We start from the raw sequence: 242,756 nt of genomic DNA on the forward strand, positions 1-242,756 counted from the left end.
CTGTTTATTTACTTTCTCTGGCCCACACGCAACATGAACAAAACGCATTTCCACAGAATCATTTTTTTAATGTTTTTAAATAATCTTAAAATCACCCATTACAAAATCGATACAGGTCAATATTTTTGAAGAATCGTCATTGACAGAAATCGATTTGTCTAAATACTGTTCCAAAACAGTTTGGACATCATTTAATTTTACAATTTCGTATAACATTTATAACTTAAAACAATACATCAACCAATCAGAAGTGTAAAACTACGACATGGGCTGGAGCTGAGGGATACGTGCACACTGAAGAAAAAACTATTACAACTGCGATGAAAACTATTTATTTTGTCGTGGTACAAACAATCTGTAAATAACATACTAGTTACTGCCGACTGATGATCTTCCCTTGACGCGTCGCCCTCGTCTTGTTTTCATCGGGAAAGCGAAGTTCTCGAAAATATACTTAGGTCTACAAGACGTGTTGCTCCTCGTTATGCAGAAGTTTTCCCCTCACTCTGACACATTATAAAATATAATATGTTACATACGTGAACATACATAATACAATTTTGTTCTAAAAATCAATAGACTCGATGCTAATCAGACTGTCGTTGGTTTTATCCGTAGAAAAAAACAACATTCCGAAAACGATAACACGTATCTATGATATTATTACCAATAATAATTACTGTTTGAACTTATTGTAATATTAAGGTTGAAATTTGAATGTACGTAGTATTATACATACGTTTTATATTTCTAAGTTTAGATGACAACCAGCTACATCAGCTAGAAGGTAAATAATAATAATAAATCTTACGGTTTCAGGTTTCACACTCTCCAGTATTTTGTAGTTTTTCAAAATAAAATAGTTGCGATAGAGTGTTCATCTCTATAACGTGTATTTCATCACGTCTATAAATAATTAAACAAATGATAATAATATTATGTATATTGTATGGTCATCAAACGAGTGGATCGACTATCAGACAATAGAGGTTTACCTGTATAATTAAATTATATATGTCTAAAATTCGGTCGAATGGAGTAATAATATTTAAATAATACATATTATTATCCATTAATATTGAAGACTATTAATGTCTACCTGATTATGTCACACTGCAGTTTGTCCATTGCTATCCGGTTTTAATTGTTTTCAATCAGATGTCTAAAATCAAGATATATTTTTTAGAACCCATTAATGGCAAAAATAATAAACTATTTTATCATATTGCGGCTATATTATAACACAGTGGTTCCCAACACATGGGCCTCGAGCAGCGTGGTACTGGGCTTTGAACCATATAAATATATAATAATTTATATTTTTATATTTAAAATAATATTATTATATATTTTTAGTATATATACCTAATAATATTTATAAATATTATTTACACTCTATAGTGTCAAATTAGTGTGTAATTAACCCTAAATATAGGAATAAACTGAATGTTGAAAGTGATTTAACTCTACAGCGATCCAGTTTTCATGCCGATATTGACTCTCTCGTGGAGGAATAAGTGATGTCAAAAATCACATTAAATTGTGATTAAGTTTAATAAAGTGTCTGTCATGATAAACAATTGATTTTTAACAACTGAAGTTTGTATATACATATATAATGTATATATATATTATGCATTCGTATATAGGTGAGCTATTTGTAGGCATCAAAGATTTTTTTACAAAATTGGTAGTCCGCGCAGCTAAGAAGGTTGAGAACCGCTGTTATAATTTTAGTTTTCAAACTTATAATATCTACTCCCCGACTCGTACGTCTTCTGCAGTGCGATATGCGAAATACAAAAAGTCCCAGACGTAGTTTATGTGTGTTCAGAACATGAGTATAAAATAATAATAATAATAATAGTACTGATCGTAAGTTGTGTTTTCCCAATTGTAGGATGTGTAGTATATGCACTGCGTGTATAAAGGAAAACGAATAAAACCGCTCGTTAGACATTTGGGCGCCGCAGATAATTTCAGAGGACCATATCTAATGAAATACCCGGGATGTTATTGGTCTCTTTATTCCCTTCTCTTTACATCGATTACAACTTTTTGGGGGCGCGCGCGCGTGTGGGCGAAGTGTGTGCACGGGTGATAAAAGTTTTCTACGATCAATTCTTATCAGGACGTGAGTACACGCGTTCGACGCGGAACGGGTGCCCGCATATTATTGTAATAGGTACCTTATTGTTTTTTGTTTAAATTTAATTTAAATTAAATGTACGTTTATTATTTTAAAGTATGACATACATTTATTAGGTGCTCACTCAGTGCTTCGTATAGCACTGCGTTTGTATGGTTGCACTTGTGTGCGTGAGTGCCATATGAATAATAGGTCAAAACAGAGTAAATACGACCGAAAGCGCTGGACGACAGGAGGGGAATAATATAGTACTTACAATTATTATAATTGAGAAATAATTTGAGCATTTATTATATTTTATTAAACAGAGTCTATTTACATAATAATGAATTGTTTTAAAAGAGTTTCTTTATTCAGAATCAATGATGAAAACATGAAAAATATTAGAGCCAAAACTGCGACATATTATTTACATTTTAAATGTTTTTCGCGACAATTAAACGTGGTTGAGGAACTCATTTAAACGAGTTTATATCGTGATATTGAAAAGTGTCGCGTTTATATGTTGTCATGGAAACAAGTGACCATTAATTTGCATGCAATTACAAGCAGTAATATTATACGCGAGATAACATCAAAAAGTAATAATTTTGGTATACATATCACGCTGTTATAATACGGGGAGGTTGAAAAGAAAACTGACAAAATAAATTTAAAAACGGTTAAATATTTTTATTTTGTATTCATGCAGTCTATTTGTCAAATTGCTCAAGTAAATTCTATGAAAATCTATTATCACGTAACAATAGTAAATAACCAATGAACTTATGAAAAAATATCCACATGGAGTACAAAATCCGTCCATAGTTCCGTCACAAGACATGAAATACAAATTGAACCATGACTGCGGTTGTGGTTATAGATCTATATGCTTACACAAACGCGTTTTAATTGAATATACTGCTCAATAAGGTTAAAATACGTTTATATTTATTTTAGGTATCTCTAAATTAATAGATATTAATTTGATACGAATTTTATTTTTTTATTCCACTGTCGTAAATGTGACATATCAACATTCCAGTGTTCTATTTTTCTATAAAAAAATGCATAAAAATGAACGTTTTAAATCAATAAATTGATGTAAATATTAAACATTTGAATATTATATTCAAGATCAAACTTTATAGGATTAATTTCAAGAATATTACAAAATATTTAACAGCAGCAGTATGTTGAGGCCTTTAAACTTGTAGGTATGGATTTAGATTTGTTTAAAAAAAAAATGTCCATCTTTAAGCATAGCCAAAAGCTGATTTACAATAAAATATAAATATTTATTTTTTCAATGTTTACACTATATAGACTTTTTTGTGACTACACGAATGATAATGATATATTATTATGACTAACTTAATGTGAATAAAATATGTTACACCGAGACTGGCAACGACCGCGACGGTTACATACGAAACCTCTACAAGCCTGCGCTCTGATAGGAAAAAAAATGTAGATAGAACTATAAATAATTTTATTTTATAAAATAATATAATGTACAAAACATAAAAAATGTTTTTATAGATATATATTTATGCCAAGCCGGCCGTGTTCCTATTTATTAATATTATATAACACAACACAATAATAAATTTAGTAATAACTTAGGTAGTTTTGAATAATTTGATTTTTGAAATTTGGTTTTAACAAACATTGGGTTGGCTCAGAACATTTTAATTACAAGACGTCTTTAACGAAGATCTCGTGGTTTAGTAGTAACTAATTTATTACCGTTAGTTTAATACATACAATGTTGTGGTGTCGAAGACAATGTTTATTGAAAATCATACAGCTTTACCCGCATGACCGTACATCCAAAAGCTGCATACTATCATGGACACAAGGCGTTACAAAATAAATATGTACCTAATATTCAATTTTAATTTATTCTTATATCGTCTTTTATCGATTTTTGAGATCATGACTCGCATATTTCTCCAAAGCTCGTCAGAATTTTAATCTGGCAAACCGGACGTTCTATCCATATTCATTTCCGAATTTCTTGAACTCGTGGAAGAAATTCATCATTTTATATGCTTCAAAGATTAATATACAGTACCATAAACTTCAATCGAGGGGTTTTGGAATTTGTGTTATATAAAAGGTTAGGTTAGGCTAATCTGGGTCATACTTGAGATTCGAGAGTTTGTTTTTTGCAAATACACCTTGATTTTGAAACGGATCACGATCTGTCTGTTTGACTGTCCTTCGTGTCTGGGGCGAAATACTGGCGTTGATCCGTGACTGTCGGTCCTCGCTATCGATTTCCACAAAACGATCAGCTCTGGTTTAGGAATCTTTTCAAGTCCACGCCGATTGCCGCCACTCCCGCTTGAACTGGCTACTGCTGCAGCTGTCACTTCCACCACTGATGACACTGCCAGACAACCGCTCCCGTTCAAGTGATTCGTTCGAAAGAACGGTCATCAGATGTGTGAAGTCCGTCGAATTAGACCCAATTAACGCCAATGGGCAGTTATACTCTAGTATAATATATAATATATGAATTTATTATAATTATAATTATTATTATTATTATAGGAATTCAAATAAGAATATATTATTATGTAATATATAATACAATAAATCAATATATTTTAAACGTGTATTTATAAAATGGCAAATAAATTTAGATTCACGTTCAAAGTAATAAAACGTTCACGTATCGTTCACTAAATATGAACGTGAACGTGCGGACACGAACGACGTTCTTTCCAAACACTGACACAAATCATAAAAACATGATTAATACACTGTATGACACTATGACTATAACTAAAATTATCTACAACGAGAACGTCAATCATATCACCAGCAACATCGAGTATCTAGAACGCATTGTAAAAAACCAGGGTCGTTATTATCCTAAAATACCGGAACTTGGTTATCGCTTATGAAACTTAAAAGGAGCTGACGAAGGATATGAACCATTATTATACCAAAGTACAAGCGATTTACTTTTACTCGCATAATATGATGAAATATAAACAAGGAAGTTCATACTACATATTACAACAATATATTACATACATTGCACATATAATATATATGCAAATTGCACACCAAAACCACCACCACCACTACTACTACATCCATCCCACTCACTCTCAATACGATTTCAATCGTATCTCGAATAATGCGTCTACGTCTTCAAACCAGGTTTATGAGCAAAACAGTAAAAATGTGGTCATCTGAATAATAATCCATCGATTCAAACCACCTAACTGAATACACGGAACGCGTTTTGTGTATAGAGTCCAATACGAAAAGTTTTCCACTTGCAGAGAACGCAATTTCAAGTCCAATATTCCACCGAAAATCAGGATATGCATATCCACGCTTAATATTTTTTATAACCGAGAGTGGTATCTTCACTTTTTATGATGAAAAACATTTTCGCATAACGCCATAGATCTTTACACTTGTATTAAACGGAACCTAAATATAGGTTCCTTTATCAGTGGGATGGCGCAGTCAAAATAAGTAGAGCTGCTGTGATGACCATTGTTTTGAACAAAATTATTTTTTTTTCAATTTCCTCACAATAATTATTTGCGATGATATTGAAGCTCGAAAATAACAATACCTCTTTGATTTTAATGAACAGTGAAGTATTCAGTTCACATTTATTTAAAATGGGTACCTACTTTAGTTAAATACTTAAAAATGTTAATAAGATCACTTGATAGGTTAAATGATAGGAATAACTGATAACAATGATGCGATATTTACAATATTATTGTATCACGTGAATAATATTATGATATATCCTATACACTCTCATGCTTTAAGTGCGCATGTGTGTAGTGCTTCGACGGTGCTTCGTGAGATCCTAGGTACATGTCGTGGAAGATGTGTTTATACACAATGTCCCTTCTCTAAGTATAAGGTCTATGCGCATTGCGCAGATAAGTTTTATTTTTTATTCAACGACAAGACTCAAATTGACAGCCTACTAACGTGAGACATGTTTTCCATATTATGTTCAGTTCAGTGATTCAAACGCAAGAAAGAATCCAGAATCTCTGTACTGAGTTCTGAGGAGAAACTTAAATTAAAAACGTTTTCACGATGCTGTTTTTTAATCTTGCCTCCTAACCCTTGATCCACCCTTGTTCAAAACTATCGTTAATTAACTCACATCACGCCCAAGAAGCATGACGGTAAGACATTTAGATACTAACGTTCAGTCCAATAATAGCTCTGACCTCAGTGTCAACTTTACACATATTATACAAAGAAAATAATAAGTTTTTCTCTGAACATTGATCAATTAATAAGTGCGAAACAAAAAATATAACCGTCATAGGAGTAAAGATTTCAACACAGCAATCATAACATTATTTGTATTATACAATTGTTTTAGAGTGCAGCACAATTGAATAGTCCTAATTAATCTAACATTTAACTAGTTATAAAAAATTGTAAACATAATATTTGCGTTTAACTATTATGTATACCTGCAGGCTACATATTAAAAATATATGACTAATTCCAATATTAAAGATAAAGCACGAAAGGTGAGTAATGTATATAATTTTTACCGTTAATGATGTAATGGAAAATTATGGTTATATAATGACAAATACGTTTTTTCATTATTGTGATTAATATTGTATACTTGCCATTATTACTATATAAATGTATCCGATGGACGGTTATCATTAACCAACTTAACACTGTAGTACGTCGTCGACATATTATTACGGAGACCGAAAGCATAATATTGTTACAGTATTGTTAGTGCTGATGAGATAAATCGACTTTACAACCTAGGCCCGTTTCTTATTCAACGAGCAAGTTAAATACAATTTTTTATAAATTATGGCTGAAAGAAAGAAAACCAAAGTATTATTGGCATCGCTTAAATGTGTAGTACTCGAACTCATATCAAACCTAAAACAGGAGCTCATTAAAAACATTGTTCAAGAACTTTCATAGAATTTAATAACAAACATAGATTTGGTAAAAAACTTACCTAAAAAATTTTACCTATAATGCATGACTTTTTTATATGTTTACATGCTCATATACACAATTTTGTGTCCCGGGGAGATAAAAGGCAGGAAGTAAGTTTGGTCTCAATATCCTATGTAAATTATACACAATGTATTTTGATCTGAAATATCTATTTTGACATTTGACGTATATTCGTTTAATGTGAACCATATGAGTCTATATAATAGATGAAGTAAAAATATTATTTATAAAATATGTTTCCAATAATGCCTGCTCTATAGAGTTAGAGTTTTTTTCGGTGTATAAAATATAGATATTTTAGAAACACCGGTATACCTACCACTGGTTTAGTAATTAGTTTCAATAATCATTATACGGTGAAAAAAGTATTAAGAGTTAGTTGATACTTGTTAATTTACATCAACAGGGAAATTAATAATAATCAATAAACTCATTAAGCTGTATTATAATTGAATTATAGGTCATGACTCATGACTTATAAAGTTATAAATAAAGAACTGACATGATAAACAATTTATAATAGACAAATTAATAAAAAACTACCAAGTAATTAAATAAACGAAAGGCAAGGACTGTATTCTAAATTTAATTCACTAAATCACAGGCATGAACCGTGGCATCTTCTACAGGTTGTGAACTGTGAAGTATATGTTAAACATTTTAAACATTAGGAAGATAAGTACACTAGAAGATTCAAGACACACACAGAAATTTATTAGTCACACAAAACTTCTGTGAGCCATCTTTAGACTGATTCACGAACCGTACGTCATAATACGCACTATTAGTTATTAGACAGTTGTCTTGAATGATCCATTGTACATTTGTACAGGCGATAAACATGATATTGATTTTCAAATAAAAAACTCATCGCTATATAAAGTGGACATTTTTTGATCAAAACTTTTTATTATAATTTATATTTTATGTAACTAAACAAATCAAATAGATCATGTTAATGTTTAATAATTCTGACGATTAGCCATCATACATTTTGTGGTGATAAAATGTGTTTCTTTAATAATATTATATCTCTAATCTTTGGCGTAACTAAATTACTCGGACAGCCGTTGTTGTTGGATTTGCCTTTATACCTTAAACCTAGTTGTTGGAGTTGTTGTCCCGGAGATAGGAGAGCACTCGTTCGGTGCACTGTCTGTAGGACTGTGCTTTGTTGGAGAACCTGAAATCGTGGAGGTTGGCCGAAGGGTGCTTGGAACCGTTGATCACGAGGCTCTGGCCCTGGCAGTTGTAAGTGTCGTAGAACACGATGCACTTGTCCTCCGTGCTGTCGACGTCGGTCACAATCACCGACTCGATGGTCTTGAATGCGGTAATCGATGAGTTTCTGGTGCTGTTGCTGTTTCCGGTGCCGTTGCTGTTTCCGGTGCCGTTCATGACCACGGTGTCCATGTTAATGCAATATGTGGGATAAGTCACGTTGGTGCACCACGAGAAGTCGCTCTTCATGCACAGCGTAATCGGAGAAGTCCTGTAGTAGTAGGCCGAGGTGGACAGCACCACCGACAAAGTGACCAGAGCGATGAAACCGAAGGAATTCATTTTGGTATATTTATATTTGTCTAGACTTTCGATCGAGGCAGACAAATAATATGAGTCGTATAGATACGTTTACGATACAACGACGATAGACGGAGGAGCGACTGCAAGTGAATACGTTTCCGATTCGCAGCTCTTATTTAAAGTGCTACCAAGGAAGAGTAAAATAATCTTAATTGAATCTGCCATGTATGGTTATCTCTAATATTTAATAGATAACGTCGAATAGAGAGTGATAAGCACTTCAACTTAAGAACGCTACATTTTTGCTTTAAATATTCAGTGTCAATTATTACTAAAAGTTGTTCTCGAAATTCCTTGTAGCACTCCTGGACACTTGAGATTCTATTAAATAATTATTTGTGAATCATGCGTTATTAATTTATTTCATACAAATATTATTATCATCCCACTTTATTAGATACACTTCCGAATCCCGATATGGTCGCGATTGTTACACTTTAATTTCCCGATGATATAATTATTTCTTTAACTCTTTCCAATCGATGACTACGAAGTTAGTGTGTAGCTACTCATTTATACTTATCATATTAAACTAAAAGGTATTTCGATACATTCTTACGAAGGTCAAATTTTAATTCTTGATGCAATAATTTTTCCGTGGCTTATGATCCTTGAATTTTATTTTTATTTTTCTAAAATTAAAGAAATTCTCATTGTAATATTATAATCGTAATACTATGTCAATAAATATTGAAGACAACCACATCTCGATGGTTAACTGTGTATATTTCAATGTTTAATGGACTAGTGACAGTAGACTGTTGATTGTTCTTCTGTTTATTCGATATTGTATTTTTGTATTTTTCATTCAAATATGAAAATAAATTTAAATAATATAACATGTTCAAGACGAGCATAATCATAAATTTGATGTAGTTACTGATGGAGCGATTTTCTAAGCTATTTTTAATGCAACACAACCATCTGTTATCAAACTTTTAGATCATACAATTCTCTGTGCTCTCTTTTAAGATTTTTACGATAATTTTATTTTTAAGTGAGTAATGAGTATGAAAATATTAATATTTTAAAATGTTCATAATTCAACTAAAAAATTTAAATACTGCAAAAAAAAAACTAACAGCACATTATTGAAACTATTGAACGAAAATGTGTTATATCTTATGTGTGTAAGACGGAGACAACACATGATGGTGTGACGTCCTCTTAGGAGAATTAATTTTATAGTTTTATGTTGGGATAATTTCAGAAACTGCTCAACCGATTTTAAAAACTATTTCAACAATAGTAAGTTTCATTATCCATGTCTACTATAGGCTATATTTAATTTTTTTAAATTCATAATATTTAGATGTTAACACAAGGAGATTTTTGAGATTTACAGTGGAAAAAAAATTGTTTATTGTTTATAAACGGTTGTAATATTGGTTACAGATGATAATAGTGCCAGTAAAAAGATAGTAGAAAAGAGTTTTATTCACAAATAAATGGTTGCCATTGGTTACTCTGATAGATGAGGTAAATGCATTTATCAAATTGTCACTTTTACATGGCCGTAGTTAAAGAAACTATGTTTTAAAAACAAATGCATATTTGTAGCTTACATACTTAAAAACTACTGAACATATATTTTAAGGACAATTTCATAGATTCCTCTTAGAAATATCAGTGATTTGAACCACGTAAAATAATAAACCATGTGCTAAATCCAATCGACGACTTGTGGTTGAGAATCTTTGTCAAATTATTTCACAAAGCATCACCTAAATGGCTAAATGGCAATGTATTTTGTATTCGTTCATTTTTTCCCTAAATAACGGTTTACCGATAATACTATTATGGAACTTAAGTCTTCCAGATAGAGTAATATGTATAATGGTACGAGCAATTTTAGTAAAAGATCTGAGAGATAATTAAATCGTGAGGACTTTTCTCCCTGGGCCGGAGTTCCGGACAACTGGCACACATTCCAAGTATTCCAATCATACCCACGGACTTATCTATATATTTAAAATGCTCGCAGTTTCCGGTGAATGTTTCAGTTGCCATCACAATAAATAAATAAGTCTCGGGGACTAACATTCTCGTTGGTGGGTATTGACTATATAAAGGAATTTATATTATACAGTGCGTTTATATTTTGGGTTATCTCGAGTGGGTTCTTCTGTTAAACAATACGATTTACCACCCGAAAACAATATGACTTCAAACATATTATACAGAGAAGCTTTGGTGTGAAGTACAAATTAATCTATATACTGGTATTTGTCAAAACCAAATATAACAACAAGTTGAGCAAATAGATAAATGTTAATTACCAGCAGAGTCGTAAAGTCCTGAGTACAAGTAAATGTAAAATGCTATGATTTATGATCAATGTTTTAAAAATTAAATAGTTATCAAAATTAAAATTAAATAATTTTTTTAAGTTTTGAACATAACTTATATCGGGTATTAAATAGTTAAAACTGTGTTATTATTTTAATAAAGTTATTACACGCAGTGTGAATCATAATATAGTGGTAGACATTTTTGTAAACAACAGATTTCTGACGGAGTCGCCTAAATATTTTGTCATATTGAGCTATTGATAGACATTTTAAGTTTTTTTTCTTTCTATAAATGTAAATGAAAACATTTTTCCTTTATCAAAAACCAAGTGAATTTAATTCAAAATTCTCCATAAGTTTTTATAACTGGAATTCAAAAAAATCTGATAGTAATCCCACAAAATGTAATATATTTTATGAGCGTCGAAACTTTAGACTCTAAAGTTTAAATCTTGACGAATTTTTAAATTCATACGTAATACGATTTAAGTTTTTCAATTTTTATTCAAAAATTACAAAATTTTGTAAAAACATGAAGAATCCTACTGTTACTTAAGTTATCATATTCTAAAATCAATGAAATTTTCAAAATATTTAAATTTAATTAATACTATTTACAGACACTTAGAATTTTTAAATTTTTGTAATCAAAAAAATATTTTTGTCGTTGGTACTTGATACCTTATTTAAGTTTATTTTTATGTTTTATACTATTCATCTTATAAAATCAAATTTTGGTAATAGCAACTCAAATGATGACGTGCTTGGTAACCACCTGATGGAGCTATGGTTAAAGAAAAGATGTCAGTGAGAAGTTGGCCGTCAACATTGTCTGATCAATTTCAAACCTGTGCATATAATTTACAAATATATTTTCAAAACTTGCAAATCTCAACTTTAGCTGTGGAAATCATTTAAAAATTGAGGGTGGCAATTTCACGTACACTCCACATCATCCGATTTATCTCAGACCAATGCTATTGTTTTGCAAATCAATATTTTGTTTTTGGAGAAATTTTACAAGTCTTTTGTCAGGTCCCTGACTGTCTGATCGATTAAAAAAATATGTTAGTGTTTTGAAAATGTATCCCAATTCAATTTTCAGATGAATAAATCTAATTTAAATAAAACAAATAATATTTTAGAAAAAAGACATATAAAAAAATCTGAAAAAGTCAAGTTGAACAAAACATATGTTATATGAATGAAAAAATTAGATTTTATATTTTTTGTATTCAAATTAGATTTCTATTCAATTTGGTCTTTTTTTATTCAACTTAGCTTTTTATACAGTGCACTACAATAGGAGCCTTTCAGATCCAAAAAGAAAAAAAAAATAGTTTCTCAAATCTTCAGCAGACTACGTAGTCTTAAACTCGTCTTTGGGGATACTGATCAGTGAGTCAAACGTTAATATACACCTTATTACGCAGTTATCTTTAACGCTCTATTGTACATTTGCATAAACATTATATTGATTTTCAAATAAAATACACATCATAATATTATATGAAAGTGAATATTTTTGTATAAACACTCTTTATTAAATAAATAAACAACAGCCTTAATTATAATTTATAAATTATTTTATTATAACATAAATGAAATAGCTGATAATATTAGTTTTTAATACATCTGATGATTGGCCGATGACAGATATTTAGTTAGATACTTAAAAATGTGCGCCTATAATGTACCTCTAGTCTTGAGTAAGAAAAAAAGGCACGGAAAGGCGTTTTCCGGAGTCGCCGTCGCTGTTATACCGTGTTGACCTAATTATCCCGAAGATAGGTGAGCACTCGATCGGTGCACTGTCTGTAGGACTCTGCCTTGTTGGAGAACTTGTATTCGTGGAGGTTGGCCGACGGGTGCTTGGTGCCGTTGAGTACCAGGCTCTCGCCCTGGCAGTTGTAAGAGTCGTAGAACACGATGCACTTTTCCTCGGTGCTGTCAACGTCGGTCACTATCACCGACTCGATGGTATGGAAAGCGGTCACCGTGCCGTTGGAGACGTCGTGTCCGGAGCTGTCGGTCATGCCAGTGCTGTTCATGACCACCGTGTCCATGTTGACGCAACTGTTTGGATAAGTCACGTTGGTGCACCACGAGTAGTCGCTCTTCATGCACAGAGTGATCGGTGAAATGACTCTGTAGTAGTAGGCCGAGGTGGACAGCACCACCGACAAAGTGATCAGAGCGATGAAACCCAAAGAGTTCATTTTGATATTTTTATTTCACTCGACTCTTTCAAGTAACACGGACGAATAATACCGGCGTAGATACAACGGTGATCGACAGTTGCAAGTGAATACGTTTCGGGTCCGAAGCTCTCTATTTAAATAGTAACACTGCTGATGATAAAAATCCACAAAGAGTCAAATAATCGAATCTTCCGCGTAAGGTTATCACTAAAAATAGATAACGTCTAATAGAGAGTGACTAATACTTCCATTGTGCAAGGTAGATGACGTTTTTGTTTTAAACACCTATTCAATCAATTACCGATAATTGTTTTCGAAATTCCTCGCACGGACTCTCGAGATTCCACTGAACATTATTTATCTGTACCTAAGTGCGTTATCGATTTCACACTTATGTTATTTTCGTTCCACTTCATCCAAATCCTGTTATTGTTGGATACTCTTTAATTTCCCCGTGATCTATTGATATCTATAACTCATTACATTATTCGATGACTGTTAAAGTAAAACGTATGAGCACTTATCCAATGGTATTTCGATCCATTACCATGAGGGTCAAATTTTAACTATCGACTAATTAGTTTTTCTGTGAATTTGTTATGATACATCAATTTTAATTTTTTACAAGATCAAAGACATTTTCGTGGTAATAATTTGATCGCACATTCGTAGGTAATCATAAACCATTTTGGAAAATATCCAATTAAAATCATTTTAGAGGATGATCACATTCCGGTGATTGATTCGTGTATTTTTATTTCATAGACTTGGTTGTTGCTTGTTTTTCAGTTTATTCGATATTGTGTTTTTATAATTTTCATTTCAATTCAGAAAATTATAACGTCCTTTCTAGACTCCCATAAGGGGTTATTTGATATAATTATTTGGGGGAGAAGGGAGCTGAGCTTATTTGCTCATTACACCTGTAAATACTATAACCGATTACTTCGCTCGTAATTATTAATTTCAACAAGGCAACTTTGACTAACTGAACAAGTAACCATAAAAAAGTAAAAAAAAGAACAGATAGGGCTTACCTCTTAAACATTTTAATTTGTATTCTGATTACTAAAAGGAAATTATTAAAGTTATTAAACGTATTGAATTTAATATCTGCTAAAATATTCGTAAATATTAATAATTAGTTAAAAATGGTATATTATTATTAAGTATTTTCATTGAAACTGAGACGTGTAACGAATGACTGCTAATAAAAAACCACGATTGCTGGTTAATATTAAATGTATGATCGTTCCAAGTTGTTGAATATAAATTTTACAGACAGTAATTACTAGATATTTAGGAACTTTATGCACATTATATAGACGGATTATTTCGCATCGCTTTCTATTGAATTACATTATAAATCTATTTTATTTTAAGAACCGTTTGAATACCATTACGATATTTTTTCTTCGACTCGTTGGATGTTCAGTGTTGACATTGCATTACAATAATAATATTATGCATTAGTTTGGTGTTTGTTATTTGCTTGTTATTGTATTTGCACATATTATAATATTTAAAAAAAATCATACCGTAGGTACTCAACAGCGCAGAGATTTCACCAGTTCAAACATTCATAACGATTAACCTACCATTTTCGGAGAACAATAAATTATTTTAAGTCTCTACAATTATATAGGTTAACTTAGAGTACGCCATGCGAGTTACTTTACGGAATTTAAATTTGCTTAAGAAAATTATTGCACATGAAATCTAAATTTCAATATTATTTTATTATTATAGTTTGTACAAGAGACAAACATTCGATTCGTTGAATACTCATGATAGTACACAAACAATCGTCCTTCGCACATTTGAATCATATACACTTTAAATATGGTCTGCGAGACTTATAAATTTATAATCATACGAAGTTAGTTGATTTGCTTAACTCAGTTGGCATGGTTAAAATAATAAAAAGTATTGTTTTTTTTTTTTGTTACATCCTCTCCCATTAATAATTATTAGTTAAGGATTTAAATTAAACGATTAAACGATATTGTACATAATAAATACTCGGTATATATCGTTATAAGGACGTACGTTTATTGTTCAGTTAATGTACTATTCAGCTACTTCTGTCGCAATTAATCTGAGTATATATATATATATATGTATAATGTATATGTATTCTACTGCTATTTATGACCACAACATCTACAACAGTAGGTGTCTATTACAATTTACTTTGTGGTTTATATAATAATAATATATAATTGATATTGAGGAACATCCAATTGGTGGCTTCTTCGGTTATACCGTCAACTCAGGTAATAGGTACTTGTAAAGTATACTTTCGGACGAACCGTATACAGATTATGTGTATTAAAAAAAAAAAATTAAAAAATTTCCTGTAGTCTTATGATATATTAAATCACAAAATAAGTGTACGATTGTGTAATATAATATGTATATTGTACACGGTACAAATCCTGGTCAAAAAATATTATCTAAATATAATATGTTATAGACTCATACAGTCGTGAAGTGCGTCCGACCAGCATGCAATTACATAATAATATTTATAAGTTTATAAGGTCACGGGCTTTTGAAAGGCATCTATATTTGTTATCATACATATAGTATATTAAAACATTGGATACAGTGTACACGATATGTCCATTGTGGCGTGAGCACAGTGGTTCCCAAATCGTGAGTCGCGACATCCAAGGATGTGCATGGAATATAGTGCATCCGGAATAATTTGATTTTGATAATTTAATGCTTAAATGATTTTCTCGTCACCGACAAACCATTCTCTTTTTTCGTTGCATTGTTTCAGCCAATACCACGACATGATATTATACGTTTTCCATACATCAAATAGTTACCTACCTTAAGTAATATTGGTATACCTACACTGAAAAAAGACATAATATTATATATATAGTGGAACCTCGATAAGTCGAAATTCAATGGAAATGCAATTTTTTCGACTTACTAAGGTTTTAGAAGAAAAAAAATTGACTTAAATAAGTTTTTAAAATGTATGTAGATATTAGAGTTTTTAATTATTATATGCAATGTAAAAAAATGTAAGCATATAGATTATTTAAATTTTAAAAAAATATCCCGAATAAAATATAATGAAACAAATTATAACAGATGATTTGTTATCTTACATTGATTTAAAATTTGAGATTAGTTATTATCAATTATCTAATTATCGGAACGGACGAGCCGATATTTGACAAAAGGGAACGGAATTTTTTTCTACTTATCAAGGTTCCACTATATATGTTTTTTTTTATTATTGATCATAAATACAGCTCTGCAGCTGAGGCCGTTAGCTGAAATGTCTGAATTGTTATTCACAGTTATTGTTCATTACATTACACAAGTGTTACTCCAAGTGTTTTCTGAAATAATGACTGTGGGTCTACTCATAGGGACGAGGTTAATGCTTTTACGATAACTCGCTAAAAACTTTAAAGTTAAGTTAATTAAGTAGGTATAGTAAGGATTTGTTACAAAACGTATTGTTTTGGTCATCTACATATTTCAACCAGCTTATTTTCGATTAAACACCACGTTTTGTGCCTTTATTGCAATATTAATATTCGATCGATTCATTCGAGTCTCGACTTTGTGCTTGTTAACTATGTGTACATTTTTTTTAAAAATTGAATTTTTTTATATATACATTATGACGTCAATTAAAGTTTAGTAATTTATCAAAAATATCAGTCTAACGAAAAAATGTCAAGAACTGCAGTACAGCACAACTCGATAGATACTATTCTAACTCAAAGATGTTTGAATATTATAACCGAGTCAAATCAAACTGTATAGGCAACTGTTATGCTGGTCCGCTGGGGGTCGTCTTATCTATAAAATAATATCATCGCAGATAATTATTGACAAAAAGCTCGGGACTTATCTGTCTACGCATTTCTGCTTACGAAAAACAAAAATAATTTGAGAACCCCTGTTGTACCAGCACACGATTATAATATAACGATTATTGCGTCACTACGGGATCAAATGTCTCGGACCACCGAACGCGATACGTCTCGGTGATATCGTATTATTATTATTAAGAACCCTTTGGGGCTTCACGGCGATCGCAGCGACTCCGTAATAATATGCGCCCAATCGAGACTAATAGTGCGCCCACACTGTGCTGCTGAGTGTGCCATAGTCCGAGCAGCATTCCTCGAGTCCGATTCCGAACACCGAGGCCTAGTCTTAGTTCGCTGCAGAGTTCTCAGTCTGAGTGGCGATAAAAAACGATTTTTTAAAAAACCGAAATGCGTGGTCTGCGACAGTTATCCAACGCTGTGAGACCAGCGGCGGCGTTGCGGCGGCACAGCGGCAGCTCTTCCGCGGCGGCGAATTTCGATCTCGGCGGAGTGTTCGTGCCCATACCCACTCCGTACCTGAGAAACGGAGACGTCGACTACGGGGCGCTTGCTTACAATTTCGAACGATGGGAAAAAATACCGTTCAGAGGTGACCTACAGACTATACATAAACATATATTGTTATCATTTTATTGTTTATCGACAAAGTATTATCTAAAACCATTTGAGCGAAATAATTATTCGAAATTCGCGGTCTCTATCAACGATACATTCATGTAAAGCTGTTGCTGATTAGCTGTGAGTGGCGATAGTTTTGATGAACCGGTACCGAGAGTAGAGATAAAAAAAAATTCCCGTTCTTCTGCCTTTCGGGTGTATTATCGTCACCGTGACAATTATACTTGTATACTATTATTATTATGACGTTCACCTCACTCGATGATACGGATAGAATGTCACAGATGATTGAAGGTTTTACGAAACAAAAAAATATGCGATGCACGTGGTTGGACAATTGTAACAGTCAAAAATCGAATTCGATGTCTTTTTTTTTGGAAATTGTTCACATGTAGATTTGGTATGTCTGTTCGCTGTAGTTATAGATTCTGAGCTGATAGATGAATGTATCGATCTGCTACAATGGCGTGTTTGTGTACGCGATAAGTAGTCGAAATAATGCTTACATGTTTGACTTCAGTAACTTCTTTGGTGGGAAAATAAATCTAGTTGGTGTGTTTGGAGGGCGAAAATTGAAATTTTAAGAAGTTTCCACAAACTTTGAGAAAAAAAACTAAAGATAAACGAGGAAAAAAAGGTTTGGCGAATTTGATTTTCTTTTTTCGGTGTAACTTAAAATAATATAATCGTTGATACATAATTATTTTCACCGAGCGTTTATAGTTAGCATTTTATATGATCCGTAAAATTTTGAAAGTATTTCGACTCTTTTCTTATTTATTGCCGTTAGAAATTTTTGACTTTTATTAGTTTTTTTTATTGTTATCGTAGATAAAATTATTTTTGCTCGGTCAAACAACATGAAAATCTAATACAAGATTCCTTATATTCATAAGTTTTTATAATTGGAATTCGAAAATATTAAAGTTACGTATGCACGCGTTTTTATGAGAATTTTAAGTTCAATTGTTGACAAAATTTATCAAAATTACAAAAAATTGCAATTATTTTGTAGTTAAAAAAATATTTAATTTTTAATTTTTATAGCCAATAGCTAAGGATTGAAAGAAGGTTTCTCGTGAGCAGTCCGTACTGTAAGTAAGAAATCTAAAAGCTTTTGTTTATAAAAATTCTTTTAAGAGCAATGGTTTTATAAAACGTTCTTATTAATATAGACTGTCTTCGGCTCAGAATTGTGTTTTGTATACATATGTATTTTATCGATTAATTCAGATTCAACACATCCATTAAAGTGACTCACTCAACACCCATTTACTGTACAGCGGTGCGGTATCCACTTGCCCACATTTGTAATGCTTATAACGATTCTTATAAGACGCATAATACATAAAACAATTAAGGAATATTATTGTTATATATTATTTTTGTTAAGTATGTACTAGATAAAAAGTATATTTGAAGGTCACGTGGGCGACTGGCATATACCTATCTAAATAATTTTGCCGATTTTAATAGTTTAAATGCAGCACATCGAATACTTAAAATATAAAATTGATTCATAACACGAAGCTAATGTGTGAAATAAAAAGTTAGTGCCTTAATTTAAATAATAATACAAAATTCTCGAAAAATATATTAATATCTATATTATGCATTTACGTCTTCTTGTCATTCGAAAGATAATGAGGTACCTACAACAATACATTTAGTTAATAATTAACTATATTTATGTTTGCCTATTTAATATTTTACTAGACAATATGAGTGGCCCATTTATACTTGGGTATTATAATCGTCCTCGAGTGACGACGAGTGTAATATTGTTTCAGTCAAAACAATTAAATATGACTAATAAATAGTAACAACCATATTATTATTATTATTATTATTACGTTTACCGTGTGTGAAGAACTTAGTTCCGTTACGATTACGACGCCGGCGTGAAGAGCAAAATATTGTAAATGTAAAACGTTTTGATACATTTTGAAAGTGTATTATGTAATTTAATATGATACGTAAAATGCAGGTTAAAATGGGTAGGTAATTGAATTTAAATAAATTCAACAATAAAACAAATGTGCACTTAATGCGCACAAATATAATATAATGTCACGTATGTAGGCTCATTTGTTTTAAGTTTATTTACGTTAAACGTTTCACTATATTATGGTTTTCTTTGTGATTTCAATTTGTTATCTTCAACGTACTTCAAAGTAAAATATTATTGAGTTTACTATAGATATTGAACAAAACACATTGAACAAACACATAAACCATAGAATTATAAAATAAAATATATGCCTACGCGTTATGTAATAGTGATATAATGGGTGTAGACAATATTCATATTTTATAGTCAACTTTGTTGAATAAAAGCATAATAAAAATGTATATTATCAAAAACTCAATTTTTTTGTGAGAATTACATTAAATTTAGATTTAATAATGAGTAGCCCATTCGAAGCTCGAAGGATACAATTGCGATTTGTCACCAGTTCCAAAAACAATGTGTTCTAAAATGGTGGATTAAAAGAAATAATGATATTATGTAATAGAAAATATTACTTAATACATTATTTAATTTCTCAAAAATTAGGTTTGTATAAAAAACATTATCGCGATATAGGTAGTATTGCAGATGAAAAATAATTGTAGTTCATGATTAGCCCCACTTAGTTTTATACAGCAACTTTCTTGTACATCATTATACAGAAACCATTTTCTTTTCGTACTATTGTACGTCCAACTTGATTCTATGCCATCAATAAGAGAGATAAAAGTTTAAATTAAAGTTTCGTTTACAACAATAGCAAATTGCAAAACTTATTTGATAATAAATAAATAATGCATAATATGCATTATCATATTGGGTTGGTTTTAAAATGTAATTATTAATTATTTTAAAAGCACTCTATTCACTTAACCTCTGAAAAATTAATTGAAAATGGAAAATTTTTTCTATAACAACAACGGGTTTATTGTGTATATTTTGCAGTATTTGGGTGAAAAAAAATTGTACCTATAGAACATTTGAATTGAGTTTCAATAGTGTAAAAACCAATTACTCATAATGTTATATTTTCAGGTTACTGTGTGGGTGGATCCAACGGTGAAGGACCATATTTAAAAGCCGAAGAAAAATTAGAAATGGTGTCCAAAATTCGATCCATGATCGGAAAAGACAAATTACTGATTGCTGGGACAACTTGTGAATGTAAGATGAAAATGTATAATAATAATAGTATTATATTATCTTATAGTGATTCTCGTTGAACCTAAAAATACCACAGTTCAGGCGATTATGATTTTAGCCCTTAAATGTAAATGATATCCAATCGAAATCAATTCCAAAACTTTTGAGAAAGAATAAACTATATTATTCGACTAATTTATTTCAAAGCATTATAGGAAATATCGTGTTTAAATCACATGTGCGACGAGGATACGTAGTATAGCTTCCCAAACATATTATGTAGTACTTTATTTTTAGGTAAAAAGAGAAAAGGAAAAAAAAAGGCTGTAATATACCAATATACCTATACTTATACCTATACCTATACCTATACCTACTTGAATATTGTAAAAAAAATCATAGACGTGTACGATTCAAAATACAAGAATAATTCATAAATAATATGAAATTTTCATCAAGTTTCAAAAGTTTAATTGATTGTATTTGTATAGCAACTAAATTGACGTGCGACCTTAGTAAAGCCGCGGCTGAAGTTGGAGCAGACGGCGTTTTGGTGATGAGTCCCTTCTACTTCAAAACCAGAATGACGGTACGTAACATTATAATGCCCATGTATAATACAATATTATAATTTTTTTTTTCTTCTAGCATTTTGTAATATTTTGTAATATTTTTAGTATCATATATATCATCTAATATGTTTAATTTGATTAAAGAGATGATTAAAAAAAAAAAAAATACATCCCTAAATTAAAATACCGCTCAGAACGACCAGCAATTGAAAAGGTTCAGTGTTGAATGGAAAAAAATTTTAACTGAACCCGTATACAGGGTGTTTCGCCGTCGTTGTTTTCTTCCATGACGTTTTTGTATTAAAAATTTTTAAATATTCAGATTCTTGGAAGTGTTCACCATGCGTTAGAGATTTGCGATCATTAAAATTCATAGTTTTGCTTACCGAGAATCTTGAAAGATTGAGCCCCAGTTTCGTTGAGTTGATTAATATAAATATTTTAAAAGTCGCAGAACCCCTAATTTCCATAATGTGTCCAATGGACACTGTCCATGTATAATGTATGGCACAGTGGATTTAGGCAGAATCCACGTGCAGCGGGATAGACATGTGCGCATAGCATATTATAATAGATAGTGAGTGGGAGGGCGGACGAGGACAAACACGACGAAACATCCTGTATGCGAGCAGGTACCTACGTGTTTATTAAAAAAATAAATAATAATGATAATAGTAAGTATAATATATTATTTAGAATATTAATCAACAATAAGATAATTACAACTCAGTCGTGATCATTTTTATCCTTCCGTCACAACATCATAAAATGTCACGGAAGAGTATTTATACGTTTCAATATAAATGTCATATAATACATTAAAATTTAAAATCAGCAATTGTATATTATATGCGTACACATAGATACACCATAATATCGGGATCTAGGACAATTCGCCGTGGTCGTTTCACTGTAGGGACATTTCGCCGGGGTGGAAAAATTGTGTATAAGCTCAAATAACATTGAATTCACCCTGTGACCATTAAATATTTTAGTCATATTCATATTTTTAAAAAATATAACAATAGCAATACATTTTTTAGACAAATATTCATAATTTAAAAATTATAATTATAATAATGGTTAAACATTATAATACATTCATAGTATATTTCGTCAAATTCATAATTTTAGAAAATATAGATAAAATAAATAAGTAAAATCCAATAATACCAATAATTATAACATATAGGTACCTACTATTATTTTGAATTTAAAGTTATTTGAGTTTATACACGATTTTTCGACCACTGTAAAATGTCCCATTTCGATTAAATCGAGTTCGATGCTGCAAACCAAAAATGCTCTTCTACCCTCCGTCGATGGTTATTAATAGAAGATTAATAATAAACAATTTTAAGAGATTATCTTCTGGGTGAATTGTTGGTGACTTTCACTTTCACATAAAAACGTGTTCTGATTGAAGCATCGGATGGGTGACCATCCGCGTTCTAGTGACAAAGCCTCACCACATAAAGGTACACACAAGTGTTCTAACCAACCATACCCTTGCCACAGTTGAAACCTAGGTACTAAATATAACAGCAAAATGGCCTATGTTGCTGAGATTTAATTGAAAAAAAAAAGACAACTTTGAAGGAAAAAATATTATCTTTTTACATGATAGAATATTCTCAGCTCGTATTTGTAGCAACCAAAATGCACAATGTTCGATTTTTGCTGAGTGTCTTTACCGAGATCTATCATTATAATACAAAACTTTTCAGGAGGACTCGTTGTACGAGCATTTCGTGTCGGTGGCCGACTCGTGTCCAGCGCCGGTCATAGTGTACAACATGGTGCCCGTGACCGGCATCGACCTCAGTGTAGAAATACTGAAGAAAATGTCCTTACACCCGAACATTGTCGGCGTTAAGGATAAGGACGTAAGCCGCCTTCGGCGTTTGAATAAAAAATGGAAATGATAATCTAAAACGACTTTACCTTTTGTTTTTTGTTTCCCGAGCAGATGGGAAAACTCGCAGCGCTGGTCAACGAAACGCGAGACCAGAGATTCCAAATCGCTGCCGGGTCGGCGAGTTATTTACTGGCCGCCATGCTCGTTGGTAAGTCGCACACGACTAACGTTGTTATTTAAAAATCGTTTTGAGAACTATTAACTCCGTTAACTTCGATTTTTTTCAATTTGTTTACTTCAAGGATGCTCGGGCGGAATAAACGGCCTGGCCGCCGTACTTGGCGAACCTTTGTGCAAGATGCACCAACTGGCGGTGGAGGGTCGGTGGCAGGAGGCTTTGGAATTGCAGAGGAAACTCGTAAATATCGATTTGTTGGTGAGTCGTTCGACACTGATTACTATTCATTAAAATACAAAATAATATTACTATATCATAAAGTGATTAAACGAGCGTACAATGGATATGACGTTTAATAATATGATTTAATTATTATGATATGATTCGATCGAAGACATGTCTGTGCACGATCTGTGGGCGGCTCGGTTGGTTGGCGATTTTCAGTTTACGTTTCGAATGTTTTTTGGCCGAGAAACAACGGTCTGCGATGTTGACCCAAATATTGCAATAGTACAATTTCACGTCTTTGCAACTATATAATAATAATTAATAAGAGGTGTTTTGTTATTAAGTCAATCAAAAACGTATATATTATTATTCTCGTATATTCGCACAGATAACGTTTTAGAAGTTACTGCGTATAGGTAAATTTTTAAATAACAATTATTAGATGCATTCTGTCTCAAATTTCCTCTATTTTCTTCATATCGGTTCGTTCAAGAGAGTGCACAGTAATGGAAAATATTATTTAATTTTATAATATGCATTATTTGATGAGTAATAACATAGAAATCCAATCCATTATTTTGTATAACACCGACCAAATATATTATTCTGCTACGTCGAGCAACAGCCGTGCAGAAGATATCAATTTAAAAATAGATTAGGTAAATATAATGTGTATTGTGTTTACTGGACGTAAATAACATGTACACATATGATGTGACAATGATAGACATTATTAAACATAAAATAAAATGTTTACATTTCTACCACTATATTATATCACTACCACAATAATGTACAATATACCTACATAAGCTAGATATTTACTAAACAGTTCAGATATATTGCGATCGATAGGTTTATTGATATCGACCGGAATAATCATATTACACTGACGAGATACTTGTTTTTAACTGGTTTTTTTTGCAGCTGATGCAAGAATGTGGACCGGCTGGTCTGAAAGCTGCGATGGAACTGTTGGGCTACAAGGGAGGTTTGTGTCGATCTCCGTTACCGCCGATCAGCGCCGAGAAAGTTGCAAAAATCAAACGGACGTTGGAAAAAGATGGATTTTTGTGATGAAAGGAAAGAAAAAAAAACCCGAACGATTTATACAGAATCATATATCATATATCTTTTTATTACAAACAAAAGTCAATACATTATTTTATACAAGTACATACAATTAATATAAGATAATTATATCGACACGTCAACTTACGATGCGACGTAAATATACATTTTTCTAAATAAATTAAATACAAAACTAATATTTTAGGAATAAACACATATTATTATATTCATAAGAAGCATTCAAAATAATTTCACTAACGGAGTAAAGGAAACCGTGAATAAAAATCATTATAAAATGTCAGCTCACCGTTTTAAAAAGTGTAGATGTTTACATTATGCTTAAAAATATTTATTATTTTTTTCGATATTTTTTGCCATGGCACGTTTAAGAGTCTGGATAATAATATTTTCAACACACTTCATTGTATAAAGGATAAGGTATACAAGAGTCATTACATTTTAATGATTCAAGAATAGGTAAGTTAAAGAGTATACGATAAAAACAATAACATTACTACAATCAATTGATCAGTAAATCAATGGTGAGATAAGTAATATGGATTTTTACTCGTTTCTGAATAAAAACAGCCTAACATTATAAAAATAATAATAAAAAAAAAAAAAACATTGGCACTAATCAATTCTGTTTTCGTTTATACAGTTTCTGACTTTCGGACGATTTGTGTTTAAAATCTTGGTAACGATGTATATAATAATAATTTAAACTTATCCGACTAAACATAAAAATATTTAAACATTGATTACTTAAGACTAATTTCTGGTACTATTATACACACAATATATCACAAACGCAACGTCGATTTTTTCTCCTCTTTCTCCAAGATTGTTAACGCTGGCTTAAACGAGGTTAACTTTGGAATCTCCACGGAGCCAAATCAAGTTCCGTCAAGATCTGTCTGCACGGGACCAACGCGTTCCTGTGTCGGAAATAAAACGGAATGAAAATAAACGTATAAAGAACGATTAAAAATGTAAAACATATTTCGTCATTACTGATAATATCAGTATTATAATATAGCAGTATGAGATATTATAAAAGTTGTGCGGTGTAATTTGCACAAAAATTGATCCAAAGTGACTGGCCGAAATTGGTTAAACTTAATTTTAATTTGCACCACACACAGATGGGAGGTATCTATCTGAGATTGTAATAATATGCACAGCAAAATTAAAATCGATGCCAAGCGCGGTGTCTGAGAGTTCAACCAACTGTCTACCGGGTATTAGGTACCAACAAGTGTGTAATATTTTTGTCCAAGAACCGACAGTAACAATAGTAACAACTAATATCGTATGAAACTGTCGAGAGTCAAATAAATTTGCCACTTTCGGGTAAATAGGTGGTACTTTAGATATTAAATTCCATTCCATCGTGGTATCCTGGAAGTTTAGAAATAACGGTTGAATAATATGGAACGTGACATGTCCTCAGCCTATTTTCACATATTATTTCAGACACACCGACGCCTGTAGGTATATGAGCATTGCTATACAAACTTACGCCTCTGTCGCAAATGGGATTTTCTAGCAGCAGACTAAGTATAGGTGCATGTATTGATTTTAATTATTTTGGCGCAAATTACAATTTCATAAATCATATTTACACGTGGGAGCAAGTTACATATTTTTATTTTGTCGCATATTGAAAATTAAATGTTTGATTGCCTGTGCGATGGTGCAAATTACTGATATTATTATATATTTTATTTTTACGCATAATAAAATGTATAAGATATCATTTCAATATAATAACTTACCCGGGGTTGATTTGCAGGAATGCGTTTCTCTGCATCGTCTGTATGTTATCGCCGGTCAAACATATGAGAGTGGACAACGAGAACCTCCTGATGACGGACAGTTGATCTGAAACCGTAACAATAACGTTTAAAACTATGTCGTCAAAGATACGCGTTTCGGTGGAGGGGGACGTGCAAGCATGATAGTAAATAATTAAATGCACAAAATGCTATCAGGTTCTATACATTGACCATATTCTACACTCCTAAGATGTTCCTTTAACTATACATTTATTTTTAATTTTTCTCAAAAATATTCTCGGTAATTTTAAAATACTCTGAATAATATTCGTTCAGAAGAATGTATTGGGGCTATGGGGGTTATTTTAAAATCATTGTAGCAATCAATAATTATTTATTAGAATTTTAAAATCTACTAAACATTTTTCTGGACTTGTTATTACTTGTATTTTAATAATATGGTCTTTGATTGTGCGTCTTGAAAATTCAAAAAAGTTTAATTTTAATACATATAATATTTAGTAGTAGGTACACTAAAATATAAATGAGCGACAAAAATTAATCTAAGTGATGACCCTGCAGTATATAATATACTATAACTTGACAGCTGCAACAATACTCGGTGAAAAAGTTTAATGCTTACCCGGTGAAAATGCTCCGGGCGATATATCGTACTCATAAAAGAATCGATCGCCTGCTTTGTAACGGAAGAATCCTTCCCCGAGGACGCATCTGAAGGAAGGAGTGGTTAGCGTTCCCGGAATAATTCTTTCGAGCATACCGCCGACCAGGTAATCGATGTCGTCGACTGTTGGATAGATTTTAACTAATCGTTCAATTCTCTGAAAATTAAATAATTTCAAGTTTCCGCGGTCATAACAGTCCTTGATTAATTATCGTCGAGAAAATTACCTCTTCGTCCATGACGTCTCTGATATCATCGAAAGTCGTAGCCTTCGGTAATCCGCATAGCGTCCTAAAGTGATTATAAGAAGGTATTCCCATGTCCCGACCGCGTTGAATGTCTTTCGCCACCAAATCCTGGCCCAGAGGTCCATTAGCTCTGAACAGCAAATCGGTAATCTAAGGAAAAAAGCCGTTGTTTTAATATTGAGTTAAACAATAAGTATTATTTTAATATTATCAAAATATTTATTTTCGACCGACGATTAGATTATTCAATTATTGAGAGTATTTAAATTTGTCGTAAACAAAATTATTAACCGTAATTATATAAAATGTTCTCGACGAAAATATATTATAATTCATAATAATTGAATTAAATCGTAAACAAAATTACAATGTTGATTATCTTAATTTGGTATATAAATCTGTGTTTAATGATCGTCTTCATTTTTATTCCCATAATACTGCATTAATATCAAGGAAGAAAATATACAAAAGAATTAAGAATCCAGGCTCATCGATAATAATAAGTTAGGTAAAATCGGTCCCCCCAAATGTGTTCCGTATATCATTAAATATTTTCTCCGTGTTAATCGACTACGTTTTTAATTTAACAAAAGAAATGTAATGATTTTTTATAACACGCATATAATCATGCATACCACCCTACACTCTACAGGAATAGTTTAATATAGTAATGAGCACGATAGCTGATAAGCTATTAATTAAATACATAATTTATTAATCGATTCCGACTCGACTGAACGTCGACTTTTGTGTGGTATTTTCGGTACAAGTTGGAATACTTATATCCTTTATTTCACGAACAGCCCAGACGAAAAAAAGTAATAAATCACAACGCCATTTTGGCAAGTACTCACTTCTTCACTGAAAAATATGTCTTGTGCTTGTTGAGGTTGTGTCGCTATACCTCTCAGGAACATATCGTAGTTACCCGGTCTTTGTATGATACCAGGCTTGTTCATCCATTCACTGAAACGTGTTGGTGCGCCACCGTTTTCGCGGTCTTCATTCACCAAGCTGAACAATTGAAAGAAAAAAAGAACAATTAGGTACTCTGCTCTTTTGTATTCGAGTAATTTATTTCACTCACTTAAAAACTGATGGCACCAGGCTGTGCAACGATCTAAATGCTCCACCGGCAAAGCTAGCCAGTGTGGACGGATTAATGTTTGAATTGTACAAATTACTATAACCTTGTTTCAGAGTGGATATACCATTTTCACGAACATAATTTTCACCTATAAATAACACGACTATTATTAGCCACAAGGTGAAAAACGACTAATTTGATGCAGTTATTAATATTTTCATAATTTTTTTTGTTTTTTATGTTTCCATAATATTAAGTTATAATACATACCGTTTATGATAATTATCGAATAATGTTTAAATTGTTATACAACTATATATTATGTATATTATGCATAGGGTATAGAGTATTATGATATATTTTTTAAATATAAAACATAATATCGTGTGGTGAAAACTTGTAATAAAGAAAGGATCAATATTTAATATCAGGTTTGAACTATTATATTTAGTTACACGTGTACCTATTCAAAAAAGTTATATGTTCCGCCTTATGTCGAAGGATTTAAATCTTAACATTTTGGTATTTTAGGGATACAATATGATAAATATGTATTTGTTGCATGAACTATTTGACAAGAAAAGTTTTGAATAAATATATAATTTTGAATTCTGCTTGAATTTAATTTAATTAATTTAGTTATGAATTTATTGTTATATATATTTTCAGTATTTATGCAATCTAAATACGTTATAATGAAAATATTTATTAACACGTCTCATTGGTTTATTGTATTCATACTGACATCGAACAAATGTATTGTCTACTATGTAATAATGCCAAAGACGATTTAATTTTATTCATTACCTATCTATGTATTGGTTTCTAACCAATAGTATGATATTAAAATGAAAAGTCACCAGTAGGGAAGTTATTAAAAGTTTAATTTGTACATAGTACTATTTATAATAAACGAGTAACACAATATTATTATTATTATTATTATTATCGTCGGTAATTGTTGCTATTATTACTATTATTAAGATGATTATTATTAGTCATCGATTTCCATATTATCACATCGTACGTATATAGTAACCAATACAATTTATGTAATCTTAAGTGTTTATTATAATGTTAATAGCTCGTTGTTCTTTTATTTTTCGCTCTTGCATACAACATTGTATAGATGTATATAAGAACGAGTAATGAACTGAAACTATACATTATGTTCACTTGTAGGTAGTGTCTTTATAGGTATAGATGGTAAGACGTTGGGGTATAATTTATCTTAGTCATATAATTATAATAAACAGTATTTGAAACTGTATATTATCTGTATAGTGTGTATTTATATTATATACTACCTATATTACTACCTATTAAACTTGAATTTTTAAATTAAATTATGCAAATTTTAAGAAAAAAATGCAATTGAACGTAAGCGTATTATTATAATATAGTACATTGTAATTTAATTTTGGATAATATTGTTTTGTCACTGCAGCAGTAAACGAGGCGCCGTCCAAACGGCGACATTGGTATATAGTTTGTGAAATTACTAGTTAAATTACCTAATAAAATTGGCAGGAACTCGTTGTACGTGATGTGCTGGATGATGGCGATAACGAACTTCCTGGCTTCCTGGTACAGTATCTCGTCGGTCCATTGCGGGTTGAGCTGCGCAAACTCTGTCGCCAAGAAGTTGTGCAACCGCAAAAGGGCCACTTGCGACACGGCCATGTCGGGATGTTGATTTACTCGTCCGTCGCCTAATCGAGACAGAAACGAAAAAAATCATAAAAAAATCATAAAACACTATATCCCTATTTTAGGCACTGATGACACTTGCCGTGTGCCTCCGAAATTATTATTAACGATACTCGCCCTCCGACGTGTGACTCGTGGTGTACGATAGGTATTAAGAACAGAGTTTTGTTTGGTGGATTATTTTTGCAGATACGAGTTTTTTTTTTTCACTCAACATTAATTTTAATTAATCGCAATAATATTGTATTGTAATTTATTATCCTGCTCGAGATTTAAGTATTTTTCACACGAATAAAAAACATGAAAACATATTCAGAACACTCGTGTCAGAATAATCTGCATTTCAAATGCGTATTCGAATAATTGTATTCAAATACAAAAAGAAGACGTATCGTAATACTTTTCCCATATACCAAAGTACTCTACGAAAAAACATTTTCTCCACGATCAAATTCAAAACATAAAAGTAAAGAAGATTTTGAGACTTCGATGAGATCGTGACATATCGATAGCTATATAGTTTGTTGCACATGCTGTAATATTGCGACGTAACTTTATTTTACCGTCGTGGTTTAAGGATAAGGAAAATTAAATTCACAAAACGTATGAAAAATACACGAGGTATCTACACGTTGTAATCCAGCCGTTTAAACTTAACCACCTTGTGTGTGGGATTTAACTATTGTGTTTATATCGTCTGTGTGAATTTATGTCATTTTTAATTGGTTACAAATTGCCTACGAACAACATAAACAAATAAGATGCCATCACTACACCGTAGCTGCTTCTGTAAGACTTGACCCGATTACTCGACCAGACTAACACACGACCACAATATTATTATATTAATGGGAAATATAAAAGATCATATTATTTTGTTTTACATACACCCTACAGTCGCCGCAACACATTATTACAATGGGGCAAATAAAATATGAATATATTATCATATAAAATGCAGTTGTATAATCGTTTCAATCGAGTTCAGTCTTCTCGAGTGGAAAAATCGATTAAAAGTTTCAATAACCAATTGCATTTTTCAGATGATTTTTTTTTTTTAATAGATCTTTCTTACCTGCTCTGTAACAGACTTCTGTGTTTGTGGCAACGTTACAGGATTGCGTGGGTGTGTTGACATTTGGCATGAACATTCGGCCGTCTCTTGTGATCTGGGCCCTCATCCTGCCCCCCCTGAACGACCTAAGGTTTCCGGCCGTCTGACCCGTTGCACCATATACGAGTGAAGCATCCAGGAAATGGGTCGTCGCTATCACCTAAGGATGGTTTTTAAAAAATCATTATTAATCGATCTATCATTGATTGAGGACTGCTTTCCACGCGCGCGATTTTCCGTGAACTGTAAAGCGTACGCACTACTCATATATTATTATAATATAGTCAAATTCGTGTCCTCCAAAATACCGTTCTTGTGTAGTATTTTTTAAATTAAATAACCTACCCACTCTTGCTTTTTGCCTTTACGTCATAATATAAATAATTATTATGCGTGATCAAAACGTATACAAATTCAAAATTGAGTATCAAACAGTAGTACCTATAGAATTCAATTTTTACAATCCCTCGATTGAAATAATTGCTATAACAATAATTGATTACAAAATAAATTAAATAACTTGTACAAGTTCGCACAAAACGTTAACTGACTGTTGAAAAGGAACAAAACTCGACATCAAATAAATATAATTAAAGTTCGAAAAATATACAGAATAATTTAATATCACTCCGTTTATATATTCGATTGTCGTTAAATAATCAAATTTAATTAACAATTCTTTAACAATTCTTATAATTTTATCGAATTTCTATCACCTTTGAGTCGGTTTACACAATAGTTACTATTATTAACTTAACCTTGTATACATTCATACAGATGTGAAGTCGAAAATATTTTCTAGAAACGATATTATAATGAATGATACATCTAAAACGGTTTTACTTTTAACAATATATACTTAACATGGGGTAAATCTAAGAGTCTTAAGGGGTCTAAGTATTACAGAAAATATATGAATAAAATAATTAACAACAAACCTTTTGTTGTGGTTTTAAGGTGCACCCAAAATCGTCCGATGATACAGTTCTCTTGGCCGGTAGACACGCAGTACCGAACCTGGAATAGAAATGATCATTGGCTGGTACGGGGATGGGGAAACAATTGGGATGTAGAGTTTCGATGGGCAACAGTTTACCGTTGCTGGCACAGCAATCGGGAGCTGAAAAATAAAACACGACATATTGTTAGTTAAAAAATACAACTGTTTCGGATAATTTCTTACGAAAAATGATTAAAAAGTTTTCTTTTTTTAAAATAAGTTTTGGCGAGACAACGGTTAACCACTATGGAAAAACTTGTAAATATGGTTTAACAATGGCAATATCAATAACTTATTACACATCAATATATAATGTGGTCTATGGATTAAGATAATGTTCGATTTTACCTCGTTCCTGAAAACTTATACAGGTAGGTACCTACATTATAATATCCGCGCTTGATGGTATTATAATAATTTCTTATTGGATATGGAAAAGAGTGTCTGATTCCGAAAAAAATAACCCTCGAGGCACGCAATATTGTGTACACTGGATATATTGTATAGTGACATGAATTATAATTTATCTATTTTGATTTTTAACTTTCCAAATCAACAATAACAGGAAGGGAACATTTCGTGACTACTACGTATATGACCAGCAACAATTATTACATTCTTATATTCACAACTTGTATTTACAACGTAATACAAAATGTTTCTATATTAAGAAAAAAATATTGTACAGCGAAAAGCGATCAATAATTTTTGTTATTTTAAATAATATCGATTTCATTATAGTTGACTAGTCAGAAATTTGTTCAGTTAATTTAAAAATAAATTAAAAGCATGATTAATGACACATTAAAGGAAATATATAAAAAAATTAACATTCATTAATGTTCTCTTTATTTACTCGTTATATTTAGCTTATTATCAATAATCGAGAATCACGCTGTATAAATAGATGGTGGATACTTAAGTATTAGGAAATAAAAAACATCAAATGGTAGACCGGGTACAATAATTTTTAGAGGTTTCGATGACTCCGAGGATAAAATGAAAAAAATGTAAAATAGCAGCATAAAAGATTTTCAAATAAAAAATGCTCGTCCATCAAAAGTTCAGAATAATAAAAATTGATCCTCAATATTTAATGTGTAGTGTTAAATGTTTATTTTGACATTTTTTATGTAATTTTTATTATTATTTATTTTATTGCGGCATGTATATTTTATAATATTTAACAAATTCAACAGACTATTTAATATGTAGGTAATATAATATCGAATTAACTACATTTTTAAGTGTTTGTAAATACCTACTTATAATTAGATTCCACTTGGTGTTTAGCAAATGCCATTAAATTATTTCCTAAATAAACAATAATAAGTCATTATTATTTTTTTTTCAGCCATGTCAACAATAAGTTACACGATAATGCACTTAGAATCTTCGAATGACTCGCGTGAATCGTCGAGTATGCGGTAGATAAGTCAGTTATTTTAAGTCAAAGAAGAAACGTTAACTGCACATAGTTATTGCCATCAAGGCACTGAGTGGTTTTCACTTTTTCACTAATCGTTTTAGACAGGTCACAGGTACTTCATCAGAAAACGCATAGATATATGGAATTTTTATTCGCAACCTCTGCGATTTGCCTAATTGTATGCGTTTCAATAATTATGAACGTCTGCTGCCCGAAGAGTGCGCCTTGAAGTTTTCTTCCATTTATAAATTATACATACATTTTATACGAAAACTCGGCCGGCCATGTTTAGGATTTTTTTTATATTTACGTAATATTATAATTGATAATCTACTATTTAGTATGTACTCAATACAACCACATTATCTAGTCCTGAAAGTACAAAAGCAATTGTAACAATATAACGGGTAAACGGGAAGGTCACCGTATATTATAATTGTCGACGTACAACAGACGCGCGAAGACGTACCCATACTATATTATTATTTTATATTGTTCTAGTGTCCTACTCGCAAAACAGGTTCCGACGAAAAAATACATCGTCTGCAAAATTATAGTTAGGCAAATTAATTAAGCTGAATTTTAGTTACATAAAATAAAATCCACGCATTTACTTTTTAACGAGAATACCAGCAAATCGAAAACAATTACCCACTGAAAACTGTTAACATTCAATGCAACACAATCGCATATCTTTTGACTTAGGTACGTGAAATCATAAATCACGGTATATAACGTGGTCAATCATAATCAATCACACGACGTTATAGACGAAAATAAAATATTTTGTAAATGCAACAATTATCGAAACGCGTCCGTGTCGACACACATCCGGTGTTGCACATATACAACGGTGAGGAACTCACTCACAACCATCCCGCAGGAGAACATAATAACATGTTATCGCGGCTCGTAATAATTAATAATAATAATAGTAATAATTGTCGATAACTGCACATAACTGCATCGAAGGTCGAGTTCGTGCATTTTTGGGCTCTCAAAAATATCCTAGGATCACGTGGTCTGTGCCCCGTACGGGTCGGAAAAACCGAACATGATGCTTATTTCATATCCGACTGTTCACGACATTCGCCGAACGCGATGGGCGATAGCGGATTTCTATTTCTGACAAGACGTATACAGCGGCGTGATGAGTCCGTCAACCGGGACTGATTCGCCGTTTCCGGCCGTGTGACTCGGCACAAAACGATGGGCGTTTTCCGAGCTCACTCGTATTATTATTATTATTATTATTATACACATTATATAACGCGTTCCCATCGAGCGCCTACACACGAGCGATTTTCAAAGTCAATACAGAGCCGACCCGCGTCGCAATGGGTGCCGGATAAGGCGAGAGGGGGACCCTATACATGTATATAATACTATCGAGAGAGAAAACGCACATTCGGCGTGTAATGTAAGACGGCGGCGGCGGTGGCTATGCCAATGAAATATTTTTATTATTATTATATTAATCATTATAGGGCATATTATGCGTCTGTATAATGGACTACTCGTTAGTTACGACTTATACTTCGGAACGTTTCGTGCTTTTCACCGCAGAGGTAAACAATAATAATATAATGATTATATCGTATGTCATATTTTTTATTATAATTTCTACGCCGTCCGAGAGTGTCCGACAGTCGTTTTTAATAATATACAATATATTGTATTGTGTACGACAATAGGTGAAAACGACATCGCTTCGTTAGCGAAAACGATCACGAGCGAGACGATAATTATAACAATATATATTAAAATATTATGGGTACCATTGCAGTTGTGCTCGTGTAGGTACATGCGCAAACGAACGGTTATATAGTTACGTAATAAATATCACTGTTGTTCAATCGCTGCTGGTCGTACTTAGAATGGGCTTAGTTTATTCGGACGTCGTCATTGACGGCGATAGCAATAATAACAATGCCTATTTACTGAAATCCAGTGGAAATATTAGAAAATATTTGTTATGTTTTTCTCCCCCCCCCCCCAAGCTCATCCCGAGTCATCTCGTTATACTCTTTCTCGTCGTCAGTTGGAATGAACGGTCGCGTGAAAATTAATAAATTCAAAACCGCGATGAGATATTTTTTATACGTATACACACTCATTAGTACGATGTTGGCAGTATATTAACCCTTGAATTCGAATCACGCGGCTTATCGTAATGACAACCCATCAAACGCATAATATATATAGGAAACAGTATGTCCATAGACTATTATAATATTGTGTCCACAACTTACTGTAGTCTGCAAGGTCGAAGACCGTCGGTTGTGTCTCAGACACAGGTAAATGATTTTTTTTTTCTACCTTTTCTGTGTTCCGACTGCGTCCTATCGTATAGTAAGGTAAGCGTTAAATACACCTCCCGATTAAACCTCTTCTACCATTCCAGTGTTACAAGTAGGATAGTTATATTATTTTTTTCGACTAATTTTAGGTTCCAATTGCGTCTGATAGATTATTCGTAATATTTGTGATTATTTTGTCAGTGATATTCAAAAAATAATACAAAAATAAACACAAATCAGTCAAAATGTATACGTGCAAAATATATTAATCAATAAGAGTACTAACTGGTCATGAGATACAATTTTCGTAAGCTCATCTAGTGACAACCAAATCGCACACCGTCATATGGGCCAAATAAATATGCGTACTTAAAGCTTACCTTCTATCGTACAATAGGACGCAATTGAAACACAGAAAAGGTAGGAAAAAAATCGTTTGCCTATCTGACTTGCGGACGCAATCGAAACACTGAAAAGGTACAACAGGTTGAAACGCTGCGCAATCGAACGACGCCGTGCAAGGTACCAATAGTACATTAGTACCGTATGCATCGTGCAAGTGATAACACTTTGACCAATGACCATCAGTCTTAGTTGAACGCAACGACACACTAAAGAGATGCGATAAAAAGTTTATCATCGTAAGAATGGTAATCATCATCGCGTTAATAAAATAACAATAATTGTACGATGTTTTTATAATGTCGAATTGTTGATTATTGGAGAATAAAATATTGTCATTAAGGCTGTGTTCGGGGAGATATTTACGGATAAAGGTGATAATTTACGTGACTCTACGATAGGTAGCTATAGAACAACGACAATATTACTATATTGTTCTCCAGGTTGGCAGTTGGTCGCAGCCGGTTGGCGTACCTTATTCGAATCGTCTACAGCTACCTACATGCTTAATTAACATTAAACAATAAAATTATGAAGTCGTGTAATGCACATACGTGGCAATAAACATTATATTGCCTATTGCCATTGAGTTTTTATCTATACTCAAAGCCTAATATTATTACTATTGTGCACATGTTTTCTAATATTCGCAGATTCGATAGTGCAGTTATGTTCGATAATAATATAATATTAATTATTATTATTACGTGTCTGCGAATCCGTAACTATACAGGCTGCGGGGTGGCAACCGAAAACGACTCGCCGGAGGGCTGAACGATATCATATCGAATAATATATTCGAGAAAAAAAACTACTGTTACTAAATCCCGTTTCTAAACGACCGTCATCGCACATATTGTTATAATATTATTAAAATGTAATGAATTAAATTCGATATTGATATACACCTACTATAATATTATAATCGTCGTTGTATAAGCCACGGACCGGGCGAAAGCCACTGGACAGTAACTAATGACGTAATCCGATTAAACGCCTACCTGTAATGCGGTTATTAATTAATATACGTATATAGGTACACAGTTCTAGAATATCACATAATGTTATATTGGTATGATATATTTACAGTCGTAATAAATGCGAAACATGTCGTACAAAACGTTAATCAAATTATTAATTCAACGACGATTAACGTCGTAGACAACAGTCGAGTACAAACCGAGTAAGACAATAATGTTAGTTAATATTATAGTGTTAACAACTCGGAACAGGCTAAATGTTTATTCTTGAGGTAACGATAAACATTGTTAAATTATTAACACCACCTGCAGCAGGTACGATTAGCACTTCATTTCTGCAGCAAACGTTAGAAGACACTATCTTTATTATTTTACAAGTTGTCGTGGATCAAAATGTAGGCAACGCCTTTATAAAATATTAATAGTAAAGGCCCATTATTTAATAATTTATAATCCATACAAATCGAAATGAATTTCAAAGAGAACCTTTATAGGTAGGCATTATAAATAAATTAAGTTTTTTTATAATTAGTGCGTCGTGAGTAGTTGATTGAAAAAATAATATGATGTGAAATCTGACAAAGCCGCATTAGATTCAATAGGTTCGGAAGTACTTATTGAAATCAAGTGCATAATATTGATTAGATTTTAACAACTGTTTTTGTATAATATTGAATGAAAGAAATTCCATTCTAATGCGTTTTTAATAACTTTTTTTACGTTTATGATGTGGAAATAAATACATATTACATATAGGTGTACTTAACTTGTTTATTTTGATCGGATATAATTCAGTTAAAAATATCTTAGGTACTTAAATGATAAGAATGATGTAATTAAGATTGTATGAAAATCACTATTTAACCTCTTGAAAAATGTTAAATTGTTGAGATTATAATACTTATCATCACGAGAAGTAGAGTTATGGCACGAAAGAGAAGTAAAGTGCTTCACATAATGGCGAAAAGACTTTTTTCAATTTTATCAGACATAATATTATATTTTTAACGTTTACTGAGATTTTTCCGTCTATTCATTGAGGAGTTGAAAGTATGAAATAAAATGAAAATCCACTATAGCCACCACTGTCATTATGGAAAAAGAACACTGTCATTTCCGTTGAAAATATTGTAATCGTTTTGTCGAGTTTCTAAAATACCGACTATATAGAGATAATAAAATATTGTATATTGTACCTTAGAGCATATTATTATCTGTAAGTATTCTGGGATTCGTGCTTCTGCATAATTGCAGTGTATCATTTCAATCTTTGTAATAAATTTAACATGCACTTTGTGATTAAATCAAATCGTTCCATAAAGCTTTTTAATTAATGTAAGTAGTACAACCAAAATATGCCAAATACTAAGAAAAGAAGGTCCAAATATTATATAAAACAAACTTCTACGTTTTAATGTAGATAGGTATACTTCAAAACAAACAATGATTTCTAGAATATAATAATGGTATGCTTATTTTTTACAGAATTTATATTATTTAAATATATACACATTTTTCTTGGTACATTATACTTATAAGATTATTACTCCAACACTGTTAACAATACAATACATTTCTACAGCCTATATCAGAGGTCTTGAACCCGCAAACCGAGTCTTAAAGCGTCGTCTTTTTTTTTGAGGCCTACAACCACATTTTAAGCATAACTTTTGGTATATTTTTAGATATCCTTTTAATCATTTAATACAATGTACTTTAATACGAGTTTTTCAAAAAGTGGGTCAAAAAAGATTAAAGATTCTCTGGTCTATACACGATTTGCAAATCATTTAGATATTATGGGTGAGTAAAATAAAACTAAGTGTGAAGTAAGCAATTATTATCTTCATTGATTCTATACGATTTGATTTACAGTATACCTACATTCGAAATTTGAATAAAAGTTATGAAATACATTTGATTGCAGTTTTAGAAAAAAATTCGTTAATTTTAATGCATATGGCTCCACACCATTATAATAACACTGTTCGATCAATTAAATTATTTAATAACTACACTGTGAATTTTTTTTACAATCGTCAAGTTGTTTGTTCGACTGAATTGTTTTCCTGCGATTTCCAGGTGAACTCGTGAAAACATATTTTAACCATTTACGTAACACTGTGTTGAACACAGCTCTATATTTCAAAATGTAGGTGAATCAGTCCGTCCTTACTCTATATTATTCGAATGATAATATTATTACTATCACGGTCGTAACACACTGCGGGCACAATATTTTTATCATTATTTTTTTGAACGTTAACAGTTTTTAAAATTGCATTTTCGAGGATGATATTATTCTGCATAACGAACAAATTCGTTTTAAGGACTGTGCAGTGCGCCGGTAACATGGCATTACGTTATTATTATTATAACATACGCCTGCGATATTATAAAAATCACTGCTGAAGAATAAAGAACGCAACGATTCGTGTGGTTCGATAAGGCCACCGAACACACGCGTCGTGATAAAATTAACCGCATCCTTTTTTTATTCGCGATCTATTACAGTATACGTATTTATGATAGTTTATCTATTATAGTGTGCCGCCTATGGCGATAATATTATAATAACAATAGTATATCCACAAGTATATAATAATATAATATATAACCCCCACTCCCCCCCCCCCCCCAAAGGGTCGAGCAAAACATTTCGAGTCCAAAAAATAATTTCCGAGAGTAAGTTATTGCTGATATCTAAAAACGGTACACATTTTGAAATGTATACCTAACTTTTATTCGTTGACATGCCGGGTGCGCTTGGGCCAAGTGTTGAATATCAAGTACCATATGGCTAACCGTTAATGCGGTATATAAAATCGGTATTGCACTCGCTAGCTAAAGGTCACAATGAGTACCTAAGCATATTGCGGCGATGAGTCCTCCCACGAGTCACGACTTAGGTCAAAAACTAATTGATCCAGAGTCTGGGGTCTATATATAGTATGGAATGGATTAAAAATGTGGTCAAATATTACTTTGCCAACACGAAAGCCCGCGGTGTCTAAATACACCGACTGATATGTATCGACAATATTATGCATTATATTACTTATATTGATAATGTCTATATAGATAGTGACTACTCCGTACGCTGTATCGTCTGTCCAAAATATTAATTTAAAAGTGTGATCTTGTATAGTTTAATTATATATAGATTTTATGTACACGAAATAAAAGAAAGATCGATAAATAATGAAATCGGTATTAAAAGAAACTCGTTGGTTTGAATCTAAATATCGATTTCGACTTTAATTCGAGTAAAAAAACTATGAAAACAAATATGAATATTACAGGCAATATCTCGTTTTGTCTGTTAAACTCTTACAGTAAGTACAAAAGTCGTGTTTTTTTTCACCCAGACATCCTTTCTAAATATGCCACTGTTATAACACCGTAGCGCTGTGGTAGGTATGTCATAGAAATGAGACGGACTATTGACCAACAATAATTTAATGTTAGGCTGCTGATATTATGTAGATCGGCGAAGGCGGTTGATTCGGCGCGGGGGGGGGGGGGTACGGCTTACAATGTCACGATAATATAAAACATTCTATTCTACTAGTGAGTTTATTATACACCTGTACACTGCATATTATAATAATATAATGTTATGTTATTACGACTATGACGTCGGTGGCGGTGATGATGATGATGATGATGATGATAATAATAACATAATATTAAAATAATGTTATCGTCTTATACAGGGAAAACGCGCCGCTCGGATAAAGCGACCTCGAACGCGGCGGCGGAGGCGGAGGCGGTTGCCTGTCCAAAACGGGGAAGACCGGAATGCAGCTTCTGCACGGGGTAGAGACTCGAGCGGCCTCGGATCGCGTCGCGTCCGATTAATTAAAAACGCTTTCGATCGCGCACGACCGACAAAAAAAACAAAAATATTGTATTATAATATTATAATAATCATAGCAATATAGTATAACGTTGTTGCGCACGCACTCACGCAGACCTCGTCGGTATTTGTTTTGACACGTCGTCTCATTAAGCGCTAAACTATATTGTACCTACACTCGCGATGGGTTTAATTATAACACACTCATCGTGAACATTGTGTGCACGAGGAAGACGTGCGTCGTCGGCACTCCAGGTAATTATTTAAACGACAATGCATTACACTTTATTGCAATTAATTCATTTATCTGCAATATCGTTTCGTTCGTCTCTACATCACTCGTCGTATATCGACGTCGACGGAGCGGAATCAAATGTACCAGACGTTTCCCCGAGCGTTCCTCGTGTCGTGCGGCGTGCCGAGTGGTCGGGCTGTTTTTATAGAATATTAATTATAATTACGATTAATTCCTAATAATATGAACGTTGTACGATAATATTATGATATTTATTATGCATACGCGTTATGTATAGGTATTATAATATTGTGTTGCAGCCAATACCTTCAACAGAATGATAATTTTTAGTTGAACGTATGGGTAATATACCTTCTTGTTAATATGTGTTTTAAAAATAAATCATAAAATAAAATCATTTTTGAAAAAAAAATATCCAAATATAATAATATAGAATGATATTAGGGTATTTTTATGTAAGGCTCGTCGAAATATTAAAAATCACGCGCAACCGTGCAACACTATTTGAGACTTACAAAGTCATAAAAACTCTTTTTTTAACGAGTTAAAATATTGATACAAGTCATAGTGAACTTCAAAACAGTAATATCGGGATAAAATCAACGAGAGAACTCAAATAAAATGTCCCTGTATAGCTTTATATCGAACAATATCCAAATTCACTCAAAATAATGAAATAAACAACACCTATCGGGTTCTACTGAACGAAAATTTTCCTTGTCATGACTTTTTTTTTAAGATGGACGTAATAATATATCAAATAGGCGATAACGCGTTATCATTCTGCTCGGGTCAATCGCAGTCTCCGATGCAGTCATGTATATTGTATATACGCTGCAATATACAATGTGTAACAGATATACCTGACCACAAAAAAAAAGATGCTACCTTAATGTAGGACAACATTTAATAAACATTATATGAGTGGTAAATAATTTTGGAAACATACTCATGTCAGCAAATTTCCTAAAATTATATTTTGAAAAAAGTTATTACGTTCCAAATGAATTTAATCAAAAAAATATTGATATTTAAAAAAATTCTAAAAAATAAACTACTCGACATAGATAAAAGTTTTTTACCATCAAAATTGTTCTTATAATCAGATTCACAAATTGGCTATTTTGAACTTATCCAGAAAAAATTTAGTTTAATTTTTAATTTTTTGTATCCATTATTAAAAAATAAAAATATTTTTTTTATATTATATACATATGGCGCAAGTGACTATAAATTATACATAAAAAAAAAAATCAAAATATTGAAACAAAAGTTATTGCATTATTCAGTTATTTCTGTTACATGCTGTATATATATTATATATATAGTATATACTATATATAGGAATAATATCTAGACGGGTCCTATTTTCAACGAACAACAATTGATCTAAGCAGGATTCCGTGAGAGCGTAATATTCGAATTCGTAATAAAGTCTACACTATGATAATTGAGATCGCATTTCCCGTGCGTTCGATTTTATCCACCCCATAAAGCCGTTGGAATTGGATGAATTCTCGACCGTGTTGTAAGTCGTATATTGTTATCGCAACACACCGTTCGTCTCAAATATTTATATATAGATACCTATACAACATGATATTGCGCGTAACTATGCGATTATTATTAATAACAATAATAATCACGCGTGCAATAATTTATTATTGGCAGAGGCGGCAAATCTCCGAGTTCGATCCCCTTAAGTATACGATTACTGTGAACGATAGTGGTGCGCATACCTCCTCACCACTAAATTATACAACCGTGACCGAAACTGTGTCAAGTCCACGACCTCGTCACGTGCACCAATCCCATAAGTGTAAAAATCACGCTGTGGTATATAGGTATATACCTAATGCATCACGTATTGCAGGGCTCCCTGCACGAAATCCCAGCGAGATCACTCGTTTGCAGTTGTGACGGAAAAATTTCGTTCACACAATGTAACGTCGTTGCGGTGTGCATATTTTTGTCTTATTGAAAATGTAATCTGTTTCGTTTGATGGGTCCGTTGTTCGAGAGTCAATCGATTTTTGTCACGGACTCGACACATTTCTGATCTCCTGCACAATTGTTGTTGTTTTCGAACACATTGTATGATCCAGTCGTTACTATATGTACGTGGTATACAATGTATGCCGTAGGTACATACCTTACGACGTGCGTGTTAGCCTGTGTGAGCATACCTATGTGGCTAAATCATATTATTATCCTAATATCATACGTACAATGTAAGAGCTATTATTGTAGTGTTTAGAAGGTAGATACGTAGTCATTATATATTACCGTTGTCCTATTTATGCGATGTCCTTTAAAAAAATATGAAGATTACTTAAATACATTTCAAAAAAACACAGCATCTGGAGCTTATGCGAGTGTACAATATAATACCTGTCTGTAATTAAAATCGAAGCAAAACCTTTGTAAAAAAAATAAATAACTAAAATAAATTAGTAGCTTATAAATAAAAATATGAAATTCGTATTTTCTTAGTTCATCTGATCTTTTAAATTATTTTGGCTACTCAGAAAACGATCAATAACGTAATACAATAAATATTTTTTTGAGCTGTAATTAGTCTTGATATAAAAGAGATAAACTCGATGAAGATTTACTTCTATAACACGAAGAGTATGCACTTTATGTCGGCCATAAAGTGGTTTTGTATAAGACACTTAGGTATGATATATTATGATGAGTGGTATCAAATATCAATTTAAACTCGATTATTCATAACATTCCGAGAATTAACTTAAGGAATGTTTTGCTTTAAAAAAAAAATACATTTACACTTTAAAAATTATTATAATGACATACCTATACCTACACCATAGTACTTACTACTTACACAGCTTTAGTCAACACTCATTTAAAAAAAAGTGATATAGTACATAATATAGTTGTAGTGTTGGATCTATAGGTGGTATTATGTTAGCTTTTATCGTGACACTTTAAAAATAATACATTATTATTACGTTAATCCAGAGGGGACAGAATAAAACGTCTGACGTATAACATAATAATATTATAAATACCATGAAAAATAAACATAATATTAGGATTATCCGTCAAACTTTTTATATTTTATAAATCGGATATGAGTTACATGACTTATTTTTTTCCGAATTTCAAACATAAATTACTGTCTACTGCAGAACATGTACATGCATCATACGACGACAAATCGAATACTATCAACACGGACGCTGTATATCATTCAATGTTATGTTTTCTATTCTTTGCCGTTCGATTTTTACTTTCTTTCGGAATACATAAAATATCAATAGCTCGTTTTGACTTAAACAATTCAACCGGTAACAGGTGTGGTGTAATGTTTTTTTATGATATTTTTCTTTTTGCCGGAATACCGGGTACACTGACTGTTCATCACGGCCGAATACGTGTGTTTCTTTTATTTATTTGGATTTAATGCGTGATTCCGAACACTTCAGCAGTGCATCTGACTGAAATCTTTTACACGAGCAATCATTTCGTTTGCTCGAATGCCCGTTGCAGCATCACGATAGTGTATGATTAATTTAATAAAAGTCGACATCGTCGCATGAGATAATTAAATTCAAAAATCAGTAAAGCTTCAATATCATCACGAGACCTAATATATATATATATATTTTACGTAGTGTCGGCAGGATAGCGTCAGCTTCAAGAACAAACACGGAACACAATATCATAATGACTGTTTGCTCATTTACATATTCGTTAAGCGTTTTTCAGACGTTTTACATAAACACACCCTGTACGAACCAGGTCGTATATATGATATAGGTAGGTACCTGAAATTCGCTACGTATTATAATATTATTATTTTCGCTTCGACTTACCGGATTTCTCGGTGAGCAGAGTGACGTCATGTGCGACGACTTGCGCCCACTGCATAACGGCCAGCGTGAATCGTATGTCAGGCACGTTCCTCTCCGGGAACATCGTTGTACGGATCAGTCTAGCACTGGGAAGTACCCGTCCGAATGAGGTCAATCTCGGTCTGCTCTCACCTAAAGCACGACAGTTATATTATAATATATTATATTACGCGTGCCGTGTATTTACATCGTTAATTACAATATTTAGAGGGAAAAGTTTTTAGTTATTAGTATTGTTATTATTCGGCTGCAGCGGACGTGGACTAATAAGAGGCAGAAAGAGGCCAGTACGCACAATATAAGACGAATTTATTGTATATACTAGATTTGTATTGTTATATACACCTAGCTGGCTATAACTGTGCAATTAAAATAATTATAAAACACCTTCTTTGGTTCTAATAAAACGTCAATACGCTTTACGTGAAATAAAGAATGCTTTAATGAATATTTCGATATGGTTTCGACCGTTATTGGTACCAAGGTGTCTTTATTAAACGCATTTGTTTTCGGGCTTCCCTATATTACTATAATAAACAAAAACCAAAAGTTTCGACTAAGGTCCGGCATATCATACCGGTTTCGAAAAGAAAGTAAAAAATATTTTCTGCATACATGAGCCTATATGTGAAAACACGAATGTAGTCATCGACTCTAAGTGCATCAGATTTCAGGATGTCCCGAGGCGGTTGTAGCTAAAATGAAACTAGTTTCTAAGTCACATTTTTTTCATTAAATTACGTCAAATTTACTCGCATACTGCATACCTAATAGTATTTCATAATTCGTTACGCTGGTCAGAAACCATAGTATATTAATTTGGGTAATTAATAATTAATTGGTGTGATTTAATAACACAATATAGTATATAACATATTTTCTAAAATTAATACCTAATTACATGGGTACGTTAGTGTAATAATGGTTATATTGTAATTTAGCTTTGAATCACACTTTTTTGTGTATGAATATGAGAACTTTGCGATAAACAATACAGCATTATAGTTGTTGAGTTATATAAGGTGATTTACATACAAAACTCAAAAGTTGGACGAAAATTGATACCTTCAAAGTCTATGAACATCTGTACTTTTCGCATATTCTGTAGTAGAGCGCAATACGTACATAATAACAAATTGTGTAGACATTTCAGGGTGTATTATATAAAAGAACCATTCGAACGAAGGAAGTAACCATGGTTACCTACACGTCCCTTATTTAACGAAGATCCCGATATGAAGTATTATACTACGTGGAAAAAGCATCGAGGAGCCGTTAATTACCGAGAACATGGAATAGCTGCTATGGAAGCGAATATAAAAGCTTAAGGATTTTATAGTGAAATATATTATACGTACGCATGATTATTGCGTATAATGTCATATACGCCAGCGCGGTCTATATTATACTATAATATATAGAATGTAATGCTTTATAATGGGACATTTCACAACATATCGGTAGGTAAGTGTAAATAAATAAAACATGTAGTAATCTATATATTTCTATCATTTCGAGTTTGTGAAAACAGTAAATTTACTGGACAAAACGATATCGAGAGTCTTGCTTTTGAAGTGACTTACAAAATGTAAAAATTTAACGTTCTAGAGGTTCACCTTGTTTCGGCCGATGATAATAATAATAAATGATACCTAATAAAATAACGTTTGAAATGATTTTTTGACGCGCAGTTATCGCTAAACGAACACCTTATATTGAAATACCGTTTTAAAGTAATTACAGCGGACTATTTACCAGCGTATCGATTTATATTTTTGATATGTAGGTATACCTACATATGTACTTACATAAGTACATAACCTTGGCGAGACTGAGTCGGTCTATAATTACTATATACATGAAAATAAAAGCAGACCCGTTCAGATCTATATAAATATTGTCCGAAACGTGTTTTATAATTAATAGGTGTAGGTACATAACATAATATCATAGTAGTTATGTCATCTAAATGTTCGAACGTACATCTATATTATGTATATGCGGTATATGCACAGTTATAGGTACTGGTAGCTATTATACCACGAAAAGTTGTGAATTCAAAATCGATTTGATTACCATTTAATATGTAAGCACTAAGAAGTGAAACAAGCGCATTATTATAGTAGAAAGTTAATTAAATACGGCTGTAAAGGTAAATATAGGAGCTGAAAAATAATGACTGTTGGTTCTAAATTTGAATCAGTATACTAAATAAACATATTATACCTACCTACTGTGGGTTGATAACGACCTCGAAAAAGAACATATTTTGGACGTAGTTGAATGATATTAAAAGTGTGATAGGTAAGTAATTAAGACGTATTCAGTGTACAACACGTATAATATTATAAGTGTGTACACCCAAAAAATTATAACATTTTATTATAATTATTATTGTATTATACTCACCACGTACCCACTCGGGTTTAATGTTCTTGTTGGTAATAATGAATAGTACGAAATAAATAAGTTTATGACGGGTTTACTCACCGTCTTGGTAGGCGGCCGGCAACAGTCTGACCAACGCCGTGTTCACCGAGCCCCATCCCGGTTGTTGTAAGTTGTTGCAACTGCCGTCGAAGCTCCTGTAGCGAGCCCGAGGGTTGCAGGGTATGCTGGTCAGGCAAACGTCGGCCACGTTTTGCTGGGCCACAGGTTGGGCACCAGTGACCATCGTGCCGCCGGCGTTGGAAGCTGCAGGAGAGTCGGCTGTACCTGCAGAAAACACAATCATGACAATACAAACGTACAGATAGGTTGCACAAACACTGCAGTTGTGTGGGCACAATGTCATAGTATTATTTAATTTCGGGTTTTTTATTTTCGTTTCGTTTCGTCTAAGACACGCGGTGCTCGGTGAAACGGCACCGTGCGTCGGATTAGGCACGAGGATGGACGGTATAATCAAATGTCGATTAAACTGCGGCAGTTTCACGAGCGACCTTGTCCCGAATCATATTTTATTATTTATCTATTTTTTTCCCCCTGAACGTGTTGAGGTGGAAAAATGTTGACGGATACGCAGCACATTGCGAAAAAATGTCTAATCCTAATACATTCATAGTAATGTCATTGCGAGTATATTCACCGATTCGGTAATTATTATTGGAAATGAGAAAAGTGTCACGCCCGATTAAAAATCGCATATTAATCAAACTCCTCCCCAATCACCTATAAATGATGGGACGATAATTAATCACAAGAATTGTGTGGTGAGTGTCGATGCAGTCGCATACATATTTCCTACCGGAGTAGTTTTTATTTGTACTCTCTTATTTTCTCAGGTATTACGAACAATATCGTGTTTAAGACTTGAATTATCGAAACATTTCATTAGATGGAATATAAGATAAGTTAGTGTATATCAATAGTAATCGGTAGTTTCTACTAGCTTATTACGATTTTTCAAATAAATAAAAGTCAGTTCTTCCCACTATACTCGTGTGGGTACATACTAAATGTTATTATTAATATACTGAAACCAAATTGAAGAAGTAAAGGATAAATTTGCTTTATTGCTCAGTTTAGTATATAAAATAATTGCATTAAGCTAATTGCTTAGGATACTAGGTAATAATAGCCTTAACACATACTATATTATGTTAATATTATGGCATTCGTCTAAAAGTACAAATCAAAGAAAATTGAGAGGACAGATACTCGAGGATCTATATCACTTGAAAGTTTCAATTTGTAATTATTTGTCTGACCTTACACTTATAAAAAACTACTTCTGTCAAATTTGTTAGTACTAAATTTAAATTAAAAATTAAGAAATTTGAATAAAATTATCATTGGTAAGATTATAAATATAAAATCCTTGAAATACCTTTCTTGTAACAGTAAATAATATTTTTTTGGATTGAGATGAAATGTATTTTTGTAATAAAAAATCAATTACTGCTTCAAAGTATTTACTATACCGTACTTGTATTTATAATCAATTTAATAACACATTAAGCGTAAATACATATAAAACAATGGCAATATGTGAATTATAAGTTAATTTCTAGTTTTTCTTTTAGATTTAAAATTAATAATAAGTCACCTACGTATATTAAATGAAGAAAAGAACTGTAAGACTATTCAGAGTTGTGCGTGTTTTTCAATAATTTATAATACGTGTTGTTAATTTTTTAACTTTGCCAAAATACTGTGTTATTTGGATTTAAATTGAATTGTGTAAGGTACCTATGTATATGTAAATTATTAACCACGTAATAATAAGTTAATTTTCAGTAACGATTAATATGTTAAATAGCCCGCTATCTAGCGGAAAGCCGAAGCAATCGTGATCGTTAAAGTATAAGAACTGTTTTTGTTTTAAACATAAAATGGTTAAATAATACAACAAGCTAATTTAATATTTTTTCAAGAAACTCTGATAAATAATTGGAATGAACATTATTTTGTGAATAAACTTAATTTGGAAATAATACGCCAACCCTTGTAATAATCAACTTTTAAATTATTTTACATAAAAAATCAATTTACTTCAGTTGATAGTCTTCGTGTAACATACCTTTAAAAACGCAAAACAGAAGGGACATGGACAGGCAAAAACGTACGCTCACGAATGCCTCGACGGGATACATCGCATCGTTACGGAACGGAACGGTGCGAAATACGAACTTACGTTAATTTCGTTAAATTTATATAATATGAGCATACTGCATACGAGCGGTGTAACTCAATTCGATGAAATTTCACGGTTGCAAATTGCATAATAATATTATTATCTTCCACGTGCACACTGTATACACTTCGAATGATACGCTGTATGCGCGGCACGTGAAAAGTCGACGTCGTCGGCGTGCCAGCCGGTAAAAAAAAACAAAGTACGCACTGTGAGACGAAGGAAACGCGGTGAGGCCATCTATTGTTCGAGACTCGGACGCACGTGACCTCGGGTGATGGTACCATCATCATGATCGTCGTCCAAACGCACAACTACAGTATTATCCGGTAACATCCGTACATCGGAAAAACGTTTCCGATTCGTGAAATCGAAAACGGACCGGTAGAAAAATAATATCTGAATATGATGTATAGGTAAATATTAATTATTATTATCATCGTCGAGTTGATAACGCGTGTCCGGTAAGAACAATTAATTTCGTCGCCGCAGCCGCCTTGCTCAGATCGTTCGTCGTCCACCGAAAACAATATATAATATTATTACCAATGGTTGAAATTTCGCGACGGTTATGATAAAATTACATTGTTTTGATTATCAAATAGGTACGAATAATAGTTTTTATTTCTTGCGACCCGATGGTCGCCAAGTGCAGTAATCGGCGCGACGACATTTATTTTGGAGTTAACATTTTGCAGATTGGTACTCGATTGGTGGAGGGGTGTGGTGGTGTGGTGGCGTTGATGTAAGTGGTTTTATGCTGTTGTATGAATACGTTATAGAGGGGAAAAAATCATATTTTTTAATAAATCGATGGTTCGTTTGGTTCTATATAATTCTGATTACATTGCGGTATCCAATCGTTGGTCGTGCTATTTGTGAAGTGTAGGTCGTCGCAGCTGCCGTTTCGTGGCCTGGAAGATATAATATTATAATAAATCGTTGTACGAGACGTGTCCGAAATAATAATTTGTGTATACGTCTCCGGTGAAATTTTACCGGATTTATATCGTCGGCATATAATCGTCACGGCCTACACAAAGAGCTTTCGGCGGTCGTCGGTATAGTCTTATCGAAAAGAAAATAATTATTATGATTCCACCCGTAAACGCTCTGTATAATATATAAAAACTATAATACCTACGTAGGTACATAATGATATGGTGGCCGAGCATAATGTTTTAGTTTCGATTTTCAATGAAAGTCACTTATAGCGATGAATTGAGGTTTCGAGATTTTCTTTTTTGTCGAACAATTGTAAAAATTACAAATAAAAGCTTCTCGATGTATGCATAATAATATTATATTATACATGAAATGATATACATAACATTCGTATTAAACGTTTACATTTATTAATAATAGCGCTTTTATGCGTCTTGTTTTTGCGATCGACCGAAATGCATTAATCAAAACTGTTACAGTTATACCTACATACTTAATAACCATCTAGTCTTATACAATAATATAGGTAGTTTATATTATATACCATGTCAGAATGTTCAATAGTCATTGATATTTTGTTCGAATTTCTCTAATAGAAATTAATAACAATTTCACTACCTATTATTATTTCTCTGTCACGAAAATTAATAAGCATTTTTTGTAATTGCATTTTAAATTATAATATAATTCGCATCAAATGCTTAATGCACTTAAGAAGAATATCATGTCAATAACACCTAGACAAAAATACGTTTTAGAAAATAAATCATGCTCTCATTAGATAAAGAAAATGGTAAAATTAAATGCCGAATTATAACTTACAGAATGGTAAATTGAAATCGTAAAATATAAATATTATAAATCGTATATTATGTAATGTTATATTCACATTAACGTACCAGCCACAGAATATTGATGTTTTATCATAGTGAAATTTCGGAAATGTGTAAAAATATTGTTAAACTAAAATCATTAATATACTTCAATCTATGAATATGAAAAATCTCATTTCTCGTACAACGAAAAGCGGCTATCTTCGACACGAAGGTCGGGTAATTAAATTTGTTTGGTTCGTTGCTTACGAGCTAGGAAGTATGAAAATATGATCATGTGTTAATATCTCTAGTTAGATCACCGGATGAGTCTTTAAGAAGAAAAAACTACTAGAACGAAGGTTCTACATCAGAATTTACGCCGTTCGTTTTATAATATAATACTTACCTAGATAATATTCTAATTTACTTTCTCGATTTAAGATTTGTATAATGCATCCTGAACTATTAATAAATTCCGGAAATAAATAACTATAGAACATTAATTAGGACCACGATTTTTTCATTTTATAACTTCAGAATGTCCTCCAAATAGCTATGCTTGAGGATCCATTAATGAACTAGTCGTGGGTATTTGAGTGTTTACATTATTCGATTCTATTCGAACGTACGCTAAATGCGTATACACAACGATTTGCATAAAAATAATTAGTTGATTAGTCGCTTCAAAAATCGACTGTGTATTATTTATCACCGTACAGATAATTTACCTGCATAAATCTCAAATTTTCAATCCAATATTGTAGCTGCAGGTATGTTAAGGTTACCTACATTATGGTCGGTTTTAAAAATTAAGAGGTACACCTATCATACTGTGCATTAGATCGTTATGGTATTTCAATAATATTAGGTGCTTCAGACACCACGATTCATAATATTATACATCCTGACAAATATGCCATAAAACGAAATAATAATACATAAGTACTCAACTTGACCTCAACTTTGTTATGACATTGATCGTACAATTAATGCTTGTAAAAATCATTAGTTGTCGATAGTGCTTCCAAAGTACATGTAATGGAATTTTTTGTAAAAATAAATTTTAAGTTATTGCTTAGAATTTTTCGTCTATGATAAAACTAAACCCAAAAAATATATTTTTTTAAATAATTATGAAATATTGTTTATTTTTTTATTAACATTTTATTCTGTGTGCAATTTAAACTGTGCGTGTTACCCTATAATGTATCTTTTTATTGTTTCACACTCTTATATGCGATTAGATAGAAATCTTAAAGGTTACGTATATGTATTTATATGATGTTGGATTTAATTTCCCATTAAACTTTCCAACTAACGTCTATGATGAATTTAAACCAACAAGCAGCTGGTCGTCTTTGGACATTATTGTAGGTAAAAGTTATTAATCCTACTCTACATATTATTATCATAAATTAATCCTGTTCCTTATAATTTGCTGTCATTCTTCTTTTTTTAGCGAAGATGACTAATATTATACTATTAATCTCGTATACACTCGTATAGAACATTTCATAGCTTTCAAATATTAAATATAATAATTACGGTACAATGCGGTTCCGCGGTCGGAATAATCTTCGGACCGCAAATAAACAATAGGAACCCGGAACAATTGTTCAACCCGAATGGAAAAAATTAGGTACGAACGGCTAATAATATCACTCATCATTTAATTACGCCGCCGTTCATAATTAATGTATTATGGTTTCGTGTACATTTTTTTCAACTTACCGATCCTTGAATTCCATGGCAAAAAATCTATGAAACTTTGCCTCCTGGTCCGGCCGTTCGTGTCGGCCTGAAACAATAAAACAAAATCAATCGATATAAAATCTTGAGTGTGTTATACAATTATATTAACGTCAACGCACAAAGGAAATGTATACTTTTATGTATTACAAATAATTTAATATAGATCACGGTCCGGTCGTAAGCGCACCACTTTCGCTGCAGTCCGATTCGATGGAAATTCAAATAAGGCGAGGACGACATATTATTGTTATGACGTAATTCGTACAGCTGTGTATGACACTTCTACGCATTGACCACATCGTGTTTTGTAGGCGCCTACAAGTTACAACACGACCACGAGAGCTGTTTTGGAGGCTTTGGGGGTGGAGGTACATATTGTGAACACACGCGGAGCACCTGACGTCACCGCGACCGTAGGATCGGTCCACCGTGACCAAAACTTTTATAGACGGATTTAAAAAGAAAACAGTTTTGATTCCCACATCTCCACCGAGTCACGCCATTCACGAATTTCGATATAATTATCGGTGTATTTCTTAGCGCCTCCTCAATGTTGACATCTGTGGCCACGAAATCGAGGGTATCCTGCATATCAGATACTACGACACTGGTTACTACGACACTGTCTTATGTATATAGGTATCATTGAACACGTGGACGTAACTTTTTAGCCGAAATGGGACGTTTTGGTTGAGGAGGTGGGTGGATGAGTGCGGTGTTGTGACTTAAACTCAGAAATTTACGATTTCCTGTCGTGTGCCGAGTAAAAAAATATCGAGTGGGCATGGCGTTTAACATTATTGCAGTTGACAGGCGTATAATAGTCAAAAAGGTGAAAACGAAATTAGAATAAGATTAATCCGTATATACAACTACGAAAGACAAAATGAATGTTATCGTCGCACTATTATAATATATTTATTTGTTATGAGCAACTCAATGATGTATGCGTTTACTGTGACCTATGCGACTTTACGAGAATAAAATATGACTGCAAAATCAACGGTGCAACCATAACGGCATACGCCTGTGCCCAATATATATAATAATGTAATTTTGTATTGTATTTTATAATCGAGAGAAATCGGCGGAGAAGCGCTAACGTCCGTACAAAGTTAGACCTCAAGTGTACACCTCTTAGACTCGCTGTATAGCGTCATAAATGCCATCATGTACGTTGTACGTAGTGCGTGTACACTATTGTTGTGACCAACGACCATACGTTTATTGTTTTATTCTCACTCTTATGTAATGCCGATGACCGTTTAGGACGTGATGTCTTATCGACGTGTCTTGCATATTTTTTTTTTTTTTTATTAAGCCCATTAACAAATATTTATTAATAATAATAATAGAATTGACGATCCGTTGGACATGATTATATTGTTTCTGACCAATAATACTTTATTCCACGTTTCTCTAATTATTGCAGTATTTGATTGGTCCCATAATGAAATTCTTTAAATCGAGCGAAATATTTTCGGATTAATGGAAATTACATTTTAAAACCAATACCATAATAATGTTAGTCGATATACTTCGTACGTCACACACGTATTCGAAATGTATTGATGACTGTTTACTATTTCGTAATTTATTATGATTTAATGTGAAATTGTATGCGGAAGAAAAACCGCACGAGAAAACGTTGAGTGCAAAGTATTATTAAATCGCGTGATACGAGTTCAAAATTTCTCTTACTGAAATTGGCATTTGTAAAGCGCCAAATACGATTGGTCTGGAATACTAAATAGCTATAAATTATGTGAACTTATTTTTAAAACAATAAACATAAATTTATATTATTCCCAACTTTTGATTGAATTTATTTTAATAAACGATTTGTAACGATAAAATGTTTCTACATTTTCAGCCATATACCATATAGGTAAGTACTGACAACTGTATAACTAATTGGAATATCATTTTTTTATACTATAATTTGCATTGTCTGGTACAATAATCGCCACTGGCTCAACTCAAGGGTGTTCGTGACTAGAAGATTTTAAACAACGATTATTATTTTCATAAACTGTGTACTAGATCAGAATTTATTGAATTTAAAAAATCGTGTGAAATAAATTAATAAAGATTATTGTAAATACTATGCAGACAACGCGATGAAACAAATCGATGACTGTTTCAGATAATATGATATCATTGGACTATAATAATCGTGCACTATACGCTTTAGTCCGGGTCAGTGGCGGATCTAAAAAAAAAGGCCCGGTCGGACATTTAAAATTGGGGCCCACGCCTCCCCTATTCCCTAATTATAATATCTTATTTAAAATGTTAAACAGGGTTGGGGGGAGAAGTATTTATATATTTAAAATTAATTCAAGAATACATACATAATAAAATACTTTAACTTATTTAATTTATGTTACCAACTCGTATAACAATCGAAAATTAATAATATTGTAAAACGTAAATATAAAATAAAACACTTATTTATAATACATAATATTTATTATAATTTATAATAATTCACTTTTATAACCTTTTCTAGCTTTTTTTTCTGAAAAAATTTTGATGGTAGATTGTAAATCTATTAATTCTGCTGTATCTCTTTCTATGTAAAGCATTGCATAATCATTAAGATAAATAAAGATAAGTAAAGATAATATAGGTTTATTTAATGAGAAGTCACTTGATGAATCCTGAACATTGGTTTGATGAATATTTAACTCAAATGAATCAGACGTACAGTTTATAAGTGAAGAAGATATATTTGAAACCGATTTACGAGTAGTTAATAAATTTTTTTTATCAACGTTTTGAGAAGCATCAGGTATTGTGATCGGAGAGCTTTCAAATTGATTAAAAAAATCCCCAAGTACTTTTTGTTTCTTGTCAGATTTACATTTTTCTAGTTCCCTTCTTTCTTTTTCTTTCCGTTTTAAACTTCCCGATTTGTGTTTATAATTTGAATTGTAAGGATTAGACATTTTTCAACTAAAGATAAAATAAAAATTATTAACATATTTATCTATCTACCTATCAATGTTTCATAAATTATATTTATACAACTAATATCAATAATCTAATAATTCTTATTATAAAAATACTAATTAATAATTTAATTAATAATACATACATTTTATAGTTTATAATAAGACGTGTTCTTCAATGATGTTTCGTACGTCGTAACCGCTCAATAAAAGAAATATAAATGGCAAATATAAAAGTAATTTGACATTATATAAATATAAGATAAAATATACATGGGTCGATAAACGTCGACGACAATCGATAAACGTCGACGACAATGGGAATTACCAGTTATTAGGTACTTTTAGCTCACTGCTATAATATCATAATATTCTGTATTATATAACAACTTTTAATAATATGGTTTATTATAGTATAATTATTTTAATACACTTATTTTTTTTATTTATTAAATCTAGTGTTATCCCTATTATTTTGGCCAAAGGGGCCCCTACGTCCGGGGCCCGGTCGGACGTGTCCAGGTTGCCCGGGTGTTAAATCCGCCACTGGTCCGGGTTACCTTAATATCGCAAGGAAATCTACAAATCTAATGAAAAATATTTCAACACACTATAATATGATTGTTTTGTACCGTGCGCATATGGAATAAGAAATTTAGCGTCTACTTGAAAATCGCAACACTTTCCCGGATATTTATATCATAATAATATATACAAATCATTGGCACGTGATGGGTATACGTATGGTTTTCATCGTTCTCACTCAATTTTCGTTTTTTAAACTATTTTATGACCACGTTATTACCTGTGTACGTTTATCATCGGAGAAATCGCGCAATGGTAAATTTTCGTTTTAAAATTTTAGTACTGCAATGCAAATTATTACATGCGATCCAATGATGTTTGTATATATATCTACAACGCACACGTACACTATAAACGTATTAGTGTCGGAGCCACGTACATGCAGCAGCAACACATATACCTACGTGATGTGCAGTTCACTACCGAATCCAACGCAATGAAATAAAATGTTAAGGTAATTTTTTTTTTATCACGGAAACGATTTTATTTTTCAATGAAAGGTTACTACCTTATTCATACGTAAACACTATTATGACGAGTACCTGTTAAGTACCTGTTTTCGGGATAGTGCCGTTCGCCGTACGCGGTACATAATAATGATAAATAATAATATACATGTCCGTGAAGCCGACCCTCCCGAATCATCGGGTCGATTCCAAATAGTGGCAAACGAGTGGAGCGAAAAGTCGCAAGATATTTGCGCCGATTTGGAGCCGACTACTCGCGGCGACCACTTGACGATCACTCGACGAAGATGTCGACCGCGGTTTAAAGTTTGAATTGCAGCAAAAATATTAGGTTGAAATTATTGCGTTATAAAATTATGTTAGCAAGAAAGTTGATCAATATTGGCAACTGACAATCAATAATTGTTTACTCCGGGAGGAGGATGCGGGGAAATTTCATGGGCATTAATAATCATGGCAAAACTTATTAAAAATATTTTAAATGTGTGTATTGTGAGTATTATAATATATGACGCGTAATTGCAAGTACCACCACTGGCCACCAGCGCGATGGGCACAAGTACCCACCTGTTGTGCACATACAATGATGATAATAATAATATGCTAAACTGCCATAATGATATGGATTGACGATATCTAAAAACGGTCGTCGACGGATTATGATGGGGCTCCTATACATGGACTATACTCGTTTCTTATACAATAATATGCAATTACGTGTGCGTATAATACGAGTATACGTGCACCACCTAATTATTGTCATTATAATAATTCGTATCATTATAATACTATTATTATTATCATCATCATCGTATACAGGTACCGGTGAAACGTGGTGGTCGTCGTCGGAGACGGCGGAGGCAGATCGATCGCTTTCGCGGGAATCTCCGCGGTCGTCCGCAATGTCAAGATCGCATGCACACTCGTACGTTTTATGCCCACACACACACACCCGTCGCACGTTACGATGACAAAACGGTAGAAAGTCGATTTGCATACGCCGCACGCGTTTCGTGCAGTAAATACCTCATGAGTCCGTTAATACTAGCTGACACTGCATCGCGCAGACAATGGACCGTCGTGGCACGCGACTTTCCGAAACGCGCCGCGCCCACCCCGTCCGTGTCGGTGCAGATGACATCTCATTCGCGGGTTAGTCCGAGTTGGAAAACCTTAAAATGTTATCGAATGAAAACCCCGCGAAAACACGATTATTGATTCCGTCTAATTGAAATCAGCAGCCGACGTTATAATATTATATGTTACCTAAATATCTAACATAATATATATATATGCATACAATAAATAGCTAAACAGTCCCCAAGAGAGACTTTACTGGCTTGGTCACCCCTCCCAAACTGTGCAATGTTGTATCGACTATGCGATAGTTCACGATCGAGCATAATATTATATTATATTATCATCGTGATCATATTTTGTTAAAAATGTTCGCGAAAGTACACTTTGTTTTATTTTATATTAACCGTTACCAGGTGCTATCCGATACAGTTGTGGCTGCTGTTAATAATACGCAATAAAGATGGTCCAATATATCCTTAAACAGCACCAAAATTCCTTGAAAGAAAAGAACCAAAAAAGTAATTTTGAAGAATCTATCATTTTATATGGGTACTTATTTTGTCATTATTTATTTTCTTTTAATATATTGTACCTATAGCCGTTTTACTATGTATAATTTCTTTTTCGAGTCATATAACTAGTTTAAAATTCTAAACTATAAGCACCTTGTCAGTTTTATAAATTACTTTTGGAAATTTAAAAACAAAAATACGTGAAGAATATTAAAATCTCACAATTACGTCCACGAGCTTTGATCTAAAACGTATAATAGTAAATATTATAAAATATTGTGCAGGACACGAGGTCATCAATTCTTTATTTGTACTCATCTGCTGATTACATTATATAATACGACAAAATGATGATGTGCATTGTCACACGATTTGACTGCAGCGCATTATAATAAACTGCATAATATGCAAGTCGGCGCCCGAAACAAAACAACACAACAACTACGGTTTATGGCGTACCCGCCTACGATTTTTGAGCGTTTCACGAACTCGACGACGATGATAATAATAATAATGATAATGACAAAAATGCTATAAATAACTATCTAAGCTCATTCGTGACCGCAGAACACAAGCATATACGGTATAATATATCGTACACCTATATACGGTCTATCTGCATCATGTACCGCGTAATACGACAGCAACGCGTGACCCTTACCACGGTTACCTACCTACCTCAACACCGCCGCCGCCGCCGCCGCCGCCGCCGTCGTAATAACAATATTACAATAATAATAATATCGAGCCCCAAACGCGCCGAGAAATAATAGAAAAAAAAATACAATATAATATAACATAATACTGCACATGATCGTGATGGGTATACCTGCGTCTGAGGTCCATATAGAATCGTTACTAGTCGAGACGTGCATCAATAAAGACGCACTCGCGATATAAATTATTATATTATTGTATATTATTATTGTATTATAATATATTATCATGTTGTAGTAATGGTTATATAGTGCGTGTATTACGTACATTGTAATTATATTATATACGTATATAGATCGTGTGAGAGGTTTCCGACGCGGTCGCTCCATAACCGCATGGTCTCCGACGATAAATCATCTGCTAATTAATGAAAGATGCTTGACGATAATATAATAATTTATATTGTACCTGCGTTCGAAACGACAGCATCAAGAGAAAAACTGACGCGCGACCACGGTTAAAAGACTATATTATTATTATTATTATTATTATTATTGTGGTTGTATAATACGATTAGGTAGCTATATAGTAACCATTATAATATAGCTATAGCGTTAAATTCCTTTCCGATTGTCATCAACTACAATACTAAATAGGCAAATATTACATATATAGTCGCGCGCACGTATGCATGTAGATGCCGACTATACAGCCTTTTACATCGTTATTATGATAAACAATGTATACGAAAAAAATATTATTAATAAACCGTTTTCATCGTCTCAGACGTCGTCTACTCCTCGTTATTGCCTCCTTTACATATACCTAGGTAAATGCGTACATGTAGTGTATAATGTAAAAATGTGATTTTAATTGGACCAAAACAAAATCTAAATACGAAATAATAACAAACTCGGCGCCGAACGTGCCTCAATTAACCGTACTAAACAATAATTGTTATGTTAAAAAACGAAAATTGTTAAAGCGGGGACCCGGTTGACATTGGACTCTCTGGTTAAAAGACTGTACGCACATGCATATTACGGCAGTTTGGTAAACAAATGGCGGAATTATTGTAATACGATAATTACCTAATCTGTGCAACGTAAATGGTCTTGACCTAAAATCCGGACAACTGTCTTTTTTATGAATGACCAAAAAAAAAAAAAATCTCGTAAATCCGCTGCACCGCGACGACCATTTATGGGCTTTTTATCTCGTACCTACAAGTCATTTCGTCTGTACGATTTGCATTTACGTCGTCGTCTGCAGTTGTCTCACGGTGAATATATACATATATATATATATATCATAATAAATAATAATGTGATAAAAAATTTGCATTTATCTCTTTACGCACTGCACACGAACCGTTATGACAATATTTTATTTCCGGACATCTGTGCCAATAACCGACGACGACTAACTGTATCTTATTATAGTACGTCCGAGATGCAATCGCGAATCGATGTTTTTTTTGTTCTAAACGTTTGCTTATGCGAAACGACAATAATAATAATTATTATTACTATCGACGACGACGACGACGACGACGACATTATAACAATATCGTATCTCACGTCCTGTGAACTTGCAGGGAAAGATGGAACGTCGCATCATGTATAATTATTATATTTTAATATCATGCAAATGCGGTAGGTATATAGGTAGGTATGTAAAAAACAATAGCTTCGGGTATTTCAATGGCACCGTTGTTATCGTATACGCCTATTCGATATATTATTATTGCCAGTATACTATCCATACAGACTGTCAAGTCGCAAACAATATCGTAATGAATTCGTTAGACGATGATCACCCGTATGGAGATCGTATTCCGAACCTATCGATACGCAGTTGTTGGCGCACACAAGATGAACGATGTACCTACATGATATACGTCCACGCTCGTTTCACAATCCAAATATTACTAATCCAAACGTTTTAAATGTAATTATTTATATTTTATTTGTGTCGTAATCGTTTTCGCATTATTTTCTTGGAAATAAAATGCGCGACAACCACTCTTTAACAGCGAGCGTAGGTGATGATTCAATTTGCGAATAAAATCTCATCGGTAATAAATATCGCTTGTCATGTTTTTTTCCCTTAGTCAAATTGACGATCGTCCATTAAAACCGAGCTAAATGCATACAGCATAATAATAATATAACACATTATAATATTTATATAATATAGGCGCGAGTTTCACAACGGGCAGCGGTTTGCGCCACAACACGTCAAAACACGCAGCAGTTAATGTGTCCGAGCAATTAAATTCCTTGTTAAAAACTAATTGCCCCCGCATAAAAAAACAGTATACTCTTGTAATTGATAACAACAATAGCGCCATTAAAATAAAACAAAATACATAATATACGCTAGTAAGTATTATACACAGAAGTCATTGACTATATAGGTACAGCACTTTTTTTTCCAACATTCTAAAATTTTAGTTGAATAAATTCCTTGGAACATTCGTATCTCTGTGTTACATCGTTTATGGTCCACTCGTGACCAAGGTCGGTCATCTAATGGCCCCCGCATTTTCGGCGAGCGGTGCAGGCTACATACCCAATACACATATTGTGACGGACTTGTCGTATTATTATTACAACTTGGCCGATAAACGGAGTAAACGTTACACCATAATAATAATAATGGCGCGTATGCGTTACATATTTTTTTTAAACGATTCAAAGCACTTTATTGTATTTTAATAAAAAAAAATATATAGGTATAATTATACGTGGGTCAACAACGACACACTGCAGGGATATAATGCGCATTAATAAACATTTTGAAAGCCTTGGCATCAAAAACACCATCTAAATCAAATTAAATTTCGGTTTCGTAATCCGAAGAATTTATTTTGAAAAATATGTACTTACATTTTTAATTCGAAAACAATATTCAATAGATGTACAGGTTATACCTATATGTAATAAATAATAATAACATCGTCGCAAGTTTCATATGCGATCAGATTAAAAAGGTTATCGGTAAATTGATTTACTGACAGACGACAGTGATTGAGTGATAATAGTAAAATGTTCGCAACGTCTCGGCGAACTGCTATCTGCACAATACGAAAATCGAATAAAACGCAATTCGAAAATTAAATTAACAAACCCAAATTCGCCTATATAACGTCGAACTCCACTTTTGGATGTACCCACCGGTACACCGAGCACGTCGTTAATAATAATAATAGATGTAACTAATACGATTTGAAAACAAATAATACAATAAAGAACACGCGGTTTTAGGTCAAGACCGTCTGGGTTAAGACTATCTGTGCGGCCAGGAATGTCCACACTTTGCGTAAAGCTGATCAGTAGTTTTGCTATTAATATTGTTTCGTCACACGCCGCAGCGGACTTGTACGAGATCATTATTATATAGGTGCGTTGGTGTCATTTCTTTTGTAAAATTATGAAGTCGTGACTGGTCTTCGCAAACGGTTGTCTCGATTTAAAAATATGTGCGACAGTAAAATAAAAATAAAAAAACTTGTGTTAGATTACTTGCGTAGAAGAGCCGTGTAAACAGCAAAGCAATAATACATTAATATATTATCATTATACTACGTTTCCGGATTGCCAAGAAGGTATTTGCACAACATCATGTTTAGAGCAATAAAACGATTTTCCTTCAAACGGCATACTATAATACGCTATACAGAACATGGACTGGATCGTCAAAACCTTATACCTGATGAAATTTATTTCACAATAATTTATATTATATGGCTTGAAAAGATGAGAAAAATATGTTCCATTGATCGTCGTTTAGTGCGTTTTAATGTTTTTGTAAACACGCTTCGTTTTTATTTATAATATTATTTCGAAAACAAAAGCTCTATAATAATATGAAGTGTTGCGTTTAAATCACTTTATTTTATTAATGTAGGTATATTGCATTATACCCGTATATAACACCAATGTGCGTTACTACGAAATCATTAAAAGACTAAAAAAAGGCTCAGTCTCGGGAGGCGCACATCTCATAACAGATTAAAAACAATAAATAAATTTGAATCTGAAAAGAACTAAAACACACGGCTGATAAACATTTTAAAGCCTTCGTATTATTATGTAATTTACGTGGTATATTTCTGGTGTTTTGTGAAAGAATCGAACACGCTCGATGTATACAATATTATGTCTCAATGTCACAATATTCAAAACGAATACAATAGGCACATGGATTTTTACTTACGTTCGAAAAAAAAATATGTGTAAGAAATTAGCATAAGTTTTTTCGTCAATCTAAGCGTGCCATTCAGAAATCAATACCTGTACAATATGCATTGTAGTCCTGCCATTTATGACTTTTGTGTACCTACCTATATAATATTCAAGTTTGAAAACGAACGACTTTGGCGCTATATATTACCTATATGGCTGTATATACCGAGGTATAACGACGAAATAACATGTAGGTAGTACGCGTTTACCAGTTTATGACGAATAGGAACTTGTAGGCAATGTGTGGTAATAATAAGACCCGATGAACCTATTACTGAGTATTGCTATACTGCACACGATATCGATTTTAACCATCACATATCGCACGCCGTACAATAATATTTTTATAGTGTATCACGATGGCGATAATATTATGATGGTTCTCACTTGACGCTTACTGCTATGGCATTAATCTATATTATCACTCGGACCCGACAGTTTAAGTATAAATATATTTTTATATTATTACTATACAATATAAGGCTTGTCCGTTTAACAACTGGCTGCTGCACTATAATTATCCAAGTAAATGTATGTGTCTTAAAAAAAACGTTTGTTCGATATTTGAAGTAAGCATGTTTGCAATAATAGATACGACAGAAAATTTAAAAAAAAAAATGATGAGTGTCTGTTGTTTCACAGTGTCTCTAAAGTATTTAAATTATTTTAACGACAACTATTATTTGTATGTCACAATCAGGGAAACATATGTTTCTACCTATCAGTATTTATTTGGATGAGCGAATACTTGAAATTTTGCAAGGGTGAAAAGTACACCGCAAAAGTTGTCCAGACTTCATTGCTCTACGCAAATTTATACTTTAAATGCTTATATATTCAGTGTTCGATATAAATACATTTGTAATATTTTTAGAATAATATTGTGCTTCTAATTGTTAATTAAAACATATAAACCTATAAATATAGGTTGCCATTGAAAAATCTCCGAACAAAAAAAAATAGATGGATAAAATAATCAAATGACTTGTAAAAATATGGGTGGTTGTATATCATATTATCTACTCCAAAAAGACAAACATATTTTATTCGAAAACATAAAATCTAATCATAAAACGATCGTTTAGCTTCAGTCACTATCCGGCTAAATAGATCACGCCTTGCAGTACCTACCTACTAGAACAATATTATTATTATGATATGGCGTACATCATTTTGAGCATAAATCATCTCTCGGACGACGCACTAAAACAGCACTTGAGGACGGTTCGCACGATGTTAACGATGACGTCTCGATGGACACCCGTCTATACAGACAGTGGGAAAGAAAATAAAATAAAACATCGAAAACGGTGAGCACAATGCAAAGTACATATTTGTTTTTCGCGATAATAGACTTATCACACGCGTCTCGTGGGTACGATATATTGTTCGTGTAATAATATATATTATTATTGTAATATACGTATATACGATAATAATTACGGGCTACGTCCGCGGCCGTCGTTTATAATATTATATACCTGTATTATGTGTGTATGTTATATAAATAATTAAAAAAACAAAAAACTCTATTTGGTCGGCGACGGTCGTGACGGCCCGCGGTGGAGACGCTGCTGGACCGCGGAGCGCTGTGGCAAGTTCAAGGTCGCCGCGGTCGTCGAAAAACACGCTGCGATAACCGTCGCGGCCGTCGACGTGTACACAACGAAAAAACGTCTCAAATGGACAGAGACGACCGATGACAGCCCCCCCCTCAACCCCCCCGAAGACAGCGAGTGGCGACACCAAATTATTATTATTATTATTATTACAAGCAACAGAATTATTACCAGTCGTCGGGCCCGTGTGTGGTTTTGAAAGAAATTATTGTACCACCTGTGTTTAATTTGTCTAATTGTATTACGTGTTAACTGATATTATTTACATAATATATTTAATTACCTCTTTTTAATTAATTCGTCGAGTTCGAAATTTACATAATATAATTTTTTATTACGTTTGAAAATAAATCGTTTGTTTCCACAGATCCGTTATTTTTTCTTCAAGACCTAGTTTTGCCCTTAAATAATTTTTGTGTAACACAATAAATTTGTCATCAATTTTCAGATTTCCATTATTATGTTCCTACCATAATGATTGTAATATAACTGAACTTTATACTTATTAAAGTACAGTACTGTATTTCATTGATTTTTCGAATCATTTTTAAACTTTTTTTAAAACTTGTTATCACTAACTCATTTCATATAAATATTATATTTTGTCATATGTTCAATGCACTGTGTACAGACACACAACATACAGTGTTCAAAGTATAGAGATTTTGACATTTTTTTAATGTTAAATTGTTATAAAATATAAAAAGATACCTGTATAAGTATACGCGAGCAAAACGAATAGCTTTTGATATGACTTAATTTGTCTTTACGATTATTGGACCGATAAAAGTTTTGCACCTGCTGAAATTTAACGGAATTACGCCAATGATGGCACCCATTTAAATGAACAAAAACACAGCTGATCCGAATTTAAATGCACGTGTCTTGCACTATTTATATCAGCAACTCATAGGGATGTTAAAAAGAGGCTACAAACGTCGAGTCTATCTATTCAAGTATAACTTTTATTGAACACGGCCCAGTGAAATCCCTGAGCATCGCATCATGTAGAGGACAATGAAACGTTCATTTTTGGGCGATTTAAGTCGCAAACACCGGGAAAAACCGACGAACTGCAACCGATATAGCTATGGCTGTCCTGTACATGAAAAGCAGCACAACACAATTCTATTGCAGTTTAATATTATTCTATTCTTATTATTATATTGTGATTGACAATGCGAAAACACGTCTCTCGGAAAACGCTCGGCGGCACTCGCGCTAGTGTATTATTCGCCGCCACCGCTGCTCCCTTTCACGCCGCGCCGCTGCTCCCAATGTCGCGCCGCTGCCGTTTGCCCTTGTCCGTCCGCGATGTTCGTTTCGTTTGTAAATATTATTGTGTACGCGTCTGATGAGTAACCCCGTCCGCGGTGTGTGCTCGTCCTCATGCAGTATTTAATAATAATAATAATAATAATAATAATATAATAGTATAACACCTAGTCATCCTCAGCAGCGATTTATGGGTTCTAATATCTTCCGCGTCGAGATTTATAAACGTAAATACGTACATCTGCCTGTGTATATAGCACACACACACACACACACACACACACACACACACATCAATAGCAATAATAATAATATAATTACGCCGTGATTGATGCGTTCGCGTCCGCGTTTGCAGTGCACGCGCATACACGTTCGTGTGTATGGTATATATAGGAAAGTATATAATAGGTATATATATAAATAGTAACTCGTCAGTCGTCGTTACACAGAATGGCACTTTCGTCGCTAGACAGTCATTACGTCTAATCCGGGCGAATTTACGTTTTTGAAGATATCGATTTACATTAATCGAAAAAAAAAATTAGGTACAGTACGCGATCGATATTTTTGTGGAAAAAAAGCCAACTCAATTTTTAATCGACCCGAGAATTGCACTGCTGCTCGAATTGTGCATTGTCGGAGCACTCCTCGTCGGATTTAAACGTCTGACGCTAGTCTATTCTGGAACCAGATTTTAGCGACCGGTTTTCGTTTCATTTAAGACAGCGAGATTTCGTTTTTTCGTTTTAAGTTGCAGTCGCGTGTGTAAATGAAGTGCGACAAAGGAAATTAAAACGTTTCCGTGAATCGACTCGGCCGCTGCAGTCATGACGTATAATTTTATGATGATCATTTTTAATATAACGGTTTCAATGATAATAATTTTCACTATTATAATCGTTTGGCTATTTGCCAGCTATAATACCTGTCTACTGATTTTTTCTTTTAAAATATGTAAGCTACTTTAATAATTATACATGCAAACTTTTTAGTACTCAAGTTTAGATAGGTAGATAGTTTTGTTTACTATTTTGTTATTATGTGTATAATAATAATTTCGAATATTTAAAATTAAATAATGTCTCTCTCTAATGAAGATAATTTGATCCCATTTTTATATTGTACGTATGATGATCACGTACATTTTACCGACATTTTAAAATTGTATATATTATACAAGAATTAATTAAATCAAAAATATTGAATGATAATATATATAGCATTATAGCAATTTTGTGAATATGTGACTAGACAAAATGGAGTAAAATATGTTTATTCAAAATAGCTTAGGCGTGTATCACTTATAATAGTTATATATTATTATCAGTCTTAGGTAATATGGAACTTTTTGAATAAATAAAATTATTAACATTTTGAGCATACTCGTATATAATGATCCGAATTAAGCGTAGATACATGTACTGATCTTGCAAAAATCATTTAAAAATAAGTCAATAAACCAATGGATAACTATCACTTTAGTAATAGGTACATGGAGATTTTTTTTTTAATCAATAAATGCGTCCAACTAGTTAGCTTTAAAAAAGTATGTTAATTTATTTATTTTAATTTATAAATTTATTATAAATAGCTAAATATATTATTTTCCATCAGAAATCACGTAAATATTTGAAGCGTTACCTAGAAAATTAAGTACCATAACGTTGACGTTACCCCGAAATACCAAATTTTTTTATTACTATAGTCCTCCTAATACTGGTTATATACTATTAAAGTAAATACAATTTTTAAAACATCATATTATTACCGATGTGTCATAAAATATCGGAAAATATTATACGATTCTTTTCAAAAAATGTCTATACTGTACATTATATAAGTTCAAAATAATATGTTCAATACGATTATGACGATACCAACGATGCGTTTAAAATATATAATATTATAATTTATAATATTTTGCAGAATATAAGTGAATATAGGTACTGCGGTGAACTTACCGAAGAGGCGGGCGTGTAGATGACGGCGGCGGCGCACAGAAGAAGCACCGCGTACTTCATGACTTCCATATAATATACTCTGTCGAATCCACTGGCAAAAAGTTTTTTGTTTTTTTTTAATGATAGAAAAAAAAATTAAGAGATACGAGAATGGGAAAACCGTATGAAAAATGTATTATTGTTGTTTTAGTGTTCGGGAAAAATGTACGACGACGTACACTTCGTTATCGGATGGATGGCAATTAAATTACAATAATATAATAAACTGTGTTCGCGTCTACATATAATATCTGATTAGTGCGCGTGTGTGTACGACTTGGGAGCGCAACAACGATAGTGAGAGTGAACCGACGGTCACTTTCGATGTGCCGCCGTAGCCGGGCCGCCGCCGTACGAAGAGGAGGCGCTTGCAGTTGTGTGTGTGTGTGTGTGTGTGTGTGTTTCAGTATGTGTGTGTGTGTGTGTGTGTGTGTGTGTGTGTGTGTGTGTGTGCGGTGTGCTCGGCCGTTCGCAATTACGTAACCCCGACCGGCCAGCGGAGCCGAGGATACCGCGTTTGTTATACATGTATATTTTCGTTCTCCGGTTCGTTGTGACTTTCGGACCTATCGTGGTTGTCCATAATGTATTTACAAGTATTCGTTTGATATTAATATAGTTACGCCAAACAATATAACATGAGATGATATGAAGAAATCTTTGAATACAATCATATTGACTATGATGATTAACAAATGTTATATGTATATTAAAGTCTTTTTTTTCTATTCGGATTAAGAGTTCAACTCCTAAGGTCTACATAACCCTGGTACTGTGTGGGAGATAACGGTTGGTCGGAACACATTTGCATGTGTGGTAAGGATGTGTTGCTAAGAACCCGGGTGGTCACCCATCCGAGTGTCGGAACGTGAGCTAAGAGCGTTGCCGCAGATCGAGAGTACGACCGCGCCTCACCAATTCCACATACTATTATAATACTGTGTGAATATTATTTTTCTCGTTTTATCATAATAAATACCTATATCTTCATGCACGAGGAAACATGTATCGCTCCTCGGGGTGTATACATACCTTTATATATAATAGCACCTTTATAGGTATTAGTCATGATAAACAGCTGAAACGCACATAGTTAGGTATTATAACGACGTAAACATTTGTAAACCCACTTAAAAATATAATATGCTAATCGCATAAACATTCAACATATTTTGAGATGATTAATAATTTTTCCCTGTTCAATATGGACAGTAACAAATACCTAAAAGTTAGATCAACTATAGTCAGCAAATAGTATTACTTCAATGAAACGAATATACCTGGCAGAACACATCATAGCAATAATATATCGATACGGTTTGAATTTGAAAGATGAAACACAAACATCTGCAATAACAATATATTAATCTTTAATTTGAGGGGGGGGGTGAATATACCTCTTACGCCAACTTTGTAAACTCTAAATACATGCTAAGTATTGATTTAGAAATAAAATCGCAATTCCAATGTGGTGGCGGGGTGGAAGTGGAATACGTACGGATTAGGAGCACAGATTTTGCGAACCAACCTAACGTTGATAACAGAACGATTAAGTTTCAGCCGCCGTACAAATGCATGCTAAATATTTGTTAAGAAAAAATTTAGAAAAAAATTTGTTGTCATATGTGAGGAGATGAGATGAGAGTCACGTGTCAACAAGACGGGGCCTAATTTTTGATATCACGCCTAAATAAAAAAACAATGCAAATTATAAAAGTTACCATGCAAATATATGCTAATTATATACGGAACAAGTCAAAAAAATATTTATATATTAAGTTTCATGGGGGAGGGGGAGGGAGGGGCACATAAATCGGAAATTAGTAATAATAATGCAGTACGCACTGCGGACTATACATTCTACACCGAGATGAGTCATTATAGGTAATCGTTGACAATTAACAGATTATAATATATCAATTATAGCAGTTAAAGTCCTACAATTAAGATATGATAAAGTAACAATATTTTTATATGCTATCAAACTTTTGGTAAATATTATATTTGAAACTAGAGTATTAGAAATTGCTACTTCATCGTCTTCCGGAGACTTTAATGCTAGGCTATGTAGATGTAATTATTTTATACATTATTGTATACCACAAGGACGTGGCACATAATAACGATATTAATAAACTAATAATTTAACTTAAAGAAATTCGTGTTTTTGGATAAATATTAATAATAAATTATTATACTAGCAATCGATTTGAGAACTTGGAAACTAATTTTAGAACATAAGAAAAGAATATAATGTTGTTTTTAAAATTATTTTACCCTTATAGAAAAAAAAAATGTTTCCCAAAAACTTTAATTTTCTCACCCGTTATTTTTCCGAACTTTTTCATAAAAAACTTGTGCTCCACATTCTTGTAACTGCCTGAATCGTCTATATTTATGAATTCACTCATAGCGGTACTCTACCATTTAGATTTATGTTCTATAATATTAACTGATGGATGTATCATGTATGTTATGATGACCGTTTATTTCTGTTTTGCATTTAAAAATAAAAAATAAAAATACCTACGTTACGCTGTATAATTAACTAGCGTGATTAACAATGCAATGTAACGTAAATATTTTACGTGGCATATACGTCTTGTCATCGAGCAATAAATTAATATAGATATGTCTAATTAATTCGTTACAAAACAATAATTAGCTAATATTATAGCATAGAACTACAGCGCCACGCGTTTGGAGGATATTGAACTTTAAACTATTTCGTATAGTGTCCGCTAAATAATACAAGAAACTTTACAAAATAATTATACCGAAAAATAAATGTCAATAAACGTATTAAATCCTTTGAATGTCTACTCATAAGCCGTCCAAAGAAGAACATCAGCAATCATGGAGATATAAGAAACCACAAGTACAGTAACCGATTTCAACAAATATAATGTGCACACCATATAGGCACTAATATGTATATTTTTGTTAATTATAATAATACACCATGTACCTACTCCCAAAAATAAAACCTTAGCTCTCCTTGGCTCTCCTCATCCCCACCGTAATTAGCACATGAGTACGATCCACGTATAGGGATTAATTATCAACCAACTATCTACTTACAATAAAATAATATGTGAAAAAACTTTAGCGAGAACTCGGTGATTATGGGTCAAAATTAAAATTCCTTCTGATTATTACTAGCATTACTCCTACCTGGTACCTATCTAAACGCATAGTAACTAAGACAAAAACCCATCATGGTTTATTATTTTAATTATTTATACATGCCTACGGGTTACCTATTACTCACATTATATTATTTTGCACTTCGTGTCCGTCGTATATATTAAATATGTTATACGGTCATGATACGAGACGAAAATTTGCATCGTAACAAAAGGTTGTATAGGTCGTAGAAAGGTGAGTGCGGTCAAATTTCTCATAAATACAACATCACAGTTCAAAGAGAAAATCGTTTTATGACGAGTGGTGAGTGATGACAAATGATTGATTAATACTTAAATATTATACTATCAACAAAACTACTATATTAGTTGTACAATACATTAATGACATACCTCATTAAAATCCTATTGTATTCGGTGACGTATTAAACAGAAGTATTAAAAATGTCTACAATACAATTTTATATTTTCAGGGTATTTATTGATTTGTTTGCATAATTTTATATTTGTCGTAAATAGCCTCATATATTTACCTGTTATAGTGTTGTTACACCCATGTCTTATCATAATAACAATATTTACATAATTCTAGGAAATTAATAAATTGCATTTTCCAACAGACGCTTGAGGTCTTATCAACAGCATAAAATGTATGTTATATATGGGTAGGTGCCTATAATATTGTTTCTTAGATAATACCTGCACCGGCTTAATATTAATTATGATGTCTGTGAGCTGCGACGATACACGTTATGTTTTAAACATCAATAGTTTATAATATGTACGCGTTATACTTAAATACTCAATGAATTCCGACAAGTTATAAATAAGGAATATCAATCGAGTAAAACGCAAAGGTGATTAACAGGGTCAAATCGCATTACATTGGGCAATTCAATTTAAAGACCGTCGGGTCATATTAATTACACGAAGTATTAAACCAACGGTGCCTGTATACAGTACAACAATAGATGATTTTATGCAGCATTTCTATGCTCATTGTCATAATATACATATGCACAAAGTATCAGATTTATATTTTATTGAATTGCACTACCATCGTTGTGTTGCAAACGCATGTAGGTACATATTATGTTTTGTTTATCCTTCAAATTCAATACAGGTTGTTTAATTTATAACTGACTTATCATTAATATATTTAAGTATTTAATTACTAAAACGTGATCTAATGAAACTCCATGTCTAATCAATACTATATTCATTTATTGTAGAAAAATGTTTGTTTGTTTTTTCCTTTTCGGTTTCTATAGGTATAAAAAATAAAATTATGTCTTGAAATTATTTACTCGCAATATTAATAGAAGACGCCACATCCGCGTGTGCTGTCTACTCGTCTACCAAACCTCATATACCTACGTCATAACAAATTTGTGTTTAGCAACACCGATTTTGCGTATTCGGCTTAACATGAAAGTGAATTCATCTATAGTATCAAATTTACACGTACCTCAGTGTGTTCGCATGTCGGTTTTTTACAATATTTTAATTTTTAAGTGACTTAAGAGTAACTTTGTGCTATAAAATTTTGGTATTAACATATCCATAATTCGCTTAAAAATTTTTAAATTATCGTTAGAAGTCGACTTAAAAATGAACATTATTAAAGTTACCTTTGAGTTTAATAATAGGTCTGTTCATCCAATAGAGTAATATTGGTTAAAAGTAACACTATAAAATAGGTTTGGCTGATCTAAAATATATTATGGAGTATGCTTGCAAGACGGAGCAACACATTAAGTGTCCCGTTAACGGGATTAACAGAATATGATGTATTGATAGTTGAATTTTTTCTTATCAGTCAAATCTCAATGTGTATTATAATTTATAAACATTAATATTAAATGAGTATAAATAAATAATTCAATATCAAATTATAAGTATCATATTATATGTTTAAAGTTATTTTTATTTTTTGTTCTTTCTGCTTGTTAAGTTAGTTGATACGAAGTGCGAACTGATCTATCAGCATAAACTTTAGCTTATTGTGGGTGGTGGGCATTGATGACAACTAACATGGTATATATTTTCTTTACAAAATATACTGATTATTTTATTGTTAAAAATCCGTTATGTAGTTAATTATTTTTATACTACACGTAATCGTTCTTTATTGCATAGGTTTGATTAATATACAAGTATCTACTATAATTGTATATAAAAAAATTAATAATCTCTGAGAATTATAAACTAATTATATTCATATAATATTATATTATTAAACTACATTCTACTGTATACTGAATTAATCAAATTTATGAAGTCTGTTGTAAGTAACATAGATTTATAACACATGAAGCTTATAACTAATAATATGTATATAATTAGGTAGGTATTATCAAACTGTATATTAAGTAACTATTATGTGCCTTATTTGACGTATAATAAATAAATAAAAAATCATAATATTAATGTATTCCATTAATATTTCGTAATTTTGTTGAAGTTGCCTTTCGTGGTTTTCAATATTATATTTTATTAACAATTTACTAAAATAAATATTAAATATAAAATTCAGAAATAATAAATGCAAATAAACATTTACTTAGAAAAGTATGAAAACTTTTAAATCAAACGTAAGCTACAATGCATATTTTTGAATCAACAACAATTTGAGAAATCGATAGGTATATTTTGATGTTTATAAATTACTTTCCTTTTTAATGCATTTTTGAAATTCAAAACTTTCTTATTTCTACCCTTCATGCTTGTATGAAGATAATTTGATATCATTTTTTTTTAAGTTTACCTATAGCATAAATTTAAGAATATTGATTACCACATAATCATTATTCTCAATATTTTAAAATTAAAAACTTTGAGATTTAATATTTAGGTAAACTTAAATACACTATAACTAATTTAAATGTACTCAAATTTCATATATAGGTAGGTACAACATTCTTAAACATAATTCAAGCCATCAAAATTCAACAAAAAAAAAATTCAATGTCAAGTATGCAACTGTATTATATAATTATATGCAATAAACGTACATACAATAATTGCAATTATTATAATGAATATTAACTTTTGTTTGGGATGCTATTGTTCGGAAGAACTTCTCCACCATTGAATATTAATAAACGAAGACCTCACGCGGACATTTTCCCTCACCATTATTATACTTGAACCAATTACATTAGTTGATGGCCATAAAATGAGCATCTAGATATTATTATGTACCTACGATTAAATCATATTTTTATTACTCTGCTCCCGATGTGTTATTACTATTATTATTTTGTACTAATAGTTAAATTAATCATTGACTAAACGAAATTATAGACTTGTGTCTTATCGAATTCGTTTTGATATTTTTGCTTTTGTTTCTATCGATGAGGAGTTACGCATACAATTATATAAAGAAAAATAAAGTGATATTCTCAAGGTTATCAATAATAATTCAATATGGTATGTGTTTAATAATATCATTATGAGTACTACATCATAAATTATAATACGAAAAATGCTGTACGTGTAAAAATAACAAAAACCTATTAAAAGAGCACATTGCAGTATCTCAACCATCAATAAATGCATAAAAAACATTAATAAATGCATTTATTATTCCGAAGTGTTATTATTATACTGTAAATCCAAAAGCATAACATGCAAGTAAAAATTCTGCATGTAATAAATATGACAGTAAATTGTGAACAACACATCGATAATATGCGTGTTACACACCATTTTTTTAATTTGCTCATGCGAGCAACTAATCGAATATTATAAGTACATAATATTATAACATTATACATAAAAAAAAACATTCCACTCATAATTTCAAGGCGCAAACGATTCGATAAATTTAATAGTATGTACCGACGTTACATAACTGTTGTTTATAAATCAGATTGAGTGGGTGAACCGTAAGTTGGGTAAGTTTCCATTGTGTGTGCAATTAGTCGACTTATGCCAATCTATAAAAATAGCCGAGCAGTAAACGGTACAAAAGCATTTCCATTTCACTCTGAGTGGGTGTAATAAGTAGTATATAGTAATTCGATATTGGAACAGGTTCGTTGGCTGATATGCAGTTATGAATATTTAACGTGGTACAGATAAACAAACGTACCAATAACTCAACAAAAACCGGAATGTTCCCCAAGCTTTTATTTTCGATGTAAACACGACTAAAGTAGCAAATGGGCAACGGCACGCTACTGGACACTGCATTGGACACTGCATAAACAGTATATATTATTATATACAGGATGATTATTATTACAGTATACGCTACTGCAGCTTTCGAAAATGTTTGATCCTTGAGATTTCTTTATACTACTTGACGAGTCCTCAGTTTTTTTATTCAAGAATTTAATGGTCTTTGAGGGCATTTGAAAAATCCAAAAATCAAAGGTTATATAAATGTATTATTGAAGTAAAACGGGAGTGAGGTTGTTTGGGAAATCACTCGGTAGATAGAGGATAGGTATATATTATGTGAGCCACAACTGAGACTTCCCGATCACAGTTCACACCATTCAGTATTGAAAAATCAACGTACACGTATAATAGCTCATGCATGGTTCTACACGACATTTGACTCGGTCCTATACAGATCTGTTGGGTCGATTGTTGCATGTTAGTGAAGTCGTTGTCAGCCTATGCACTGCAGCTCTGGTCACGGTAACGTATGTATATATAGGTCATATTTCAGTCAGCTCTGATTAAAATTTCTCCTGTCTCAGTATAGAAAATCGGAATACTATCGCCATGTACGTATATTATGCAGATGAATATAGAACGCCCTCTTTTAAAAATTACTGGGCGAGTACCCTCAGGCGACGTAAGAGGAACAGATGAGAAATAGGACTGTACTTGCACGCCGGAGTCCCGACTAAATCAACCTAAGACGAAGATCATTATTACAATAAAAATTAAGTTGATTTTTATAACTTAAAATGTACATCCGTATAACATTTTATAACGATTTCTATAGAGGTTTTTGGAATGATTAATTTCGTATGGGGGGAGGGGGCTGAAGGATGCACGTTAAGCCATTCGAAAAACTATTTTAATCGTTCTCCACTGAACACCTCGACTTGCATTACCTATCGTTAATAAACTATAAGAAACATGTCCATCGTAGGTCCTACAACACTGCTGTAATGGTGACTTAAACGTAATGAAAAATGACCCATTTATGCATATTATAATATGAAATTTCTATCGCTGCAAACAATACCTGCATTACTAGCTACAACTGTTTAGTCAAATATTCCGTTGAAAACCAATTGCGAACAAACTCATACAACATGTATGAATGTAGATACCTGTACTTTTGTAATGATTATTCATTACTAGAAAACGAATGACTGTTATTAAATTTGTTAAGATAGGCATTAAACCGCTCATATTGAACAGTCTCCGTAGAGATAATGAGACTGTCACGTAAAACAGCAACGTATTGTTTTTTTCCGCAAAACCCAAGTCTCTATACAGACACCACGTGACTCTTGCACCGCTTATATAACCAAGGTCACTTGTAAGTCAAAATCCTGTCCGGATACTGGAATATTATATACACATTGGCACAAATCATCGAATACATTAGAATATGTCACAGAGACAGATCATCGAATGTGTCAGAATACGTCACGGAGACAGGGCATTTTACAAATTTTTCTGCTCCTACCAAATGTTTTCTCGGTTGAAATACACTGACTTTATGTACACATTATATGATTAAAATGAACTTACCACAACACTAGTCTACCAATACAATAATGAAACTATGAAACGATCACGTGTTATTATGTTTTCGTTAGGAATTTGCATATGTTTATGTCACTTTCTTTTTTTTTAACGGTTATCATTTACGACCTTTAAAAAATGTATATTATTTTATGAAATATTTTTGTTTTATACTTATTATAAGTATAGTTTTAAATTATAGGTTATTTAATTTAATAAAACAAACCATCGTAAGAATTGCAGGCGTAGAACTGTTCAATTTAAATCATAAATACAACTGAAAAAATGTTAGTCATATATATTGACGTCGAACATTTTTTGTTCGCCACACCTAATCAATAGATAATACTTCTTCATCATTTATCAAATGGACCGGTAGAAATTCTTTGTACCGTAGTTGTTTACGTTTTCCAATTTCGATTTCGAATTACGCACAGAGTGTGGTGATATCAGACGCGTGTACAGTGTACACTAAACATATTACCCACCGGCGATTTGTATAAAATTGTCAGATAATCTATGGCTACAAATTGTATTCCCAAGTCTTAAATTCAATTATTTTGAAGTTAAATTGAAGTTAAATGCATATAAAATAGTTGTCATATGTGTTTGGCATAGTCACATGGGCACACAACAATGTAGACAATTTTTTTGAAACATTTTTACTCCTTCATTAAATAACATATAATTAATTTGACTTATATAATTGAACATGACGTACCTACCTGTTAATTAAATTTTTGCCAAATAGTAAATAGCAATGAATATTAAGTTTTTCATAAAAAAAAAATTAACGTGCATCGTATAAACATAAATTGGTACCTATATATTATAAATTATAATTTTTCAAGCAGCCGTGTGCAGTCACAACATCCACGGACGAGTTGTCAATATTTCAGACGCAAACGTTCGATTAGTTATTCACCTTAGGTATAATACGATGCTCGTGAAATATGGTAATCCGTGATTTCGCACGTACCATCATAATTAAAACCGCCGTATAAACAATCGAATTTATTATCGAAATTATATACCTACATGCGTGTTTTCGATAACCTTCTTGGAGACGTCGCCGACGATCCGCAGTGCACGGTACCGGCCATATATTATATTATAATATTATGTGTTACAGTCGATCGGAATCACCACGAATTTCCGCCTCCGGAAGTAGGTACCTACATATAGGAAAAGCTAGACGTATTATAATATGCACCCCGAGGGGGGACGCGAAGCCTCCTGCACAAGCTCATCAATAAAATCGAGTACACACGTGTACGTATATGTTATAATAATAATTATAACCTCACGGTTTACCGGTCATGTTTTCGCCTTGCACGTGAACATTAATGTCTGTAATATATTATGCGTAAAGTCCATCATCAGGAACCTACTCATCGCATTGGCATTCACGCGGTGGCCGGCGAAAACGCGTTACATATATATTATTATTATTATTATTATTATGTATATATATGAGGCTACGTGCGTTGCGTCGACTATTAATATATTATTATTGTATAGGCATTGTCGATATATATAATAGGATCTGTAGGTATATCGGGCCCCCGCACCCCGAAGGCGACGCTAAAATATTTGATTTTTATTAAGGACAATTCGTCCTCAGCGTGATCGATTCTCGTCCTGCCGCAGTGGCCGAAAACGGTCATCTACATGCATATTATAATAGTGTCAAGCCTGTGCAGACCTTGGGACACGGCGTCGTCATCAGCAGTCTGTCGCGATATGATAATATTTTAAGTACCTACGACCTCAGCGCCGCCAAGACTGTTTTCATAACAGCGGACCGAGGAGGGCTTAATAATATAATAGCGAACCGGCAATAAATTATAATTTTTTCCTTTTTTTTTTCAGGTGACCGAGCTCGAGCGTATGATTTGAATGTTTAAAAACGTCTCTCATTGTCAACAGCGGACGAGCGCGGATGCCGAAGAATGCGAGCGCATGATCGGCCATTATACTGCACGAAGCAAGGCGTCCGCAAAAAATGAAAATAATAATAATTCACGATGGCCGAAAAAAAAACGAGCCCGGGCATTTATAGCGACCGCGATGAATACGAAATACGCGTGTTCTAGCTGCGTATGAAAACGTCGAGATCGTTTTGTATATAATACAATGTATGTTGTACCTAGATACAGTATGTATATTATGTTATATAGGTGCACAGTTATGGGTACAAGACGATCCGTTTAAATGGCAACGACAGAGATTCCCAACCAGGGTGCCGTGAACTTTATTTAGGGTTCCGCAAAATTATTTGAAATGTATTTTTTAAGAAAAACCAATTTCATGAAAAATGTAGCACTGTGTGTAATAGATATTTCCGAGTGTAGTTGGATGAATGAACCATTTTATAAAAATATAATTTTAACTGGATTCAACCTTGAAGTGGAAAAAAAGATCGCTGAAATACGAAACAATCAAACTCTTTTATCAAAATACAAAAATTTTCCATTAAATGAATTTTGGATTCGTGTTGAAAAAATTCACTCTAAAATTGGCAAAAAAGCTCTACAAATATTACTACAGTTTTCGACTTCATATTTATGTGAACAAAGATTTTCCACTCTGGTAAACATAAAAACAAATAAACGAATGAAAATGGAGTCATTGAAGATGAAATGAGAGTATGTCCTTCAGCTATTCGACCACAAATGAAATATTTGTGTAAAAAGAACAAGCCAAGTGTCACATTAGTCCCCTAATTTTAATTTATCTTGATAATCAAATAGTATTGTACAATAGTAATTAGAAATAAAAATATGTAGTTAATGTTAAATATTATATACTATATATAGCTGCGTCTTACCATATCCTTTTGTTTATACTTAAACACTGCGAAATAAAACTGAAGTAGTCTATAGGGGGCCACCGGATTTTTAGAAAATTAATACAGGTGGCGTGATTCAAAAAATGGTTAGAAACAATAGAAACCTCTGCGCTACGTTACAGCAGTTTTCTGATTTTCGATTTTTATGTTTTTTTGAAAGTAATAAATTGATATAATACATAATATGTAATATAATATTCTATTTATAGAATTCCCTACATATATTTTTTAAGACAAAATATGTAACTCTTCATATTTTCAAGGTTTTTTTAGGAATTTGTAATTTCCCCAAATCTATACTATTTTATTAATTATTTCTGATGTATACCGATACAAAATAGATAAGTATTGATCAAATGTTATTTTTTTTCATTATCAAGCTTATTAGATGAGTAGCGTGTATTGTGCATTTGAAGTCATATCCATTAATTATTATCATTTCGCTCTGGTCATTAATTCAAATCTCAAACGCTTTCGGGTAAAAAAAAAAATATACATATTTATTCTGCAATATTCGTTTGTACCTAATATATCATAGGTATATGTATATAAAAAAAAAATAACTAAAATACAGATTTACATCAAAATAATTATTATAAAATGTCTGCAACGGTGGTGACTACGATGACGTGAAAAACCCCGAATCGGGATCAAAACAAAACTTCTTATAAACACTTCAGACTCGGAACATTAAATGGATCACACCGTATGTACGTAAATATTTGTGCGTGTGTGTGCGTAACGGAGATTCCACGTGCCCGCTGTGCACGTAGCCATCGGGTAGCCTATATTAATATATTCGCCTGGTATTCGTGGTGTGAGCATACTGCAAAGTGAAAACCACCGTTTTGCCTTGAATGCTTTAAATGGACACTAGAAAACACGTTGATATTGTGTCGTTTTACATTTCGATTACAATCATTTGAAATAACGCAGCGTGCACCTATGAAATGTGCCCGCAGTTAAATGGTTTTTGAAATGATTGGAAAAAGTCATAGCAAGTACACATTATTATATGATATATGTATACGATACCCTATAATGCCTATACCTAGGTATACCTATATGTAATAGCTATAATTCCAACGCACGCGCATGTTCAAACGTGATTAAAAAACAAAACTAGGAAACAGTTGTTGTAGTCGTTGTAAATGACGTTTGAATGAATGCATGTGCGTCGGACTCGGATGCATATTACGATACATAAATACACATTATAATATATAATAATAAACTAATGTTATATTAAGATGCAAGCAATGCGTGCATATATTAATGCATTATTCAGATTTCAGTGTAACAACATAATATGTGCACTATAATATTAATGTAATAATATAGGTATTCACATATGCATAATACGTCATGTATTCAATTTAATGGTATCACAATTATATAGGTATCGTTTTATAATTTTTCATTTTCATATGAGCTATTTTCGCAAAGACAAATTCGAAACATACTTTTTTAAGTAAAAGAAAAAATTATAAGTCTTCGTTTTAAAATCGTACTAACCGCAAACTCTACCTATGCATAATATTATTTATAATAATTGTGTATAATTCAGATCGACGTGTATCGCTCAAATAATAAATTGTAGGTCGGGATGAGTATTTTCCGACATACCTTATTTGATTATGTTTATGAATAAGAGGGGGGGGGGGGAGTCTAAAACTATAAATTCTTTGTTAAGCCATGATTGTTTGTGTTGATTTACTGACAGAATTCACGAACTCCATACACGCATGCGTATATCAATAAATGGATTTATCCGTCATCACTAGTTATTAAATCGTTACACCTCATGACACGAGATTTCGTATGCGATTCGCTCTAAACTATTATTATTGACTTTATGCTGCACAATCGTTTTCATCGCCTTTTTATTATCTTGTAATCTATTTTTTTTTTTCAAATCAATTTACAATGTTCAAAACTCAAAATTACTATAATAAACCTTAAATTGATTATATATAAGCTATTTATGTAGCCATTTTGATTTTTTTTTTTTTTAGTATACTTAGTTTTGATGTTTTTCAATTGGATAAACAGTTTATCTGTCTGATTATAATATGGCGTGTGAGCGCTTAAACGGTTTTAGGCGTGGCGAGAAAATTAGACGAAATTCGTGTATAAATATATTATAATGTTATATAGAGTTTCATCAGAAACCGTTCGAATAACGTGCACGATTTTATTTTCGGTGTAAAACCGAGGAGTAAAAAAAAAAAATTAAATCAAGACGACATTGTGTAATATCATATAATATAATGTGATAACAATGCGCCGATTACGACTTTCTAAACAATGTGTAATGTCCGAGGTGAAAGCTTTCTTTTTGGACCAGAATCGATACATATTATAATGTTACATACGTATTCGTATATAGGGGAAACCGGTTACCCCTGGCCGGAGGAAGGTCTCCGCTCTCGGACACCCGAAGAATTCCCTGACGTAAACAAGTAGCGCGTCGTAATATCGGTCACCGTTGTGTACAACAATAATAATAATAATAATCATGTTTACAAATACAAATGATCGAAGTCGAGGGGATGGCAATGAAAACAGTATAATATTATAAATTATAATATGACATGCGAATATGACATTCGATCGTTTATGCAAGTGCTGCAATCATGCGATAATATATTATTAAATTATTGAAACATACGCAGTTATAAGAGACATTTTCTTTACTTTAGGTCGGTCTTCGATAACACTGAAGAGTAGAAAAAAACATTCATCTATTCATTAAAACTTTTGTTCATTTTTGAAATCGAATATTATCATCGGATATTTTGAACATCCTGCAGTAGTTATAATTATAATTGTTATATCAATTGTTATTCATATTTTCTATTCTACAAGATGATGGTAACGGTTCTTGGATTATATCAATTATTTTTAGTTAGGCAGAAGTCAAAATCCCCCCCCCCTCCAACCACCCACGCATAGTTTAACAGCTACAGGAAACGATTCATTTTGTAAGCCTACAGTTGTAGTTGTTAATTTTTAATCATCATTAAAAGCAAAAGCTTGATGACTTCCAGTCTGACTTTCTAAAATATTTTTTAGTTAATTTTTAATGTACAATGTTCCGTTTATAATTAATTTCTATATTTGAAAGAAATCCTCGTCGAATTAGTATAATATTTTTCAGTGCGCAGTACGCATTATGTATATTATTGTATGTAGAAATCAATTTTAATTCCATTGAAGCGTCTTGTGAAATCAAAATTTACGATTTATCCGTTCCGCCTACTTAACGAATGACACTCCTATTATAATTATTAAAGTGAAAAAGATTTTATTTATAATAGTATGTGAAGTTATACAAATAATACAATGAAACGATTTTTTTAAATAATACTTATAAAGATAGTACAAGTACGTATAGACCCAATGTGCATAATTACAATATTGTAAATGTGTGAATTGTACTATTGTTAAATAGATTTTTTCAAAATACAGAATGATAATAATATTTTTTCCCCTTGCACACCGACTCAAATCAATAAGTGACCCCCCCCTCCCCGGCAACATCACTATGGTTGCATATCGATTATACCAATGTGCATTCCTCTCTGATTATCTCAAATCCCATTAAGTCCTTTCAACTCACAATCAATACTATTTTATTACTCTCCTACCAATAAAATGTCCGACCATCTCCTTTACCCATCATGTTGGTTTCATTATGTTTAACCTTTTAATAAAATACTCGACGAACTGTAAAGCATGATATTATATTTTATTTATTTTTGTAAAATCCTTACAAATATTAGTGTTATGCAACTGTAAAGAGTTGTTCATTTGTCTCGCATATACTCACAAATCAATCATTTACGACTTTTCGTCTTAAAAGACAAAGAAAACAATTAAATACAGTCAATAAATTTAAACTTTACGTGTAATAAATTACAATAGACATTGACTTAAGCACAAAAAATAGTATACTAACGCGTTTCATACGAATATCAGATCGTTGTGAAAGTGAATATTAGGTTTAACATTAAAACGACGAATGATTTAATGTAATAATATCTACAATATTGTAATTTGAGTTGACGACATTCAAATTACAAACATATTGTTGGCGAAACAACAAATAGTATGAGTACATGTTAATAGTGAAATTTGAACAATTTGTTCATATTCGATGAGACGGATGAGGGTCAGGGCTGGATTGAGAAATTCATAGGCCCTATAATCAATTAAAAAATCCCAAATTTCCAAGACATTGGTATCCATAAAATCCATGAATCCTTCCTTATTCTCCTCTTTAAAAAAACAAACATAATCATAATTAAGCTAAATTATTTATTTACTGTCGAGAAAAAATTATCTTTGTTAATTAATATTTGATATTAGTCCAATTTTAAATCCATATGTAGTATGAACTTCAGCCTTCCATTGTACTTACATAAGTATTATGGTACCTACCTATATTTTATTTTGATTAATTGAAATATATTAGAATCTAATAATTAGATAATAACTAATAAGTATCTCTATATATAAAGACAAGTTACTTTAGCAATAATCAACGCAGAGCCGAACTTATAATTTGAGTTATCGAATTGAAATTTTGATGATGGATTAATATTGTAATGTCAAGTTCCACTAAGAAACGATTTTTTAAAATTTTGATTTTAAAGGGTTGAAATCTGCAAATTTACAATGCTAATACATTATAAGCGACCCATAATACGAAGAGATTCGTCCGGCGCATGTTTTGCTGCGCCGTTTTGGATGACCGCAACCTTTTTGTCGTTGTATGTAGTAATGTAAGCGTAAATTATTTAGGTTCAACTTCAAGCGAACTCTCCCCATAACCATAGGTAGATCAATTGAAGTTAAACCTTAGGAAATCAAGCTTACATTACTATCAAAATTATGAAACAACTTTTGTTCATGCAGTTGATTTATATAAATAAACTGGCTTTGTTATGCTACCTATCTAATTGGTTTTTAATTGAAATAGTATTATAGTATAATCAAACGTATCAACACACTAGTTTAGTATAATACTATAATATATACTACTTGTATACACTTCAATGTAAAAATTAAAACAAGTATTTATACTATACTTATTTAGAACATTTTATGAAAATTTTGATTATGTACATTTCTATGTTTTTTTTTCCAACAGCCGAGCGGCGTAAAGGATATACGTCTGTGTACCTGCTATAAAGCCAGTATTACGGTCGTATATGGTTGTCACATCTTTCAATCTTTGTTATGTGTATTACATGGTAATCTCAGTCTTACGACCATAATAAAGAAACACAAATTACAGGTATTGCCTATGACATCTGTATTTCAAATTATATGGGGACAAGTTATAAAACCTAATCAAGTGAAGTAGATTAATTAAAACAGTTTTATTTTGAAAATTACACTTTTAAGGGTCTTGCTTAAATGTAAATTACACATTTCAAACACAAGTTTTCGTATTATTATAGATATTATAGAATATTATATGAAAAAACGTGCTTGAATTAAATTAAATTTTAGTTAAAAAAAAAAAACCATGAAAAGTGTATTTTTTTGCAAAATTAAACTTTGATTAAATTTATCTACTTCGCATGATTCAGATTTCTAGCCAATTATAATTATAAAATTAAAATGTTGAATATTATTTGTGTAATTTTATGTTTCAATCAAAAATATTTGAACATTAAAGTTTAATATTATATTCAAATTCCTGAATACTATGTTTCTGCAATAATTTTTTTTGTTAAAGAGCATGCTTGTTTGGCCCGACACAGCTGCTGTCATCAATCGTAAGCTCTGTTTTTATAGGCCCTATAGTCTTCTGCCAATAGTAGACCAATAGTAGACCAATAGTGGGTAGTCTTGCCCTGATATAAAATGATGTCGTCTAATCGACTTTGTGACACTAACTTATCAAGTTTTTTTATTTTCAAAAAATTGTAAATTTAATGTAAAAAAATCACCCATTAAAAAAAAACCTAATGTACTACTCGTATAAGGTTAATGTCCATGGAGATTTGAATTGATCAACACGTTGTTTATTCGCAAAAGTCAATGTTAAAACAAAATATTTTGATTGATCCTTGACCCGGAAAAAAAACTATAATAGGTAGCGCGCCCGTTTTATCATTTTGAAGTCGGGTGGGTCATATTATTATAATGGTCTCCATAATTCCTTTCAAAACTGATGGAAAAAATAACCCACATGCGTTTTACATTTTTTTGTTTGCATTTTGACATAATTAGTCCAACACCGACACATAACTATGTCATACATGAGAACAAGAACCAGGTTTCATTTAATAATTTCAAAAACTAATTAACTTTTTATAAAACGTAGGCACCTATCTTGCTCTTATTTAAAATAATATTATTATTGAAATCGTAAAACACGTCAATGATCAAGAAAACTCTTTATTTACTTGATCCATAATATATTAAAAATCATAAACTCTACTGGTAATTGTCGAATATAAGCTTTAGACATAAGTTTTGACTTTCTTATCAAAAATAACAGTGATGATTAAATATAAAATTAAAACTAACACAAATAATAACATGATGATCGGTAAATTTGTATTTTATTTTATCAGGAAAATTCATAACCAGTTTTATTGACACAATAAGTAAAAGTATGACTGGCATACACATATACATCACAATATAAGGAAAACACACGAAGCACAAGATGAGGGAAGTCCAGAGACGGAACCCTCCGAAGTGCATATTTTTTAATTCTTTTGAGTCAATTATTATATAATTATATGACTTTCAGAAAAAAATATGAGTTCCTGCCTATCCAATTCAAAACATAAATTAATTTTTTAACATTTTTATATTATCGCATAAGCCATACAAACCGTATACATGATTGTGATCCACATAAAAACTCACTTTTGTAACTATGACAAATAAATGTTTGATAAATTAATATATTGATAAAAGCTTTAATAATATGTTCGATGCGATTAGGATATAACTCCAACATAACAATAATGAAAAATTGTACATTTTGGATGCGATTATCTGTTTATTCCAACAGCGATTATAGTACACTTATTATTATAGGAGATTATAATATAAGTATTATATAAACTGCAGTATTTTCCAAGAATTAAATACATTTGTAATCCTTTTGCGTCAATTATATAATATAATTGTATGACTTTCATAAAAAATAATATTAGTTCCTTATAATAATCGTTTATGGTGCAAACATTAGATACCTCATGCTTACATACAAATAAACGTTTACAGTTTTCACTACAGTTTTATAGTTCATGTAGTCGATGCATCATGTTATCTCAACGAAAATTGGCAATAACATTAAAAAAAAATTCTTTGAAAACTTCAAATGAGTACGATAATAACAAAGACGTTGATTTGAAAAAACAAACATGTATATGTCATGGATAAATACCAGATTTTAATTTGAATATAATGTGCACTGCCTAGCTATGATCAAATTTTAATAAAGTATAAACATCATTAAAAATTATAATATTTTTGGTTAAGTTCGTAATTGCAAATTGATTGGTGCCTATTGTCTGGGTAAATAATATTATAATGTACACATATGCTTTACCTACTATATTTACATATAAATACGAACAGGCGGTTTTGCCCACTCGATTTCTATTCTCATAGTCCAAACTTTAAATATTTACTTTATATCCAGTATACTTACTCCCAGCGCACATATTTACTTACACGCCCTACCTCTACTCCGGGGGTCTAATCTATTGGTGATTAAAAATATTAATTAACCGCTTCTCGTTCAAAGATGTATGCACAATCATGATTTCAGGAAATCGTTTTCTAGTAAAATATTAAACAAAAAACTATTAAAAACGTTTAAAATTAAAAGTTAACGATATTCTCAAAAATTAAATATGCCTAAAAAAACGTTTGAATACTTTAATATCAAATGTATGTACAGATGTTGTACGGACAACATTTTCAGGTTTTAATCTGTAATATACTAACTGTAATTTGTTTGTTTAAACAATGTCACAACTTACACAAAATATATATTATACAATAGTATAATATTAAATAACGCGTACTGTATCAAGCATAGAGGTAACTACATCAAGACACGTTTTTTCCCTCAAACTTTTCATTGTTTTGCCATAAATTATTATACGTTCATTGAGAAAACCATAATTGTTAAAAAATCATTATCATAACGGTTTTTATATTTTATGCTAACATGTCTAAGACACAGCCATTCTGGCAATAAGAAAACTGTGGGAGCAAATGTTTTAATAAAATATAAGGTATGTCCAGATAATAAATCAGATGTATTTGTGAGAAACATTTATGTACGTCGTTACTTACGGGCACAGATGGAGATCTGGATTTGGATTTCGTTCAAACTTACATTATGAAGATAGTATAAATTAAAGACCTTGAGGAAAGAAAAAATCCAAATGACTTGACATTTTAATGTTTTTGTGTGAACTGAAAAACTGTATTATTAGTAGTACAATGTAATGCAATAGTATTTCTACATTTTTTAAAGACATCAGTAATAGTATCATTAAAATGTTTATTATTGTAGGTCACTATAGATCATCATACATAAATATCATTAAAACTATTTATCTATATAAAAAGGTATGCATGTATATTATATTATTGTATACGTACAAATGACAAACACGGTTTGCCATACCTGCGACACAACTTTATACACTTTCAAATATAAATAATTCAGATCTGATCTGATTATATCTAGCATAACTAAGTGTGTGTAGAAATACAGTCATAAGCATAAAAAAATCGTAAGCTCTTAAATATGTATTTTTTATCGTGGCCATAGTGGTGCATCTTTGTCTAAACTTTAAACCAATTGAACGAAACAAAAATATTCTAAAAAAATTATGTAAACATATTATTATTATATAATACCTGGACAGGTAGGTATATTATCATATTGATTTATTATTATTTGTTTAAAATTTAAGACGACGTATAGCTAAAATCAAAATGTACACTAATATAATGCTTAAAAAGGAACTTTGTGTAGAAAATAGACCAAGGGTAACCATAAAATGTCATTAAAATCATTTTAATGATATTTATGTTCAAGCGTCTATTTTGCTTTTAAATGACTTCTGAAAACCTTAATGAAAAATGTTGTAATGACCAATAAATAATGCATAATATATGATAAGACGGACAATATAACGGATTTCAAGTACTTTTAACATAATATCATATACGAACGCATCATGTAACAACTGTTGTGTAAACTTGTAGGTACAGGTCACATAGATAATATTTGAAAATAAACATTTCAGATTTTTATGTTACAAGGACAAGTATACCACAAAAATAAGTATCTGTGTAGGCATTTTTGAAGCTGAATAGTTAAATTCCTATGTCCAGGAGACAAAAATGTAACGGTTTAATATTTTCACGAGTACGTAACCATGAATTGTTTTACGCATAATTTTGTACATATTTCGTTGATAATCCAAAAACATAATAAACAGAAAGAAAATAATGTGTCCAAATAAGATATCAGCCAAACGTATATTTTCGTCGGGAATGACCTTTTATGCTACGACTACGACTATAATATTATATATGTGTACATTCAACCTGTTGTAGTAGCATTAATAGTATATCATTACAACGGCTACTTGTAATACAATAAAATTTGTATTATTATTATATATTATACCTGCAGACACCGGCGTCAGTACAGGTGTATACGAATTACATTATGACCGAGTCAGGGCGGTGCATATCATCGCATCAAGGTTTTCTGTGTTTTGATTTATGTGTAGAAACTGCGAAACGCGGAAATTAAAAGACTCGTGCTCAATTTTCGATTTTTTTCTTTTGTATATATCGATATTCTTCAATTTGTTTTCGAGCACCAGATAGTGCGTCGGAAACGAGAATACGTCTTTGACGTCGGTACCTATACGTTTTGTACATTTCGAATACGGAACTGATCGACGGACGTCGTTGGTTTCTCACGTTTCATTTATCGATGTGTTGAATCTTTTATTTATTTGTTTATTTACTGGTAAAAAACCCAATAGCGAGAAGTGTTGAAGTCTCGCACACAAGGATAAAAACAAATAACATTATTAGCATAATATTTTAATATAACGTACAAAAGTATTAAGTTTAAAACAATTTTTGTACATAAATATTGAACGATTCAGTGGAACGAGAATTGCAATTTAAAAAAATCTATTGGTACATTATCATTAAACCAAAGGACATCAATATGTTGATAAAAAGTAGCCAATGCATAATTTGTTATAGGTATGTAAAATACCTGTAAATAGATGTTGATATAATAGGTATATCATACGTACCTAATTCTAAAGTAGAGTATGAATCTGATTTAAAGTTTAGACAAACATGTTAGGTCATTCAACTCTTTCTGTTTGTCGTTTGAAAAGTTTAGAAGATTAAATGCATCCAACCATAGTCAGTAAGGAATACGATAGGTACAGTGAAATATTACATTTAAAAACCATAAAACATAGTTAACGATTTTTAAAAATTTCTTGGGAAGAGTCCAAACAACAGAAATATATTAAATCTTAGATCTGACCAAGGGAACAAATACTATTTTTTAATACATTATATACTGTTCGCGGAGTCCTTTTAATTTATATTACTGAAACCTCAAAACTTAAGTACATTTTTTTCATAGTATGTAAACAGTATTTATTAAAAGAAAGATTGGATTTAAAAATGACATCTAGTTCAGAATTATTAACATTAATTATCAGATATTATCTCATGGCATTTCATCGTATCGAGGGTCATTTTTTGTATTTTATATAAAGTTTATGTGATAATAAATAGTTATAAATGTTGGAAATACAATTATATTGTAGTATAAATTGATTACAAATAATATTAATCATAGTACCTATATATTAATTACTATTTTAAAACGTGTATATTATAATATAAAATACCACCAGTGGTTAAAACAATAGCAATATTTTTTCGAGATATTATCGTCAATTGATGCTACAATTCAACTAAATCTATAATTATTTTGATATCAGATGTGCTTATAAACGTGTCTGGTAAAAAATTAAAGAGCTAAATTGTTAAAATATATAGGTACACCAAATAACGAAATAATGTTTATTTTTATTATTTGAGAGTTTTATTTATTAAAACGATGTTACTATTATACATCGTTTCACATTAGGTACTTGATGCAATTTACTGGTTTTCTTTGTGAAACCGCAAACAGATTTAACTTCTAAAAGTAGTGTTGCATAAACCATCTAGATCCGATTATTTACTTATTAAGGAAAATTAAACGATTTAATATAACGCGCCGAAGTGATAATATTATTTTGTAAAACTCCGCATAGTAATATTATTCCAATACATAATTATAATAAAAATATAAATTTAAGTGAACATTTACTGAACATTTATCGTTGTTAATAAAATCGTTATCTACCACTGTGATGGCATTAAACTTCGAAATGTTTTCGTATTTTCGAACATTTTGAAATAGGAACCTCTAAAACCTCCATAATATACAAAATACAATTTTACATTTGCCTTCTCTGTACTATAGGACGTATTACTGCGTATTGTACATCACTCCGTTGTGTTTTAATATTCGTATCTATGACGGACATACAAATACATTACAAGTCTCGAACCCCGCAAATAATAACATAATATTATATAGGTAGGTAATTACAATACAATCACGCAGGTCGTTACTTGGTGGTACCTATGTCCCATATTGCCATAAATTTGAAATCGGTACACCATTTCGTTTTCACAAAGACACAAGTCAGAGGGTAAAATGTCTCCGACTGCAAAATATTATCGAGTTTGCCGTGATAACATTGACGTTGTCAAGATTGGAATAAAAATAAAAATGAAATAATAAAATCGAATGTCGTCGCCGTGTTGCACGCGGTGGCGCCACCGAGATCATATAATATGTGTTTCATTTTTTGTGTGCTGGCCGGCACGAAGGCAGCAGACTGCAGAAATAGATCGCAATAATTAATACGCACTGCACACCCAATCTCCAATATTATACGTATAGGTTAGGTTAGGTGTAGGTTAGTATATCGTTAAACGTCGTGTTATGTTGTGTATCAATTTAGTAATATTTTTTATTTGAAGTGTGCAGTGCAGAGCGAGTACGACGCGTAAAATATAATAATAATACGTATATAGTGGACATAAAAAGGTGTGTCGCACAACCGAATAAAATCCGTCACATTCAATAATAATAATGTCGGTGGCGATTCGAATAATAAGAACTAAATGCCGATCGCATTTCATCCGAAAACCGTTGCATCAGTGGCGCCCTCCGCACGCCAGACGGTGCACCCAACGTCCCTGGGAGGTTGCCGCCAATCAGCGAACTTGTGCCGTTTAAGTAGGTCGCCGCCGTCGTAATAATTGTCTCGATTTTTTTTTTTTTTAGTAATAATATTATATTTTATACGCATTATACGAATATTATTATTTTTTATTCCGACCGCACGATCAGATAACGTGAATAATATCGTTCACGAGCGAACGTTTTTTTTTTCTCGCGCCAGTATTCGTGGGCTTTGATCGAACTAACAATATGTTTTTTTTCGCTTCGTCTAATAACAACGTGCGTAGGTAAATTAACTGTGCGCACTGAACCACATACATACAATATTATACAAAGTGACTGATTGATTCACTAACCAACACCAATCATCACCATCATTCATCCCACATCCCCTTTATGTCCTTCAATAATACGATTTCACAAAATCTAATTTTTGAAATTTTCGAATATACTTGAACACCGCATACTCTCAAATCCTTAGGATTTTATCATAGGTACCTACTACTGAAGGAGTGTCATGTGGAGGTATAAATGTCTGTTTTTTTTTTTTTTTAAACGAGAACCCTCTTTTCCAGTAAGCGATTCAGTGGATATTTTTTTGAAAGTTTAGTTGTAACTAATTCCAAACTCAAACGAGTAGTTTTTGAATGCAGCAAATATGAGTAATAAGTATAATAGGTCGATGACGAAGATTTAGGAAAATATGGGAGCGATGGTGATTTGAAAATATTATGAATTAATATTTATCCATCAACATTTATGATTTGTAAAAAGTAAAAATAGTATAATAGTTTACCTGATAAATACTAGATCCAATATTGATTATAGGTATTTCATATTTTTAAAACTATTTTTAGTAGGTATAAAAATTTTAATAACTGAAAAACTACCCCTTCAAATTTTAAATTAAGTACAACATTTTTAGAAACATTATTCACTAAATAATTCGCAGTAAAAAATGGGGTATTCTCGTTTGAAAAAAAATTTTGGACCTCCACAGCAAACTTCTTAAGTAGAAAAAATAAATCGAGAATATGAAAATATGGTCTTTGAGTACTTACATAATATACTAAAAGTATAGATAATATATCAAAATCAAAATTTGAATAAATTCTTTATTAAAAGAAAAATGGAGGTGAGAATACTTATTACTTTGTGAATCAAACTGTACAAAAATATTAGTTTACGTTAGATTTGTTGACTGCTAGTGTAAAACTGTGATTTGGAGAAATTTAAATCTAAACAGTAAGGTTTTGACCAACCTAAGGATTGGTGAGAGCTATAGAACCCTCTAATTTAATTTCTAATTTCCTCCCCTTACAACAGGACATACACGACATTTTTACGTTACGTCGATAGGTAGGCACTAGGCACTAGCTGGTTCTTAACCCAATTGTTTGTACCTAATAAATTAAATCGCTTAACGTAAAATGCTACATACATTTGAATAACGGAGAATAATATTTGATGACACGAATGGTGTAGAAAACTAGTAATGATTTAGGAAACATTTTTTGGTAATATTATCTCGTGGAGGTAAAGCGACACAGGGCTCACTGGGTACTACCCCGGGCAATAATAATCATTTAAACTCCCCATTTAATAACAACAGGTCTCTACCTATACTGTTGTTTCATCACTTAGCTCTTACTATATGTTGGCATCGCGCAAAACATACACGAGGGACCGCCGTCGAACGAATGACATATGACATATTATTATCATCGTATATATGTATTGTGGTATATCTTACACGAACACAATATACACGAGCACACGCGCACACATGCACACTCACGTCATAAGTCGGTATCGTCGCACCAAACCACTATTTCTTCAACACTAATAAATAATCATATAAATCTGATACCGATTTTCCGACGGCATGATGTCTATATTATCATCGCACATCGACATCGTAGCAGTCATCGTATAATTCGTGATAATCGTATAAAATCAAGAATTACAATACATAATCATTATACGACACGTATACGTGCTCGGCATATTTGATTATACCTTTGCATCGCGTTACCGATATCACTGTGGGGCGATACCCTGCACCGCTCGCTTTTGATGTCGATCGATTTGTTCACGCAATTATTATTATCATATACCTGTATAGACCGTTAATCGTCAGAACGGTGGACAGCGTTTTTTTTTTTTTTTTTTTAATTAGACCATAATATCATAATATACGAGTATTTACAACACGACTTTGGCACATTATTAATTCCCCGTGACGTACATTTCATCGACGTATCATATTAAATATTATTATATAACATATAGGTACCCTACATTATGCATAAAATATAAACCGTTTTTGATATTATACGACTGTTATTAATTGTATTTGTCTATATGTGACGTAAGAGAAAAACAGTACATTTATTAACATATTTTTACCTAGTTCAGGTAGAATTTTTTTATGTAAAATGTTATATTTCTACGACTAATATTAAACGCAATTTTTAGGTTTACCTTATGGTCATAATAAGCATTTTTCTATGGTTTTTATAATTAAATAAAACAATATTGAAACGTAACTACCTGCATAATAAATGTATGGATGTATCATTTTTCCCCACCCAGATTTATTGTATTAAACGTAAAAATTAAAACTCATTTCAATTTATAGCCTACACATACCCGAGGAGATTAAGATCAATAAGAGCATATTAATATAGGTTCTTATAAATGATGTAAAAATATAAGGAATTTTTCTATTTTTGTACCTATGCACCTATGTCATTATCATTATACAGTTATCTTCTTCCCGTTACGTTTTATTGTAACCATAATAACGTAGATAAGATATTATTTTAATAATAAATTATTAAAAATATACAATGCAATTGTTACAAATATACAAATAATTTTTTAACCTTAAGACCAACTCTTATATTATATATTAAATGGACTATGCCATCGAAAAACTTACTACTTAGCAAATATTGCCTATACCTGTAAGAATAAAATATATGGATCTACTAAGACACCTGGCTTTTGTATCAGACTATACATCAACTCATTTTATAGATATAATTTTATGGGCAAAGTACAATGAAATTCAGCTCAATGTAGGATATAAATATTATTTATTTCGTTTTTATTAGGTAAAAAGTATTTTAATCATAATAATATATACTATACCTGTGTTATGTATAGGTTCCTATAAAATGCATAAGTTGACTGTTTTGAAAACTTAATATTCAATATAAATAAATTAAAAAATATTAAATCCTATCATAACCTGACCTACTTCTAAATTGCATTAATTATTTATGGAACAACGACTTAGTTGCACAGTTCAGTAATGCTTTTAACATGTCCACTATGGTTGGCCCGTGCAATGCACTCCATTTGAATGATTTTATGTCATGTTTTTAATTGTTTCTCAAAGAATTTTCGTTCATAAATAATAACTATATAATTCGTTTAAGACTGAGTTCTAAGTTTCTAACCAAGATCATGCAATCCTATATGATAGTCTTATTTCAACAGTTGTTTTAATTTAACGATAATTATAAATACCTAGGTAGCTACAAAAGTAAGTAATGAATATCAGTATGTGTCCTAGAAAATAAATTTAATACGACAATTATATGACTACAGGTTTAAATAATTCAACATTTTCATTTATTTTAGCGATTACAGCCTGAAATGTACTTCACGCCGAAATGGCCATGCAGAAATGTCCTAGATCAGCTGGATCGTTCAAATTAAGCGATCAGCCAACCTTACCGAACTATGAGCTATATAGTAGCCAATTAATCACTAAACAAAATTAAAAAGCGATCGTAAATATTGTTGGTAAACCACACTCTTTAAATAATTATATTATTCCATACAGTTAATAGTATTTAAGTAATAGTAATATAGTATTTAACTAATCGGCACTAATACTGACGAACAGCATAATAATACTAATAATTATAGCTTGAAAGTAGATTACAATATTGATATCGGGGTAATTCATTTGGAAATAACTCGAAAAACTGCCGATTACGTTATTGTGATGCAAACGGGGGTGACATGACGTAATTATAGGGATACTTCATGTTATCCAATTTGCTGTCAAATTGGACGACCGCAGTGATATTTCGTTTCTGGTATCTAGGACGTGCGTTGGGACATCTGACCGTTCCAAACCGTATGATATTGAAATACGAAGAAAGGGCTAGAGTGTAAGGTGTAAGGAAACAACAGAAATGCAACAACGTTTTTCGTAAAACAATGTGGCGCCTTGCACAAGATTTACAAATCATAATACAGAGTGCTGCGATAAGCACAATAATAATATAAATCATAATGTAATACGTATACTGTGTCGTATGCATATATATACACCTACACGATCGGAGACACGACGAAAAGCTCAAGAGCTGTGCACAATAGACGAAACGTTCTCTTTTGCATGCAAACCAAGTAAATACACGACAAGAGGGCGATGTGGATTCGTGTGAAAGGCGATTGGGAAAAATATCGTTAAAGAGGTGTCCGCCGAACAGAGTATAATAATACATACACGCGGCTGATACCTACCCAGCATCACACTAGAAACGAATCGTCCGCGAAAGACCTGACGCAGATTAAAACCTGTGTGTTCATATACACGAGCATATCATATTATTATTATTATTATTATTGAAATGTACGCGTATTATAATGTAGATGAAGCTGTGAATAATAATTTCAAAGATTTTTAATTATCATAACACCGCCGCAGTAGAACAACGTTACGCAACGGTCTGGTTATGTCAAAATGGGTCCAGGAATAATATTATTACCGTTGATTTATAGCAATAGTATTATGCTGATGATTTACGATAGGTGTTTTTCAATAATATAAGATACCAATTAAAATTTAACCCAGTCACGGTTGCTTTCTAAGAAAAATATTATGCGTTTCGCGTACCTACCGATATACCCATACGATGATAATGCCGATATACGCAATATTATTCAGTGATGGCTCTCTCGCAGTGTAAGTCAACACCTCTGCGTTTATTATGTATAAAAAAAAAAAAATATATTGCATATTTATTGTCCGGCAAAGTGCGAAAAACAAATAGAAAATTGTGACTTTCAATACGGCTAATCGGCGCTTTGCCGCAAACCGTAATAAAGCGGCGCGTAACAATAAGCGGCTTCGAATTAATGAAAAAAAGAAAGTTCCCCCCGTGGTGTTTATATGCCTACCTAATATCAACATACGTGTTCAATCTCCATAAAAAATGCATCGACCGGCGGTGAGTTAATAAAATAAAAAAATCTAACTCGTTTTGGTTTTTATTCCACTAATTTCCCAAACTTGACTATTTTTTATTCGTTTCCAAACGCGGTTTTACTGCTCGTCCGTCTTCTAATAATGTTTAGTGACAAAAGTTAAATTCAATGAAACGCATATTATTATATATTTGACATTGATCGAAATTGTTTTTTATGTTAATGTAATAATACTATTCTCAAGGACATAATATGATACATCGCAATGTAGGTAGATACCTATATATTTATTGTTTGAAGTAATATTTTGAAGAAGTTCGACCGTAAAAATTCTCCAGAACTCGGTCCACTAATACTTTATACTTGAAAAAATAACTGGTTTTCAAACAGAAAATGTACCGAATCGAATGTCGAAAGATGACATTAAAAAACTTCACGAAAACAAGAAAAACGAAAGATATCGATTTGAAATCTATGTGTATTGCCTATATCCACGAGATTATATTTTCGTTCCGTCACTATATAATAATATTATATTATGCGTTTAAGACACGACGGTGATGCGATTTAAGTCACAGTCGCTAACACGTTTTCCAAAGTTATAGACATTATTGCCTACATTTCAACGCTTATAGACGACGGGGTGACTAAAATAAATCGCAACGATGCGACATACGCTGTTGCGTATATCGCTGCAGTGCACAGGTACATAACTTACATTATAATGACGTCATGCATGTGACTTTAAAACGCCTTGTGAGATTAGACAATATGCAGCATATACTGTAGGACACAGGTGCACGTGTATATTGTTTTCACAATAAAATGCAATAATAAGTTTAAAAAGGTTTTCGAGAAATAAAATATTATGCCGGTCGAGATCATCTCTAGCCACGTGATCGCATTAAAAACCATCCGCGTGCTGGAAATACAATAGCCGAATTACTTTTTTTTTGCTTCTTTTTCGTCCGGTGAATAATTGTTTACAGCTATGTATTTTATTGTTATCGTGTATTATTTTACTGAATAAACTACGCATATTGCGTCCGATCTATGATCATGACGCGTGCGTACAACGACGCAACATTGTGAAACGGACGAGGTAGCCGTTGTAACGCACACGTTGTCGTCCAAATTTAGCCCTGGCCAAATTTTATGACGAATATAATAAAACACTCATAATATATCAACGACTACTATTGTAAAATGACATTATTCTATATTCTCGAGGTGCTTCGAATCGAGGAGGGAAAACATCCAGAAACTCGCGGAACAAGATAATATTATTTCATCAGAGTTAGCTGCTATCGTATATTTAAATATTGTGTTCAGTTTTCAAAATTTGTTTGCGAAACATTACGTTATTTTATTTAAATGGATAACCCTGGAATCCCGCACAGGTACCTACCGACTTTTCTGACCGTCTGCGCAGTCCAGTAAAACTAATAGCTAAAATGTCTCATACTTAAAAAATAAAAAAACTCGTGATGACTATTAAAATTAATTTTCGTATCCATATTACGGGGCACCTATGTCATATAGGTATTTTGTCGATTGCATTCCACAATGATCGTTGTGTGCTATACTGTGTTCACTGCCATTGCGCGTGTTTGATGACGTCAACTTACTACTCTTGTGGGCAGGTATATGAAATTATAAAAAAAAAAATAGCACACAACTTACTTTGTTCGTACCCGTATTGGATTTGTGATGGGATCTGTGATGATGAGGATAATAATATGATATGGAAAAACAATATTCGTGAAAAATGATGATTGACCATGTATTTAACACTTCACTACATTATATACGAGTAAATGACACATAATATATCGATCCAAACCGAATTAACCTATAAAACGAATATTACTTATACATGTATGGCATGTCTTCAAATTGATATATATATATATATATATATATGGTAAAATGGAGGAGTTAAATATCGCCATATCAATATATTATAAATAATACATAATATCGAAACGTGCGTGATAATAACATTACGACGGTATACGCAATATTGACGGTTATGTTTTTTTTTTTATTTAATACTTCGGTCGTGAGTGAATTATTATTGACGGACTCCTAATTTGGCATCCAGTGACCGGGCAATTCATTTTTTATCCGTTTATGATGTGCTGATTCACATAATAATAATGATATGTGTGCAACCTTTACGTATTATAATGTCATACTCGGGACAAGTTCAAACCGACAACGTAAGTATAATATTTAAAATAAAACGCGTCGTTTTCAAGGGTATCACAGTATATATATATTTTATTACCGGCGTCTGGTATCACGGGTATTAAACGAATGACGAAGAATAAGTTAATACCCATACGTGTATAGTACGATCCGAGTCTATGGATTTCTTTGCAGGAACTAATTACCGCGCTAAGTAGTCGGATCGATAAGAGTATGATGGTAGGTATATATATATATTATATACACACACTGCACGGTTAAGTTCTGACGGTTTCGTGTTGTTCGATCATGCATTTTTCCACGTTATCAAATTATAATTACAGATGCAATCATTCAATTGGATAGATGGCTCGAAAACACCTAATTATCATCTCGGTGGATCAGCAGCAGCAGCAGCAGCTAGTGGACGAGACACACGTTGTTGCACTCTCGTAAACGACCTCATCCGAGAACTTATTAAATAGGTGTTTATAGGTAGTTATAATATTAAATTGTATGTGTGTGTGCATTGCACACGGTATTGCAGTACATATGTACCTGCGTTATGCACGCGTGCATGTGCATGGGTGATGCACTCACAACACTCCAGTGCGCTCTGCTCGGACCCGTTAAAAATAATCTAGAATCGTGTCGATATTTTACGCATAATATCCACCGAAACAGTCGATTCTATAGTGATCGTCGTCGCATTAATATGACACCTTATAGTTCATATTATAAGCACATTTCCACCACCTCCGACGGAGTTTTCTGCTTGAGTATATAATAATATCAAATGTCGCTCAAAAGCAAAAATTAAGTCGTTTTTATCACGTCATATTATGAGTGGATTTTATAAATCCGTGTGTAAATAAATATCTAGGACCCCCCGCCCCTCCCAAATTTTTACTACTGCCGCAGAGGATATAGCACAAAATAATAATAAAAAAATTATACATATACATGCGGTGTATCTAAAGATATTATATTATTACCTGTACGTGCCATTTTCATAGTATACGTTTTAACATCCTAAAGAAGATAGCTTTTATTTCAAATTATATGGTTCTCAATGCATACACAAAATGACAAAACAAACTCTATATTAGTGATCCAACCAACCTGCAATTTCTTCGGAGGGAATACTTTTAATCCTACACATCAAAACCGAAAAATTCAGATTAATATTATTCTCATCAATTTTGACCTACGAAAATGAACGACATTTGTGTATAGGGATAATAATATATGTATGCAATATAAGACATCGTTAGAGTCGTCGTTACCTATAGTAAACGCACACGATTTGTGATTGGCTTTCATTGCTCACTCGCCGATTTACCTGAATAATATTTATATTATATATATATTATATAATATGAGAACAGCTTCAGATGCAATTAAATTCGAGTCTTGAAAATGTTGTCCTTCCATAGTATAACATCTATAATCCGCTACAATACAGAAAATTATGATTAATTGAACTTTAATTTACCGATATGTATTCGATGGTATACGCATTATTAACAACGTACATGGACGCACCTGGTAATACTTATGATACTTTCAGCGATAATCGTTTAAGCAGTCCTGTAAAAGTTACAAATCTCACAAAAACTCGAGGTCACCAGCCGATACTACACTTGCATAATTATAATTGTTTTTCCTAGAAAGTACACGTTTTATTTAAGACATCTGAGATACAAATATAGTACGGTCAGATTTGATTCGAGTTTCAAAATATTATATCATACGCCGTCGAATGGATCATGTTTAAAAATGTAAACAAACCCGACATTGTAAATTTATTAAACAAGACTACTACCTATTGAGTATAATATATTTGACCTATTTAATTCAATACACATTTGTGTAATCGCGTATGTTTACTTACACCTTAGCACCCATATTGAAAGACATTGACAGTAATTTACCAGACACCTAGAGTAATTATAAAACACACTTGGTCAGACATATATTTCTCTGTAGGTACCTATTAAATTGTTTAATTATACGAAAAAATCATAAATATTAATAGTGTGAAGATATGCACACATATTAGATGTATATATATTATATAAGTGTGTGTGTGCGCGCGCGCGTTTAAATAATAAAATCGACAAAAATTTATCACATCATAATGTAATACTATCCCAATTAAAAAAAAGATTTTAATAAATAGGTAAAGGTACTTGTGTCGTGAAATTAAAATGTTTTAAAATCGTTGGTAATCTCATAAACACTAAACACACAGTAAACGATTTACTTTGATGATAACGCTCGTAATAATTAGTCGTCTTGTGATTTTAATAAACGAATAATTATAATTATGTAAAGGCAATATTTAGTTTTTCAATAGTTCTCACGTACCGAATCAAATATGATATTACTATATAATTATTGTTAATATAAGTGAGCAAACCAGTACTTAAGACTACTATTCCTCAATAATGTAAAACACGATTTTAATTATTTGCACCGTATCATATAATTTACCTTCAATTTATTATTTGATTATCTACAGAAAATACACATAAATATAAAATCAGGATATAGTATCGTTGTTATTTATTTGCGTTTCCTAGAGAATTTTAATTTTTACGTTCGAAAATTCGGATAAAAAATATAAGACATCTTAATAATGATTAAAATCTTCAAATACATACACGGTAGAATTACGTACCAATGTACACGAATAATCAAAGAAACGATCGAAATAATGTTTATATCTTTATGAGACGCACAGACACAATAATATATACTTTAGATACATACTTTGGAACTCATTTATTCCATAAGATCTATTATTTCAAAAGTGTTATTAATTTTTAACAGTCATATTGTTATTTGCAATTTTTTATGTACCTTCTAGTTCTTTGTATGTTATATTTTCTTAAGAGTACCCATTTTTTAAGGTTTACAATGGTTAAACAGGGAAAAGGCATGGTATAAATCGACTTGTAGATAATTGCTTACTTTTTGAGATACGAACAGGTATCTATAATATATCTCATACTGCTTGTCTGCGTATTACATTTTCACGAAATTAAACAAAATAACATTTATCTTTATCTTTATACTGTATTTAAATATTTAATAACGACTGCATTAGGTATTCATATAATTCCAATAAAATTGTTTCGGTTTAATCTATAATATGTTTATGCATACACGTCATAGTATACACTTGAGTTTATCCTCCAGACATAAATACATTTCAATGTCGATGTAACTATTTTAAACGGGCACTTAGGTACACGAGTAGAGTTTAATGATTTTTGTTCTGCAATTTTTTAGGCATTCGTATTGCTAAATTGTGCATAAAAATTACTATAATATTTTCCTCGTTAGAATGTTATAATACGCTGATGTGTTATTATTAAATTTCTCACAACAAAGCTATACGGTGTAACAATCCATTTATGTTAACAATAATTTGTGGTCATAGGATTATGATCGTTGGCGCGTTTTCGGGAACTACCTAACATTTAAATACTCACGATGTTGTTCTGTTAATGGTGTTATTTTGTAACTATTACTGTACAACTAATTGCAGGCCCGACTGAAAAGAATGCAAACAAAGTATGTATCTTTATTCTTTGTGTAATTCGTCTTTGTTGTTCTATTCGCTGATAATAATACGCGCAGAAGTGTTGTCATAGCTAGCCTACACTTCATCACATTGTGTTATATACCTACTCGAATATTTAAATAACCGTCTCGTGTGATTTATAAAATGTCTTAATGACAATTGTAACTGGTTTGGTGGATATAAATGTTTCATAAAATACATTAACTAGACGTTTAATAGAGTACTTACCACTGACTTTTAAATCATTAATTTCAATTCGATATTTATAAGAAAGAGGAATTTGCATTAATATTTGTAGTGATATAGGTGCCTAATGATATTTGTATTTCATTACTTTAGGAAGTGTTTTTAAAGTATTGTCTTATTCAAGTTCAATTGTCCAATGCGTTTGCTTAATGTATACCTACTGTAATAATAACCTGATGAATAATAGTTGTATTAATAATTTGATAATAGTCTAATAAATAACATTTATACTAATAATTTAATAATAATCTAAGAAATAACCTCTTTTTTTTAAGCATATTTTGGATTTTGCTTTCATCATATTACACTTTTACTGTATAACTTAACGGGGGTGTTTCGGGTGTTCAAACACATCTCGAAATGTTTGGACTTTTAATTGAACTTTTGAAGTTATAACTTTCAATGACTGATTTTTCTGAGAACGTCCCCGGTTTGACGATCACTATACAGAAATAATTAATTTTTCGATTACAGTAGGTATCTATACATTTGACAGAATTTCTGAAGAATTAATTAAACTTTACTTCATCCACAGCACATCGGCTGTAATGTATACATTAACTCGATCATGTCGTATACATTATACATATTTAAGGTGGATAATTTATACATTACCTTGGCCATATGGATAAGGTTTACATTATCCGGGTAAAATTGTACATTACTCGTTTTTGGACCTTACTCATAACATATTATGCACTATGTACCTAAAAGTCTCTTATATAATCATCACCCAGTATTTTTCGTTTAATATCAAAATTAAAAATCTTGAACTTTTAACATTCTAAAATTACTATAAAAATTGTATTGAATATTTTTAACAATTTTAATATATTATGGTAAGACATGAAATGCTTTGAAAAAAATCAATGCCAAACAAATAAATATCGAAAAACATTATTATACAATATCAAATCAAATCTGAAACGTTTTGACGTAAAAGAAGTCTTAAACTTTAAAGCGATAATAAATTGTTGCATTGAATAATAATTTTGAGTGGAATTTAATGTACCCAGAAAATGTTGAAAATGTAAAAATAAGTGCTTACATAAATTTAAAAAATTTTCAAGACTCACTCAAAAAATTACTAGAATTTCAAGAAAATCACCTTTTTACCAGGCACATGTATTTTGTTTATTTATTTTAATTTGCACTTCTTGATTTTGAATACAATGTGTACAAATAGTACGCCCATAATTCATTAAGTCTCATTCTGAAACTCTCCAATCCTAAATAAAGTACTGAACTCTTCAATTTCTATATTATAAAATTTCTCTGTTGTTTTACTTCAAATAAAAATTAATGAATATTCAATAAGTCATCTCACATATTTACAAAATATACTAAATGCATATCGCTACTTCCTGGCTACCTTGGATTTTGAAATTTGAAACATTGATTAATCCGATAGGTGTATAACATTCTTTCAAAGCAATCGATAATATTATTATTTACAATCATAATAATCAATCACCAATCAGCTAATTAAGTGTAAACTGTAAGTCTGTATTTATATTATATCTTAAAATCTATAATGTACTGGATCTAGCTTTTTTTACATAAAGAATTCGAAAAATGTAGAATAAAAAGACATTTTACAATAACAGAACAATGATGCCGACGTTTATTCAAAAAATTAATCATACCTACTTGATAAAGACTATACGTACACTGAAGTAGATGTGAATATGTGATTAATAATACCTACTGCTTACACTGTAATACGTATAATAATATATTATTATTATGTAAACATAATTTGGGTTTTTAGCATTGTGTAAACTAAATATTCTTTTATGTGGCTTGCATCGAAACACTTTTTAATTGATTAGTTACAAAATTACACATAATATCGAGATATTTTTATGATTAAAAATAATTATATTCAACAAATTGATTATAATAACTGCAACATGTGATTCAATGAAACACATAATTGAAACCAATACATAAGTTTAACTCATAATATTCATAAGCTATTATATAATTTAACAAACTTCCCAAGACTAAAAAATACACACCGATAAAGTATTTTTACAATACATATAAATACTATAGCTTAATACTGGGCGTTTGCTTATTTCGGAATATTAATGGTGAAATCGCTATTTTTATCTGACTGATAATTTCATTACATAAATGAAAGACTTTAAGGTGTATCGGAATGAATCTAGAAAAATATTACTTATGATTTATTAAGATAGTTACTTCCTTTTTTCGACTTTAAATTAGGAGATACAGTTACCTACTGTATATGTATTGATCTGTAGGTCTATTTATTGTTTTTGAAAAAATATACTTCAGAACAAAAAATTTAAAAATAATTGCTTTAATTAATATTAAGTGAATTATTAGATTACTATTATAGAATAAAAATAAAAAATAAAAATAAAATGGTAACAAAATAAGTCTTGGTTGGACAAAAAATGTACCTATAAATTATTTTACAATTTACATAATACAAAAATGTAATGAATAATAATCAATACTACAGTCTTACATATTTTTTTTTTTTTTTTTTTTTTTTAAAGTCGAAATATACGATCTATATCAATATGACACAATAAGTATATATGATAAAGGTACAAAAAACATGAGTATACAAAAACAAAAAGTGAATAAAGAAGCCACCCAATGATGACACTTTAATGTTGATTTTTTAATTTTTTAATTTTTTTATTTTTTTTTTTTAAAATTTCTAAATTAAAATTTGTAACAGGTCTCTGCACCATTTACGTTTTAATCGCCTAGGAGGATTGCCGGGGATTGAGAGGGAGGAAAGGTTTTTAATTAAAGGATTTGAATGGGAGGAAAGACGGTTGTGGAATCTTTTATAAAAGTGTTTGGCTTCCTCGTGGATAGTTTTTAGTTTTAAGTCTGTATGGAGAGTATGGTTAGATATGTATGGGGGAGCATTTATCAACTTTCTTATCGCAATGTTTTGAAAACATTGAATTTTATTTAAATTTGTCTTTTTTGCACTTCCCCAACTTACATATTTTAAATAAATCATATTTTATAATATCAAATAGACACAAAATACAATAGTATATTTTTAGAACCAAAGATCTATCTTTACCTACATAACAAAAGTCGAATGCATTAGCTGCGCGTTTCAATGAAAAAAAAAACAGCTCTCCAAAGTATAATATCCATGATCAATATTAGAAGTGAGAATATTTTTGATACTATTAGGTACAAGCGCTTTCAGTTTAGTTTGATAATGTCTAGAACGTTCTTGTTTTTGATGTAGGTTCGTGTACCTATAAGTGTTCGAGTTCATAATATGTTTTCATGGCTTTGAAAAGTAATTTCAGTCAATCGTTAGAAGTACAAAACTCGCGTTGTTTGAGTACTTATTTCAGTGGCAATTACTTGAGAAAATCTTTCTCCATTACTTTCCAGACGAGCCTCTTACCGTTCGAAACTTATCTTATTCACTTACTTCCTTGCATTTCGGCCTATTTCTCTTAATCAACGGGTTTGTTTCTGCGGAATTATGTGCCTTTGTTGTGAAATCAATCAGAAAGTTAGTATTTTTGTACATACTATGTAATATTATTTAATAGTAGTAGTAGTAATAACCTACTCTATGTTTGAAATGTTTGTTACAAAATAAAATAAAACTTAAAAAACACAGAGTGAATTTAATTCGATTAATAAATATTTTTTATGGATAAATGTTATAGCAATAAAAAGTTAAATTCATTAAATTTTTAATTTTAAAATAAATTCTTGAGCCAATATTAATTGTCTAAGAAAGTTAAGAGAGATAAATGTACTTAGTACTAGAACTAATCATGATATTGCATATTATATATTACGTAACACACGAAAATCGGAAGTTGTCTAATTAAATATATAGTTCCTGGTTATGTCAAATCATTTCTTACAAGTTTTTATTTTATTATATGATAAATAATTATGATGTAGTATCGTTTAATGTACACACGAATAAAAATATTATGTTAATACGTATTTACATCATAATTATAGGTTTGATAATTTAAACTAGTAAGTGTATTTTAGTACAATTTCAATGTTAATATTAATGTTTAGAAATAAAAGTTATAGTATTTGAAAAATTCGGTTACGATTCGAAAAAAAAACTAAACAGTGAAAACGAAAGTAATTTTCAGTCGACAATCGACAAACAGCTATTTATTAAGTCCACAGTTTTGTTCATAGGTACCAACACTAAGACAGTGAATACTTAAATGACCAAACGATTCCCATTTTAGAGTGTATATACCGAGTAATCGACATCTTAATGTAACAGTAGATCAATTCGAGATCCAGGAAAACAATGCACAATTTATAGATTTCATTTATTTAACTCTAATGACTAAACCGAGCCGATTCTCAATATTGAAGTGACTCAAGAAATATTTACAATATTTTATAATAATTTGTTACAAGTAATACCACTTGTCAAATTTTTATGTATTATAACAGCGAGTTACACGTGAAATACAAAATATAAAAATTACAATAATAATTTTAAAAATAAACACGAACATGATAATATAGATAATATAACAAAAGTATCGACCTGATACGTTAAATTTAATTTTACCAAGTAAACAATTTTCCGATCGACAAACTAGCATTGATCTTCTTATTCGTCTTAGTCTTAACCATTCGACTACTGAACCGTTTAAGCACATTAAACACTAAATAACAGTATCTGGATCGATAGCCAATGCATATTATACACTTATTTAACATACTTATTTATTATATTTTATTTAAGCTTTCATACAATTCTACGTTTTGTTTTAAACAAAAAAATTAAAACCTATTTACTTATACTATAGATACTGGGTTATTATTGTACCTACTAGAAAAATTGTAATTATTAACCAATAATGGTACAAAATCAAAACTAATTAGTATTAATCATTTACGTATAAAGGTTAAATAAATATTTGAACAAATAAGTAATATGAATCGATTAAAAGTTTAAGGATGAATAAAACACAAATATGTATTTAAATATTTTTGATTTTCTTAATTACCTGTGCGCACGGATAATTAACATAGTCTATAGCTACTACGTGATTATATATTCTATAATTATTAATATACAAATACCTTTAAGTACAATACTATAACCAATAGTGTATTAGTAGAATAAATTAGCGTTCATTTTTAACGAAACTCGGAATAAACATATTATCTTGATGGAATTAATAATTTCAAGATACTGCACTTATATTATAAAATATTTATGGTAACTTTGAAAACAAATACAATTTACGAGCCTTAAAGGTATAATACTATATTGTTCTGGTTGATTACGAGCTTATATATATTATTTGCATATTATGTATATTATTTTAGTTCATCTCGACGGAAAATAAAATGAAAAAAACATATAATAAAACATTAAATACTTACACACGTGGATATGTCGATGGAATCTCGGATCTAACTTTTTTTTTATGTTCTTAATATTCTGATATTAACCAGTAATGTCATAGCGGTCATGGTCTCCCCTCCATAATTCGGGCACCAACGTGGTTTGTCAAGTTCAACGTACAACCAACTGTTCTTGTAGATTAAAACTCGTTGACTTTCTCTTTTATTTATTCTCGCGCCAATAATATAAATAATCGTCATCTGTTACACAGCTGATATCGATACGCATTGCATGAGATACACTTAATATGAACGTCATTGGACAATTTTTTTTTCAAAAATATGTACGCGACGGTAATAACGGCATTAAATTCGTAAAATTGTACACATTCTTAAACGTGTTGTAAATAATAATAACGTAATGTGTATCGATATTTGGGTGATACCTGTTGCACTAATAAATAATTGGCCATACATTAAAATCCTGTTTTGATATCCTGTTATTGTACACAGATACCTATTCCCATTGATGGGCATAAATACTATATGTTTTTTTTAACGAGTGTAGATACAGGATGTAACAGACAACTGCAGTTGTATTCGCGTCGTACATTTTTAATTCCACTGCAAAAGTGTACTGGGAATTGTTTACCGTGAATGTTTACCAACAGTCAACACGGTGCACCCACCCATGCAGAGACGATAGAAAATACATTTTAAATTATGTATTATTGTATTATGTTAAACTGTTGAATAGGGCCCAGCCCGTTAACAAATAAAAAAAAAAAAAAAAAAAAAAAAAAAAAAACTGGAAAAAAGTTCTCGGTACACTTAGTGTTTCGAAAATCAAAATTGTTATGCTAACGTATTTATTATTAATACTCTTGGGTTTTTTTTTTTTAACACCGATTCAGTGAATATTTACAATCTGTTGGTTTTGCACAATAATTACATTTGTTAAAAGAATACAGTGACATTGTCAATACTTTATAAAATGATCACTTGGGGGTTTTATCTCATCGATTCAGACACCGTTGATGACACCGTTGATTTACTAAACTTAATAAGTAAATAAATAATAGACCAGTCTGGTGTAGGTGTCTGATCGGATCGGCCGGAAATGTTGAAGACGGTGGTCCTGGAATGAGAGGGTATTTGAGCTAGAGTCAAGTTATTACTTTTGAGAAGTAAATTGTGGCGTATTTATTTTTAAATATTTATAGTAAAAGTAAAATTGGTGTGTAACACCCTGTATATATATAATTGGAGCAATTCATTTCGTGAATCCACCACTATATTCTAAAAACTGGTATTTTTTTAAAATAAAATTTTAAAAAAAGAATGTCATTATATTACGTTGCACAACATCGACATATGAATTTGGTTCGGGGACAGGAATTAAATAGCATTATGCCATATGTATGATCGTTGTTGTTTGAAGAGTACAACTAAATTTCGTGATTTATGACTGCAAAAGTGATTAAAAATGCACAATAATATATATTATTTCTTATAATAATATGCACATATAATTATATTATTTATGCTACGATAAAATATGCAATCGTGTGAATTACCGGTATAGGATATTGGGAAATGTTTACTGTTTCGTGTTTACTATAATATAACACGAAGTCAGTAGAATAGTCAATCGAATACGTGTTTAAAATTAAATATAATATAAGGTAACAAGGTATTATAATAATAGTATGTATAGCTAAACCAATATGCGTATCGTTTCTACAAATGGTCGATATGTTGAACTTATCAACTACCTATTAGGTAGTATTTATTTGTATGTTAAAAGTAAATTATTTTAACCATCGAGTTAGGTGATTCATATATCAAAAAAATAATAAAATAATAAAATAATAAAAAAAAATTATTAAAATGAGTGGGTACATACTTGAAGTCAATTATTTACATGTTTTATACATATTATGACTATAGCACATTAAACTATATGGATGAAAATTATTCAAATTTTGAACACTCAATTTGACACACTTTATAGTTCTCCGTATTATTTACCAATATTTTATGATGAATCAGTTTCAATGTCACTTAAGCGATACAATTTATTAATTGGCTGTCTCCATCAGTGAATCATACCAGTAGGTACCTACCCAAGTTATTCCTCATATTTAAATTGAAGTTTAGACCAATCAACATTTCTCACTGAAATGTAATTACAATATTTCAGTAAAATGACGTATAAACTTACAGCAAGTAACTAGTATTACTATTGAATCGCATTCGAATATAGGTACAACGTTATGAATATCGCCTTAGATAATATGTAAAACGTTGACCGATTACTCATTATAAACAAAATACCTATTCAGGTGGGCTCGGGAAGGTGCACCAGTTACAATATTGATTGCAAAAACATGATAACAGAATAACATAATAAATAATATATTGTGTGTAATAATGTTTATATCATACCTAACTTCCGGAGACGACTTGTCTTTGTGTACCATACCTGGTGCAATCCAGTGATGACAATATTATAAATTATGATGTGTTCAGAACATAATGAATGTTAAGACATCAATCGACAGCGGTTCGATCGCAAATAATAATAACATGAACGTCGACACGGCAAACAATATTTTCATAGTCAGTTCGAATCATAGAAATAGGTAACACCGACATAATTATATATTCGGTCTTCGACAGATAAATAGATATTATCGCATGTAGGTATAATAGGTGCACATTAAATTTTCTATTACCACACGAGATTTACATACACAGATCGCAATTGATATTGTACAATATTATCGCATGGTCGGGTAGTGTCTGAGTGATCAAGATACGTATCAAAGATACAAATTGTATCTATTGTCTAGATATTTTTATTTTATTTCATAAGTATTTTTTTTTTTGTACTTGAAAATATATTATAGTTTAATTTAAAAAATACTCATTTTAGTTCAAAACATTTTATTTTTAAATGAAACCTAACCGAGATCTTCATTGTTTTATAAATGTTGAAAATAAAATTAATAACAACAAAAATAATAAATATTTGGATGATTGCCCGTATTGACTTTTTAATAAATAAATTAAAATACAATATTAATTTGTAATCCATAATATCTGTACGGTATGTGAGCACACCAAAATATTGTCAACTGTTTATAATAATATAACAAGTACACACAATCTTAGGTTTATTATATTATATTAAGGATTTCTCATTTATACAGTCAAAAAATAAAAAAAAAAAGGAAAAAAAACTTTTTTTGTGTGTAACGCATAGTAGATTCGTTGAAATTGAAGTGTCATTTGTAAATTTATGTTATATTAATCATTAATATATTAATATAGTACTAATAATATTGAGCTAACACTTATATTATTATTGTTGTTTGAAAACGTTGAAAAATGGTTTATTTCAACTTTTTCATATTATAATCATTAATTGGTATACTTCCGATTGGAAAATATTTAACAGTTTTTTATCTCAACCAGCGTCTTTTATCTTGAATGTATCTATGTATAATAATCTACATCCATAGATGCCTGAAATAACAATATTTTAAACCATATACTTCTCACCGTATCTAGATATTTATTTTTCCGTATCTTTCTCGAATATTTTATAAATACTTAACGAAGAGTTATGCCTATCTATTCCGTCTCGATGAAATAGTTTTGTCGCGGTCGCCCGGTTGCCCGGTCGCATCGCAATACGGTGAAACTTCCATGACCTTAGAAATTCGGAGATTCATCGAAAATGTGAGTAAAACGATCGCGTGAAAAAAAAATCAAAACATTTAACGCGTAATATAATATCGTTGCACCTATAGGCGCCTATACACAATATCGCACGGGTAGGCTGTACACGGCGGCATAATAATGTGGCGCATATCAGTGGGCCCGACTCGGCGGTTGGCACGGCGCCCACCCTGGTCGAGATCGATCCCGCAGATGATGATTACGACTCCGATAAAAAAATATATGATGAGCTCGTCTCCGTGGCCGACGACATTGAACGCATAAAAATAGCGCCGGAGACGATATTATTATTGTATGCGTATTTTGATTTGAAACTCGTCGGTTTGCACAACGTAACATCTCGTAGTCATAATATGTATATAGGGTGTGATTTGTTCGACTGGCTGCACAGAGTTACATTTTCTGTACTTACAAATATCATAATATTAATTCGAAAAATATCTAAAACACGCTGTATTATGTACGTTTCCACAAAGGAATAAAAAACTATTTTTTTAGTTCTGATAAGTGGAGTAGGTACCCACCACGCATTACCGTTCAATACGCACCGGTCGTCTAAACTTTAAATGTTTATCGATAAAAGAAAAAAAACGGCACTCGATATAAATTAACATCATAAAGTATAGTGAATATTTTTGTGATATATAAAATTAAGGAAATTGTTAAAAAAAGTTTTCAGAAAATAACACTTATATTATCTAGGTACCGCGGAGTAATAATGTGTAGTAAACATTTATAGGGTTTTTAAAACAAAATAATACGTAGAATGTTTGTGAAAGAAAATGTTTTTCAAAAACAAAAAAAATCGTACTCAATAATATGAGCAGTGTTGTCTTGTATTACACCTGTATGAATCACCCTGTACACATATATATATATAGAGTATAATGTATATAATATATGTGTATGTGTGTTCGTGATGCAGCGGCAGCACCGCTCTCCAGACCGTACGTGGAAATCGTGACGGAACTCGGTCGTCCTTGGTATAAGAAACGCGGTCTCTCCGACCCTGAACCGCGGTAAAAACCATCGACTTATACGAATATTACGATACCTGTGACGACGACGACGACGACGACGACACACGATGCGCCCAGCCATCGGTTTCTGCTCGCTGCGGGTGGATTGAACGCCCACGCGGACTGCAACAGCACCGCCGAACGCTCGTAAAAAATTATTACCTACCTATTATTATTATTATTATTATTATTATTATTATTATTATGTTCGTTGGATGGATTCTTTGGATTTCTGTGGCGGTATAATATTCGGATGACATCGAGGAAAGCGTTGGAATAAAAGGCGCTTTAAAAGGTTTTTTTCCCTTCAAAATCGACTTTTTTTTAACCGTATACTACGAATCGTCGAAAATATCGTCGTTGTACAGAGATTCAATAAAAAACGTTTTTTTACTTTTTCGAAAATATAACTATCTTTCATCTGTCACATAGCAATGAGGTAAGACATCGCAAAACATATTTTAGTTCGTTATGAACTCAACTGCGGATATTTATCGTCGTATTTATAACTTTTTTCAATCTATTTTACCCCGTTAGATTTGATCTTAAAATTCAAACATTAGTTGTATGAAATGAAACTATGTACAAAATTGTAACTAAACGATAAATCCTGTAAGATTAAAAAAACGATAGTACGGGGAGTACAATATTTTTTGTCGGATGAAGAATATAATATTTCGAATATCGAAAGGGGTGTTGGTGGAATTAAAATCTATGTGGGTACATTGTCGAATCACTATAGTTTTATCGGTATATAATTATGCTGTTTAGCGAAAAACATTATCCGCCATATCTCTACGTAATATACCATCAGTGCCGTGAATCATGATCACTTACTGAGCGCACACATTCAAATGACATGCGTGCACGGCCCCTCACACGCACTTGGAAAATTGCCCACATCGAACTCTTCGGTGCATTATTTAGGTGTCCCCTTGAACCGGCACGATCTCTTTTTGAAATTTGAGTTGTTTGTGTGACCAAACGAACCGCGAGCGATACGAGGAGAAACCGCGCAAGATTTATTTTGAAAATAATGTTTATGCTGCAAAAACGTATGCACCAAAACAGTACTATACCTGCCACAATATAGCGTTATCGGATACCACGACCCGGGTATTATAGTTGGAAGTCTCTGCGTAGAGCGGCGATCGATATGCGATCGTATTATTATAACATAGGTAGTCGAGCTGGCAGTCGTGATTCAGGGACTGAAGTCGTGTACAGTACGACACACTTTGCGTAATAGCCATGGGTAGGTTCAAAATGTCAAATGTATAGTGCGAAAATGAAAAGGGTGGCCTGCAGTGACCGTATCATGAATATTCATTAATTTTTATGTTCCAAGTGTTGTCAGTGAACCTACGTAGTTTTTATGCAATTATTGCAACCGAAAAATCCGAAATTCAAGATTCTCAAAACGCTAACGATTTTAAGTTGAATGCAATTTTAAATTACTATCAAGCATTTAACCCGTTAACATTAATTATTAATATAATTAACGTTCGGACATTCCCTAAAATACCGACATAACGCCTGTCTACGGGAAATACAGCTTTTAACGCAAAGATGACAAATAACCAATTAAAAAGTAAATTATTTTAACTTTTTAGCAGATAACCATTTAGTTAATATACTAATCGACTTTCGAACACGACTATAGTTTATTTGACAATCCAAATAATTTAACTTTTCTCAGTTGATTTGAAAATATTTAGTCGAGTGAAAAAAAATTGAAATTTTTCATTTTTATGGTTTTATACGTAAAGATTAATATGAAAATAATACGATACTATAATAATATAAAATGTCTGTTATTTTTATTTTTATTTTTTGATAAAATAATTTTGTATAAAGAGATATTTTATTAGGTTAGATGATAGGCATAATATTCTCTAAATTGTTATTTGATATAAAAAAATTGATATTTCTTAAATTCTTAATATTGAATGTATATAGTTTAAAAATCACTTAAAGTAAAATATACACCTGTACATTATGCTAAGAGATCAATCAAATTGTTTATAACTGTCCATTATGATTTAGGAAATTAGAAAAAACGCTGTCACTTTTCGTGCGATCCACACGATATCAGTTTTAAAAAGTAGATCGACTTTTTTAGAACTCAGTTAACTCAATACTCGTTCCATAATTATTTTTAACTTTTCGAGTAAAATTTATGATTTGTTAACTTCTAACTTGTCGATGTTGTGTTCTCTTCACTTTACTTAACTCGAGTTAATTATTTTCATTGACTTGCCCATTGACCTCTGTCTGAACGGCACCTGCAGACTGACGTTTTGTTGGCGTTTATATTTTATCGTGATGTGTAGGTAATAATTGTAGCCTTTGAGACTTTTGAATAATATCATATTATTGTTATGGTCCGCATTCGCATTTGCGGGTACTAGGTACGCTGGTATACGTATGCGGTTATTACGGTTACCTGGCTAGAATAAACGCGGTCTATAATCCTTATTCCTTTCACACCATTTCGTTATAGTGTGGACAATGAAATGGGAATAGCACGTGCGTTATACATATTGTTATTTAGACGCCTATTGCCTTTATGTAGGCGTAATGTTACATTATAATATTATATTGTGCCGCAGTAGGCAGTAATATTATTGCATATTTTCGTTGTTCGTGTTTACACAAGTGTTATGTCGTACAGGTGGATAGTATTATTGTAACGATCCAATAATGTATTACTGTCCATTAAAAATATTTATGGTTCAGTGTACTTACACGTCATATTCTAGGTCGCAACTGGAAAATTATTCAGGGGAGTTGATTGTTTTTTTGAAATGCGTTTTTATTAGTAAAATTATGTACCCATTATGATAATATTGTTATTTGCAGTTAATAATATAATTAAAATATTATGCTGTCGGCATTTCTAAAGTCTGAAATTAAACAACTGTATTTTAAAACTGAGAAAATTTAATGGGCACTCGTTAAATGTAGGTACTAAGCTGACTATAAATTGTTCGATAAATTTTGCTATAAAATTGAGACAATATCAATATAGTATATTTTAATCCATGTTCGAAGTGTAATGTATCATATTTATGATAACAAATGGCATTATTGGCTTATTAATTAGTTACAATATCTTAATAACAGACACAGCTGCAGTATGAAATGACCAAGTCGTTAATGTGCACGTTGTAATGTTTCGCCTATACGAGCATAATACGAGTAAATAGAATTATTTAATATTAGATAGTATATCGCAAACGTTTGATCGCTTCGGATGATCGATTTTAACTCTTGAAGAATGGGGGTGCCTTCCAATAGTAATAATAATAATTACGACCGTTTGCGATATTAAACAGAACAATTATGGGTAACATTTGATATCTGGAACGCGGTCAAAGATCAAGACACTATATATATTAAGATACACATCAGCTGCGATACCGAAAAACTAGATTGCGTGAGTAATGTATAATAAGCACGCGGTTTCTATATTCTTAAGTCTAATATCCCACGCGCGTGAGGTACATGTGAGTTTTTTTTTAAAAATATATTCAACTCTTCGGGCAACAAATCCTGTTTTTCCCATATTTTAAACTCCACGATAAACTGCATAATAATACAATATAAATTGTATATTGAGTGTGTGCGTCGTAGGTTATGTTCCTAACTCGTGACAATAATAATATTATTATGCCACTACTGGCCTCGGTGAAATTATTATATTAACCCAGAATCTATAACAATTAGGTGCATTTAGGTAATTATTTTTATCATAACATAAGAGTATGTACCTAATCCGTAGGTGAAATAAGAATTTGTGAAATTCAGTACAACTGAGGCAAACGTAGAGGCTCGGCATAGAACACAACACGACCTCTACAACTGATGATATATGTCTAAAATGTGTTTTATAATGATACAAAAATTTCCATTGAATTTAAGAGCGTTATTCGGCGTACACCGTTACGATGTGCACTATAATAATATGTAATAACTATTACCTACTGCCAATCCGAATTTTTTTGTCGAGTAGCAACCACAGACCACAGACCACAATACCCTGGAAAAATAATTTTAAGTATATTTATATAATATTAGATGTTGATTATTAGTAGTAGCAACATTTGTTGGGCTTCGCATATTTTATTTTATATTTTTAATGCCACTGGGGTTTCATTAAAAAATTAATATTAATAAATAACTCGTTCTGAAACTAACCAGTGGCTAAATTTGTGTAGGTATAATATAATATGGCGACGTTATTAGGCCAAGTAAGATTGAGTACTTAAAATGCTGAAAACTGTTAACAATGTTAATAGTGAAAACGTGATTAATTATTTCGATACAGAAAAAAACGTGTAGGTAATGTAATGATCGAAATTGTGTAATCGTCGTTTGTTAAACCGTTTTAAAATACAACAATTTCTATAGTCTTATTATAATATTTACAGATATTATCCAATTTCAACGATTGCCAATAACCAATGACCGACCTATGGTATTTCCTGAGGTTAGCGTGTTTAACTTTTTTGGCTTAAACTGTTTTAAAAAATTGTCCGCGCAGATTCGTGCAACAATCATTCTGTTCGAGTCCGACAAAATACATAAAATATAATATGTTTACAAGACAAGCGATGCTGGTGAGTTCTTGCACAACTTCTACATAATGAAGTGTTATATTTTGTGAACTCAATGTATTAGGTAAATGAAAAATCATCAGAGAAGAACAATGACACAAACATGAAATGTGTAACACTTTTTAATAATGGGAATTTAAATACGAGCATTATATTGAAATAACTATTCTGATTATATAATGAAATATTTATTAAAAATTTTGATAAAACTGCTCTAAATAGATTTTAGTTTTTACTAAGTAATTATCATTATTACATTGTTCATATTATTCAAAGGGCAGGTAATCAAAACTTAATAAGAACAAAACTTGTAGTTGCCTACTAAAAATCAAGTTGGCAAAAAACATATTTATGTGTAGATATTGTTACTAAATAAATAGAATTTTCTACTTATAAAGTTATATAATTTAAATCACTTATTATTACAAGACGTATAAGAATGAATGCTTATTTTAAAATGTCATTTAAACAATAACAATTACCATAGTCTAAAATCCGATGAAAAACATAAGCAACAAACGAAATTGTATGAATTGTTCTTTTCAGGCGTTAGAATAAAAATTGTAAGAATTTTTTTAATCACCAAATAATGTATGTTTTTATATGTAGTTTCAATATTTTTGTACAACCATTCGTTTTTCTAGGTAAAATTAAAATTGTACTATTCCGAAGACTTCATCAATAATTCATTTAAGATTTCAGTTACTTTATATTAAACTATAATAAATATTTATAGACTGACAATACTTAAATATATTAAATTTGAATAAAATAATAATTTCACAACAAGATGTATCAATATTAGAACGTTTAAAGACCTATGTATATAGGCACTTCAGTCAAGTACCCAAATCTTTATATATAACGTTATTCATTATAATTTATTTATATACAAGTAACGTCTTGAATATAATAGTATTATCAAATGTATATAACTAAGTAAAAAATTATGCTCTCCAAGCTCTAAGATCCAACTTTGATAATTTTCTTGTGCATTTTATCATTGGTGAATATCTGTAACAGGCAATAATATTAACAATTGGTTTAATACATATAATTATGTAAACATGAAATTAGAGATAAAATTAAATAAATATACGTATATATTACGCAACATTGGTGAAGTATTAACAAATTTGTTTTTGTTGGCCTGTGGGAAGTATGATTATAATGAATAATTTTTAAAGCACTTATAAGGTTACATAAGCTACTGCAAAATAAATGAATGATAATCACGAATATAAAATAAATACACTGTTGTTAACACAAAGTCTGAGAATAATCACCAGTATGTATCAAGGATATTTAAAATTTTAAACCCTATAGAAAATAATCACAAAAAAATTGTAACAAATAATTTATCACCACAAAAAAAAATTCTAATTTTGGATGGAAACATGAAAAACTTCTTTTATACCCACCCCCACCGCCATGTTCGCATTTGTTTGTGTGTGCATTATTATACTTCAAAAATATCAGATATTTAGTTAAGGTTCTTAGCTAACGGGCATAATATTGTACGAGTTAAAAGAAACGGAGTCTTTAAAATAAAATACATCAGCCATTGCAGCATGGATGAAAAGAAAAGACTCGATTCAAAAAAAAAAAACTGGGGCAGAATATATTTCTTGCTGTAGGTGCCTACATGGACGCGTTATGCATAGTAAAACTAAAAATAAATATTTACTTTGATGACTTGAAAATATTCATTGGTACTTCATTCAATTCGGTCGTGGCACATAACACATGACCTAGGTCGATTTTTTCCAAAGTTCTCAGTTGTGCTAACATCATAAACAAATATAATATAGCGATGTTAATGATATTCATAAATTAAACAAATTGCGTCTGCACATACCTAGAGAATAGCTTCCCGGTTGACCTCTGACATCATAAAAGAAACGATCGCCGAATCGAACACGGTAAAATACATCAGCTAAGATGCACTGTGCAGTTTGACCAACCGTTCCGCCATCCACAGGTGGTTCCAGTAAAGCTCCCACGAGAAGATCAACGTCATAAACTGAACGGTACTGTGCTTTCAGTGATTCGACGTCCTATGACCATGATTAATACAATAGATGACAATTCAATACATGTTGAGAGTTTAGTTAAGATCAAGTTTAATTTGATAACACATTGATTTATGATGTAAATATAGGTTTAATAGGTAAATATAGGTAAACTACCTACATATAGGTTGAAAATAATGAAAAAAAGCTTCTAGTATTAAGAGTCTGCATGGCATTGCAATCTACATATTTGTGTGATTTAATAATTTTTTTTTTTAAATTATAATAGTAATATGCTATTAGTAATTACCTATAGTAGTAACTATTAATTAAAAAATTAGATGAGAACCAAATTTTTAATTTTCATATATTCATACGTCTTAATGATTAAGTCAACTGTTTTTGAGAGTAAAAATATCGACTTACGTAATTTGGCATAATATTTAATAAATCGTCAAATGAATTGACTTCTGGAAAACCACACAATTTTCTTACAACAGTATAGGGTGGTATGCCGACATCGCGACCTCTTTGAATATCGACTGACAGCAAATCTTCGTTACCAGTGATGTGTGTGGTGAACATTAAATTTGATATCTATAACATGTTAAAAAATTTATGATGTAAAAAAAAATGCTCATAGTAATTGTAATAAATAAAATAAATGTATGGAAATATGAATGTGTTTCTCCATCGATTGAACTTTATAATAACTGTGCCGTAGCCTATCCCGAACGTTATAAATGATAGATGTACTTATGTTCATAGATAGGTACTGATTTTTATTTAAGTATAGCTTAAAAGTTTAGGTTAGTCATGATGATTGCACATGCATTTTTTCTCGTATTTGTTCATTGAACAATCTTATTGGTCTCTGTCTTTTCATTTGGGAAGGTTATACTGACACATTACTAGGTACCCATTTCTCTAAAAAGAGAATTTTCACTCTCAGTGGCGAAGCAGGGTAAAGCAATCTAAACGAAGACAGTATACAATAGTAATTTAACGATATAAATGTGGATTTATCGATATCTACGTTTGTTGGTACACTTAATCGTTCACTGTTCAACATCCAGCTGCAATCTGTTGTCACAACAATTGTTTTAAAGAATATTTTTAAATGTCTAATAATATTGTGCTTACCTATAGTATAATTTCGATATTTTTGAAATTGCTACCAAAACAACTTATTGTTATGAAAAATCTTGTATTAAATATACAAGTTTTTTTACCTTTATCCGGATATTTAGTCTAGAGTATCTTTTTATTGTATCGAGTATATCGCAAGTTAAAATTATTTTTGACAATAATGACGTATGTTTTTTAAAATATTAATTAATAATTTCATGAACCCCAAGATAAGGTTGGGCGTATACCACTCAAGCCCTGCTGATAATTAATCATATAAATTGCTTTATTTTTTTACATATTTATAATAGATCATATTAATGTATTATTATTTGTTATGAATGAAATAAAAATAAATGTTTAAAACAATACTATAAATTTTGCAAATTAATATTATATTTTTTCAATATACATACCTAACTGTCTATAAATAATTTTAATAAAAACAATTTTTTTTTAGAATCTTAATAGTTGATAAAATTAGGTGCCTAGTTTTGCAAGTGTAAGACGGAGATAACAAATTCCAGCGTTGCGTCCTCTTAAAAGTTTTAAAAATTCAAAAGCAAACAAATTTTTGAGCTCAACATTTTGGCGTTCCCAAAATATTAGAGCCCGGGGTAGTTGTCACCATTTCCCATCCCCCCTCCCACTAAATGCAACACTGACTATTGTATAAACAATAACCAACTATTGTAATATCGATGTATATAAATTATTTTAAATTGAATATAATATAGTAGTTGGTGCTAAATTTATATTTCTAATAAGTATGTAAAAAGAAAATATTCATAAATAGTACGTACAAAATAGTTAAACGACGGTGTAAACAAACGGCCTGCATTTGTAGACATGCCTCTGACTATTTGGTCAAATTTATTACCCCTTACTAAGGGATCAGGTTTCGACATCCATTCGTGAAATTTAACTGAATCCACTATTTTATAATTTTTATTTATGTACCTGTTAAAAGAAAAATAGTAAATGATACTATACTTTCACTATAAATAGGTATGGTTTACTCGTATGTCGAAGGCAGTGTATTATGTGGCACTCGGAAAGCACCGCCAGCAAATTCCGTGGTCAGTTGCGGCATGAGTGAAGAGTTGTATCGTGTTCTTTTAGTCTTACTAATATACAAACCAACGCGTTCGGTGAATGATTGACCTGTGCAAATTGTATAAGGAACATTAATTTTTGTTTTGTATTTTAAATAGCAATAGTTAAAATTATACACACAATTTATTACAAACAACAATAGGACGGCGTAGTTATCTATATGTATTATAATAATCGATGGTTAGACTTATATAATAAATATATAACACTTTCAATCAATTTATTATTTGTGTACGAATTTTTTTTATTAATATATCAAAGCTACGTTATTAGAAAAACATTAAGAAACATATTAGTAGTATTGACGAATAAATAATTTAAAATGAACAAAATCTCGAATTGGAACATTGGGAATATTACAAAGTCGTACAATAAGTAGGTACCCACTAAACAATTAGCAGAGCTTATAACAAAATCGTTTTCTGGTATCGATGATTTGCTTTTCAGTTATATTTAGAATATTTCAAAAAAATAAATACCAAGTAGAATGGGTAGATAATCCCGATAAACAATTATCTGGTTGAGTGCACCAACGAACTTTCTAGCTTCTTGATACAACACTTCATCAGACCATTGAGGATTTATTTTTTGTAACTTATCAGCCACAATATTATGAAACCGGGTAAACATTGTGGTATACGCTGTGAGTCCAAAGTGTTGATTTAATCTTGGGTCTCCTGCAAATAAATGTAAGTAATACATTGTAAACAATCACAATAATAGTATATATTATTTTAATTATTTTAATCAATAGATTTTATAATACACACAATCTATAATTTAATAAATGAAAAGTCGTTTTTACTTAATTTTTGTTTATAAGCGTTTATATATAAGCGGAAAAAATTTAGCTAACTAATAGTAACTAGATAATATTATTGCCCATTGATTTTTAGTACAACTTTGAACATTCTAGGTGGCAGGGCTTTGCGCCCGAATTAACCGAAACCCCTAACGCCCCTAAAAACCCTTAAAAAATCAAACCCGAACTCATATACCCAAATTATTTTGATTTCTAAACACCCAAATTAACCAAAACCAGAATATTTTATTCTGTTTAACTAGAAACCCGAATAATTTTGTTTTTTACAATCTTCATGTGATATAACATTTTGTATGTATTTCTTGTGATTGAGCAATGACAATTTTACAATCAATGATTGGTACATTTAATAAATATTTTCTTAAAAATAAAATCCAATGCAACCAATAATAATTGATTCTGATTAAGCCAAATCGCCTGATACTAAATTATTTCTTATAATATATATCAATATGATATATTAAATATAATATCTAATTTATTACTTTATTAGTATAGCTATATACATTATGTGTAAAATAAATCCAAACATGGCCAATAGCAATATAAACAGAACAACGTATTGACACGTGACCAAATAGTAATAAGTAATAATACCCATAGTTTATTAATACTTAGCATTATTTGCCATCCAACTTCTCAAGTGGTATTATTATAATTTAGTAACGAATATCGTGATTCGTAATTTAATATAACAATAATGATCATTAATTAATTTGATAATAAAATATATGCTATAGTTATTGTAACCCGAATATATTACCAGCTTCAAAACAAACTCCCACGTTATCCCGATCATCACATATTAATGATCCATATCTTTTTTTCTGAGGACAAAACTCGTGTCCATTTATAATATCTGTTTTCAATTTTCCACCATAAAACGATCTAATTGATGCTGCCGTATCTGGTTTGTGTCCGTATAATTGTGAAGCGTCAAAGAATGAGGTCGCTTGATTCACCTGTGAAATAATTATAAAATATAGTGTTGCGGGATATGAATTCCAAGAATTCATAAACCAACTATAACGAATAGATAGAATAAATAAAATACAAACGATTAATATTAGTCACCTTGTACAGTTTATAAGCTAAGATTCACATACTACTGGAGGGTTCTCGATGACCATCAATTAGTTTTGCATTCCCATTCGACGACCACAGTCAAAAGACACCAACCAGTCCAAACAACGGATCAGACGTTTGCAAACATTGCAAAACTCTCTATCTTTGTCATCCATAACCGAACACCACGTGCAAGTGAATTTATTCGTTCTATTTATACCAATTTTGATAACCACTGGGAAAATGGCGAAATAAATATCATGATGAAATATAGAGATGGACTTCCTTGCATTGAGCCGATCTCTCCTTCACCTTAAGCATCACGCCCTCATTCTTCCGTCAACCAATCAAGAAACTAGTGCAGTCAGCTTTAAACTCTTTTCTATTCGATTTGAATAACTTCATAACTATTATTTTAAACATGTCGTTGATTAAAATGTTAACAACAATTACTTGCATATTAATACTAATGGTTTTAAATTAAAAAATTTTCTCATGTCTTCAAAAATGATTATCATATCAACACAACAGGCAGTAGAGCTTTAAAATTATTATGCTTTATAAAAGCAATACTAGACACTTTAAGTCCATCGCTTGTCTTCGTTCCCTCAACTTTTCTTTGGTCCGCTTTATCTTAGAACAGCGTTTCTCAACCTGTGGTTACCACAGTCTACCCCTGGTGGTACATAAGAAGGTATGAGGAGGCATGTGAAAAAAGAACGTAATGGCGGAAAAAATTTAACTTAATTTAATTTTAAATGGCTTGTAATTTGTGAAATATTTAATAATGTGGCACAGGATACTGGATTTTACCTAATAGGGTTACGTAAAGTTCAATATAATTTCGAATCTGCAGTTGTATTAGTACGAGAAAAAGAAAAACTTATTGAACTGAAGACGAATTCTTCACTTGAGGTAATATTTGAAAAAAAAATCTCTCATCACTTTTTGGGCTGACGTAGAAGAAGAGAATATCCTGAGCTTTCATACAAAGCATTTAATGTTCTGCTGCAGTTCACGAGTACTGTATTGATAGAGAGGGCTTTTTCGTCGCACACGTACATTAAAAATAAGTATCGTTATAGACTCTCTGTGAGTTCAGATTTACGAGTTTACTTATCATCCGAGGAGCCAGATTTCAAAAAATTATATGCCAGCTAACAAGCCCTCATTAAAATGAAATTGTAAAGCTTATATTACTCATATATATATGTGTATACATACATTGTATGGCGCATGCTAATTAAATTCATTAATAAATATTTCCAAATTTTCCATCATCGAAATTATTTCACAATATCTTATTTATGTTGTGTGTGAATATACGATAAACTGACATTGGGGGTACGTAAAACAGTGGTGAGAGGTCAAGGGGTACGTAAATGAAAAAAGGTTGAGAAATGCTGTCATAGAATATGGTATAGTAGCATCCATATTTAGCCAAGGACCAACTCGTATTGAACGGGTTCAAAGCCGATTTCTTTAGTACGCTGCTTTTGTTTTTAATATTACTCTCCCACCTCATGACTACCCTTCAATTGACTCATCTATACATGTTCTTAGGTACTCTTACCACACGTCATATTGCTGCTGACAATTATTTTGTCACCTCTTTACTAAATGGCTTAATTGATGCTCTTGATCTTCTGTCTTCTATCACTTATCAAGTCCCTATCTATGCAAAAGACCACTCATTGTTCTAAATTTCCCTTCTTACCTTATGAACTACTAATACCATAAACACGGAATGCCACGTTTTCACAAATCACTTTGACACTATTATTTCATTTAATATACCATGAGCATCTATCCTCTTCAATGTAGAATCTACATTGACACAATAACTTGTAATTTATGTGCAAAATACTGTTCTGTTTTGTTTTTTTCTTCCTTTTTAAAGTTTTTATTCTCACTATGACTGTTATTATAACTAATTTATCTAATTTTGCTACTGTTCACTCACACTGTGCATCTATTCTCATTACAATTGTGTAATTGTAAATGTTTACCAAACTTTTAAGTTGCTGGATTGTTCTTAATTAATTAAATAAAAATCACCAGGTGTCATTAAAAACTTTAAAAAGCTAGTTATTGGGTACTAAGTAAGCACTAACAGGTCAAAATGTTGTAAATCTTAAATTTTAAACTTGTATGTTCTATATTTACGATACTATTGTAGTTAACCATTGTCTTTAATTAATTCCTAATATGGCGTCAATATAATAAATTAAGTATTAAAAATTAATACTCACTGGAGTTTGAGGAGTTACAGGGCAGTTAAAATTATTAGCAGCCGTCATTGCACGCCTAAATTCCATACATGTTTGTCCATAATTACTAAGAACTGGGTCATTGGTAGGTATTTCAATAGCTAATTGACATTGGTATGGGCTATTACTGTTGATCTCATAAATCGGAATGGAACAACATCTTTCTGGCCCTATTCACATTATCAACAACAACTTTGTTAATTATATTTTGTATTTTGAAGTAAGTAAGTAAACTAACCTACCTAACTAGCCCTAACTATACGTTTTACCTTACGTACGTTTGTGTATTTTTACCTGATTTATCGGGTGGCATAAGACTGATGTCATGATTGGTCCATTGGCCAAATTGACTTAGATGATAATTGTTAGAGTCACTGTAATCCGTGGATTTTTGTAAAAACATTTTTAACTGTAATTGACGAGGTCTAGGCAACCGAGAACCATCCACTTGTCTACGAACTTCATAATCGCCTTATAAACATATTATATTATGAATATAATAATAATATATTATCTAATTTATGAAATATTATATACTATGAAACAAATTTAAATCATACTTTTAACATTGACAAATAGTTATATACAATACACATTATACATATATATTTTACTACTAGGCAGTAGAAACTATAGGCAGTGATGTGGTTTAAAAAAAAATAAAATGTTTAAGTACACGACTAAATCATTAATAGAAAAATCTATTTATTTTTCTACATGATATACAATAGTACCTAGTAAATTATGTTAAAAACATAATATGGTAAAACAAAAACTGTAAAAAACTTTTAAGTTTTAAGCCTTTTAATTTTAATAGTTTTAGTTTAACAACCTAATATTGTTTTAATTATTTTTTTTATTGTTGAATGTGTCTCTTAGCGTGTTTGATAAAAATGTAAGAAAAAAGTCAGATAAATTTCATTTGGATGTTATCACTAAAAAATTTCAAAAGTACACTTTTTTCAAAATGCGTGAAAACTTCAAAATTAACTGTGAAAGGTTACTTTATTACTACTTTAGTAAGTAGTAACTACTATCACTGGTTAGAGGTGAAAAATAAATCCAAGTACCTTTACTAAAAATTTTAGTTTTTTTAACTTATAAAACTATCAAACTATGACATTTTTATAACTCATATAATAATATTTTAAAATCAGTGTTACATTTGTCATTTATCTAAGAATCAAATTCTAATTCCAGCTATCCAATAGAAGTACCAATATATAAAAACACATTTACACATCCACGTGAGAATATTAGAAGCCATATCTTATCTCTATTCATAATATTAGTTTTGGATACTTCTCATTTGTAATGTTTTATTAATTTGACCTTTCCAAACTCACCATCATTATAAGCAGCTTCAGTAAGTCTGATGTATGGGGTTTCAGACGACCCCCACAATGGATTCTTTAAATTATTACATGTGCCATCCGCTGTCCTGTAAATGGCACCTCGATTGCAGGTAACTCTGGGTGCACACTCTTTATAATATATGTTGTTTGAATCAGGACCATCTCCGTCAAAGAGCACAGGGTTCTCGATGTTCTCATTTTTAATCTAGTGGTTGAATATCGAAAAGTTAAGATAATCAAATAGATTTTCTGGTATCACATTAAGTGTATTATTATATGATTATTAGGGTTGCAATATAATTCATTAATTTAAATTCAAATCCCAGTTAAAATTGAGTGATATATATATAGGTAATGTTAAAACGCTGACAAAAATTATAAATAATAATTTAAAAAGAGTAGGTAAAAATATAAAATTTGCCTTGTCTGTACCTACTGAATAAATGACCCAACTTCAGCCGGAAAAAATTAACTACCTACCTAGTATAAAATACATTACTTGATGTAATTTTGTAAAGACTGCATTAGAAATCTGTTAAATTCTAAACTTATGAAACCTGAAAGAATCAAACAAAATTTTGTTCTAAGAACAAAAATTCATGTGTGAGCCACTTTTTGAGGGTCGAATTTCACTGAAAAAATAAATCTATGGCACACTCAACGAGTCTAATGATACAACATTTTATTGAATTCGGTCCAGTAATTTTGAAGATAAGATATTATTTTGCTAAATTTCAAATGTATACAGTCAGATCATTTATTTTACTTTTTTCACTTCTATAATTTCCTAATAATTTCTGAAAAAAATTATTTTAGCACTAGCTCTTGAGTATAGATTTAGTCAAGGCATTTTTTGTTTTTAATTGATTATATATTTAAATCAATGTATTCATTATGTATTAATTATTACTTACTCGAATACTTGATGAAGTTCCAAACACTGATATGACACATAACCATACCAACAAATAGAACATCCTCGTACAGACGAATTTATAACTTAAAAATAGAGAAAATGTGCTTATTAAACATTTTTCGTTTGACATAATGTTTGCTCACTACATATAGTAAGTATAATAAGTAAAATATACTAATACAATTTAATTTATAAGATGCTGTGATTTAACTATTTAAGTATGATAAAGTAATGAGTTCATTTCTTTAACTCACAGTTTTTTGATAGCTAAAGCGCACTGTTCAGGAGTGAGAGTGATGGAAAGGTTAATCTATCACCCAACCCCTCCCTTCCCCGTACATACACACATACACGCACACACACATAAATCTTCAAAAGTCTCTATACATACGTTGTAAAACGTGAAAAAAGTGGGTATTCATTTTTATTTAAAAATGTACTAAAACCGGATGGATAAGAACAAACGATCTAAAGAAATATTTAACATAACACAAACATTAGTTTTCGGAGATTTGTTCAGTCGAAATTCCTAAAATATTCGTTATGGCACTCTATAAGCACAAATATAATATAAAGTTGTATCAATAACATAATATCATGATTTAAAATTTTGTTTTGTAACCACTGCAGTCCATAATAATCATTTAACAAATTCATGTAATTTTAATACTGTTATTATTGTCGATAAACGATACAGTTTGAATATTTCTTCTTGCTAAAGTCTCTCTAAAAGTTTTTCCCACTTTTATCAATACAATCAGTGTTATTCCCCAAAATATTTATTTCAGTTACGATAATGTGAGTTTATTTTAAGACATGTGGTTACAGATTTTATTATATTATAATATTAGTATAATATGTTACCAGATAACACTTCAGTGTTAGTGTGACGATACCATTTTTAACCTATTTCATGTCAGTTGATAATATTAATTATTCAATGAAACATAAATCTTATTTTTTTTAGAAAAAAATCTATATTAAACAAAACGGTTTTAATAAAATCTATAAATATTAAACTCTAAAATAAAATGAGCTTCACTCAGAATCAAACGGTTTTTACGTTTTTTTTTAAGAAAAAAATAAATACTTACTTAAGGATAAGACACACAGTTTTTAGTTAAAAATAAATAATACAAAAATAACACTGTATTATCTAGATTAATATATTAGAGAGTTTGAATGTAAAAATAATGCAACTTACCTCTGCTTAGTTTTAATATACCTACTCTTAAAGTAGCAACTATCGCATACCTCGATAGTTCAAAATAGAATAATGATAATTATTCACAAACAATATCAGCATATGTTTAAACAAATATTTTGCACATGTCGATCATGCGAGTATGTCATGAGCATGTATATAATTACATTTAACAAGTGTTTTAGTTAATGTCAATTCTCTGGTAAATAATAATTATAACCTCTGTGATTAATTCGTAAGCACTGCTGTAAAATCAGGAGAAAATTGATAGAACAAAAATAACTCCTCTTTAAATTGTGATACAAAGAGGCTAAAAATATCATTTTTACAACTATATTTTCACCACCAAGGCACCACACTCAGCAGTTTTAAATTTGAATTGTTTAATTATTAAACTTTAATATAATCAGCGTTCTTCATAAAACTAAAAGTGTACCTACAGCAAGTAATTTGTCTTAAGAAAATAAAAAAATATATATAATTTATAAACATTATTGGAGAGTTACTCAATTTACATTACAAGTTACTGTGACGAAATTGTTTTTTGAGTAATACGATGGTAATTTAATTACATTGCATTATAAGTAATTTATAGATACCTAATAAAAATAAGTAAGTATAATAAGTAACTATATTTGTACATACACCCAAACACTCATTAATCGACATCAAACATAAACAGCATAAATTACAAATAATATACTGCTATTTTACTATACTAGCAGGGTAAATGACTAGAAGATATTTATACACATCTACATTTCACACAGAGGCATGGCGATTTTCCGTGGGATAGCATACTATGCCTATTTGACATGCCTCGCAGCATCAGAAACCCGAAAAATCAGGTATCTGGCACATTATATTATGCAACCAACAGCCATAGCTACCACTAAATCTTAACCCAACCAGCCACCGGCCCTTAAGAACCTCAGAGACGACCACCTCGGAATGGCCATCGAATAAGTTTCGCGAAGCATGTAATTCGACAGGCACGCGTTTTTCAAATCGCTAACAGACCGTAACGATGTATATAAAACATAAGAAGATTAACATATTATATTATGCTAAATTAGGTGTCCTAATATGTTTTGAGTAAAATGTGTAGACTATAAGTAAATGTGAGACCTAGTCAATATCTATTGTTTTAATCCGCAGTTTAAATTTATATTTAAATGTATCCCAAAATAATTGAAAATATTATCTAAATTGATAATTTAACATAGTAAAATCCCAAATTAAATTTTTACCAAACCATGGCTTGAAAATATATAAATGTATAAAAATATTAAAAATATATTTTACATGTTAGTACATAATATTCATTTTATTTATTTATAATTTTAAATTATAGCTCATTCCTCTACAGGTAACGTCTCACATGTTATAACGAATAATATTAATAATCAATATGCATCCATTAAACCAGTGGTTCCAGAACTTTTTTTTCGGCGGTGACCTTTTTTGGACGAAATTCAGACACGGTGCCCTACAGAAAATATCTCGAAAAAAAATACATAAAAAACACTTGTTTTTATTGATGATCAGTTTTTATAATTTAACTGAATACAAAGCATTTAACCGAGATAAAATAATGAATACATTTTTATATTTAAAAACCAAAAAAAATATTATGAACGTAAATAAAATAACATTGCTAATGAGATGTATGTGTTGGAAAAGCTTGGCGATGCAAGGTTTTATTTTTGACAGTTCAGGTTCTGCGTTGAGGCAGTTGCGGTTTTTAAGCTGAAAATCCTGATTCACATAAATATGTAATGACAAATGATAGTAATGTTTTCACCTTTTCGCTTATAGCCAGAATGATATGATTAGGTCAAAAAAGGACATAAAAGGACATAAAAGGTACTATTCGGAAACATCACTTCCCCCATATGACTTCATCTAATAATTTTAATAGAAAATAATAAGATTATAAGATGAAGAGAAATTGTGAGTATTATTGTATCGCAATTTACGTGGTTATTATTAAGTCCTAATCGGAATACAAAAAATAATTTTGTTTAGAAGATTCAATTTGAAATTAACAAAAATAACAATAAATTGTAAATATTTTTTTGTGAGTCATGGTGCCCTCGAATAGTACTCTCGGTGCACGGTTTGGGAACAGTTGTGTTAAACTATGGAGATTCTCTCCAAGCACTAAGATCAAAGTCTGATAAATAATCTTGGCATTTCACCATTTGAGCATTTCTGTAACATACAATAATTAACAATCAGTATTTTTTTCCTCAAAAAAAAAAAAAAGGAAAAAAAATCAAAAAGTTAAAGTAATAAAAATAATAAAAATAAATTAACTTAAGTAATATTTAAAACACATGCATATGCACTAAAAACTAATTAAAAGGTCAAATCAAATACAAGAGAACAAATATATATATACGAAAAATTAAAATAATATACTCCATTCGCGTTAAGAAGGAAACCCCAGCGGTGACCAGTTTTCGTTGGGAGCGGGTCAAACCTCCGTTTGTTACCCCCACCAAGTCAAACATCAATCTGCTATTCACGCCCCTGCGCTCAAATCGGACGCCGAGGTTCTTCCTTAACTCGAATGGAGTATAAACAAAGAAACATTAAATATTTTTCTTACTGTACATAGCGAATCCCACTAAAAATATATATTTACCTTGATGGCTCAAAAATATTATTTGGTACTTCATCCAATTTAGTTGTGGCACATATTATGAGACCTAGGTTGAATTGTTTCAACTTATCCAATTGTGCTAACATCATAAACAAATATAATATATCAATGTTATTGATATTCATAAATTAAACCATAAGCCTAAAAAAAAATATCAACAACAATAAATTGCATCTGCACACACCTTCAGAATAGCTTCCCGGTTGACCTCTGACATCAAAAAAGAAACGATCGCAGAAGCGAACACGGTGAAATACATCAGCTATGATGCACTGTGCGGTTGGACCAACCGTTCCACCATCCACTGGTGGTTCGAGTAATGCTCCCACGAGTAGATCAATGTCTTTAACGGAAACGTACAGTTCTTTCAGTTTATCTAAGTCCTATAACCACGATTGATAATTATTACAATTCAATACAAATTTAGAACCATGTAAAAATCAAGTATTTGATAATACATTAACTTACGATGGAAATCATCGTACAACATCTCATGGTTTTAAAATAATTTAATTATAATAATCAAATAAAACCACTTTTGGTATTATAAATATTTAGCAAGTTTAAGCACTTAAGCAGTCTTAGGTGATTATAATGTAATAATAGTAAGTATCTATTTAGAAAATCAGACGAGAACTACATTTTTTATTTTTTTATTTTCTAACTTCTTGATTTACAACATGTTATTATTAATCCAACATCGTTTTTGAAAGAAAATCTATCGACTTACGTCTTTTGATACAAAACTTGATAATTCTTCAAATGAACAGATTTCTGGTAAACCACACCATTCTCTCATCTTAATATAACTCGGTAAGCCGACATCACGACCTCTCTGAATGTCCACTGAAAGTAAATCTGTATCACCATTTTTATGATTATGGAACATAAAATTTGATATCTATAACAATAAGTTTAAATATTCATATTGTAAAAAAAAAAATGTTGATCTAAGATTGTTCTCTACCCGTCGAAGTATAAAATAACTGAGTCCTAGCGTATGCATATCGTTTTTAAATATAGACTTGAGTGCCACCTGACCACTTTACAATTCACGAATAAAGCAGAGAAAATATGAGATCCGAATACTAATGGTTAGTGTGTGTTATTCCACGACAACATAAGAAGTGATTGGATAATAAATAATAATCATAATACGATATAAAACTGATCGAAGTGGAAATTAATTGAAGTCTTCAATGATTATACACTTTCCAATACATTTTAGGTACTGTGAAATAAGTATCTGTATAGGTAATTATCAAACTAATATTAAATTAATTTGAAGTACTATAAAGAATATAAATATATAATATTGAAAAAGTACAACACGAATAAATTTTTTTATAGTACCTTAAGTACAATTGGTGAAATCTGATGAAAATTATTGAAATTAGTACTAGGGCACTTTACTCAAATACTTTCAAACACTATCTGAATACAATATATTTGTTTTAGAACCCTGACTAAGACCAATCACCGAGCCACGCCGGACCCCATACAACGTATTGCATTATGATATTATGTATTAGCATAATTGCATCGCTTTACATATATTTTATATTATAAATTATTATAATATTATAGTTTATAAAATATCATTACCATTATTAATAACTATGAGGACTATTTGAGAATAGTAGGTAGGTACTTACTAAATAGTTATACGACGGGGCATGGAAACGGCCTGCTGATGTAGTCATACCTCTGACTATTTCGTCAAATTTTGAATCCTTTACTAAGGGATCAGGTTTCGACATCCATTCGTTAAGTTTGACTGAATCCACTATCTCATAATCTTTGTCTACGTAACTGTCAATACAATTATATTATAAATACAATACATAATAATAACAATTCACATTTCGCCAAAAATACGAATGGTTTACTTGTAATACGAAGCCACTGTTGTATGTGGCACTCGGAAAGCACCACCTACGAATGCTATAGTCAATTGTGGTATGATCGACGAATTGTATTTTGTCCTTCTATTCTGGCAAAGATCCAAACCAACGCGTTTTGTAAATGATTTACCTGTGAATATTATATATTATAAGGAACATAAATAGTATTTTTAGAATTCAAAAAGCAATTAGTAAAAAATAATAACACTTTATTTATTAGTTATAGTTATATACTAATACCATTTCTAACATATTATTTACGATAAAAACTATATCCTAATAGTTATTGACGAATAATAATAATTTTAAATAGATATACAAAACTTCAAGTTGAAAATATTACAATCACATAAACAGTTATCACTAACAATTAGCTGGCCTGCTTAAACAAAATCGTTTTCTAGTAAGTATTCCTTTTTATGATTTACCATTGCTTCAAATTTAGAATATTAAACGACAGTGGATTAAAGCTTAATCGAGAATGAAGGTTAGTGAAGTTAATTAAAAGTTTAACACTTCGTTTTTGAGTCGAAGTCTTTTTTATGTATATTTCACTCCGAATATCTTCTAGTCTTTATAAATAAAAAGGTATTGTTTATTTATCATTAACCTAACATTGAGAACGACTCTACCTATTCGACTGATGTCTTTTTTTTTATGTTCGTAATTTATTATCAGGACAATGTTTGTATGAATGAAAATTATTCAATAACCCACCAGAGAAATCGGAAATTTGGATTTTTTCTAAAGTATGAACATCTGTACATTAAAATTCAATTTTAAGTACGTACCCGGTGGTACCACTTACCAGTAAAATAAAATAAAATTATACGGTTCTAACGCAATATCCGCTTACTTTTTCACATAATGACAAAACGTATAAACTTGACTTTTGGAATTGGGTTTCCTCTATTGTTCTAGATGTGCAATAAGAAAGGGTTTTTTAAAAAATACACATTTTAAAGATGTGCTCATACAAGAACTTGCTTTTGGTTACAGATTATGATAGTAACATAGTTTAAAATAAAATAAAAATTGCATACAAGTATTGACCTATGATATATATTATTATGCATTTCATTATACGTTGTATCTTATATCGTTTAACTCTTTTAAACAATTATGTAGGTACAAACACAATTTTCAAAATGATAAATACCAAGTAAAATAGGCAAGTAATCCCGATAAACAATTATCTGATTCACTGCACCAAGGATCTTTCGAGCTTCTTGAAATACTTTTTCATCCGGCCATTGTTTATTTATTTTTTGTAACTTATCGGCCACAACATTGTGAAACCGGGTAAACACAACACTATACGACGTGAGCCCTAAATGTTGATTTATTCTTGGGTCTCCTACAAAAAAAAATGTTTATAATTTATTTTTATACACAAGATTTATAATAAAACATTTAATTAATTTTTTTTTTAATATTTCATTTTGTCTCATCAATTTATTTAATGATAAATACAGTTTGTTCGTTAAAAAATTAATGATAATTTTAATTTGATTTTTGATGAGAAAAAATGTTAAAATTATTTTTAAAAAGGAAAAAAATGTTGTAAGCACATTATACATACTGTTCAGAGTTATGGTAAAATTGTTAAAATTGCATATAAACGAAGCATTGATAAAAAAAACGTATTTTTCAAACGTAATGATACCTTTTTAAAAATTAAAATAGTAATCAAATAATGGATGTGCTGAAGTAAGAGAAGCGAAACAAAAATTCAACACCTATTATAGTAGTGTCTATGGGCGTATACTGCATGTATCTGATTAAACAAACTACGTATATGTACATTTTTAATATGTCGTACATTGTATACGAAGTATAAAGTAATAAATTAAGTGTCTACTAATAATGAGTTTAATTATTTTACTAGACACATCGTATCATTTTATTAAGGCACAACGAAAATATGACGTCAAGCTAATAACAATAGTTATCATTAAATGATTTGAAAAAATGAAATAAAATAAAAATGTATAGTTATTGGAACATTAAATCAGATTGTATATGATTACCAGCTTCGAAACATACGTCCACGTTATCCCTCCCATCACATACTAATGATCCTTTTCTTTTCCTTAGAGGACAATACTCGTTTTCATTTATGACGTCAGTTAGCAATCTCCCACCGTTAAAAGATCTAATTGAATTTGCCTTGTCTAGTTTGTGTCCGTATAACTGTGACGCGTCAATGAACGATGTCGCCTGATTCATCTGCGAAAGAATTATCAAACATGTCTATGTAATATTGTAGACAAAATATGCCAGTAGCTATAATGCCATATGTTCGCAGTCATTATATTATTCTATCAGAATATTTGCAGATAACAATATTAAGCATAGAAGAATATACAGTGGAACTAAAAATGTAACAGGTGAGTTCAGAATGATTGAAGGACAAAGAAGAGAGAATTCTTAGAATAGTATACTCGCGTCTTCGTGCAAAGATAGGTAGGTACTAACAAAATATGTTATGATTTTACGATGGGCGCTTTGAATTATTTAATATATTACGGAAGTATAAGTCCCAGTCCCATAGTAACATAATGAAAATATATGCGATGGAGCTGGAAGCAATTGCATTTTTCATTCGTAGAGTTTAACTACCTTCTAATATGCCAAATATTATAAATTGAATTGCTTTAATCTCAATAATATCATAAAATATACTTAGGTAGTAGTCGTATAGACTGACAAACCGTTTTCAATCGGGATCGTTTAAAATATTAATACAAACAATCGTGAACAGATCGTCACTAACGGGGAGATAGACAGACACAACGGACATATAAAGTGTTCTAAACTTGTGTTCAGAAACCTAACATTACAATATTTAGTTTAAAGAACCAAAACGTAGCGTCTTAACAATTATTAGTATCTAGATATATAAATAACGTAGTTGGTATTAAGTTTTCGTTGGTTAGAATTAAAAATCAGCACTTACTGGAATTTGAGGAGTTATAGAACAGTTGAAATTATTAGCAGCAGTCATTGCACGTCTGAATTCCATACATGTTTTTCCATCATGACGACCATGAACTGGGTCATCCTCTGGTAACTCAATAGGTAATTGACATTGGTAAGGGCTATTACTGTTGATCTCATCAATCGGGACGGAACAACATTCTTTTGGCCCTATTCACATAATCGACAATAACATTGTATTTTGAGTTTTGACATATGTAAATAAAATAATAAACCTAGCTAGACAGTAAAATATACGTATATAACTTTTAAATCGGAAATATTGTAAATGATATTGATTGATCACTGATCCTACACTATGTCAATGTTTCCAAATTGCATAGGTGCGAGCATAATGCGTGAATATACAACGTGTAGATAGGTACATATAGTACTAGTGTGTACATAACGGAATCGCTTAATGTTGTGTTTACAAGCAGCTAAAGTTGAGTAGTGTGCATTAATAACGATCGTAAAATAGGTATTTTTAAACCTCTATGAATATAATATTATGCTGAAAATAAATACGTTTTGATGCAAATAAAATATCTATAGGAACTTTGTTATTTTGTAATTTAATATTTTATTATGTTAATGAATTCTAAGTACTAAATAAACAATTTATTAAAACTCACTAGGCGAGTGTGATGAATTTCCGATTTCCAAACGTATATTTTATATACAAATGCACAAAGGCAATAAACTATAATTATACAATTTAAAAATAACTTGGTGACTTTAATATTTGTAGTACATTTTAGATGGTATGAATCTATATTAATTAATACTTGTACAATAAGTATTTATCTTAATATCAAGAATCGTAACTATGAACTAATGGGTAGACGGTTGGGCACAACGGGAATATAATGTGATCTATACTTAAGTTTAGAAACCTGAAAGTATATTTGCATACTATATCACAGGTGAGGGTAAGCCTAATATTTCAGACTCTATTTTCAATCAGTTTTAGAAAAAAAGACTGAAATGTAAAGTAACCTAACTTTAACTTAAAATAATTATATACTCAACAAAATCTAACCTATTCAAATTCCGGTTGACCTAAAGAATTATTGTACTATTATAGTAATAAGAAACAGAAAATTGTCATCAAAAATATTAAACAGTAGTAGTACTAGTAGTAGTAGTCTTTATTATTTGAAAATGCATAGTTGATATAGATGAGATATAAATATGATCATTGATGGCCTGTTTATATCTAACCTCTCTCTTAAAAAAAAAAAAGAGGAAGAAATATCTAACTGTACATAATATGATTATTATGACAAAATTATTATTAGATTCAATTCAATTAACACATTTTATATTACAATTGAACTATTCGACTACATCCTGATGTTACCAACTTTTTTTGATTGATTCAACAAAATGTTATTAAAATATTCATGACATTTATGCATTAGTGGTATGTTCATAACTGCATAACGTATTTGAATATACATTTATTTCAAATTCGGAGCAGAGCTATAACTGTATTGTTACTACAATGACGTCCATGAGTGTTTTGTTTAATGTGTGTCATCATTCATCAGTCATCGCCTTTTGGTATACCAAATATGCTTCGATCTTTAACTTTGAAAATGGTTTCTGGTAGCTCATTTTGATCTAGTTGGTACTTTGGATGGTCAAAATTAAGACTATGTTAAGTTACTATTTAGTTATATTAATGTCAAAGAAGAGGCTGACGGTGAATCTCCGTTGAAAATCGTTTTTTGTATGAAACTATTTATGATTAAATTCAAATTAAATACGTCCGTTACAATGACCTAGGTACTAAAATAAACCTACTATATAGCAAAGATACTTCCACAGTAGTTCACGCTTTACCTAGATTTGCCCAAATCAATTTTACAATCTAATAAGAAATTAAAAATATTGTTATAATATTCGAAAGCCCTTTTTACCTGAAGAATCTGGTGGCAGGAGAGTGATGTCATGAGTGACCCATTGACCAAATTGACTTAAATGATAATTGTTTGAGTCTGGAGAATCGTCGGATTTTTTCAAAAATAATTTCAACTGCACTTTTCGTGGTGTGGGCAACAGCGATCCATTACACTGTTTCCGAACTTCGTGATCACCTAATGAAGCAAATCAATAATATAATAATAATATATATACAAATATACTATATTTAAATTAAAAATTAAGTTTCACTTTTATTATCTATGTATTTTTTACGCAGTTAGGTAGGTACTTATTGGACGCAAGTGTTTTGTTTTTTTAAAAAAAAAAGAAAGGAAACTAGAAAAAATGTGTTACTTAAACAAATCTTTTTAATAATACCATTTTCCGCATTAATTTCTCATGTCATACCTACGGCACGAAAAAGCTTTTTTTATTTTTTTATGTTTAATAAAATTTATTTCACATATTATTTTTTTTTTTTTACAAGCATAGTTACACACACATTTTATAGATTTTAACATCTATAATTTGCGAGAACAACTTGTAATATTTACTACTAGGTAGCTGTTATTAAAATTGTTTTTTGGACTCATGGTAGCATAGAGCCATACACATATTGAGTAGGCAGTAACTATATTAAATTAACAAACTAATGGTAATTAGTAAATAAAGTATAATAGTATTTACTATTTTGTACCGGCATAATATTATTGTTAGATGACGAAATAACACTGATCATTATTTAGTTATGCCTATATGTATCGTAAATTGTGTAGCTCATTATCTTAAAAGTCTTCAAACAAGCCCTACCTATTGTTTAATATTTTAATTCCACTGAGAAGATATAAATTTCACAAATTTCAGAAAATATAAAATCTACTATTTATTATAACTAACTTGAAAACTAAAATATCTTATGGTAAAAATTGTATTAAAATATAATTACATTGAAATAATAAAATTGTTATAATCAATATTACCTACTACGAAGCAAACGCATAATATTTATGGCTATTAAATACATTTGTTGCTAGATTTAATAACGGATTCAATCCTACATTAAATGTTTTAAAAGCATAGCATTGCATTGTTTCATCCATAGTAATTATTATTGGAACAACTATGCAAAACAAAATTTGTCCATAGTAGACATGCCAAAACCTCAGTATTTTTCTGTAGCTTTTAATTACTTTAAAGGTAAGCAACTAACCAATATAACAAATGTTCTCTTTATTGTACCAACTAAATAAAATGACCGATCGATATAATGTATAGAGCTATTTGAAAGTTGAAACTATAGGAGGCTTTTTTCTACAAGAGATATCTAATCATTGATCATAATAAACTAAAACTAACAAAACAGCTCATAATATTATTATACCTACAACCAACATCATGTTTGTCAATTCGTCATATATTAAACATTTGTCATTTCGCTAAGAATCAAAATTTCAGAATTTCAGTACCACTAGAGATAACTAATACATACAAATAGTAAGTTGTCCTGCCAACTTTTCTATTGAAAATATTTGTTTTGTATATTTCTCATTAATATGTTTTAGAAATTTGAAAAACTGTCCACTGTCCGAACTCACCATCATGATAAGCAGCTTCAGAAACTCTGATGTATGGAGTTTCGGATGACCCCCACAACGGGTTCATTAAGTTATTACATGAGCCATTTATTGTCCTGTAAATAGCATTTTCAATGCAAGTCACTTTCGGCGCACACTTGTCATAATATATGCTATTTGATTGAGGACCGTCTCCATCATAAGTCACGAGGTCTTCAGTTTCAGTCTATATGTTAAATAATATCAATAAGTTTAAATATTTAAATAGACTACTAATTTATTTATATTATAATAATAACTAGAGCCGCCGACGTTATTTTTCTTATAAGGTGTCCATCCCTGCATTGTTTCTATTCGTTCCATTTATTCGCTTATTTAACCAAAGCCTATAGGGTTTATTACTTAAACTTGTTAATGTTTTAGTTATAATTGATTATTGGTTATACAACTATCCCTATATGGTTTTTTTTGTTTGTCGTCAGCTTTAGGATCAATAACAATGTTTCAATCATAATCAATGAAGCTGGGTTCTGGTGGTAAATTAAACGTAATTGATTCTTTGGGTGTTCAGATGTAAATTTCAAAAAAAAAATATGGAAATGAAAGTACGGAATTCTTACTTAAAAATTAAATCTAGTTTTAAAAAAAATCATTTATCTGTTTTTTTGTTGTACTAATTTCGTGACATAACATGCTTTTCATATTATTTGGTTTTTTCTTAGCTGTTTGTAGACGTTGATTTATTTGGTATTAAACAGGCTAAGGCCCTATTACAGATAATAAGAATAAAATTACAATTATTTCTTGAATACGTTCTATTGAAATACAATAGAAAAATGAATAAATTATGTAATAAAATATAAACATGAGTACAATTGTAAATTGCGAATTGACATGTCTAGTTGTAACGATAATTTGATTATTATTTTAGATTCTGATGAATGTATTGATTTTATAATGATGTGTGTTTATTTATTTATTTATTTATTATTTTTGTGTCTGTCATCACGGTTTGGGGTAGTAAAAGTGCTTCGATTTTCTTCAACAACAACTTTTCTGGTAAGAAGGTGAACCTATTTGGTGCATTGGGGAGGTGAAAATTTTAAATCCCCAATAGTTTTTAAATTCGACAGGAAAAATAAAAACAAAATTAAAGAAAAACGAGAATTTTTTAAGAAAAACCAGTTTTCAAAAAAATTGATTTTGGTTTTCAGTGTAACTCTAAAAAAATGACCATAGATATATACAATTTTCACTGAATGATAGTATTTTTTATACATCATAAAATATTTTGACTAGTGTTGAACTATTTATATAAGCATATGAAATTTTTTCTCTTCAAAGTTTTTTTTTGGAACTAATGTCGATAAAAAATTTTTCGTTAGGTCAAAAAACTTGAAAATGTAATACAAGGTTCCTCGTAAGTTGTTGTTAGTGGAAATTTAAAATTAGTTGAGAGAAGAGCAAATCCACAATAGTTCTTTATGAGCGTTTGAATTTCAAATTTCTACAAAATATGTAAGAATCATGAAAATTTTGCAAAATTGTTTTGAGTTAGAAATTTTTTAAAAATTTTGTCTTTTCATATTTGAGATTTGAAAATTTAACACAAGATAAATCCTTAACCTTATAGACAACCTTTATCAAAAAAAATGTTTATGATCGTTTGAAGTTAAACTTTTTACAGCATTGGGTATTCACTTTATTTCTCATATAACGATTATCTTATTTTGTTATAATTAAAAAATGAATAACTGCATATACTTGAAATTCACACCATATGTTAATATTATCAATTCATATCCTTGATGTTCAAAATATTTTGAATCGTTTTGAGCTGTTTAAGGACATTTTCAATTTTCAATTTTTTTAGTTTTTTTTCTATAATTGTCAACATAATGCAATTTGTTGTGCAAAAAAGCTTATAAATATAATACTAGGCTCCTGATATATATTTACAATATCAGTTGAAGAAAAATATTAAAAATACAAAGGTCCGATTTTTTTTTAAAGCATTTAAAGTTCAAATTTTGTCAAAATTAATTCAAAATTTACAAATAATTTTATAACTAAAAATTGTTTAAACTAAAAATTTTTATAGCTGAGGGTTGAAAATTTAAAACAAAGTGCTACTCAAGTAAATTATTATGTAACCAACAAATCTAAAAATAGATAAGCAAGTTTCTTAGTTTTTTTATGTTTAAATGTGGACAAAATTATATATTAAATAACCAAAAATAATGATTTGTGTTGTTTTGTTGTAAATTAAAAATATTATTCGTGGGTAGTTGAAACTTTTATAAAGTACATTAATATATTTTATACACAGTACACTCATTGAGTTTTCAAGTGTATTTTCTTTTTGGCAAAAACTAATTTAAACTTCTGCACAGTAGGCACTAATGCTTACTTGTAAAATAAATTACTTTAGTCACAATAATATCATAAAATGTATTTAATTACTAAGTAATATTATAGACTGACAGACGGTGTTCATTTAGAATCATTTTTCGTATACAATGGTTTTACATCATTGAATTCAAATTTAACACAATCTACTCATTCAACCCACTTTTAACCTACTGTTCAGCATAACGACATCCACTAACCCACTTTTTAAAATCATATCGGTCGTTTCCTACTGAGATTATCGGATTTGTTGTATATACAATCCATACATCCACATAAGATTATATTTGTGAATATCACGTGAAAGATAATTTGTGAAGCGTGATTGTTTGACAATTTATTCTTAGGCAGTCCATGAATTTCGTGTAATAGTGTTCTTTAATGCTTAAATAAACAATTTTACTACTTTTCGACTACTACACATTATTTTCCTAATAATTAGTAACTTTTAGGCTTAAATGAAATAGGTTTCTATACCATGTACTACGATTTGGATTTAACCCCATATTTTTAACAGAAAAAGATAAATGGTTTGATAAATCAAGACAGTCAATGTTGCTTGCCAAAACTGAGAAGCTTCTATGAGAAATATAGGAGCCTAGACTTATTTGACGCTGCTAAGACGTTTCAAGGTGAAGAACAAATAATATCAAATTGTGAGAAGAGCGAGGTTCTCTGGGAATGAAACATTTAAGTGAGAGGAAAAGCAGACATTTTTATTGTACTTTTTCCGGTTTATTGCCTGATTTTTAAATCATAAAATATAGGAGATCTTATATCAATATCATGTATATGCACAAATGCAAAGTACCAAAGAGCATAAATATTGATTTTAAAGCATATTTATCGGTAAAACCTACACAATTTCAGCTAATAAAACCAAATAATTGTTGTGATCTAGTTAAAATTTTATTAATGTGACTAAAAGTTGAGCTCTGAGGGGAGAGGGTGAGCTGATCAACAGTTTTATATTTCCTTATTATAATGGGACAATATTTTGAAAAATTTGAGATACTTAAAATAATAATTATTATTATTATTATATTTAATAAATTAGACTTTTAATAAATTCAATTTTAATAATTTAATAATCACTAAGAAAGACGTGATACTCGTTACTTAGATATCATCATTTAATCAATCAGTTGGTTCCTTCAATAAAGTCAGTATAATATTACACAGTAATATATTGTATATTTAAAAAGTAATTATTGTACTTTTACATTTCAATAGGTGTAACATAATTTTAATATTTTCAAAACAAAATATAATTAAAATTATCTACCTAGTGCAGCTAGGTAACTTAGGTAACTTATATACAAAACTTCCTTTTTTAAAATATGAAATATTAATTTATTGGGAACGTAATTTTATTATTTTTTAATCAGTTAATAATATATAAATTACCACTTACGTCACAACTTATTGAAGTTCCCAACACTGACATGAAACATAACCATACAAACAAATTTAACATTCTCGTACAGTCGTACAAATGAATTTAAACCTAAGACATTGAGTAATTTACTAAATAAACATTTTACATTAGATAAAAACACATAATAAGTATAATATTATATTATATTGCAGTACATTATAGGTCGAACAATTTTAATTGCACTTCACACTTCAATGTGATTTTAGTTTGAGGAAGAAATATCAGCTTCATAAATGTACAATAAATTGCATGGTGAATTAAACTTAATAGTTAAGGAGCACAGTTATGGAGGAGTGAACATGTTAAAGTGGATAAGCTCCCGCCTCCCCCCTCCCAGTGGCTGCGGGATACAATACTATTTGAAGCAATTGCTTCATAGCTTCATAGCTTCAAGTGCTTCAACATAGTAAATTATCATTTTGATGTAATAAAGAGGATGGTTGGTGGTAAAAATATTTAAAATGTACAATTTTCTTCAAAGACTCAAAAAGTTCAAGCCGCCACTACCCCCTCCTATAGAAACACTTCAAATACCTCTATAATTCGTAAAACTTAAGTAAATCCGCATGGTTAGCTTTATAAGCTCGAAAATATGAACAAAACCTTTCAAACAGAAAGGAACAAAATATTAAGCGATTTCAAAATATTTGTTTTCGGATTTGTATATTTTTTTTATCCTACTGAATACAGTAATATAGTAATAAAGTCATAAATGATATTATAGTATACCAATAGGAAATAATAGACGAATTAAAATTAATTTCTGTAATCACAAACCCACAATAATCACATATTTATGTAATTTTATTAAAATTATTATTACCGAGAAACAGCGAAATAAAATATTTTAATGATTTCTCTTGCTAAAACCTCCCTCAGAAAACCTCCTTTTTATTTGTGAAACAACAATTCACCGGTCCTCTAAGTATGTTAATTTGAATTAAGCCAATGTTTGGTTATTACAAAACACATGTCTGGGGGACACTTATACTTCAGTTATAACCTACAAATTGTGCGTTACATTCGTATTTGAATACAAAGAACAAATTTTTTTTAAATATAAAATATTTGAACTCCAGCTAAAAAAATCTATAAGCACAAATCACTATAATACAATTAACTCCACTCGGAATTATTTTAAAAAGTTTTTACGATCGAATTTTAAAATAAAAAAAAATACATACGTACCTTAAACTGACAGTTTTTAACTTGCCTGTGTTAACTGAACAAAAATATTATAAACAACATAACAACATACAATAATCATACAATAAATACACAAATTATATTAGATAAATTTAAAGAAATAATATTATATTATCTAGATTAATATACAGAGAGTTGGATACAAAAATATTACAGTTTGCTACTGCTGTAGGATTCTCTAGGTTTATTATCTATTATATACTCACCAAAAATATTATCATATGTTTGCCAAAGCTATATATAGTTTTTATAAATATTATCTTATTGACAAACAATCAAATTAATATGTTCTAACAAATACAATGCACATGTCATTCATACTTGTGTATGTTATTAACATGTCAACAGTGACATGTTACAAGTGTTTATGACAAGTCGGCAAAAACAAAACAGAAAAAACAGTGAGGTAGCTACCTCTGCAATGAATTATAAGGCACTAGAAAATGAGATAAGATTTTTAAAACTACTACAGGTATTAACTTCTTTATAAAATAACCCACTTAAATATAAGCAGTATAGACTCTACAGTATTGGTTATTAATTTGAAATAAAAGAGACCTGATAGTTATAAGATTATTGGAATTAATAAATTTAAAAAAGCTGGGCAAGTGGGCGCCGCTCTGCTGTACAGTAGAAGGTGTCTAGGAAGGTCATTGTAATAGATGTGTTAAATTTTGAATTCAATAATATAGAATCACTGTATATGAAAAACGATTCTGAATTAGCTGACTGTCTGCCAGCCTATACTATACTGACTAAATTTTATGATATTATTGGTATTAAAGTAATTTACTTTACTATTAGACATTAGTATAATACAGTAGATTGAATTGATTTTTTCTGAATAAATTGAATTTGAAAACTACTTATTGTGTGTATAAAATATAATAATAATACTTTAAAAGTTTCAAATACCCACAAACATAAAGGTAACTCAAATCGTTATTCTTCGATAAAAACTTATATCAATTTACGTTATAATTTGAATTTCAAATATCTACGAACAAAAATTGTTTACATGCATTTCATAGATTTTTTATTTACAGTATAAACTAAAATTATGAAAAACCTTGTTTTAAACTGTCAATAATTTTTACTTATAAAAATCAAACATTTTTAACTACAAAATAACGATCAAATTTGTAATATTTTTTTAATTAAATTTAAATGATTATAAAAAAAAATCTTCTTTATGTGTATCTTTAATATTTGTTTCAACAACTATTAAAACAACTTAAGAGGAACATTACATTTTCAGTATTTTTAACCCAAAAAATATTGAAAACGTCTATAAGTAATATACATTTATTGCTAGATCTGATATATTTTAGGAGACATCCTAATGAACAACATGATATTAAAAACTTATTTTTCACCTCGATCTTTCTGGTAAGCTGTTGGTTGATCTTCGACGGTATAAAATGTCTGAAAACTTGAGCCTATTATGATAATTGATACTTAATAGTATGTGAATCAGCATGCTGCTCCATGTTTATTCTTAATATAGGTAACAATATCCCATTAAACGTCAAAACATTATTTTAATATTGGTTATTACTAAGGCTGTGAATTTAATGCACTAAAGAACATTAAAAAATGCATTAAAAATGCCAAAAGAATGCAATAAAATATGCACTTAAAATGCAAAAAATTATAGTATAAAATTCATTTAAAATTGTTTTTTTATTTAATTTTTATATTTATATTAGTAATAGGTACAGGATATTATACATTAATACATTACATGCATAAAAAAGTGTTTATTTAATAAAAATATTGATTGAATTTCAATTTTCTATACTGAATGCTATTCACCTGACACATTTTTTAAGAACTGTAGACATAAATAACTTATGAAGTTGTCTAGCAATAAATTGCCTTATTTTACAAAAACAAATTTTTCAGTCAATTGACGAAATTTGATTAAAAATACAGGACAATCTTTTTTAAATAACGTCGATTGTAAAATTTTCGCTCCGTCAAAAAGCTTGAGAATTCAATACAAGGTTCCTCGTGAGATCTACACAGGTTAAAAAAAACGAAGATCATTCTTGTACAAAGTAGGCACAATTCCACAAGCCGCATAAATGAATGTTACACCAGCGTATTAACGCGTTTCTTAATAATAATGGAAAATAAAAACTTTAAAATCATTACACTTCAAAAACATATTTTATTTACACAAATCTACATAGGTGATCCTTATAAGAAATGTTTTCACTTAAACACATCGTCTTTATTGGCTTCAGTGACTTATCATCGTAACCGCGGTACAACCGACCGTTGGGGTTTCCACGGCGGGTCTATGAAACAAACTCGCAAAGTCGTCGGGACCACGAGGTCACGAAAATTCAAACAAACAGGAGCGTTTCGCACTCTGCTCACAGCTTGAACACAAGCGGCGTGGCGCAAAACCAAAGTTAAACAGCTCGTATGACTGTCAGAAAAGTGCAAAACATACAAAACACGGGAAAGAGCCGACGAAAGCACGGTACGTGGGGGCAAATCGTCTGTAACAGCCGCCAAAAACGGGGACGAAAAACTGTAACTATAACTTTCAAACACTTATGTCGGCCATGGCAATTGGCAACAAGTTTTTCATAGTTTCTGTAAGACTGTAAATCAAGAATAGGTTTCTAGATAACATCAACACTGTTATATTTTGTTTTGCAGTGCTCCGTTTGTGTTTTTTTCTTTTTTGTCGAGAAATGTTAGACTCAGGTTGTACATATATTTTCTTTGGTACAAAAACGAAAAAACCAATAGATACTATTTTGCATTTCTATGGTCTATAACATACATAGTTATTGATACATTTATAATAAGTTTTTATCGTTTAATAACCTCGACGTCGCACGTTGACGCCACAACAAAAAACATCAGATTATAAATTATGTAGGTAATTGTGTTATATTACAGTTAATATAACATATTATACCTAGTTAATATACAGAATAGTTTTATTTTTTTATTACAATAATCACTTTTTTAAATTGCTTAACTTTTAATTTAACTATATTATTGTACAATTTCAAAAATGAAATCTATTTTATAACTTTAATCAATTATTCATATTTTTTTGTAAGTTTTGTACTTCACATGTATATTATTTAAACTTATACGTGATTCTTTTGTATCTCCGTTTGAAGAAATAATAATTTATTAAGTTAACCTTTTTAATTTTCTTTCCATGCAGAAAGATTAAAACTTGTTGATCCACAATCAATTGTAAGCCTTAAAACAAAATTATAAGAAATTAACTGGACGTAAGAAATATTTTAAAATTGAATTGGTCATGTGTATGGATATGTTATACATAACAACACACAGATCAGTAATTGATAGTATAAGTACAAGTTATCAAATTTAATCAATTAATCAAAAAAATAATACCAACCTAGCTGGTATGAAAATATTGAATGGTAATATATCGATTTCTGTAGTTGCACAAAATATTTGAGAAAGGGTGAGACTCCATAAGACATCATATTGTTCTAATATTACAAATATATTTAAAAAAGCATCATTACGGTAAAAAATATATAACTAATTATCATGTATACCTTTAGAAAAACTTCCTGGTTGATCTTCTACATCGAAAAAGAAACGATCACCATATCGAATACGAAAAAATCCATCAGAGATTATGCACCTTGCAGTTTCACCAACCATTGCATCGTCAACAAGTGGTTCAAGCAAAGCTCCTACTAGCAAATCTATATCTTCGACACTTTCATAATTCTGCTTCAGTAACTCAATGTCCTGAATATAATTAATCAGTAGTAAACATTAAAAATTATCAAATAGTAATATTACTCAAATGATATAATAGGTTTGGTTTTAATGACTGAAAATATATTTTTTTTAATTAAAAGCTGCTTCACGGCTGATAAGCATTTATGTCTGCAATGTGTACAACTGACCAGGTTGACAGATTTTTGGGGGCAACAAATGTATAAGGTGGTGCAAATTTGTTTACTAAAATATTTTTGTAGTTATAGTGAACTATTATAACTTTTTTGAAATTGAAATTGTTTTCCGATAACAATAACATAATACGCTATTTAATTTAATCGGTGGTCCAGGCCATGGATAACCTAGTTCAAATTGTTGACAAGAAATCTCTGAAATCTCAAATGCTATTATTATGAAAAAATTTTTTAAAAAAAGGTTATTCGAAAGAATATACTGAAAAGAGGTCCACTTCGTTATACTTAAAAGTCTTTAATCAGGGGAACGTTTACCTACTTAAAAGGCTTAAGAACTTCCAGAATAGACTGTAGAAGAGGGATGGCAAATCCACGGCACGCGTGCCCGAGGTGGCACGCGAAAAGATTTTGTGGTGAAAATTTTTATTATTATATATTATATAATATATAATATTATAGGACCTATAATAACCTAAACTAACCTTTTTATACTAATACATTAATTATACAATCAAATTATAGTATAACAAAATATAATATTTTTAATATTTTTTTCATCGCACGCTCTAAAAAGAAAAGGTTATTACTAATTTTGGGCAAGGAATATTCAAAAGTTTTGCCATCCCTGGTATAGGTAGTATGAACAAAATTTATAGTTATGATTTAAAAGAAATATTTTATTTTAATGAGTTTTTAAGAATTCCAAGATACCTCACAATTTTTAATTTTAATGTAAAAGTGTACTAGCAGTTTCTAATGACAAAACAAATTGTTAACTAGCGTAGTAGCATAGAAATATTTATTATTAGTACTTAAAACAGTTTAAACTCGCACAGTGAATAAAAATAATAATTTAAAGCAGTAATTATAATTTATTAATAATTCGATAAGTGAACAAAGATAATATTATACTTATTGCATTCATCAGAATTCACAAAAAAACCGCAAAGTGTATTGTACGGCCTACAGTATAAATATAAGTTCCGAATGTGGCCCTCAAGTTGAAAAAAGTTGAGCACGCCTAGTATACTACTGGAACCTTAAAATATGCTGTTTATGCATTATGCGTTAATAGTTTATTTTTTCTTACCCTAAAAAAAGTTAAACCTGGTGTTATTTATTCTATCTATTCTATAACAATTTAAAGTGGCCAAATCCATTGAGAAAAATAAATCTAAATGATTAACTTTGAATTATTTGTATATGCATATAACATATACGTAGTTACAGGAAGAACTGTGTCAATCCTCCCGAGTCTGTAATAACTTCGTTTGTACATTAAAATATTATATACTTTATTATGAAAATAAGTACTTAGGTCTATACGAGAATTGCTGTGTATTATATAGATAATTTTGCAACTATTACATAAAATTAAATAAGTCAACCCACAATAAAGAACTAGTACACAATGTAAACAAAATTGAGCAAACTGTTAAAAATCAGGTCCAAAAATATCAATATACTATGAAGTACCTGTACGGCTATACAAATACGGCTGCACTTACTGACGGTGATGACAGTATATTATTTTAATACATACCTATATATTATAGTTATGACTATAATATCAAACACCAAGACCAACTATGGTTCATATCGAGAATCTCGACAAAATATTTACAAAATATGAGCACATTAAATCTTGTTTTCATTCTAAACTTTTTCAAATTTACTGAAATACTACTACCGCATTTTAAACAGCTGATCTGCTTTTTAATTAAATATATAAGGCATTATAGAATAGATTATTAGAATCTTCGCATTTTAATTGTTTTACATAGTATATTCACCAGTGGATTGAATAAACATGTGCTCTGTTTATAACTAATTTTTAATTTTTTTTAAATAACAATATGAAACATATTTTTACACAATGAAATATTAAATACATACAATAACTTGATACATCATAATTTATATAATATGTACTGGCGTCTGGCAAGAACGATTGGCGGTAAAACAAAACAAAAATCGCGAGGAGAGCCAACTAACGTTGCCGACGGAAAGCAACGGACGTAAGTACAAAACCAAAAAAAAATGGGGCGAAGTCAACGGGTCTGCTAAGTCAAACGAGAGAGTGCGTTTTGCACAACTCGAACCGCGTATAACACATCTTCACAGTACACGAATATCGTGGACACTAGCGGAGACCATATTATTATATTTTATACTGTAAAGTTGTCAACTCAAAATGCCACTTTTGGCTAACCGTACATGTAAACGAATTATTATTGAACCATATATTGAAATGTAAGAATATTACAATCGTCATTTTAAATACACATATTATGTAATGTGTCTGGAAATTAATTAGTAACCATGCACCTATTTTATTTTCAATGTTCAACAATATTATAATATTATATTTCGTTGTCATGGATATGTACATTCGTCCGAATGTTTATTCGTACGTCTTACAACAAATTTTGTTTCAGTCTACTACGAGGCATTGCTCAAACTATTTTTTGTCTCATAAATTATTTAAATAATTTAACTCAATTATAATGTCTTGAAATTCAATTTCTGAATTTTTAAACAAAACCATGGAAAGTTTCACGGAAGCAGACCATATTACAACCAACGACGACGTTGACTTCGGCAGATATCAAAGTGTTGGACGAGGTGGCCGAGGACTTACTGAAGGCCGCCGTTCAGAGGTCATTGAATTTGCCCGCCCTCTCTCTGGATCCGAGTGACGAGCGGTCGTCGTCTGTTTCAAGCGGTGATAGCAGTATTGCATCACCACAAACGGAGGCGCCGAGTATTTTTGTGCCGAGCGTCTTGGACAAGTTGCTGCAGTTTGACGAAGTTGCGTCAGAAATCCGAAACGCTAACACGAAGTACGGTAAGCGCCTTCCGCCGTTACCGCGGTGTTTCAGCAGTACGCCGGAAGTTGAACACTTGCCACCAATAACGCGGCATTCTGAAGACGGTGATTGTGTGGCACCTGGTTTTTTGGCCACTAACGAGCGACAAAAAACAACGGCGAACAACCGGCTGCCGTCGGACGTAGATTGTGAGCCGGACGTCCCAGAGGTCAAGAGCGTGATTCAGTCAGAAGAAATTGAGAAGACAGTTCAAAGCACGGCTATAGACGTACCAAAAAGTGACGGTGACGAGCTCGAACCGTCAGTGGCCACGGTAAAGTCAGCAGCATCAAAACAACCGCTGCAAAATAGTCGTAGGCCGTCCATTATGTCAGCACTAGGGAACCGACTCCTCAAGGTCGGCAGATTGTTGGTCTGATGTTGTTGTCGTCCGAATAATAATGATTAGATTGGTATTAGACTCTGGTACCGCGATGTGGCGCATCCGGTTTTTCGAGCACCCTTGTGCCTCGTCGCATTTTTTTTTTTACATTTTTCTTTTAGTTTTGTACCGACGTCCCTCGTTTTCCGCCGGCAACCTTTTAGTTGGCCCTCGCGATTTTTGTTTTTTGGTTTTCCCGCTAACCATTCCTGCGAGTACCTTTATACATTAAGATGTATTCAATATATATACAATATACATATATATATTTTTTTTTTTTATAATTTTTTAAATATTTTTTTGTATATTATATCATACATATATTACCATGTGTTCAGTCGTTCCTTGTGTAAAAATATGTTTCATACTGTTAATTTGAAAAATACAAATTTGTTATTTACAGAACACTTGTTTATTCAATTGACTGGTGTATGTATTATATAAAATTATTAAAATACGACGATTCTAATAATCTATTATATAATACCTAATATATTTAATTAAAATACAATAGCAGAATTGTAGTAAATTTAAAAAAAATGTAGAATGAAAACAAAATCTAATGTGCTCATATTTTGTTGATATTTTTGATATGAACCATATTATAGTTAGTTTTGATAAGAGTGTTAATTATAAGCGTTTGATATTGTAGTCATAACTATAGGTATATATCTGGGATGGCAAATCCATGGCACGCGTGCCCGAGGTGGCACGAGAAAATATTTTGTGGAGTGTGGGCACGCGAAAATTTTTACTATTTTATATTATATAACCTTTTATACAATCAAATTATAGTATAACAAAATATAATATTTTTTAAATGTTTTCATGGCACTCTCTAAAAAAAAATGTTATTACTAGTGTTGGGCATGCGGTGTTTAAAAGGTTTACCATCCCTGCTATAGAACATAATATATACAATACACAAACATATAGGATAATAATAGACAAATACAAGTACTTTACTTTTTCATTTCTTTGATTAAAACTATAAAAAATGTTACGCACAATTTAAAAAACTCACAGTAAGCTGTAATGCGCCAGATAAATCATCAAATGATGTAATATTTGGAAAACCGCAAATTTTTCTGACTCTAATGTATGGAGGTAAACCAATATCACGGCCCCTTTGAATGTCTATACTAAGTAAGTCTGTGTCTGCAACAGTACTTATAAAATTATGAAACATACCACTTGATATCTGGTATATAATCAAATAATTCAAGTTAATTATAGAGGCAAAAAGATTTCAATATATATAAGGTATATATTACCAACAAATTATAATTTGGTAATGGACATCGACCTTTCACGAATGACATTCCTCTGAGTAATTCTTCAAGCTTAGAACCGCCGATTATCGGATCAGGAAATGACATGTACTCGTTAAGTTTAAAATTTTCTGAGCTATGGTATGTCTCGTCTACAAAACTTGATCAGTAGTATAATTAAAACAAAGGATGTCTTTTAGATTAAAAAATTAAAAAATTACTAATATAGCGAAGGCACAACGTTGTGTGGAACTCGAAAACAACCTCCTGAAAATTCAACGGCCAATTGTGGCATAATTGATGGATCATACACAGTTTTCTTATCTACAGTAAGAGTCAAACCAACTTTTTCACAATAATCACTACCTATAAATATGAAAGCATTTAATTTTTAGATATTAAATTTAAATTGATACATATTTTATATTTTTAACTAATGAGTATTGTACCTTTAATAATTCTTTATAACTTAATTTATATGTAGATACAAAAGTATATTTACATCGAATCATGTATATCTGAAATTGGTGACACCTAAAATAAATACCTACCAAGTAAAACCGGCAAGTAATCTCGGTAAACTAAAATCTGAAGAACTGCAGTTATGAACTTTCGAGCTTCTTGGTATAGTATTTCATCTGACCAATTTGGATTTTGAGCTAGTAATAATCCTGCTATAAGGTTATGAAACCTAACAAACGCCACTTGGTATAATATGAGACCGAAGTGCTGATTACCTCTAGGATCGCCTAAAAACAACATATTTTTTAAATGGGTATCATAATGAATTCTATATTCATAATGATAATTTTAGTTTTTGCAGTACCTCCATCGAAACAATAAGTCACATTAGTTCGCCCATCACAAAATGATCCATTCCTTTGTTTTTGAGGACAAAATTCTTGTCCATCAATCATGTCAGTTTTTAATTTTCCTAAATCATGAGATCTAAGAGAGTCTGCTTTAGCTACAGTAGATCCGTATATTTGAGATGCGTCAAGAAAAGCAGTTTGCTGATTTACCTGAAAAATATATAACACATAAGATTTTTTGGAATTATTAGAGTTTTGTACATTATGTATGACATCGATGATTTTAATATTAAGGGTACGAACAGGGCAGTCATTTGGGGGGGAGCAGGGTTTTCAACGGCACCACTAACTTAAAAAATGTTAAAAATTGAACAGCCATCAATACTCCAATGCGCCGCCATAATTAAATTATACTTTATGATTTCATGTATAGGTACTTAATATAAATAAAATATTTTTTTCAAGTTTTTGTATATTTTTGGTTCATTAGGTTTATTGATCATATCTTATTTGCTTTTTTTCAAATATTAGTGAAATGGCATTATCTGGTTGCTTTAATTGCTTAAAAGCTTTTAATTCTTTGAATTGCTAGATATTTAAAAGTTGCATTAGTCGTTATGAGTTTCAATTATAATTATAAAAGGGAAGAAAAGAATATTTACATAGGTTTACATAGGTTACCTACATTTACGTATGTAAATATTTTTTTTTTAATCACTTGGTGAAATGTCAAAATTGGCCTGCCTAAAAGTTTGCACACCCAGAAAAAATCTGAAATGACGCCCTTGAGTACGAAATAACAATTTATTATTTAATAGTATGTTATATACTGAAATTCATGGCAGGACAACCAAACAAATTTGTTAAAATCGTGAAGTTAAGTTATGAGTAGGTATAAGAAAAATTAATATAAGTTAAGTTGGATGCTAACTGCCTAACTGTTGCCGCCGCAACACAACAATATATGAATACAATTTAAAATAGTATTCGATCTCAGTCACGGAGGAACTGCAGGTCAAACTAGAGGCTGGTGGTATTTTTGGTATACCGATAAATACCGGTATCCCGTATTTTCGGTATTTCAGAATAACGGTATACCATGATTCGGTAATTACCGTTATTACCGAAAATACCCTACCCCGGTAATTACCGAATATACTAGCATTTATTATTTATTATTTTTATATATTCATAATGACATAATATAATATTCTAAACTGCCAGTTTGCAGACCACCGTTGCCTGCATCTAGATCAGAGTTTCTCAACCATTTCAGCGTCGCGAATACCAAAAAAATAGGTTAAAATAAAATCAGTTACCTCACGATCCCCTCCCTCTTTGTTTGTAGAAGTAATTTATTATTTTTCTAGAAACTACCCCTCCCCTTTTCCCCATATCACAAAATATTGGGAGTCTTAAAGTCTTAAACAATAATTAATAATTACACATGATTTTTAGATGTTAAAGGTAAATTTTCTTAGGTTGGAAACTTGGAAACACAAATAAATTTACCGAGATCCGGTATGTATTCCGATGTACTATATTTCCGGTAATTACCTCACCTCGTTATTTTCGGTAATTACCGTGGTAAGGTTAACCTAACCGAAAATACCGTATAACCGGTAATACCGTAAATACCGGTAGTAAACAAATACCGGATACCGGCATCAAAATTTTGAATACTGCCAACCCTAGGTCACACCACAGAATAAATGAAAAATAAATTTCATTAATTCTGTGGTCACACACACACACTCAATCACCTGTTATGTAATTATTGTTTTGTTTTTGTATGTATTTAAATGTGCCCAGTGAGTTATACCCATATTATTATTATGTAGATTAACAGCACGTTATCGCAAGCTGCCGAGCCGGCCCTGCAATTATAATTTAATAAGGCCGCCGTGATTCAGTCCACAGTAAGCTCTACGGTGTCAGCCAAGAATTGAAGAATCCACGTTGATTTGCCGGTCTTTTTACTATTATTTTAACTGTCGGGGCAATTTTTAAATATTGAATTTTTGTCGTGGAGCAATTCGCCTTAAATTATATTATAAATTATTATATCGTGGGCGCGAATCGTCTCAAATTACTATACAATTTTGTTTGTTTGTATTGTTATTTACCAAGCGCAATCGCCTGTTATACATATTTATTATTTTATTATTGTCTTGGGCGCGAATTGCCACTCTTTTTATACTGTATATTATTATACTTTTGTAATCTGCATTATGCACAATTTTATTACAAATCTATTTTAATGTTAGAAAATTTTAATAATTAAGGAATTACTTAATTTTATATGACCTGCTATTGGAAAGCAACTATAGCTCTAAAATATTTTATTTTAGGATAAAATGTAGGGTACTTCAGGAAGAAACATTTTGTACCTAGTATTTTTAGTCCACAAAAAGTTAAAAGACTATTTAAATTATACCGTATATAAAGAAAAGGTAAAAATATTGTAACGTAAATTAAAACTATAAATGATAATATAAATCAGTACACACGGGTATTTGAGGAGTTATTTCACAATTGAAATCAAAAGAAGCTGTCATTGCTCGTCTAAATGGAAGACATGTTTTGTTTATTTCAGAATATGCCGGGTCTTGAGGGGGTATCTTAATCACTGCTTGGCAAATATCTGGAATATTGTCATCACTCTGAACTGCACAACAATCCGCAGGTGGTACTAAAATATTATTTATCATTATTACTATTGTATATAAATCAATTTTATTTAACACATTTATCGATTTAAATTATGGCCAACACAGTATAAAGAATTGAGATGCTCTACCCAGGCAACAATATTGTAACTACTAAAGTATCAACAATAATATAGACCAGATGTATGAACTTAAATATTTTAACTTAAACGCAGTTCGGTACCCATAAGGTTTTTAACTAAAATTAAACTAAAGGCAAAATACTATTTTACAACAATTTGAAACGTTTAGGCATAGTGAAGTCTCTATCTAACCTAGATGTTTTACATTTTTATTAAATAGCATTATATGTAGTTATTTACTGTCTTACTTCCTATAAAAATCTAAAAAAAAATGTTCATTTAAAACGAATTAAATGAAAACTTGTTGACTTTCTATAATAAATTGTACTTATATGTTTATTCAAAAAATCGTATCTAGTATTGTTTCGATTAACTAAGGAGACACGGTAGGAAACTCCAAATGGTGCCAATGGAAAGACATCAGGTTATATGGAGAAATAGTAAATAAAATAAAGGAATAATAATACGAACCTTTTGTTTAAATGTACACCATTACCAATTAAGTGTAGAAAGGAAGATTTAATGACAACAATCGATAATTCAGACAAGGTGATACAAATCGATTGTACTTGATTCGTACTTTATACGTTTTAAAAAAGTAGTAATCCGTGGTGGGTAGGTAGCGCTCCAAAAGTTGTTTTTGAGTACAAACATTAAAATACTTAAATGCAGAGCATCAAATAATGTATAGAATGTATTATACATGCTGACTTAGGTAGTCATCCTACATTATACGAGATATACCCAAAAGATAAATTTCAATACTTTAAATTAATGGATAATAAAGATGTTTATAACATGCCAATAACCTTAGTTGTTGTGGCTTAAATTAATAAAAAAAAAAAAAAAAGATGTTTATGTGGAAAAATAGTTAACATTCTGACATTCTGTTGTAAATTACAACAATTTTTTTTAAATATTTGTAATTATTTTGTTTTATCCTCTTATTCAAACAGTATTTAATTTTTAAAGCGTTTTACCAGTAAAATTGACTCCCATTAAACTAATATCATGTGTAATAAACTGGCCGACTTGATTGACATGATAATTTCTGGAAATGTCTGGAACATCAATTGGAAATGTTCTTGGCCAAAACAATTCCAACTGCAAATGGCGAGCTCCTGGCAATTCCGATTTATTCTTATATTGTAGTCGAAGACTATAGTTACCTATTAATGCAATTTAAATATATGAATGTTGTCGACTTCAGTATAAATAAATGTAATTATATTATATTTTTAATTATTTATTTGTGCATATTATAATATCTTTGTCTTTTGTCAATTTAATTAATACAGCAACAAAAGAGTAAGGCAGTAAGTTTAATAACAGTCGATTTACAGCATGCGTACCTACTAAATATTATTTATATTATATGTTATTATAATAACATTGCAAATTTTTTTTGTAGCAGCAGCAGTATTGCAAATTATTGCAATTAATTTGCAATAACATGGTAAGTACTAGTTTGGAGACAATACGACAAACTTGGACGACAACACATATAAAAAAGAAGAACAGCAGAGTTCATCAACATGAGATCATTACAATATGAAAATTGTTTTAATATATAACTACTATGTAAGCCTAAATAGTTACTTGTATTTAATAACTTATATATAATATCATCGGGTTATTTATCAATTAAATAAAAATATATTCATTGACCACTTACCATCATCGTAATAAGCTGAACCCAGTCGAATATAGGGAGTAAAAGTTGAACCCCATAATGGTTGTTCTAAGTTATTGCACGTTCCATTAATAGTTCTATATTTAGAAGTGCTATTGCAAGTAACCGAAGTTGCGCACTTTTTATAAAACTCGTCACTTACATTTTTAATTAAATTTGCTTCGGGGTAAGTTTGAGCCTAAAAATTAAAAATTAAAATATATATATATGGTAGGTATACAACTGTAACAGCTTAAATTGAAAGAGCATAATATTAAATTGGGATGCTTGTGTATAGATGTTATTGCACATTTTTCGATATCAAAAGTATTTCTACTGTCTTGGTTTTCAATGACACCTGTCGATATTACATTCATAGGTACTTAGGTATGCAAAATGCAAATATTGCGCTCCCATAACTTGGGTGTGGTCTTTCTACCACCATAGTCTCGGCCTTCTGATATTGGGTCTATTCTGTTGATAGGACCTGTATGTTTATTGGACGCATATCACACTCCACTTTCTTGCACATCTCGGACATCAATATTTTTTTATCTGGTGTTAAGTCCTCAATATTAATATTGACACCATCGTCAGATTTAGTCCTGAAAAGGAACATTTCACCATCTGACAGTGGTTGGTAGAATTGGCCAACAAATAATTAATTGTTTAAAAAGTTCCGTGTGGATCTCGGTAAATTCTACATTCGATGTTCCCATAGGGCATCACTTGGAAGTTTCTACGGTTATTACCTAAATTTGAATTAGGTACATCAAAATAACAAAACCGATTTTGCTGAAAACTGGCAAAAATATATTTCCGGTATTTTTGTGAGTTTCTTTTTAATTTTTCACAGTCATAAATTAGAGTTCTGTCAAAAGGTGATGAGTGATGACTGTCACGAAAAATAAAAATAAAATACCGATATGCACATTATTGTACAACCAATTATAGCTACAATCGTTGCTTCGCAATTCACTTGGTTTCTAATATTTTCAGAGTACCCAAACATAAATTGGTTTTATGTACTAAATAAAATGTATAACTAACCTGAATACCTGAATACGTCAGTAATGTATCCAAAAATACTAAAATAAGTAAATTATTCATTGCTGGAAAATTTCTCCACATACTGTAAAAAAAAATATGATACTGAATCTTAGCTGGCTATAATAAAAATATAACTTAGGTTGAAAATTTTAACTTAGTTTATTTAATTTGCATACTTATACAATTTTTCTATTTATTGTACACCCATATACAACACCTGTATCATATTTGTACAAGGTGATGATTATTTTATCATGAACCACTCATTATTTCAAAAATTAATAATTATGTATTTGAAAATATTTTTTGCATGGTTTCAAGTCGTTACAAAGCAAGGTATTTTAAAAAAATTATATTTTTCAATATTCTTTATCCATATCATTTTTTATGTTTTTATGTTTTGAATCACAACATACAGTTTATGTGTTATGGGTAAGTTTAGATGAGCGGAATGGAGTGATACCCAGTTACCCCGTAAATGTTCGTTCACTCATAAGTCATAACTCATGAGTCATGAACTACTCGTTATAAATTCGATTTTTATGTATCGAAATAGTTAAAAAAATATTCTACTCTACTTTGGAATATGAAATGAAAACTGTATGTTGACATTCAAAAAATAAAAAACTTCAAAATTAGAAGAATAAAAATATTAAAAATATATTTTTTAAAAACCACATTGTTTTGTGACGACTTGAAACCATGTAAAAAAACATTTTCATATACATCAATAGGTAATTTTTAAAATAATCAGTGGCTCATGATAAAAGAATCCCCCTGTATAATATCATCTACAAAATAATATAGGTATCTATTGGCCATTATAGGTATTTACATTGGTTTTATACATACATTATAATATTATGTATATATATAAATTTATAATCCATTCTTTTTTGTAACAGAATATTACAGTTTTTAATTTACAATGATGTTTTTTCCATGACAAGTCAACATGTCCCATACCTACACATAAACTAAAAAATCACTAGTTCAAACTGGTGCACAAAAAAAGCACCGGGGTGTTCGCACCTTACCATTAACATTATCAATATTGATCAACGAGAGATAACGTTGGGAAAATTTTATACCGGTTTGGACAAAAGAATTTCTAGAAAAATTTATTTCTTATCCATCGATCAAACGTCCATCTAATTATTCTAATTGGTAACTGGTAAGCACTTAAAATAATATTTGTGCATTACGTAGGTAACTTTATTAAATGTAGGTAAATACAAAACGATATAGGTATAATGTGAGTGTAACAGAAAGACCTGAAAAATCAAATAACTTTTGTTCTAATCAATGTTTTTAAATTTTGTTGCTATATAATTTATTCACTCGTTTGCTACACTTGTAATATCACATTTTTCTTTCTAATACTGACAATTTCAAATCTGAATTAAATATTTTTTGAAAATTTTAAAATAGGAAATTTGTTAATCTATTTTTTAGGAAAAACTTTTTTTCCGAAAAAATTAAATTTGAAAATGTCATTGACATGGGCGATCCTTGGATTTATTTTCGGAGAGGTTAGGAGTGAATTTTTCCGACTTCCAAAATTTAAATTTGTTGAATGCATACCTACTCGGCGTCTGGTAATGTAAATATGTAATAATTTGACATTTAGGTACTGAACACGATTTAAGATAGTAGATTATCTTAAATTAATGAATAATTATCTTAAATCGCAGTACTGAACAAAACGAATAACATAAACCAGCTGATAAGTGATACCTAACATTAAGCGAAAGTTTAATATGGTACCGCATAGGTAAATACTAAAATACAACATCGGTAGGTACTTACTATTACCTATTACAATTATTTGTAAATTCAATGGTTATCAATCTGAAATGTGTTTAAAAATTTAAAAATTTAATAACTTATCTAGGTACACCAATACAAAATAACTGTTATTTTACACTTTTATAATTGTAACGAATATGTTCATAGATAGGTATCTATTAAGTTCACTTTATTTAATTCGACTACTCAGGTAATTATAAAATCAAACAAAGCTTGAGAAAAAAAAACATTTTGTAATATTATGTGTTTAAAAACTCCCCCTAAAAATAAATAATTACCTAAATGGACTTGTACCAATTCACGTTTATTTTACACGATTCATAATATTAATACCTACCATAATAAATTAAAAATTGTCATTATAAATCACAAAATAACACTTGTGCTTTTTTTTTATTATTTATTTATAAAAAATATTTACAATCCATATACCTACACAATAGTCAATAATAATTATACAATGAATATTACAGAGGCGGTTTGAGTATACTGTTTTTGGTGCACTGCGCCACCAATATATTTTAGACGGGTGGGGGGTTATTGGAGTTTTCAGGGAGTTATTCATAGTAAATTATGAATAAAAATATTTTACATTAAATCGTTACTATTTAGGCAGACTTATTTATGTACCCTACGCCCTACAGCTAAAAACCACGATAATGATAGTGAGATAATACTTAATAGAACTAAGCATACAACTTACAACTTAATACTAATATTACTATATAACGTTTTTGAAATGATTTTCGTTATCATTATTATTGTAGATTTATTAATAGAAAACTGCGGCTTATCGTATGGGTATATATTTATTTGTTATTTAGAGGTTGTGGTGGGGGTGGGTGGGTGTGTATATTATATTGTCTTAATGTCTTGCACCACTAAGTACAATACTAATCTAAATATCTAATACATATCTCTGATGAATAAAGATGTTAACATTTGAGACATTTGAGTACTAGACGTGGCAGCAGGGCCTGATTAAGGAGTTGGTCACCAGTAGGCTAGGGTTGATTTGGCGCCCCTATGAATGATCGGAGTGGTTGGAGGGTAAAACGAGGATTAAGAAAACGTAAAAACAACAGACTTTTTTTGTTTAAAATAAAACGTGTTTTATATTTAATAAAATTATATACAAAAGCATTTAAAAAATTTTAATTTATGATTGAACTAAATATTATTCATTTTAAAAAGTTTTTTCATTGATTTTAACCCTGCGAAAGACTATTAGCACTAGTAGACGGCATCGCCACTTGAATTTCACTTTTGTTTTTGCTACTTTCAACCAGAACACTCTTCACTGAGGCATCTAATAATGATTCAGAATCAGAAGTCATTATTAGACGTTGTTTTAGATTTACTAAAAAACGAATCAAGTGAAGGCATTTTTTTCAAAATTGCATTTTCCCGCTCACTACGCTCTCGAGCCCTTTTTCGATACTCGGAACCACTTGGTTTTTTATTTTCACTCATATTAATAAGCTGTTTGTAAATTGTATTAAAAAATATACCAATAAAATGTACGTACGCACACGTAACAATTTTTTTTTTTTAAGTATATATTATGCAAAAATTCTACATTCGTAAAAAAAATTTTTGTGGCGCCCCCAATTGATCGATTGGCGCCCTAGACTGTAGCCAGTGGTCGGGACGCTACTGTTTTTTTGCAGCACGCTAACGCTACTGCTACTCCCCCCCAAAAGTAGCTCGCTATCGCTAAAGCTACTTTGTTTTTAAATTTAGTGCGCTACTTTTAACGCTATTGTTTAAATGTAGCGCGCTACTTTTTCGCTACATTTTTTTGATTTATTTATATAATATTCACTTGAGTAATTGGTCATTATTTGTTAATTCCTACCACTACTTTCTTGTATTTTTGGAAGACAGGTTTATTCAATGTATTTTATGTATTTTTGTAACAAAAATCAAAACAAATAAAAACGTTTTATTGAAAATTGCCAATAATTAGTAGTTTGTACTGATTAGACATTCGGTCACTGGGAGAAAAGACTTCACACAGTAAGGGGATGAGTGATTACTGATTACAAAGAATTTTGATTTGCTAAACATTTTTTTTTTTTAAAGTTGATGGCAAGCATGGATCTAGAACATCTTACGTTCCGCTGTATAGTGTAAGTGTCAAGTGGACTTTGTCGTTGAGTAGGTCATTGTGATGGAAGTGTTAAATCTGAATTCAGTGATACAAAGAATCTAAAACACTGTTACCTAATATTGTAATAATGCACTTATGATTATAGTCTTATCTATAATCTATGATTGCTGATTAGTCCGGTCCGTGTTAAACTTAAACCCGAAAAAATCAAAAATACACTCATCTAGTCATCTTAATTAAATAAATAAACATACACCATAATATTTAATTTTCATGAAATAGGTTAGAAGTAGCGATAGAATAATGAACATTTTCGCTACACTAACCGTAAATTTCTAGCGCGCTATAGTATTTCGCTACATTACTTATACTGTAGAGACGCTATGTTAATCGCTACAGCTAAAGTAGCGTGCTACTGTAGCGTCGCTACAATTAGCGCGCTACTCCCGACCACTGACTGTAGCCTACTTAGCCTATTGGTTAATCAGGCCCTGCGTGGCAGCATGAGAAAAGGGACACTAGTACACTACTTCCAACTTATCAACTTAGGAGAATAGGTATGTTTATGTACCTATATTATAATAAACTAAATACCTACCTAGTACCTACTAATTAATAGATCATGTGGCCATTCATGTTTCAGTTTACGGAAACGGTTGTCAGGCAATGTGTGAGAAGAAAATTTAGATATAAAGGGGATTTGTGTGATTGAAGGAGTTTTTATGAAATTTGTTATAGTGATAGGAAGCAAGCGTGGAATGTAATTTAATTAAATAAGCAATCTATAACATTAATATAATATAATAAAAATAATGTATATATTATATAGTAATATGAAAATTAAATCTATAATCTATTCATGGTAAAATGGTATAATTTAAGCTAGGTACCTATAATGAGTAATGATAATTAAGATCCCTTTATTCCATAAACCTTTAAAAATGATTCAAATTGTACTTCTTATAAACAATTAGAAATCAAGTTGTATGCAATCAATTCACATATTTTATTTTACACAATACCTACCTGTTCATTAAAATATTATGAAAACTGTAATAAATTACAAATTTTCATAGTAAATCACAAAATAACACTTGTGCTGAATACTATTTTCCTAATAGTTATTTACATATTAACATTTGGTCATTGTATAAATATAAAATGGAATGTAATAAATTTAATTAAATGAGTAATATGTATAATGTATATATTATATAATAATATCTGTCCTGCCCAGTGTTGCCAAAGATTTGTTTGTTCATAAATATATTTGTAAAAAATATTTATGCAATATTTCTACTAATTGCAATAAACACCTAGGTATAATATGAATATATGATATACAACCAATGGCAAACAATTAAAAAAAAACAAAAAACATTCATGTGTGAGCCATCCTTTAGCTACCTACAGAAGTTGAAAAAAAAGATATAATCTACTAACTTACTAAATCTCAAGAATTCTATTGATATAAATTTATTGAAAACAGTCCAGTAGTATTTGATTCTTTTTCTTCCTGTTTAAACCAACAGCAGAGGGCACTTTGTGAACAATGCTTCTCCTCTGCTACCATCGTTTTATCAATGTTTAGACAATGTTACATACAATATACCCTACAGTAGTTTTTGAGTTTATTGACTTCAGATGAACAAACATCCATTCATAGTTATTAGTTGTATAACCAGACTTCAAGAGTGAAGATATGAAAAAACATAAAATATAGCGCTATATGAGTGAATCTTGGTTTTTGTGTAAATCAGTTCATGGGCAAAATGGGATCAGTATACTTCGCACTAGTTTTATGAACTCATTTGACCGAAATTGACAATACCCTGTAGCGGATTGGATAATATATAGCACATCATGGTATAAATCAAACGTAATTCGAACTACTCTCTAGGCTTTCCTGACATCTCCTAAAACAATTTGAAATTATAAATAATAATAATAATAATAAATAAAGTTCACTTAAATAATTTGAATAAATAACATATTTTTGAGTAGTTTTTGATAGATAAATTACATCAACTGTGCGGCTGTGCATTATAAATGTATAATACATGTAAACTATGGTAGATCACTGACAACACCATTAGAACCAGAACATTCTAATATAAACTGGTGAGAATTAAGAGAACCACCGTCAAACTAAAAAATGTAAGCATTCTTACAGTCCCAAAAGGTGATGATAGAAAGAAAAAAATGTCTTAAAAAACACATCATTGTAAAATCAATACATTCATCGTTCAGAATCTCAAATATTTAATATAATAATCAAAATAATATAATAAACATTGAATAAATTAGTAATAAATACATTTTAAATAAGTGTACAACATATTTTGGTGTGTGATCCTGTCACCCTACATTAAATAAAATTATACACATTAATATATTATTATATGAAATACAATTAATAAAAAAACCCTTTAATGCAATAAATCTTATAGCATCAATCAAAAACATTTAAATATTTCACTTATCTTTAGTATTTCTGCCTAAATAGCTTTCAGATATTTCTTTTGCAGCCACATTCGTTCTCAATGCAGCTGGCACACCATTGTGACTTAAATATAACGAACCAGCCAACAAACTACGCCCAGTAGAAGCTAACTGCTCACAGACTAATCGGCAATTTTTTCCACTATTTCCAGCTAATGCTCGGCTTATAAGATTGTTCATCATCTCTTCACATTCAGCTAATTGTTCTACTAGACCATATTCAAGAATAGTGTCCAATACCAAATCAGGCAGTACCTTAACATAATATTTATATCAGTAAATTATATTATACCCTAGGCAAATACTTACATGGTTAGTTTGAAAATAACTTATAGCAGCTGCTTCTACAGCACTTTCACCAGATAATAAATACAACAAATAAAGTAAAGTAATGTTCACATTTGGAATACTACTAAAATCTTCTAATTCCTGTAAAAGTTACATAGACATTTAATATTATGATTAAGTTTAAATTGTTCTCAATCTAATAAAACTAAAAAGTGTAATTATATTAAAGATATAACTACCTGTTTAGTAAAATTGTGTTTACTACAGGTATATTTCAATACAGATACTGAAACTCGAAACTCATGAGGTTGAAACACTAATAATCTCTTCAAAGCTTCAACCCATACTTCATTAAACCTGAAAATCAAAATAATTTATAGGTAACACATATTTGTTATAAATAGAGATAGAACTGTATAGTTATCATCTTAATTTTCTAATAATATATACAATGTTTGCAAAAATTAATTTGAAATGTAAGATTATGATCAAATACTCTTTGACTTTTAAATATTAATTACTATTGTTTATTAGGCATTTATTAAATAATAATGTATTTATAATCTATAAAAAATATTAACCATAATGAATGTAAACATTTATGTTGAATAGACTTATCGATGTAGTAAATAAAAATAAAACATTTTAATAAATAATATAAAATTATAACATAACCGTTTTATCAATAGATATGTACATATATTTTGTCCCAAGCTTACACAATGCTAGGTTCACCTAAATAAAATGAAAATCTGTTCTACCAAAAAATATATTCTTTCTGCATGACTTACTCGTTTTTCTGAGATAATAGTTTAACAATTTTGTCAACATCAGCTGGTGATTTTGTCTGTAGTATTAACTGATTGAAATCCACATTATCTTGACAGACATCTGACACTGAAGATGTCTAAAATATTGTTTTGATGAAAAACATATATTAATTTGTAATTGGTAAAATTAAATTAGTTATTAAAAAGTATATTAAGAAGATCAACTAACAGAACGAGATAGTTTTATACAATGTTGTATTTTTTCAGGTAGACTTTTCAACAATCTATTTAGTACAGGAGCACTGCACCCAGTTTGTTGGGCCATAGAAAATGTTTCATAGGCAGTTTCAGCGTTTAACAATAACTTATAATCAATATCTATAAAAAAACAACAATTTTTAATAATTTCATATTCTTAGTACCTAATTAATCATTTATACCTGGAATAGTACTATGAACTCTCTTCAGCAGTTTTATATGCTGAATAGGTGATATGTTATCCTCAAACTGCCCATGATCATCAGGAGTGATAAAATGTAGCACTGTATAGTAGGCAATCAAAACATTATGATTAGTTCCAGGCACGTCTTCATAAACTTCAAGCATAAAGCTATTAGAAAATTGTTTGTTGTTCTGAATCAAACTATTAAATTCCATTGTTGTTAAAGTTTCCTCTATATTTCTTGCAGGTATTGTGTGTAAACAATGTTTTAAAAACTCTAATAGTAACTTATCATTTATATCTAATGATTGCCTATTGCATATTTCCAATGCTTTTACCAAATTTTTTACTTGACCAGTTCTATAGAAAAAAAATTTGTTTTTCAATAAAAAAAAATGATATTTAGATATTTTAAATCATAATAAATAATTTTAAAATAATTCAAAAAGAAAATTATACCTAGCCATCCTTATAAGTTCTTTATTCATTTCTTCCGGGCTTACATTCAAATCCAACCCTTTTGCACATTTACTATATAATAATGCATATTTACGTAAATAATGTCCTATTTTATGATCAGATACAGAAGAATGAGCATCAAGGTCAGACATAACTTCTTTAATCAACTGAAAAATAACAATTAATTATTTATACCAGTATAAACCGGTTTAGTGAAGAGTGAATTTCAAGTTACTAAAAATTTACTTTGTTGTACTTTATAATTTTAAATTTAAAACATTCGTTAATATTTTCCATAAAATCTTAATTCATAATAATGATCAGATTCTGCTTTATCATTGGTTTAAAATGAAAAAGAAATGATATATTAAATATTATAACAGAATTACATTATAATGTAACAAATTTATTTATTATAATATACAATTTTTACTGTACCTATACATTAAATTTTAATTTAAAAAAAAATTACATACTTGATCTGTAGGTAATTTAAAAATGTCAACATTGTGCATAACTTTATGCGCATAACGTAATGCATAAATATATAGTGCTAGTTTAGTACTAAGAACACCTTCGCAACAATTGAAACACTCGTCTACAATACTATCGTTGGATATATGCAAAAAACATAATACTGACATTTTTGAATCATATCCAAGATATTTGAAGCCATAAATAGCCAAAACTATAAAATAAAATTTATATATAAAATAAATTTTTAAATATCTAATATAAAATCTTACCTTGGTCATAATTTGAATGGTTATAAGAAACTGTAAGCAATTCTCTTAAATTGGACAATAACTCATCATGTGATAGACCAACTTCAACACAATTAGAACAATTTGAATGTAATGAACTTTCATTATTTGATATTGCGAGGTAATTGATATTTTTAATTCTAATTTTCAAACGCATCAGTTATTAACAATTTTATTAAATAATAAAATAATAGTTATTAAAATACTAACATTGGAATCACTATTTGAGAATCATATTCAGTTATTAGTTCAGTATTTTCATTCTCCAGTGACTTCCTTCAAAATTAAAAAAAAAAACACTTGAGCAATGTAAATTTTAAGACTAATAAAACATTAGAGTTCATTAAAGCATACCACACCTCTATGTCCACATATTATGTTGTCATTATCTTACACATTCATAACATGGCAAATTTACAGACAGATTCTTTTTAGTTTACTTATAGCAGTTTTGAAAGGAAACTACATTTAACTCCAAATAACGCCATATTTACAACAGTTTTTACTTTTATTTTTATTATTCTACAGAATAATACTTAGAATAACTAAACATTTTGTTTTCTTACATTTTAACTTTTTATGAGTACATTCCTTATCTAAGCTTAATGTCCAGTAGTTCTTACCCGTTGAAAATAATTACAATTTTGAACGTCCAGTAGCTGTATCACTTAGAAATTATGTAAGATATGAAAACAAAATTTAGTATTCTATGTATTATACTATAGAATAATACAACAAAAATTAAATAATATTAAATACGGCTACGTTATTTGGAATTGTATACAGCTTCCTTTCAAATCTGCTAATTTTTGCCAACCATTTGCCAACTTTTTTAATTTAATAAAAATATAAAATTAATTTCTGGATTGTGCATGTTAGTTGATAGCACAATAAAATAACTTTAAAATAAAAGAAAAATTATGGTACAATTATTCTCCTCCACAAATTTGATTATATGTACATTTCCGCTTAACACTATTTGCGATTGCTATGTTATGTGTGTGAAAGATGAAAACAATACATGTGGGTGTAATATCTTCTAATATTATTAAGTTAATAAATACTGAAATATTTATACCACAAAAATAAAATTTTAAATACCATAATAATATGTATTAAATCACCTTAATTCAATAATTGAAACAATTTTTTCCACGGGACAATTGAGCACAGCAAATGACAATACTTTTATCCTCAAACCAATATCAATAATATCGTTATGTACACCTAATTCAATGCATAATGGCCATACTGATGGTTCATTTTTATCCATCAATTGAACACAAATTTTAGAAGCAAATTTCAAATCATTAGCCTAATAAAAAGAACTTAAAAATAAATTATTCATGTACAGAAGAGATAGCAGAAGAACATAAAAATACATTTGTGTTTTAATATATTACTTGATATGCAACCATAGCACATTTGAATAAAATATTGGATTCGGTAGAAATAAAGCTTTCATGACATTTAATATCCAATTTGTTAGCTAATGTTATTAATTTTTTCAATAACGTATAATTGTTTGGTTTAGAAGATATGGTGATGTCAATAAGTTTCCATTTATTTTTACATTGACGCACTATGAAATATAAATATATATTGATTCAATATTATAAATAATATTCATAATTTTACATTACTACTCAATAAAATAATTACCTTGGACTGGAAGTAATTTGGTACCAAGATTGTTAAATATTGTCATAGCAGAAATTAAATTCCATTCATGTATTAATAAACCTTCAGCATTAGGTATAATTTGTAAACATAATCTAAAGTAAAATGTTAATCATTAAAATAATAATTTTTAAATTAAATGGTAAACATAATATCAATAAATCAGTAATCTTATACTATATACTTTGCTAAGGTCATTGATGCATCATTGAAAGACTTTGATCGATCGAAATACATATCAAATGAGTCTTTAACAATCCTTAAACTTAAGTGCTCTGGTAATTTACCCAATAAAATATCTTTACTTAATGGTATTATTTTTTGATTTTGACTACCCAAAAGCATTTTGACATATTCCTAAAAATGTTGATTACAAATTAAATATTTACAAAATTCCAAACATTTTAATCTGTTGTTGTTTTTTTTTTTACCTCATAACATATTTCAATTGAAAGTGACGGGAAACAAAACTCTGCAATTTTCAACAAATCACCAAGAACATTTGACCAATACTTTTCTGTTTGATTTTTTCTAATGCAAATATTTACCATACATAGTATTAAAAAAAACAATTTTCGTACTTTAAATTGTTATACAGTCAAAACTCTTTATAACGAATCTGAAGGGACCAAGAGATTTCTTTCGTTATAGAGAGTTTTCGTAATAGAGAGGGTTTAAAAAAAACAAAATTTTAATTATTTATGTATAATATTATATATCAAACACATCATTATTTTTACAAATAATGAAAGAATGTAATCGTTCTTGGAAATGTCGGCATTATTGCCGATTATTTTTATAGTTTATATATGTAATAGATACGATAACACGTAAATTGTATTATGAAACATAAAATATTGTTTCGTTATTGAGAGTGACTTATACGTTATAGAGAATGAATTGTCTAATGGGTTATATAGCAAACCAACCATTATTATGTAATGTTTACGTTATATAGAGTTTTTCGTTGTAAAGAGTTTTGTTATAAAGAGTTTTCACTGTATTACTTACGTTGATGTATATTCACATATGGATATCATAACTTTTCGGAAAAAAACAACATTGGTCAAATTATCGATCAACACTTTAAGAGGATATCTTATACCATAAGTAAGTAATAATTTTGAAGCATTTATAATTTGCTTAGTATCTTCAAGTTTTTTTATATTAGACCTGTTTTCGGCAGTATTTCTAAGATAAAAATTATTTATTTTTACAATGTATGATAATTAAATAAGCATTTCATTTTTACATTACTTTACACTTTTTAGCAATGACAAGACTATACTTTGTGCCTCATCTAATTGATCAGTTTTTGTGTACGTATAAATGCATTTGAGGCCTAAGGCTATTTTTGCTTCATCCGATACATTTACACACCAACCATTAATTTGAACATACTCGAAATACTAAAATTTCCATAAAATTAAAAACTCTAATTTTTTTAATTATTATTTACTAAAATTATTACCTGTGACAATTTTTTCAATGAACTTTGACTAGTCTGTATTAGATATTGCTCCAGCAAATAAAATGTATCAGCTTTAGTTTGAATAAAAGGTAAAAAATAGTTTGTTAGATTATTCAAGAATAAATTTTCATCACACTAAAAAGTTTAAAAAATATGAGTTTATTTAAAAGTAAAAAAAAATTTGTTAAATTAATTTGACAAACCCTTGACATAAACAATGATGCTTTTTCTAAGGTGTTCAACTGTTCAATATCTTCCAAGAACATATTCTCTAAGCCCACTTCATACACCAAGACTTCTAGAACAGATAAATCTTCATGCAATTGTTCTAACCCCTAAACAATTGATAATTTGTTTGTATATTTATGAATATAAAAATGTCAGTAAAAATAAATATTAAATAATAACAGTTTTACCTTAATGTTATTTTCTCGAGCAATGGTAGCCATTTCTAACGTATGTTGGACTAATTTAGTACATAACTCAATGTTTCTTATTCTTTTTGTATACCAATGAATGAGGTCATGTTCAGTTAAAGAAATAGTTTTTATGTTCTCAAAAGTGCCAGTTAATAATTTAAATCTATCAGATTCACACCAATCAAGTTCTCTTAAGATTTTTGATTCTAATAAAATAACTTTTTTTGCAGATGGATCCCAAACTGGCAATAAATGTCTACATTTTAAAAGAAAAATGTATTTAATACACAATTTATATTTTTCCTTGCGTCCTACAAGTTAAATATTTTTAGTTGTAAATTCAAAATAAAATGTAGAATATTTTATTTATTTATTTTTATTCAATCAACATAATAGTATGGAATTAATTTAATTTAATCTATTCTGTGATAATAGTACACAAAGCAAGTTTTAGTTCAGTAGAGAAAAAAAATTGCTAAATAATATTTTTATAATGTAAATTTCTAATAAATGTAAGACTGAATAACTTGTCACACTATATTAATTTCATTTTCATTGTTCTTAATTTAAAAAATAATAAAAAAGTATTAGTAGTTCATTATTACTAATACATGTATTATCATTTAAATAATTCCAACAAAACCGTAGCTACGGGAATTAATGCGACGGCCTCCAATAAGAGGATACTTTCAATGCATGAATTATCAATCGCAACAATATATATATTTTTGTTATGCACTTATTTGTAAAGTTATACATTACATTATACCTGTACAACTTGAGCATTAGTGTCTCTGGAAAATCATTCAATATGTCCAACCAGTATGGAATAACATGATCACTGTAGTAGGTGAAAACAATAGAAACCGCGTCAACTTGGCACTGTCTAGCTAACTGCAAAGCCCATTGTAAAGGACTCAAATCTCTAAGATGTTTATAGGTATGTGAGCTATAAAGGGCCTCACTGTCACCATCCATTTTTTTCAAGACCATTTCATAAGTAGTTAGTTTATCCAAGTAATTTAAGAGTTTTAATCTTGATATTATAAATTCTTTGCCTTCTTGACTAAATTTACCTGATTTATCAAAGTTTTAGAAATTATAATAAAATCTATATTTTGAATATTTGAAACTTACTTGTGTTTTCAGATTCTATACTTAGGTATGCAGAGAAATCAGTTATTTCTAAGCCGTATGCAATCAATTGCTTTGCTCCTATTAATGTTTCTGAAACTCTGTTGCAACACTCGTGCACAATCCATTGCTTATCAGATACTTTGCTCTTTAATGCATATAACATAATAAAATTATTATTTATTTTATTTTATTTTATGTTTTACCATTGATTACAAATACACTAGATCACTCACTGCGGTGCAAAACACCCTGCGCTGAAGTTACTAGTGATCCTGATGTTATACGCCAGAACTGACTAGGCGGAGTATCTTATAACCTGCCCACCTAGACAGTTCTGGCTTGTAATACCAAGATTGCTCGTAAATTCAGAGTATGAGTATTTTGTACTGCAGCGTGCGCTCTATAGTATTTATAATTAATGGTTTTACTTACCAAAATATTATTAATAGATTCTTCTAGAACTGAACTATTACACCATTGATGTTTATAAACTAAATCTTTATCCAAATCATATTTAAATGCTAGTTGTAATGCATCTTCATATTCCTTTTCCTGTATCTGTAAAATTTCAAGATAAATAAAATAGCATAACATCATATAACAAATAACTACTCAGTACCTCAATCATATGGTATAATTGATAATGCAAGTTCAAAATGTGTTAAAATATAAAAGCATCAAAATCAATTTGTTAATATTAAAATTAAATTAGTTAAGCTATTTTTGTTATGAGTATGTCAGCGCACTAATTGTTTTCTCTCTCTGGCCCACGTGCAGCATAGACAAAACTCATTTAAGCAGGATCATTTTTTCTATGTTTTTAAGTAATCTTAGATAAAAATCGCCCATTACAAAAAGATAGATATAATATTTTTGAAAGAATGACATATTGATTTTATATTTTATTGTTATTTGACTTTGTATTTGACTTTCAAAATAAACAAAACAATATTGTAAACTTAAATGATGTTTAAGTTGTTTTGAAACCATACTTAGACAAATCGATATGTCATTCCTTCAAAAATATTATTCTCCATCTCTTTTGTAATGGGTGGTTTTTAATCTAACATAACTTAAAATCATAGAAAAAATGATTCTGTGTAAATGTGTTTTCTCTATATTGCACGTGGGCCAGAGAAAGAAAACAAATAGTGTGCTGACATACTCTTAAGTATGCTTAAGTACTATTTTGATAACACTTAATATATTTATTTTAAATAAATACTATACAATTTTAATATTACTTTTTTCATGAGTAATTCCTGAGGAGTAGTTTTGGTTACAGCAATAAGTTTATATACATTTGTTGTTGTCGATTTGGAATTTACACTAGAATCCTTAAAAAAATAAAATCAAAATTTGTAAAAACAATATTTTCCATCAGTTTATAAATAGCAGTTAGCAACCTTTAGATTTCAATAACATGTTTTTATCTGGGGGGGAGGAGGGGGGTTAAAAAGTTTAAAAATGTTAGCTAACTTTATTTACAGTATTAATATAATCTAACCTATCATTGGTTAGAATACATTAAATGTAGATGTTTTATTAAAAGATATAATTTCAAAATACCTGAGAATTATTGACAGACTCAATTGCTTCATAATCAGCAACAACAAAATTATTGGAATTATATGAACCACATAATTTAAAACAAAAAGGATTCATTTTAGTAATAACTACACTCTGTTGACCTTTTTCACGGCAAATGATTAGAGTGCCATCAAAACAACCCAAAATTAGAAGCTAAATCAAAAAATATGGTCTGAATCAACAATACCTTAATTGAAATATTTATATAATTCTAAACATATACAGTACCTCATTACACCACCATTCAATATCAACAATGCCACCCAATTCTTTTTGATCATTTACAGACCAACTCTTGCAAACACTAAAAAATAAAATTATTAAAATGAATATACCTAAAAATAATAGTAGTAAAGTGGTTATAATTAATAATATAATGTTAAATAAAATAGTGAAATTAAAAATCAGTAGGTATTATTGTACTAATACCTTGTGGTACTAACTATATTCTAAACATTTTGGTGGACAAAAAAAATTATAAAATATTATCCTTGTTTTAACTAAAATTATATTTTACTATTCAAGTTATAATACAAATTGCACTAGTATGTACTAAATTGAACTAAAATAAAAAAAATTACCAAGTTTCATTTTTTCACAGTAAAAAAAATGCATTAAAATAAATATTTAGGCAAAACATATTTTAAGCTCACTTAGCAATGAATATAATCATATACAAAAAGATACAAATGCAATAACTTTACTGCCTTAATTATGACAAAGCCATACCCATTGTCGCTGTCTTAAAAATGCATAACATAACAAAATATACGTTATAATAAGACCAAATAAGAATATAATCTAGTCAATAATATAAGATTTTTTTTAATTTTAATTTTAAAGTGAGTTATGAAAATTTTAAAATGCTCATAACTTACTTTAAAATTAAAATATAAAAATCAAATCTATCATAAGCTATATAATATTCTTAATTCTCAATTTGGTAATAGGTAATTCACTCTAAAATAAAAACATAACAGGGTTAAATGAATTATTTAGAATGTACTATTGCAGAAGTATGGTACGAGTACCACTAGTGGTACGCAGAAGACTACATATTGATAAGCGAAAGGACACAAAGTGATAGAACGGAGAGTAAATAAATGAATATTTTAAATTGTGTTTGAACATGATCACATGGAAATAGACATAAGTACGCGACAGATTAATAATACACATGAGTGGTAAGCGAAAAAAAAAGTTTGAGAACTGCTGTACTATTGGTTATGTTGTGCGTTTATAAGACGGATACAATGCCATAAGGAGAGTATGGCGTCCTCTTAGGCTGATATTTTATGGTTTCTTAAGAGCATTTAAGATCATGTATTAAACTTTTAAGAACCTAAAAATGTTTCTTTAGTTATTACTTATTACTAACCTTATTTCAGGAAAATTCCAAATACAGACTGTCCGGGTTCCATATAAACATGCTAACAATGTAGATGATGGTGATAAACTCATTTTAATAATAAACTTCTGCAATTCAAAATTCATAAAACTATAAATTTGAATTTAGCCTATCAGAAAATAAATTAAGGTCAACTTACATTTTTCTTACGCAATACCATATTCATAAACCTGGATAAAAACCCATCATGTATAATATTTGAAGATAGAACTGGATTGTAATAAGGCTCATATGAAATCATTGACCATAAATTTAAGCCAGAATCATTTAAGTCCTAAACAAAAATAATTATTTAAAAAATGCTAGTGTTGGAATGTCAATCAAAATACTAGAGATCGAAGTAGTATAATAATTTTCTAAAATAACTTAATACTAATAGTTTATTTTTAAGCTTTTGAGGTGCCAATAACACCCTTTTCAACCAAAATGTCCATCTAGTCATATTTGTATAGGTATTTATTGTACAGAATATTATTAAGAATAAATTAGAATATTCCATCTTAATGAAAAAAAGCTTTTGTAATCTTTCCTCAATCATTATTAACAGTTAATATTTGGGTTTGGTAATTTTCACCTAGACTAGAATCATCTTTAGACTGTAATCTAAGATCATGAACTTTCAATGACTTACCAATTTATTTTGTATGTCAGAAGATGTAATTATGTAGGGTGGATCTGAACATGATGAAACAGATGATAATAATGATGCACCTAATACTTGAATAAAATTGAAAGTATGTTGAATTTGGTAACCATACACAGATGATACAGCATAGCTAGTTAACAATCCATTTCCGCCAATTAAAATAAGCTCATACGACCTAAAAATAATTCAAATAACTTAAAATATCTCAACATTTTTCAATGATTATGTAAACAAAATTGTATGAATAATAAACGTACCATTTTGAAGACCGTGTTCGCAAATCTAAGAACACCATTTCTTTGGCGAATATATTATTTGTAGGTTGTTTAGTACTATTTTGGATCTTTTAAATACATACAAAAACAGTTTATACATTAAAAATTTAAGATATATTCGTGGTTACAATATACTCATAAAAAAAAGATATTAAATCTAAGCTTTTAACTTACAGACTTAATAACAAATAAATTTGAGGCTAAGAGATCATAGCAAGCAATGTGACCATGTGAAGTGGCAATTGCAAAAATTGAACAATCTGGACTCCATGACAAAACTCTTTTTGATGGGTATAAATCATTTGATATTAAATCAGGTACTAAACAAATAATTTTAAAAGAACTTTTATGAAATTGTTATGTCATACAATTGAATGTACCTACTCTTTATTTAACTAGCTACCAAGATTAATCAAATAATAAATTATGTTAAGTATGGCATAATGAAAACAATTGTTACATTAAATATTAATACATCTTACAGGTTGCTTTTGCTAAAGTCTTATTATAATGTTTTTCTGTGCGCATTTCCAGTGTAGTATGTTGAACAACAGACAAAACTTGACCATTGCCACCAATACAGAACTTCCATGTTGGTTCATTAAAAATAAATTTTTCTGAAGAAAAATAGGGAAAATATTTGAATGCACCAATGTAATCAATAACATTTAGAGAGCTTTTCTTCAAGGATTTTTTCTGTAAATAAAAAAGTGGCAATATAACAATTAGAATATTTATTATATTTTAATTGTTTGTTGTAATGTGGTGTGCAGGTACTCGCCAAATCTATAGTTTCCTGCCATTGAACATAATCAGATACAATGTACAAAATTTCTTCACTCATTTTAGGGAAATATCAAATACTCTGCAGTTAATACAACATTAAATACCTATACAATTTAAATGATTTAGGCAAAGATGAATCACTTAATACATAACAGCTAACAGTGAACTGGTAAATAATAAAATGTATATAATATAAAGATTAATTTTCAAAAAATAAGTGCCAGCGTGTTATCAATTATCATTATAAAGCTGGTATCTTGAATGATCGTGATAAAATGTATAAGTGACACGGACTATAATAGTCCGTGATAAGTGAACATGATTATAATCGTGATAAGTGAATGATAAGAACAAGGATCTGAAAAATTCTTTCGAAGATCACGGTTGTAGATACATAATATCATGATAGAAATAACTTATTAATAGTTATTTCTATCATGCGACATGCATAATATATTATATCCACAAATTACATTATCTAAAGCCGTGTTGAAGATCTTTAAAATCCGTTCTTTATTTAATTATATAAATTCTACATCTCATATTAACCATGGTCCATGGGTCATAGACGTCAGGTTTTTTATTTAAGATCTATGTCCGTAGAAAGTAGAACTACGTTCCCGTAAATTTGTCACACTTCCTAAATAACACGATAACTGCAATACTGAATATTCTATTGCCTATATTTATCTTTAAAAGTATTCTTATAAACATATTTTTCAGATCTGATTCAAGCATTCAAACAGATAAATAATACACTATAAGCTATATATGGTACAATATTATACTCATTACTCGGTTGTATTATTTTTGAACAGGTATTGTTACAAATTATAATTGTTTATAAATTATTTAATACGAACTATACATAATAAAATATAATTTTAAAAAAATACATATTATTTGTTGTTGTTACAAAATGTAGATTGTTGGTTTTGACTTTTAAGAATTACCAAGATGTTTAAATTGATATTTTAAACGCATTGTTAGAGTAATTCATTTTCTCTTATCGTGAGGTCTTATACTTCGACTTTTCGAGGTAATCGTGAAATAATTGGAGTTCCAAACAAATAGACAATGGTAATTATTTGGAATTAATAGAGTTGCTTCATTGCTTATTTAGCGCTAAATTCGACCTTGAAAGCAAATATTAAAAATTATGGTAATAAAGTACCTATAAGAGGTAAATAAATAATAATGTATCTTGCAATTAAAACCAATTTGTGAGGAATTCATTGTAATCATGTCTTTGAAAGTGTTTGAACAGATGTTCGATGAAATATTATTGAATTAAATAAACTTATTTCGATATTATTGAGTATTATAAGTAAAAAAAGAAACAATGTTTGGGTGTGAATTTAAATTGTGTTTAGTGACATAAGTTACGACTCATAACCTACCTATCTCGCTACCTACAAGGCAATTTGAAAAAAAATCATGTATTATAATATGCTTATCTACAGAAAGCAACAGTGAGAACAACCACAAACGGATTCAGTTAACTACCTATGTAATTAATTTACCACATAGCTTAATATACTGGTTTAAGCATGGTTGAAGCCAAGTTGAATATTATAATGTGAACTCGCATAATAGGGAGTACCTACCCGAAATAAAGTAAATATCAATATTTGTGTGTCAAAATATTATTTTAATATAGACAGATTGGACTTAATAGCTCCGCATATATCGGCTTCTACCCAAATATGTGGGCGTGGACTACTTAATGTATCAATATTTGAAATTATTTTAACAATAATATATATTTATTTGAATAATAATTTCAAAAAAAAAAAATAGATTTTTTAATAATATACCTACCTGATGTAAAAATAAAAGCATGAAAAATAGAATTTATTCATTATACATAATTAGTCTTGATGGCATTTTCGTTTGCTAAACATTTTTATTTTTTTAAATATCGTTTGTATAAAACTAGAATTGTACCACAGATTAAATTTAATCTGTGATTGTACCTACCTGGCTACCTACCTACCTACTTCATATTGCACTTAATTCAAACTTATGTATACCTACCACCAAACACAAGCTAATGATAACAAGGTAATTGCTTAAGGTGGAGTTGCAAACATGTTATTATTATATAATATATTTTATTATATACCTATAAAATAATAATACTATCATTGTACCTACTTAATTTATTATTTTAGTTATGCTAAATATTTTTTTATAATTTTTATTTTAATATGCATAATAATAATTATTATGGTATTATTGGTGTATTGTTTTGATCAGCCTTGGCCCTTGGGTGTTCGTAACAATCAAGACTTTCAAGGAAGAATTTGGAGTGTATCGATACGTATCGAGGCAATTTTAAACGTTCAAAAAGTTACACGTGCAGTATACAAGCGACACGTACCGACCCGTATCGGACTCGGACTTCGATACGAGGTGGTACGTATCGATACGTATCAAATTTTTCTTCTTGAAAATCTTGATACACTCCAAATTCTTTCTTGAAAATCTTGAATATTATATTGTTGGTTGCTTAAAAAAGGAATGTAATATGAAAAAAAATCATAGGGAAACCTAGGATAAATTTCTTAGATTTATAAAATATGGTACTTAAATATGCAGAATAATATTAACACCACACTAAATTATTGACATTTTCCAAGTTCTGACCATGAATAATATCTTTAATCGTGGTTTCTGACTGCAGTTAATAGAAAACCGATATAGGTTCGAAATAACAGGAGAATATTTTCACCGCTCAAAAGTACCAAATAACTAAAAATGCAGTCCGAAATCACCAATAAAATTGAACATCGAAGTATTTTTTCTATTGCAAAACATGTACTCATAGGTACATGAAAAAAACTCACGTCCATGTAAAATAATTATTATATTCATACTGTTCCGCCTGCGGCATCTAAAATACTTTGCCTACACGTATAAAACTAGTACAAATACAAATCGAAATACGATCCTCGTTGAAATATAGTATATAGGTACCTACGCGTTTGAGCGTGTAATGTGTAGAAACAACTATATGTTTGGAAAAATCCAAACTTCGACTTTTAAGAACGACAACGGGTTAGTTTATAGTTATAAACGACGTCGAACACATCGCCAGGGGGATATTTTAATTTTTCGTCGACTGTTTAAGACGAGATTGATGATGATTGAAAATTTCCAAAGTAGTGGGAAATAAGCCAATCTTAGGGCAGCGTTAAGCAGAACTTTTGATAGAACGATTGCTCCTTTTGAGAGAAACCTTGCTACTTCAGCAGTGATTAAGTCATAACCGGGGGACTTTTTAAGGCTATATTTCTGTAAGACAAATTTAATATCGTTTGGAGTAAAAGATTTAGGGGGATGACAGTCGACAGAGAGGAAGCGGTTTATTAAGGCACTGCTTCATTAACTCGGAATTTTGTGGAATTTGTACCTCAATGTGACCAAATAGATTACAATTTATAATTACCACGAACGACATAAAATAAAACAATAAATATTGAGAAATTAGAATTTCAAAAAATAATGATTATGAGTTGGTAGCACGGATGTAGATATTAGATACAGAATAACACCACAGATTATATAGTATAAACTATTACAGATTAGGTGTATAAAAAAATGTTTAATGAATCAAATTACTTTAATTCAATTTTGTGTTCAACAGATCAACTATATTTAACTAGACTTTATGTGTAGTTGCAAAATTAATTATAAGTTATCACATAGTAAAATATTGTGATTACATTCAGTGTTTTGCAGTAAAATTTAAAAAATGAACGGTTTACAATAATTATTAATAAAAACAATATCTACTTAACTACCCAAGTTTTATTTTCTGTCATCTGCTTTGGAGCAAATGCACTTTACTACGCCCCTCACGAATTTCGAATTTATAAAAAAAACGTGTTTTTTACGCTTATTTCGAAACTGTTTGAATTCTTTTTGCGGATACCATTATTTTGGAAGTTATAGCCTTCCAGACTTCCAGAGTGGCAGAGTTTGCGATTTTACGTTTATACGCATGCGCGCCACACTACCTTACTGCCCCACGAAGCCTCGTTATTAAACAATGTTGCTAAGAAGCACATACTCTGCTTACTTTTTAATGTTTTCATAATCAATGTTCGCTACAATGACAATAACAATTGAACAAAAATGTTCAATAATCTTAATTTGCTATAATGTTAGCAATAATCATACATTCATACACGTCACAACAGAGAAATCATAGTCATTAACTAAAGACTAAACGACCGATATATTTGAAATCCTCTGTAACAACCTGTGCTATGTAATTATATCGAACGCACCAAGTAACTGCAAAATTTGCAATTCACAATTCGACATTTGCTGTTTGCCAGTTTTGCACTCTTTCTCATCAACTTTTGAGTTTTGATACGAGAATAAGTAAAAATATGCAGACAACAACATTGTTATCAACTAAAAAACAATAATAAATAACTACTAGAGTGATAGCACCGTAGACCTCATTCCACAGAATAGATTAAATGAAGTACACCATCTGGTTCTAAGTAATCTGTGGTACTATACTACTATCTGTGGTACTATGATCTACGACATTAAATTTGAAAGTAGCTCTCGGGTATTGGGTATCCAAATTTTTTTTATTTATAATTTATATTAATATTTATTTAAATTTTTTTTTATGAATTTTTACAATTAGCTCATTTTCTATTTGAAAACAATCAATTATTTACCTTTGCTATAAAAGTTTCTACTTGGTATTACCTAATTAGAAAGAAAACAAATTACAATGCACAATCATTTTACTAATTCGGGTACTGAAAGTTCTTCAAGATTTGTTTTAAATTTAATAATGTAAAATAATTTACTGTAACTATTATTTGGGGTGTACCCAATGGAGAAGGAGGAACGAAAAGAAGTATATGGTAAGCATAATCAATTATTATTGTTGTCAATACATTATAAACTAATTGATTAATATAATTTTGTTTGTGTAAAATCAAAAAATATATTGATAGGTAGGTAATGCAATTTCTAAATGTTTAAATTCGCAGATACTCCAGTGACCGATGAAAATGGATCTCCTATCAGCATTGTTTGGAAACCTGATCGTATGTATTTGTTTTAAATAAATACTGTTAGAAGCAATTTATTTAGTACTTACAATCATTATTATAGTTTATAAACTCCAACAAGAATCCCCTAAGCCTCAACCAGTATTTGCACCAAGTGCTGTGTCTGGGTGTCCATTTTTCTATGGTCTTGAATACCACGGAGCAATGAATCACAAAGAAGCAAATTCATTATTAAAAGACGATGGTAACTATCTTATACGACTAAGCACCAGTTCAGACGATAAGATGTATACACTATCTTTAAAGTAAACAAACTTTTAATAATTAATTTCACATGCTGTTAATTATAAACAAACTGATTCATTGATATTTTTTTAGAATATTTGGAAAAGTTCATCATTATAAATTATTTTATGACGGACAACATTATGTGTCACAAAAACGTTTTAATACAATTAATGATCTTGTTGCGGATGGTTTGGTAAGTTGAATTATACATAACAAGTAATATTTTAAACAAAAATAAAGTTAAAATTACATATAGCACTGTAAAAGTATATAAAAACATTGATTTTTTTTAAAAATTAAAGAGCGAACATGTTATAATTACCAAATTTTTTTTATTTCTTACAATTATCAAAATATGTTACTCTCCTATTCAATTACCTATTGTGCCAGACATAAAGTTTACTAATTTTTTGTTTGTGATGCTGTCTCATGGTGTTTTTTATTCTTCGATTTTAAGACCCATGAAAGTTTTTTCATATACTTAATTTGAGTGCTACTAACAAAAGTATTTTGCTATGGTTTTTAGTGAGATGGAATTAATACAAAAATATTTTAACCAGTTTTACTTGACTGTGTGGTGTGTTTATGTTCAATGGTTTAGAAAAAAAATTTGTTAATCTACTTTTAAGTGTGACATTAATATTATGATTTTATTGTACTGACTATAAAGCAGAGTTTCTTAAACTGTGATCTGCAGATAACTCGTAGGGGTTCTATTGCTCAAAATGTCTACCCTTCTTTTTTGGTCAGTTATTAATATTTATTACCATAAGGGTTCCACAGAAAAAATATCATTGTTTGGTATTACGTATTCTCAAAAAGTTTAAGAAAAACTGATTTAAAGTTTTAAAAATATGTATAGTTATATTTTTATTTTATACATTAAAATGTTTCCAGAAATATTATTGTTTGTACTGAATTCAATTAAATCATTTTGTATTATATTATTTTTAAATTTATAAAAAAAATGTATACAACAGGTGACATTGTATATGGAATCTAAAGCTGGGAAATACATCTACTTAATGCACAGTTTAATAAGTTATGAGAAAAGCCCTTATATGACATTAAATAAACTCAAGCGTAAAACAATCAAAAAACTAAAACCGAGACAGCTCAATTGCGAAGAAGTTGTTGAATACGACAAACCTCACAGTTTTAAAACTCATAACTTTAAAGGACTTAATTGGTGCGAGTTGTGTAGTAACTTTTTATGGGGTTTTACACAGCAAGGAGTGAAATGTGAAGGTACATAAAAATGTTTACTTTGATGTTGTTTCTTTAATTTAAAAAAAATTAACTTTATTATTGTTTTAGATTGTGGTTTTAGTGCACATTTCAAGTGTTCTGAAAAGTTGCCTCCAGATTGTTATCCAGATTTAAAATTGTTTCGAGGTGTTTTTGGCATTGATTTAACAACTCATGTCAAGGCCTATAAAACTAATAGACCGTTTGTTGTGGACAAATGTGTTGAAGAAATTGAAAGGCGTGGCATGTCTGTTGAAGGAATATACAGAGTATCAGGTTTTCAGGAAGAAATGGATAGTTTGAGATTAGCCTTAGATAAAGGTGGAATATTACTCATTTATATACTTTCAAAAGTCATTTTAAAAAAAATATAGTTATTTTAATTTAATCTAAAAAAATTTGATTTAGAATAGTTAAAATAAAAAATATTATATGTATTATTGAGCTTCTAAAAACAATCAATAACAATAATTGTTTTCAGATGGTAAAGGAACAATAATGGACGATCAAGCTTATGAAAATATACATGTAGTAGCTAGTATTTTAAAAATGTATCTCAGATTGCTTCCAATACCACTAATCACTTATGATGTTCATCCTCTTGTCATAAAAGCTTTAGGTAGGTGAACACTAAATATGTTAAATTTTAACATCAATATTTCAATATATTGAACAAATTTTCTTATTTTTAGAAACTCAAATGTCCTGGGAAAGATTAGCTGAGGTGAGGGCCGCTTTGAAAAAGTTACCTCCAGCACATTATAACACTTTGAGCTATTTAATGGCTCATTTGTACAGGTAAATATTAACACTCAAATCATTTGTATCAGTCAGTATATGTAATTCACCCTTATAATAAAAGACTTATCAAAAACTAAAATTATGCCGTATCCTATGCAAGTTAAATAATATACCCAGCAGTCAACTTGTGTGCAAGTGTACAACTTCACTATACAACAGGCATACAGATGGTAGACTCTTTGGGGATGACGTCCATGTGTTTCCAGACCATTGCCTACTGAAAACTTGTTGTCATCGTGTACATTTCTTAACTTAAATACAGTATATTATTTTATTTAATTATGTTTGATATAAATATAATGATTTCTCCTTTAAGTATAATGTTTCCCCCTACATTTATCAAGTATGGTAACTCTTCAATTTGGTTTAGTTTTTGTAGTAGTTTATACTATCTTTGTGTAGTGGCGATGGTGTAATTAGTTATGAAATATTTTTTCATATTCTTAGCTGTATCCTAACAACTGTAACATTTAGTGTTAGGTTTATGGTTTTATAATTTATTTCTGTACTCTTTTAGAGTTGTAAAAATACACAAATTCCGAAAATATTTATTAATATATAATGTATCTATATTTAACAAATAAAAGTAAAAACTATTAGATAACACATTTAATCCTTTTTTTAATTTTTAGGGTGACTTTACGGTTAGATGAAAATAAAATGACTGCTCAAAATCTTAGCACTGTTTTTGCTCCAACTCTTATGCCAATGCCTGATTTAATTGATTTTAAAGGTACAATACCAGACATGAATCGTGATATAAGCGCACTACACATGATTATTGAAAATCAAAATGTAATATTTAACTAACATTGTGTATTGGTTTATTGATCACAACTACTATTGTAAAAACAAATGGAATATCATCGAATGTTTTACTTGATTCAGTATTATTTTATAACAATTTTTTTTTATTTTAAAATGGACGTTTTGTATGGAATTCAATTTTTTTTATATTCTCGACTATTTTTTTATTGCATTTTGTTTTAATATTTATAAATATAGCATTTAACTTAATGTTATTTCATATGGGTATATTTTTGTAATATTGTGTGATTTTTTTTTATATTTTATAAAAACATATATATTACCAAGTTAACAATACAATGATTTATAATAAATATAAATGGTTTTGTAGAAAATAAATCAAAGTATTATTCAGGCTTGTAATATTTATTATTTAAAGGGCATTATACCTGCATGTGTTGTCTCCATCTTACAAATACATGAGAGAGAAGCAATTTTATTTAAAGTGAACTGCCTGTCTGCCGGGTTGCCTATATGGCACAGTGTAAGAATCAAACATAAAACTGTTACAATGGAATGGATAAAAAATAATATATAAGTAAGATTGATAAATTTAAAAAAAACATAAACCATACAATAAAATATGTACTGTTAAAACAATATAAATTGAAAATCGTTACGCTTTTATAGCATTGTATAAGATTATAAGTTTAATAGGGGTTTCACAATATATATAATATTAAGAGTATAAATGCTTATGGATAATAGCAAATTTTAAGCTCAGCAAATCTTGTTTAGCTCCGTTACCTTAAAAATTAGAGTGAATTGCCCTTTTATAAAAATTAAAGTCAAGATTATTATCTAGGGCATCTCATGGTTTTTTTTATTATATTTTAATTTTAAGACAAATTATGAGTATTTTAAGATTTAAAATGTACAAGCAATTTCAATTTTAAAATACTCATAACTCGCTTTAAAATTAAAATATAATCAAAAGCCTGTAAAATTCCCTAGATAATAATCTTAAGGGGATCGGTGGCGGTGACGACTGTCTTTGTCTAACACACGCGTTACATAAGAATTCAGAGGTGTTTTTTGGCAAACGTACCGATTGATAAAGTGAAGCGATAAGAATTCTGAAAACTGATTTGAATTTGTTGTCAAGTCTACTTGAGATCGGTCAGTCTACATTTTTGATTTTAGATTCTGAGTGAAACGATGAATGTTTTTTTATTTTTTATTTTTTATTTTTTTTTATCGTTTCACTCAGAATCTAAAATCAAAAATGTAGACTGACCGATCTCAAGAAGACTTGACGACAAATTCAAATCTGTTTTCAGAATTCTTATCGCTTCACTTTATCAATCGGTAAGTTTGCCAAAAAACACCTCTGAATTCTTATGTTGCGCGTGTGTTAGACAAAGACAGTCGTCACCGCCACCGATCCCCTTAAAATTAATTTTTATAAGAGGTCAATTTACTCTAATTTTTAAACTAAATAAGCTAAACGTGATATGATGTGCGTACAATTTGCTATGTTATGCACTTCAAAGACGGACACAATACATGCGGTTATAACGTCCTCTTAATTATAATATATATGAGATAATAGACTCATAATTAATGTAGAAATTGATTGAAGTGTAGCCTAATCAAATTAAGGTTATTTTTTTTACAATCTTTATTTAGAAGCTGATACCATTTTAATACAATTAAAGAAAATTGTTTATGGTTATTACATATTTAAGTAATTGATAGAAACTGAGAACTGAAAACACTTAAACACAATGTGTCAATTAATTATTTATTGACTGTAATCATTAGGGACTTCTTGCATTTGCATGTTTTTTTGTTGTGTTCGTAAATTATTCTAGGTAAGTTATAAAATTGTTTGATGAAATGGTGAAATTAAAATACAAAGTTTGAATTTGTAATATATTTTTATTTTTGGATAAGTGCATATTATTTGAGCAATATTCAGCATATTTAAACAATTTTTTTTATTTTTATGTACGTACAATTATCAACAAAAATCATACTTGGATAACATTCCAAAATATTTCTTAAAACCAATTATGTTTGGATAGATAGCATATGCGCAAATATTGCTTAAGAATTGGGGAGACTGAAGCCTAAAGCCCTGCTGTCATATTATTGAATAAGCTTAAAAAAAAATTACGAAATGTTTGGGCCGGCCGTTGAAATTAATGGTGGAGTTACTTAAGATTTTATGAGTCTCCTTGTGGTAAAACTGTGAAAACTAATTGACATCTAGATTGAATGATGAAATGAAAATCACATACATGTTTGTTTATCACACTGTTTGCGTATCATATTATTTCTTAACCCAGTAGATGTGACAGTATTTTTAATTATTTTTTTTTATATATTGTTATATATCAAAATAGTTTAAAAACGCCCAGGACATGCAATAGTGTATTAGTATCCATTATAATCAATATTTATTTTGAACTAGTAAACCTGTGTATAAATTATTTGTATTATATTTATGTAGGTACCTACTTATTTTTGAGTTTTTTGCTTATAAAATTGTAATATGTTTATTGTATTTTTCAAAAATAAAATAAAAATTCAGCTGCATATTTTGACATTTTTTAATGCATATTTAGAACTTTTTTAGTGCAATAAGTCCTAGACCCTAATAGTCATAAATACAAGCATGCAAACAGGGTAATTGGGGTAGGCTGTTAACTATTCAGAAAATTTTTTTTTCTATTCACAATTCTATACGGGTTGTGGCTTTTACATCAATCTTTGAGTGGATTCCTGCATTTCCACTTTTTAATATATAATATTTATCTTTATTACTTAATGATTATTATTATTATTACTATGAATATTGGGTGTAGAGACTTCAATAACTGACTTATTAGTCCACATTTATATTAACTATAAACATAACTAGTAAAGGATCATAGTAACATTTCAGTGTGTATATATTGATTACAGTTAATTACATTTAATCAATATCAACCGGCTTCCGTCTGGCGGAAACAGAATCTCCCACAGAATAATATAGGTAACGATCTGTGGAAGGATAAAAAATTGCACAGAACTAGTACATTCTCTTTTGGAGCATGGTATAGTTGGTAATTTGGGGTGAAAATTGTTTAGTACTATTCATAAATTAAAGTGTATACATCTTACCAATAGTCATAAAAATAATACATGTTGTCGGGAGTAGCAGACTAATTGTTGTGACAATACTTTATTTTTGGTGATTAACGTAGCGTCAATAGGTACTCTTAAAGTAACAAAAAACTGGATCATCTACTGGTCATCTTACTATCATTATTTTGTCGTCACCCATCAAATATAGCATATTTGTTAATATTTAAAATATTATGCTAACTATTAAATTTATTTATATTAAAATAATGAAAAGTGTATTAGTGAATTGTTTGGGTTATATCCATGATAATCAAATGTCAAATCACTAGCTACAAACTAGTAACTACCTATTTTCAATAAGAAAATTTTAAAAAAAAGTAGTGCCCCAACCACTGAATATTACTAATAACATAACATTTTTACTATAAAAAAAAAATACTAAATTAGTGTAAGAAATTCTTTTAATAAATATAATAATTATACAAAACCAATAAAAAAATAAATATTACATAGTTTTTAAGCTATAATAATAGTTATAATTAACAATATTCATGTAGAACTAGGCGAGCAAATAATACACAATATACATTTAAAATTGTTCATGAAAAAAAAAAGGTAATGATAATTAACATTTTAAAATTTTTTATTGTGTATTCAGTCCAAATTATTGTAGGATAAAAATTAACTAAATAACTTCATTTTAATAATAAACAGATACTAATGAGTAACTCTTTTGCAGCAATTTGTTGAGCATATCCAATGCTATCAGCTTCACCGAAACCATAAACAGCAGGGTATATATTATTTATAGAAAGAAAATAAAAATGTATAGAATTTTTTTCAATTGATTCTGGATCTAAAACGTTTGAACTTAAGCTCATATTACATTCAGTCACAACATCGCATAAAACATTAAAAGGGTCAGATAAATCCAATTCACCATTTTTTTTAAACTGATTAACAACCTTAGTTAGTGTGTCTGATTCAGACCAATCACATGCTTCTTTAAAAAGCAAATGATAATTAAAAAAATTAACATCCATGGGCGCAGATTTTTTTATCTGATCTGATTTAATAATTTCAACTTGTTCCAAGACTTTCATTGAGTCCGATACATGTGGATCCGCTTCCATTACCAGCGACTTGTCAATAGACATTAATTTGTTTACCATCTGAACGGCAGCCAAATGCTTGGCCTGTTTTTTGGTTTTGTGAGTTGCTGTTTCGATCATTTTAGCTACATGACAACTGATAGTAAATAGTTTAGCATGGGCTTGTCCTTCTTCTCTAACTAAATTAAATTCAGGCAATCCCAATTTATTATTTGTACAAATGTCATTCAATTGTCCAACAGCGTTTACTTTAATATTGTTATCAAATGGAGAGACAACGTGATTATCAAAATCCCATTGTTTAAAATCAGTATGCAATAACTGAGGTTTATCATCAATCATTATTTTAAGAAGATTTAATGCTGCCACGTGCTTGGCTTCTTTTTTGGAAGTTCCGTCGCCCACAGCTACATAATCATCCAGAGTCAGACTATACTTAAAGCTGACCTTACTATGTGAAACACCATTATGTATGAGATCATATTGAGGAACAAGGCGATTTTTGGCTGCATATTCTTGTACAATGGAGGCTGGAGTCTTGTTTAATGAACTTATGTGTGCTGACTTATCTTGCAGATCAAATCCCATAGCTTCAGTCATTTTCTAAAAAGATTAATTATAATATTAACAAATTAACATAGACATAAATAATAATGTATTAGGTACCAATCAACTATGTTAAATTAAAAATAAAACACTGATATTATTCTATACAATACTTTATTTAGCAATCAATAATAATCAACTAACGATTACTAAATTTTGGCATTGTAACAGTGTGCACATGAGCATGTGCAGACACTGCTGGTAGGGTAGTCATACATAACATATTAACATACACACACGTATATAACATATTCGTCCCTAAGTTATAAAAACAAATTTATTATCTAGTTTATTTAGAACAGAAGAACTAAAAAAGATTACCGATTATAATGGTAATTTTGAACATTGGAGGGTGGAAGTAAGAAGAGTAGTCAAGTGCATACCCTGACTATCACATGCTTATGATTGTACATATTATACACTAACATTTAAACCGAGACCTTTGATCTTAGTACAGAACAATATTCATAGACTGACCCTTTAAATTGTAATCAGATGTGTGATAGAGAACATTGTTGGCCGTAAGCCATAACTGTAACTATATGTATATTTTAACTGTGTAGATCGGTCACTCTGTGACTTATTTGCGGTCTGTACCTAGGTTTACGAAGAAAAGTTAATAATATGAACAGAGTCAGTCTATGCATTTTAAACTTTATTTATACATCTCATGACTTCTCACACTTTGAATAGTAACATTCATACAATTTTCTTTTTATAATTATTATTATAAATGGATATGAAACCCTGTTGAAAATTTTACAAATAATTACATAATTACTTGTAATAGATAAGTAATTAGATTTAACCTTAGACTAGAATATATATATATATATGGATTAAACATTCTAAGAAATTATGATAAGTATGGTAAAATTAAATCATTAAGCTGAATTAATATTAATATACATTATATTATATTAATTAACTAATAAAAGGTATTATTAAAGATCAATTGAGGGACCATCACTGGTTAATAACATTAAACCTCAAATAGGATCATTTTACATTCAATTCCTCAAGCATCAATATTATTTGAGCACCTATAGGTACTAATAAGGTATTAAAATACATACAATGTATTTAATTTGATAAAAGTTCAGTCTAATAGTTATTTAACAAAACTAATATATGGTCGTGTACATTTATTACCAAAACTATTAAATTACCTAATTGATTTGAGACTACTTAAGTAGGTAACTATTATTTGAATAATATTAGTGAATAGGTTTAACCGGAACTAGAATAAAGAATTCTAAGCCATAACTAAAAAAATGTAGTATGACCTGACAGTTTTTAAATTGAATTACGCTTTTGTGTAATATATGTACCTACTCGAGAATATTTACCTGATATACATATAAACAAAAACAAGTGCACAATCTACCGATAGTCGATACGATTAATACTAAACGACAGAATTGACAAATCGTCTTTTCGAGTGAGAAACAACCTTCGGTCCCGGTCTGTTCGGATTTTTTGAAAATGCAAATTGCAATGACACAATGTTAATAGTAAATACTAAATGATAATGAAACTAGGGCTCGAAGAGTATGGAGGTTGTTTGCGAGTTACAAGTGGTTATCAGTTATCGCCACGGAGATTCCATAAGACTTTCATGCACGATTAGTCGACGTGCTTTCATGAGATTCCATCACATTAGAATTCTCAACATTGACGTCATGATGACGCGCACATGGAGAATATAATATTCATTTATATACAGAGTGTAACAGAAACTAGAAAGATCTGACAAATAAAATAATTATTATTCTAATCAATGATTTAAAAAAATCATACAATTTATAGACACTTGGGTTAAACACTTAATATTAGAACATTTTTTATTTTTCAATACCAAAAAAATTTTAAATTTTAAATCTGTAATATTGTTTTAAAAAGTTATTGCTTTTCAAATGAATGAATCTTACTTCAAAAAAATTTGACATTTTAAGAAACATAAAAAATAAACCTCGAAATAAACACTTGACTTGGATAAATGTTTTTACAACTGAAGGTTTTCTAGAAACTAGATTTACAAAATAGCTATCACATTAAAAAAGTTTTTATTTTAGTATAAAAATTAGAAAAAATAAAAATGTTAAACGCCTTACGAGTCTATCGCGTGAGTACGATGTACTTCTACATGCACGATGTAGACACATTTGTACATGATATAATAAACTGTATTGTCTTTGTCTGTATTATATCATACATTTATATACATCGTCATAGTGTGCCAATGGCGCCAGCAAAAATATAAACCGGTCGGGGGGAGGGGCCAAAAGTCTCTGATAACATCATTTTCTAAATTATCATATAACAATATGATATTATATCTGTGGTGACAGTTCTTCCTAGTTGTTCCTAAATGTCGACATCGTTTATTGTATAATAAAAATCGTTTTTAACATCACACACAAGCCTCCAACCTAATCGTTTACAACATCAATTCCAAATCTCCAGTGCTCGGATATCAAGCTGAGTCCATAGATTAAGAAATAGACTGAATAGAGTCTCGCTTCTGAATATTGTTCTGTAGTTTTACCGGGTAAAATTTACCCACCGAATTTTTTTAATAACAAAGAAAAAATGGAGAAACCTCAAAAAATTCCGAAAGTTGCCAAGGTAAGTATCATGATACTCATGAAAAATCACTTAAAATAATTAATGGAAGTATCTAATGTGATAGCTTACTATTCATATTTGTGCTTTAGGTAAAGAATAAAGCACCCGCGGAGATTCAAATCACTGCTGAACAGCTATTAAGAGAAGCAAAGGAGCGAGATCTTGAAATTGTACCACCTGTAAGTAATTTATGAAGTTTACTTTTATTGTTCAGTCTATTTTAAATCATCCATGACAATAATATGCAAATTATTGAAATATTAGCCTCCCAAACAAAAAATCTCTGATCCAGTAGAACTAAGAGATTATCAACATAGAAAACGACGTGCTTTTGAGGATAATATTCGAAGAAATCGTACGAATATAAGTAATTGGATAAAATACGCTGCTTGGGAAGAGAGTCAGAAAGAAATTCAAAGGTAAATCATATCAAATTAAGTCAGTTGTATGTTTACATATTTCAAATCAAAATATTTTAAGTAATAATACCTACTTCAAATTATATTTTCTTTGTACTTATTGATTGTATCTAATTGCTGAACCCGTATGTGTTGTCTTCGTTTTACAAACTAATATTAAAGCCAGCATCACTAATTTGATACTGCTGAACTCAAATTCTTTGTTCTATGTGTCATATGAAGACCACTCATGAAAGCTAAGCTTCATCTTTATATCAATATTTCTATTTTTTAAATTTTAACATTTTGTTTTGTTTAACCCAAAAAATGTTTTCTATTAACCTAACCTAATCTTTATCAATTATTATTGAGCTTACCTATTAGAATTTAATTAAAGATATATGCTTATAGGGTATGTAAGTTTTGCCTAATCTTAATTTTGAGAATTTTCTATAATTTGGTTTATATACACTTATGAGTAAGCCTATTATACCCCCTACTAATATACACAAACGTCAGTATTATTTTTAATTTTCATATCATTATTCTAAATGTATGTTGTTTATAATTTTGATTAACATAACATAATGAGTATATTTATTTTAAGGGCGCGTTCGATCTATGAAAGAGCATTAGACACAGACCACCGAAATATAACACTATGGCTAAAATACGCCGAACTAGAAATGAGACATCGACAAGTGATGCATGCCAGAAATCTATGGGATCGTGCTGTTGTCATCATGCCTCGTGCAAATCAATTTTGGTACAAATACACATATATGGAAGAGATGTTAGGAAATGTTGCAGGTAAAAAATGAAAATGAAAATAATTTATTCTACTCAGTTTTGCTGTTGTTATCTTATATAATTGGAATATATTTTTTTTTAGGAGCCAGAGCAGTATTTGAACGATGGATGGAATGGGAACCCCCAGAACAAGCTTGGTTGACTTATATAAAATTTGAGTTACGTTACCATGAAGTTGATCGTGCAAGGAAAATCTATAATAATTTTGTTATGGTACATCCAGATGTCACAAACTGGATAAGATATGCTAGGTATATTATATACATATTGAAGATTTAAAATTTTTTAATTACTATTTTATTATTAGATTTGAAGAACAAAATGGCTTTATTTCCGGTGGAAGAAGTGTATTTGAAAAAGCAGTTGAATTTTTTGGTGATGATCATATAAGTGAAAATTTATTTATTGCATTCGCAAGATTTGAAGAACGGCAAAAAGAAGTATTAAAATTGATTATAATTATAATTTTTTTATGTTAGTAAATAAACAATCTGTGATATTATTTTGTTGTTTGAGTATGATATGATAAATATTGTTTTAAATTAAATAATATTATTTTTTATTTTAACACTACTTAAGGTGCATAATATTTTATTTGTTTTTAGCACGAACGTGTACGAGTAATTTATAAATATGCTTTGGATCATGTCCCTAAAGACAGATGCCATGATATTTATAAAGCATACACAATACACGAGAAAAAATTTGGTGATCGGACTGCAATTGAAAGTGTTATTAGTAGCAAAAGAAAACTTCAATATGAACAAGTATATAATAGTTTTAAATTAAATCAAAACAATGTCTTAACTATATGACTTTCAGGAAGTAAAAGGTAATCCAACAAATTATGATGCTTGGTTTGATTATTTGAAATTAGTAGAGAGTGAAGGAAATTTAGAAGTCATTCGAGATACATATGAACGAGCAGTTGCAAATATACCCCCTTCAAATGTAAGTTATTTTTATTAACAAAACACAAATGTTAATTAATATATTTATATCATTTTCGATGTGTTAAATTATAATTTCAAATATTTTTTAACTAAATTTAATTATTTTTACTGTAGGAAAAGCATGCATGGCGTCGATATGTTTATTTGTGGATAAATTATGCTTTGTTTGAAGAGCTAGAAGCTGAAGACGAAGAGCGTACACGTGATGTTTATCAGACATTTATTTCTACTATACCTCACAAAATATTCACATTTTCAAAAGCTTGGTTATATTATGCTCAATTTGAAATACGCCACAAAAATTTAACTGCTGCAAGAAAGCGAATGGTAATTTTTATTAGTTTTAAATTAATTCAATAATACTATACCTAATTTAATTTACAGGGTGTTGCATTAGGTTTATGTCCCAGAGATAAACTATTTAGAGGCTATATTGATTTAGAAATACAACTTAGAGAATTTGAAAGATGTCGTATACTCTATGAAAAGTATTTAGAATTTGGACCAGAAAATTGCGTCACCTGGATTCGAGTAAGTATTGACTACATCCCAAATATATTGTATATGTGAAGCAATCCTACAATTTTCAAGTTTTTGTAAATTAAAATGAATATTAATTTTAGTTTGCAGAATTAGAAACAGTATTGGGTGATATAGATCGCGCTAGAGCTATTTATGAATTAGCTGTAAACCAACAACGATTAGATATGCCAGAAGTTCTATGGAAATCATTCATCGATTTCGAGACATTACAAGGGGAGACAGAAAAAGCTAGAAAGTTGTATGAAAGACTTCTAGAAAGAACTAATCATTTTAAGGTGATATTCTATCTTATTTATTTTTATTTTTTGCTTAAAAATTAAACCAGTAAGCTCATAAAAATAAAAACCTACTTTTATATGGCAGGTGTGGATGAGCTATGCACAATTCGAAGCTACTTCAGAAGAGGAAGGTATCGATAGTGTCTCAGTAGCAAGAAGAGTATTTGAAAGAGGTAATGAAGCACTACGAAGAGGTGGTACACCCGAAGAAAGAGAAGGTATTTTACAGGCATGGTTTAGATTTGAAGAAGAAAACGGAGATGAAGATAGTAAAACTAAAGTTAAAAATATGTTGCCAAAGAGGATTAAAAAACGAGTGCCTTATACTTCCGAAAGTGGAGTAAGAAAACTTTTGGTTTAAATTTAATTAATTTTAGTGTTATTATATTTACTAATTTGATATATTTTATTTTATTTATTTTAGAGGGACAAAGGATGGGAAGAAAAAATAGACTATATTTTCCCAGAGGATGATGCTGCTCGACCAAACCTTAAACTCCTAGAAACTGCTAAAGCATGGAAGAAAAGGAAATTAGAAGAATCGTAAATAAATAAGCAATCAATGTATTATTTTCTATTGTTTTATAATATAAATTACTTACCGCCGTGTTTTTAGTAATCCTATTGTATTCATATTAAGTTCTATGTATAATTTTCAATATTTTAATTTCTATCCTACTCTTAACTGTTGTAGTAAGTAATCTAATAGTATTTAATTGTAAACTACCTATATGACGATGAAATATATATTTTTTTAAGTATACAAATTAACTTCAGATAAGGGAATAGACAACAGAATATAATGGATTATGACTGTAATACTATATTTTTAAAAGCCGTACTAGCTCAGAGAGCTAGTAAATAAATAAATATATTTGTGATACAATAATATCATTATTTACATTTGATATCAATATGTTAGAATTTAGATTTTCTATTTAACTTTCTGACAAATATAAATTTTAGCAATTTTATGAATTTCATCAAGATTCTAACATCTAAACACTTATTAAAAATATTGTCACTGTATTTTTGATATTTTTTAATTGGTACATGAACAGCTTACGAGGAACCTTGTATTTGATTTTTAAACTTCCGACTAAATGAAATTTTTTATACTTAAACCAAAAAAAAAGGGTTATGAAATATTAAATTAAATATTTTGAAAATGTTATCATGTACAGAAAATGCTAATTAGAATACCAATTTTAGAATATATGTTGTGTATTAAATACATTATGAGCCAGACTTCACCCACCTACCTCTATAAATTGATCACACCACTCTTACACGTGCTGTCCGTATTACTTTTTGCCATGCTTTTGCCGACATGACAGTATGTCACTTACATCTATTCCATAACACCAAAATCTTGTAACCATTCTAAGTATCTAAGATTGGCTAACTGTTCCATATAACAGCAGGAGATTAGAAGTATTGATATTTTATAATATATTATATTTATCTGATTAGGACAGTACCTTTTCTACCAGGAAAAGCATTTACATACACTGGATTCTAAGAGGTCATTTTCCAATGCTTTAACCGGGCTCAAAAAATAAATTTTCTGTGCAAGCCTGATAAAATATATTTTTTTATTACATTCATAGATTAAAAATGTATTTAATCTTTTATTATTGATTATCCACCGAAAGTAATATCACAGAAGACAGGTTTTCTAGAAATATATTTTAAAACATTTAACGATTTATTTCAAAATTACAAAATCATTTTTGTTACAAATCAATGTCTGGTAACCCATTGTGAGTATGTAACAATTTTCATATTTTAATCACAGTCATCCAATCTTACGGGATGTTCTAGTGGTATAATTGACTTTTTCTCAACATCTCTAGAAAGTGCTTTTCTCATATCTGAAAATATATAATTTTTAATATTTTATAAATCTTACGGTGAATAACAAAATGTACCATATGCATCTTCGTCAGGATCTCCTGAATAATATTCTAATACGGTACGATACACTGTATACCCTAAGCTCTTGTACATTGATATAGCTACTGTATTGCTGACACGCACATATAGATCAACAAACCATGCATCTTTTCTGAAAATTATTATAACATTAGAAAATGTAAATAAAATTTATAATAAAAATTTACTTTTCCGAAATTTCTTCTAACCAATTCATTAAGACACCTGCAACACCTAATCTTCTGTATTCTGGAGCAACAGTTAATGCAGTTACATGACCATGCCAACTATCTGGCTGTCCTTCAGATTTCCCCATAACTAAATACAATTTACAGTTTAAATTTATAAATATCAGGTAAAACTAATTTATGATAACATAAAATTATTAAAAATTGTACATTTGTTTTTGCAGCAAAACAAAAATTATTTAATTATTTGGAAAACCAATCTTTTTGTATAAAATAACATATTATATGATGCATAAGTCGTAGCATTTACATATGAAGCAGTAGTTATTGAACTAAGTTAAAAACTTACTATAGCCCATAATTTCTCCAGTAGGTGATTCAGCAACCTGAAAATACTCCGGCCAATGTGCAAGATATTGCATATAAAATGGTATTGCATACTGTATAATGTCAAGTTAAGTTTGAATTTAAAGTATTAATAATGTATACAACTAACAATATAAAAATTGGTTAATACTTATTTTAATTCATAATAGATACAAAAAAAAAAAAATACATAAATAAGGGTAGTCAAAATATTCAAATGTGAACCTAAAAACTCTCAGTAAATGTGCTAGTTAAAAATAATTCCATGTAGATAGTATTAAAAAAAATGATAATACTGAGATCTACCTATTTATTATCATATAGTATAGTACTTCTATAAATTATATCATTATCTATAAAAATACACACATTGAATAATTTGTATATAGTATGTTTCAAAAAGGATACAGTTTCTGTGAGCGTATCTAGATTTCTGAAATAACCAAACAGATTATAAAAATTAATTCAATAATGGAGAACTAAAATTATTAATAGATTAGTTATTATTAGTTATTAAATATTTATGTTAAATCTAAATTTGTCACATAACACTTTCTAGATTAAATACAAGACACACTTAGGTATCATTTAAATTAGACAAATTATTTTAATATAACTAAAAATCTTAACAAATAAGTAATTTTAAATTTTTGCAAGAAATTATTAAAATTGCATTGCTTCCATTAAAAACAAATCAGCCATTCTGCCATTCTAACATGAGTACAATTTACAATTGATCGAGTTTAAAGGAGGGCTTGAAACTGTTTTAATTTTTATCAGTTTTCTCAAATTCTTATATTTTGGGTTAGTTTTGAAATTATTGTTTTGGTTAGATATTATGGAAGGCTTTATAAACTTTTAGGTCTTGGTTATTAAATTAGTTTACATAATACCATCAAATTTTTATTTAATGAATACTGTAATAATATTTTTTTCTTATAAAAATACTTATTTTATCAAAAATTGAAAATATTGTAATTAATTTATAAAACGGAAGAAATGTAGGTAAGTTTTAACTGTTAACATTTTATAAATTTTTAGATTTGTTACTTCAGTTTTAAGATTTCCACAGGCGTTTTTTAGCATTGGTTTGAAATCGTGATATATGGGGTGAGATAAGAGTGTTAAAAATTAAGAAAATTGAGTTTTTAACTGCTTTTCAGAAAACCGGTTTCAAACTATGATTGCGGTACAAATTTTAGTTACAACAATCTAATTAAAAATTTGCTATTAAAATTATCATCATGTAAATAAGCATAATAAAATGTTTTAACAATTTTTTAGTAAAAATCACTTACACATTATTGAATTTGAATAAATCATCGCAATTGAATGGTCTTAGGGTTGTCATTATGTTGTCAGTTTCGACTAATTAATACTTAAAACTGAAAAATAACACAATGCGTTAGATGAACTGTACATTTATTAGTAAACAGCAATGCAGTAAGTAAGGAGCATTATAAAAATAATTACAAAATAAACTATGATTTATATACCCATTAAAAAATTAGACAAATAATTATTATTATTTATCAATTAAATGTATTGTATTTTTTATTGTGATAACACTGATATCAAAAACACTATTGTATAATCTTTGGACTGTTTTATAACAACCGATAGTATTTTTAACCTCGGTTCAATGTGAGGTTGGTTACCAAAATCCAGGTGGTTTTTCTAGTCGGAAATCTTTATCAGTCTTGTGCATGACTCTGAAAATTGAAAACATTGAAAATATTTAAACATGATAATAGGCAATGGCATTATGCTTTATGCATTTATGCCGCTTTTGAATAATGGACAATATTGATATTTATGTTAGGTGTTAAACTTTAATTCTATTTAGTTCGTTCTACCCAGGATTTAACTATTGAAAGTCCAATAATTCACATTTTTTGTGGTTCCAAGTAGCATTTGCCTTTTCAATCTTACGAAAATATCCGTTGCTCAAGTTATTTATTTGAATTAACAATGGCACTAAACTACAGTTCTATCGATGATGACGGTGCCTTTTCATTCCGGAATCTTGAAAGGTTTGTCTGTTTCATTATTATATTAATAATGTATACCTCATAATAGATAACTAATGTTAGTTTTATTTTTCATAATTAATGTGATTTATTTAGGCCATGTAAGAATTAAACACTAAGTACTTACAGTTAGTAATTATCTGTCGTTAATAAATTATATTTATAGACTTTAAACTAATTTACTCTTAATAAATATTAATGAATTATATTATAATAAGTGAATCTTAATTAAAATAAGTATGTATTATACTATGATAAAGAGCTGATTACCATTGTTTTTCAGCTTTAATCAAATAGTAAAAAAATCATGTAAAATATCCTTACACTATCCTTACACATATTAATAATATATATAATAAATTATGATTTACCATGTATTTTACATAGTATACGCTACTATTTATTAAGTACATACAATTTTTTGATTTTTAGAAATGCCAAACTTGAAAAAATGGGACTTAAAATGCCTAGTTTTCGAAAAACTGGTACTACAATCGTAGGAGTGACTACTCGCGATTGTGTCATTTTGGCTGCAGATACACGTGCTACTTCTGACACTATTGTTATGGAAAAAAATTGTGAAAAAATTCATTACATTGGCAAATATATGCAGTATGTTGACATAATAAATTTGTCTTATGTAAATACCTTTTAATAATTTTAATACTGAACTATTTCAGTTGTTGCGGTGCTGGTACAGCAGCAGATACTATGCAAGTTACACGCATGGTCTCTGCTAATGTTTCCTTACAAGCATTCAAGTTTCCTGATGAAATGGTTCCTGTTGCATTTGCTGCTAGGTCTCTCCGTCAATATCTTTTCAAATACATGGTAATTTGGTATAACACTATATTATTTGTTCTATTTATTAATTTTGATTTTTGATTAAGGGGTATGTTTCAGCCGCATTAATTTTGGGTGGTGTTGATAATAGTGGTTCACACTTATATTCCATTTACCCTCATGGTTCAATAGATAAATTACCTTATATATCAATGGGATCAGGAAGTATGGCAGCTATTTCAGAACTTGAAAGTCGCTGGAATGAAAATCTAACTGTAAGTTAAATTTTTTACTTAATACTTTATATTTTTAATTTTTTTTTAATTCTCCACTAGGAAGAAGAAGGCATGAAACTAGCATGCGATGCTATTTTAGGCGGTGTATTTAATGATCTTGGATCTGGAAGTAATGTGGATCTATGTATTATAAAAAAAGATGGAACTCGTATGCTCAGAAACTACCTGACACCTAATAAAAAGCCAGCAACGTAAGTTTTTCATTTTATACTGCTAAAGTCAAGCATACTTTATAAATTATAAATCATATGTACATATTTTATTGTAGTGCTAAATATGTCTATCCAACTGGTTTGACCAAAGTGTTAAGCAAAAGTGAAATCAAATTCCAAATTGCAGAAGAAACTGTCATGGAAGTTGATTCTTAAATTTTTTTTTCCAAGTATAAACAATTATTTTTACATTTTATAATTTTCAACAAAAGTGTTGTTTAATTGGTACTGGTGTCAACATTTATTTATGTAAAATACTGATGTTAACAAAAAATATATTTAAAATTATGTTTTCTTGAAAATGTTAATAAATTATTAATTTCGATGCATTTTTAAAGATGTTTTTAATGAAGTTAAATAAAATAAAGCAAGAAGCTGACTGATATAGCATTTTTCTGATTATTGGTACCTTTATTTGTTTTTAAATTAATATTATTTATAATCTATGCAGTTATAATGAGTAAATTTGATAGTAAACGGTTAGTGTCACCCAACATACCCATATTAACAATCTGATATATTAAAGCTTGATGACTTAAGGTCAACAAATTTTAGATTTATCAATGAACATAATGTTGGACAATCTATTACATGTTTTTGAAGTTTTTACATCCTAACTTAACTGGCATTATGATATTTTTAGAGTCTAGCCAAATATTTTTTCCCCAAGTAATTAGTAAAAAAAAAAAAATTAAGCATGTAGAAACTAAGGTTAGTAATAATCACATAGTAAAAGATATTAATATTAATTAATAAGAATGAATAAATAATGAATCTTTTATACTGAGATAATTTAAATAAAAAAAAAAATTATTATAATTGTGGCAAGGAACAAAATACAAATGATTATAATGGATACAGGCAGTTCAAAAAGTTAATGACTATATTATATGAACTAAACAAAAAATTAGAGAGCAGTGTCGGAAAAAATGTAAATTAAGTACAGTGAAAACTCTTTATAACAAAACTCTTTACAACGAAAAACTCTATATAACGTAAACATTACATAATAATGGTTGGTTTGCTATATAACCCATTAGACAATTCATTCTCTATAACGTATTAGTCACTCTCAATAACGAAACAATATTTTATGTTTCATAATACAATTTACGTGTTATCGTATCTATTACATATATAAACTATAAAAATAATCGGCAATAATGCCGAAATTTCCAAGAACGATTACATTCTTTCATTATTTGTAAAAATAATGATGTGTTTGATATATAATATTATACATAAATAATTAAAATTTTGTTTTTTTTAAACCCTCTCTATTACAAAAACTCTCTATAACGAAAGAAATCTCTTGGTCCCTTCAGATTCGTTATAAAGAGTTTTGACTGTATTTATAATAACTGACAAAATGATATCATATGTTGAAATTGAAAACCATTTATTGTTTTATTTTACCATTGTACAAAAAAAATTCTCTTTAAAAATTGAAATTAAAAAAAAACTGTTATCCACTAGATATTCTTACTTCCAAATTTAGTAATAGGTTAATTCACTCTAAAATTAAACATTAGAGTTAAATTCAGTATGATTCAGAACGTACAATTTTATTGTTATGTATTTGTAAGACACATAGTGCATGTGTGTACGTAAATATATTCCTTAGGTCCGTTTAAATATATGTGTGTGTAAAAAATAATTAAACTGCAATATAATATTTATTATTTATATTTTAATTCAATATTTATTTAACAAATTCGTATTTCTGAATGAGATTTAAAAAAATTAATTAAGCTTGAAATAACATCTTTCAACCCAATAGTTTCAATATTTGCATTAAAACTCACATATATTGGAGTTGATGTTTTCAAACTTTTTGTTAATGTATTAGCTATTGATTCCGATCTACTATCAGGATCTGTGCTGAAAATAGCACTGGATATTGTATCCATACTATTTCTTTGTGTCATAGCAACAGATAAGCATGAAAACATATTGTCTTGATTAATAACAACAAAAAAACAATTATCAAAACACAATATTTGATTGTATAAAGTAACACCTAATACTTCTGATGTAAAAGAAAACATTTTAGTTCTTGGTTTAACGTACTCTATAGTGGCAATTTCTAGGTTTTTTTCAGGGATCTCCATTTCTCAAAACAAACTGTAAAAAAAAAATATCAAACAAATTATGCTAATAAGTTTTACATTCTTAAGGATCAAACCTTGATACTAGTTTGTGAATAACTTATGTGGTAAATGAATTTGTTCTTCTTTAAAATCTGCCGATGTGTTGAATATTATAGGTTTTTAATGTTCATAAATTTAATCAATGAATCATAAAGTAATCAATTTTCAACTAGAGGTTTAATTCAAAACAATTTGTATCGTATTTAAATAATATTAAATTTATTTTCAAATGTTTAATGTTGGTTGAAGACTTGAAGTAGGCGGGTCGAAAACTTCAAAAACAAAACTACGAACACACAAGATAATGAACTTATAATAGTACGAACTATGAACAGTATAAATCAGTCTGAAAATTCGAACCCCAAGATACAAGTTACAACGGACCCTGAAATGGCGGAATCAAGTCTAGGCAAGCAGGAAATTGGTTGATAGTTGATTGTGTGATAGTAGTATCAATTGTTATACTATTGATAACCGAAAAGGTATAATATCTTAAATCGTGGTAGTACCACAGTGGTACCTTAGATGACACCGCCACCATGAAAGGCTCATTCGCTCATTGTTGTTTGGAGTTCGGACGTTAACCTCCGGGCGCTTTGGCCAGTGGCCATGCTGCCACTGACTTACCAAAGAAAAATTTGCCATCGACAATGTTTCTGATTTTCCGTCATAAACGATAACATAAATAAAAATTATTTGTCGACGATAATGTCAGAAACATAATATTATGTTTCCGACAATTTTTTCTTGGTCTGTATACCATATTATATAATATTAAATAAATCTTATCCCGTGTCCAGATTTCGATTTTAGACTTTTCAAGGTTATTATAATAGAAGTCTCCCAAAATCATTGATTTTTAAGGAAGCGAGTAAAATATCCGATAAATAGTTGATCGGAGAGGTACCCACCCATACATATTAGCAGAACAAAAATTAGGGTATAGGATTTATATTACAATTTTTTATTTTATAATATTAGTACCTACAATAGTACATAATACATACCTATTAAATATATAATATGTTATATGTATTAATGTATTTATAAAAAGATCGGTGACCAATGAAATAACTAATAATACTATTATAAGTACAACTCTTAATATTGTTGCCTATATAAAACCCCCTAAAATGTCTGAAGATCAGTCACTACACACAGTCGCACAATATCACTCACGTAGGATATAAGATATTGCCTAAGTATAACCCCTTAAAAATGGTTCGCTTTCAACAGGCTTTTGAAACATTTACTACACAGAATATAAGGAGAAAAAATGCCTGATCATAATATTTTTGAATTTAATGAATATTTAGTTATTTTTTTATTTTTTTGACACATAAGAACAACTAAAACTAATAGTTTTTGAAAAAAAAGTGGGTACTAAGTGGATGTCGCTCTGCTGTACATTAGGTGTCTAAGAGGTCGCTGTAATGGACGGTATTAAATTTGAATTCAATGGTATCAAATCATTGTATACGAAAAACGATTTTGAGAAGAGACGGTATATCAGTTTAGGATATTTTATATTGTTATTACTTATTATAAATATGGTAGCCACTAGCCAGTATAAGTTGAATTAATATTATTCTTAAATTATCAGTGATGCTAGAAAAATAATAAAAATATCTATGGAAAATTGGGCTGTTTTGGAACCAAGTTACAACAAAATGATAAACTTTATTCTTTGTGTTAGTATGCAATTGCAATTTTGTTCAAATTTGAACTTACAATTTCTGTAAAAATAACTGTTTTCGTATATTTTTTTAGATTCTTTAGTTACAAAAATAACTGCTTATAAGTGAAACCTTGTTTTATATTTTCAATCCTTATAGTAAAAATTAAAAATTATATACATTTTTAACAGAAAAATCATTTTATAAATTTAATAAATATGGTCAAAATTTGAACTTTAAATGATTATAGAAAAAAAATCGTTCATATGTATTTTTAATATTTTTCAATTGCTATTGTAAAAATGTATCAAAAGTCTTGTATAACAATTTTCATGCTTTTTAACGCAACCAATAAAATTTGATTGACATTTATAGAAAAAAAAATGAAAATTGAAAATGTCCGTCAACAGCTTAAAACGATTCAAAATATTTTTAAAAGCTTATCAAGTATATGAATGGATGAAATAATCATTTTGTTACATTTACAAGTTTTTCAACTTGGCGAAAATTTTTTTATCGACTTGAGCTTAAAAAAAACAAATAATTTTCAACAATTTCATATGCTTATAAATAGTTCAACACAAACCAAAATATTTTGAAAATTTTATGTCGTATAGAATATGCTTACACAAATATTCAGTGAACATTTCATGTTTCTACAGTCATTTTTGTTAGAGTTACACTAAAAACCAAAACTGAAAAGGCGAAAACTATAGTTTTCCGTAAAAATTCCCGTTTTTCCTGTTGCTTTTGAAAAGTATTGAGAGTCTTAAATTTTGACCTCCTGAATACATCAACTAGATTTACTTTCCTACCAGAAAAGTTGCTGTTGAAGAAAATTGAAGCAATTTTACTGCGCAAGAAACCGCTTGATGACAGACACAAAAAAAAAATAAAAATAAATGAATATAAAAACACACGTCATCATTGTAAAATCAACACATTCATCGCTCCGCTCAGAATTTAAAATGAAGGAATAATGATAATTTCTACACAAAAACCTATTTAAAAAAAATTGATTTTATTTTTTAGATGTACCTAACTCAACAACTAATAACTGTAGACACTTGACATTTTCACCAAATAATTATGCAAGCATTTTCCTGTGACAATTTATTTTTGAGCCAATTAAGTGGTTATGGATAGTCCATTTTTGGCTTACAGGGAGGCTTATATAAGGGGAGATTTTAAGAAAGGCCTTTGCACGAAAAAAGTCGTCGGCTTCATTTGCAAGTATATAATATATATATTCCCTTTAAATAGGTATACAATTGGGTTAACTATATAATATGAAATATTCACTTTAATTTTTAACATTTTACCATTTGCCTAATAATGAAATCGTAGTTCCTGATGTATTAATTTTTCTTGAAAATCAATTTTGGATGTAACACAAATAAGTAATAACTGCAAGCACCTTTCCTTCCATAGCCATAGCCACGGAATATTTTGGGCCACCATTGGTCTATAAAGTATAAAAACGCAGTTTTTTTATAGATACCTATTTTATTTTCAAATTTAGACGAAATTATAATTGTTTAAATTAATAGAATATACAATAAAAATATTAGTTATTTTATTGCAATTTAAAAATATTATTCGTGGGTACTTAAGTACTTGAAACTTTCAAAGTATATTGTGTATTTACGAGTATACTGCACAGTGACATTTTTTGGCAAAAATTAATTTAATCTACTGAAATATCGTGTAACTGAATAAATTATAATGTCTATAATAGTAAAATTAATTCCTTTGATAACAATATAGTATCATCAAATATTTATTTAGTATAATGTTATAGGCGGACAGACCATCTTCTCTCAGAATCATTTTTCGATTGATGTTTCTATGTGTCATTGAATTCAAATTTAACACATCGATGTGATGACACTTCCATTTCAGTGACTCCTCTGTACATAGATACTACAGCAGATCGATACCTATTATTTTCATTTAGGTATGAATGTTATTATTTTTTTTTATGAATACTTAGGTAATACCTAAAGCTTGAATGTTCAATTCAAAGATTTTAAAAAGTATCTTTCATAACTCAATTAAAAATTATTGAAAATATGGCGTGTACGTCACAACTTTATTTTATAAGCATATTTATAATAGTTTAAATATTAAATGTATAAATAATCATGATCAGACACATTATATGCAGCTATCACACTATTGAGTATAAAACAACTTTTTTAAGTCACAAAACACAATAATTGAGCAAATATCATTATGTCGCGGTACGACGGTGCAGCGCAGGTATAAAATGATATAGAAATGCAGAAAAAAAACTTTTCGATCGAGCATAAAAAATTCTGCTTTGTACCTTTACTATGATAAAAAATTCTGAACTATAAAAAAAATATTTATTTAAATAATTATTAATACCAGCTGTGCTTGCAGCCTGCATATAGGATATTAAATATTATGTTAAAATATCTACCTTCAAGGCCTCAAATAATATTGATTGAAACACCACGTAACCTGCAGCACTATACCAAATCGTGTTAGTAAAAAGTAATATAAGTATAATATATTATAAGTCACCATTTCTACCTATAATTTATATAAATAAATACAAATAACAATAATCATAATATTAGTTTATCGCTATTAAACCTACCCGTATACCTATTACCTACACAGGCTCCCCACAGTAAATTGCGGGCCCCTGTACTATATGTTTTTTGCGGGCCCTATATAACACTTACAATATAAAATACAACCCATGACAAGCCATACATACGAGTGTCCTACACACGATTATAATACTTAAGGGAATTTGATACCGTTACTTTCTGTCTTTATAACACACGTGTGACATAGGATTTTAAACTTGTTTTTTTCCAAACGTATACCGATGTGATCATGTGAAGCAATGTATAAGAACTCTGAAAACAAATTTGAATTTATAGTCAAATCTACTTAAGATCGGCTTACCCACATTCTTTACTTTTTGTATCTTTTAATTTGTCCAAAAATTGAAATATGACATTTTTTAATAATTGGGTACTTACTCTTTTTTAATAAAACGTTTTTATGAATTTGGGAGATAATACTATTAAAAATGTGGGAAAGTCGATCTAAAGTATAAATAATATAGTCTTGACGACAAATTCAAATCTCTTTTAAACTCTTATCACTTTTCCCTAGATCAATTTTGGTACGTTTGGCAAAGAATACATGTCTAAAATCCTATAAAAGTCGCGTGCGTGTGTTATGGACAAAGACAGAACATCACGGTTTCTAATCTCCTTAAAATATATTATAATACCTACAGGTGGTACATACATATCACAAAATATTATTTAATATAAAAATAAATACCTATTATTATATATTCGGGTATTCCTATCAAAATTTCAAAAATTATAAATTCATTTTAACGGGCTCGTATAGAATAGCCCCTGAAGGACGTGGCCTGCCTATATATACCTATAAACCGATTAAATAAATCATATATAACTATCGTGTTTATATAGGTAATCGATGATATATAACAGCATATATAAGTATATATAACTACGTAATAACCGTAATACGATGCGCTATTATCATTATTAGTATTTTTCGCGCACCCACAGGTGCGCCGCGTGTGCACGAAAAGGGGTAGCGGCGGTATTTATATTTGTATTTGCGTATACCGCGCGACTATATGCAAATATAATAGTAATATATACATGACACAGGTGTGCTCGTGCGAATATAATCCGACATTGCGGAACGGAGCCAACCGTACGCGGAGCTCCGCCCACGTTGCGAAATGATAAAATAGAATAATATATAGGTATATACGAAATACTAGCTACTATAATATTCACTCCTTCCCACCGCGCGATATAGTGACCGCCTTTGTTTTTATACATAATAATAATGTATAATGTACCTACCTATATGTATGAATGTGTAAGCATATATTTATAAGGTAGGTGTATGCCTATTATTAGCTACTGCTTATATTCTCGTGTATATCGCCCTCTTAATTTATTCTTATACTACATTATGAATTAATTTTATTTTTATTTTTGGTTGCTTTCTCTATTTTTTCGTTTTACGCCCGAATAAAAATGGGAAAACTCTAAACTGCAGTGGAAAAACGAATTTATATTGTGAGGCCCGTTCACATGGACGCGTATCATACGCGAGCGTTTTTTAGTCTATATTGATTAAGTTCATACGCGTCGGCGTCATATACCCTCGAGGAAAACGCGCCACTATTGGAGTGGCGCGTATGAATTTAACCAATGTAAACTAAAAACGCGCGAGTACGATACGTCGAGTATGATACGCGTCCATGTGACCATGTGCAACAGGCCTTAAGACATTGAACACTGACTAGTTGTAGTGACTACCGTCGAATGGCACCGATACTAAATGTCCTTATAATAGACTGCGCTAAATACCATTGCAAAATGCCTACATCGATTATTTTTAAAAAAAAATTATATAATATGATGGCCATATTATGTACCTATCTTTATATTTTCTATGTAAATCATAATATACGTTATAGACAATATTATAGAATGCGACGACATTACATAACAATTCTTTATTTAAAAATTCTACTGTGCGATTATGTTACCATTTATTTTACACACGCCCTTTTGAAATAATCTTTAATATTCTTCTCTAGATAGGTATTATTACTACATTGTTTTTACTATAGCTTGTGCTTTGCACCGCAGATTTTCTTTATCGACTCATGATAATAATATTATGTAGGTAGAAGGTATAGCTGAATAAAAGTACCTATATACTAACCTACGAGTATATATAGCCTGTAAAATATGTATAGGTGACCTGGTATTTATCTTAAATGAATTAAATGAAGATCTTCCAAGCTTTTGGATCCCCGCCTAATAATAATAGACAGGTTCAAATTATTTTAAATACAACATAATGTATCAACGTAGAATTAAAAAAAAAATGTTGTATCTAGATCATATTAAATATTACAGTACCTAGCTCTTCATAAAAGAAAAAACCGTCATGTATATAGATATCCGCTCTGTTGCTATATAACTTACAAGCATATAATATACGGCAATACGTTTCGACTTTCGAGTGTATCTAATCATCGAGTAAATGGCTGTTATGATGGATGTGTTGAATTCGAATTCAATAATAAATCATTGTATACCATAAAAAACGACTCTGAACGAAGACGGTCGAACTTTTTAGTAACCATAGGATGACACCGAATATTTTTTTTCTATTTATTAAAAAAAGTAGGTCATTTTATATTTTTACCTCTTGAGAGTGTATCAATGTTAGATCTGATTTTCTATCACAAATCTCCTTTAAAGTTGTAGATCGGCACAATTTTTTCTACTAAAAAAAAAAAAACAAAATAAAAAACACACATCATAATAATACTGTAAAATCTGCAGTGCACAACTTAAAAAAAAAATACGTAAAATGTAACGATTACTTTATTTCATACAGCAATAATTGTTATGTTATGGACTTTTTTTACTTTTTTCCAATGTATTAATTGTTATTAGAAATGTAATTATAACGTTACAGCTTATAGGTACATACCTAATATTATATGTATCAAAATGTATATTATAACTCGATTTGTCATTATTCGGAGGAATATGACTATATGAGTGTTTCGAAATAACACATTTCTTACATAAGTATATTGTAGGTCATAATATACACATATTCATACATTCACATAATGTTTGCGAAAGGTAGGATTCTCTATTCATGATGATTGTTTCAAAATAAATCAACGAAGTGCAATAAATTAATTTAACATCCATAATTACGAATGTGTTAATACTGATTCATAAGTCATAACAGTAATAGACTTATAAGTTATAGCCTAGGTATAATTTGTTATATCGTTTATAACGTAACATACAGACTATCACTACAACCGCTGCCCTGCAGATGATATAATTTGTATTATAATTTATAATACACAATATTGATAATAATAGACATGTATACGGTATATACCTATACACATTCATATTTAGTATTTACTGAATTTAGAACCCGATACTATTATATGTTCCTGTGTGCCATGCCACAGTGTTTTATAAATATTACTATAGTAATATAGTATATATGTATATTATGAGGACTGGAATTTATAGTATAGGAAGTACATGTACAAAGTATTTATCGGATAAGCTAAAAACCGAATATTTATGGGCTAATCTGCGCAGTTATCTATATTTTGATTTAACAGTATAATATATTATTTCATACACATATATAGACGATAATTAAATATCAATAGTTAAATAAATTATATAATAATACATAATTACATAAGATCAGAATTATAATAATTAATAATTATTCTAATTTTGACATTTGATTCTATTATAGTAGGTACTCTCCACCATTCAGTAAAGGTATATGGTATATATTATAATTGTATATTTTTCATTAGGTAATAATTAATGCAATTTTAATAATGTGAACATTTTATATTAAGTATAGATCTTAAACACATTTTGTTTGAAATGTAATTACGTTAGTGTGAGTATACTTATAAGGGCTTTAAGTAACATTTTGCAATCTAAATCAGGTGGTATTTATAAATCGTTAGGTAGAGGAACAAACAACAAATTCACAAGGAACGAAACGGTTTTCATTGAGTTTCGTTGCAATGAAGTCATTTTGCACTATATTTATTCTCATCCATATACTTAGTGTTAGGAATTATACATGTACACTCTGCAGGATCGTCTTACGTTTCAAAATTTTAAGGACCCATGTTATGTGGATTGTGAAATAATATGTTCATGAATTTCACAGAAACATAAATAATCCAAACTCTTATAATAATCATTAATAAGACTATAATATTATATACATTGTGTTGGTTTTCTAAACATATTCCCTGTGGCGCATTTACTCATGTGCCATCCATAATATTAGGTTTATCCCAACAGCAGTGATCCCGTAGAGGCGTAGACCATTGTATTTCTAGGAAGATACCCTAATGGGTAGTGCATATACTTTATAATGCAAGTGAATATGACTCTCTATGTGTGTTCTATATGAGATTATATAAAATTGTACATAATGTAAAAACGATATTCATTTTTAAATTTGTAACGCATATTAGTTCCAAAGATTTACGTTGTATTCTAAAATTTATTTTATTTTTGCGTTATAGCCAATGGTCATCATAATGTTACTTAGGACGTATACGCTTATTATTAAATGTTAATATTTATGGACATAAATACACAATTTTCATACATAAACAACAGTCAATAGATTACAGTCTTCTGCTTTCTGCAGTCGACAGTAAGAGAGCTTCGATAAAAAATACCTACTACATATGGATACCATTCTTCTATATCTTATTTAAACCTTTACCCCTCCCCAAATAATTTTGTGCCACAATGACGAAGTGTATCTCAAATTCAGTTAGTTAAAAACAAAAAAGGTTGGATAGTGGTTAACATAATATGTGAATATGTTTGTATATTAAAGATCGTGTGTATAGTGTGTTCACTATAATACTCATCTACTATATACGCATGTACGATGTACCGCATGACGTATATATTATAATATGATAATGAATAATGATACAAAAATATAAAATATAGGATTGCACTTTTTAAAACCTCTGAATTCAGAAACTCAGCCAAAAATACATGATAGTGTATGTATACGTATAGTTGAGCTAACACTAGAACGTGCAGCGTTTTCTTTAATTCTATAGCAATAACTTTGGTCACTTATATACAGCCATCATACTAGTTTAGCTAATAACCGATATGGCTGCTAAGCGATAATAACCTATATAGGGATTAAGTTTTTAAATAGTATGTTCTGAAGAGTTCTCAGAATAGTAGGCAAATATTTTATAGTATTCACTATGTATTTATGTATATTACATACTTATTTCTATTATGAAAATACAAACAGCTTTCAAAGTATATGAGGATGCACAATATATAACAGTCAGACACAGTCAGAATTTAGCAGTAGTATAGTTCTCTAATTATATAATTAATGTAATATAATATTAACCTAAAATATTTAACAGGACACTAGTTATAGTCACTATATATAGTCACTTTACTTCCTTGATAGGAGTACAGGATAAAAAGGGGCCCTTCGGATCATCTCGTTATAGATGCCGTTTTGTTAGCTATAGGAATAAATTATAGACATGTAACTTAAAGATTTGGGTTTTTTCTGTATACCTTAAATTCATTATTGATCCACTAACAATACGTCTCTTAGGAGGAAGGGGGATGATCGCCTCGTATATAAAACTATATTTAGGCATTTTAGTAAATAAATGATTTATCTATAGTTTCTGCTTATTTATAATGTCGCATTGGTTATTGTTTATTTGATTAAAAACTTGGTTAAGAATCAGAATCACTATTGACATAAGGACTTACTGCAAGAGTGGCACTTTTAAATACATCTTTATACTCTATGTAGCCTAGGTACAACGTAATACAACGTAATACAACGTATAATATCAACGTTTTCAGCTAATAAAAGTTGAAATCATAATAAACTTTTAGTTTTTTTTATCAGGGTGATGTGCTTACTATATCCCTATAACTATAATCATTTTTTAACCCTATCCACGGAATTCATCTAACGACACCTCTATCACTGTACACGGTGATTATTTAATATATATATATATGTTTGTCGACACCAAAATGATAAAAATATACGAAATTAAAAATAATCTTCAACTCTATTCAGATTCAGGGTGGTACGGTCTATATATCATATTATACAGTGTCTTCTAAATATAGGTATACAAACACTGAGGCACGAGATGCTATTGCAGTATAGTGGAATAAAATTATATATTCGAGATATAGAATGAAACATGAGTTCTGATGTACATACGTTTTTAAAGGTCTTGTATTAAGTCGTGGCGGTATAATATATTATATTATATAAATAAAGTGATCTGTATATAATATTATAAATAATAATTGACTACAGAGTTTATATTATGGATTTTTAATGTGGATTAATAAGGTTATAGGCTATACTGTTATAGGATAAGAAGTAATCGGTGTGGTCATTGGATAAAAACGATCTCCTCTATAAAGCAATCAATATATTATTCGATACGAGTACATACGACAATATTATGATGTAAATTGTAAATGATTCGAAAGTTTTTACAGAAATATAAACCTATGTGGCTATATGTATATGGATTACTATGAGAGTTTAGACATAGATGTAGAAAACAGAAAATATTTTAACTGCTTGAACATTTTAATGGTTCTGGCCTTCTGGGGATGTGGTTGCGCTGCAAGATTCAAGAATGCAGCGACTAGTAATATATATTATTTTTTACACACAAATAATGTTCAATACAATATTATAACATTAGGAAATACTTTTTATATTTACGGGATACAAACATGGACCACACAGTTCCAGACGAGTGCCACATGCACACCGTGTAGAGTATTATATAATATATCTACATATATGGCTACCTATTGTTGTATCACATATATTATTATGCACCGATTGGCATAATGGCATAGATATTAATAGGTATAGGTACAACTGACAACGACTAACAATCATATACATATTTTGGAATATATGACGCTTAATACTATCTATTTGAACGTCGTACACACGTCATCATAAGTGACGACGGTTTTCCAACCCCCTGTGTGCAGACCACATGGGCGAAGCGCGTGTGTTAGCGCTCATTTTCGACCGACCGCCGCCCAAAACCACTACGCAGCAGCTACACGTCCACGTTACGTGTTCGGTTCGCAAACGAGCGGGTCATGGTTTATTATCACTGTGCTCGCGGTGGAAATCTCTCGTCGGGAATATCATGTGCCCGCACATCGCGTGTTCGGTCTCCGGTCGGTTCGGCTCGTCGAATATTATTCGTATTGTCGCGTAGTCCTCCTCCATTTCCCCCTACCCGTCCTCGTGTGCACACCTACTCTCCCTAACCTAGGACACGCTGCTCGTGCACAACGCCGTGTGCCGGGGGGTGGGTGCGAGCGGCGGTGGCGGGAAAGAGGGATGGACGCGGCGGCGGCGGCGGCGTCGGCGCGGGAAAAGAACATCGTGCGTAGCCTGCGTGCACGGCGACTGCCACGTATGGGACGGACGGCGCGACGAATCTTGTGAACGAAAATGGGAGGGAAAATAATAGCGTCTAAACCGTAGGCAGGTATACAGAAACCGGCGCGCGCGACGCCAAGTCGCCGACAGTGCGCATATAATACGCGGCGGTAACGGACGCCGGTTCTGCACGATTTCCAGCGGCGACCCGGCGACCGGCTCCGGTGTGACAGCACCCCGCAAGCACCACCACCGCGTTGTCCTTACACGCGTACATATATATATATATACGTAATATATAATATTATTACGGCTATTATAAATAACAACGCGATATATATATATATATATGAACGTATATGTATATAATTTAGTATATATCATGCCATATAGAAATGCTGCTGCTGCTGCTGCTGATGTTGCTGCTGCTGCTGCGACCGGCCCCCGCCGGATGGGAGTGATTTACGGTTCGGCGCACATGCGCAGTGGCCGTCCATTTTTCGGTTGGGGGATACGCCGCGCCGGTTCTCTCGCCTCCCCACACTCTCTCCGGGAAAAATGCCCCGTCCTTCGCACGCCGCACAATACCATAATATAATATATATATTACCATTTACGCGTCACGTATAATATTATTATATTGTATTATATTATTATACGCCACCCCGAGTGGCGCGCGCGCACGCACCCTAACCTAACACGACGCGTTTTTCGTGGAGGCCACAACATTTTTACCATACCACCGCCGCCGCCGTCACCACCGCCGCCGCCACCAGACGAACCAGCAGAACGACGAAAACGTGCATCAGGCCTCGGTGCAGTACACGAACGCACATATTCGCGCGCGCACGCAACTCACGAGTACCTCGCACGCGCACCACCATACATTTTTCAATACATTTATAGTGTTTAACTGTGACTTCAATGCGTCATACATAAATACACAATATTATCGCGACCGTGACTTTTAATACATTATTTAATTACTGTGACACGAGTGTGTATCCGACGGACCTTTTTTTTATTCTCTTCGCTTCCACCGCCATAAAGTTGAGCGGGCACCATAACGGACGACCGTTAATACTATTAACAACATTATATCGGGTAATTAATAATAATACTAATTATAATACAACCAATGATAATATATCGCGTCGATAATGAGATACGTTCATCGATCGCTTTCAAATATTTATTATATATATATATTTGTGGGTGTAAAATATCCGACTACGTAGGGAGAAACAAGCTCACATAAAGTTATGCATATTACCTAGCTATATTCATTTTAGGCGTATCATGGGTATTTGGTAAAAAACCACACGCGTGTTCGCTGTTTATCGTCGGCTGGTGGTTATTTTCTATCGGTTGTATCAGTGCGACACCGTGACCCGTAAAGTGATTTTTCTCGTTTTTCCCGCAGCCACTGACAGCACAATAAAACGTACAGCCTTCGATGTTTTTTATATGGTTTTATGTGCGATCATAGATAATACCCGACTATAAACGTTTGTAAATCTGAGATCTACCTACGTGTGGTCTATGTACATATACATCTCACTCACCGTAGTGTGGTATCTCGTCCCTCGCACCTAAACATAATATACTCATTTACCTGCACCTACACTTAAAATGCCTTTATATAACGCGTTCGTAATATTATAATAATGTATTGTTTTCTTGATTCGTGTGTTTTTCTTGCAGGTGCTGATTGCGTCGAACCTGCACCGAAATGAGTGAAAACAATACCGAAAACAATCAACTCTCGACGGCGCCTTCCAACGGTGGTGAGTCATTGTAGATAGGTTACTGGGTTTGTGACTTCACGTCTCAGACGAAAAAACAAACAAACGGGGCGTATGTACCTACGTTTTTAACGAAATTAAATAACATTGATGTACATTGCATACAATCGCATATTATATACTATCATGTTTAGTCGACGTACTTAGCCGGTTTATAATTACTTATTTATAGTACGTATATACCGAATAACTCAATTACCTACGACGACGAAGCGTTCGTTTCAAGTTTGAAAAATATTATAATATCAAAGTTTACTTAGTATTTAGTAACAATTATTATTCACTTTTTATATCTATAGGTAAGTTGTACGTTCACAGGAAATGGGTATATTATAGTTTTACCAGTCGCGATATGCAGATAATATGTATGCTAAACTACAGACTACTAACCACTAGTAAGCACTAAGCACGATTGGTTTACAGTCAAGGCGCAGTTTTCAAAACGGCGCAATAAGCTATTTTTAGGCTGTTTGTTTACGACAGAATCTAGAGTTCTTTCGGCATTATAAATCCGGCGATTGCATTTTTATCTTATCATAAATGCAAGTGTCAATAACAAAATATTATCATTGAATATTTGAATAGTAGGTACCTCTATATTATACATTTTCTGTTTTGATGGTTCTAGTTGTTCTAGATATTCCGCTATTACGTGTTATTTTAATTTATATTATGATATATAGGTACATATTTATTTATGGTTATGTGTATTCTTACATAATATATAATACTGTACAATATAATGAATATCGTTTTATTTTATATGGTGAAATGCGATCGGTAAATCCTTATTTAGTTATAATTATATTATATAAAGTAAACTGTTGAGTATTGGTCTATACTCTTTATAATCACGATTAAAATGTGTAATCCAAAAACATATACTTAAGATAAATGCATTTATAAAACACCACTTATACTTTAAGGTTATATAATATAATATACTGTACAGATTGCAGGTGCTTCTCGTATTCTCGACACTCCGTCTTTTAATACGAATTTACGATCGTGCCTATAGTATAATATTATGTGTGCCTAATACGTTTCATTGTGTTTGATACAAATATTTTCCATATTTCTATATTTTACGTATTTCAAATTTAAAATATAAGTTCATCACGTCTTTATAATAGTAATAATACATTCCTCGCACAGGCACATGTTTGACTATAATAGTATAATGTATACCGTATACCTAAAAATTAAATTGTAAATTGTCCTTTGTAACATTTTGATATCCAGCCGAGTATAGTCTTTAATTAGGGTCGCTGTTGAGAATACGTTAATACTTAATATATAACACTGCAGTGTGCACAGTGCACGTACCTATATGTAAATACACTATAAAAAAAATATAATAAAATAATCCGTTATCCGTGTTACTGAAGAATACACTTAATAAGTAGTACCCATAATATTATGTTAACAGACGATTTGTCTTTCTGGCGTATTATTTCACATGGTAGATGCATACGCGTATTGCGTTGCTTAAGAACCGTATAATTATGGGTAAATTAATGTTTATAAGCCCTAAATCCCAATTATTTAATCTTTGATATCCACACATGTGATCAATTTTAAATAACGCAAAAATATTAATCCTGCGTCATGTAAAGATTGATATTGGAAAATATAGAAGTGCCGAAACTCTTAATCCGGCCCTGGTCCAATATGAATAGTGACTCATAATAATTTTCATACCGAACATAATATTTATTTCGTTGAATATTGTACGATAGTATATTATGTTAATAACACTATTTTCAACATTGGTAGTACTACTAGTCTTTAAGAAAACGCTACATCCAAAGATAAAATGCAACGCATGTTAGTGTAAATATATGTATCAAAGGCGGGGTTATTGTAGGGGTAGATTTTTATTTTAGGCAGGTGACAATAAATTATAGAACGCCAACAATAAAAGAAAAACGGTAACGTGACGTTTGGTTGTATATATAACCAAACATGTATATATGTAATATATGGACAAAAGTATTATATATATATAGCCGATAGTAACTGAGATATCGAAGATCACATCGTATACTATGTATAATATAATATGTATAGTCCGTTTTATGTATGTACATGTATATTATATATTATACCCGCCGATGTCTGTGCGCAAGAAATATGTATAGAAGTGTGTTGCAGCTGGCGCGTTTCTAAAAATGTTTTTCTCCTTCCTAAGGGTTTGCGCCGCCGACTGTTAAGGGTAGAAAATCAGAGCCGTGCAGGTAAACGGGATGGCAAAATGCAGATGGTTCGTGTTTTAAACGTATACCTATACACAGAATTATATGTAGGTATATATTATTATGTACGGTCTTCGTGTTCCAGTGCCACGTTGCCAAAACCTTCTTCAATATATTTCACTCATACCTAGGGTATGGCCATACCACATGTGAAAATAAAATTTTTTTTTTTCATAAATATATATCGACCTTTTTCGATTATATTCGATTTCGAATAATGCTGTGCGACGTTGACGTGTATTGTAGGTAGCCAGAGTAGGTACATACTACCATTATATTATTATAATATCCTGCAGTATAGGCCGGTTTATAGGCAGTACACAACAATAATATAGTCTGTACTATTTGTTTGTATACGGATTTTGTGCGTGCGCGTTTGCAGGATGGAATAAAAGACGCGATTTGTTCTGAATTCTACACATTCGTGTAACGCGCCAGCGATCTCTGGTAGGACGTTGCTTTTGAACGACGTAGCACAACGTTCTTTCACGGCTGACGTATAATTTAGATAAATAGAATTAACACAATTTGAAATGGTTAAACACCACATGGTTTATCATAGTTTACGTTTAAATAAAATTGTATTCAATTTGAAGATTAAAAATTTAAATATTCTACTTGAAAAATATTACATAATAGGTGTCAGGTATATGTGTAACTAGAAATGGACTTAGATGTGAGAGCTAAGATGTTAGGTACTGCGCGGAGCAATGACTCATCCAAGTACTACAATTTGGGAGGTGGGCAGTAGAATAGATTAAAAAGTAAAATCAATAAACGCATTATTGGACAATTTACTCAAATCATTATTCCAACAACCTGGGCAATAACCATCTACGTCTTTATTTTTCGATGCTACAATTTAAAATTTTATAAAATTTTTATTTTTATTTTTTTTTTTTTTCTGAATACGATCATGCCGTACTCGGTTGTACCATAACTTTTGATACAATTAATAAATTAAAGTTATAGAATTTTTGGGCAAAATTATTCAAATTGTTGAGCATGGTCTACCTCCGTCTCACACTTTATTAGTTCTAAAATACACTTGTTTTTTCAAATTATAGAGATTTCTCCAGAGAATCAAGCTTTTAGTTTGATTTATGGAGATTTTCTAATTAGCTAGAGTAATATACCTATATGTAATTATAAGCTATCGGTTTTTTCTTATTTTAAGAGGTTCTTAAGGGGTAGGTGGAAATAAAGCCCATGGAAAAAAGCCCATACAAATAAAAGTCCACGCGAGTGCCTACAACTGTACTATTTTGTATTTAAAAAATATTTCGTTGATTATAATTCGAAAAAGCATAATGTAATAAGTTAAGACTTAGTTAATACAACATTATAGTGCATAATATAAATAACAGATAATAATAATAACTAAGGGGCTGGTAGCTGATGTTACTAAGATGAAGAATAAAAAAAAACTAAAAAGATAGTAGGTTCATTGGTGTGTATCCATTAATCTTATATTAAACTTGAGCAACGAACCAATATTAGAATCTAGGACGTTTACCCCTCCCCCGTGCCTTTCCACCCCCGATAAATGGACGTTTGTCTCCCGAACAGGAAAAATTACCCCCGGACACAAAATAAAAATACTAAAAAAGAATAATAACATACAATGCAAATAAATTTGTTCAATATAATTCTATTAAATTAATATATAAATATAATTCAATAGTACGTCATAATAACACTTGCTATTTGCCAAATACCAATACAAATTCAATTATTAAAAATATTAAACAGTATACAAATACATATTATAAATACTTAAACAAATTAGATATGATTAAATAATACAAGTAATATATTATATTATATTTACTTACTTATATTTTGTAATCTGGTAATATAGCTTACGGAAATTAAAAAATTTGAAATATCATAATTTGAAAAACTTTCTTATAACTTTTTTAACCTGTTGCCTTTACCTAAATTATAACGAAAAGCTTCTGCTCTATAATTTAAAATGTTTATTGATGCACTTTAGTAGCTCATCTGAGCTCTTGAGCTGCATCAAAGCTTCAATAAAAACGTAAATGACAATAGTCAATAGATGCCGATATCGATATAATGATTGCATATTTCTGGTAAAACCAAAGAACTTATTTTCTGACCTATTATTATGTGTAAAAAAAATATGTATATTAATTCAGGTAGGAAATGTCTCTGTTGGGGGGACGTCTAGTGCCGCTAAAATTGACTAGGGGGGAAATGCACAGGGGGAAAACGTCCAAATACCCTAATATTATAGGATTTAGGTACCGCATATTTTGTATTGAGTTATTATATTATTATTTTTATGATTGTATCATTTTTGTATAAATGTAGTACCTAATATTCATATACACCTAAGATTGATGTTTTTTGACTGTAGATTCTGTATTATATATTTATATCATTAACTTCCTAATAACTCAATATAAAAAAATGTATAATCATATGTATATTATGTATACATGTGTCGATAATCGATATTTTTATGTTGTTTTGGGCTTTTTTCCGCTATTCCTCCTAACCCTAAGGTCTTATTTTATAATACATTGAAACTTACATATTAGTATATTACAACGTATGAAGTATCATGGGCGATAAACAAATTCGTACTATGGAGAAATACGTTTAATAGAATTAAACAAATTTAGATCTTGCCTACTTGGTTTGGTCTCAAAAATATTTCGTAAAACAGAAAATGTTGATTAATTAATGTTTCACAGTATATCCCGGAATTTATTTGAAGCTTGTTGTCAATAATATAAGTTTAAATTATATATTTAATGTTTCTGAAAATGCTCGGTGTTCGGTGAATACTCTGCGAAGTCTGTGTGTTTTTGAATGTATAGTGTAGACCGATTAATCGAAATTATAATTATCCGTGAATAATGGTTTGTCTCCGGGTTCCCGACTATTTTAAACTGAGATAAATTAAATTCTTGTATCTTTTAGTCTATATAGGGGCTTTATATTGAGGCCTATATATAGGCTCAAATAGAGCTAAATTTTAGGGAGTGCTAAAATTATGTATACATATTTTAATACATTTCAAAATCTTCCATAGGCCTTACAACTTACGTCATGATATCAATTTTGTAATGCTCCCGGCTATTTCTTATTGTCTTGTTGGATGTTACGTTTTTAACAAAAAAAACACTTATTTTTCACAACCGGAGGTAAATAATTTAAATAATTAGAATCAACCCAATTGGTAATGGTTAATCATAAAATAATTTGTGACAGTTATACATTAAAATGAAATAAAGTTTGTTAAACTAACATTGTTTTGTTAATCTTGTCCAGTGTCCAATGAGCTTATTTATATTTATAACACTTAGGAAATTCGAATTACGCCCTATTAAATTTGTATACCACACTTTGAACTGTAAAAAATGCACTATTTTAGTTTCAGGTGGAACATATTTTCAACCTCGTCTTAAACGGTACAGTCTTTCTTTCTTATACATGTTACATCTAATGAAAACACGTATCTAGTATCTGCCTAGTACGTACACATAAGATATTATAATAATATAACATATTATTAATTATTTTATTGTTGAATGTTATTATTTATGAAACTTTCCAAAATGTAAATCCATTGATGAAACTACACATTTCTCGTATGCTCTGACCTTGAGGCAAGTCATATAAAAACACTACAAAATTAATGTCACGTGTATACACTTTGAACGTCTATATTTAATTTTTATGTTTACCATAATATTATGTATATATATAGTGACTATGACGTGCAGTGATGTAAAAATGCAGATTTATACGAGTTAAATTACTCGAGCATTATAATACTAGTGATTCTTTTATAAGTTAACCCTAATTATTTAAGTTTGGGAAAGTATTTTTTTAAGGCTTATCCTTTTTTGAATGGCAACATACATAACAAATTTGAAATTTTCATTTTTATTTTCCTATGTGCGCAATATAATTCTGAGTATTGTTATGTATAAGGAAATCAAGTTTCGATCTAGTATTTGGGTAGTTATACTTATAACATAAAACCATAATAGACCAACATTTTGCAAGGTATTCTAGTAACTTCTTTGCCACTCCGCTAAGCGCAAAAATAGTTATAAGTTGATATTATTTCACTAACTTTACACAATTGTGTACATCAAAATAAAATGCTTGGGAAATATTCTTATTTTTATTCAAATATTATTTTTTTTCAAAAACATTGTTTTTTATCAACTATCGACTTCAAAAAAATATAGGTACAAAAAAAAGTTCGAGATAATGAGTATTTGCTGTTAAAATAATCACCGTGTATAGTAATTATACGCATTACGAAGTATCCTTGCACTACATCCAAATCTTCGTTCTTCTGTTGTATTATTTAAACGTATTGTTTCTGAAACCGGATCCGTTTGTACAGCGGCGGGCATTGGACGAAATGACGTGACTAAATAATGTTCTTATTAGTTATTACTATATTACGTATATCATAGTAATTCATCATCACACGTTTTGTTGCACATGTCATATGGTGGTATTATATAGTCTACAATTCTACATCGTAGTTTGTATATTTCATTGACTAATAGTCAAGCGCTGGAAATTTATATACAGTATACACGCATGTGTATATTATTATAATATATTATGCATATGTAACGTGCGTTTCTTCAATAATCTGTGTTTTTTTTTTTACTTTATCTATGAATGAAACATAACATTTATTATGATAAACATAATAATATAAACTATACAAATTAGAACATTGTACACATTATTATATTATTAAATAATACATTTACATCCGGTGTATAGTTGTTATTAGTTACTGTGTCTACATTAGCCTCACTCCAATAGCTAATAATAGGTAAACCGTAAGTACACATATATAAATATCGTATGAGCTACAATTTAATAGATTGTCAGGTTTGATTGGTATTAGATTCTGAGCGTTGAGTGGATTGATTTAACAAAGATGTGTGTGGGTGTTTTTTTAATTTTTTGTGTTTGTGTACACAATAATCACCTAGTCGAAAAAAATGCTTCGATTTTCAATTTCAGTATCTTTTACGAGGGAAGTGAATATTCTTGTTGGCTGTTGCATTCAAAGGATCATTATTTTGATCTCAAAATTGATTTTGGTTTTTGGTGTATCTCTAAAGAAAATTATTACTGTAGATGCCTACATGAAATTTTCACTGAATGTTTATATAAGGCTCTAGATATATCGAGCTATTTATATGCATATGAAAATTTGGATTTTGATAAGTATTTTTAAAGTTAATGTCGATAAAAAAATTTTTGCTACGTCAAAAAATTCGAAAAATGTATTACAATGTCCATTATAAGTTGTAGTTGTAGTTGCTGTAATTTAAAAATTATTATACCTACGAAACTTTTGGAGTACGAGTATATAATTATTTTTTATACACAAAATGACATTTTGGACAGAAATTAATTGAACCTAGGTCTGTAGGTAAAATAAATTACTTTAGTCGTATTAATATAATAAAATATACCTACTTAGTTGGTTTAACGGACTTCGCACAAAATCGTTTTTCTTATACAATGATTTCATATCAATGAACTCAAATTGAACACAACCATTACAGTGACTCTCTATAAACACTTAAAGTACAGCAGAGTATTACATACTTACCTTATTTTTTTTATTTGACTATCATTATATCAATTATATGAATTCGAAACATATTGTACTATAAATACCTATTGGCTACTAGTTACTACTTATACTTATGTTTAACTTGTTATGACATTAATATTGATCGATGTTCATAAATTCGTAATAATATTTTTATTACTTTGTTGACGTATTATTGTGTGAGTTGTCAAGTTTTAAATTTAAAATGTAATCCATATAATATTCAACTGGTCAAGTTATGGTGTATACAAATTATGCATAGGTGCAAAATATGTAGGTACCTACAATTCTATAACCACTATAACTTTTAAACAGTTAATAAATTAAAAACAAAATATCCCTTTGGATAATGATATTACCGAATTTATAGCTAGTATACAACTATAGAAAAAATATACATTATAATTACCTTCTATGGGTCTATTGTGTCCCGCCGTGAAATAGTGTAACCGGCTAGCGTCATATGATAATTAAAAAATTTGAATTCTGTTTAGTAATAAAATAAGTATAAAATTAGTAAATTAGGGTAACTGTAGTTATTTGGAGTTTTACCGGATTTCCTTTTAAAAATGCTAATTTTTTTTTACCTTTTTTAATTTAATAAAAATAATTGGTTGGTTCATTTCTGGTTTGATTGTGTATGTTAGTTAATATAAGCACTATAAAAAAGCTTTTAATTAATAATAAAAAAAAAACAGTGGTAAAAAATTGAAAAGTTTTGAAAGTACTTTAACAAATGTGCGGTAGGTTTGGTTTTGTTAAAAAAAGTTGAATTGCCCATAACTTAAGGTATAGTATCATGTGACTGGCTGGTAACTTCTTCGCAGAACACATTGTACATTATAGTGTTTAAAATAAAATAAATTATATGAATATGAATATAAAAACCTATTTTTGTTTGTAATAAACAAATATAACTAATACATTTTCTTTAAAAATTTAGTACACTCCGAGGACGATACAGTTAAATCCAAATTTTATCACCTCAAAGATTCCGTGGAAACAAATGAAAAACCGAACAAAAATGGAAATGATAGTCTCTCATCCAATGATGCTGAAAACTTAAGACCGGAAAATGAAGAACTACCTGAAGGTGTTCGCCAAGGGATCTGCAAATGGTTTAACTCAAAAAAAGGATTCGGATTTGTTACTCCTGACGACGGTGGTAAAGATGTTTTTGTTCATCAGGTATAATAAAATGCACTATACCGTGTTTAATAAACGTCTTATCACGTTGACTTTATACCATTATACCTCAATGTTGTTTTTTTTTTTAGAGAGTAATTAAAAAAGACGGATTTAGATCTCTTAGGGAGAACGAACACGTGGAGTTTACATGTCATGAATCAGATAAGGGTTTAGAAGCTACTCTTGTAACTGGACCAAGGGGTCAATATTGTAAGGGATCAAAAAAAGTATTTCCTCAAAAAAAATTGAGGTAGGTTTCATTAACTTCTAAAATGTAAAATGTATTATAAATGTATTTTTATTATTTTTATTAGATGTTACAACTGTGGAGATTTTGCCAATCATATTGCTGCCAAATGCACATTGAGTCCTCAGCCAAAACGCTGTCATAGTTGTAAGGATCCAAACCACCTTATAGCTGATTGCACTCAGATTCAGAGCAAAGAGCCTGTGATTAATAAGTTCATCAAAAATCCGCGAAAAAAATCAGAACGACAGAAGCCAAGACCAAAGTCAAAAACTGAAGATGGTAGTGTTGATGAACAGCAATCGACTATTTTACCCAATCAGAATGGAGATGAAATTAATGACAAACAAGATTAAGATAATTGAGTACAAAAAGACTAATAAAATATCATTTATAATAATAATTAATTTAAATTGCATGGAAAAGCAATATTTTTTTTAAACATTGGAGTTTTAAGATATCTATTCCTTAAAAAAGACTTTATATAGGTATCATTTTGTAAACTATTTTTTCTAAAATAAATTTTTAATGTTGGTAAAATGTCAACGTATTAAATTATTATATTCATGTCAAATAATATGTATTTAACTATTATTACGTCCATACATAACTGTGTTATCAAAAGTTGTCTATAATAGACGTTTGGATTTTACATGACTGTTGGTTTTGCTTAAATAATGCTGCGGACAAACTTTTGTCTCCATCAACTTCATTTCGACCATAACAGACGTAAGCTGCACAAAACAAGAAGCATATGCAACCTAGAATCATTACGGCTGTTACAGACAAAGGTATATTATATCTTGATACAAATGGGGCTTCGGCTATTTCCGCTAAAAAAAATAAAACAATTATTTGTAAAAGTTCCTTCTTGAAAAATCCGTTATGTTCTTTTTAACGTTATTTATAATTTATTACTTTATACATAATATTACTATAAGGTTTTAGTATTAAATGTGTATTGTATATTTCAGGGTCAGCTCCAGAGTCCAGAGACATGATGGGGAAGGGGGGGGGGGTTAATAATTTTCAAAAAACTTTCCATATTATTATTTGTTTTTTTTTGTAACTTTATTTTTAACAATATACAATTTTTTGGGTATACGGGCTCTGGATAGGGCTGGGGCTCCTAGCTCACCGATCTGGTATATTTGAGTGCAACGGACTTGAAAAAATTAAAAAAAATTAACATAATGCTTACTTATATATTTGATACTATCTGTTCCGTTGTCTTTTAACCATTTAGTCAGACGTTTATGCTGAAATTCACATATTCCAACAGTTTCATTCCAAAAGTGAAATCTGTTCACATAAAATAATTTAAATGCGTTTAAATTGTATATAATCTATTCACTATTGTGTAAATAATTACGAAGGTATAAGACATAATAATGTAAAAAGCCCATTTTGTGTAAACTATAAGAAGAAAAAAACGCTATTTTTGGTTAAAAATCATACATTTTGATCAGTGGCGTAGCCAGGATTTTTTTTCGGGGGGGGGGGCTGATCAATTTTTTACACAGCGGTGGTTTAGTTTTTGATCGAATACCATAGAGTCTATGGCATAGACCATTAAAATAATTTTTAAATTTTATTAACATTTCGGGGGGGGGGGTGCAGCCCCCCTCAACCTCCCCCCTGGCTTCGCCACTGATTTTGATTAGGTAAAAATTAAAATAGTACATGATAATTAATAGGGTTCTTTTTAATTTAATCCTTATCAAAAATACAATTAAATAGTAAAATAATCATCATTATAATTTTATTATCATCGTGCCTAAATTAATATTGTGTATGTAATAACAATAATTTACTTTTTTTTATTGGGCTTTTTACCTTTTATTGTTATACCTATTTGTATTTATTCAATAATAGTTTCAAATTACTCAGCACACTGGCATCGGAGTGTTGTTAAATTGCAGAACATCGCTGTATTATCACACTGCATTTCTTTTGTACAACTTGTGTTAAACTTATAAGTTCCATTATAATTTAGTTGTTCTGAAATCAAAATTAATATAAATTTAAATCTAGTAAATTTGAATGTAGATATACATTCTGTACTAAATTGTACTAGTTGCAGTCTGCAGATGTAAAAATTAATGATTTCGGTGCAATTGCATAGGTTTTCCAAATACTAAATAGTTTTTTTATAAAAAAATTTAAATTCGTTATTGTGTTTTACGATTATACGTCGGTATGCTTTTATTTTATTTTAGGAAATATATGTTGTTATACTTGAATAAAAAAACCTGCCGTGCCTACTATACCTTAGCTTACGAGATAAGTAATATATATAATTACCAATAAAACATTTTTGAATTGTGTCGAACATGCCGATGAGAAAAATGTTGAACACGTTGGAGGAACGATTTCCATCATCCATGATGGTCAACAAACAACTTTAAACTATGTCCGTGCTGAATAAAAATTTTAAAAAAAGAAATGGCAATATAGGAGTTGAATAATTTTAATGGTCGTGAATTCATTAACATAATTAAAACAAGATGCAAGATAAACAATAACAAACATGCAACAATGAACGGCAATGATTATAATTATATGAATAATAAAATAACTCCGTATTATATGGGCAGGTATAAAACTTAGACAGTTAGACTTAAGTACTTGACAACTTAAGTAATTAATATAAATGACATTTTAAAATAATGAAAGATAGGTAGGAATATATAAATACTATGACACAGCAGTGAGTACATTAGCGTAATAGAATTAGTAAATTATATATAGAGTACATTATTATTCGTACTTTAACTATATACCTACCTATAGTTTAAAGTTTTCAGCCTATTCATTTAAATAACTAGGTGATTTAAAAGTGTCTCTATTGAATGTAATTACTATTAAATTATACAGGGTGATCCAACAAGCATGTTCACCCCTTTTTATCTTTAATAATTAAGTTTTTCAAAATCTGATTTTTGGAATTTTTAAATATACCTAAGTCTCAAAGACCACATTTTCATATTCTTGAGATTTGTTGTGCCACTTAAGGAGTGTCCTGTGGCTATACGAACCTTTGTTTTTCAAATACACTTTTTTTCTTTAAATTATTTAGCGGGTAATTTTTTTGAGAATTTTGATGTATCGAAATCAAAATTCGAACATGTGGTTTCCCAGTTATTGGACAATTATTACTAAGGATAATAGTTCATAATAGGGATATGCTAATTGCTTATACAGTTCTACACATGGAATAAGAAAAATAACTAAATAAATCACGAAGGATTTTACTTGCTTTTTACCTAAGTGTTTGACCAAATAAATATAAAATGACGTATTATTTTATATTATGTGTATAGAGTCTATAGGACTATAGACTATTGATAACAATGTGTCAATGTATACTGTATAAGCATATCCTTCTTTCCTATTATAAGCAATATTATCCTTAGCACAAAATATGTAATAAATAGAAAACTACTCGTTCGAATTTTGATTTCAGTGCATCAAAATTCTCAAAAAAATTATCCGCTAAATAATTTACAGTAAAAAAGTGGGATTCATAAGATGAAATATTAAAAAGTTAGTCATACCAATATAGACCTATGTAGGATATAGTGCGCCCATATTCTATATATTTTTAAGCTTTTAACTTTTTAAGTATTTATCTAAATAAATGCCAATAGGTATAATCGAGTTTAACCAGTAACATGTCATAATTTGTATACCAATATGGCAATATGTACTCCATAATAAATAATAGAACATCCCACACCTGCAGTTTACGGGCGTAGTTGAAATAGCGATAGTCAACAAGTCACAACTTACTAGTGTCTAATATTTTACTCAATGAGTTTAAACAAATTGAACACATAAATTTACCTCATGATGACTTTATTTTTTAAAGAAATAAAACAGTTTGGTATCGTAATTTTAACTAAATTTCATTAAAGTATGTGTATTTGCATATAAACTGCGGGATAGATGTTTTTCAATTTTATATATTTTTTATTAAAACTAATAAACACTTTTTTTAACACAAACAGTATAGTTTTTATAGTTAAAGACATTTCTAATGACTAGAGTGATCATTTTTTGAATTTTAATCCTCCTTATAGATCATATTTTGATAAGCACATTGTCCTTTAGTATTCAAATTTTAAGAAATTATAATTTACTATTTTTATTTGCTAATACTATTTTAATACGTAATGACTTTTTCATCGCACCTATTTCTGCGCCTATGTACATAGTAGGGAGAAAATGTATATATCACTGGAAAAGTGTTGTCTGGTAGTTATTCTATATGGTTACACAAGACACAAACCTATAATGTGAACATAAAATGTTACGACAGGTAAAAACTATAACTTACTTATAGGCAAAATGAAATCTATTCTGTGGGTAAAATACGAAAATAGGAATACACTATTGGCAACATCTCCCCAGTAAAATAAAATACATTAAAAAAATTAATTTTAATCTATGGCAACCAGAATGTAAAAGCAATCTAAAATGTGTAATATTTGTGCTGAAAAATGCAATCATTGTTTACGCGCCATTGGAATTTCGTGTTTACTTTCGCGCATTCTAAAACTATGTCGCAGCAACAAATGCCAAAATTATTTCCAACACAATTTATTACACTTCAGCTTCGTAAGTATATTTTACAATGTCAGAAGGTAATAATAGTAGGTACCAATATTAATTTTATCTGTGCTGGATCAATTTAACATTGACGGGTTGGGTGAGCGACAAAATGACAGGATGATCGTTTTTACATTGTAAATATTAAACATTTTTAACCAGAAATTACTCAACAACATGACAGAGCGGAATTTACTTCGAGTTGTCACAAAGGAAACATGTTTCTTAATATTATATTTCATAAAATATCGAATGAAATTTATCATTTTAAAACACACAACTCATTAATTATTCATCGGGCGCAGGTCCAATGACCGCTATATAGCAACCGCTTTATGCAGAAATATAACATTAGATTCCGAGAGGAGCGATGAATGTTTTGATTTTATATTGATGTGTATTTTTTATTTTATTTTTGTGTCTGCCATCACCTTTTGGAGCAGTAAAAATGCTTCAATTTTCTTCAACAGTATCTTTTCTAGTAAGAAAATGAATCTAGTTGGTATTTTGGGGGGGGTCAAAAGTAAAAAAATCTCAATAGTTTTCAAAAGTGGCAAGAATAACATACAAAAATTAAGGAAAAACTCAGATTTCAACCAAAGTTTGGTTTTTAAAAAAAATCGATTTTGTTTTTGAATGTTACTCTAAACAACATAACTGTACATGGTATGTGTGTATAATAAAAAATCTATCCAACCGAGTACCTTCTACTTGTTATACCATAATTTTCCCACTATATAGGAAAACGCACAGGACGAGCCCCCACCAAGGTCCGAAAGATCCAGAAGATCTCAAGTTTTCAGACAGGAAAACGTGTCTCACCTAAAAGTGAGTTTTTTTGAGTCCCTAGGGGTTTGGGAGGGGGGGAAAGCACCTAACCGAGAGATCCGTTTAGTTGGACGACCTGAGCTGGTAGGTGTATAACCTACTATTTGTTGTTCTCTAACTTTCTCACCACATAGATTAGACATAGGTTAGCCCGAGAACTCAATCGAGAGGTTTGGAAGACCTCGAATTTTCTGACCGGAGACGATATGTGTCATATTATAGTTTATAGTAATGATCATAAAAATATACGTATTATAATGATATGTTTATTCTGTGATAATTCTCAATTATTCTTCCCATTACTTTTAAAATAATCATGATGTATGAATTCTGATTGCACCATCGTTTTAATCGTAGAAAAGTGAAATAATGAAAACAATTCAAAAACATTAACTTTTAATATTTTTGGACTAAGTAAGTACTAGTAAGTAATTTTTTGATAAATCCAAAATTTGACAGCTTTTTCGCAATCATTTCAAAATGAAGTTTGACCAATAGTTTCTGATTACACCATCGTTCTTAACTCGACGATAGTTACATAAGTTTCGATAAAAAATTCAAAATGGCAAGGAAAACCAAACTGCATCTGTTCCATTTATCCTCGTATATAGGTTTAATTATATATCTAGCTCATTTTATATTGACTCATTACGAATACCTGCGTGTCACGTCTCCTCATCCTCATCAAGTAAGATTGGGAGAACCACGGAACGACATAAATCGTACGAGTTCAATAACTTAAATTACATTCAGTTGGTAGATTGACTATGCATGATCACTACGGATGTAGGGACTTTTAAGAACGCATGATAATAGTCATTATTACAATAAACAAAATTGGGCAATTCAAATCCCAATAATCACATAATGGCTCCTTGCTCTAGAAACAAGTGTCCGACATTTAACTCTCTACAAAATCATGAAAATCAAATTTTAAAATATATATATTTTCGGTGTGATATTTTTAGAATGTTTTTTTATTTTTGATAGATGTTTGGATTTTGAACTTGTTGCACAAGATGGAGAAGGTATCATATATAGATGGTGAGTATTTGTTTCCTGATCATGTTGGTTGGATTTGTATTTTGGTTGTTGAATATGTGGTTATAACCTATATGGTTAGGAGTGCTTTTCCTTTTGATGCCATAGTTGAGTATATCTTTTTCTTAGGAGTGTGAGAGGTAATTCTCCGGAATAACATAAAACGTTATCAATGGGGTTTGTTCTAAATGCTCCTATTGCTCCATCATGATGGATTGGATCTAATATTTTGAGTAGATTTTCTTTAGCTGTGCTATAAATAATAAACCCATAATTTATTTTTGACAGTATTAAAGATTTATATATGTTTAAAAGGAATTTTGTGTCAGCTCCCCAGGTCTGAGTGAGAAAGTGATAAAGAAAGACTTGGATTCAAATATTTAATTTTAGAAAATTTGTTGATCATTGAATTTATTTCGGATTGATTAGTTGCATTTCTTAGATTGACTGGGTGATCAATAAGTACTTGGTTTAAAATGTCTTGTTAAAGTTTCCAATTGGGATTTCTTAAGTTCCAACAGACGAGTGGAGGTATTAAAAGTGATTGTTCTAGAATTTCTATGGAAATTAGCCCATTCCTATATCTATTAAGATACGCCCGCATGTGTTGTTTCCGTCTTACAAGAGCGCCACTTATCAAATTTTAAGTTCAGCAGATCACGTTTAGCTCAGTTCACTTAAAAATTAGAGTGAATTGACCTCTTATTAAAATTAAAGGTAAGATTACTACAGAGGGCTACTCATGGGCTTTTTATAATATTTCAATTTTAAAGAGTTATGAGTATTTTAAGTTTTACAAACAATTTACAATTTTTAAATACTCATAGGTAATGATCTACTAAAGTGATCTGATGAACGTACAATTTGATATGTTACGCTCTTGTTAGACGGAGACAACACATGCGGGTATAGCGTTCTTTTAAGTACATTCCATCCGGTTTTGAGTGCAAATGTACTATTTGTTATTGTGAGATCAATAGTTGAAAGAGAATTATGAGTCTCGTCGTGAAAGGTATATTTTACAATGCTTAATAATGTTAGTTGTTCGTTGTCTATAAATTTTTCCATAGTTTTACCTCTTTGATCCATGTTATGAGATCCCCAGATTTGTTTACGGCTGTTAAAGTCACCGAGAAAAAGAAAAAGTTTGGGTAATTGTTTGATGATATCATTGAAATAATTTAGTGTTAGAATGGTACTTTCTGGTAGATAAATATTACGAATGCATAATGAAGTATTGAGGAGTATAGAGAAAACTCTAACTTTTAGTGGAGATTGAGTATGAATTTCCGTGCTTTCGATGAGATTATTGACAAAATTTCAACTCCTCTGCTAACATGAAGGTTTGTTTGGCAATTTTTGAAAAATTCGTAGTATCGTCGTATCGATAGTCTCTTGGAAATATAGGGATATAGGTTGGATGAGGACTTTTGCTCGAGTATTTTGGTATAGTGCTTTTGTAGGCCAAAAATATTCCATTGGATAATAGAGTCCATGATTAAGTTTTTGATAAATAGTATAGAAAAGATTTGAGTGATTTTTGGGTGTGTATTTTTTATTAAGATGTGTTTGAATTTGGATTGCACTTTATTGGAGAGGTTGGGTTTGGAAAAGCAAATTTGAAAGCTATGTTAGTCGTGTCTTAAGTTATCTGTCTTTTATTTTACATCGAATTTGATCAATCAGGTGCATTAAAGCTGATATGTTTATATTTGCATTTTCAATCAGTGTGTGAATATTCATAGCTTTATTATTGACATTATTTAAGTAATATTTAAATTGGAGATACGTGACTGGTAAGAGGTTATTAATGGTATAATATTCTATGATTGGTTATAGTCCTTCAGCCAACTTTGAGCCGCGAATGAGTTTATTCGAGATTATATTTTAGGTTTCTTGATAATTTTTTCTTCATTGGTTGTGGCAGATGATAATAACATATTTGAGGAATTCAGAGATTTAGAAGACCACTGAGTTAGAGATCCGTCGTTTATGTGTTTCATTTTAGTGTAAAGTACGGTTCCTCGAGATGTTTTTGGGTTGTAAGAAAAATTCTGTTTCTTCGATATATTTAGTCCAATCAGTTTCAGTTTGATCAAGTTGTATACCTAGAGATGGGCTTGTGGGAAGAAGGATATTTTTAATTAATAGGGTTTGATCATCAGTGATGAATGATGATATTTGGCTTATTTGATTCATTTATGTTTGGTAGGGGGTTTCTTTCTGATTTATCTTCAATATTATTTTCACAATTATTTGTCGTGTGTCCAATACCTTCGCATAAAAAGTAAGTTATTTAATCATCGGTGAAAAAGATTCTGAACTATTTTTTATTTAGTTATTACGCTAAGGGTCAGCTGTACCATCTCCAATTAAAGTTAACCGCAGTTTAATCGGCCGGTTATAAAATCTGTTATCAGTTTATTAAGCGTAATCGAAGAATAACCGTGACGGTACAAGTGACCCTTAGCGTGATAATTAACGAATTCGGAAGTTTGTGAATGTTTCTGTGTTTGAGAAATGATTGTCTGCTAGAGAAATATTATTTAGAAATATTTGGCTAAAGGTCTTTTTAAATGATCCATTATAAAAATCGGACTTAGTTTCGAAGTTATGGCCCAATGGAGTTCTCTATTTTGCGATTTTTATGCATTCTCGAATCACTTTGGTTTACTGCGCTTATTACAAATATTGATTTTTTTTTCGTTAGACTTGTATAGTTGTATATCAAATTATTTTTTGATTAAAACCAAGATTTGCGTCTGTAGCCGTTAGGCACTAATCACTATGTATTCAGATATATACTCTATGCAGGTTAAGATTGAAACGCTTTCGCGCACGTAGACTGAGCCGCCCGCTTACTGGCTGACCCCTCAGGCGATCGCTGTGAGTTCCGTGATTGGCTATGTCAGTCATCGGCAGCTGTCGTTGATCGTAGTATCGCCTGTTTTTTGGTGGGAGATGCGCTGACCAGAAGAGTTTTAGTAGGCCGAGCGGCCTGAATAGTATAAACGTGTAGTCATGGGATGAAGTATTTGCTAGTGTTCATTCCGACATGAGTAAAATCCAAAAGTCGCTATGTGAAAATAATTTATTCCTTAACTTAGAAAAAACCTACATATTATTACATTATATAGTTAATTCGAATCAACCAATTAAAACAAATCTATGTTTACATGAAAATGTGTGTTTAAATCAAAAATAATACGTACATGCCAAACTTTTATAAAAATGGTTAAAAATTGTAATTATTTAGGTATAAAAATGTATCATAAATCATAATCTTATAAAATGGAATGACCACATAAAACGTGTAACAAATAAATTAAGAAAACTTATATATGCATTTAAAAAATTAACAAACATCTTAGAAATTAAAACAATTAGAGCATTTAACAAGCATCAATAAAATCCATAATTAATGGTATTTCTAAGTGGGAAGGTAAGTATGATACAACTATAGATCCATTAAACAAAATACAAAATAAAATTCTAAAAAAAAACTCAAAATACCACACAAAATATTTTATAAAGCGTCGGTACTTTACATAATTAAAAATAACCTTATTTGTAAAACTGAACAGGGACATAACACTAGACAAATACGTAATATCAAAGTACCTACTTGCACAAAAAATTAACACAATCCACATACTTATATATTGGTCCAAAAATGTAAAATATATTACCTTTAGAAATTGAGCATAGCAACTCCTTTAAGATTCTTTTAAAAAAAATTTCACTTTGGCTATTACTCCTACAGACCAAGCCTTCTTCCCTTCCTTGCGAAAATTCTAGAAAAACTTATACTTAAACGTTTCCTACCAATAATTTCTGACAAGAAAGTTCCGCCGGACTACCAGTTTGGTTTTCGTTCTTCGCATTCGACGACCCATCAACTGCATAGGGTAGTAGATACAATATCTTTCTCTCTGGAAAAAAAATTATTTTTTTTTTCCCAACGGTCGTGAGCCGACACAACGTCTGTCAATCGCAGCTCCCGACTCGACTACGTCCGGCTCTCGTCAATATTATTATAATTTTTTCCAAGACCGGCTGTACCAAAAACATGATGGGCTAAGTATACTCCACGGGCCTAATGGTGGTCAGAGCTCCGGCCAAGTATCGTTTTCGGCTGCACGATGGGTGATGCCCAACCGCGTGTGTGTTGGCGGCTACTCAGCCCACCCGTCCTGCTGTCAAAAAGGCCACAACTCAACACGACATCTCGAGTGTAACGTATCAAAATAATATCCCCCCCCCCCAGGTCCTTTTCATCTACGGCTGTTACAGTATATTTCTTTAGATTATTATTTATCATTTTTCACTACATATGCAATATCAGGCGGTAACCCAACGGTGGCCATATTATTATTATTATTATTATTATTATTATTATTATCACCACAGGTGATGGCGGGCCTCGTGGGCCGACCTGATATTATAATGCACTAATCGTGTGTGCCAAATTATTCTTTACCCCTTTATTATTATGTTCCTATAACTGCCATGTGCCAAAACAATTATTATTTATTATATCGAAATTATTCAGCCATTGTAATATTGTGTGCGGGAGCCACTTCTCATTATTATTGTCATGTTTATTGCTTAAGACAAATTATTATTATTATTACCATAAATTCAGTTTTTAATATTAACTTATTAAATGGCGTTTCATTACCCCATACGGTGTTAAAACCTACGAGTTCCGCCGCAACGATCTTAGGCTTGTCGCGCGGCGCGGCTCGTAGGTCACAACTTGAGTGTTCCCCTCAAGTTGTGGGTGGTGTGCGGAGCCCTGAGAAAGCTCCGTACTCTCACACATGGAGAGTATCTCTTCGCATTCGACGACCCATCAACTGCATAGGGTAGTAGATACAATATCTTTCTCTCTGGAAAAAAAATTATTTTGTACAGCAGCTTTCTTAGACATATCACAAGCTTTTGATAGAGTCTGACACGATGTTCTCCTACATAAACTAAAAACATTTCTTCCTTCACTCTTCTATCTTCTAATCAAATCATACCTAACTGAACGTACCTTCCAAATACGATACGGCTCTGACACATCAAGTATTGGCAGTATAGGTAAGTGCTGGGGTTCCACAGGGCGGCATTTTATCCCCCATTCTCTACAATATATTCGCCGCAGATCAACCAATCACACCAAATACATCAGTAGCAGATTATGTCGATGACAAGGTAATTATATCTATGAATGACAATCCATTCATAGCCTCCGCAAACCTTCAAACCCACCTAGACCTTATGGAGAATTGGTATACCAAATGGAGATTTAATTAAATCATAGCAAGTCTATACACACCACCTTTACGCTTAGACCAGTTTAGACCTTACCCCTGAGGTAACTCTGCACGGTGCTCCAATCCCATCCTCTCCTTCAGTTTAATACCTTGGTCTTACATTAGATAATAGATTAACTTGGGCCCACCATATTAGAGCAAAAAGACTATCACTGAACAACCGCTTTCGTATCCTCAAACCTCTAGTCTCTAATAAACACACCTCCCTTCATGTCAAACTCCTCATCTACAAAACACTACTGAAACCAGTCTGGACGTACGGGATACAGCTATGGGGAAGTGCAAAAAAGGCAAATTTAAATAAAATTCAATGTTTTCAAAACATTGCGCTAAGAAAATTAATAAATGCTCTCCCATACAAAACTAACCATACTCTCCATACAGACCTAAAATTAAAAACTATCCACGAGGAAGTAAAAAACTTTTACAAAAGATTCCACAACTGACTTTCCTCCCACTCAAATCCTTTAATTAAAAACCTTTCCTCCCTCTCAATTCCCGGCAGTCCTCCTAGACGATTAAAAAGTAAATAGTGCAGAGACCTGTTACAAATTTTAACATAGAAATAAAAAAAAAAAAAAAAAATATTAACTAATTAAATATTATATAATACATTGACATTTTCATATATAACTATCAACATTAAAGTGTCATCATTGGGTGGCTTCTTTACTCTTTTGTATTTTGTATACTCATGTCATCTGTACCTTACCATATATGCTTATTATGTAATCTGTTATAGATTGTATATTTCGAATTAAAATAAAAAAAAAAAAAACTTTGGCTATTACAAAAACAAAATATAGACTTTAAACAAATGTCTAAGATTACGACATTACTTATTAGTTATTACATTAGCTAGACGATTTTAGTAATTATTGTTAAATTTAGCTTTATATTATCATATTATTTTCTATAAACAAAAAAAAAAGAAAATATGTATTTATTTATATCAATATTCTAGTTATGTGAGAAATGTATATTACAAATTGTTATTATTTAATTTATATAAACTATTTAAAAAATTTATATTTCAAATTGTCGTGGGCTACCACACAAACATGTTCAGTGGGGCTCATTACCCTGAAGAACAAAAAA

At 30.3% G+C, this 242,756-nt stretch overlaps 17 protein-coding genes across 27 annotated transcripts; 5 read left to right on the forward strand and 12 right to left on the reverse strand.

Annotated features, from left to right (window-relative positions):
- Positions 1-8,004: 8,004 nt before the first annotated feature.
- On the reverse strand, positions 8,005-8,827 carry LOC111034122. Its single transcript, XM_022315172.1, has one exon. The coding sequence runs from the start codon at positions 8,687-8,689 to the stop codon at positions 8,228-8,230; it is 462 nt and encodes a 153-aa protein (XP_022170864.1). The 5' UTR covers positions 8,690-8,827; the 3' UTR covers positions 8,005-8,227.
- Positions 8,828-12,569: 3,742 nt separating this feature from the next.
- Positions 12,570-13,332, reverse strand: LOC111034123. The gene has a single exon (XM_022315173.1). It carries the CDS (start codon positions 13,218-13,220, stop codon positions 12,774-12,776), a length of 447 nt encoding a protein of 148 aa, XP_022170865.1. The 5' UTR covers positions 13,221-13,332; the 3' UTR covers positions 12,570-12,773.
- A 3,931-nt stretch (positions 13,333-17,263) lies between these two features.
- Positions 17,264-25,145, forward strand: LOC111034104 (4-hydroxy-2-oxoglutarate aldolase, mitochondrial-like). Of its 3 annotated transcripts, none has more exons than XM_022315137.1 (7): positions 17,264-17,660; positions 20,736-20,864; positions 21,335-21,432; positions 23,143-23,301; positions 23,385-23,481; positions 23,576-23,709; positions 24,607-25,145. In XM_022315137.1, exons 1-7 carry the CDS (start codon positions 17,459-17,461, stop codon positions 24,754-24,756), a joined length of 969 nt encoding a protein of 322 aa, XP_022170829.1. In that variant the 5' UTR covers positions 17,264-17,458; the 3' UTR covers positions 24,757-25,145. The 3 variants fall into 3 exon arrangements, with proteins under 3 accessions (XP_022170829.1, XP_022170831.1, XP_022170830.1); XM_022315139.1 differs by lacking the exon at positions 17,264-17,660 and adding an exon at positions 19,560-19,686; XM_022315138.1 differs by lacking the exon at positions 17,264-17,660 and adding an exon at positions 20,174-20,246.
- LOC111034102 (peroxidase-like) lies at positions 24,802-69,354 on the reverse strand. Its single transcript, XM_022315136.1, has 13 exons — positions 68,988-69,354; positions 53,607-53,673; positions 47,970-48,194; positions 45,441-45,611; positions 32,311-32,492; positions 31,334-31,532; positions 30,063-30,260; positions 28,549-28,696; positions 28,316-28,475; positions 27,441-27,611; positions 27,172-27,370; positions 26,529-26,634; positions 24,802-25,688 (listed from the first exon to the last, which is right to left on the reverse strand). Exons 1-13 carry the CDS (start codon positions 69,054-69,056, stop codon positions 25,619-25,621), a joined length of 1,965 nt encoding a protein of 654 aa, XP_022170828.1. The 5' UTR covers positions 69,057-69,354; the 3' UTR covers positions 24,802-25,618.
- On the reverse strand, positions 56,098-56,910 carry LOC111034105. Its single transcript, XM_022315141.1, has 2 exons — positions 56,728-56,910; positions 56,098-56,585 (listed from the first exon to the last, which is right to left on the reverse strand). The coding sequence occupies exon 2, from the start codon at positions 56,576-56,578 to the stop codon at positions 56,108-56,110; it is 471 nt and encodes a 156-aa protein (XP_022170833.1). The 5' UTR covers positions 56,579-56,585; positions 56,728-56,910; the 3' UTR covers positions 56,098-56,107.
- A 50,474-nt stretch (positions 69,355-119,828) lies between the features above and the next one.
- On the reverse strand, positions 119,829-131,091 carry LOC111034115 (peroxidase-like). Of its 2 annotated transcripts, none has more exons than XM_022315156.1 (13): positions 130,986-131,091; positions 129,780-129,864; positions 128,857-129,070; positions 127,805-127,981; positions 127,493-127,680; positions 124,939-125,137; positions 123,832-124,029; positions 123,256-123,400; positions 123,040-123,196; positions 121,535-121,705; positions 120,955-121,153; positions 120,784-120,880; positions 119,829-120,110 (listed from the first exon to the last, which is right to left on the reverse strand). In XM_022315156.1, exons 2-13 carry the CDS (start codon positions 129,840-129,842, stop codon positions 120,044-120,046), a joined length of 1,875 nt encoding a protein of 624 aa, XP_022170848.1. In that variant the 5' UTR covers positions 129,843-129,864; positions 130,986-131,091; the 3' UTR covers positions 119,829-120,043. The 2 variants fall into 2 exon arrangements, with proteins under 2 accessions (XP_022170848.1, XP_022170849.1); XM_022315157.1 differs by lacking the exon at positions 130,986-131,091 and adding an exon at positions 130,876-130,979.
- Positions 131,092-132,499: 1,408 nt separating this feature from the next.
- Positions 132,500-147,284, reverse strand: LOC111034111 (peroxidase-like). Of its 3 annotated transcripts, none has more exons than XM_022315149.1 (13): positions 147,075-147,284; positions 145,863-145,955; positions 142,061-142,265; positions 140,462-140,638; positions 138,517-138,707; positions 137,588-137,786; positions 136,717-136,914; positions 135,543-135,687; positions 135,309-135,465; positions 134,384-134,554; positions 133,838-134,036; positions 133,636-133,732; positions 132,500-133,199 (listed from the first exon to the last, which is right to left on the reverse strand). In XM_022315149.1, the coding sequence occupies exons 2-13, from the start codon at positions 145,923-145,925 to the stop codon at positions 133,127-133,129; spliced, it is 1,875 nt and encodes a 624-aa protein (XP_022170841.1). In that variant the 5' UTR covers positions 145,926-145,955; positions 147,075-147,284; the 3' UTR covers positions 132,500-133,126. The 3 variants fall into 3 exon arrangements, with proteins under 3 accessions (XP_022170841.1, XP_022170842.1, XP_022170843.1); XM_022315150.1 differs by lacking the exon at positions 147,075-147,284 and adding an exon at positions 146,042-146,065; XM_022315151.1 differs by lacking the exon at positions 145,863-145,955.
- Positions 147,285-150,090: 2,806 nt separating this feature from the next.
- On the reverse strand, positions 150,091-163,885 carry LOC111034120 (peroxidase-like). 2 transcript variants are annotated; one of them, XM_022315169.1, is made up of 13 exons: positions 163,685-163,885; positions 161,870-161,951; positions 160,823-161,018; positions 160,128-160,316; positions 158,867-159,048; positions 156,371-156,566; positions 156,096-156,293; positions 155,766-155,910; positions 155,548-155,704; positions 155,298-155,474; positions 150,656-150,854; positions 150,490-150,586; positions 150,091-150,326 (listed from the first exon to the last, which is right to left on the reverse strand). In XM_022315169.1, the coding sequence occupies exons 2-13, from the start codon at positions 161,948-161,950 to the stop codon at positions 150,269-150,271; spliced, it is 1,875 nt and encodes a 624-aa protein (XP_022170861.1). In that variant the 5' UTR covers position 161,951; positions 163,685-163,885; the 3' UTR covers positions 150,091-150,268. The 2 variants fall into 2 exon arrangements, with proteins under 2 accessions (XP_022170861.1, XP_022170860.1); XM_022315168.1 differs by having other exon boundaries at positions 163,679-163,885.
- A 4,144-nt stretch (positions 163,886-168,029) lies between these two features.
- LOC111034109 (neuroblastoma-amplified sequence-like) lies at positions 168,030-180,658 on the reverse strand. Its single transcript, XM_022315148.1, has 33 exons — positions 180,424-180,658; positions 180,125-180,338; positions 179,817-179,962; positions 179,625-179,710; positions 179,353-179,542; positions 178,861-178,995; positions 178,692-178,789; positions 177,542-177,617; positions 177,293-177,466; positions 176,968-177,060; positions 176,156-176,281; positions 175,724-175,868; positions 175,356-175,662; positions 174,584-174,842; positions 174,371-174,502; positions 174,168-174,302; positions 173,954-174,105; positions 173,708-173,887; positions 173,128-173,227; positions 172,881-173,053; positions 172,679-172,791; positions 172,420-172,598; positions 172,141-172,331; positions 171,227-171,292; positions 170,999-171,156; positions 170,729-170,940; positions 170,253-170,419; positions 169,792-170,153; positions 169,581-169,729; positions 169,373-169,488; positions 168,821-168,938; positions 168,603-168,722; positions 168,030-168,548 (listed from the first exon to the last, which is right to left on the reverse strand). Exons 1-33 carry the CDS (start codon positions 180,484-180,486, stop codon positions 168,267-168,269), a joined length of 5,217 nt encoding a protein of 1,738 aa, XP_022170840.1. The 5' UTR covers positions 180,487-180,658; the 3' UTR covers positions 168,030-168,266.
- Positions 180,659-184,550: 3,892 nt separating this feature from the next.
- LOC111034121 (N-chimaerin) lies at positions 184,551-188,666 on the forward strand. 2 transcript variants are annotated; one of them, XM_022315171.1, is made up of 9 exons: positions 184,551-185,323; positions 185,453-185,509; positions 185,577-185,778; positions 185,852-185,954; positions 186,742-187,009; positions 187,079-187,330; positions 187,491-187,628; positions 187,702-187,807; positions 187,911-188,360. In XM_022315171.1, the coding sequence occupies exons 1-9, from the start codon at positions 185,293-185,295 to the stop codon at positions 187,912-187,914; spliced, it is 1,161 nt and encodes a 386-aa protein (XP_022170863.1). In that variant the 5' UTR covers positions 184,551-185,292; the 3' UTR covers positions 187,915-188,360. The 2 variants fall into 2 exon arrangements, with proteins under 2 accessions (XP_022170863.1, XP_022170862.1); XM_022315170.1 differs by lacking the exon at positions 187,911-188,360 and adding an exon at positions 188,443-188,666 and having other exon boundaries at positions 184,557-185,323.
- A 3,636-nt stretch (positions 188,667-192,302) lies between these two features.
- LOC111034107 (interferon-inducible double-stranded RNA-dependent protein kinase activator A homolog B-like) lies at positions 192,303-195,645 on the reverse strand. Of its 4 annotated transcripts, none has more exons than XM_022315143.1 (2): positions 195,522-195,645; positions 192,303-193,404 (listed from the first exon to the last, which is right to left on the reverse strand). In XM_022315143.1, the coding sequence occupies exons 1-2, from the start codon at positions 195,570-195,572 to the stop codon at positions 192,385-192,387; spliced, it is 1,071 nt and encodes a 356-aa protein (XP_022170835.1). In that variant the 5' UTR covers positions 195,573-195,645; the 3' UTR covers positions 192,303-192,384. The 4 variants fall into 4 exon arrangements, with proteins under 4 accessions (XP_022170835.1, XP_022170836.1, XP_022170838.1 ...); XM_022315144.1 differs by lacking the exon at positions 195,522-195,645 and adding an exon at positions 195,339-195,515; XM_022315146.1 differs by lacking the exon at positions 195,522-195,645 and adding an exon at positions 194,743-195,141.
- A 212-nt stretch (positions 195,646-195,857) lies between these two features.
- LOC111034106 (protein crooked neck) lies at positions 195,858-199,836 on the forward strand. Its single transcript, XM_022315142.1, has 13 exons — positions 195,858-196,035; positions 196,125-196,214; positions 196,300-196,454; positions 197,041-197,243; positions 197,326-197,494; positions 197,551-197,683; positions 197,849-198,010; positions 198,066-198,194; positions 198,311-198,523; positions 198,581-198,727; positions 198,820-199,014; positions 199,103-199,357; positions 199,442-199,836. Exons 1-13 carry the CDS (start codon positions 196,000-196,002, stop codon positions 199,562-199,564), a joined length of 2,010 nt encoding a protein of 669 aa, XP_022170834.1. The 5' UTR covers positions 195,858-195,999; the 3' UTR covers positions 199,565-199,836.
- An 850-nt stretch (positions 199,837-200,686) lies between these two features.
- Positions 200,687-203,031, reverse strand: LOC111034117 (N-alpha-acetyltransferase 20). Its single transcript, XM_022315159.1, has 6 exons — positions 202,805-203,031; positions 201,915-201,939; positions 201,490-201,580; positions 201,141-201,270; positions 200,949-201,085; positions 200,687-200,891 (listed from the first exon to the last, which is right to left on the reverse strand). The coding sequence occupies exons 1-6, from the start codon at positions 202,855-202,857 to the stop codon at positions 200,806-200,808; spliced, it is 522 nt and encodes a 173-aa protein (XP_022170851.1). The 5' UTR covers positions 202,858-203,031; the 3' UTR covers positions 200,687-200,805.
- Positions 203,032-203,167: 136 nt separating this feature from the next.
- Positions 203,168-205,156, forward strand: LOC111034116 (proteasome subunit beta type-7-like). The gene is made up of 6 exons (XM_022315158.1): positions 203,168-203,539; positions 203,969-204,148; positions 204,217-204,367; positions 204,427-204,594; positions 204,655-204,806; positions 204,884-205,156. Exons 1-6 carry the CDS (start codon positions 203,478-203,480, stop codon positions 204,981-204,983), a joined length of 813 nt encoding a protein of 270 aa, XP_022170850.1. The 5' UTR covers positions 203,168-203,477; the 3' UTR covers positions 204,984-205,156.
- Positions 205,157-206,497: 1,341 nt separating this feature from the next.
- LOC111034108 lies at positions 206,498-207,410 on the reverse strand. Its single transcript, XM_022315147.1, has 2 exons — positions 207,013-207,410; positions 206,498-206,951 (listed from the first exon to the last, which is right to left on the reverse strand). Exon 2 carries the CDS (start codon positions 206,936-206,938, stop codon positions 206,534-206,536), a length of 405 nt encoding a protein of 134 aa, XP_022170839.1. The 5' UTR covers positions 206,939-206,951; positions 207,013-207,410; the 3' UTR covers positions 206,498-206,533.
- Positions 207,411-219,401: 11,991 nt separating this feature from the next.
- LOC111034112 (protein lin-28 homolog) lies at positions 219,402-230,394 on the forward strand. The gene is made up of 5 exons (XM_022315152.1): positions 219,402-219,828; positions 220,429-220,511; positions 229,363-229,607; positions 229,697-229,857; positions 229,922-230,394. Exons 2-5 carry the CDS (start codon positions 220,457-220,459, stop codon positions 230,208-230,210), a joined length of 750 nt encoding a protein of 249 aa, XP_022170844.1. The 5' UTR covers positions 219,402-219,828; positions 220,429-220,456; the 3' UTR covers positions 230,211-230,394.
- Positions 230,331-232,304, reverse strand: LOC111034113. The gene is made up of 4 exons (XM_022315154.1): positions 232,159-232,304; positions 231,741-231,855; positions 231,056-231,156; positions 230,331-230,687 (listed from the first exon to the last, which is right to left on the reverse strand). Exons 1-4 carry the CDS (start codon positions 232,238-232,240, stop codon positions 230,473-230,475), a joined length of 513 nt encoding a protein of 170 aa, XP_022170846.1. The 5' UTR covers positions 232,241-232,304; the 3' UTR covers positions 230,331-230,472.
- Positions 232,305-242,756: the final 10,452 nt, after the last annotated feature.

The sequence above is a fragment of the Myzus persicae genome, unplaced genomic scaffold, assembly GCF_001856785.1.
Source record: "Myzus persicae strain clone G006 unplaced genomic scaffold, MPER_G0061.0, whole genome shotgun sequence".
Taxonomy (NCBI): domain Eukaryota; kingdom Metazoa; phylum Arthropoda; class Insecta; order Hemiptera; family Aphididae; genus Myzus; species Myzus persicae.

What these genes read in the sequence shown, in the direction of transcription:
- LOC111034109 (XM_022315148.1), bottom strand. Translation starts at nt 180,486, where the DNA reads ATGAGTGAAGAAATTTTGTACATTGTATCTGATTATGTTCAATGGCAG. An exon ending in TGGAATTTTCCTGAAATAAG is followed by an intron (nt 177,618 to 178,691) that starts GTTAGTAATAAG and finishes TTTATTTTTTAG; the next exon opens with TGTTTGCAAGAGTTGGTCTG. An exon ending in GTTATTTTCAAACTAACCAT is followed by an intron (nt 168,549 to 168,602) that starts GTAAGTATTTGC and finishes TATTATGTTAAG; the next exon opens with GTACTGCCTGATTTGGTATT.
- LOC111034122 (XM_022315172.1), bottom strand. Translation starts at nt 8,689, where the DNA reads ATGAATTCCTTCGGTTTCATCGCTCTGGTCACTTTGTCGGTGGTGCTG.
- LOC111034123 (XM_022315173.1), bottom strand. Translation starts at nt 13,220, where the DNA reads ATGAACTCTTTGGGTTTCATCGCTCTGATCACTTTGTCGGTGGTGCTG.
- LOC111034115 (XM_022315156.1), bottom strand. Translation starts at nt 129,842, where the DNA reads ATGTTCTATTTGTTGGTATGGTTATGTGTCATATCAGTGTTTGGAACT. An exon ending in GGGAGTTTGTTTTGAAGCTG is followed by an intron (nt 124,030 to 124,938) that starts GTAATATATTCG and finishes ATTTATTTGCAG; the next exon opens with GAGACCCAAGATTAAATCAA. An exon ending in AATATTTTCAAGTCATCAAA is followed by an intron (nt 120,111 to 120,783) that starts GTAAATATTTAT and finishes TGCCTGTTACAG; the next exon opens with ATATTCACCAATGATAAAAT.
- LOC111034113 (XM_022315154.1), bottom strand. Translation starts at nt 232,240, where the DNA reads ATGGATGATGGAAATCGTTCCTCCAACGTGTTCAACATTTTTCTCATC. An exon ending in CTCCGATGCCAGTGTGCTGA is followed by an intron (nt 231,157 to 231,740) that starts GTAATTTGAAAC and finishes TTATGTGAACAG; the next exon opens with ATTTCACTTTTGGAATGAAA. An exon ending in AGATAGTATCAAATATATAA is followed by an intron (nt 230,688 to 231,055) that starts GTAAGCATTATG and finishes TATTTTTTTTAG; the next exon opens with CGGAAATAGCCGAAGCCCCA.
- LOC111034121 (XM_022315170.1), top strand. Translation starts at nt 185,293, where the DNA reads ATGGAGAAGGAGGAACGAAAAGAAGTATATG. An exon ending in ATGTATACACTATCTTTAAA is followed by an intron (nt 185,779 to 185,851) that starts GTAAACAAACTT and finishes ATATTTTTTTAG; the next exon opens with AATATTTGGAAAAGTTCATC. An exon ending in GCAAGGAGTGAAATGTGAAG is followed by an intron (nt 187,010 to 187,078) that starts GTACATAAAAAT and finishes TTATTGTTTTAG; the next exon opens with ATTGTGGTTTTAGTGCACAT.
- LOC111034102 (XM_022315136.1), bottom strand. Translation starts at nt 69,056, where the DNA reads ATGGAAGTCATGAAGTACGCGGTGCTTCTTCTGTGCGCCGCCGCCGTC. An exon ending in GTTCCTGCCAATTTTATTAG is followed by an intron (nt 28,697 to 30,062) that starts GTAATTTAACTA and finishes TGTTATTTATAG; the next exon opens with GTGAAAATTATGTTCGTGAA. An exon ending in ACATATTTTTCAGTGAAGAA is followed by an intron (nt 27,612 to 28,315) that starts GTGAGTACTTGC and finishes TTTTTTCCTTAG; the next exon opens with ATTACCGATTTGCTGTTCAG.
- LOC111034116 (XM_022315158.1), top strand. Translation starts at nt 203,478, where the DNA reads ATGGCACTAAACTACAGTTCTATCGATGATGACGGTGCCTTTTCATTC. An exon ending in TACATTGGCAAATATATGCA is followed by an intron (nt 204,149 to 204,216) that starts GTATGTTGACAT and finishes GAACTATTTCAG; the next exon opens with TTGTTGCGGTGCTGGTACAG. An exon ending in CCTAATAAAAAGCCAGCAAC is followed by an intron (nt 204,807 to 204,883) that starts GTAAGTTTTTCA and finishes ATTTTATTGTAG; the next exon opens with TGCTAAATATGTCTATCCAA.
- LOC111034120 (XM_022315169.1), bottom strand. Translation starts at nt 161,950, where the DNA reads ATGTGGAGAAATTTTCCAGCAATGAATAATTTACTTATTTTAGTATTT. An exon ending in TTCAGCTTATTACGATGATG is followed by an intron (nt 160,317 to 160,822) that starts GTAAGTGGTCAA and finishes TTGCATTAATAG; the next exon opens with GTAACTATAGTCTTCGACTA. An exon ending in AAATAACTCCTCAAATACCC is followed by an intron (nt 156,567 to 158,866) that starts GTGTGTACTGAT and finishes TATATTTTTCAG; the next exon opens with GTAAATCAGCAAACTGCTTT.
- LOC111034105 (XM_022315141.1), bottom strand. Translation starts at nt 56,578, where the DNA reads ATGTCTAATCCTTACAATTCAAATTATAAACACAAATCGGGAAGTTTA.
- LOC111034111 (XM_022315149.1), bottom strand. Translation starts at nt 145,925, where the DNA reads ATGTTAAATTTGTTTGTATGGTTATGTTTCATGTCAGTGTTGGGAACT. An exon ending in TGAAGCTGCTTATCATGATG is followed by an intron (nt 140,639 to 142,060) that starts GTGAGTTCGGAC and finishes TTGCTTCATTAG; the next exon opens with GTGATCACGAAGTTCGGAAA. An exon ending in AATATTTTTGAGCCATCAAG is followed by an intron (nt 133,200 to 133,635) that starts GTAAATATATAT and finishes TGTATGTTACAG; the next exon opens with AAATGCTCAAATGGTGAAAT.
- LOC111034108 (XM_022315147.1), bottom strand. Translation starts at nt 206,938, where the DNA reads ATGGAGATCCCTGAAAAAAACCTAGAAATTGCCACTATAGAGTACGTT.
- LOC111034112 (XM_022315152.1), top strand. Translation starts at nt 220,457, where the DNA reads ATGAGTGAAAACAATACCGAAAACAATCAACTCTCGACGGCGCCTTCC. An exon ending in AAGATGTTTTTGTTCATCAG is followed by an intron (nt 229,608 to 229,696) that starts GTATAATAAAAT and finishes TTTTTTTTTTAG; the next exon opens with AGAGTAATTAAAAAAGACGG. An exon ending in TTTCCTCAAAAAAAATTGAG is followed by an intron (nt 229,858 to 229,921) that starts GTAGGTTTCATT and finishes TATTTTTATTAG; the next exon opens with ATGTTACAACTGTGGAGATT.
- LOC111034107 (XM_022315143.1), bottom strand. Translation starts at nt 195,572, where the DNA reads ATGTGTCTACATCGTGCATGTAGAAGTACATCGTACTCACGCGATAGA. An exon ending in CGTACTCACGCGATAGACTC is followed by an intron (nt 193,405 to 195,521) that starts GTAAGGCGTTTA and finishes TAATCTTTTTAG; the next exon opens with AAAATGACTGAAGCTATGGG.
- LOC111034104 (XM_022315137.1), top strand. Translation starts at nt 17,459, where the DNA reads ATGCGTGGTCTGCGACAGTTATCCAACGCTGTGAGACCAGCGGCGGCG. An exon ending in TGCTGGGACAACTTGTGAAT is followed by an intron (nt 20,865 to 21,334) that starts GTAAGATGAAAA and finishes GTATTTGTATAG; the next exon opens with CAACTAAATTGACGTGCGAC. An exon ending in TCGTAAATATCGATTTGTTG is followed by an intron (nt 23,710 to 24,606) that starts GTGAGTCGTTCG and finishes TTTTTTTTGCAG; the next exon opens with CTGATGCAAGAATGTGGACC.
- LOC111034106 (XM_022315142.1), top strand. Translation starts at nt 196,000, where the DNA reads ATGGAGAAACCTCAAAAAATTCCGAAAGTTGCCAAG. An exon ending in TTGAAGAACGGCAAAAAGAA is followed by an intron (nt 197,684 to 197,848) that starts GTATTAAAATTG and finishes ATTTGTTTTTAG; the next exon opens with CACGAACGTGTACGAGTAAT. An exon ending in GAAAACTTCAATATGAACAA is followed by an intron (nt 198,011 to 198,065) that starts GTATATAATAGT and finishes TATGACTTTCAG; the next exon opens with GAAGTAAAAGGTAATCCAAC.
- LOC111034117 (XM_022315159.1), bottom strand. Translation starts at nt 202,857, where the DNA reads ATGACAACCCTAAGACCATTCAATTGCGATGATTTATTCAAATTCAAT. An exon ending in TAGATACGCTCACAGAAACT is followed by an intron (nt 201,581 to 201,914) that starts GTATCCTTTTTG and finishes GACATTATACAG; the next exon opens with TATGCAATACCATTTTATAT. An exon ending in TCCTGACGAAGATGCATATG is followed by an intron (nt 200,892 to 200,948) that starts GTACATTTTGTT and finishes ATATATTTTCAG; the next exon opens with ATATGAGAAAAGCACTTTCT.